The 288,358-nt window shown below is 42.5% G+C and overlaps 2 protein-coding genes and 2 long non-coding RNA genes across 11 annotated transcripts; 1 reads left to right on the top strand and 3 right to left on the bottom strand.

The window, feature by feature from the left end:
• Nucleotides 1-26,658: 26,658 nt before the first annotated feature.
• On the bottom strand, nt 26,659-28,221 carry LOC117593306. Its single transcript, XR_004574752.1, has 3 exons — nt 27,663-28,221; nt 27,481-27,523; nt 26,659-27,009 (listed from the first exon to the last, which is right to left on the bottom strand). It is a non-coding gene; the product is annotated as an uncharacterized LOC117593306 (long non-coding RNA).
• A 56,154-nt stretch (nt 28,222-84,375) lies between these two features.
• nhsl1b (NHS-like 1b) lies at nt 84,376-264,341 on the bottom strand. Of its 8 annotated transcripts, none has more exons than XM_034287727.1 (9): nt 263,561-264,341; nt 109,078-109,230; nt 103,591-103,715; nt 100,811-101,006; nt 98,007-98,138; nt 92,897-96,220; nt 91,287-91,419; nt 89,605-89,649; nt 84,376-87,072 (listed from the first exon to the last, which is right to left on the bottom strand). In XM_034287727.1, the coding sequence occupies exons 1-9, from the start codon at nt 263,892-263,894 to the stop codon at nt 86,400-86,402; spliced, it is 5,115 nt and encodes a 1,704-aa protein (XP_034143618.1). In that variant the 5' UTR covers nt 263,895-264,341; the 3' UTR covers nt 84,376-86,399. The 8 variants fall into 8 exon arrangements, with proteins under 8 accessions (XP_034143618.1, XP_034143623.1, XP_034143619.1 ...); XM_034287732.1 differs by lacking the exon at nt 263,561-264,341 and adding an exon at nt 163,637-163,869; XM_034287728.1 differs by lacking the exon at nt 263,561-264,341 and adding an exon at nt 140,953-141,273.
• LOC105006785 lies at nt 181,071-182,434 on the top strand. The gene is made up of 3 exons (XR_827460.5): nt 181,071-181,186; nt 181,327-181,381; nt 181,852-182,434. It is a non-coding gene; the product is annotated as an uncharacterized LOC105006785 (long non-coding RNA).
• Nucleotides 264,342-271,127: 6,786 nt separating the features above from the next.
• Nucleotides 271,128-285,249, bottom strand: acbd3 (acyl-Coenzyme A binding domain containing 3). The gene is made up of 8 exons (XM_010865235.4): nt 284,899-285,249; nt 283,454-283,595; nt 276,259-276,399; nt 275,990-276,148; nt 275,726-275,900; nt 274,826-275,045; nt 273,972-274,259; nt 271,128-273,728 (listed from the first exon to the last, which is right to left on the bottom strand). The coding sequence occupies exons 1-8, from the start codon at nt 285,176-285,178 to the stop codon at nt 273,514-273,516; spliced, it is 1,620 nt and encodes a 539-aa protein (XP_010863537.2). The 5' UTR covers nt 285,179-285,249; the 3' UTR covers nt 271,128-273,513.
• Nucleotides 285,250-288,358: the final 3,109 nt, after the last annotated feature.

Below are 288,358 nucleotides of genomic sequence, written 5' to 3'. Positions count from 1 at the left end.
AACACCGACCTCAACACACCATAAAAACAGACAGACTGCCTGAGACTATCAAGCAGTCGGAAGAATTTATGAAACATGTCTCAAGAATACGACCAAGCGGTGATTGAAGAACCCAAGGCTGAGGACTGGCTGTGTGACACCTGGGATGACAACGCTGAAGCCTTCTATGGAACCCCTGACCCAGACAGCTCGATTCCACCAGCATACCCTGCAAGAAACTACCACTGGATTGACTGGATTGGTGATCAGTGTAGATGTAGTGATTGTATGAGTTAGTGAACTGTTGTAAGCTGTTGTAACCAATGTAGATGTATTGATTGTATAAGTTAGTGAACTGTTATAAGCTGTTGTAACCAATGAAACAAAATATTAAATGTTTGTAATATGAGCTGAAACTGAAGGTGCAAGTAGGATTATAGGACACCCTGTTCAAGCGGTTGCCGGGGAGAGAAAGATTTAGTATGTATGTCTTGTGAGAAACAGGACACAGGTTAAAGACACACACACATAGTCTGACAGGCCAGACAGAAACCAGGAGGGGACAAGAAGATGTTTGCGTTTATCCTTATAAGGAATAGAACTGGAACTGGACACTTGTTTTGTGAATTTAAGGCCTCTATCTTTTGGGCGTAGTAGAAGTATAAAAATGATGTTTTGACTGTTGATCCTTAGACATTGTGCGGCGACACGTGTCTCCAGAAGCTTCTGTAATAAATGGACATATGATACGGTAATTGACCTGACTCCTGGTGTTTTATTCTCCTTTCCAACAAACCAACTCGGGGAAGTGTTGGACTTCAACAATTGTGGGGGCTCGGTCCGGGATTGGAAAGAGGAGAAGGAAGAGATTCACAGGTTCCGAGCCGGCTCATGATAAAGGTAGGCAGAGCCTGTTATATCTAAATCTGCATATTGGCTGTGAACTAAATTGTGGACCTGTGAAAAACGTAGTGGGACTGGTTTAAATTCAGGGGGTCAGAGGAACGGTCTGTGAGTTAGAGTCTCACTGTAAGTCGGGTTAGAGGCCCGTTACCGGTGTGTGAGTTAGAGTCTCACTGTAAGTCGGGTTAGAGGCCCGTTAATCGTTCTAGGGTTGACTACCCTACGCCACTTCCCGACGGGGACGGTGGAGAGTTGCGAGTTAGAGTCTTGGCAACCAGTCGGGTTAGAGGCCCGAGGACTTAGGGGCACCTCGAAATACTTATTGTGTGTAAAGGTTCAGCTGGGTTAGAGGCCCAGGGAGTTCGGAACTCCCCGAATTTTTATAAGAGAACTGGGTTTAAGTCCCAAAAAGTGTTGGGTCAGGGACCCGTTAATCATTTGTCTGGGACTCACAGTAACGTAAGTCAGGTTGAAATGGACGGGGAGTTTGAGAGAGAAGTTGATGACGATGGGTGGGGTCCAGGCACAGGAAAGTGGAAACAATTGGGGATACAGGTGGCAAATGTAATGACTGTTGTAGGCAGGATGGACCCAATTCAGAAAGAAAAAGAAGGGATAGAAGAGAAATTGCGACAAGTGGTGAGTGAGGCAGGATTAAGGATGGAGGAAAGGAGACCATTACATGTTATTTTGTGGAATAAGGAGGAGTGTTCCAAAAATCGAGATAGAGTTAGAGACAAGAAGGAAACAGCAAATTTGGTCAAGAGAGGGAGATATAGAGAAAAGAAGAAGGAATGGGAAAAGCACAGAAAAGAATGGTGTAAATCAGCAGTGTGGTGTCAGGGCGTAGACCATTTGAACAAAGAGAAAAAGGAACAGAAAATTAAGGAGGAGAAAAAGGGAGGAGAGATAGAACCCCCAGCATATGAAGATGACCTGGTGCTTGGTACAGACCGGGCACCATTATATCCAGTGTTACGTTTACAGAGTGGTATATTGTCTTTGGACACACAAAACAGCAAGCCCATAACTGAAGTCACAGGAAAGCAAGATAAGAGAAAGTTGAGTAGGAAGGCGGAGTCAGAGAGCGAAACAGACACTGAGGGGGAGGTGAAACCGTTCAAGGCAAGGGCAGTGCGAGAGTACGGGATATACGATGAGAGGAGACGACTAGGAAAGAATAAACAGGATGAGATTACAGGGGCCCTAAAGAGAAGGTCAGGCTGTACTTAGGCAGGTTAGGTGAGGACTCAAGGTCGGGGTCGGACGATAGTGACACAGTGAGAAGGACCAGAATTAGGCAGAACAAAGGAAATTCATATAGAGGACGGGTGGTACTCACGGGCAATGCAGTAGGGAGATGGACTGACTCAGACGAAGACCCAGACGCAGACATTAGTGGAGACGGGAGTAAGGGAGACGTAGACGTATACCCTCTGCCGCGTACGCCCCCACCAGAACATAAACTACACCATGACGCAGTAGAATCAATTCAAAAGACTCAAAATAAAATGTATACGCGGTCACAAGCAGGGGAAGCTAGTTGTGCTGGGTTTCAGCTGCCTCTCTTTAGAGTGGGAGGCGGCGAACCGAGATATAAACCATTGGGGCTGGGAGACGTACAGGCACTGGTTGATAAATTACCCCCGATGGGAGAGGGAGGTGGACTATGGTTGTCACAATTTGATAAACTCACAGCTGGTCAAATGTTGGCACTGGGGGACTGGAGGGCAGTAGCCGCCCAAGCCGTGTCCGCCCAGGCTATGACTGAGATAGAAAAAGGGGCCGCCACTAGGCGGAGCCCTGACGACACCCCTTTCAGTCAGGTGGTCGGGCGCATAGCCACGGCCCTGAGGGAACGATTTCCCTTGCCCGTTGGGGCCCCGATGCCCAGTTACCTTGGGAAAAAGAGCAACACCCTAGACAGTATCTAGAAGCATGTAAAGACACATGGGCCAAACACACAGGGCACCACCCGGGGAAGGGGGGTCTGCAGCAGGAGTGGTTTAGAAGGGCGGTCTTAGAGGGACTTCCAGAGAAAATAAAAGAGGCAATGATGGCAAATCCTGACTTGCCGGGTAGTGAATCACATGTATGGGAAAGACACATAGTGCATCATTTACAGAGGGCTAAAGATGAGGAGACAGAGAAAGACAAACCGATACAGGGACTGAAAGAGAACCTGTTGCGCTTACAGCTGGGTGAAGCCAAAGGGAGGCTCAATGAAGGGAAAAAGAAACACAGACTGATGGCAGCCCTAGGCTCAGGAGAACCTGACACACCCGATTTATACCCCGTTCCCACATGGGCACCCCAACCTCACGGTGGCCGGGGGGCATTCACCGCGCCCTATCGACCAGGGACTCCGAGGGGAGGTTATGGTAGGGGGAGGGGGCGGGGTAGAGGCTGAGGGGCTCCAGGAGCCCAAGTCCCATACGGAGTCTGCTTTACGTGTGGTGACCCGAACCACTGGTCCAGAGAGTGCCCACAGAACACTGCAGGGGGCAGAGGATACCCAAACCAGGGGGCAGCTCCAGTTCCCAACCCACACGCCGTCCCACCACCTAGCGCACCTGGACAATACCCACTCTCTTATGAGGGACGGTGGGACCAGGCATGACGGTCTACAGGGAGGGGAGGGGACAGTGGGGGATGGGCAGACCCTATGCTGTCCCTGAATGTCGACGGGAAGGACTTCCCCTTTCTGGTTGACACAGGTGCCACTTTTTCCACCATCACATGACTACTATCCTCCAAGACAGTGGAAGTTGTGGGGTTTGAAGGAGTGGGACAGACTTTGCCAGTGACATTTCCTCTTAAAACGATACTGGGTAAACAGGCCCTCAGCCATCCGTATGTGGTGTTGACAAACACACCAGTGAACTTATTGGGGAGAGACTTGTTGATAAAACTGGGGGCTAATATCTTATGTTCTCCAGATGGACTAACTGTCACGTTACCAGATGGGACATCGGCGGTCTGCGGACCTGAAACCACACGCAAAGGGCAGTACCTGGTACAACCGGTGAAGGGTGAAAAATAGCAGAGATATACTGGGGACTATTGACACCGGAAAAGCCGGACAAACAGGGTATTTTGTCCCAGTACTTCAAATGGAGGCCGTGGATCTCCCTCCTCGAGCCGTTCTTTCCTCCGCCAGACCCCCCACATGTAACCCTATTTTATGATCGGCAGGGCGATGAGGTGTATAGAGAGGGGTTTGGGGATGTAGTGTGTGGGGACACGTGGCAGGTCAGGTCTAAATTCATATATGTAGGCCCTGAAGGGGTAGCGGCAGATGTACAGTTGACAGAGGAGCAGGATCAGTGGTACATGATGGCGGAGGAGTCCGTCCCGCATGTGTCACTGGTTATTGGTTAGAAGCACCAGGGACGGATTGGGTATGTTTAGAGCGAAGGGAGATAACTCTGGATCATGGGAGGGAAAAGATGGATCACCCTGTAGCCACAGCCAGACTTAATGAGTTACCTGACTCACTGTGGTCCAAGGGCCCCACGGACGTGGGGCTCACCGATTGCCCACCAGTCACCTTTAAAATCAGCCCGGGAGAGCCCATATGGCTGCCACAATACCCACACAAACCAGAGGCAGAGGAAGGGTTGAATGTGACATTGAATGGTTTGTGGCCCACAGGGGTGTTAGAGGAGTCAGGTTCCGCGTGGAACACGCCTATCCTCCCGGTAGAAAAGAAAGGGACAGGGAAATACCGTATGGCCCATGATCTCAGAGCTATTAACAACATTTTACTCACACCCACTATACCGGTACCTAACCCGTATGTAGCACTCACTAATTTGACCCCGGATTAAAAATGGTTCACCTGCATTGACCTGGCTTTTTTCTGTCTCCCATTAGCAGAGGAACTTTGTGATATTTTTTCTTTCACACATAGGGGTCGGCAATGGCGGTACACGAGACTACCACGGGTTTGCGCTTTCCCCTGGTATATTCAACCAGGTACTGAGAGAAGCGCTGCAGGGATGCTGCCTGCCGACAGGGGTAACTTTGGTCCAGTACGTAGATGACCTGCTGCTGGCGGCCCCGACGGTGGCCGCCTGCATCCAAGCTACAATGACGGTCCTCACCAGACTAGCAGAGAAAGGGTTCAAGGTGTCAAAAGAAAAGCTACAGCTGGTAAGGACACAGGTCTCTTTTCTGGGCAGAGTAATCTCGCAGAAGCGAGCGGGGCTTTCCCCAGCTCACCGCACAACCATCCTCCACCATCCTAAACCCACTACTGTTCAGGAAATGTTATCATTCCTGGGGCTCACGGGGTATAGCCGCAATTACATCCCAAACTATTCAGGGCTCACAGAGCCACTTAGAGCGCTAGTTAAGGAGCAGGGAATGCGTAAACTTAAAGCCACTCTCAATTGGACTTGCCCGGCCGACCAGACCTTCATTTTGCTGAAACAACAACTAGCCACCGCAGCTGATCTGGCAATTCCCGACTACACAAAACCCTTTTTTCTAGATGTTTCTGAAACAGGACAAGTCATGAACGGGGTCCTGTTTCAGAAAAAAGGGGGAGATAGGAACATCCTTATGTACATAAGCGTAGGATTTGACAAAACCGAAAAAAGGCACCCCACCTGCACACAGCATGCAGCAGGGGTAGCGAGACTCATTAAAAAATGCGCACACATAGTGATGGGGCATCACTTTCAGATACTCACAACACACAGTGTAGTGGCGTATGTAAATTCACAGATGTTCACTATGACCCTCAGGCAACAACACCTAAGCAAAATTCTCGGGGCTCCAAATTTGATTTTCACACATGAAGGGATAAATATTGCAGACCGAATGGGGACGGGGCTACCACATGAGTGCGTGCAAGAGGTAGTGAGGGAGAGTAAGACCCGAACCGATCTGGAGGCAGAACCCCTCCCAGGGGCAGAGGACCTCTTCACTGATGGGTGCTGTTTCAGACACGAACAAGATGGGCTGAGGGCGGCTTTTGCGGTAGTGAAACTAACACCAGAGGGTTTAGTCACGCTGAAAGCAGAGAGGCTCCAGGGGATGCAATCAGCCCAGAGAGCAGAAGTGAGAGCACTAAAAGAGGCCCTCAGACTGGCCCAGGGAACAAGAGTAAACATTTACACAGATTCGGCATACGCAGTAGGCGCAGCGCACGTGGAGCTAGGACAGTGGTTAAAAGCGGGGTTTAGAACAGCAGGAGACAAACCGATTAAACACGAGGCAGAGATGAGAGAACTAGCTGAGGCCCTAGACCTGCCCGAAAAAGTAGCCATCATAAAATGCAAAGGACACGATAATTCAAATAGTGTAGTAGCTCAGGGAAATCAAGCGGCAGACACAGCAGCAAAACAAGCAGCAGGGTACACTCCGCGAGTGATGGTGGTAAGAGCAGAAGAGGAAGTGGGGTGGGGAGAAGGCCCTGAGAGAGACGGGCTAGTAAGACATCAAAAGGGGGCTTCCCCACAAGAGAAAACAATTTGGCAATTGAGAGGAGCAACAGAGACAAGCGGGCTCTGGAGAGGGCCAGACGGTAGAGTAATATTTCCACCAGCCATGCGAGGAGATAAATTTGCAGAAGCCCACGGGTTGGGCCATGTAGGGCCAGCACAGATGTTGAGGAAATTGTGCCATTGGTGGCACCCGTTTATGGTAGACATGGTACATAACTACACTAGGACATGCACCATCTGCACACACCACAACCCAAAACCAACGATCAAACCTGAGATGGGGGCGTTCCCCATGACGACGAGACCTGGACAAGAGATAGTGATAGACTACACGGACATGGGGGAAACTGTACGGGGGTGCCGCTACATGTTAGTGTGGCCAGCAAGAAGGGAGGACAGTCAGACAGTGATCAAGTGTTTAGTGAACCAGTACATTCCCAGACACGGCTTCCCAGAGAAAATTAGGTCAGACAATGGGACTCACAAGAACAGTGATTTACAGAAGGTAGAGAGCTTATTGGGCCTAAAACATGCTTTTGGCACTGTGTACCATCCACAGTCCCAGGGAAAGGTAGAAAGGATGAACCAAAACTTAAAAAACAAGTTGGCTAAGATATGTGCACAGACTAAATTGAACTGGGTAGATGCACTGCCACTGGCACTCATGACGATTCGATGCTCGTTAAATCAGACCACTGGGTTCACCCCATACGAGCTGCTGACGGGGAGACAGTTTCCAGGACCAACCGCGGGGCCTGCGGTCCCGGAAGGGGAAAAGTGGCCCAAAGACCACAGAGTGTATTTTGATGAATTGCGAGCTCTCGTTTCAGAATTCACCAACAGAGTCGGAGAACGGAGGGACCTGCACCCGCTGGACCAGAACCTGCCCCAGGCGGAGTGGGTGTTGCTGAAGGTCATCAAGCGAAAGTGGTCGGAGCCAAGGTGGACGGGTCCTCATCAGGTGGTGGAGAGAACGAACCATGCGGTCCGCCTGAGGGACAAAGGAGAGACCTGGTACCATTGGAGCCAGTGTACACCAGCGCAGGAGCCAGGAAGGTCGTTAACGGACCTCATCCAAACCGGGAAGGAGGAGCTTTCCCCAGTGTGGACTGAAGGAGGACCAGCACCAGCCAGACCGGTGCCCGGAGCGGATCCCAGGACACGGCGGGACTACGAGCGAGTGAAGGAGACAAAGGACGGCGCCAGGGGAATAGACTCTTAGGGGAAGGAACTGAAGAATACTGTAACAAAAGGGGGTATAGGACACCGAGTGGCTACCACTCGTACCAAGATGACAGGGTTACAGAGAAAGGTCCGGGGAGATGATAGTAGAATGAAATGGTATATGGGAATTGGTGGAATAATGATATGTGTGTTGTATGTTGCTACAGGTTTTCCTGGCTGGCGTCGAATCTCCATTTCCATAGCGAGAAGGCAGGGGACACAAAAAGAGGACGCCTGCCTGATGCAGGGAGGGGGTATTGAATTGGATTATATCAAAGGGTCATATACTGCTTTCACGTTTGACCTATGCTCGGTCATAGCTTGCGGGAGATATAATGGCTCGTGGAGGGATTACAACCTGTATGTGTGTCACACTCCAGATGTAGATAGGATGTGTGGCATGATGGGACGTCTGCCGGGTGAGAGGTGGTGCCCGGGATGGGACGAGGTCCGAGCGTATACGGGACAGTGGCAGCCCGGACTCCTGTGGGGACCGAATGCCACTATGTGGAGCTCGTTTAAGTTCCAACGAGATTTCAGCTCCTCCCAGAATCCACTTACCTTGTCTGTCAGAGGTTGGGATACCTCTCCATACAGAGGTGCGGACAAGACATATTTGGTTCTCGGAGTGGAGCATGCAGGGACTGACACCAAAGCGTTTATTAAGATTAACATTAGGGCGCCGACCACTAGCTCTCCAGCTGTGGCAGTCACGGGGACTGTGGACACCTCAGCAGGTAAGGTGCAACCGGGGGAAGTGGTAGGGGTGGACTATACCAAATTGAAACCGTTAGAGGTGATCGAGAAAGCCACCGGGTATCACAAGAGTAATATTTGGCTTGATTGGATGTTGCAAAATGCCAAAGAACAAGATTTAGGGGACTGTGTGGCCTGTGCCGCCGCCCGACCTCAGCTATACACTGAGCCGGCTCCTTTGTATTCAGAGGACCCTTGGGGATATCAGTGTATGTTAGCTCTTACACATAGCGCTTCCCCTGTGAATTGCATCACCCTGGCAAGGGTGTTTCCTCCGATAGCTAACGACACGGGACCGTTCACTCCCCATAAAGGGGGAGGGGGATATACCTGTTTCCGCTTCACCAGTCAGAAACCCGTGGTAAACGTTGGCGAGATCCCCTTGCAGTGGTGTAATGTTACGATTCAGAGCAGATCTATAATCGGACCCTGGGCCCGGTCTGGCCTGTATTACTATTGTGGGGGCACCCGACTCCTGGTAAGAATCCCAACAGGCACCCAGGGGGTATGTGCGATGGTACGGTTAGCAGCACCCTTAGTGCTGATAGGTGACCGAGTTAAAGCACTCCAGGCAAAAAGGAGCGATGCCCTTACTCAGCGCCGGCATAGACATGTAATAGGCCGTCGTTCACGTGATACATTTGACCTCACTGTGGACTCCCCAACTTATATAGATGGGATAGGGGTCCCTAGAGGGGTCCCCAAAGAATTTAAACTCGCAGACCAAGTCGGGGCAGGATTTGAAAATATTCCTATCCTGTCCGCTTTGTTCCCTGTCACTCCAAACAAGAATGTAGACCGCATTAACTATGTACATTATAATGTCTTACGTCTCTCTAATTTGACCCGTGATGCGGTTGAGGGCCTGTCAGAACAGTTGGGCCACACCTCGTTGATGGCGGTGCAAAATCGCATAGCCCTCGATATGTTATTGGCAGAGAAGGGCGGGGTTTGTGCGATGTTTGGGGACATGTGTTGTACTTTCATTCCTAACAATACAGCTCCGGATGGGTCGGTCGCTAAGGCGCTGCAGGGCCTTAGGACTCTCTCGCGAACTATGCACGAGCATTCTGGGATAGATAATCCGCTGGAGGAATGGATGATCTCGATGTTCGGCCAGTGGAGAGGTTTGATAATGTCTGTTCTTTTATCGCTTGCTACATTTGGTGCTATAATGGTCACTTGTGGGTGTTGTTGTATCCCATGCATAAGAGGGCTTGCCATGAGAGTGATCTCTACTGCCATTGAGAAGGCTCCAGGACCGCCACCAGGGATGCTGAAGCCTCTACTGGAGCAGCATGACCCGGGAGAACTGGAACTTGGCGAATAGGGATGATCTCTCTGGGGAGAGATCAAAAGGGGGAATTGTAGATGTAGTGATTGTATGAGTTAGTGTACTGTTGTAAGCTGTTGTAACCAATGTAGATGTATTGATTGTATAAGTTAGTGAACTGTTATAAGCTGTTGTAACCAATGAAACAAAATATTAAATGTTTGTAATATGAGCTGAAACTGAAGGTGCAAGTAGGAGAATAGGACACCCTGTTCAAGCGGTTGCCGGGGAGAGAAAGATTTAGTATGTCTGTCTTGTGAGAAACAGGACACAGGTTAGAGACACACACAGTCTGAAAGGCCAGACAGAAACCAGGAGGGGACAAGAAGATGTTTGCGTTTATCCTTATAAGGAATAGAACTGGAACTGGACCAATAGCACACTTGTTTTGTGAATTTAACGCCTCTATCTTTTGGGCGAAGTAGAAGTATAAAAATTATGTTTTGACTGTTGATCCTTAGACATTGTGCGGCGACACGTGTCTCCAGAAGCTTCTGTAATAAATGGACATATGATACGGTAATTGACCTGACTCCTGGTGTTTTATTCTCCTTTCCAACAAACCAACTCGGGGAAGTGTTAGACTTCAACATCAGCTAGGTCCTCTTAATCTGTCATACATTTCAAATGCTAACAAGAGTTATCACAAAATGGACAAACACCTTGTACCAAAAGTTTTAAAGATCATCAAAGCAACAATGGGTATGATTCTGGAAAACGTTGTTGGGGTTATTCTACACAAAGCATGCATTGGATGTGAAGTGGACCACCCGAGCTAGACAAGACATTCATGTCTGGACCCGCCTGAGTATTTTTTTGAGGCCCATTATGATGACATTGTGGCAACAGTTTTAACACCGCGACTGAAACATGTGTTGGTCAAGGCTTTGAACGCATCGGGTTTTCACGCACCGATGACTGATGTTCACGAGGCCGCTGACAACTTTCTGCATGAGCTCAAGTTGGAGCCGAACATCACACAGAGACTGAGTGATGAACAGGGATGAATACATGGACAAATATAATGAGGATGTTGTGTGCGACACAGCGGCGTCATGGTGTGATGAAAGCAAAGAGTCTGTTGTCTAGGGCCAGGGTAGCTTCAGTTCTCATGTTAACATAAACAAAGACTATGAGAAATCTGAATGTTTGTGTAACTTTTCTGAATATCTTGGTTGTGTAATTTCGAAAACTCAAATAAAACGATGTTAAACATGTTTTAATTCTCATTATTGCGCGAACACTCTAAACAGGTTATGAAAAGTATTTACTACGACCCGGCAAACCCTGGTGCGTATGTGGGTAGAGAGGGTTTGAAAAGAGCATACTTGGAAAAAACCGGGGAGATCCTAAAAAAGGGTGAGGCCAATGACTGGCTGCTCGCCCAGGATGCATACACGCTATACAGGCCTGTAGCTATACATTTTTAAAGACATAGTTATTCTTCATGATATAAATCCACAATATCATTTGGATTGGGTTGACATGAGTGCTTACAGTGTGGAAAACAATAACATGAAATTCATGTTAACATGCATAGATGTATTAAGCAAATACACATGGATTCGCGTGCTGAGAAATAAAAGTGCTATCGAGGTAAAGCGAGCATTTGAAGACATTAAAAGAAGGAAGAACACCGCAAAAAGTCCAAACGGACAAGGGCAAGGAGTTTTTAATTCACATTTTGAAATGAATTACATTTTTCACATTTCTATGTTGAAATGAATTACAACATAAAACATTTTGCTACAGGAAATGATGTCAAAGCGAGTATCGTAGAGAGATTTAATAAAACAATTAAATCACAAATGTGGAGGTATCTCACAGTTGCCAACACTCATCGCTGTGTTAAAGTTATTCAAGATTTAGTTCATGGATACAACCATAGCTACCATCGGTCTATTAAGATGAAGCCTGCTGACGTTTGTGAAGAAAATGTTAGATTAGTTCTCAAGAACCTGTATGGTACAACATTAACGAGAAATGGTAATCAAAACTACAAGTTCCAGGTTGGGGATAATGTGAGACTCTCAAAGCTGAGAGGTGCGTTTACAAAAAGCTATGAAAAAGGGTATTAATATTTTACAATAACAGAATGTATTCCTCGGGTACCTCCTGTATATAGAATAAAAGATTATGATGGTGATGTGATAGTTGGGACCTTTTATGAACAGGAATTGCTGAAAATAATCGTGGCTAAGGGTAAAACTTTTTAAGTGGAAGCAGTTTTGAATGAGAAAATACAGAAAGGGAAGAAAATGTGCCTTGTGAAATGGCTTGGTAGGCCTGAGAAATTCAACAGCTGGATACCATCGGAACAAATGGTTGACCTAGAAACTGGATATTCAGGATCACGTCATTTACATTGACTGCGATCAGCATGGGTGGTTTCTACATAACGCTGCCCAGTAACTCATCGAGACATGTCTATCCAAGCAATACGAGTTTGTGCTATACCACACAATTTGCCAAAGGTATAGATTTGAAAGGAGACTGGGAAGTATTTTTGATAGAATTCCAATACCCACATACGTGGAAGACTTTTACATGGGGTGAAAACGCATTTGAACTACATGACTCGAATAATGGCGGGATTGAGGAGATCCTCGAAGTACTCCTTCCACCGCCCGACGACATCCCCAGTTGAGGTCAACAGCTGCCCACCTTTACTGTAAACAGCGTTGGTAGGGCACTGTTTCCCTCTCCTGAGGCGCCGGATGGTTTGCCAGAATCTCTTCGAGGCCAGCCGATAGTCCTTCTCCATGGCCTCACCGAACTCCTCCCAGGCCCGAGTTTTTGCCTCCACAACCACCCGGGCTGCAGTCCGCTTGGCCTGTCGGTACCCGTCAGCTGCCTCAGGAGTCCCACAAGCCAACCAGGCCTGATAGGACTCCTTCTTCAGCTTGACAGCATCCCTTACTTCCGGTGTCCACCACCGGGTTCGGGGATTGCCGCCTCGACAGGCACCGGAGACTTACGGCCACAGCTCCGAGCGGCCGCTTCGACAATAGCAGTGGAGAACATGGTCCACTCGGACTCAATATCTCCAGCCTCCCTCGGGATCCAGTCAAAGCTCTGCCGGAGGTGGGAGTTAAAGATCTCTCTGACAGGAGACTCGGCCAGACGTTCCCAGCAGACCCTTACAGTACGCCTGTCGAGTCTGTCCAGCTTCCTCCCCCGCCATCGGATCCAACTCACAACCAGGTGGTGATCAGTTGACAGCTCCGCCCCTCTCTTCACCCGAGTGTCTAAGACATACGGCAGCAGGTCAGATGAAACGACAACAAAGTCGATCATCGACCTACGGCCTAGGGTGTCCTGGTGCCACATGCACTGATGGACACTCTTATGCTTGAACATGGTGTTTGTTATGGACAAACTGGCACAGAAGTCCAATAACTGAACACCGCTCGGGTTCAGATCAGGGGGGCCGTTCCTCCCAATCACGCCCCTCCAGGTGTCACTGTCGTTGCCCACGTGGGCGTTGAAGTCCCCCAGTAGAACGATAGAGTCCCCAGTCGGAGCACTTTCCAGCACCCCTCCCAGAGACTCCAAGAATGTCGGGTACTATGCACTGCCGTTCGGCCTGTAGGCACAAACAACAGTGAGAGACCTATCCCCGATCTGTAGGTCGCAGGGAAACGACCCTCTCGTTCACCGGGGTAAACTCCAACACATGGCGGCAGAGCTGGGGAGCTATAAGCAATCCCACACCAGCCCGCCGCCTCTCACCATGGGCAACTCCAGAGTGGTGAAGAGTCCATCCTCTCTCAAGGAGTGTGGTTCCAGAGCCCAAGCCGTGCATAGAGGTGATCCCGACTACCTCTAGTCGGAACCTCTCAACCTCACGCACGATCTCAGGCTCCTTCCCCGCCAGCGAGGTGCCGTTCCACGTCCCTAGAGCTAGTTTCCGTGTCCAGGGATCGGGTTGTCTAGGCCCCCGCCTTCGACTGCCGCCCGATCCTCTCTGCACCGGCCCCTTATGGTCCCTCCTGTGGGTGGTGAGCCCACGGGAGGGCGGCCCCATGTCGCTCGTTTGGGCTGGGCCCGGCCGGGCCCCATGGGGAAAGGACCTTTTCGCCTAGGACCTTTTTGCCTTGGGAGACCCTACCAGTGGCATATAGCCCCAGACAACATTGCTCCTAGGGTCACTCGGGTACTCAAACCCCTCCACCACGTTAAGGTGGCAGTTCACGTTAAGGTGGCAGTTCATTGAGGAAGCAGAGGATGAGGGCTCAGAGGTGGACTCGTCCATCACCCGGGCTGAAGTCACAGAGGTGGTTAAGAAACTCCTCGGTGGCAAGGCACCGGGGGTGGATGAGATCCGCCCTGAGTACCTCAAGTCTCCGGATGTTGTGGGGCTGTCTTGGCTAAAACGCCTGTGCAACATCGCATGGCAGTTGGGGACAGTGCCTCTGGGATGGCAGACCGGGGTGGTGGTCCCTCTTTTTAAGAAGGGGGACCGGAGGGTGTGTTCCAACTATAGGGGGATCACACTTCTCAGCCTCCCCGGGAAAGTCTATGCCAGGGTTCTGGAGAGGAGAATACGGCCGATAGTAGAACCTCGGATTCAGGAGGAACAGTGTGGTTTTCTTCCAGGCTGTGGAACACTGGACCAGCTCTATACCCTCTACAGGGTGATGGAGGGTTCATGGGAGTTTGCCCAACCAATCCACATGTGTTTTGTGGATTTGGAGAACGCATTTGACTGTGTCCCTCGCGGCATCCTGTGGAGGGTGCTTCGGGAATATGGGGTCCTGGGTCCTTTGCTAAGGACTGTCAGGTCCCTGTACGACCGAAGCAGGAGCTTGGTCTGCATTGCCGGCAGTAAGTCAGACTTGTTCCCTGTGCATGTTGGACTCCGGCAGGGCTGCCCTTTGTCACCGGTTCTGTTCGTAATTTTTATGGACAGAATTTCTAGGCGCAGCCAGGGGCCGGAGGGTGTCAGGTTTGGGGACCCCAAACGAGCGACATGGGGCCGCCCTCCCGTGGGCTCACCACCCACAGGAGGGACCATAAGGGGCCGGTGCAGAGAGGATCGGGCGGCAGTCGAAGGCGGGGGCCTAGACAACCCGATCCCTGGACACGGAAACTAGCTCTAGGGACGTGGAACGGCACCTCGCTGGCGGGGAAGGAGCCTGAGATCGTGCGTGAGGTTGAGAGGTTCCGACTAGAGGTAGTAGGGATCACCTCTATGCACGGCTTGGGCTCTGGAACCACACTCCTTGAGAGAGGATGGACTCTTCACCACTCTGGAGTTGCCCATGTCTCTGATCTTTGGGGATGATGTTGTCGTGTTGGCCCCTTCAAGCCAGGACCTTCAGCATGCACTTGGACGGTTTGCAGTAATGCAGTCGATGTATCGGTCTATCGTGGTGAAGAAAGAGCTGAGCCGCAAGGCGAAGCTCTCGATTTACCAGTCAATCTACGTTCCTACTCTCACCTATGGTCATGAGCTTTGGGTCATGACCGAAAGGACAAGATCCCGGATACAGGCGGCCGAAATGAGCTTTCTCCGCAGGGTGGCTGGGCGATCCCTTAGAGATAGGGTGAGAAGCTCGGTCACCCGGGAGGAGCTCAGAGTAGAGCCGCTGCTCCTCCACATCGAGAGGGGTCAGCTGAGGTGGCTTGGGCATCTGTTTCGGATGCCTCCGGAACGCCTTCCTGGGAAGGTGTACCGGTCCCGTCCCACCGGGAGGAGACCCCGGGGAAGACCTAGGACACGCTGGAGGGACTATGTCTCCCGGCTGGCCTGGGAACGCCTCGGTGTCCCCCCGGAAGAGCTGGAGGAAGTGTCTGGGGAGAAGGAAGTCTGGGCATCCCTGCTTAGACTGCTGCCCCCGCGACCCGGCCCCGGATAAGCTGATGGATGGACTCGAATAACGACAAAACTTGGAAATATGAACTTAACACCGGTTATTACAGCAGCATAGTAAAACTAGTGACAGAGATCAACAGTTATATAAAATCACATGGTGTATGGGTGGGGTATGATGAATTTAAAAATAGAATGTTTCTAAAAGGTGAGCCCCAGTTTAGTTAGAAATTTAGTGCCATACTGGAACAGATATTGGGCTTAAAACCAGGCGAGCGGTGGTACGCCCCATGGTACGAGACATTCCCCACAGATATTCTGGCTGGGTTTAACACCCTATACATTTACACAGATATAATTTATTATCAACGTGTTGGTGGCAGTCATGTCCCACTGCTGCGAACTGTACATATTGCTGGGAAAAAGAACGAAGTTGTCACAGTGACGTATGACAAGCCACACTACGTACCTCTTAGTAAGAGCCAGTTTGATGAGATCTGTATTGAAGCAAAATCTGATCAAAACCAGCTGGTTTCATTTGTAGTGGGTAAAGTGATTGCAAAATTACACTTCAGACCTGTCAAACATTTGTTTAGAATTTAAGATGCAGCCTCAGAAACTCTACGATGGTATGTTGAATACTATACAACACAGGCCGGTAACGGTTTACCGGGGTATCATGGTAGCGCTGCAATGTATGGTCTAGGCGAAGACTACGTTGATCTAAATAATACTTTGTTGTACCTACGTGTAAAAGTCACTAAACCGGACGGAACTAACATTGACGCCGGAGCACATGTTGGGGTTATCAACTATCCGATAGCCACCCTATTTTCACAAGAGGATGTCTCCTTGGGTGATCGTTTAATTAGTCAGAGTACCCCTACAGAGCCGTTATAGAGAGCATTCTGAATTATGGATGTGATACATTAAAGGCTGGTTTGTTTTACAAGGATGCCACAGGTCACATGGATGTTACGGACCCTGCAGGCGAGAACGATGGACTTACAAGCGCTGCCTATATAGCGGATAGTACAACATTTGAAATGATTGGCCTTGTTCATAGCAAAACCTATTTTTAGGACCTCTGCCAAAATGTATTGTAATCGGATTGGTGGACAATGACAGTTTTACCGGAAGTTACACAAAAAATCCATTTAATTTCAAACATTATAATTTGGAGTTAATGGCTATGTATGTAGATGGTAAGCAATTTCCTAGCAAACCATTCTAACCAAATTACACAACAGGGTCAGCAGTGCGGGAATTTTACCAATTGGCCTTAGCTTCAGGAAAACACCTAAAGGACCAAGCCTTGGCTATTGACAGGTCGGACTTCTTACACGGCTATGCCCTTTATGCATTCAACTGCGCACCCGATGAGGAGTGTGGTCAGCATCTATCCTTGATCAAGTCAGGGAATGTACGACATGAGATGAGGTTCAGACAACCACTACCCCACACAATTAATTTAGTTGTTTATTCAATCTTTGACTCCATTATCGAAGTGTCAAACCGGCGACAAGTCATGGTTGACTACTATTAGGAAAACGGTGTGGAAATGAATACAGCAGAGTTGACTAGTGTGGTGAATCAATTTTCATCTAGGACCCATTTCTATGGTGTGTTGGCAAGCGACCAACTACCTAGAGGGCCAGTCCGAGATGTTGCATCGATGATGATTTTTAATACACACCCAAGCAATCAACCCGGAGAGCACTGGCTGGCTATTTACATAACGGACGATGGTATTGGAAGGTTTCATGACAGTTTTGGAAACCCCCCGGATATTACATATTTTCCCAAGTCAATCAATGCCTTTCTGAAAACCTGTGAGAATGTGGAATACAGTTCAAAACAAGTACAGGACATGGTTTCAACCACATGTGAGCAACATTGTGTGTTCTTTCTCTATCTAATGACAAAAGGTCTGAGTTATAAAGATGGTTTATCTTTTTATGTTGATGATTTACGAGAAAATGTTGCGGCTAATCACAAAGTTTGTAGCTAAGATATAGCAGAGTAGGCGTGATAAGCAAATGTTTAATTGCATACAACATGCTCAATCTTGTGAATCGTTTCGTTTGTGCCATGGTTATTGAAGAAATAGAAAAGCAAATCACGTGTTTGTCAACTTTATTATTCGGAAATAAAACCATTTGTAAAACCACATCAATGTTTACATAGTATTTTTCATACAACATTTATTCAAGGTAAAACATACACTTTGACAATGGATGACAAATGATAAAAAAGCATGAAATAAAAACACATTAAAAGGATGCCATTTTGTGGGGTCCGCGGTAGGGGGTTCAAAGAAAGCTTTGGTTGGTTGAAAAACAGTTGGTGGGTGTGTGGCTAAATCATCCATTGTGTCACCAGACGTTTGTTTATACAAATAAATTTTACGCGCATTTGGAATAGTTGTAAAAGGCATGTTGAGACGTGCCATGGCCTCTAAAAAATAAAACACAAAGTCATCACACAGTCTTCTATCATCAGCAATTTTATTGGTTGCTGTCACACTTTTAACAAGATCCAACATGTGGGAACCCCTGATTATCTCTCCTTTGAAAACAAATTCACCATTTGAATTCCATGAAGTCAAATCTTGACTTCATGCATTCTATTAAGAATATATTCAACATTCTTTCTACGCCTCGCAGGCACATTATCCAAAATTTCATCAACAAGGTCAACATTTCGGTCAACAGTTTGCTTAGTCTCAGCCACGTTTAATACATCAGACCCAGTCTCAGACCCAGGTAGACTTAAAGTCAGTGTGTTTGTATCAAGCTCCCCCTTTTGCACAACAGTCAAAAATCTTTGTAAAATGGCAGAGTATCTTTTAGCTTTCTCATGTAAATCCATATCAGTCTTCAACAGTATATTGTGAATCGATGAGTCCAAATCATTTTCAAGAGATTGTCTTACATCGGTGCAAGTCGTTTTGGATTCTCACAGTTTTTCTAACTGATGTTGTGGCACCACAAACATTTTCTGAGCATGATCCATGTTGTTTAACTGTGTCTTGATGCAATTAGACTGGTTAGGAAGGGAACGGCAACGCTTAGTAACGGCAGTAGAAAACCTCCAGATTGGTTGATGGTTTTTCTTTTCCTTGTGACTGATGTTTTAATTTTGTCTTTTTGTCTCTTTACTTTTCGGAGCTGCGATTCTGTTAAGGGTATATTTCCGCGCCTTAGATTAAGCGCTATTTCACAGAGTGATAGAATGAGGTCGGTGGATGCTGATTCTAAAATAACCTTTCGTTGACTTACCAGTGACTTAAATATCATCTTCAAAAGTGGTAAATTTCTACGAATGCGTTTAGACATGATCAAACTTTCTTGGGAACATACACGACAGGCCAATCCCCTGAAAATAGCCCTGTTCTCAGGCGGTAGTCTTCTGGTGTTGTAGATTTAAAGTCAATAAGTAAATAACCAAAAGGCGGATGTGTTGCATCTTTAAAACTCTCCATGAAGAATCGAGAAAGATTGGGGTATATCTGTCTGCCTAAAATGCTAATCTGCTGATTGTCGCTGGGGTTTTTAAACAAGATGAGGTTGTTTGTGTTTAAGTTAATAGTTCTACTAGATTTGCCTTTAACAAACATGTTTTGGACAAGGTAAATTGCTCTCAGGTTACGGTGGTGTGAATATTGAATAACTCTCTGATGCACTTTTCATTAAATCGTCAATAATTAAAAGGTTGTTTTTCTGAATCGGTAGCAGATTGTCATCACACAGTGATGTTGGTAGACCTTCTATAAAAGTAATCTCCCTCGCCTTCAACATTTCGTCATACAGCGGTTGCCAACATGAATAAACCCAGACGATATTTTGAATTTCTTTGGAGAAAACAACGTTAGCACTATCCAGCAACATCTTCACAAAATATGTTTTACCAGAGTCACTAATGACACAGCTGAATGGGTGTTGTCGTCGTGGGTGCAGTACCCGCTTGTTGTACACAACTCTGAAACGCTTAGACACTACTCGGTTTTTCAACGTGAATGTTCTTTTATCTCTAGAAATTGTGTCTGCATTAGCAAGGACATGATCATCATAACCGCCCTCACCCCGTACAAAGTTATCAACCAGTCGTGTCAGCGTCTCCAAATTAACAATGGTTATGTTGTAGCTGTTGAACGTAATGCCTTTTGCTTTGAGACAGGTCAGACCTTTAACCGTATGTCTTTGGCCCACCACTAACAAACTGAGCTATGCTGTCACCATCCGGTAACTCATCGGTCAAGTCACCCAAGAATGGCCCCAGTGGGGGCACCCAATCCCCAAGGAGTGTGACAAAGATCATGGAATCAGTGTCTGTGTAGAGTACACGTCTATCCAACTTTTCCAAGAACTCGAGTCTAGCATAAGAGTTTGTGAACGCGGCAATAAAAATGTTGCCGTTACGTGGTTTGATTGGTGTCTGTTTTCTGTAACGCCACTGTATCATCGCAACAGTGTCCGAGATGAACGAGAAATAACCAACATCTATTTCACTGGAAAAAAGGTAGTGGCTAAACTCCTCCGGATCTGTAATTAACATTGTGTTCATAAGGTTAGTCCGCTCACCCATCTTCCCCCAAAGACTATTCATTGCCAATTTAGCTAAAGATCGCCTAGCACTGTTTACAACAATGTTTTCCTTGTCAAGCTGCACACCCTCCTTTTCATGATATTCACGGATAAACTGGTCTTTAGCCTCATCGTCAACCACAGATGGCGGGAAGCCGCTAGCATCCTGCATGTGCTTCAGGAATGTTCTCATGTAATCTGCAAAAAGATCATCTGATGTCCTAGTGAAATCCCAGACTTCAAATATTTCCACAATGCGATAATCTTTCTCAACAGCCTTAACCAGCTCAATAGAAACCCAGGTACCAGTTAAAGATCTTTCTGAATCAGTATGTGAACAATCAGTTACCTAGTTTTCAGACTCTGCACATAATCTACACAAGGGAAAGAACAGCTTACTGCCGACCAACAGGATAAAACGGGGTGATAAAGGCCTTTCGGTGGACACACCGTAGCCTTAACAATACCAAAGTAGATGTCTAGTGGTTAGAAATCTCGAAAGATTATGTCTGGATGCCCAATCGGATAAGTCTTTGTCTTGTTGCAGAATGGGTAAAGACTACAGACATCATTATACTGAATAGTCTCCCCTTCTCGAGCCGTAAACTTCAGATGAATCGCATTAGTACAACCGCCAAAAAGAGCATCCCGAGGGTCAAGGCGCTCTGGAGCATCACAGGTCTTCAAGAAAGCTTTGACATCTGCGGATGTGTTTTTAAGCTGATTCCACTCACACTCCCATATGTATTGAACATGTACGTTGTGTTGTTCTTTCAAAGCCTCTAGCTTTGTCAACCATTGCTGGTGCATCAACCCGTACTGAATCTTTGTCACTGGATTGATGCTTGTTGAACAATGACACTTTGGGTGACCGTGCCAGAAACAACATAGAAATTCATTGACCGTGCTCAACCCATCGCGTTCTGCATATCCATCAACGCAATAGGCACCGATTTTCACTTCACCCTTGTTCAGGGCGTGTTGTATTGATATATTCTCATCGGAGGCCACATTTTCAAACCACTGTATTGAGCTGTTTGATAATCAATCAATGAAATTTATCAATCAATCACAAAGTGCTTTACAGAGACACCCGGCCTTAAACCCCAAGGAGCAAACAACAGCAGTGTTGAATTTCATTTTAATGTCTTCTGACAACGTTTGTAGTTGTCTGAGGGGACCAATGCAATGGTGTCCTTGGTGAGGAATCTGTTGCAAAAGACTTTCATGCAAGCTGAAGCAATCGTAATTGACCGGAATGGGTCAACAGCACCACACTCCAGGAGTCTGTAGCGCAGACAACCCTCTCTCAAGATGACCACATCATTCACGCAGTAAGCCTTTATTTCATGCTGCATGACAAAGGGGTCTGCAGAAACAGTTGCATACCATTGCAAAAACTAATCTTTTTCTTCAGCCATCATGGTATTCACACCATAGTAATGCAGTTCCGGATGGGGGCCAGCATAGTTCTCATTCTCCTTGATGTTAAACTTGTAAGGAAAGTAGCCTTTTTTCGAATCCTTAAAACCCATAGCACATGTCAAGGCTGACAGCTTCATAGGTAGGAAGCAATGACTCTCAATGTATCTCTGATTGAATGTGCTGTCTGTAAAAATCATGAGCTTGCTACCATTAGCAATAAGTGTCGTGCCAATACCATTGTTAGTAAGGGATTGCATCAAGATGTAACCATCGAAACCTTTAGAGTTGTGTGCTATAAATGTGTAGTCATTATATTTCGGTTGCCTAAACTTTTGGAAAAAAGCTGCGACACAACCATCTCCGGCTGAACACCACGTCTCATTATCAAAGCTTATCACGCACACAAAATTTGCAGTGTGTACACCATTCACCGGATTGGCAATTGTCTCGAAATCATAAAATATGTAGCGCTCACTGGGGTCCTTGGGCTTGGAGGGTTTTATAAAACACTGATGATTCATTTCAACCATCAGATCCACGTTACAATTGGGGCACATGTTAACCATGCACCTGTGTGCTTTATAGTTGGTAATACCAACATTGTAATAACGGCCGCAATCGACACAATATTTCTTCTGGTCACACCTGCTAACCCAACGATCCACACTTTTGTGATGCTTCAAGCGTTTATGCTGGCTATAACAAAAATCTGAATAACATATCCGTTTACAGTCAGGGCACTGCTTTGTGTTACGGGTTTGGGTATGACAATCTTCATGAAGACAGACACTACAGCTATGTTTACAACCATGATCACCACGGGTGTTGAAACTGGTATAGCATCAGTCACAGACATAAGACACACCAAGAAAACCCTTCAGATTCATGATGCCATAGAAGTGGTTATCATGTAAGTACATAAAGACGGTTCTAGGGCGGGTGTCCTCTCTGTTTTGAAACTTGGTAAAGTGACCATCTCGTGTTCGGTGAAAGACAACAATTTTACACCCTCATTTCTTCAAACCGAACAATATCTGTGAATGCCACACAATCATCTAAAGCTAAACCAGTCGTGTAACTCACGACCACTAACCAGGGCCTCAGGATATGTGTACTGCGGGTTCAACATACCCATCAAACAAACAGAAAAACATGTAGAATCATTATTCACAGCCACATATAAATGCCTTCTTTTTTTATTGATAATTTGCTCTATCAACAGTGTTTGAGCTTTACGTCGCGGGGCATTACCCTCACAGTTTTTGACAATTTGTACCACCAGTTCTAGTGATTCATCAATCATAATCTCGGCATTACTCTGCATAACACTTTGTAAATTACCAAACATGTGTTCATTATATTCATCCGCTCTCATGGTCACATGTACGGGGTCTATCAGAGACTCACCAATCAACTCAATCTGCAGACGATCACCAGGCCTGTGTACAAAGTCTGAAGCTCTAACAATCAAAGTATCCAAGCCTGCCATAATACTTGCGTAGAATGTGCCAAAATCACCAACTTCACCAGTATTTTGTACATTTATCAACGGTCGTAATTCAACATTGTCAAACGCATTACGTTGTATAACTCTAACATTGCCATCAACTAGATTGTGTGAAAAATGGGGGCTACTAAGCTCGGTTAACAAGCCTTGTATTTGAGGATTATTGTGCGCATTGCTGTGTAACAAAGCAATGTTTGATTCATTTGGATTTTGGGGTGTGATCGATTGATTATGTGTAGAGGTTGTTGGCTGTTCCGTGTCTGGTCTGTTGTTAGCATTATCTTTCGCCATTTCTCTAGCTTAACGTGTAAACAACGATACACTATTCAGGTTAAAATATTGTAACTCAAACATACATTTATATACAGCACAGTTTTTGATGGGTTGACGGTATTACCTTCAGCTTTCAAGCATGAAAGAAAACAATGAAACAAAAATCCCCTCATGCTGTGCAGCCACAAGGTAGGGTGTCCATACTCTGTATCATCACCGGGCTGTCCTCAATCTGTTGGAATAAAGAATGTTTTACCAAGGTTCAGCTGTATGCATAGTCAATTGTTAGTAACACTTTAGAACAAGCCTAAACATTTCTGTAAATATTACACAAAAACACAAAAAATATCTGCTCAGGTTTTGTAAGATCACAACCGCCCAGTCCAACTGACACAGATGCTGTTCACTTGGTCTAAATACAAATAGGACTAACCAGCGTATACAGGTAATTAAAGCTGATTAACAATAATGTCAAATGTCTACTTACCAAGATTTGAAGGCCCAAAAATGTGTTCACCAAACACGGTGGGTGTTTAATTCCGCTCAACCTAAACCAGCTAAAAATGCATGGATTGCGCAATCGTAAAATTGATTTACACATTCTTAAAAACTTAAAATGTCTCGTTTGTTAGCGTTTGTAATTGCAGCACAATTCAAATAAATTACTTCAAATAAAATAACTTGTACTTACAACAGAAACGATATACTCCGCACTTGAAACAACAGCTGACTTCTGTGGATGCTGCGGGTTTAATTACTGTCTTTACATCGCAGGTAGGGGGCCTCCAGCAAGTCACGCCTCTTAACATAACTATTTAGTTCTGATTATTGTTGCCGTTTGACAACCAAATATATTGATACATCCTGTCTGGTAGAACCGCCATTCTCATTCGTTTTCGCGGCTCAGCCGTGACATCACGTCCTATAATTTTATATATTAACAATAAACTAATCTGCTTATATATAAATGCTGGCGATTGTCACCATATCGCCATTAATCTGTTCTGATTTTTGATTGCTGTATTACGGTCTTGTGTTTGTTAAATGTTGAACAGATTAATGGCGATATGGTGACAATCGCCAGCGTTTATATATAAGCAGGTGGGTTATGTTACAAATGGGGCTTAAGGTTTCAGAATGTTAATTAACAAATGGGACTTAGGGATCCGGAATGTTAAATTCCCAAGAAATAAATAAGTGTTGTGTCAGCGATAAGTTGTTTGGTGTTCAACAAAAGGGTGCCAGGGTTCCACTGCCATGTGGTACAACAGATGTAAACTTCCATGTTTTACAATGTGCATGTAACATGGTGTTTTTCCACAAGCACAGAGTTACACGTGAGAGACATGCTTTTTGTGTAAGGTATAAAGGAGGGGGGGTAGGGACTTAAAATGTGGATAGTTTCAGCCCATTTTTCATTTTAACAAGAGATGGGCTTTACAATGATATCTGCCCTGTAGTAATGGTCCCTTAATAACCACTATTACAAACTGTAGTATATGCAGGTTGAAAATCATCCCGTGTTTCATGGTTTGTAGTCCAACACAGCACTACAGCAAACTAATATCGCATTAGCAATGCTATAATTTTGAAGGAAGAGTCATGGCCTGGGTCAACCACACATTACGCAAAGGTGGATTGTGCCGCGGTTTGGGTTTTAAAATATTGTTATCAATAAAAACATGGATTTAGGCACATGTGTATGTATGAGCAATGCTGAGTTTTGTAATAAATGTGTTTGTTTTAAGTAAGCATTAACTTTTAAGTTGCATTATATGGCAAAACCTTACAAAGTTACCCGCCAGGTAGCGTATAAATTTGCATGAACAACGACGAATCGTTGACAGGTCAGGATATGTTATTTCAGGTAATTAAAACATTCGTAAAGGCGTCTTTTGAAATTGTACAACAGGGATCAACGCAAGTTTGTTTTCTACACATTGGTAGAAATGTTTAATAATAGGCAACGTTGGTTAAAAAAAAATACTGTAGTATCTGCATTCTCATAATGACCAACTCTTGAAATCTGATTTTTGATAGTTGTATTACGGTCTTGTGTTTGTTAAATGTTGAACAGATTAATGGCTATATGGTGACAATCGCCAGCATTTATATATAAGCAGATTAGTTTATCGTTAATATATAAAATTATATGACGTGATTTCATGGCTGGAGTGACAGCTAGCTCAATTTGCGGCATCGGCAGCTCGCAGTGGCATTTCCGGTGGCAGGTTGAGTTAGTGGCATTTTTAGTGTCATGTTGAGTTAGCAGTGGCATTTTTAGTGGCATGTTGAGATGCCACGGCATCTTCCCCGTTAGCAGTGGCATTTATAGTGGCAGGTTGAGTTAGCAGAGGCATTTTTAGTGGCATGTTGAGTTAGCAGTGGCATTTTTAGTGGCATGTTGAGTTAGCAGTGGCATTTGTAGGGGCATGTTGTTAGCAGTGGCATTTTAAGTGGCATGTTGAGATGCCACGGCATCTTCCCCGGTTAGCAGTGGCATTTATAGTGGCAGGTTGAGTTAGCAGTGGCATTTGTAGTGGCATGTTGTTAGCAGTGGCATGTTGAGATGCCACGGCATCTTCCCCGTTAGCAGTGGCATTTAAAGTGGCAGGTTGTGTTAACAGTGGCATTTTTAGTGGCATGTTGAGATGCCGGTGGCAGGTTTAGGTGGCAACGATTTTTCCTGAGATGCCACGGCATCTTTTGCCGTTCATATGGGATTTTCGGGTGGCAGCCTGAGATGCCACAAATTTACTAGACCAACTATGGGGTAGAACGGTGGCAAACAAGGGCTGTGTCCGAAATCACCCACTGCTCAACATATACAACCAAACCAGTAGCCTGTCGTAATGTAGAGGAAAGAGCATATCCGACTGCAACTGCTGGTGTTTGTAGCATTTGCTAGTGAGATACCTTATAGTTTATAATTGTTAACATTTGCCAATATTACACTTGGTAGCATTTCCATGACCCTATTTCTTCATTTTTTTCAACGTTTCTTTGATTATTTATAATATTTTATTTGTATTACAGTCTGTAATGTTGCAGTGCTAAGAAAAGAAATTGGTGGTAGCCTATGTTTATTTTTTAATTTAAAATGCAATGACAAAATACTTCACTCACTCAAATAAAAGACTGTAGTTTAAAGCATGATTACATTCCTGGAACAATATTTTGGCTATAGGCTTACACTTGGCAAAGCACCTGCCAATGTTTGTGGCAATTGCCACTGGCCCCCTGTGGCAGCTGTCCCTTTCTGATTGTAAATTAAGATTTTGTAAAAGATTACCTATCCAAAATTATTGACTTAAAACCCTCAACATTTAGCTTACTATACTAGGTGATATTTATACGTATCTGTGCATCACAGGACTCTAATTTAAAACCATATGCAAAGGTCTTGGTATGAATTACTAGGCTGTATTTAGGAACAAAACTCTTTAATATAACACAATATAAAAATATTTTAACAATCACTGTTCCTCAAATCTTGTAAACAGTCTGTAATTGTTTTTATCAACACATTCTTCCCAGAAGTTGTCATAGTCCTTTTTTCTTTCAAAAACGAATGTACAAAGTTCTGCTGGAGAATCCTCATCCAGTTCCCCATCCCAGGTGTCCATCTCCTGGATGGCTTCTTTTCTTTCTTCTCTGTCCATAAAAAGGACAGCAGGGAGTTTCAGTCCTCCATTGAATGTTGCCTTATCGCACCAGTCAGCTGCAGCCAGGCTATGTAGGATAAGAAGGTTTTCCTGCAGTAAAAAAAGTATGTTATTAATAATTTATGTTTTTCCCAAGTCAAGACTTCAGACTTATAGAGCATTTACAGTACATCTGAATGAAACATTAAAATAAATTGTACCAACAAATGCTGTATTTATTAACACTGTGGGTTCCATCTAAAACCCGCTAAACTAAATGTCAGTATATATTCATAATTGTCTTAATTGTACATGTAAATAAAAAAAAGAATAAATGGTCATGCAACTAGTCTGTATCCAGAGCATCTTCAATACACATCAAACAAAACAAAAAAGCTTCCTGTCACAGTAAGCAATGCTATATTCTATGGTCAAGCAACCGACAACACTTGTCTCTCTGACTGCAACACATACACACTTATTAATATATTACAGATTGCCAATTTTGACAAGATAACTGTCCTGAGTTAAATACATTTATGTGGGAAATGGTTTTGGGTAGGAGTTGACAAATGGTTTTACCTCTTCGGTGGTCTCGGTTTCTTCAGCTGCCTTTCTTGCAGCTCTGGGGAAAAAGGAAATAATCTGTAAATGTGATTTATGTAAAACATCACCTGCTAATATGCCACAGCAAGCATAATGCATTAAGTGATGTTTCATATCGAATTGCACACCAACATCGGAAAGAACATCCTGTAGCCTACCCTTTCTTTTTCTTTGAAGGTTTGGTGGTTAGAAGCACAGATTCTGCTTGGTAACGACACATGTAACAAAAATTATTTTTAATAATAAGCATGTCAGAAATTATCAGCTTCAAACCCATTAAAGTATTTCGTCTTGTATACTGTACATTTATGTACTCATTAAAATTAATAGTCATACTCAAGTACTTCAGTTTTGATTTTAACAACTATTAGCAGAAAGTCATGATTCTATTTTTCTTGTTGTGGTATGTATTCTGGAAATTATGTTCTCCAAATTATCCAAAATCGAGTGACACTTGTTGTATGGCATAACTTACTCAGTAATTAGTTTTCCTGTAAATGTAGTTGTATTATTTGCAAACATTACCTCTGGTAAAATGACCTCTGTTATGAATAGCTGCTTCTCAACTACAGTTCCAGGTACTATCAGTATTTTTTCCAGTCTCTGGATAAACCTTGTCTGTCTGTGGTATTAAGTAAGTAAAAAGCATGAAAACAATTTGACAGGGGATATTAAGAAGGGTTAACAAAGAAAATTGTAAAATGTTGCACAGTCAAGGCAACATTTTAATTATTCATTACTCCCGTTCCCCCTCCTCTGCCTGAAAAGTAATGTCAATCCTTCCCTGTATAACCAGCATTCATCTGACTAAAAAGGTTTCCTTCCCAAAAATGACAGGATATTAGTTTCAAAATCAAAATAGTTAATGTGCTCGGTTACTATAGCTTTCTTCTTCATGTTGTCCTTATATAAGGTTCTTATAAATTTGGTCTTTCAAATACAAATAGTTAATATGCTAAACATTTTCATTGTGATATGGAATATATCTGTAAAGATCCGTGACTTCAATGTATGTTCCAGTCACATACTATTGTGATTGCGATTGAAGACCAGGAGTTGTGTCCACAAATAAGACCAAAAGAGAACAGTCTACATACCTTCATGTCATTGAATAAAGTCACATGTTTGCTGTAATGTTTTCTGAGGAGAGGATCAAATCCTTTGTGTTTCCACAGATACATTTTGTTAGACAGAACATGCCCACTTAGCAGGTTTTTCTCCAGATCCTATAATAGTATAATATAAAAGTATTTTTAGAAGTTGATTCAGTTTTTACCAGCCATAACAGACTGTAATACAAATAAAATATTATAAATAATCAAAGAAACGTTGAAAAAAATGAAGAAATAGGGTCATGGAAATGCTTCCAAGTGTAATATTGGCAAATGTTAACAATTATAAACTATAAGGTATCTCACTAGCAAATGCTACAAACACCTGCAGTTGCAGTCGGATATGCTCTTTCCTCTACATTACGACAGGCTACTGGTTTGGTTGTATATGTTGAGCAGTGGGTGATTTCGGACACAGCCCTTGTTTGCCACCGTTCTACCCCATAATCGGTCTAGTAAATTTGTGGCATCTCAGGCTGCCACCAGAAATCCCATATAAACGGCAAAAGATGCCGTGACATGCCACTAAAAATGCCACTGCTAACTCAACATGCCACTAAAAATGCCACTGCAAACTCAACATGCCACTAAAAATGCCACTGCTAACTCAACCTGCCACCGGAAATGCCACTGCTAATGGGTAAGATGCCGTGGCATCTCAACATGCCACTAAAAATGCCACTGCTAACGGGGAAGATGCCGTGGCATCTCAACATGCCCCTAAAATGCCACTGTTAACTCAACATGCCACTAAAAATGCCACTGCTAACGGGGAAGATGCCCCTAAAATGCCACTGTTAACTCAACCTGCCACTAAAAATGCCACTGCTAACTCAACATGCCACTAAAAATGCCACTGCTAACTCAACATGCCACTAAAAATGCCACTGCTAACTCAACATGCCACTAAAAATGCCACTGCTAACTCAACATGCCACTAAAAATGCCACTGCTAACTCAACATGCCACTGAAAATGCCACTGCTAACTCAACATGCCACTAAAAATGCCACTACTAATCAACATGCCACTAAAAATGCCACTGCTAACGGGGAAGATGCCGTGGCATCTCAACATGCCCCTAAAATGCCACTGTTAACTCAACATGCCACTAAAAATGCCACTGCTAACGGGGAAGATGCCGTGGAATCTCAACATGCCCCTAAAATGCCACTGTTAACTCAACCTGCCACTAAAAATGCCACTGCTAACTCAACATGCCACTAAAAATGCCACTACTAATCAACATGCCACTAAAAATGCCACTGCTAACAGGGAAGATGCCGTGGCATCTCAACATGCCTCTAAAATGCCACTGTTAACTCAACATGCCACTAAAAATGCCACTGCTAACGGGGAAGATGCCGTGGCATCTCAACATGCCCCTAAAATGCCACTGTTAACTCAACCTGCCACTAAAAATGCCACTGCTAACTCAACATGCCACTAAAAATGCCACTGCTAACTCAACATGCCACTAAAAATGCCACTGCTAACTCAACATGCCACTAAAAATGCCACTGCTAACTCAACATGCCACTAAAAATGCCACTACTAACTCAACATGCCACTAAAAATGCCACTGCTAACGGGGAAGATGCCGTGGCATCTCAACATGCCCCTAAAATGCCACTGTTAACTCAACATGCCACTAAAAATGCCACTGCTAACGGGGAAGATGCCGTGGAATCTCAACATGCCCCTAAAATGCCACTGTTAACTCAACCTGCCACTAAAAATGCCACTGCTAACTCAACATGCCACTAAAAAGGCCACTGCTAACTCAACATGCCACTAAAAAGGCCACTGCTAACTCAACATGCCACTACAAATGCCACTGCTAACTCAACCTACCACCAGAAATGCCACTGCTAATGGGGAAGATGCCGTGGCATCTCAACATGCCACTAAAAATGCCACTGCTAACTCAACATGTCACTAAAAATGCCACTGCTAACTCAACCTACCACCAGAAATGCCACTGCTAACGGGGAAGATGCCGTGGCATCTCAACCTGCCACCGGAAATGCCACTGCGAGCTGCCGATGCCGCAAATTGAGCTAGCCCCTGCTGCATGGCTGAGCCGCGAAAACTAACGAGAATGGCGGTTCTACCAGACAGGATGTATCGATATATTTGGTTGTCAAACGGCAACAATAATCAGAACTAAATAGTTAAGTTTTATCCTGAATTTCTATCATTGCAGCCTGTATAGTTCTAACACAATTTGAATCTAACGTGAAGAACGATGACATGTAACCAATGACAAAGTTAAGAGGGTGACTTGCTGGAGGCGCCCCGGCTGCGATGTGAAGACAGTAGTTAATTCCACAGAAGTCAGCTGTTGTTTCAAGCGCGGAGTATATCGTTTCTGTTGTAAGTACAAGTTCTTTTATTTGAAATAATTTATTTGAATTGTGCTGCAATTACAAACGCTAACAAACGAGACATTTGAACTTTTTAAGAATGTGTAAATCAATTTTACGATTGCGCAATCCATGCATTTATAGCTGTCTTACATATTGCCTGTTTAAATCTCCGGTTGAGGTTGAGCGGAATTAAACACCTGCCGGGTTTGGTAAACACATTTTTGGACCTTCAAATCTTGGTAAGTAGACTTTGACATTATTGTTAATCAGCTTTAATTTCATGTATACGTTTGTTAATCCTATTTGTATTTAGACCAAGTGACCAGCATCTGCGTCAGTTGGACTGGGTGGTTGTGATCTTACACAACCTGAGCAGATACTTTTTGTGTAAGTTTAATTATTTACAGAAATGTTTAGTCTTGTTCTAAAGTGTTATTAACAATTATGACAATTATAACAATATGTATACTGAACCTTGGTACAACATTCTTTATTCCAACAGATTGAGGACAGCCCGGTGATGATACAAAGTACATTAACACAATGGATTCAGTCACACACAGCGTGAGGGGATTTTTGTTTCATTGTTTTCTTTCATGCTTGAAAGCTAAAGGTAATACAGCCAACTCTTCAAAACTATGTAAATGTATGTATAAATCGCTGGCGATTGTCACCATATAGCCATTAATCTGTTCAACATTTAACAAACACAAGACCGTAATACAACAATCAAAAATCAGATTTCAAGAGTTGGTCATTACGAGAATGCAGATACTACAGTACTTTTTTTTAACCAACGTTGCCTATTATTAAACATTTCTACCAATGTGTAGAAAACAATCTCACGTTGATCCCTTTTGTACAATTTCAAAAAACACCTTTACGAATGTTTTAATTACCTGAAATAACATATCCTGACCTGTCAACGATTCGCCGTTGTTCATGCAAATTTATACGCTACCTGGCGGGAAACTTTGTAACGTTTTGCCATATAATGCAACTTAAAAGTTAATGGTTACTTAAAACAACCATTTTTATTACAAAACTCAGCATTGCTCATACATACACGTGCCTCAATCCATGTTTTTATTTATAACAATATTTTAAAACCCAAACCGCGACACAATCCACCTTTGCGTAATGTGTGGTTGGCCCTGGCCATGACTTTTCCTTCAAAATAATAGCATTGCTCATGCGATGTTAATTTGCTGTAATGCTGTGTTGGACTTCAAACCGTGAAACACGGGATGATTTTCGACCTGCATGTACTACAGTTAGTAATAGTGGTTATTAAGGGGCCATTTCTACAGGGCAGATATCATCTCAATTAATCTCCTGTTAAAATTATAAATGGGCTGAAACTCTCCAAAATCGTAAGTCCCTACAACCCTTCTTTATATCTTACACAAAAAGCATGTCTCTGGTGTAACTTTGTGCTTGTGGAAAAACACCATGTTACACGAACATTGTAAAACATGGAACCCTGGCACCTTTTGTTGAACACCAAACAAGTTACCGCTGACACAACACTTATTTATTGTCTGGGAATTTAACATTCCGGAACCCTAAGCCCCATTTGTTAATTAACATTCCGGAACCCTAAGGGCCATTTGTTAATCAACAAACATAACCCACCTGTCATAACACTAGTCTGTTTTACTCATCAGACGTTGTAAAACATCAAACACTGACACATCAATGTAATCATAAATCACAAAGTCACCGGACATGCATATGTCACTCCTGAAGTCCCGCCCGTACACACGTCATACAGGAAGTCCCACCCTAACATACATCATACCGGAAGTCCCACCCTACAAACCTGGATGTCCCGCCCACCTGTCACATCAATGGAAGCCCCGCCCTCCAGGGCCATAAATCACCATTCTGACACATTATACCCTACATTAACTACTAACTATTAATTTAAGCAAATGTCATTTGCTATGTTGGTGCAATTGCCATTGCACAAGAAATTGGAAATGCCACCAACTCTAACACTGACAGTTGCAAGTTCAATTCCATGAAGAGGTAAAACCTTTTGGTTGTATTTAGCAAAATCAACCCTAACCTCAGTGATGTCTTCCCTAACCCTATCTTAACCTACACTCCAATTTGTAACATATTTTTAACATTGTTGTAAATGTCTAAGATATGATACAATATAGCAGTATTTGTAACGTTTTAACAAAATTTTAACATACTGTCCGTTTTATTGGCATATCCTAACATAACATACATTTGGCTGCCACAGATTTACCTACACAGTTACATTTACCCCAGGCTCATAAATTAGTAAGTTGCAGAAATTATTGCTTTACATCCAATTTTAAATTATGTTGAGTGAACTATAGAATTGTCAAATAAATTATTACTAATGGATAGGAAATAAAGAATTTCTGGCACATTAAATGTAAGGATGGTGAGTCAAGTTTTTAAATAAATGTCACTGCCAAATCAGCATGTCCCAGTATCACTATCTGCCAGGTGGGCTTCCTAATCTGTATGGGGATGGTGAAACGGTTAATTATTGGGAAGAGAGGAGACAGTGTGCCACTGGAATGTTTATGGGAGGGCTGGAGGGAAAAGCTGTCGTTTTGATTGATGTCTGGCAGTGAAATGTGGGGGACTGCTGTGTTTGGAATATTTAAAGGGGAGCTGGAGTAACACTGCTGAATATTTAAATAGTGTGAGCTACCAGTCAGTACCATAACATTTGTGTATGTGTGGCTCTCACGATTATTTGAGTCAGATCTTTTTGCACAATATTTAGATTCCAATTATTTTTTTTTACAATCTGAATTAGGTAGTTTTACACCAATGTTAGAAACGTTAAAAAAAATACCATGCGAGTTATGTCAGTTTAAATAAGAATGTCTAGCCTAAGGGTGCAGCAGAGCATTTGTAACGAGGACCGGCGTGGGAGACGCACGCCCTCCCCCCCAGCGTGGTTTTCGGCGTGCGTCATCGTCGGCCTTCTAGTCACGCCGCTCCTCCTCCCACGGCACTGTCATGTCTTGTTATTGCACACACCTGGTGTCCATTCCCTCATTAGGTTCCCTATATTAGTTCCTGTGTTTCTGGGCGTCTTTATGAGGTATTGTTCTATGTTTGGTGTTGCAAAGAGTACGCTGTTACCACGTTTCATTTTGCGTTTGTACGCTTTTCCTTTGATACGTGTATTTACTTTGAATAAGAAAGACATTTCAATCTGACCTGCTGCGACAGCATGGTGGCATGATCGCGTCCCTGGGGGAGGCCATGACCAATATGGTCCAGGCAATGTGACGGTTGAAGGCGAGAATGCCGGCCGAGCAAGTGCCACCAGCGATCAACCCGGCCGAGGTGCCCTTGCCATCGTCTCCACCGTTGCAGACGAGGACCATACAGCTGAGCCTTCCCCAGGGATTCCACGGAGACGCAGCACACTACTCTCGATTCCTGCTTCAACTGGGGCTTTATTTCGCCTCCCTCAACCCTCACCCAAAGGATAGGGAGAAGGTCTCTGCCCTTTCTCCTGCCTGAGGGGCAAGACGTTGGACTGGGCCAACTCTGTCTGGTCTGCTAACGGGCCGGAGTTGGCCCATTACGAGGCGTTCATTGGCCTCTTTTGGGCCGTTTTCGATCATCCACTCGATGGCAGGGAGGTTGGTGAGCGTCTTGTGCACCTCAGGCAGGGGACGAGGAGCGTGCAGGCCTTTGCCCTGGAATTCAGGACCCTGCGGCGGGGTCAGGCTGGAACGAGAAGGCACTTATAGATAATTTCCGGTGCCATTTACAGCCTGACGTCCGTAGGGAGCTGGCATGCCGGGACGTGTTGAAGTCTAACACTTCCCCGAGTTGGTTTGATGGAAAGGAGAATAACACACCAGGAGTCAGGTCAATACCGTACCGTATATTCCGTTTATTACAAAAGCTTTTGGAGACAGAGTGTCGCCGCACAACGTCTAAAGATCAGCAGTCACATCAGCATTATTTATACTTCAAACACGCCTAAAAGTGGGAGTGTTAAGGTAGCCAAGCTAGTGCGCCATTGGTCCAGTTTATGTTCTATACCTTATATGTGTAAATGCAACACATGCGTCATATTTGCCCTTTATGCTTTATATCTTGAATTCCCCCAATATGTGTGTGCGTTGTTAATCTGTTTCCTGTTTGTCTAAGACACACAAGCTAAATCTGCTCTCTCTCTCCCCAGCAACAGCCTAAATAAGATTTCCTGTTCTTCTACTTGCAACTTTCAGTTTCAGCAGATGCTACAGACATTTAATATTTTGCCTCAATGCTCACAACAGTTTAACAGCTTATACATTCAGTATATCCACAATTCCCCCTTTTGATCTCTCCCTAGAGAGATCACCCCAATTCGCCAAGCTCCAGTTCTCCCAGGACATGCTGCTCCAGTAGAGGCATCAGCATCCCTGGTGACAGTCCTGGAGCCTTCTCAATGGCTGTCGAGATCACTCTCATGGCGAGCCCTCTTATGCATGGGATACAACAACACCCACAAGTAACCATTATAAAACAAAAGGTAGCAAGCGATAAAAGAACAGACATTATCAAACGGGTTGTCTATCCCAGAATGCTCATATGAGACCCCTTGACATAGTCCAATTCACTGCCCCCAAATTTCCTCAAGCAGATGTCCTCAGGTGGGGTAGCGAACCCTTTCGCTGGGGGAATGAAGACCTGATGCCAACCTGGGAAACCTGTAGCAACATACAACACACATCATTATTTCACCAATGTTCATTCTATTCTCATCTCCCCAGACCTTTCTCTGTAACCCTGTCATCTTGGTATGAGTTGTAGGATCCACTCGGTGTCCTATACCCACTTTTGTTACAGTATTCTTCAGTTCCTTCCCCTAAAAGTCTATTCCCCTGGCGCCGTCCTTTGTCTCCTTCTCTCGCTCGTAGTCCCGCAGTATCCTGGGGTCCGCTCCTGGCACCGGTCCGGCTGGTTTTGGTCCTCCTTCCGTCCACACTGGGGCAAGCTCCTCCTTCCCGGTTTGGATGAGGTCCGTCAGCGACCTCCCTGGCTCCTGCGCTGGTGTGCACTGGCTCCAATGGTACCACGTCTCTCCTTTGTCCCTCAGGCGGACCGCATGGCTCGTTCTCTCCACCACCTGATGAGGACCCGTCCACCTTGGCTCTGACCACTTTCGCTTGATGACCTTCAGCAGCACCCACTCTGCCTGGGGCAGGTTCTGGTCCAACGGGTGCAGGTTCTTCCTTTCTCCGACTCTGTTGGTGAATTCTGAAATGAGAGCTCGCAATTCATCAAAATACACTCTGTGATCTTTGGGCCATTTCTCCCCTTCCGGGACCGCAGGCCCTGCGGCTGGTCCTGGAAACTGTCTCCCCGTCAGCAGCTTGTATGGGGTGAACCCAGTGGTCTGATTTAACGAGCATCGAATCGTCATGAGTGCCAGTGGCAGTGCATCTACCCAGTTCAATTTGGTCTGTGCACATATCTTAGCCAACTTATAGCATCATAGCATAGCATAGCATAGCATCATCTTCCGCTTATCCGGGGCCGGGTCGCGGGGGCAGCAGTCTAAGCAGGGATGCCCAGACTTCCCTCTCCCCAGACACTTCCTCCAGCTCTTCCGGGGGGACACCGAGGCGTTCCCAGGCCAGCCGGGAGACATAGTCCCTCCAGCGTGTCCTAGGTCTTCCCCGGGGTCTCTTCCCGGTGGGACAGGACCGGAACACCTTCCCAGGAAGGCGTTCCGGAGGCATCCGAAACAGATGCCCAAGCCACCTCAACTGACCCCTCTCGATGTGGAGGAGCAGCGGCTCTACTCTGAGCTCCTCCCGGGTGACCGAGCTTCTCACCCTATCTCTAAGGGATCGCCCGGCCACCCTGCGGAGAAAGCTCATTTCGGCCGCCTGTATCCGGGATCTTGTCCTTTCGGTCATGACCCAAAGCTCATGACCATAGGTGAGAGTAGGAACGTAGATTGACCGGTAAATCGAGAGCTTCGCCTTGCGGCTCAGCTCTTTCTTCACCACGACAGACCGATACATCGACCGCATTACTGCAGAAGCTGCACCGATCCGTCTGTCAATCTCCTGTTCCATCCTTCCCTCACTCGTGAGTAGTTAGTGTAGGGTATATTGTGTCAGAATGGTGATTTATGGCCCTAGGGGGCGGGACTTCCATATTGATGTGACAGGTGGGCGGGACATCCGGTTTGCATGGGTGGGACTTCCGGTATGACGTATGTTAGGGTGGGACTTCCGGTATGACGTATGTTAGGGTGGGACTTCCGGTATGACGTATGTTAGGGTGGGACTTCCTGTATGACGTATGTTAGGGTGGGACTTCCGGTATGACGTATGTTAGGGTGGGACTTCCGGTATGACGTATGTTAGGGTGGGACTTCCGGTATGACGTATGTTAGGGTGGGACTTCCGGTATGACGTATGTTAGGGTGGGACTTCCGGTATGACGTATGTTAGGGTGGGACTTCCTGTATGACGTATGTTAGGGTGGGACTTCAGGAGTGACGTATGCATGTCCGGTCACTTTGTGATTTATGATTACATTGATGTGTCAGTGTTTGATGTTTTACAACGCCTGATGAGCAAACCAGACTAGTGTTATAACAGGTGGGCTATGTTTGATGATTAACAAATGGGGCTTAGGGTTCCGGAATGTTAAATTCCCAGGCAGTAAATAAGTGTTGTGTCAGCGGTAAGTTGTTTGGTGTACAGCAAATGGTGTTCGTCAAATATAAAACCCTGGTGTTTTATCTTCTGACAAGTGTTGCAACAGCTGGCATACAAATGGTGTTTGCTAACCTTTCATGTTATATGGGTTGACTGGCGTGGTATGTGTATTTAAACCACGCTGACATCGGGGTTGGTCATTCAGTCTTGCCTGAGCGAACTTACCTACACATTACAAAACATGGAGGATTGTGCTGCTATCAATGTTTTGGGTGAAACACCGGTGAAAGCTAAGCTTAAACGCAGCTCAGCGATTTGGTAAGAAATTGCTAATGGACCGCAGAGATGCAATCAACATGCCAGCCCCGAAGAAACCGATGCAGAGTTTAACCCGAATCCATCAATTACACCCGGATATGGTGGCACAGGAGTGGAAATTGGACGATGGTCGGATCGGGGGATACATCTTCAACCCAGAGCAACCAGAGGTTGCATTTTATGAATTACCCGAAGGCCAAGTGTTTAAGGCTGGTGTGACTGATCAAATGGTTTTTAATGCCAGTTTATGGGCAACCTTTCGAAAAGTGTTTTATTTGGGGCCAAAACAAGGCCCACATAATACAGTAGATGTACTGTTTAAAGTTGTCGAGGGGCTGAAAGAGTATGACTCTGTCAGATTGGAGTTATTTCCGTAAAATATCAGCGGGTTAGTTTGTGACTGCGGACTTATCGACCGACCTAAGACCCCCGAAGCCCCGCCTTAAGCCAACACCTTCATCAGCACAGCATAAAAACCGACAGACCACCGGTGACATTCAAGCAGTCGGAAGATTTTACGAAACATGTCTCAAGATTACAACCAAGCGGTGATTGAAGAACCCAAGGCTGAGGACTGGCTGTGTGACGCCTGGGATGACAACGCTGAAGCCTTCTACGGAACACCCGACCCAGACAGCTCGATTCCACCGGCATACCCAACAAGAAACTACCATTGGATTGACAGGGTTGGTGATCAACTAGGTCCTCTTAACCTGTCATACCTTTCAAATGCTAACAAGAGTTATCACAAAATGGACAAACAACTTGCACCAAAAATTTTAAAGATCATCAAAGCAACAATGGGTATGATTCTGGAAAACGTTGTTGGGGCTATTCTACACAAAGCATGCATCGGATGCGAAGTGGACCACCCGAGCCAGACAAGACATTCATGTCTCGAACCGCCTGAATATTTTTTTGAGGCCCATTATGATGACATTGTGGCGACAGTTTTAACACCGCGACTGAAACATGTGTTGGTCAAGGCTTTGAACGCATCTGGTTTTCACACACCGATGACTGATGTTCACGAGGCCGCTGAGAACTTTCTGCACGAGCTCAAGTTGGAGCCGAACATCACACAGAGACTGAGTGAGAACAGGGATGAGTACATGGACAAATTTAATGAGGATGTTGTATGCGACGCAGCGGGGGTCATGGTATGATGAAAGCAAAGAGTCTGTTGTCTAAGGCCAGGGTAGCTTCAGTTCTCATGTTAACATGTATATAAACAAAGACTATGAGAAATCTGAATGTTTGTGTAACTTTTCTGAATATATTGGTTGTGTAATTTCAAAAACTCAAATAAAACATTGTTAAACATGTATTAATTCTCATTATTGCTCGAACACTCTACGATGTCTGAACAGGTTATGAAAAGTATTTACTATGACCCGGCAAACCCTGGTGCTTATGTGGGTAGAGAGGGTTTGAAAAGAGCATACTTGGAAAAAACCGGGGAGATCCTCAAAAATGGTGAGGCCGATGACTGGCTGCTCGCCCAGGATGCATACACGCTACACAGGCCTGTAGCTATACATTTGAAAAGAAATAGAGTTATTGTTCATGATATAAATTCACAATTTCAGCTGGATTTGGTTGAAATGAGTGCTTACAGCGTGGAAAACAATAACATGAAATTTATGTTAACATGCATAGATGTATTAAGCAAATACGCATGGATTCGCGTGCTGAGAAATAAAAGCGCTATAGAGGTAAAGCGAGCATTTGAAGACATATTAAAAGAAGGAAGAACACCACAAAAAGTCCAAACGGACAAGGGGAAGGAGTTTTTTAATTCACATTTTGAAATGTTGATGAAGAAGTACAACATAAAACATTTTGCTACAGGAAATGATGTCAAAGCGAGTATCGTTGAGAGGTTTAATAAAACAATTAAATCACGAATGTGGAGGTATCTGACAGCAGCCAACACCCACCGCTATGTTGAGGTTATTCAAGATTTAGTTCGTGGGTACAACCATAGCTACCATCGGTCTATTAAGATGAAGCCTGCTGACGTTTGTGAAGAAAATGTTAGATTAGTTCTCAAGAACCTGTATGGCACAACATTAACGAGAAATGGTAATCAAAGCTACAAGTTCCAGGTTGGGGATACAGTGAGACTCTCAAAGCTGAGAGGTGCGTTTACAAAAGGCTATGAAAAAGGGTACACAGATGAATATTTTACAATAACAGAATGCATTCCTCGGGTACCTCCTGTATATAGAATAAAAGATTACGATGGTGATGTGATAGTTGGGACCTTTTATGAACAGGAATTGCTGAAAATAATCGTGGCCAAGGATAAAACTTTTAAAGTGGAAGCAGTTTTGAATGAGAAAGTACAGAAAGGGAGGAAAATGTGTCTTGTGAAGTGGCTAGGTTGGCCTGAGAAATTCAACAGCTGGATACCATCGGAACAAGTGGTTGACCTAGAAACTGGATAAAACTCCAGGATTTACAGGATCACGTCATTTACATTGACTGCGATCAGCATGGGTGACGGTGGCTTCTACATAACGCTGCCCAGTAACTCATCGAGACATGTCTATCCAAGCAACACAAGTTCGTGCTATACCACTAAATTTGCCAAAGGTATAGATTTGAAAGGCGATTGGGAAGTATCTTTGATAGAGTTCCAATACCCGCATACGTGGAATACTTTTACACGGGGCGAAAACGCATTTGAACTACTTGACTTGAAAAACGACAAAACTTGGAAATATGCACTCGACACCGGTTATTACAGCAGCATATTAAAACTAGTGATAGAGCTCAACAGTCATATAAAAACACATGGTTTATCGGTGGGGTACGATGAATTTAAAAATAGAGTGTTTCTAAAAGGTGAGCCCCAGTTTAGTTTGAAATTTAGTGCAAAACTGGAACAGATATTGGGGTTAAAACCAGGCGAGCGGTGGTCTGCCACATGGTACGGAACATACCCCACAGATATTCTGGCGGGGTTTAACACCCTATACATCTACACAGATATAATTGATTATCAATGTGTTGGTGACAGTCATGTCCCACTGCTGCGAACTGTACATATTACAGGGAGAAAGAATGAAGTTGTCACAGTGACGTACGACAAGCCACACTACGTACCTCTTAGTAAGAGACAATTTGATGAGATCTGTATTGAAGTAAAATCTGATCAAAACCAGCTGGTTTCATTTGTAGTGGGGAAGGTGATTGCAAAATTACACTTCAGACCCGTCAAACAATCTTTTAGAGTTTAAGATGCAGCCGCAGAAGCTCTATGATGATCCTCAAAGGTATGTTGAATACTACACAACACAGGCCGGTAACGGTTTACCAGGGTATCATGGTAGCTCAGCAATGTATGGGGCCGGTCTAGGGGGCCTTTTCCGAGGGCTTTTCCGGATGGCAATACCTTTGTTGAAGCGCGGTTTCACCATAGCAAAACCACATCTGAAGAGTGCGGCTAGGAATATAGTCGGCGATGTTGTCAACAGTGTTATGTCACGACAAACAAAACAGCAGGATGGTTCTGGATTAATGGTTATGTCTCGAGGTGTTAGAAAGAGACCACCTGGTAGGCGGAGCCTACCCAAGAGTAAAAAATGCAAGAATGAGACAAAAACAAGAGCCAAGGTTAAAAGAGGACATACACCCCGGAGGACGCTCAAAGGGAACACGACAAATCTGATTAAGAATATATTTTAGAGAGATGGCACTCCTACACCGTATGTCTGGCGAATGTATGAAGACAGAGTTGGATTTATTCACAGTTCCATTCACACAGACATCTATCGAGAAAAATACATACGTTGAAATACCGACCCTATCAGCAATATCTGACGCAGCCCCTCTGGAGTTCTTTATTGCCGGGAATGGCGAAGACTACGTTGATCTAAACAATACTTTGCTGTACCTACGTGTAAAAGTCACTAAACCGGACGGAACCAATAATGATGCCGGAGCCCGTGTTGGGGTTATCAACTATCCGATAGCCACCCTATTTTCACAAGTGGATGTCTCCTTGGGTGATCGTTTAATTAGCCAGAGTAGCAACACATACCCCTACAGAGCCGTTATAGAGAGCATTCTGAATTATGGATGTGATACATTAAAGACACAGTTTTCAGCTGGGTTGTTTTACAAGGATGCCGCAGGTCACATGGATGTTACGGACCCTGCAGGCGAGAACGATGGACTTACGAAAAGGGCAGCCTATTCGGTGGATAGCACAACATTTGAAATGATCGGCCCTGTTCATAGCGATATCTTCTTTCAAGAGAAACTTATGTTAAACGGCGTTGACATAAAGGTTAGGATGGTGCGCGGTAAAGATGAGTTCTGCCTTATGGGGGTCGGGGATGTGCGTTATCGTTTGCATATACTATCCGCATCACTATTTGTCAAGAAAGTGTCTGTTTCGCCAGCCGTGAAACTTGGACACGCTCAAGCGCTACTCTCAACCAATGCCAAGTACCCAATTGAAAGAGTGTGTATGAAGACATTTAGTTTACCGGCTGGGGGTCGTGTTTGTAACCAGGAAAACCTATTTTTAGGACCTCTGCCAAAATGTATTGTAATCGGATTGGTGGACAATGACAGTTTTACCGGAAGTTACACAAAGAATCCATTTAATTTCAAACATTATAATTTGGAGTTTATGGCTATGTATGTGGATGGTCAGCAATTTCCTAGCAAACCATTCCAACCAAATTACACAACAGGGTCAGCAGTGCGTGAATTTTACCAATTGGCCTTAGCTTCAGGAAAACACCTAAAGGACCAAGCCTTGGCTATTGACAGGTCGGACTTCTTACACGGCTATGCCCTTTATGCATTCAACTGCGCACCAGACGAGGAATGTGGTCAGCACATATCCTTGATCAAGTCAGGGAATGTACGACTTGAGATGAGGTTCAGACAACCACTACCCCACACAATTAATTTAGTTGTTTATTCAATCTTTGACTCCATTATCGAAGTGTCAAACCGGCGGCAAGTCATGGTTGACTACTATTAGGAGAACTGTGTGGAAATGAATACCGCAGAGTTGACCAGTGTGGTGAACCAATTTTCATCTAGGACCCATTTCTATGGTGTACTGGCAAGTGACCAACTACCTAGGGTGCCTGTCCGAGATGTTGCATCAATGATGATTGTTAATACACACCCAAGCAATCAACCTGGGGAGCACTGGCTGGCTATTTACATAACGGATGATGGCATTGGAAGGTTTTATGACAGTTTTGGAAACCCCCCGGATTTTACATATTTTCCCAAGTCAATCAAGGCCTTTCTGAAAACCTGTGAGAATGTGGAATACAGTTCAAAACAAGTACAGGACCTGGTTTCAACCACGTGTGGACAGCATTGTTTGTTCTTTCTCTTTCTAATGACAAAAGGTCTGAGTTATAAAGATTTTATGTCTTTTTATGCTGATGATTTACGAGAAAATGATGCCCTAGTCTCAAAGTTTGTAGCTAAGATGTACCAGAGTAAGCGTGATAAGCAAATGTTTAATTGCATACAACATGCTCAATCTTGTGAAACGTTTAATTTGTGCCATGGTTGTTGAAGAAATATAAAAGCCAATCACGTGTATGTCAAATTTATTATTAAAAAAGAAAAACATTTGTAAAACCACATCAATGTTTACATATTATTTTTCATACAACATTTATTCAAGATAAAACAAACATACAATGTATCACAAATAAAATGAAAACACATTAAAATGGAAGCCATTTTGCGGGGTCCGTGGTATGAGGTTCAAAGAAAGCTTTGGTTGTTTGAAAACCAGTTGCTGGTGGTGTGGCTAAATCATCCATTGTGTCACCAGACTTTTGTTTATACAAATTGATTTTACGTCTTACATGCGCATTTGGAATAGTTGTAAAAGGCATGTTGAGACATGCCATGGCCTCTAAAAACACACCCCACCCCAACGGTCTTCTATCGTCAGCAATTTTATTGGTAGCTGTCACACTTTTAACAAGATCCAATAGGTGCGAGCCCTTGATTATCTCTCCTTTGAAAACAAATTCACCATTTGAATTCCATGAAGTCAAATCTTTAGACCTGTGCATTCTATTAAGAATATATTCAACATTCTTTCTACGCTTCACAGGCACATTATCCAAAATGTCATCAACAAGGTCAACATTTCGGTCAACAGTTTGCTTATTCTCAGTCACGTTTACTACAGCAGACCCGGTCTCTGACCCAGGTAGACTTAAAGTCAGGGTGTTTGTATCAAGCTCACCCTGGCGCACAACAGTCAAAAATCTTTGTAAAATGGCAGAGTATCTTTTAGCTTTCTCATGTAAATCCATATCAGGCTTCAACAGTATATTGCGAATCGATGAGTCCAAATCATTCTCAACAGATTGTCTTACATCGGTGCTAGTCGTTTTGGATTCCCGCAGTTTTTCCAACTGATGTTGTGGCACCAGAAAAATTTTCTGAGCATGCTCCATGTTGTTTAACCCTGTCTCGATGCAATTAGACTGGTTAAGAATGGAACTGCAACGCTTAGTAACGGCAGTAGAAAACCTCCAGATTGGTTGATGGTTTTTCTTTTCCGTGCAACTGAAGTGTTCTTTCTAGACATGTATATAATTTTGGCTTTTTGTCTCTTTACTTTTCGGAGCTGCGACTCGGTTAAGGGTATATTACCGCGCCTTAGATTAAGCGCTATTTCACAGAGTGATAGAATGAGGTCGGTGGATGCTGATTCTAAAATAACTTTTCGTTGACTTGCCGGGGCCTTAAATATCATTTTCAAAAGTGGTAAATTTCTACGAATGCGTTTAGACATGATCAAACTTTCTTAGGAACGTACACGACAGGCCAATCCCCTGAAAATAACCCTGTTCTCAGACGGTAGTCTTCTGGTGTTGTAGCTTTAAAGTCAATAAGTAAATAACCAAAAGGCGGATGTGTTGCATCTTTAAAACTCTCCATGAAGAATCGAGAAAGACCGGGGTAATCTGTCTGCCTAAAATACTAATCTGCTGATTGTCGCGGGGGTTTTTAAACAAGATGAGGTAGTTTGTGTTCAAGTTAATAGTTCTACTAGATTTGCCTTTAACAAACATGTTTTGGACGAGGTAAATTGCACTCAGGTTACGGTGGTGTGAATATTGTGTGAAAACTCTCTCCATCTCCAAACTCTCTGATGCACTTTTCATTAAATCGTCAATGATTAAAAGGTTGTTTTTCTGAATCGGTAGCAGATTGTCATCACACAGCGATGTTGGTAGACCTTCTATAAAATGTATCTCCCTTACTTTCAACAGTTCGTCATACAGCGGTTGCCAACATGAATAAACCCAGACGATATTTTGAATTTCTTTGGAGAATACAACCTCTGCATTATCCAACAACATCTTCACAAAATATGTTTTACCAGAGTTACTGGGGCCACTAATGACACAGCTGAACGGGTGTTGTAGTCGCGGGTCAAAACCGCTATCCATCCTAGACTGTGGTTTAGTACCCATAAGGCCTTGTGCTGTAATCAGGGAGCAGTACACGCTTGTTGTACACAACTCTGAAACGCTTAGACACTACTCGGTTTTTCAACGTGAATGTTCTTTTATCTCTAGCAATTGTGTCTGCATTAGCAAGGACATGATCATCATCACCGCCCTCACCCCGTACAAAGTTGTCAACCAGTCGTGTCAGCGTCTCCAAATTAACAATGGTTGTGTTGTAGCTGTTGAGCGTAATGCCTTTTGCTTTGAGACAGGTCAGACCTTTAACGGTTTTGTAACCATATGTCTTTGGCCCACCACTAACAAATTGAGCTATGCTGTCACCATCCGGTAACTCATCGGTCAAGTCACCCAAGAACGGGCCCAGTGGGGGGACCCAATCCCCATGGCGTGTGACAAAGATCACGGAATCAGTGTCTGTGTAGAGTACACGTCTATCCAACTTTTCCAAGAGTGAATACAACTCGAGTCTAGCATAAGCTGTTGTGAACGCGGCAATAAATATGTTGCCGTTACGTGGTTTGATTGGTGTCTGTTTTGTGTAACGCCACTGTACCATCGCAACAGTGTCTGAGATGAACGAGAAATAACCAACATCTATTTCACTGGAAAAAAGGTAGTGGCTAAACTCCTCCGGATCTGTAATTAACATTGTGTTCATAAGGTTAGTCCGCTCACCCATCTTACCCCAAAGACTATTCATTGCCAATTTAGCTAAAGATTGCCTAGCACTGTTTACAACAATGTTTTCCTTGTCAAGCTGCACACCCTCCTTTTCATGATATTCACGGATATACCGGTCTTTAGCCTCATCGTCAACCACAGATGGTGGGAAGCCACTAGCTTCCTGCTTGTGCTTCAGGAATGTTCTCATGTAATCTGCAAAAAGATCATCTGATGTCCTGGTGAAATCCCAGACTTCAAATATTTCCACAATGCGATAACCTTTCTCAACAGCTTTAACCAGCTCAATAGAAACCCAGGTACCGGTTAAAGATCTTTCTGAATCAGTGTGTGAACAATCAGTTACCTGGTTTTCAGACTCTGCACATAATCTACACAATGGAAATAACAGCTTACCGCCAACCCTGTGTGGTAAAACGGGGTGATAAAGGCCTTTCGGTGGACACACTGTAGCCTTAACAATACCAAAGTAAGTGTCTAGGGGTTTGAAATCTCGAAAGATTATGTCTGGATGCCCAATCGGATAAGTCTTTGTCTTGTTGCAGAATGGGTAAAGACTACAGACATCGTTATACTGAATAGTCTCCCCTTCTCGAGCCGTAAACTTCAGATGAATCGCATTAGTACGACCACCAAAAAGAGCATCCCGAGGGTCAAGGCGCTCTGGAGAACCAAAGGTCTTCAAGAAAGCTTTGACATCTGCGGATGTGTTTTTAAGCTGGTTCCACTCACACTCCCATATGTATTGAACATGTACGTTGTGTTGTTCTTTCAAAGCCTCTAGCTTTGTCAACCATTGCTGGTGCATCAACCCATACTGAATCTTTGTCATTGGATTGATGCTGGTTGAACAATGACACTTTGGGTGACCGTGCCAGAAACAACCTAGAAATTCATAGACCGTGCTAAAACCATCACGTTCAGCATATCCATCAACGTAGTAGGCACCGATTTTCACTTCACCCCTGTTCAGGGCGTGCTGTATCGATATATTCTTATCGGAGGCCACATATTCAAGCCACTGGATTGAGCTGTTTGAGAATGTCTTCTGACAACGGTTGTAGTTGTCTGAGGGGACCAATGCAATGGTGTCCTTGGTGAGGAATCTGTTGCAAAAGACTTTCATGCAAGCCGAAGCAATCGTAATTGACCGGAATGGGTCAACACCACCACACTCCAGGAACTCGAGTCTGTAGCGCATACAACCCTCTCTCAAGATGACCACATCATTCACGCAGTAAGCCTTTATTTCATCCTGCATGACAAAGGGGTCTGCGGAAACAGTTGCATACCATTGCAAAAACTCATCTTTTTCTTTAGCCATCATGGTATTCACGCCATAGTAATGCGGTTCCGGATGGGGACCAACATAGTTCTCATTCTCCTTGATGTTAAATTTGTAAGGAAAGTAGCCTTTTTTCGAATCCTTAAAACCCATAGCACGTGGCAAGGCTGACAGCTTCATAGGTAGAAAGCAATGACTATCAATGTATCTCTGATTGAATGTGCTGTCTGTAAAAATCATGAGCTTGCTACCATTAGCAATAAGTGTCGTGCCAATACCATTGTTAGCAAGGTACTGCATCAAGATGTAACCATCGAAACCTTTAGAGTTGTGTGCTATAAATGTGTAGTCATTATATTTCGGTTGCCTAAACTTTTGAAAAAAAGCAGTGACACAACCTTCTCCGGCTGAACACCACGTCTTGTTATCAAAGCTTATTGCACACACAAAATTTGCAGTGTGTACACCATTCACCGGATTGGCAATAGTCTCAAAATCATAAAATATGTAGCGCTCACTGGGGTCCTCGGGCTTGGAGGGTTTTATAAAACACTGATGATTCATTTCAAAAGCCAGATCCACATTACAATTGGGGCACATGTTAGCAATGCACCGGTGTGCTTTATAGTTGGTAATACTGACATTGTAATAGCGACCACAATCGACACAGTATTTCTTCTGGTCACACCTGCTAACCCAACGATCCACACTTTTGTGGTGCTTCAAACGTTTATGCTGGCTATAACAAAAATCTGAATAACATATCCTTTTACAGTCAGGGCACTGCTTTGTGTTACGGGGTTGGGTATGACAATCTTCATGAAGACAGACACTACAGCTATGTTTACAACCATGATCACCACGTGTGTTGAAACCGGTATAGCACCAGTCACAAACATAAGACACACCCAGAAAACCCTTCAGATTCATGATACCGTAGAAATGGTTATCGTGTAAGTACATAAAGACAGTTCTAGGGTGGGTTTCCTTGCTGTTTTGAAACTTGGTAAAGTGACCATCCCGTGTTCGGTGAAAGACAACAATTTTACACCCTGTCATTTCTTCAAACCGAACAATATCTGTGAATGACACACATTCATCTAACGCTAAACCAGCCCCCTTATGTAGCTCACGACCACTAACCAGGGCCTCGGGATATGTGTACTGGGGGTTCAACATACCCATCAAACAAACAGAAAAACACGTAGAATCATTATTCACAGCCACATATAAATGTCTTCTTTTTTTATTGATAATCTGATCTATCAACAATGTTTGAGCTTTACGTCGTGGGGCACCACCCTCACGGTTTTTGACAATTTGTACCACCAGTTCTAGTGATTCATCAATCATAAGCTCCGTATTACTCTGCATAACACTTTCAAGTAAATTACCAAACGTGCGTTCATTATATTCATCCGCTCTCATGGTCACATGTACGGGATCTATCAGAGATTCACCAATCAACTCAATCTGCAGACGATCACCGGGCCCTTGTACAAAGTCTGAGGCTCTAACAATCAAAGTATCCAAGCCTGCCATAATACTTGTGTAGAATGTGCCAAAATCACCAACTTCACCAGTATTTTGTAAATTTATCAACTGTCGTAATTCAACATTGTCAAACGCATTACGCTGTATAACTCTAACATCGCCATCACTGCACTGAGTTTGCATCAGAGAGCTCGAAGAAGTATCAACTAGATCGTGTGAAAAATGGGGGCTACTAAGCTCGGTTAACAAGCCTTGTATCTGAGGATTATTGTGCGCATCGCTGTGTAACAAAGTAGCGGTTGGTTCATTTGTATTTTGGGGTATGGTCGATTGATTATTTGTAGAGGTTGTTGGCTGTTCCGTGTCTGGACTGTCGTTAGCATTATCTTTCACCATTTCTCTGGTTTAACGTGTAAATAACAATCCACTTTTCAGATTTAAATATTCTAACTCAAACACACATTTACATACAGCGCAGTTTTGAAGAGTTGACTGTATTACCTTCAGCTTTCAAGCCTGAAAGAAAACAAAAATCCCCTCACGCTGTGCAGCCACAAGGAAGGGTGTCCGTAACTGACCCCATTGTGGTAATGTACTTTGTATCATCACCCGGCTGTCCTCAATCTGTTGGAATATAGAATGTTGTACCAAGGGTCAGTATGCATAGTCATAATTGTAAATAACACTTTAGAACAAGACTAAAAATGTCTGTAAATAATTAAACTTACACAAAGTATCTGCTCAGGTTGTGTAAGATCACAGTCTGACCACCCAGTCCAACTGACGCAGATGCCGGTCACTTGAACTAAATACAAATAGGATTAACAAGCGTATACAGGTAATTAAAGCAGATTAACAATAATGTCAAAAGTCTACTTACCAAGATTTGGAGGTCCAAAAATTTGTTTACCAAACACGGTCGGTGTTCAAATCCGCTCAACCTAAACCGGAGATTTAAACAGGCAACATGAAAGACAGCTAAAAATGAATGGATTGCGCAATCGTAAAATTGATTTACAAATTCTTAAAAAGTTGCATCACAATTCAAATAAATTACTTCAAATAAAATAACTTGTACTTACAACAGAAACGATATACACCCCGCTTGAACCACCAGCTGTCTTTTGCGGATGCTGCGGGGTTTAATTACTGTCTTCACATCGCAGCCGGGGCTCCTCCAGCAAGTCACGCCTCTTAACTTTGTCATTGGTTACATGTCATCGTTCTTCACGTTAGATTCAAATTGTGTTAGAACTATACATGCTGCAATGATACAAATTCAGGATAAAACTTAACTATTTAGTTCAGATTTTTGTAGCCACTTGGCAACCAAATATATTGCTATATCACACGTCATATAATTGTATATATTAACGATAAACTCATCTGCTTACATATAAACACTTGCTATTGTCACCATATCGATATTATTCAGTTCAACATTTAACAAACACAGGACCATAACGCAGCAATACAAAATCAGATTTCACGAGTTGTTCATTAAGAGAATGCACCACATCTTCACCCGGAAGTGACAGCATAACCCCATACGAACACAAATACTATAGTATTTTTTTTTAACCAACGTTTGCCTATTATTAAACATTTCTACCAATGTGTAGAAAACAATCTTGCGTTGATCTCTGTTGTACAATTTCAAAAGACGCCTTTACGAATGTTTTAATTACCTGAAATAACCTATCCTTACCTGTCAACGATTCCCTGTTGTTCATGCAAATTTATACGCGACCTTGCTGGTAACTTTGTAACGTTTTGCCATATAATGCAACTTAGAAGTTAATGCTGACTTAACAATTTTCATTACAAAACTCAACATTGCTCATACATACACTTGTTTATATTTATAACAATATTTTAAAAAACCCCAACCACGACACAATCTACCTTTGCGAAATGTGTGGTTGGCCCTGGGCCATGGATGCTCCTTCAAAATAAAAGCATTGCCCATTCGATGTTAATTTGCTGTAATTCTGTGTTGGACTACAAACCGTGAGACACGGGGTGGTTTCTAACCTGCATATACTACAGTTTGTATTAGTGGTTATTTAGGGACCATTACTACTGGGCAGATATAACCTTGAAGCCCATCTCTTGTTAAAATGAATATTGGGCTGAAAACTATCCGAACTCGTAAGTCCCGTCCCACCCCCTTCTTTATATCTTACAGAAAAACACGTCTCTCACATGTAACTCTGTGTTTGTGGAAAAACACCATGTTACAACCACATTGCAAAACATGGAAGTTTACATCTGTACCACAAGGCATTGGAACCCTGGCCCCCCTTTTGTTTAACACCAAACATCATACTGCTGACACAACACTTATTTACTGCCTGGGAATTTAACATTCCGGAACCCTAAACCCCATTTGTTAATCATCAAACATAGCCCACCTGTTATAACACTAGTCTGGTTTGCTCATCAGGCGTTGTAAAACATCAAACACTGACACATCAATGTAATCATAAATCACAAAGTGACCGGACATGCATACGTCACTCCTGAAGTCCCACCCTAACATACGTCATACAGGAAGTCCCACCCTAACATACGTCATACCGGAAGTCCCACCCTAACATACGTCATACCGGAAGTCCCACCCTAACATACGTCATACAGGAAGTCCCACCCTAACATACGTCATACCGGAAGTCCCACCCTAACATACGTCATACCGGAAGTCCCACCCTAACATACGTCATAACGGAAGTCCCACCCATGCAAACCGGATGTCCCGCCCACCTGTCACATCAATATGGAAGTCCCGTATTGATGCCATAAATCACCATTCTGACACAATATACCCTACACTAACTACTCTCGTGAACAGGACCCCTAGATACTTAAACTCCTCCACTTGAGGCAGGCACTCTCCACCAACCTGAAGTGGGCAAGCCACCCTTTTCCGACTGAGGACCATGGCCTCGGATTTGGAGGTACTGATTTTCATCCCCACCGCTTCACACTCGGCTGCAAACCGTCCAAGTGCATGCTGAAGGTCCTGGCTTGAAGGGGCCAACACGACAACATCATCCGCAAAGAGCAGAGACGAAATCGTGTGGTCCCCAAACCTGACACCCTCCGGCTCCTGGCTGCGCCTAGAAATTCTGTCCATAAAAATTACGAACAGAACCGGTGACAAAGGGCAGCCCTGCCGGAGTCCAACATGCACAGGGAACAAGTCTGACTTACTGCCGGCAATGCGGACCAAGCTCCTGCTTCGGGCGTACAGGGACCTGACAGCCCTTAGCAAAGGACCCAGGACCCCATATTCCCGAAGCACTCTCCACAGGATGCCGCGTGGGACACAGTCGAATGCCTTCTCCAAATCCACAAAACACATGTGGACTGGTTGGGCAAACTCCCATGAACCCTCCATCACCCTGTAGAGGGTATAGAGCTGGTCCAGTGTTCCACGGCCTGGACGAAAACCACACTGTTCCTCCTGAATCCGAGGTTCTACTATCGGCCGTATTCTCCTCTCCAGAACCCTGGCATAGACTTTCCCGGGGAGGCTGAGAAGTGTGATCCCCCTATAGTTGGAACACACCCTCCGGTCCCCCTTCATAAAAAGAGGGACCACCACCCCGGTCTGCCATCCCAGAGGCACTGTCCCCGACTGCCACGCGATGTTGCACAGGCGTGTCAACCAAGACAGCCCCACAACATCCAGAGACTTGAGGTACTCAGGGCGGATCTCATCCACCCCCGGTGCCTTGCCACCGAGGAGTTTCTTAACCACCTCGGTGACTTCAGCCCGGGTGATGGACGAGTCCACCTCTGAGCCCTCATCCTCTGCTTCCTCAATGGAAGACGTGACGGCGTGATTGAGGAGATCCTCGAAGTACTCCTTCCACCGCCCGACGACATCCCCAGTTGAGGTCAACAGCTGCCCACCTCTACTGTAAACAGCGTTGGTAGGGCACTGTTTCCCTCTCCTGAGGCGCCGGATGGTTTGCCAGAATCTCTTCGAGGCCAGCCGATAGTCCTTCTCCATGGCCTCACCGAACTCCTCCCAGGCCCGAGTTTTTGCCTCCACAACCACCCGGGCTGCAGTCCGCTTGGCCTGTCGGTACCCGTCAGCTGCCTCTGGAGTCCCACAAGCCAACCAGGCCTGATAGGACTCCTTCTTCAGCTTGACAGCATCCCTTACTTCCGGTGTCCACCACCGGGTTCGGGGATTGCCGCCTCGACAGGCACCGGAGACCTTACGGCCACAGCTCCGAGCGGCCGCTTCGACAATGGCGGTGGAGAACATGGTCCACTCGGACTCAATATCTCCAGCCTCCCTCGGGATCCAGTCAAAGCTCTGCCGGAGGTGGGAGTTAAAGATCTCTCTGACAGGAGACTCGGCCAGACGTTCCCAGCAGACCCTTACAGTACGCTTGGGCCTGCCGAGTCTGTCCAGCTTCCTCCCCCGCCATCGGATCCAACTCACAACCAGGTGGTGATCAGTTGACAGCTCCGCCCCTCTCTTCACCCGAGTGTCCAAGACATGTGGCCGCAGGTCAGATGAAACGACAACAAAGTCGATCATCGACCTGCGGCCTAGGGTGTCCTGGTGCCACGTGCACTGATGGACACCCTTATGCTTGAACATGGTGTTCGTAATGGACAAACTGTGACTAGCACAGAAGTCCAATAACTGAACACCGCTCGGGTTCAGACCAGGGGGGCCGTTCCTCCCAATCACGCCCCTCCAGGTGTCACTGTCGTTGCCCACGTGGGCGTTGAAGTCCCCCAGTAGAACGATAGAGTCCCCAGTCTGAGCACTTTCCAGCACCCCTCCCAGAGACTCCAAGAAGGTCGGGTACTCTGCACTGCCGTTCGGCCTGTAAGCACAAACAACAGTGAGAGACCTATCCCCGACCCGTAGGCGCAGGGAAACGACCCTCTCGTTCACCGGGGTAAACTCCAACACATGGCGGCAGAGCTGGGGAGCTATAAGCAAACCCACACCAGCCCGCCGCCTCTCACCATGGGCAACTCCAGAGTGGTGAAGAGTCCATCCTCTCTCAAGGAGTGTGGTTCCAGAGCCCAAGCCGTGCGTAGAGGTGATCCCGACTACCTCTAGTCGGAACCTCTCAACCTCACGCACTAACTCAGGCTCCTTCCCCGCCAGCGAGGTGACATTCCACGTCCCTAGAGCTAGTTTCCGTGTCCGGGGATCGGGTTGTCTAGGCCCTCGCCTTCGACTGCCGCCCGATCCTCTCTGCACCGGCCTCTTATGGTCCCTCCTGTGGGTGGTGAGCCCACGGGAGGGCGGCCCCATGTCGCTCGTTCGGGCTGGGCCCACGTTAAGGTGGTAGTTCAAGGAGAGGTCTTAGCCAACTTGTTCTTTAAATTTAGGTTAATCCTTTCTACTCTTCCCTGAAACTGTGGGTGGTATACTGTGCCAAAAGCATGCTTTAGGCCCAATAAGCTCTCTACCTTCTGTAAGTCACTTTTCTTAAAGTGAGTCCCATTGTCTGACCTGATTTTCTCTGGGAAGCCGTGTCTGGGAATGTACTGGTTCACTAAACACTTGATCACTGTCTGACTGTCCTCCCTTCATGCCGGCCAGGCTTCTGGCCACCCTGTGAACATGTCCACACACACTAACATGTAACGGCACCCCCGTACTGTTTCCCCCATGTCCGTGTAGTCTATCCCTATCTCTTGTCCAGGTCTCGTCGTCATGGGGAACGTCCCCATCTCAGGTTTAATCGTTGGTTTTGGATTGTGGTGAGTACAGATGGTGCATGTCCTAGTGTAGTTGCGTAACATGTCTACCATAAACGGGTGCCACCAGTGGCACAAGTTTCTTAACATTTGAGCCGGCCGTACATGGCCCAACCCATGAGCTTCTGCAAATTTATCTCCTCGCATTGCTGGTGGAAGTATTACTCTACCGTCTGGCCCTCTCCAGAGCCCACTCGTCTCTGTTGCTCCTCTCTGTCGCCAAATTGTTTTCTCTTGTGGGGAAGCCCCCTTTTGATGTCTCACTAGCTCGTCTCTCTCAGGGCCTTCTCCTCACCCCACTTCCTCTTCTGGTCTTACCATCATTACTCGCGGAGTGTACCCTGATATCTTTTTCGTTTCTGTGTCTGCTGCTTGATTTCCCTGAGCTACTGCACTATTTGAGCTATCTTGTCCTTAGCATTTTATGATGGCTACCTTTTCGGGCAGGTCTAGGGCCTCGGCTAGTTCTCTCATGTCCGCCTCGTGTTTAATCGGCTTGTCCCCTGCTGTTCTAAACCCAGCTTTTAACCACTGTCCTAGCTCCACGTGCGCTGCGCCTACCGCGTATGCCGAATCTGTGTAAATGTTTAATCTCTTCCCTTTGGCCTGCCTGAGTGCCTCTAACACTGCTCTCATTTCTGCTCTTTGGGCTGACTGCAGCCCTTGAAGTCTCTCTGCTTTGACCGTGACTAGACTCTCTGTTGTTAGTTTCACTACCGCAAACGTCGCCCTTAGCCCATCTTGTTCGTGTCTGAAACAGCACCCATCAGTGAAGAGGTCCTCTGCCCCTTGGAGGGGCTCTGCCTCCAGATCAGTTCGTCTTACCCTCCCTCACTACCTCTTGCGCGCACTCATGTGGTAGCCCCGTCCCCATCCGGTCTGCCATATTTATCCCCTTGTGTGTGAAAGTCAAATTTGGAGCCCCGAGAATTTTGCTTAGGTGTTGTTGCCTGAGGGAAGTCATAGTGAACATCTGTGAATTTACATACGCCACTACACTGTGTGTTGTAAGTATCTGAAGTTGATGTCCCATTACTCTGTGTGCGCATTTGTGAATGAGTCTCGCCACCCCCGCTGCATGCTGTGTGCAGGTGGGGTCACTTTTTTCGGTTTTGTCAAATCCTACGCTTATGTACATAAGGATGTTCCTATCTCCCCCTTTTTTCTGAAACAGGACCCTTTCATGACTATTTCAGAAACATCTAGAAAAAAGGGTTTTGTGTAGTCGGGAATTGCCAGATCAGCTGCGGTGGCTAGTTGTTGTTTCAGCATAATGAAGGCCTGGTCGGCCGGGCAAGTCCAATTGAGTGCGGCTTTAAGTTTACGCATTTCCTGCTCTTTAACTAGCGCTCTAAGTGGTTCTGTGAGCCCTGGGTAGTTTGGGATGTCATTGCGGCTGTACCCTGTGAGCCCCAGGAATGATAGCATTTCCTGAACAGTAGTGGGTTTGGGATGGTGGAGAATGGTTGTGCGGTGTGCTGGTGAAAGCCCTGCTCCCTTCTGCGAGATTACTCTGCCCAGAAAGGAGACCTGTGTTCTTACCTGTGTTCTTACCAGTTTGGTGAGGACCGTCATTGTAGCTTGGATGCAGGCGGCCACCGTCGGGGCCGCCAACAGCAGGTCGTCTACGTACTGGACCAAAGTTACCCCTGTCGGCAGCGAGCATCCTTGCAGCGCTTCTCTCAGTACCTGGTTGAATATGCCAGGGGAAAGCGCGAACCCCTGTGGTAGTCTTGTGTATCGCCATTGTCGACCCCTATGTGTGAAAGAGAAGATGTCACAAAGTTAATCTGCTAGTGGGAGATTAGCCAGGTCAATGCAGGTGAACCATTTGTGCTCAGGGGTCAAATTAGTGAGTGCTACATACGGGTTAGGTACCGGTATGGTGGGTGTGAGTAAAATGTTGTCAATGGCTCTTGAGATCATGGGCCATACGGTATTTCCCTGTCCCTTTCTTTTCTACCGGAAGGATAGGCGTGTTCCACGCGTGGGCCACAAACCATTTAGTGTTACATCCAACCCTTCCTTCGCCACTGGTTTGTGTGGGTATTGGGGCAACCACATGGGTTCTCCCGGGCTGATTTTAAAGGTGACTGGTGGGCAATCGGTGAGCCCCATGTCCGTGGGACCCTTGGACCACAGTGAGTCCGGCAACTCATTAAGTCTTGCCGTGGCTACAGGGTGATCCATCTTTTCCACCCATGATCCCGAGTTATCTCCCTTCGCTCTAAATATACCTAATCGGTCCCTGGTGCCTCTAACCAATGTCTTACACCTGGGTGAGTACCATACGTTTGACGCCTGAGTGGTTGTCCAATCAGTACATTTGACCGCCCTTTTAACCATGGGCCCCAGGTCTTTTGCTTGGTGTTTAGGATGCAGGGCCAGTGACACATGCGGGACGGACTCCTCCGCCATCATGTACCACTGATCCTGCTCCTCTGTCATATGTACATCTGCCGCTACCCCTTCAGGGCCTACATATATGAATTTAGACCCAATCTGCCACATGTCCCCACACACTGCATCCCCAAACCCCTCTCTATACACCTCGTCGCCCTGTCGATCATAAAATAGGGTTACATGAGGGGGGTCTGGCGGAGGAAAGTACGGCTCGAGGAGGGAGATCCACGGCCTCCACTTGAAGTACTGCGACAAAATGCCCTGTTTGTCCGGCTATTCCGGTATCAATAGTCCCCACTATATCTCCACTATTTTACCCTTCATCGGTTGCACCAGGTACTGCCCTTTGCGTGTGGTTTCAGGTCCGCAGACCGCTGACGTCCCGTAAGATATTAGCCCCCAGTTTGCCGACACCACATACGGATGGCTGAGGGCCTGTTTACCCAGTATCGTTTTAAGAGGAAACGTCACTGGCAACGTCTGTCCCACCCCTTCAAACCCCACAACCTCCACTGTCTTGGAGGATAATAGTCCTGTGGCGGGAGGGGCGGTGATGGTGGAAAAAGTGGCACCTGTGTCAACCAGAAAGGGGAAGTCCCTCCCGTCGACATTCAGGGACAGCATAGGGTCTGCCTTTCCCCCGCTGTCCCCTCCCCTCCCTGTAGACCATCATTCCTGGTCCCACCCTCCCTCATAAGAGAGTGGGTACTGGCCAGGTGCACTAGGTGGTGGGACGGCGTGTGGGTTGGAAACTGGAGCTGCCCCTTGGTTTGGGTATTCTCTGCCTCTTCCAGCATTCTGTGGGCACTCCCTGGACCAGTGGTTTGGGTCCCCACACGTAAAACAGGCTTCGTATGGGACTTGGGCTCCTGGAGCCCCTCTAACTCTTTTTCTGCTTGTGATCACGTGTACCTTTTATTTTTAGTCTTTCTCGCAGTGTTACTCCCATCAGACCCCGACCCTGTGTCCTCACCTAACCTGCCTTTAGCACCACCTGGCCTTTTCTTCCTGGTCCCTTTAACCTCATCCTGTTTATTCTCTCCTAGTTTCTTCACCTTCTCACTTCTCTCCTCATACCTCCCGTACTCTCTCTCTGCTCTGGACTTAAACTGTTTCACTTCCTCCTCAGTGTCTGTCTCGCTCTCTGACTTTGCCTTTCTACTCAACTTCCTCTTTTCTTGCTTTCTAGTCAACTGAGCTACTGGCTCGCTGTTCTGTGTGTCTATGCACAACCTTCCTTCTTCTAAGCGCAGCACTGGATACAGAGGTGCGGGCGGTGCGGTAGGCGACACTATCTCTCCTTCCTTCCTATCCTCCTTAATTTTCTCCTCCATTTTCTCCTTATTCAGATGCTCTACTCCCTGACACCACACGGCAAACTTACACCATTCTTTTCTGTCCTTTTCCCATGCTTTCTCCTTATCTTTATATCTCCTTTTCTTGGCCAAATTTGCTGTATCCCTCTTGTCCCTAACTCTATCTCGATTCTTAGCACAATCCTTCTCTTTATCCCCCAAAATACATGTAATGGTCTCCTTTTATCCATCCTTAGTCCTGCCTCACTCACCACTTGTCGCAGTTTCTCTTCTATCTGTCCTTTTTCTTTCTGAGTTGAGTCCATCCTGCCTACAATGCGCCATTGGTCCAGTTTATGTTCTATACCTTATATGTGTAAATGCAGCACAAGCGTCATCTTTGCCCTTTATGCTTTATATCTTGAATTCCCCCAATGTGTGTGCGTTGTTAATCTGTTTCCTGTTTGTCAAGACACACAAGCTAAATCTGCTCTCTCTCTCCCCAGCAACAGCCTAAATAAGATTTCCTGTTCTTCTACTTGCAACTTTCAGTTTCAGCATATACTACAGACATTTAATATTTTGCCTCAATGCTCACAACAGTTTAACAGCTTATACATTCAGTATATCCACAGACACCATGTTGACGTTTGACCAGCTCGTCGACATGGCGATCCGGCTGGACAACCTGCTAGCCACCCGCGGACGCACCGGTAATGATCTGCCCCCTCCGGCACACACCGTCGTCAGACCTGAACCCATGGAGGTGGGAGGTGCCGCACATTGGGAGACGATGCGGCCTAGGGAGTGCTCCTTTTGTGGGTGGAAGGGGCACTCTACCTCCCACTGCTTCCAACAGAGAAGGGTTGAGCGGAGGAAGCCTGACACCCCTACACCGAGTCAATCAATCAATCAAATTTATTTATAAAGCCCTTTTTACAACAGCAGTTGTCACAAAGTGCTTTACAGAGACACCCGGCCTTAAACCCCAAGGAGCAAACAACAGTAGTGTTGAATTTCAGTGGCTAGGAAAAACTCCCTAAGAAGGTCGAATTTTAGGAAGAAACCTAGAGAGGACCCAGGCTCAGAGGGGTGACCAGTCCTCTTCTGGCTGTGCCGGGTGAGATATTAAGAGTCCAATTGGAATAATAAATACATTTCTCTGGGCTAAATCCAGAGTCTATTTGATTTTAGACTAGGTCAGAAGTATGACCAGGTGGACAAGGACAGGGACAGCAACGGGCCCCCCAAACCAGGTAATCCGCAGGTGTGGACCAGGACCTCATCTCCTTCTAAAATTTAAAACTGGAGGAAACTGAGAAAAGTTAGTAGTACATGCCTCATATCCCCCAGCACAATAATATAGCAGCGTAACACCTTGGAACTGAGACAGGGGGGTCCGGTGACACTGTGGCCCTACCCGGGGGAGGCCCCGGACAGGGCCCAACAGGCAAGAAATCAATCCACCCGCATTGCCAGGCATCAACCAAAGGGACACCCACCAACCGCAACCCCCCTGAATGAGGGCCGAGTATTGCCAGCAACGTACAGCCCAATTGCACAAGTGCGCAACAGAGAGTCAACAACAAGCCAGTGACTCTTCCTCCGAAAGGCATTGGAGGGAGGGCATCCCAGTGGCGACGAGAGCCCACCTGACAAGACAGCAAGGGTGGACAGTATCAAGCCTACTGGTCACCTTCATGCCCCCGGGCCAGGCTACACCTAATTATAAACTGTGCTGTAGAGATTAGTTTTTAGTAGACACTTGAAAGTTTGCACTGAGTTTGCATTTCTAACCTTAATTGGCAGATCATTCCACAGGAGTGGAGCTCTATGAGAAAAGGCCCTGCCGCCAACTGTTTGTTTAGAAATTCTAGGTACAATTAAAAGGCCTGCATCTTGCGATCTAAGGTTACGTGTAGGTATGTATGGCTGGATCATTTCAGCAAGGTAAGTAGGAGCAAGTCCATGTATTGATTTATAGGTTAAGAGTAAAACCTTAAAATCAGCCCTAACCCTAACAGGCAGCCAATGTAAGGACGCCGGACCCCCAGTTCCAAGGTGTTACGCTGCTATATTATTGTGCTGGGGGATATGAGGAATGCACTTTCTAACTTTTCTCAGTCTCCTCCAGTTTTACATTTTAGGAGGAGATGAGGTCCTGGTCCACACCTGCGGAGTACCTGGTTTGGGGGGCCCGTTGCTGTCCCTGTCCTTGTCCACCTGGTCATACTTTTGACTTAGTCTAGAATCAAATAGACTCTGGATTTAGGCCAGAGAAATGTATTTATTATTCCAATTAGACTCTTAATATCTCACCCGGCACAGCCAGAAGAGGACTGGTCACCCCTCTGAGACTGGGTCCTCTCTAGGTTTCTTCCTAAAATTCGGCCTTCTAGGGTGTTTTTTCCTAGCCACTGAAATCCAACACTACTGTTGTTTGCTCCTTGGGGTTTAAGGCTGGGTGTCTCTGTAAAGCACTTTGTGACAACTACTGTTGTAAAAAGGGCTTTATAAATACATTTGATTGATTTATTGATCCAGAGCTCCTCGCCGACTTCCATCGTCGGCGCCCTGATCGTCCTGCACGGCGTCCTCGCAGGGGCGCGCTGCCGGAGCCGCGTGTCGGGGGGTTGGGGGGGTGGGGGGTACTGTAACGAGACGCACGCCACCCCCCCCCCCCGACGTGGTATTCGGCGTGCGTCATCGCCGGCCTTCTAGTCACGCCGCTCCTCCTCCCACGGCACTGTCATGTCTTGTAATTGCACGCACCTGGTGTCCATTAACTCATTAGGTTGCCTATATTAGTTCCCTTGTTTCTGGGCGTCTTTGTGTGGTCTATGTTCAGTATTCTGTATCAGCTCAGAACTTTGTTCTTGAGATGTTGTACTCCCTCATGAGTTTGTACAGGGTTGGTCTGGAAATGGAGAGAATGGAAGCAACTTCTGTCAATGTAGTCTTTAATGACAACACATTTTTAATGTCTTCTTTTGAAATGTAGTTCTGGTGTCCATGGTTATTATCCTAGCAGTGAATTTAATTTACAAGGTTACACAAATCTAATACAAAATGGACACTTAATGACACAATACAGGTTTGACTTGCGGCCATTTGCTTTTTCTTTAAAATCCTTAACAATTTAATTCCAATGAACGTGTCCAAACGTTCATAAAACAGTTTCTGAACGGCCCCTCCATGAACTGCCACCTTAACGTGATGGAGGGGTTTGAGTACCCAAGTGACCCTAGGAGCTATGTTGTCTGGGGCTATATGCCCCTGGTAGGGTCTCCCAAGGCAAACAGGCCCTAGGCGACGGGTCAGACTAAGAGCGGTTCAAAACCCCCTTAATGATGAGAAAAGGTCTGTGACGTCGCCCGGTATGGCGCAGCTGGGGCCCCACCCTGGAGCCACGCCCGGGGTTGGGGCTCGTACGTGGGGCTGCCTTCCTGTGGGCTCACCACCCACAGGAGGGACCATAAGGGGCCGGTGCGGAGAGGATCGGGCGGCTGTCGAAGGCGGGGGCCTAGACAACGGCGGGGAAGGAGCCTGAGATCGTGCGTGAGGTTGAGAGGTTCCAACTAGAGGTAGTCGAGATCACCTCTACGCACGGCTTAGGCTCTGGAACAACACTCCTTGAGAGAGGATGGACTCTTCACCACTCTGGAGTTGGTGTGGGTTTGCTTGTAGCTCCCCAGCTCTGCCGCCATGTGTTGGAGTATACCCCGGTGAACGAGAGGGTCGTTTCCCTGCGCCAACGGGTCGGGGATAGGTCTCTCACTGTTGTTTGTGCCTACAGGCCGAACGGCAGTGCAGAGTACCCGGCCTTCTTGGAGTTTCTGGGAGGGGTGCTGGAATGTGCTCCGACTGGGGACTCTATCGTTCTACTGGGGACTTCAACGCCCACGTGGGCAACGACAGTGACACCTGGAGGGGCGTGATTGGGATGAACGGCCCCTCTTATCTGAACCCGAGCGGTGTTCAGTTATTGGACTTCTGTGCTAGCCACAGTTTGTCCATAACGAACACCATGTTCAAGCATAAGGGTGTCCATCAGTGCATGTGGCACCAGGACACCCTAGGACACCCGCAGGTTGATGATCGACTTTGTTGTCGTTTCATCTGACCTGCTGCCGTATGTCTTGGACACTCGGGTGAAGAGAGGGGCGGAGCTGTCAACTGATCACCACTTGGTGGTGAGTTGGATCCGATGGCGGGGGAGGCAGCTGGACAGACTCGGCAGACCCAAGCGTACTGTAAGGGTCGGCTGGGAACGTCTGGCCGAGTCTCCTGTCAGAGAGATCTTTAACTCCCACCTCCGGCAGAGCTTAAACTGGATCCAGAGGGAGGCTGGAGATATTGAGTCCGAGTGGACCATGTTCTCCACCGCCATTGTCGAAGCGGCTGCTCGGAGCTGTGGCCATAAGGTCTCCGGTGCCTGTCGAGGCGGCAATCCCCGAACCAGGTGGTGGACACCGGAAGTAAGGGATGGCGTCAAGCTGAAGAAGGAGTCCTATCAGGCCTGGTTGGCTTGTGGGACTCCTGAGGCAGCTGACGGGTACCGACAGGCCAAGCGGACTGCAGCCCGGGTGGTTGTGGAGGCAAAAACTCGGGCCTGGGAGGAGTTCGGTGAGGCCATGGAGAAGGACTATCGGCTGGCCTCGAAGAGATTCTGGCAAACCATCCGGCGCCTCAGGAGAGGGAAACAGTGCCCTACCAACGCTGTTTACAGTAGAGGTGGGCAGCTGTTGACCTCAACTGGGGATGTCGTTGGGCAGTGGAAGGAATACTTCAAGGATCTCCTCAATCCCGCTGTCACATCTTCCATTGAGGAAGCAGAGGATGAGGGCTCAGAGGTGGACTCGTCCATCACCCGGGCTGAAGTCACAGAGGTAGTCAAGAAACTCCTCGGTGGCAAGTACCTCAAGTCTCTGGATGTTGTGGGGCTGTCTTGGTTGACACGCCTGTGCAACATCGCGAGGCAGTCGGGGACAGTGCCTCTGGGATGGCAGACCGGGGTGGTGGTCCCTCTTTTTAAGAAGGGGGACCGGAGGGTGTGTTCCAACTACAGGGGGATCACACTTCTCAGCCTCCCTGGTAAAGTCTATGCCAGGGTACTGGAGAGGAGAAAACGGCCGATAGTAGAACCTCAGATTCAGGAAGAACAGTGTGGTTTTCGCCACTGGACCAGCTCTATACCCTCTACGGGGTGCTGGAGGGTTCATGGGAGTTTGCCCAACCAATCCACATGTGTTTTGTGGATTTGGAGAAGGCATTCACATGTGTTTTGTGTCCCTCGCAGCATCCTGTGTAGGGTGCTTCGGGAATATGGGGTCCTGGGTCCTTTGCTAAGGGCTGTCAGGTCCCTGTACGACCGAAGCAGGAGGTTGGTCCGCATTGCTGGCAGTAAGTCAGACTTGTTCCCAGTGCATGTTGGACTCCGACAGGGCTGCCCTTTGTCGCCGGTTCTGTTCGTAATTTTTATGGAAAGAATTTCTAGGTGCAGCCAGGGGCCGGAGGGTGTCAGGTTTGGGGATCACACGATTTCGTCTCTGCTCTTTGCGGATGATGTTGTCATGTTGGCCTCTTCAAACCAGGACCTTCAGCATGCACTGGGATGGTTTGCAGCCGAGTGTGAAGCGGTGGGGATGAAAATCAGTACCTCCAAATCCGAGGCCATGGTCCTCAATCGGAAAAGGGTGGCTTGCCCACTTCAGGTTGGTGGAGAGTGCCTGCCTCAAGTGGAGGAGTTTAAGTATCTAGGGGTTTTGTTCACGAGTGAGGGAAGGTGGAACGGGAGATTGACAGACGGATCGGTGCAGCTTCTACAGTAATGCGGTCGATGTATCGGTCTGTCGTGGTGAAGAAAGAGCTGAGCCGCAAGGCGAAGCTCTCGATTTACCGGTCAATCTACGTTCCTACTCTCACCTATGGTCATGAGCTTTGGGTCATGACCGAAAGGACAAGATCCCGGATACAGGCGGCCAAAATTAGCTTTCTCCGCAGGGTGGCTGGGCGATCCCTTAGAGATCCGGGAGGAGCTCAGAGTAGAGCCGATGCTCCTCCACATCGAGAGGGGTCAGCTGAGATGGCTTGGGCATCTGTTCCGGATGCCTCCTGAACGCATTCCCGTGAAGGTGTTCCGGGCCCGTCCCACCGGGAGGAGACCCCGGGGAAGACCTAGGACACGCTGGAGGGACTGTCTCCCGGCTGGCCTGGGAACGCCTCGGTGTCCCCCCGGAAGAGCTGGAGGAAGTGTCTGGGGAGAGGGAAGTCTGGGCATCTCTGCTTAGACTGCTGCCCCCGTGACCCGGCCCCGGATAAGCGGAAGAAGATGGATATATGGATGGATGCATCTGTATGCTTCTACATACCCAGATTTTTTATTTTTTATTAATTTCTTATATGCATACGTTTTTGGTCTATATATGCATGTTGTTATCATATGTCTACATTTATAAGGGAGTGTCTATTATCATAAAGCTTTTAAAGGGCCTCAATATATCATTACCAATTCATACTGAGTAAAGAAATAAAGTGTACCCACGTTATATGTAGAATCCCTGCCATTTTGTTTTGAGTGTATCCTTGTTCAAAAAGGAACTTGATTACATAATCTCCTAAAAGACAGGCACTTTTAGTTAGGGTAACAGTGATAAAGGGTCTATTTCTATTTAGCTAGAAAATAACCACTAATTACAATTCTGATTTCAAATGTAATTACATTGTAATAGAGTAACAATGTCAGTTATTGTAAGAGAATTCACAAGATTAAAGGATATAGAACTATTAATGTTAATTTGTACAATAGGACCTGCCCAACTAAAAAACAATGCACAAAGAATTCTAAACAGAAATGCTCTTTCCTTAAAAAACATGTGTATCACTACAATGCTAGTATAATCTACTGTAAACAGCAGTGTGTGTCTCAATGTCCCAATTATATTGGCTAAGCCTGCAGAGTAGTTACATGAGTATAAAAAACAGCATTGATAATACAGCATTTGACTTACTAGTTAATTCTTCTGCCTGGTCTTTCTCTTCCAATAAGGCTATAACCTTACTGTCAAAACCTTGTTTTGATAGAAATCCTTTTCCACAATATACAAAATGCAATGTCAATCAATAAATGTTAGTTTTCTTTTACTACGGATGTTTCTCAGTTTACACTGCAAAATGTATTTGGAATAATTACATAAGCTACGTGATTAGTTGGGTTTTGGAAATTACCCATCACATACACAGTTTATATACTGTTAAGATTTTCCATGCCAAAATTGGGGGTTAGCGCAATGTAAAAAAAGGAATTGCAGACCTTTTTCAAAATCCTTCTTCAAGTTTTCATATCTCTGGATTTTATCACTTGATGCATCCATCTTGTGTTATTTCAGTTGCCTGCAGTTAACAAAAATTGTGAGCTTTGAAACAAAATTAAGTGAACTATGAAACATAGAATTCAGAGGAAGTGTATGATTAAATATATATATGTATATGTATATACAGTGGGGAGAACAAGTATTTGATACACTGCCGATTTGGCAGGTTTTCCCACTTACAAAGCATGTAGAAGCATACACAGTCCCACTGTGTATATATACAATTCAGGTGTGAACAAGGTAGTGGTAAAAGATGCAAATAAGAGTGTGCGTATAGGTACAATCAATTTGTTTCAGAAAGTAGTGAATTGAGTATATTTGTTTACTGGCTAGTCATTAAATTAAGGCTAATATTAACAATCCTAGCATTCGCCGGCCTGCCTAACCCTCCAGCTAGCCAGGCAGTCTGCCAGGCAGCAGCCGCAAGCCAGCCATCAACTCCACACATTGGATTTAAGATAACGTTCTTTTAATCGTTTGGTTAGCTAGCCAGTAAAAATTTTGATTTAAGATAACATTATTTAGCAGAACGGCCTATGCCAGGGTTCTGGAGAGGAGAATACGGCCGATAGTAGAACCTCGGATTCAGGAGGAACAGTGTGGTTTTCGTCCGGGCCATGGAACACTGGACCAGCTCTATACTCTCTACGGGGTGTTGGAGGGTTCATGGGAGTTTGCCCAACCAATCCACATGTGTTTTGTAGATTTGGAGAAGGCATTCGACTGTGTCCCTCGCGGCATCTTGTGGAGGGTGCTTCGGGAATATGGGGTCCTGGGTCCTTTGCTAAGGGCTGTCAGGTCCCTGTACAACCGAAGCAGGAGCTTGGTCCACATTGCCGGCAGTAAGTCAGACTTGTTCCCAGTGCATGTTGGACTCCGGCAGGGCTGCCCTTTGTCACCGGTTCTGTTCGTAATTTTTATGGACAGAATTTCTAGGCGCAGCCAGGGGCCGGAGGGTGTCAGGTTTGGGGACCACACGATTTCGTCTCTGCTCTTTGGGGATGATGTTGTCGTGTTGGCCCCTTCAAGCCAGGACCTTCAGCATGCACTTGGACGGTTTGCAGTAATGCAGTCGATGTATCGGTCTGTCGTGGTGAAGAAAGAGCTGAGCCGCAAGGCGAAGCTCTCGATTTACCAGTCAATCTACGTTCCTACTCTCACCTATGGTCATGAGCTTTGGGTCATGACCGAAAGGACAAGATCCCGGATACAGGCGGCCGAAATGAGCTTTCTCCGCAGGGTGGCTGGGCGATCCCTTAGAGATAGGGTGAGAAGCTCAGTCACCCGGGAGGAGCTCAGAGTAGAGCCGCTGCTCCTCCACATCGAGAGGGGTCAGGTGAGGTGGCTTGGGCATCTGTTTCGGATGCCTCCGGAATGCCTTCCTGGGAAGGTGTTCTGGTCCCGTCCCACCGGGAGGAGACCCCGGGGAAGACCTAGGACACGCTGGAGGGACTATGTCTCCCAGCTGGCCTGGGAACGCCTCTGTGTCCCCCCGGAAGAGCTAGAGGAAGTGTCTGGGGAGAGGGAAGTCTGGGCATCCCTGCTTAGACTGCTGCCCCCGCGACCCGGCCCCGGATAAGCGGAAGATGATGGATGGATGGCTAAACTGAAAATAATTAATCTAGCTAAGCAAATTACAATAGTATTTCAATTATCTTGCGATTATGAAAGCACAAAAACATAATTTTCTAATTGATCTTACCTTACACCAGCTAGCACCACTTCTGTATTGAGTCCATTTGATAATAGTTCCAGTGTTTGTGCTCGTTTTATTCACTGGGAAAAATCTTTTAATTTTGACTGATACTTTACTAAGGGGATCGCTGATGTTTGACTGGAGGAGGGCTGACGATTGACTAGGGGAGGACTGACGATTGACAAGGGGAGGACTGACGATTGATTAGGGGAGGACTGACGATTGACTAGGGGAGGACTGACGATTGACTAGGGGAGGACTGATGATTGACAAGGGGAGGACTGACGATTGACTAGGGGAGGACTGACGATTGACAAGGGGAGGACTGACGATTGACTAGGGGAGGACTGACGACTGACAAGGGGAGGACTGACGATTGACAAGGGGAGGACTGACGATTGACAAGGGGAGGACTGACGATTGACTAGGGGAGGACTGACGATTGACAAGGGGAGGACTGACGATTGACAAGGGGAGGACTGACGATGGACTAGGGGAGGACTGACGATTGACAAGGGGAGAGCTTACGATTGACTAGGGTAGGGCTGACGATTGACCAGGGTAGGGCTGATGATTGACCAGGGGAGGACTGACGATTGACCAGGGGAGGACTAAAGCTTAAACGGGATGATGTTTGACAAGGCGAGAGCGGATACTTGACCAAGGGAGGGGTGACGTTTGACCGGGGGAGGGGTGATGACTGAGTAGGAGGAAAAACTGAGTTTCTGGGGAGGAATGATAACGTTCCTAATATGGATACTGTAGATTGGGGACTAGATGAGAGTCAATGCTGTGAACATGGTGAAGGCTGCACCTGAACAAGTGGACCAGATTGCAGTGCTTTGGCCACAGACTGCATCTTGCAGTTGGTAAGTTATGCCCAATTGCACATTCTATTTTACTACTTTTGCTATTGCTATATTATTACTGTTACATATTATTACCTAGCAACCTGTTCTGAAATATAAAAATGTTCATGAGTTTCATACATTTTAATTGTAGAGTATGTGGCTGGGGAAGAATTAAGTATACATACTGTCATGTTGATAGCCCATGCTCTTTCTGAAGACATCCTGTATTTTTTCATATTGCAATATATATCGCAGAAAAACTAAATATCGCAATGTCAGTTATTTCCAATATCATGCAACCCTACTAAGAACTGTCAATGGAAAATGGTACATGCTTGTGGTGATTGATAGGTTCAGCAGATGCCCACATGGAAGTATTATATATTGACATATATTTCGAAAACATATATTTTTAATATGTGCCTATATATATATTTTTTTTTATATATATACTAATATATGTATTACTAATGTATGACCATATATTTCACAATAAATTTACATTCAATTTCGTCTGTTTTCAAATATGTCTTAAATACATACAATACGAATTATAGTTGGTAATATGCATTTAGCATTTACATATTTGTATTGTATCCTGTCATGTGTTTATTATGTTATCTAGTTATTTCTTTGAAGTACTTTTTCAGAGAGGAATGACATTCATGATACTGTGTATAACACAATGGCAGTTGTATGATCATTTGAATAAAGGTCCTTATTAAATTAAGATGACTGACTCCAACCAGTTGTTTCTTTACTTGCATTTACAATGTATCTAATAGAAATTATGGTAAATACATACTGTACAATTTACCAATTGGCTCTTTTGTAAAAGATAATAATTGTCTTTTCGCAGTAATTAATGTAATGCAATTAAGGCTAGACTGGTGGTTATGTTGGTTTGCCCCCAATAATGAGTTAAACTCAGTATAACAAGGAGATTCTCTGGAAAATAATGTCTTGAAGGTTAATTCCATGATGTGTTGATGAGAAATGCTTAAAGTACTGCATATTAATATATTTAATTATTTTAACCCATAATATTCAACATTAAAATACAGCTCTGGAAAATAATAAAAGACCACTGCAAAATTATTATTTTCTCTAGTTTTACTTTTCATAGGTATGTGTTTCAGTAAAATGAACAGCTTTGTTATATTCTATAAACTACTGACAACATTACTCCCAAATTCCAAATAAAGATATTGTCATTTTGAGTATTTATTTGTAGAAAATAACAACTGGTCAGTAAGAAAATAAATTAATATGTTTTTCAACAACAAAATACTAATGTTTTAACTTCACAAAACACAGAGTTCAGAAATCAGTATTTGGTGGAATAACCCACATTTTTTATCACAACTTTCAGGCGTCTTGGCATGCTCTCCACCAGTCTGTCACATTGCTGTTGGGTGACTTAATGCCACTCCTGGCACCAAAATTAAAGTAGCTCGGCTTTGTTTGATGGCTTTTGACCATCCATCTTCCTCTTAATCAAATTCCAGAGGTTTTCAATGGGCTTCAGGTCTGGAGATGACAGGATCTTGATCTGGTGGTCCTCCATTCACACCTTGATTGAACAGGCTGTGTGGCATGGAGCATTGTCCTGCTGGAAAAACCAATTCCCAAAGTTGAGGAACAATGTCAAAGCAGAAGGAAGTAGGTGTTCTTCAAGGATAACATTGTACTTGGCTTGATTCATGCATCCTTCACAAAGACAAATCTGCCTGATTTCAGCCTTGCTGAAGCATCCCCAGATCATCACTGATCATCCACCAAATTTCACAGTGGGTGGGAGACACTGTGGCTTGTAGGCCTCTCCAGGTCTCGGTCTAACCATTAGACGACCAAGTGTTGGGCATAGCTGAACAGATGACTTTACTCCAGACCTTATGGTCTTTTGCAAACTTCAGCCTGGCTCTTCTTTGTCTCTCATTGATAAAGGGCTTTGCACGACTTCAGTCCTGTCCCTAGGAGCCTGTTTCGAACCGTCCTCACTGTGCGCTTCACTCCAGCTGCTGTTTGCCATAATATTTGTAGGTCACTTAATGTCATCCTATGGTTGTTGAGTGACATTCAAATGAGTTGACGTCATCTCGGTCAGTCGACAGTCGTTTTCGCCCTCTGCCAGTCTGTAGCTTCGTTGTGTCCAATGTCTGTTGCTTGACCTTGTTCTTACGAACTGCCGTCTTTGAAATCTTCAGGATGGAAGCAACCTGACGCTCACTGTATCCCTCTTCCAGTATTGATCCCTATTCCAGAATTGAACCCTTTTCCTCACTCAAAGCTTTTCTTTTCAACTCTTTTGTCATGCTGAATAGTATTTTTTTTTTAATTCAAATTACCTTTGAGGTACTACTTGCACTGTTTTTGCTATCCAGCTGGTCCTATTGCAAGAGGATAGTGATGACCACAGCTGTCATGGTACAGTGAGCAGCAGTGCCACTTTTCCGTGCATCTTCAGTTTCCCATATCTTACGAACACATCCCAGACTTGTTTTGTCACATGTCTTCAATAATTCACACCAGGTCGTTTTAAGTGTTTAAATGTTTCCCCTCTGCTCCCCACAGTCTGCATCATTGTCGTGTTTGGATGTCGTGTGTGTTGCTTTTATATGTAAGTACTTGTACCGTTGACTGCTTTTGTTTTCCTGCTTTAGTCAGCCTTTTTCTTTCGTTGTGTTTTGTGCTCGGTGTTTGTTTGATTTAATAAAGACGCATCACCGACTACTCCTGCCTGCACCTGGTTCCTTGCTCCGCAACACTACACCGCAATCGTTACAACAGCAGTGGTTTTTATACTTTTCCTTGTAAAATTTGATTTATTTCAGGTAATCACTTAATCAGTACCTCATTAAGTAAAATGATGTGTGCCTGTGTTGGAATTTAACAGACACAGGAATGTAATGTAGAGATGCTGATTTAAGAAAAATTAGCAATGGTCTCAAATTTTTCCAGAGCTGTATATGACATGCATTGTGTTATTATATTGTGAGAAGCGCAAGATATATATTTCATGAACATATTCAGGGCAAATTGTAAATATATGTTGAGAAATGTGCATATGTTTTGCATGAGATTTCCATATGGGTGGGTAGAAGCTACCAACGGGAAGAAAAGCTAATTATAGTGGGGACAAGCACAATAAGGATTTGAGGATGGTGGAAATTGTTGGTGAGGTCAGTTTTACAAGTTAGCTCTGTGTTGTTAAATCCGCTATGTATATTTAGCATTGAGTTGTTTGATTTAAATGGCAGCACCACAGAAATACATTGCCTTCTAGCAAAGTGCTCATTAAAACGTATGTTTTTATTTTGCCCATGAGTGAGATTAATTTTTTTGGTTGGTTTCATGTTAAATAAAAAATAAATGTGTATCTGTGTCAACATAGTGAGTTCATGAAGTGACGGGAACCGGGAATGCACGGCACATGTTGAGGACCATGTATGTGTCATTAATTAGATCGTGGTGGACTATGGGTGTATAGCTTATGGGTCTGCAGCAGTAAGCACACTGGAAAGGTTGGATAGAGTGCAGGCACAGGGGCTTCGAGTTTGTAGTGGGGCATTTCAGACATCTCCAGTATCAGCGCTGCAGGTGGAGGTGGGGGAGATGCCATTACACTTGAGGAGAATAATTAATTACTGGTTTAATTAGCAGGAAAATGGGGGTTTGCAACCTACAAAAGAGGTGTTGTTGGGGTGCTGGGATCACCGTGGGAGGGAGATCATGAGCTTTGTTTCGGTGGGGGATGCTCTGGCCAGAGAGGTAGGTTTCAAAGGGAGGAAATGTAGTCCTACGGTGGATTTGCCATTGAGACCTCCTTGGGTGCTTTTGCCTCCAGTGGTGGATCTTGGAATATTGGAGATGGTGCGAGAGGATCGGTTGGGCCTCTGCTTTGCCGAGGTAGTTAAGAGGCGCCTGGAGGGTGGGTACCCGGAGTGTGTAGTGGTGGTCAAGGATGGTTCAAAGGACCCAGGGACAGGTCGGACGAGGGCAGCTTTTGTAGTTAGGGGAGCAGGTGTGAGTGTCACTAAAAGGGTTATGGATCACTTGGCGGTTTACACGGCTGAGCTTCTGGCGGTGCAGTTTGCATTGAGGTGGGTGGTGGACATGTTGAGTCTAGAATCTATGTTGGGAAGGGGGTGTTTGGGTGCAGTGGTTAGGTGTCTGTTTGTGTTCCTTAGAGAAACTGGGTTGGCAAGGAGAATTTAGGTCCTCCCTAAGTAGGTGGCAGTAATGCACCAATAGCGTTGGATGCCAACCGCCGTTAAACCCCACAGAAGAGTGCACAGCATGATGGCGCTAGTCATCACCGAACAGTAACAATTGCGGATATGCCCATTAGCAACCCACTGGTGGGGCAGGAAAAATAGTTTTTTTGGAATGTTTGAAATCCCCTGCAATCAGCAAAACACCATCTGGATGTTCTGTCTGCTTTTTGTTAATGGCAGCCTGCAGTTCTTTCATTGCTAGCTTAGCATTAGCATCTGGGGGTATGTAGACTGCCATAACAACAATAGATGTAATCCCCCGAGACAAATAAAATGGCCTGCACCTAATCATCAGGTATTCCAGATTGGTTGAGCAATGACTCCTGTTTAAGTCAGTGTTTGTACACCATGTTTACATAAATGCACAGTCCACCACCTCTTGTCTTACTGCAGTCCATTTCAATCCTATCTGCTCTGAAGATATCGCGCCAATCCAGCTCAATTATGTTGTCAGGTATGTTGTTGTTAAGCCATGTTTCCATTAAAATCATGATGCTGCATTTTTCAAAGTACGTATCTGTGCATGCCTTTTGGGTCAGGATAGACAAAAACCTCACTGGCTACAACCTTCAGTAACTACATTACAAAAAGCCTAAAATAAAAATGTCAAGGTTATATTGCGAATATTTCTTTCTATGTTATAGAAAGCATAAATTAAACTGTTTATGGTTGGATTGCGACTATTTCTGGTGAAGGTACGCATGCTTTTCGGGTAATATAGGCTAGATCACCCCCTTCGGCAGTAAAGTGTAGGGGTTTCCACGATTTTCTCATCTTTTCACCTATAATAATAGTTAATGTATCAATGTCATTCACCAATGAAAGAAAAACAAATGTTGTGTCATGAAATGAAATAGCTTTGGCAGTGTGAAGTTCATCTTCAGTCTTCCTAGCAACTGCTCAATTCTTAAGACTATTCCAATTAGTAAGTTAGTACATAGTAGTAAGCCTATTACTGGATAGTAAGCTGTTAAAATGCCCAGTGGCAAAAGCCATACAATTCATATGTGCTATTTGTGGTGGAGGTAAACTTAATAAGAAATGTTAGTTTAACACAATGCTTAATGGCAGGGGTGGGCAATTAATTTTTACAAGGGGCCACATGAGAAACCTGAGTTGTCAGAGGGCCACACCAACGATAACTCAAACTTAATTCTGCTCAACTTTCTTCCATTGTAAAATGCACTAAATTATATATTTTGAATAGCTGGTACTGATAATCGGAAGAATAAAACTATTCTGTAAATATTTATATTAGGCAATGTGAAATTGTGGTGTATAGGTCAAATAAGAAAACAAAAGCAATTATTGAATCAGTGCACATTTTGTATTACTTGTTAATCTCCACAAACAATGAAAAACAACAAAATACTTAACAAGTTTATAGAAATACAGCAATACAACAAACAACAACTTGTAATGTTTCCCACCTCATTTTACCTCTTCAGTGGGAATAATCCAGTCTGTTGTGGGCTTGAACAAGGGCATTGAAATCTGGCTGAATGTCTGAGGTGGCTATGCGAAGGACAACTGAGAGGTGGTCATCAGTGATAGAGGATCTATGTTTGGATTTGTTGAACTTCATCACTGAGAAAGTCTGTTCACATACATAGGTACAAACCCGATTCCAAATAAGTTGGGACACTGTACAAATTGTGAGTAAAAAGGGAATGGAATAATTTACAAATCTCAAACTTATATTTAATTCACAATAGAATATAGATAACATATTGAATGTTGAAAGTGAGACATTTTGCAATGTCATGCCAAATATTGGCTCATTTTGGATTTCATGAGAGCTACACATTCCAAAGAATTTGGGACAGGTAGCAATAAAAGGCCGGAAATGTTAAATGTACAGATAAGGAACAGCTGGAGGACCAATTTGCAACTTATTATGTCAATTGGCAACATGATTGGGTATAAAAAGAGCCTCTCAGAGTGGCAGTGTCTCTCAGAAGTAAAGATGGGCAGAGGATCACCAATTCCCCCAATGCTGCGCCAAAAAATAGTGGAGCAATATCAGAAAGGAGTTTCTCCGAGAAAAATTGCAAAGAGTTTGAAGTTATCACCATCTACAGTGCATAATATCATCCAAAGATTCAGAGAATCTGGAACAATCTATGTGCGTAAGGGTCAAGGTCGGAAAACCATACTGGATGCACATGATCTTCGGGCCCTCAGACGACACTGCATCACATACAGGAATGATACTGTAATGGAAATCACAACATGGGCTCAGGAGTACTTCCAGAAAACATTGTCGGTGAACACAATCCACCGTGCCATTCGCCGTTGCCGGCTAAAACTCTATAGGTCAAAAAAGAAGCCGTATCTGAAAAGGATCCAGAAGCGCAGGCATTTTCTCTGGGCAAAGGATCATTTAAAATGGACTGTGGCAAAGTGGAAAAGTGTTCTGTGGTCAGACAAATCAAAATTTGAAGTTAATTTTGGAAAACTGGGACGCCATGTCATCCGGACTAAAGAGGACAAGGACAAACCAAGTTGTTATCAGCGCTCAGTTCAGAAGCCTGCATCTCTGATGGTATGGGGTTGCATGAGTGCGTGTGGCATGGGCAGCCTACACATCTGGAAAGGCACCATCAATGCTGACAGTTATATCCAAGTTCTAGAACAACATATGCTCCCATCCAGACGTCGCCTCTTTCAGGGAAGACCTTGCATGACAATGCCAGACCACATACTGCATCAATTACGATGTCATGGCTGCATAGAAGAAGGATCCGGGTACTGAAATGGCCAGCCTGCAGTCCAGATCTTTCACCCATAGAAAACATTTGGCCCATCATAGAGGAAGGTGCGACAAAGAAGACCTAAGACAGTTGAGCAACTAGAAGAATGGGACAACATTCCTATTCATAAACATGAGCAACTTGTCTCCTCAGTCCCCAGACGTTTGCAGTCTGTTATAAAAAGAAGAGGGAATGCCACACAGTGGTAAACATGGCTTTGTCCCAACTTTTTTAAGATGTGTTGATGCCATGAAATTTAAAATCAACTTATTTTTCCCTTAAAGTGATACATTTCCTCAGTTTAAACATTTGATATGTCATCTATGTTGTATTCTGAATAAAATATTGCATTCAGTTTTTATTCACAATTGTACAGTGTCCCAACTTTTTTGGAATCGGGTTTGTAGATCCAAAGAGGACTAGAATCCTCTGAGCATGCCTCCTCAGGTGTGGAAATTTCTCCTCTTTGAGGGAGGAGTAAAAGTCCAGCAGTGAGACTGACATGAAGTGCTCTGCCAGAAGTGTGTCCGACTGCAGGTCAATGAGTTCCATCTGAACATCACTTGGTGCATTATCCACACTGCAGTTGAAGGGAGAAGAAACCATGTGCATTTCACTCTCAAGAGTTTTGAAATCTTGAAATCACCTCAAACTCTGCATGCAGTGCTCCTAACATGGTTGAGTACTTGTGGATGTGATTGGCTGATCTTTTGGCTTCCTTTAGTGTTGGCAAGTGGGTCAGAATGTTGTCCTTCACTTGGCTTGAGATAAGCTGCAACTTTCTCATCAAAGCCTTCACTGCACTGTACATCTCGTGCACAAAAAGGCCCTTGCACTGCAGTTTGACATTTAGTTTGTTCATTAGTGCAGTCACATCCACAGCGAATCCGGGGTATGCCACCCAGTCTTTATCTGAAAGCTCTGGGATGTTATGTCCTTTCTTAACACAGAAATCCTGAATCTGGTCTCTCAGGTCCCAGACACTTTTCAGTACTTTGCCAAGGCTGAGCCACCTGACAGTGCAGTGATAGCTTATGTCACCATGTTCAATCTCATTTTCCTCCAACAATGCAACAAATTGTCTTTGATTTAATACTCTCGCTCTGATTAAGTTAACTGTTTTAGTTACTGCATCAACAACATGGTTCATTTTTAACACGGTCTTACATAACACTTCCTGATGTATAATACAATGCAAAAATTTCAATTTCTGCAAAGGGTTCATTTCTGTCACTTTATCCTGCATTCTCTTTACATGTCCAACATTTTTCCCCGTCAGATTTGGACAACCATCTGTTGTCACACCTGCCAGCTTGTCCCATTTCAGTGCTAACATGTCCAAACATGCATTTACCTCTGTGAACAAGTCATTACCAGTGGTTGTCCCTTTCATTGACTGCATGGTTGCCAACTCCTCCGTGATTTGAAAGTCTGCAGTTATCCCACGTAAGAAGATGAGTAGCTGGGCGGTGTCACGTACATCGCAGCTCTCATCCAAAGCCAGAGAAAAATAGTCAAAGTCGGCCGCTCTGTTCTTCAGCTGATGCGCCAAGTTTCCAGCGATGTCCTCAACCCGCCTCGTCACAGTGCGTCGGGAGAGTGACACGTTCTCAAATGCGCCCTTTTTCTCCAGGCACAACAACGCAACAGAGTCCAATAAGCACTCCTTAATAAACTTTCCGTAAGAAAACGCCTTACTTTTTCTGGCGATTTTGTGAGAAATTACATAACTTGTCCAGAAGGCTGCATCTCTGGGGGTGTGAAGTTTCGTAAAAAGTCCTTATTGGGTTTACAGTTTTGCTAGCAATGCATCAGCAATGTAGTGGTTAAATGCTTGCATAAATACTGAGTGATGTTAGCTAAACTGTCTAAGTATGAGCAATTGGGTTTGTTTTCTAATTCTACTTACACGGTAGCTAATGTTGCTAACGTTGGTCAATGGTGTTTACCATTGTGAAATAGCCTTCTGAGAATGCCATCTTTGTGGCTGTTGATGTTACTAATTTATCGTTATTATTATACAGTTGTGCTCAAACGTTTGCATACCCTTGGATAATTGGTAATACATGTACCATTTGTAAAGAAAACGAGTGAGCAGGCAAAACACGTCTTTTATTTCTTATGGGATTCACATTCAACTGTAGGTCATAAAGAATGGCACAATCACAAAACAAAACATGTCAACAAAGAAAAAAAATTCTCTGACCTCTGTTCAAAAGTCTGCATACCCTTAGTTCTTAATATTGTGTATTGCCCCCTTTAGTATCAATGCAGTCTTTTTTAATAGTTGTCTATGAGGCCCCAAATTCCTGCAGGTGGTATAGTCTTGTCACTCTAAATAACAGTGTGCAAGAAGCTGTGAGCTGTGTGTTGTCGGGCTTATTGTAACCAGGCTTTTTTGTGGCATTGGCGCAGTAAAGGCTTCATTCTAGCAACTCGACCATGCAGCTCATTTTTGTTTATGTATTGTCGTATTGGGCTCCTTGAAATAACCAGTCTTTTTCCAGAGCAGCCTGTATTTCTCCTGAGGTAACCTGTGGGTTTTTCTCTGTATCCCGAACAATTCTACTGGCAGTTTTGGCTTAATACGTGATTGAACAGTACTGACTGGCATTTGCAAGGCTTTGGATATATATTTTATATCCTTTTCACTCTTTATAAAGTTCAATTACCTTGTTACACAGGTCTTGACAATTATTTTCTGGTCCCCATGGCTCAGTATCCAGCCTGTTCAGTGCATCCACGTGAGAGCTAACAAACTCATTGACTATTTATACACACACACTAATTGCAATTTAAAAAACCACAGGTGTGGGAAATTCACCTTTAATTGACATTTTCACCTGTGTTTGTCACTTTGTGTGTCTGTAACAAGGCCAAACATTCAAGGGTATGTAAACTTTTGATCTGGGCCATTTGGGTGATTTCTTTTATCATTATGATTTAAAAAGGAGCCAAAAAACTATCTGATAATAAATGGCACACCACCAAACTTCAGTGATGTAACCGTGGCGTCCAATCCAAATCTGTCAACGGTGTGTCAGGGTGTGTGAATAAAGGAGCCAAACGCAGGGAGGTAGTTAATCTTCTTTCTTTCTTTCTTAAACGAAAAAATGGCACGCGTAACAACAAGAGCGCAAGAGCGCAAAAGCGTGCAATAGTCTTGCAATACAACACCAAACATAGAACAATACCACACAAAGACGCCCAGAAACAAGGGAACTAATATAGGCAACCTAATGAGGGAATGGACACCAGGTGTGTGCAATAACAAGACATGACAGTGCCGTGGGAGGAGGAGCGGCGTGGCTAGAAGGTCGGCGATGACGCGCCCCGAACACCACGCCGGGAGGGGTGGCGCGCGTGCTCCATGCGCGTCCTCGTTACAGTACCCCCCCCTCGACGCGCGGCTCCGGCAGCGCGCCCCCGCCGGCCCCGGGGCCGACCCGGAGGGCGCCGCGCAGGACGATCAGGGCGCCGACGATGGAAGTCGGCGAGGAGCTCCGGATCAAGAACATCCACCGCCGGCACCCAGCAACGCTCCTCCGGGCCGTACCCCTCCCACTCCACCAGGTACTGCAGGCCCCTCCCCCGGCGCCTCGAGTCGAGGATGGAACGGACAGAGTACGCCGGGCCCCCCTCGATGTCCAGAGGGGGCGGAGGGACCTCCCGCACCTCAGACTGCTGGAGGGGACCAGCCACCACCGGCCTGAGGAGAGACACATGGAACGAGGCATTAATCCTGTAATCAGGGGGAAGTTGCAATTTATAGGTTACCTCGTTCACTCTCCCCAGGACTTTAAACGGCCCTACAAACCGCGGCCCCAGCTTCCGGCAGGGCAGGCGGAGAGGGAGGTTCCGGGTCGAGAGCCAGACCCGGTCGCCCACAGCGTAGACCGGGGTGTCATTGCGCCGGCGGTCAGCAGCGGACTTCTGGCGAACCCCGGCGCGCCGGATGTGTCGATGGGCCACGGACCAGGTGTCCTCGGCGCGCCGGAACCAGTCGTCCACCGCCGGAACCCCAGACTCGGGCTGGCTCTGCCAGGGTACCAAGACCGGCTGGTACCCCAGGACACACTGAAAGGGAGTCAAGGACGTGGAGGAGTGACGGAGTGAAAGCGTGAAATCGAACCGGGCAAAAAACAACACCCACCTGGCCTGGCGAGGGTTCAGTCTCCTCGCCGCCCGGATGTACTCCAGGTTACGGTGGTCGGTCCAGACTACAAACGGGTGTCTCGCTCCCTCGAGCCAATGTCTCAAAACAGTCAAGGCGTTAAACACAGCCAACAGCTCCCTGTCACCGACGCCATAGTTGCGCTCTGCCTCACGGAGCTTTCGCGAGTAAAAAGCACAGGGGCGACGCTTAGGAGGGGTACCCGACAGTTGGGACAATACAGCACCTATCCCCACCTCCGAGGCATCCACCTCCACTATGAACGGCAGTGACGGATCGGGGTGAGCCAGAACCGGGGCAGAGGTGAACATTCTCTTAAGGGTGCGAAATGCAACGTCTGCCTCGGTCGTCCAGGTGATCCGGCTCGGCCCACCCTTCAACAAGGAAGTAATAGGAGCTGCCACCTTGCCGAAGCCCCGTATAAACCTACGGTAGAAATTGGCAAACCCAATAAATCGCTGCACCGCCTTAACCGTGGTGGGAACGGGCCAATTACGCACGGCTGACACGCGATCGACCTCCATTTCCACCCCACCGGCGGAAATCCGAAACCCGAGGAAAGAGACGGCTCGCTGGAAGAACGCGCACTTCTCTGCTTTAGCGTACAGGCCATGCTCCAACAGTCGCTTCAGCACCCTGCGAACGAGAGACACATGCTCAGCACGCGTAGTGGAATACACGAGGATGTCGTTAATGTAAACCACAACTCCGCGCCCCAGCATGTCCCTAAACACGTCGTTCACAAAGGACTGAAACACTGCCGGGGCATTCATCAACCCATACGGCATCACCAGGTATTCGTAGTGACCCGTGGTGGTGCTGAAGGCGGTTTTCCACTCGTCTCCCTCTCGGATTCTCACCAAATTGTACGCACTCCGGAGGTCCAGTTTTGTGAAGAAGCGCGCCCCATGCATTGACTCAATATATTGGGAAATCAGGGGGATAGGATATGAGTACCGGATCGTCAGTTTATTTAACGCCCTGTAGTCAATGCACGGATGCAAACCCCCATCCTTCTTCCTCACAAAAAAGAAACTCGAGGAGGCGGGCGAGGTGGAACGGCGGATCTGCCCCTGCCGCAGGGATTCGGCCACATAGGTCTCCATCGCTGCGGTTTCTGCCTGCGACAGGGGATACACATGACAATAAGGCGGCACAGCATCTCCCTTTAGGTTTATAGCACAATCCCCGGACCGATGTGGTGGCAAACGACTAGCCATGGTCTTCGAAAAGACCAGCGCTAAATCGGCATATTCCGGGGGAATGCGCACTGCGGAGACACTGTCTGGACTTTCCACCGAGGTCGCACCAACGGAAACACCTAGACACCTCTCCTGACACCCCTGAGACCACCCTGTCAACACTCTCTGCGACCAGGAAATAGTTGGGTTGTGTCCCGACAACCAGGGAAGACCCAGCACCACAGGGAAAGCAGGAGAGTGAATAACATGAAACTCAATCTGTTCGGTATGGGCGTGCTGTACGGTCATCGTGATAGGGACTGTGACGTGCTCAACGAGACCAGTGCCTAGTGGTTTGCTGTCTAAGCCCGTAATGGACCTAGGTTGAGACAATGGAACCAGCGGAATGCGCAGTTTCTGTGCGTAACCGCTGTCCATAAAATTCCCAGCTGCGCCTGAGTCTACGAGCGCCTTACACTGAGAGTTAGCAGGAAAATCAGGGAAGGCCACCAAAAGTGTCATGTGCTTCGCATAGAGCCCTGACAGTGTGTGTGGTCTACTCACCTGACTCGGTGTAGGGGTGTCAGGCTTCCTCCGCTCGACCCTTTCTCGCTGGAAACAGTAGGAGGCAGAGTGTCCCTTCCTCCCACAAAAGGAACACTCCCTAGACCGCACCGTCTCCCTACGTGCGGCGCCTCCCACTTCCATGGGTTCAGGTCCGGCGACGGGGTGTACCGGAGGGGGCTGATCATTCCCGGTGCGTCCGCGGGTGGCTAGCAGATTGTCCAGCCGGATCGCCATGTCGACGAGCTGGTCGAACGTCAACATGGCGTCCCGGCATGCCAGCTCCCTACGGACGTCAGACCGTAAGTGGCACCGGAAATGATCTATAAGTGCCCTGTCGTTTCAGCCCGACCCCGCCGCCAGGGTCCTGAACTCCAGGGCGAAGGCCTGCACGCTCCTTGTCCCCTGCCTCAGGTGCACGAGACGCTCGCCGACCTCCCTGCCGTTGGGCGGGTGATCGAACACGGCCCGGAAGAGGCCGACGAACGCCCCGTAATGGGCCAACTCCGGCCCGTTGGTGGACCAAACGGAGTTGGCCCAGTCCAACGCCTTGCCCCTCAGGCAGGAGACAAGGGCCGAGACCTTCTCCCTATCCCCCGGGTGAGGGCTGAGGGAGGCAAAGTAGAGCTCCAGCTGGAGCAGGAACCCAGAGCACTGGGCAGCGTCTCCGCCGAATCCCTGAGGAAGGCTCAGTTGAATGGTCCTCCTCTGCGACGGTGGAGACGATGGCAGGGGCACTCCACCCGGGTTGAGTGTCGGGGTTTGCTGCTCAGATGGCAACCTCGCCTCCAACCGCCGCATAGCCTGGACCATCTCTGTCACGGCCTCCCCCAGGGACGCGATCATGTTCCCATGCTGGTGGATGAGGTCGCTCCCCGCTGGCTCCATTCTGGAGGTGTGGTATTCTGTCAACGGTGTGTCAGGGTGTGTGAATAAAGGAGCCAAACGCAGGGAGGTAGTTAATCTTCTTTCTTTCTTTCTTAAACGAAAAAATGGCACGCGTAACAACAAGAGCGCAAGAGCGCAAAAGCGTGCAATAGTCTTGCAATACAACACCAAACATAGAACAATACCACACAAAGACGCCCAGAAACAAGGGAACTAATATAGGCAACCTAATGGGGGAATGGACACCAGGTGTGTGCAATAACAAGACATGACAGTGCCGTGGGAGGAGGAGCGGCGTGGCTAGAAGGCCGGCGATGACGCGCACCGAACACCACGTCGGGAGGGGTGGCGCGCGTCCTCCATGTGCGTCCTCGTTACAAAATCGGTCTATTCACACCACTACTGCAAACTTGTTCTTTGTTTATTTAGCTATATTGACACCTTGCTACAGTAGGAACTTTTTGGTGAAAAGTATTTATCATGGGTAAGCATTGGTTGACTTGGGCCTTCTAATTTTTGGCAAACAGCATTCCTGTTCCTTATTAGGGCATGCCATATTATATTGGGTGCCGTTTGTAAAATGTTGCATGTTTTGTAAACCTGCTCAGATTTTGCACATTTAGCATTGCCAAATGTAAAAAATAAAGAAAAAAATGCACTAGTTTTCAACTGTCACTTTTTCTAACATTTAGAAAGAAATTAACTTTTTCTAACATTAAGAGAGAAATTCATGAAATATATTTTTCCAAAAGTAAAATTCTGCATTAAGAAATTGTTTTGTTAAAGTTGAATGTAAATGCTAAATATAAATGTTAAATGTAAATGTTAAATCTAACGTAGAACTTGAAAACTGAATATTACATCAAATACGGTAATTGGCCACGCTCTGGGGGCGGAGCATGCCCACCTCAGGCAGTTGCCTCAAAAATTTCACCTCAGGCAGTTTCCTCAAAATGGCAAGTTTGGTTGAATTAGCCAATTGAAAGAGCGGTTGCAGCTGGCATTAGGATGGCTCTTCAGGACCGACCAACACCTATACCAGGCCCGACGAAACAGCCACCACATCAGTGCCATCAGTAAGTTCTGAAATTATAAGTTTTAAAAACCAGAAAAGGAACCAGGCAAGCCTAGTTCAGCCGGCCTGCAATCAGAGGTGATGAATGTTGTTGCCCTCAATGGATTCGAACCTGGGACTCCCAAGAGAGAGGCGGTGTCTTTTATGAATGAATATATACTGTAATATTATATCTGTGATATTACATTTACTTAAAAAAGTAATTGGAGAAGGCGTCCGGATGATCCATATTCCTACACGTTGTAAAGATGTTACTGTCACTTTCTGCCACCAGTTTGGCCCCGCCATACTGACGTTTACTAACATGAAAAGGGTCTATTGACCAATAATGACTCCGTTGACGTTCGTCTGTCTTGTGATTTGGAATTTACACTATAATAGTGTCATGGAATTAACAATATAGACAATGAAATTGTTAATTGCAATTATTTATGTGACAATAAATCATCAACTAAAATGTTATAATCATGACAGCCTTAGTGGAGGTGCGGTATTCCTATAGATACTTGAGTTTTGAATAAAGCGACCACAGGCTTTTGTGCTCTGTACAATATCAGGAAAAGAGGTGACACCATTTAGTTAAAGCATTGTGCAGTATCACTAATGCATATGAGGATGGTGCTACAAATAAAGATGGTTCATTGCCTTGAGAAAAGTCTATGCACTAAGAGCAACTGTAATTGACGTGTCCGTTTTCTCTCAACAACCAATTACCAGCTAACTGTAGCTAAACATCTGCATGTAAATTGGGTGTGTGAGCATGTATGTTTTTAATAGCTAAATCATCTTAAGTAACAAGAAAACCAAATAACAGAGTTTATTTGGGTGATTTGAAATGTTTCAAACATACTTAGACATGTTTATTATTGTTTGATTCAAGAGAACTAAGTCAAAAGGGAAAGAAAAAAACTCTTTGAAATTCTCCTTCACAAAGTTTGTAGTTGCCAACAGTGGTATTGAGGGATGCCGGTGATACAGAGTTCTCATGGGACATCCAGAGGTGGAGGACATATGGGATAACTCTGAAGGGGAGGGTGATGCAGGGGCTACGCAATGGCCTCAGGAGTTTTCCGGATGATGGACAACAGTGGATGCCATGATGCTAATGAGGCGACAATCTGGGCAGCGGGCTGGCAGATGGTTGTGACTCATGAGGAAAGGTAGAGAGACAGAGACAAGCTCTTTAAATATCGCCATACTTTATTACATGGACATACACAAGGGCTAGCAGCCTGACTCTCTTCTCCCTTTAAAACCGCACCCTTCCGTCACTCTTGAATCTGTCAAGTCTCTTTCTCAGCACTTGGTCATCTTCCTTGTTAATCAGCAAGGTTGAGAGTGAGACGTCATAAACTCCTATTGGGAGTCGGGCTGAGACAAACTCTCAATCATGACTGGATCTGAACTTTGTGAGACAGGTGATTTAGTCAATGTTGTTACTCAGCGGGAATAGCATACATAGACTCACAGTCATCAACTTGCAAATAAACCGGGCCAGATTTCCTGAGCTTTTGCACCAGGGGGAAATATTTACTATTAAGCGCCAAAAAACTCAAGCTAAACTTTATAAATCCCTTCAGTTGTACCAAAAAAAGTTTTAGTTATTTGCTTTAGCTCTGTAAACCGGGTCTGTTAACTGCGTGCACGCGTATTCACTTGACCTTTCACCTCTTGATCCTTCCCTGCCCCAAGACCTTTTCTTTCAGACCCTTGACCTGGCTGCTGGCTGGCTCTGGAGTACCACGTCACAACCCCACAACTTGAAAATAAATAGTATATAAAAGGAAACGAAAAGAAAACCACTGCTTTCCAAAAACAAGGACTCTAATGTACAAAGAATTTGAAATTAAATTAAATGTAACACCTTTCTCTGTATTTATATAAAGAACCTTATAAAATTGTGCAGGGAAAGAAACCTAGTAGAAAGGTAAACAGCATGATATTAATCGTAAGTTCTAAATAATTTTATTAGGTCATCTCCACTATGCTGGACCATGGTCAATTACATCTGGTCCAATGTGTTCAAAGATTCAGATGAAGTCAGTGAAAGCAAAAACAGTACACTACACTTATTTGCTTAGCTCATTGGTAACCAAAAGGATCACAAATGACACTTTTTTCCAAAGTAAGTTTTCATTTTACTTTTTTAAGGACTCATTCTTCATTTCCAAATGTGTAAGTTATAAACAGACATCGTAAAACAATTCTGAACACACAGTTTTTTTTTTAAGTACATGAACAAAGAAAAAGGAAACACATACAGACAGTGCAAATCTACAAACTAAAATTCCAAACCACTCCCTGGTTTTTCAAACCACCATTTTTGATCCACCATATTGATTGTTCTGTATAGAGCCTTTGTCCATGGATGTCGTCACCTAGAGAGCAGTCATGAGCCCTCAGAGTCTCCCCTTGACAATTGAAAGTTCCAGACCTCGCAAACTATTAATCCACTGACTTCAAAGACCTCAAAGAAGAACCTGACAAGAACCACAGCTAATGCTGTGTTCTGGCACCTTTATTTGTCCTGTTTTGGAACCTTTGGCGACATGTTCTAAAATGTCTTGAAATACATTCTCGCTAGCCATGGTGTGTAAATGCTTTCTAGACTTGAGTAAACAGGAGACAGGTTGCAAGCCCAGCAGAAATACACATTATTTTACACGCATTTTAGCCTTTATCTAACACACCTCTGAGTTTCACTTTCCACTGCTTAATTGCTGGCACCACTACAGTGAAATCAAAACAACTTTTTTTTCTCCTTCATGTCACCTTAGCTTTTCCCTTAACCAAGTCCTTAGTTTTTAGAGAAACCTTCTAAAAACTACAGGAACCAACCCTGCCTACAATCAGCACCTTTTGAAGCTCTAACAGGAAAGTAAAAAGGAGCAAACCAACAAAAACTGGGATAATCAGGCGTAGATCGTACTGAATAGTATAACTTTTTGGTAACACAAGAGATGGGTTATCAAAATGAGATGCGTGAGGAAAATATGTATTGAAAAGCTGCAGTTTTGCTGGTCTCCAATTCCGTCTAAGTACAACGTTGGTCAGTCTGTAAAGGCCACAGGGCAGTTCAGGTCCAAAACCTGTAGGACCTGGAGTGGGGGGGTGGGGGGGGAGGCACTGGAGGACACAGGGGCCACTGTAGGGCCTCTCACTGGCTGAGTTCAGCTCCCTTTATCCAGGGGCAGTGTTTCCTATCTAACTGCTGCCACTCTCTGATAAAGTGCCGTTACAGTCCTGGAGCAGGGGTGTGGACAGGGGTCTGGGATGTCCATCAGGGATGTCTCCGTACTCCGCACTCTCAGCCAACTCCCCCTCGCGCTCACAGATGACCGTCATTGGGCTGCTCAGGATGCGGTTGCGTGCATTGTACTTGCTGCTGGCAGCGGAGGGCGGCGTCCTCGATCGGCCGTACCTCATTCCGCTGAGTGACGGCAACGACGTCAATGAGGCGGAGGAGTAGGATAGGCCCTCGTTGCGGGCCCAATCTTCCAGCGCCCTCTTGCCACGGCCCGGCGATGCGAAAGGGCTGTGGCCTGGTGACGATGGCGAAGAAGGCGGGTCCAGGGAGGATTCAGAGCACGTTCTCTGGAAGCGCGGGTCTGTTGAACGCAGCATCTCGGCTGCTGACATACGGAAGCTGGTCTCTGAGCGGCTGCCCTTCTTCAGGAGCAGGGCCTTGAAAGTGTCGCTGCTGGTGGCTGACTTGCGCAGGTTTCGCTGAATGGAACCTGTCTGTCTGCCCATTGGCAGCGGGGATACCAGGGTGGGGGAGGCCCCCGTAGGGGTGACGGGGGGAGACGGGCAGGGGGAGTTGCCCCGTGACTTTTCCTCCTCTGACTCTTTGCGACCCAGGACCTTCCGCTTGGACCTAAGGTTAGAGAGGGAGAGCCTGGTTAGGGAAATGGATAGGTAGGAGACATTAAACCATCAATCTGTCCAGTTCTTAAAGTCTTAGGAGAGCAGGGTTAGTGTCACTAAGCAGTTCTGTGCAGCATGGCTGGATAAAAAAGGACATTGTGGGAGCAAGTCATATTCAGAGGGTGGCAAAGAGGGAGAGCTGGGTAGGAGACTGTCCAGGGTCAAGCACAGAGCTCAGAAGCAAAATACACTGGCCTTTTATTGTGGCCAGCCTAAGGCACACCTGTGCAATAATCATGCTGTCTAATCAGCATCTTGATATGCCACACCTGTGAGGTGGATGGATTATCTCGGCAAAGGAGAAGTGCTCAGTAACACAGATTTAGACAGATTTGTGAACAATATTTGAGAGAAATAGGACTTTTGTGCACATAAATTATTAGATCTTTGAGTTCAGCTCATGATAAATGGGGGCAAAAACCGAAGTGTTGCGTTTATAATTTTGTTCAGTGTATACAGGTGCTGGTCATAAAAATTGAATATCATCAAAAAGTTTTATTTCAGTAATTCCATTCAAAAGGTGAAACTTGTATATTATATTCATTCATCACACACAGACGATGATTATAACTGACAACTAATGAATATCCCAAATTCACTATCTCTAAAAATTACTTAAGACCGATACAAAAAAAGGATTTTAAGAAATGTTGGCCAACTGAAAAGTATGAACATGAAATGTATGAGCATGTACAGCACTCAATACTTAGTTGGGGCTCCTTTTGCCTGAATTACTGCAGCAATGCGGCGTGGCATGGAGTCAATCAGTCTGTGGCACTGCTCAGGTGTTATGAGAGCCCAGGTTGCTCTGATAGTGGCCTTCAGCTCTTCTGCATTGTGGGGTCTGGCGTATCGCATCTTCCTCTTCACAATACCCATAGATTTTCTATAGGGTTAAGGTCAGGCGAGTTTGCTGGCCAATTAAGAACAGGGATACCATGGTCCTTAAACCAGGTACTGGTAGCTTTGGCACTGTGTGCAGGTGCCAAGTCCTGTTGGAAAAACCCATGTCTTGCATACGTCTGTGCGTGGTGGTTCTTGAAGCACAGACTCCAGCTGCAGTCCACTCTTTGTGAATCTCCCCCACATTTTTGAATGGGTTTTGTTTCACAATCCTGTCCAGGATGCGGTTATCCCTATTGCTTGTACACTTTTTTCTACCACATCTTTTCCTTCCCTTCACCTCTCTATTAATGTGCTTGGACACAGAGCTCTATGAACAGCCAGCCTATTTAGCTATGACCTTTTGTGTCTTGCCCTCCTTGTACAAGGTGCCAATGGTCGTCTTTTGGACAGCTGTCAAGTCAGTGGTCTTCCCAATTATTGTGTTGCCTACAGAACTAGACTGAGAGACCATTTAAAGACATTTGCAGGTGTTTTGGGTTAATTGGCTGATTAGAGTGTGGCACCAGGTTTCTTCAATATTGAACCTTTTCATAATATTCACATTTTCTGAGATACTGAATTTGGGGTTTTCATTAGTTGTCAGTTATAATCATCAAAATAAAAAGAAATAAACATTTGAAATACATCAGTCTGTGTGGAATGAATGTATAAATTATACCAGTTTCACTTTTTGAATGGAATTACTGAAATAAATAAATGTTTTGATGATATTCAAATTTTATGACCAGCACCTGTATAACCACCTCTATTAAGAGATGAAACAGCCCTCTACTTTGCTGTTGGATAGCAGGTAGCTTAGTTGTTCTGAATAGTAAATGAGATGTTGCAAAAGCTAGTATTTTGTTCTCACCCTGAGGAAAATAGTTAACCCTAATGGAAGCTCATCATTGGCAGCGAACCTCAGATAACCATTGCATGCAAACTGACAAATATCCCCTGTCCCTTTATTTGTGTTATGGCTCAACTGGTGATGGAATAGTTCTCTCCAATACAACTAGCCAGCTGGAATATAAATAATCATCAGAACCACAACTTAAGTGTCCCATTGTGAACAATGTCCTCCAGAATGCACTGCTTGGAGAAGCAAGTAGCTAATGATAGAGGGACTCAAGAGTTTGTTTGCAGTGGGAGAAAGCACCTGGGTGCTTTTAAATGTTTAATTCAACTGCAATGACTTCAAAAAAACAGCACACTTTACAACTCTAGAGGAATACTAAGAGGTGGTACAATATAATTTATAGGCACTGAAACTGGGAAAAGTGCCCAGAGCAATTTATTTTTTTACTTTTTATTTTTAAAGACAATTCATCCTCCCTGCCAGCAGGGGGTGCCTTACATACATCCACACATACCTATGTTAGACTCACAACAGTAGGAATACATTCCTACGACATCAGTGCCAAAGCTGCAGCTAGCAAAGGACATGGGATTAGCACAGGGGAAACAGCAGAATTAATTTGAGTCCAAGGCTTGCTATGGGCAGGAGGATTATTGCGCTAATCCTGCGCTAGCATCACCACAGGGAAGAAACAGGACATGCTAATTACACACTAATGGGCTACTTGACACTCCGTACCTCTCCGGACAGGGGGCACTCTCACTCTCAATATCTGTTCCCCCACTGCAGCGGGGAGGGAGGAAGAAGAGGTGGAGATAGAAGAAAAGAAGAGTGACAAGGGCTAACAGTGACACCCAGATAAGGTTTGATGACATGAGTGTAAGGGTGAGCAAGGTGGACAGACAAAACATTTAATCCTGAAGATCAGCTCTGAATACAGAGAGGTTTAAGTAAATGAAATGTCATTATCCGAGAAGATATAAGACAAGCACAATATATCCATCATCTAATATGGAATCAGAGACAGGGATAATGATAAGACAGTAGACTGGATAGAAGTGGGTGGGGTGATTATGGGATGTCTGTGCCCCAAATGCAACATCAACATTGCAGTGTCTCCATGAGAGCACTTGCACCACATTAGCCCACAGGTTAAGGCACAATCATTATGTAACATATCTCTGTCACAGCTGATTTAACCAGGGCTAGGAATCCTACTCCCCGGATTCATGCTGCTCCAACAACACACACAAACACACACAATCCTACTACGTACAAACAACAATGAAGGGAAGGTGTGAGAAAAGGTGTGGAGAACATGAATGAGGGATACAGATGAGACTAAGAGAAAGGCAGGGAGAGGTAGAAATACTGATCCAGTCTATTAAGAAATAAAAACACTTAATCCATGTGTGCTTCGAATGGGGGCTTCGATTTCTTTCTCACTCTGTACATTGTTTGATTGGATGACTCCCTCCAGCCGACTACCTTCTACTTCTGCAGGGGCATGACAACAATCTATTGAGTTTTTAATCTCTTCTTTCCTTTCTTCATTCACTCATTCCTACTTTCGGCTAACTTGTCTTTGCCTCTAATATAGCACACAAATATATGAAGAGCAATCTACCAGCAGAAGTAATGCTTGAAAACGCAAGAGCACACACACAAAAAGAAAGTATCAAATCCCCTGAAATGAAATCACGTGGCACTCGTGAGCTTTCTGACCATCAAACTGCTGCATGTGACCGGTGTACACACACTCGCTTGCTTGAGCAATTTACGTTTGTGTTATTCTCCCTATGAGCACATGTACCGTAAAAAGTACAGACGGATTTGAAGAATAGAGCTTTGGTAAGACAGTAAAACAGGGGAAGAATGAGAAAAGGGGGGAAGGAGGAAATAGAGAGGGTGAGAGAAGGAGAGTGAGGGGTGAGAGAAGGAGAGTGAGGGTGACAGAAGGAGGAGACGGGGGGTAGAGAGAGATGGAGAGAAGCTCTTGAGGGAAGCTTCAGTGTGTCGACAAGCTCAATAATGAATGAACCATCAGCTTCTTTACCCACTAAACTCAAGTTGCCGTCCATTGTGCAACTTGCTGCCCCCCCCACAAGGTTTCCCTTCACAGTGTGCTGGTCAGTCTCTCTGACAATCATGTAACAGAGCAAAGCTCTCCGCTGCCTAACTACAAGACCAGCCAACACCATAGACCTGCCTACAGCCCGACGAACACATACTCTACCAGATGGGATAGCCTGGCTCAAGTTATGATAGAGAGTGAGGAAAGAAAAAGGAAGGAGGAAGTTGGCGGGAGGGAAAAGAGTGATGGGCTGAAGAGAATGGCAACACGGTCATGATAGGTTGACAGGGTTGCACAATTTGTTCTGCATGTACTTTGACAGTGACATTTATTTTCATTCGCCTACCTGTGGATGGCAGCGAAGAGGTCCTCGGTGGTCCGCGGACGTGTGGGGGTCACCATGTCCCCCCGACGGGGGGTCCTTTTGGTGCTAGTGCCTGGTGAAGACTCAGCGGCGCTGATGGGGTAAAACACATCACCTAGGAGAGACCCATTTAACACACTCATTAGAAGCACATTACTCATGCTGTTTGAAGGGACAGTTCATCCACTGACGGAGGACGGAAGGCAGGCAGGCATTACACCTGACCTGCTTAATGAAAACATGCGCACAGGAGACATGCAATACACAGACTTGCAGGAGAGCAATTCCTCACCTGACAAATGAAACACACAAGCACAGACAGCAGCTGGGCAAGCTAACGCAGACACAAACTGCCGGTTGGATATTCCATAACCTGTGAGATAGGGAGGTGGTGCTGAACTGGCTTCTTACATTCTCTCCCCCTCTGTCGCTCTCCTCTACTTGAGCTTCTCACCTCTTCCCTCACCCGCACTTCGACTGCCTGAGGCGCTGCAGGCAATCTCACGTTATGCTCTCCCCTTCGCTCCATTCCCCCCTGGTTCAGCGGGGCCCCTCCCCTTTCTCACACAACCCCCCCTTCCCTCCATCCGCTAAACAGACCTCCCCTGGGAGAGATGGGGGGGTTAACAGAAGGCAAGGCAGAGAGAGAAAGAGAACGGGACTGAGGAAGATTCGTACGGCAGAGGAGTGCAGGACAGAGATGCGGAGTGAGAGAATGACAAACGAAACGGATGACAGCACACAGAACACGGGATGGATAGTCCGGACAGAGCAGCGCTGACAGAGAACCAAAGCAGAAGTAAGACGAGACACACCGAGAGGATAAATCCAGGCATCTGCCGCAGTGTTGTCCCCACTAAGCACTCACTCAGGGGAAGAGGCAGGTATGATGTTTCTGGCTGGCTCAATGACAGACAACCCGGGCAGCACCCAGGCAACGGTACCACAGAACAAACTTTTGAGACATTTCTAATGGTGACAGTGATCGCGAAGATGCGTAAATCCAAGGATTACAAAAGTGTCTCAGTTTTAAATTCAGGCGGCCCTGATTGCAGATCTAATTCGCTCACAGCAGTTAAACACTCAGTTAAGTAATCATGCTACAGGGAAGATTTTCATATCCATCCTTACAGAAATAATCCCATTTCATACATGCAACCTATACTATGTAGCTAAACCTTTCTTCACAGTTCAAACCTTACAGTGCCTTTATAGTTTGAGTGAGAGCTGGCAAGGCAAGCTGGCCCCAATAGCTTTTGTCCTGCCTTCAAGGAGGAATTTGAAAGAAGGCAGAGGAAGATATATAAAACCCAGCTAAAGCCTCTAGCCTTAAGTACAATGAATGTCTAGCACTGTGACAAATCTCTTAGATGCCTTTTACCTGGGCTAACAAACACCTAACAATAATTAATAATTAATAATGAGGACAAAGCAAGCCTCAATCAGCAGCCAAAAAGATTATTCATAAGCTTCTTCAATGCCATTTATAAAGATATCCCACCTAGCTTCTTCAGAACAGTCAAATTCATGCACGAGAAATACATTTCAGTATTTATTTCTTATTTAGATAATAAGCGTGAAATTCAACTCACCACTCTCGTCGTCCTTGGAGCTGATTGATCCACTGTTACTGCTGGTTCCATCTCCATCTTCCTCATCTTCTTCTTCTTCTTCTTCAGTCTGAACATCTGCCCCCTGCCCCTCAGTGAGGCTTGTCTCCTGGGTGACAGTGGCTTGGGGCTGGGTCTTCTGCTGGCTTTCCAGGATGGCGCAGGGTTCACTACTCAGAGCTGAGCAACTCTCCGAAACCTCCTCTTTCTCCTTAACTTTTTCCTCTTTGTCATTCTCTCCTTTGCTTACTTTAGCATCCACCTGGTCTTCTTCAGAGGAGCAGGTCATCTCCTCTAGGGCATGTAGTGTGGGGCTAGCTGGGGGAGTCTTCTCTGCTAGCTGGGGGACGACAGGGGAGAGGGACAGTTCAGGCTTCTTGGAGACCACTGGAGGTTTTTGTTTGACTGAAGAGCTTTTGACTGCCTCTTCAAAGGTGCCAAAGAGGGAGAACAGCTCCGTGTCTGGTTGGGTCAAGTTGCTTGACTGTTTCTCAGGCTTGCCATTTAGGACAGCATTGCCTGGAAGCGCCTCATAGTTGCTCCTGTCCGCGAGCATATCAGCAATTTTCTTTGCAGATGAAGAGGCCTTGGTAACTTCCGCTGGTTCGGTAGAGTTCTTCAGAGGAAGTGTGGTGGGATGCTCAGCACGCTTAAGCTCCACTATCTGGGGCATAAGGGACTGGACCTGGTCTCCCGCAATTTGTGTCTTCTCTGGCCGCTTGACTGACCGGAGGTGCACACTCTGGAGTGCAAAGGAGGTTATAAGGAGCATGGGGGACATTCCAGCCTCTTTGGCAGCTGGGCTGTTGGGGACCGTAGCTGGGTTGATAGCGTTCCTTCCTGCCTTCAGGTTGAGAGGCAAGGCTGTGGGTGGAGCAGGGACAGGGAGTGGTGGAGGTGGTGGGGGTGAGAAGACTATGGAAGGAAATGGAGGAGGAGGAGGGGGAGGACTGAGGGACCTGTTGAAGGAGGCATTGGGGTGGATGAGAGACTCTGGGGGAGGAGGTGGAGGAAAGTCTGGAGAGGTGGAACAAAGGGGCAGACTTATGGCTGCGCCCTGAGGGTTTGTGACTAATGGGAGATCATGGGGCAGAGGGGGAGAGCTAGGGCCAGATGGGGGGAGAGGAGCAGGGAAAGAGGGCGGGGGGCTGATGGGTGTGCTGAGTTCTACGGTGGGAGGTGTGGGGTGCGGGGGAGGCGGAGGGTGGCAAGAGTTCCTGAGAGAGTCTGAGGCATTTGATGAGAGGGAGGTGGAGGACGAGGAGATCGAAATGGACGAGAGGAGCGAGGACTTCCTCTCAGGCACTTTGGGCTTGGACCGCCCCGATGGGGAGTGTGCCCGCATAAATGAGGGCACCGGGGTGCCGGCCGTGGGGGTGTTAGACTGGCTAGAGTAGCCGCTGGAAGGGGAGGTCAGTCTGTGGACTCGGTCTGGGGAGGAGGTCTTGGGCTTGACAGCCACACCACCTTCCTGGGCTGGAGGAACCTGGGCCTGGGTATTGTTTTGATTGTGGACCACCCCGCTTCCATTCGACAGACCCTGTGGGTGTGCCCCCGCTGCGGGGTGGTGCTGGTGCGTGGAGGGGGATTGCGGCCCCTGGTCTCCATTGCTACAGGGGTAATCCATGTAGTATCCCCAGGACTCTGCGTAGTCCGAGCGCAGGCTTGTGTCACTGTGCGCCGGTGTAACGTTACATAGTGAGTACACGTTACCCACTGCCACACCATTAGCTGCTAGCGATGCAGCGGAGCTAGCGGCGCTGACACTGCTCTGGCTCCGGGACCGCAACAACCAGGGGTCCTCGTAGTCGCTGCAGGGACTGTGGGAGGGTGAGGAGGGGGACACGCCCTTTCCCTCAACCCCCCTCAACCCCATCTGAAGGCTCTGCTGCAGGCTAGCAATCAGGGACTCGTTCAGAACCGAGCCGTTTGCGCTAACTCCGCTAATGGTGCTAACGCCACCCAGGGGCTTCTTACCTCCAGGTTTGCGGCGGAGGGAGTCTGTCCGAGCAGGGGGGAGCGGCGGCTTCTTTGCCTTGCGGAGGGAGATGCTGCGGGAGAGCGAGCGGTCGCTGTATAGCCTGTTAGAGTCTTCCTCATGGCTGGCCAGCTCACGGCACTCATACATGCTGTGCCTAGCTGTCCTGCCGGCTGGCGTCCCATGGCCCTGCCCACTTCCGTGGCTCCGGGAGCGCAGGCCAGAGTCCAGGTGCATGGAGGTGTAGTAGCCATCATTATCCTGGGAGTACAGGGAGCTGGAGTCAGTGGTGGTCCGGGATGACATCTCTGTGCGCGATGACAGCTCCAGGCTGCTGCACAAGTGGTTGATGGGTGTGGAACAACTAGAGGTCAGAGTGCGCAGTGGCGGCACAACGTTCTCCGGCGTGTCATAGATCGACCATTGGTCGTCAGCTGATAACGGTGTCGTTGCGGCAACAGTGCTGCTATGGCTGTGCAAGCTGCCATCTGAGCGGCCAGATTCACTGGGTGTTCCTAGGGCCACCACCCCTCCTTCTTGGGGATGGATGTGTGTCATGGTTGAGGTAGCAGGGCCTGCACAGGAGTTCTTCTGGGTGAAGGAGGTAGAGCTCAGGTGGTCTGCGGCCAGGCTGAGTGGCCTAGATGTGGGGTAGATCATCCTGGGAGACTGGGAGTGTTGGGTGGATGATGTGTTGAGGGCCACAACCTCGGCAGAGGAGGACATAGTCGCATTGGAGAGGATGGACGTGGAGTATGCAGTGTGGGGGGACACTACACATGCCGGTCCAGCTCCCCACTCTCCTGTCTGTGTGGGGGAACCACGCACCTCCTGGGACATGGACCGCAGGGTTCCCGTCCGGGGAGCGTTTCTCAGATGCACCACTGTGTCGTCCACCTGCAGCTTGCCAATCTGCCCATGGGGCACAGTGTGGTCGTCCGGTCTGATGGGGGTGCTGCTGTAGATGGGCTCTGTACTGAGAGACACCCTGGCCCCTTGTCTGGGAAGACTGTGAAAGCGCTGGGAGTCTCCGTTCGGATGGGAAGTTAGGTTCACCTTCCCGGAACAACCGTTGTTACTGGAGATGCTTCCAGTAGATGAGGAAGTGGATATTCCCGCCATCTGGGCTGCAATCCCCTGTCCCCGCTGAGCCCTGATTCTCCGCATTGACGGTGGAACGATCTTCACCTCCTCCGTCTGGCAACCTGAATCTCTGGTTTCGGAATGCTGGAGCGACGAGTTCATGTTCCCGACTCTGCCCAGCGTGGAATATTGTCCGGGAATGAACATGGAATGTGGCCGAAGCTCGCCACCACGTCCTTTTGCCGCTGCAGAATAAATACAGGCAGAGAGGGAGAGGTTAGAAACATGAGCAGTCAAAAAACCTCCAGCTCCCTCTCCTTCACTGCCTCTCTAATTTACTCTACCTTGCTCCCCATATATCTGGCAGGCTGTCAATCAGATTAGCAGTGTCTATCGGGAGGCTAATTAATTTGATTTGCTGGAGCCATGTCTTAGTGCTAATAACCGCTGGTCATCTTCATTAGCGCAAAGACGAAGGCAGAGACGTTCAGAGGGAGAGAGGAGTCAGAGAGAGAAAACCAATGCCAGAAGGCGGACTCCTGCTTTCCTTTCTACCCTGGCTCTGTCGGATCAGAAAGAGGATGTTCCGCAGGGTAGGATGGGCAGCTGACACACAGACATACACACACACCCCATGCATACAGACAAGAAAAACAAAGTGAAGCATCTAGTGGCATATAGGAAATGATATCCAGTCATATGGGTGCCTGTTGATGTATATACACACACTCAAATCTCCCTTTCCAATGGCAGAGAGTGACAGGCCAGCGCTGCTGTACGAGACAGATTAAGCTGCAGGTTTCTAAATCACAGGCAGCCTTGGTGTCTGATTCAGTGAGGCAGGGAGAGAGAATTACCATCTAACAGTAATCAGAACTTTCAAGCCTCTCTGCCTTTCTGGTCTGTCTGCCTGTTTGTCTGTCTGTCCTCCAGCCTGCCTGACAGTCTGCTTGTCCCAAAGCTCTGTCTATCAGCTGTATGGATCTCATTTTTGGGAGAAATTACACTCTCACCCTAATTCCCCATCATTAAATAAACAGGAAACTTTAGGTTTAGCTGAACACATAGCTATCTACTGGGCTGGGGGGAAAAACTGAAGACTGTTGACTTTGCCGCCCATCTGTTCTGAGAGTGGGCTCGGGTGCAGGGGGGCATTAGAAGGGTGAGAGGGGATATCATAACAACAGCTGAAAATAAACTAAATGGGGCGGAACATGGAAACAATCAGAGTGGTGGGTTTAGGTTCAAACCAACTTCAAAGTCAAATAACAACATTGAAAATGGCTACGTATGCGAGTGAATAAAAACCCAATATTTTCATTACAGTCCAAATATTAAGTCCCAAAAGTTGCCATCTCCATTGCCCCCCATTCACCTGCTCCCTCCATTGGCCAAAATCCAATCCCACTCCTCCATGATAAGCTACTTATGGACTGAACCAGTTGATCAACTATGTACGGAGATTGACATCATCATAGGAATGCTGGGATTACATGGTGGGTTTAGTGGTTGGGTGTGCGGGATGCACTGTGGCATGCTAAGATTATTAGTGCATCCCAGGATTAACCCACAGCAATAAAGAAGTACGAGAGTTCTGAGACAGGGACCCGGGCGGTCATCGGAAAAGGAGATTTATTAGTAACAGAATGTCCGAGTCTGACTACTGGATATTAAGGAAAATATAGTTTCTACAATGACAGATGCAAGTTCAAATCCTACTATGTGTGGAAAAATATGGAAATATCTCAATTTGAGGCATATGGAGAGGGGATGTCTTTGAAGAGATTATAGAAAGTAGGATAGATTGAGTACATGTAGAAACTCTAGATGGAAGAGGAAATTCAAGAACGTACAGTGAAGGAGTTTCTGCAGCAGTTTTAGAATGAGATGGAGTCAGACAATTTACTAAACCAGCTGCCGGCCGATGGTGTGAGGCAGGCTGTTGGGTGAACTAACTGGGAGGACAGAACATCTAGAGTACTAGGAAGAGCAGGAGAGCAGCAGAGCTCTCTTTGTATATCTATACCATACCTAGTTCGGAGCAGATGTTGTCAGGCAGCCCTGATATAGTCTTTCTGCGCTTGACCTTCTTGGGCCGACGGGAGACTGTATCAGTGTTAATAAGGGAGCGGCGGATGCTGGCCTGCCGGTCAAACGTTGCCCCTAGTGGCCAGGAGGGCGAGAGCAGGCAGGCAGAACACAGGCAAACAAAAACCAGCCCGTTAGTGACACAAACACACGTGCTTATGTTTTACATGTCGCATGCAGATTTTAGAGTTGGGCATGAGAACAAAACCAGAAAGAGTAGATACCCACACACATATATTTAAAAATACATGCTTGTGTAAAACACATGCAGAGGAAAAAACAAGCAAAAAAAACACTGACAAAGACAAACCAAAAACAAGAAACCTGGCAAGCCAAGTTCAGCCGGCCCGCAATAAAAAGTGATGATCGTTGTTACACTCCCTGGATTCAAACCCTGGCCTCCCACGTAAAAGGCTATGTTTTTAACCACTGCGCCACAGAGCTATAAAGTACATCTGTCGAGAGTTGGTATTGCATTTCAACACTAGATCATGTTGTCACACATTAACATTACGCCAAGTCTGAATATGTCGCTAGACACCATTAAGCATTGTGTTAAACTGAGTAACCTTTCTTATTAAGTATACCTCCACCACAAATGGTATCTATGAACTGTATGGCTTTTGCCACTGGCCATGTTAAAAGCTTGTTAGCCAGTAATATTTAGCTAGACACCATTAAGCATTGTATTAAATGGACTAAGGTTTCCTATTGAGTTTACCTCCATCACAAATAGCAACTATGAACTATATGGCTGTTTTGATTTAACAGCTTATTAGCTATTCATGAATGAAACTGATACAATAACTATCAATATAGGGGATGATGACTGACTTTTTCGTCAAGTGAAAAGACGAGAGAATCGTGTAGCCAGCAAAGTTTTTGTCTATCCTGAACAAATCCTAACACATAATTTGAAAATCCACCAGAAATAGTTGCAATATAACAGTAAACAGTTTTATTTTAGGCTTCCTATAATGTAGTTATTGAAGGTTGTAGCCAGCAAAGTTTTTGTCTATACTGAACAAATCTTCTTTTGCCACAGGCCGTTTTAACAGCTAATTAGCCATTCCTGAATGACATTGACACAGTATCTATCAATATAGGTGATGATGACTCACTTTGTTGTCAAGTGAAAAGATGAGAGAATCGTGTAGCCAGCGAAATATTTGTCCCTACTGTTAGGCTTCCTATAACTTAGGTAAAGTTTTTGTCTGTCCTGAATTAATCCTAAGGCATAATGTGTTGTGACTTTGACGGGAGTTGAACGTGAGACCTGTTGTTTTGTAATCCGCATCTCTAGCCACTACGCTATTTAACAAGGGGTAATCAGTCAGTAAGTCATGTACTCACTCACTCAGTAAGAGACATTCGCTCTTATTGGCCAGCTCTGATTACGTGGACCAGCAAAAAAAGAATCAGCCAACATACACACAACACTCCATACCGCTCAGTGCTCTGCTGGGAGTTCAGTCTCTGTTAAGCTCTTCTTTTTGTTTTTATTTTAAAGTGTTTATTATGGTCTCAATTTCACCCTGTTTTTTAATATCATAATGTTCGTTTATGACCTTGTGTCATCAGAGAAACATTAAGCAGGTTCAAGAAACTCAAAGATCGAGAAGTGTCCTCTAAAACATGTCTCATCAAGCGGTTCAGCTTCTTATTACATTGCTCACTAAGGCGGGAAGTATTCATCAATATCCATATGTTTGGAGGAGTGCGCATTCTCTGACCAATAACCACACTTTGAGGCATCCGATCCACCACAAGAAGTAGCTAGAGTGCTTTGAGATAAGGCAGCTGTGAAATCCTAATCCGCAGCTGAACTAATTTGCATCTAACACGTTCACACTTCCATGAACATGTTTGAATCTGAAGAGATATCAGATGACATTTAACTCAAAACACTGATTGAAATCAAGTCAATAGCGAGTAATCCCTGCAGAGTTAGTAGATCTCAAAATGACATTATTAAAATCTGTGCTGACACTAACGGATATAGATTCAGTCTCAAGAACTTTTGATGCTACTATTGTAGTGTTTTTGGCAGGTTCTAGCCTCGGACTAAAGAGCTTAGAGATGCTGTCTTTCTCAATGCCCTCTGGGAGTAAGTGTTCTAGTCACAAACTGAGGCAGAGGAAAGGAGTAACTCTATGTCTGACTGTGCCAGAGGTGAATTAGAAAAATTGCATGTATGCGTTTCTCTATGTGTCAATAAAAGGCCAAGTCTCTGACTCCCTGTTGAGTGACATAAAACAAGAGCCGATGTCTTAGCTAGCAGGTTGGAATTACGGCAGTGTGGTTATCCGTGATGGCATGCCATTTTCTCCTTCTCCTTGTATTGGAGCTTGTGTGTGTGTGTGTGTGTGTGTGTGTGTGTGTGTGTGTGCAGTAGTAGTGTCTGTATCTGTAAGATGTCCAGTGGATTGACATGTACTCAGGGAGCTGCCTTGACCTCCGACTGCTATCTTTTTTAAACTGAGCACGCTCCAAATACAGAAATGCACACGCAGCGGGGGATGAAAAGAAAAAATAAGACAAAAAATACAGATGGACAGTCACAAACACAACACCTTTCCCAGTGTGAGTGTATATCTGATCAGTAGCGGAGAACGCTTCCTGGCAGTTGGTCGCTTAGAGATGAACTGTTCTTTTATAGATGCTGTTCTGTGTTAAAGGGCATAGGTGGTTTGGGCTATGTTCGAAGCCAGGCCGTACAACCATAGGCAGTGGGTGCGGTTGCCTACCTGTGACGTTGATGGGGATGATGTCAGTGGGCACGGCCTGGGCCTGCATCCTCATCTTCTCTTCTGGGGTGGGCAGGGGTGGGGCCTTGTGGCGGTGCACCTGTCCGTCACACTCGTCTATACCCTCCTCCTCCTGGGGGGTCTGGGGCCTCATAGAGTGCAGGGACCTGCTGTCCTCTGCAGACGAAGCTGTGGACTGGAGGAGAAAGAGGTGAGGGGGAGGAGGCAGAGAGGAAGGGCGATCAAATAGAGAGAGAGAGAGAGAGAGGAAGGAGGGGAGGGAAAGAGGAGAGTAAAGCTTCAAACAAACACTGAAGCAACACATCTGAGCCTGCTGGCAGAAGCGCGTACATGTGTGTTGAGGGGAGGGGTTGCACCTGCCCTCACTGTGAATTGTTTAAATCTCCTCCAGCATAGTGCCTATTACTGTGCAAACACAAACCCAGACAAACAACATGTTTACTGCCGCTTTCTGACCTATAAGCCAGAGGGGCCATAAAGATGTTTCATGGTTAATAATAGGGGCCATAAAGATGTTTCATGGTTAATAATACACACACTGATACACACACCCCCACAAACCGACAGGGAGGAGGTGACAGTGAACAATGTAACAATAATAAGATTGTTTAACCAACCAGACCTCAAAATCACATTTTGTTCATTTCAGAAACAAAGTACATAGGTTGCTTTTGGTTTCTTTTGCCATGAAAATATATGGCAATCAGACACATATTTCCACCTTACTAGACTGGGTGACACCCGTCCTATAAAAACATGTTGGATGGTTCACTCCTGGGTATGTCCCACCAACATGCTAGTTCCATTCCAGAATGTTCCGTGGACAACATCTCAAAGTTCTTGCATCTCCAGCCACGAAATCCCAAATGTAAACCTCATGGGAATGCAAGATACATTCTGAGCAGACAAGCGTGTAATCAGACCCAACAGATAAAATTAAGACCTTCAGAAGTAGGAGATTCAGGGAAATCCGCCTTTTGTTGTGTAGCCATCTACAGAGTTACCCAGCCATTAGGTGCCATGTTGGCCCACACAGAAATCCAGTTTCCCCTTTACTGTCAACTACAACTAGGCAGACTAGCCAAGCAGAAACAGAGAAAAGGTGAGGATGGAAGGGAAGGAAATGTGGTATTCGTCAAGTGTACACTTTCCTACTGACTTGTGGATTCAGCATTCAATATTACTCCTCCTAATTTCAGAGTTGTGGGCTCCTGCCACAGTGAATGTCAGAGGAGCTAATCAAGTTATTGGCCTAGCTCAGGGACAGATTTTATTTTACCTTTCTAGCTCCTAGGTTCAATCTAGCAACATTGATGGGTCAGATTCACTAACTGCTACACTACCCGCCATCTCTGGGAGAAAGATAAGGGGTTGAGGAAGGCACAGGCATCCTGATAAGGATCAGTGGAGAATCTCAACTCTGGTTTAACACTAGAACCACCAAATGCCTAAGCCAATTGGCATTTGAGTTTGTAATTAAAATAAAAAACTGCCATTTTGAAAGCTAAACCCTCCTCCTTACATTACTTTTCCTAAATAGGCGTATATTACATTGTTCTGTTTTCGGAGTTCTAAACTAACAAACAGAAAAATATTTAGAAACTATTTACCCGTTTTTTATTACCCTGTTTTCTGACTTCATCCGCCAACAGCCCACAGCCCACAGCACACAGGTACCATTTTGGTACCCAGGCGCTAATCATCCCTCACTGAATGCATGACATCAATGGATGAATGCACAATACTCCCAGATGAATGATATTATTGAAACATAATACAAATTATATAGGCTACTTATCACATGGGTTACTGTTTTTCAATAGGAGATTCAGCTTATTGTGTAGGCTAATTCATCAAACGTAAATCGAAAATGTTATTTTACTGAAGATTAATATTCTACTAGTATTAGGCTAAATAATTATTCACAAAACGAAATTCCAACAATATCTTGACCTTTTTCTTATAAATCCTTGCGGTTTTTCGATACTTATTCATCACCTATAGAAAGATCTTATATGTCAGTAATCTAGGAGACAAGAGCTATGCATTGGCATTAGCCCCACTACAACCCGCGGGAGAGACCTGCAAAGACGCGCCATTCACAGCCTATTCATTCCAGACCTCATCTTTTTCTATGCATTCTTTTTTTAGTCGTTTTTTTGGATGATGAGACCTTCAACAATACAAACACATTCTTGTATTTTTCAAATTCATTGACAATTTAAAACAAACAAATTCTGTAATTCATAATTTTTTACTATTCTATATACTTTGATAATGACCCAGTAGATGAACTGATGCTCTGGCTGGTTGGTGATGCTGTGGAGGAGAATGTCCATGCTAATAGGGACGATTCGTGTGCTAATGACGCCAAACGGCGTTCGGCTCTGGCAGTTACTGGGGGTCAAAAAGGCCTGGCAGTTCTAGTGTTAAGTTAGGACAGAGGAAGCTTTGGAGTAAAAGCAGCTCCACTGAGAGTAAGCCGACAAAAAATAAACGTATAATAAATCTCTGCAGCTCTCCATCAGGGCCTGGCAAATAAACTGCAATAAGCGGCTCTACGACATAAATGGAAACAAGCCATGGCAGCCACAAAGCGAAATGTTATCTAAGACGGTGGGGTGAGTGAGAGGGAGGGCAATGTGGTTAGAAAAAACACAGTTGGCGCACAACTGCTTTACACCACTGGAGTGCAGACTAATACCAGTTTCCGTGTGCCTCGAGTTCACTATGCTGTGGATGTGTGGAAAGTTTGTTACCTTCTTATCAGTGTCGTCCTGGTCATCCTGCAGAGTGCTGAGGGAGTCTGCCCTGTCAGAGAAGGTGGGGCCTTGGGAGTAGTACTGAGAGCTACGGAAACCATCCTTCCTCAACTTGTCACATCCTGGGGGAGAGAGATAATGGGTTACACACACACACACAACTTAACGTCAATTAAACACACCCACTGAAAGACAATCTGAAAGGTAACTGCGTCATTAGAGCATTGGGACTGTACTGAGAGTACTTGCAATGCCAAGGTTGTGGGTTTGAATCACAGTATTAAAAAAGCATTCACTACTGTAAGTTCCTATGGGTAACAGTGTCTGCAAAATGACTGGATAAAAATAGGTTCTGAATCCAACTTAAATAATGACCATGTGCCCTAGAACAAGGACCTAATCTCTCAGCATAAGAGCATCTGCTAATGTTACAGAGTTGGTAATAGAAGACAAATATAAATTACTTCTCTTTTTAATTAACATACAGGCCAATCAGCACATGCTTCTGAAACTTGCTGACAGGCCTAAGGTGTCTCTACACCTGTCAAAAGCTCAACACAAAGGGAACACACATTCATAAGAAGCTGACCGGTGCAATACCCCTCAGGTCTTCAGAGATGCATACAGCATATTGACAAGCAGTGTGTGTGTGTGTGTGTGTGTGCGTGTGTGTAGAACCTGGCTTAACTGCAGCCCCTGACAGCTCAGAGAATTTCTTATTAGGGCCTGATGTGAGGTGTAAGATTTTGTTTGTTTCTAATCCCTGTGCTTGTGTGTGTGAACATGTGTTTGACATGTGTTTGTGTGTGAGAGAGGGGTGCCAGTTGTAGTCTGTCACTCACAGAAGATGGAATCGTGCATCATTCATACACACTCCTTCCAACTCCCTCAGATGGGATTTAAGACTTCAGTCCCTCTGCCAACACACTGCAATCAGGGACTCTTTTACCATATCTCCATGACTAACTAGATTATAAGAACTACCAAAACACCAATCAACACCCTTCTTCATATTGGCAACATCTACCAACAAGACAAAGAAATATTGTGCACTTATATAATTGATATATTATAATGCAATAGGCCAACTAGTGCATTAATGAGTCAATAGTAGATCTAAACACTTTATTGATAAGTAAAGCCTACTGATAAGTAAAGCAACTTCCTCACCTGATGTAAGTTTCATTCCTATGATCTGGAAGACAAGGCTTTAGAAACCTTTTGACACAATAAAGGGAATATGTTTAATAGCTACGGCTTTGTGGATTGTTGTCAGGCAGAGTAGTTTTGGAGTTTAGCGAACAAAACTACTCTACTACTTTAGCGAACAGTCTGCGTGTAAAAATACTTTGCCACTGTCCCAGAATCACAGATATATACCAACTGAACATATTCGATCTAATTAATCGTAATCTTTCGTGAAGCTATCAACCGTAAAGCTATTACGCAACACGCCTGTATTTCCCTGCCAAACTTGTCAGCCCGCTCACACGAACACAACCTGATAGCAGAATGTCACTGCGCATTATGGATACTGACCCCACCAAAACTGCCCAGAGACATACATAGACTCGGCCATTGTACCGCTGACACCAGCAGCTGATTACATATTGATTGGTTGGAGGCCTGAGCTGTGTCTGATATTGAACATCCCCTTGCTCTGTCCATCTTAGTGCTAGCCAAAGTTGGTGACACGGTTTAATGAGAGGCTGCTTTCATACAGTGGAGAGAACAAGTACTTGATACACTGCCGATTTTGCAGGTTTTCCCACTTACAAAGCATGTAGAAGTCACATTTTTATCATAGGTACTCTTCAACTGTGAGTGACGGAATCTAAAACAAATATCCAGAAAATCATTGTATGATTTCTAAGTAATTAATTTGCATTTAATTGCATGACATAAGTATTTGATACATCAGAAAAGCAGAACTTAATATTTGGTACAGAAACCCTTGTTTGCAATTACAGAGATCATAAGCTTCCTGTTGTTCTTGACCAGGTTTGCACACACTGCAGCAGAGATTTTAGCCCACTCCTCCATACAGACCTTCTCCAGATCCTTCAGGTTTCGGGGCTGTCGCTGGGCAATACGGACTTTCAGCTCCCTCCAAAGATTTTCTATTGGGTTCAGGTCTGGAGACTGGCTAGGCCACTTGAGATGCTTCTTACGGAGCCACTCCTTAGTTGCCCTGGCTTTGTGTTTCAGGTCGTTGTCATGCTCGAAGACCCAGCCACGACCCATCTTCAATGCTCTTACTGAGGGAAGGAGGTTGTTAGCCAAGATCTAGCCATACATGGCCCCATCCATCCTCCCCTCAATACGGTGCAGTCATCCTGTCCCCTTTGCAGAAAAGCATGCTTCACAGTTGGGATGGTGTTCTTGGGGTTGTACTCATCCTTCTTCTTCCTCCAAACACGGCGAGTGGAGTTTAGACCTATTTTTGTCTCATCAGACCACATGACCTTCTCCCATTCCTCCTCTGGATCATCCAGATGGTCACTGGCAAACTTCAGACGGGCCAGGAGATGCGCTGGCTTGAGCAGGGGGACCTTGCGTGCGCTGCAGGATAATCCATGACGGCATAGTGTGTTACTAATGGTTTTCTTGGAGGCTGTGGTCTCAGCTCTCTTCAGGTCATTGACCAGGTCCTGCCGTGTAGTTCTGGGCTGATCCCTCACCTTCCTCATGATCACTGATGCCCCACGAGGTGAGATCTTGCATGGAGCCCTAAACCGAGAGAGACTGACCGTCATCTTGAACTTTCGCCAATAGTTGTTGCCTTCTCATCAAGCTGCTTGCCTATTGTCCTGTACCCCACCCCAGCTTTGTGCAGGTCTACAATTTTATCCCTGCTGTCTTTACACAGCTCTCTGGTCTTGGCCATTGTGGAGAGGTTGGAGTCTGTTTGAATGTGTGGACAGGTGTCTTTTATACAGGTAACGAGTTCAAACAGGTGCAGTTAATACAGGTAATGAGTGGAGAACAGGAGGGCTTTCCTAAAGAAAAACTAACAGGTCTGTGAGAGCCGGAATTCTTACTGGTTGCTAGGTGATCAAATACCTATGTCATGCAATAAAATGCTAATTAATTATTTAAAAATCATAATGTGATTTTCTGGATTTTTGTTTGACCTCTACATGCTTTCTAAGTAGGAAAACCTGCAAAATCGGCAGTCTATCAAATACTTGTTCTCCCCACTGTAAGTCTGGATGTTGAATGGATTTTTTTTATGGCTAATTCCCAAATGAAACCATTCCCCTTGGCCCTCGGCTCTGCTATTTGCAAAAATGTCCTGAAGCCAATCCTCCAGTGGCCCCCAGTGTGGCATGATGCTGCCACCATGAGTAAAGTAGGTTCTGTGTTACATTTTGAGCTAGCACATTTCAAAACCATTTGACTGATTTCTAGATACCCCCAATTGTCCCAAAGAAATGTTGATGTTTTAGTTTTTTGAGTGAACATCATTTGAGGGAGTATGAGTGCAAACAGGTTTGTTTCCACACGTTCTAAACACATTTACCAACCTTTATTGCTCTGTGGAGTGAATCTGACACCCCTGCTTGAGAGAGTCACAGTCCAGTTTTAAGGTATCCTTCGTGTACCAACTAAACACAAGCTGTGATGTAAAAGACCCATAAAAGACAGCTGTGGAGAATGGTCATTCAGCCCAAAGGGATATTGGGTACTGGCAGGTGATCAAAGGATACCCTTACCCAGGTGGTGTGGGTATCTGTGGGCTGGGTTCCTGCTCCCTTGGGTTTAGTGCTCAGTAACTGTTATAACATAAAACCAAGACAACGGGACAGCTGGACAAAGAATGTATGTTTCATTAGCGTAGGTGGCGCAATGACACAATGGTCATTAGATTACACTCATACTATTTTCATTGCTCCCTTTCCCTCTCTCTTCAATGTTATATATTTTCTTGAGATATAACGTTCTCTCTTTTGCTACTTTATCACTCTCTCTACATCTCCCTCTCTTATGTACTTCCCCTCTCTCTGCTTCTTTATCTCCTCTCTACACTCCTTTATTTCTCTCTTTTGCCACGTTATCTGTCTCCCCACCTCCCTCTCTCCCGTATCCCTGTATCTCTGTAAGCTCGGTACACAAGGTTGCTTAGAATGTTAAAGCCAGTTCCCCGGCTGACCAACATTTTTATTTTACAAACGTTGACGTAACGTTGATAAGATCCGTGTGAGTGCGCACATAACATTGGTCACATGTAACGAATTACAAAAAAAACTGTGACTCTAATCTGTTATGTTACCAACTAAAATATTGTCATGGAATTACAAAAACTTTGGGATTACTTCAATTAAAAAAGAATAGTTGCGCGAAATAATTATGACACGTTGCATGTTTGATTTTTTTATATAATGTTTTAAAAACATAGTTATTTGAACCAAAATAAAAATCGCATGCCTTAGTAGTTGGGTGTGATCATCATAGGCGCAAAGGTGGCACGAATAACCAGATTAGTGACCGACGAAGCGCTAGTTTTACTGGTAAAAACAGAGTGTATCTATGATAATATAAGCCTACCCATATAAAATGTGATTTAGTTATCTACTCGAAGCGATAGGCCTACCTGGTGTTTATATATTTTTAAAGTATCAAGGTCTATTTGTCAAACGCACCAAACAACACAGTCAGGAAGATTTTCGAAGATTAGGCAACTATTTGTTTGATAGTTGTAACATGGCGATACCTTCAAGATAAAACGTCATAAGGAATTTATCACAACATTTGAGGAGAGAATGTGTTGGGAAACACTTTGCCAAAGGATGATGATTTGCATTTGATGCAGCCACATCAACTCTATCCATACAGGTAGGCCATGTGATCCTGCTTTTGCTTTGCATCTCATAAAATTGTGGTTATTGGCTGCTGACCGCATTGAATTTAAGCTTTGAGTGCAGGTGTATAATCACAGTTTGTTTCTTCTATTTGCATTTTGAAAATCCATCGCTGGTGGCCCTAATCATCACAGGTTACGTTCACACGGGTAAAATGTATTTGTGTGCGGGTCTTCATGATAGCAAACGTGCATTCGCGTGCCTGAGGCTTTTGCAATGTTTGGTGAACGTTTGTGGTTGAGGAGTAAAACATCAGACTACTGCAGATTTAGTGTATGCAAGTGTATGCAAATTCTGTTTTTGTAAACTATAACATTGATTGATCCTGGAAAATGTGTTCAATTGGTAATAGGCTATTCCTATTTGTTTTCTAATGACTCTTAATATTAAAGTAATCTAAAAGTAATTCAAAGTAATCGGATTACGTTACTGAGTTTGAGTAATCAAAAAGTTACGTTATTGATTACAAATGTGTACAGGTAACTTGTAACTGTAACAGATTACATTTAAAGTAAGTAAGTAACCTACCCAACCCTGGTAACATCAAATAATTTAGAAATGTTTTGGGGATAATGACACAGTGACAGTCATGCATGGTCTAGCAGTAAGTCATGGTTCTTACCTCTCAGTGCAGTCTTGAGGTTTACCTTGGCCTGGCGGTGCAGGTCCTCTACACAGGGGGGTCTGCTGCCGGGCAGGAAGACGTTCTCCTGCTGGTGCCACGGGGCGGTGTAGTGTACAGTCCACTTACTCTCCTCATCCAGGTTAGAAACCGCTATGGAGGGAAGAGAGAGGGAGTAAAGTTAATATTAGTGTTTCTTCCATTGGATTACATTCATTAACAGTCCAAGAAGCTAGGTGTGGGCAACATTAAAAAGCTAGGCAGGTGGTCAGCCATCTGCTGTGGTATGGCTAGTAGTCCACAAATAAAATAACACCTTCCAAAAGTAACTATACTGACCAAAAGTATTTCATCAGAGAAAATTATCGCAGTAATATTAGATACGCAGCAAAAAACTAATTGCCAGGCCGTGTAAGCGGTTACAGACAGCAAACATTAGAGTATATTTGGACAACTTTGTCATGCAGTGACTTAGAGTTAAAGAAAATGAAGCAGGAGACACTTGTACGAATGTGTGATTCACAACAACAAGTTTTTAACACTCCACCATGATGGGTGGCAACATTTCAGGGAGGTCAAGAGGAAGTGGAGGTAGGGCTTAAGGGTCATGAGATTCAAATAAACAACAATGTTCCCCAATGACAAACCAGACAAACAAAAGATCCCACGAAGAGCCTTGTTTACAACACTGCCTAATGCCCACAGGCAAATTAAGAAAAATCCCAAAATATGGCCACTAAAATGTATAAAGAAAATATATAAACAGGATATATTGGTCAACCAAAGCAGTCCTAATTACACATCCTCAGTTTCTATGCAAAAGCAACTGCATCAAAGCTTACATTACATTTAAGTAATTCAGCAAATGCTTTTATCCAGACTGTGTTACATATACAGCTCCAGAAAAAATAAGAGACCACAGCACCTTTTTCTTTCCTTCCCAAAAAAGTTGAAAAGAAAGGTTTTGAATCAGGAACAGAAGTGTTAAATTTGCTGTGGTCTCCTAATTTCTACCCTTGTGTTCCTCACTCATAACTTTCCTTTTCAACTTTTTTGGAAAGGAAAGAAAAAGGTCCAGTAGTCTCTTAATTTTTTCCGGAGCTATATCTATATATATATATATATATATATATATATATATATATCTATATATATATATATATATATATATATATATATATATATATATATATATATATATATATATATATATATATATATATATATATATATATATATATATATATATATATATATATATATATATATATATATATATATATATATATATATATATATATATATATATATATATCTCTCTCTCTCTCTCTCTATATCTCTATATCTCTATATACACACACATGCACATTATATACACTTACACATTATATACACATACACACACACACACACACACACACACAAATATACATACATACATATACACAAACAATACATATACACATACAATACATGAATCTTGTTAATATTGTATTGTCCCGGGCAATTAACAAATGTCCCATCTATAACAACATGTAATGCCACCATCTGCTGTTTATTTAGTCCATTTGAAGATAAACTACCACACTTTTTGCAGTCTCTATTTCTCTCTCACACAGACACACAGACACACACACACACACACACACACGCTGAACTCACCAAGTGATTGTAACCAAACCAAAGTGCTAGCTGGGATTTGGAACCCATGAATCTCCATTGCCTAGACAAGCCCCAATCGTTGTGAAATCAAACCACTCAACCATCTGAGAAAAAGAAACCCAAAAACAGCAATAGGAGGAAGTATGGAGGATCCTGGGAAAGGTCGGGCAAAGAAAGGAGGTGTGTGTGGTGGATGAAGTGGGGTGTTTGTAAGGGAATTCCCACAGGTACAAATGGGCAATCTGTGGGGTGTTGTTATTTGGAGTTTGGGAGATAGGGCTTGTTTGGTGTTTGGGAGAGGGCTTTTACTTGACCCTTATTCCTTCCAACAGGTGCTAATGGCCCATCAGAGGAAGTGTTTGTCCTGTGACTAAATATGCCTGACACACAGTCAGCCCAAAATATAGATCAGCAAGTCTAGGAAACTTTTCAACCAAACATTTGAAATCCTCTGGGGTGGTTTGTGTTAGCATGTTAAAACAGGTTGAATCCACAGGGCCTGTCCACATTTTAACAGTTAAACTGCCACTCAAATGGCTTGAACACGCCTGAGAGAAAGTCATTTGTATGGGAGTGAGCCTGAGAGTGAGCATTTGTATGGGGAAGGGGTCTATTCCCACTTTCCACAGGTCTGCCACTTAGAGTGCAAGATGTAATAACCTGTTTACCGTCTTTCTCTTCAGCAGTTAAAAGTTGACACCTCTTGGATGGCTGGTTGACTGTCTCTTTGCTAGGGAGAGGGGAAACCTCAGTATCTATACTTCATCTGTCTTTCTCTTTCAAACAACTACATTACCACGCTTACATTTTACTAGGCGCCCTTTTTCCAAGCAACTTAATTAGTGTGCATTCAATTTAAGATAGCTAAGTGGTACAACCAAACCACTTAGTAATGGAAGAATGGGGAGAGGAAGGGTGTGGGGTTAGGCAGTATCTCTCTAGTGCATGTCCCTCTGTTCTTCCCAAAACAGACAGCTAAACCTTTTCACCTAGTAAGAAAGAAAAGCACAATATCCCTAACCTTGAAAATACCAAAAACACTTCATGACATATAGCTCAGTTGGTAAGCATAGTGCTTCCAAAATCAGGGTTGTGGATTCAATTCCCACAAGGGGCCAGCATGAAAATGTATGTGCTTAAATATACATTATGTGGAGGAGCTGTTGGAGGGTGAATGACGCCTGTTGCTACCACATCTCAGCTTGACCGTGTGTTATAGACCAATAATGTGACCATATTAGAATAATCAATATGACTGGACGGCACATCAAAAGGCTCAACACACCACCAATGGAATGTATCGGACATGCAAATTACTCACACTAACGCAGTCACACTGATACATGCACACTTGTATCCACTAGTTCCAAACTCTCAAACTTTATATTTATGAGTCCCAATGAGGCTCCAGCCCATCCTACTCATTTACATTTTAGAACATACTCGTATCCAGTCACTAAGATTTCATTTCTTCAGATATAGAACCCAGGCTATAATAATTGATGGGATTGAATATGGATTCCATGTAGTTCACAAAGGAGTCCCACACAGTTCCATTTTGAGTCCTATATTGTTCACTCTGTATATTTACATAATATTTATGCAGATGACAGAACTGTTCGCTGTGGCCACAGCTCACAGTCCCCAAATATTTTGGATGATTCTGAAATGATTACCCAACATGGTATCTGCCTACAAATACCTCGGGATTAGATGAAAATGTATTTTAAAACAAACATTTTCTGTACACTGTATTTCTGATAAATTTCATGTTATTTTAATGGACAAAAAAATCTACTCTTCTTTCAATAAGAACATTTCCTTTTTTCCCGTCAAATTCTCTGTACAGATAAAGGTAGGCTGAAAAATACAATGAAAGTCCTATAGGCAGGTATCTGGCTCTACCCCGGCTCTGCAGTTGGGGTTCAGAATTTGACTGACTGATGTTGAATGGGGGCAGTCAAAGTTGCAGAGCCAGACCAAGGCCACTGAAACTGTGAAAACAAAGGCCGTATTGTCCCCCTAGCATCAGTCCTCTACATCAGGCCTTTCACCAGTACAATAACCTCAGCCGGAGGCAACCCCCCTGCATGGTCACATTCACACATGCACAGGAACACGCACACTACCCCGACGTACACGTCACGCTCTGGTGTGGAAACCTTAGGTGCTCTGCTTACCCCCCTTTCAAAACACACACTCTTCACCCACAGCTACTGATTTACATTTTCTGGTAATTTCGATTTAGCTTCAGCAACGTGCAGTATTGAGCACACATTTTATTTTTTCGTACTGGATCCTGTGGGAATCGAACCCACAGTTCTTCCGAACCGCATGTGACTCACAATTAAGGTTAGGGACAAACATATTCAAAGATGCACCAAAATCGGTGCTCTTATAAAAACTTTTTTTTTTTTTACAAATCCATAATTATCAATTGCTATCACACTTTTCACCTATCAATACATACTGATTAACCACTCCTTTTCACATTTGATGAACTAGACCAATGGAAAGGAGAGCAGTAGATGCTGGATAGCAGAACCAGGAGCGGACATCTGCATAATAAATCTACAAATGACTGCACTTCAGTAATACATTGATGGGATGGGGTGACTGCTAAAATGTGCTTCCAACCATCCAAGTGCTCACCCCTGAAAATGACTCAGTGTAGCCTAGGTAGTGTTTGAAACATCTTTCATCAGGTTTTTGTAATACGTAGTGTTTGGAAGGTGTAGGGTTGTCTCAAACTGCTGAGGTAATCATTAACAAAGCTTAACAGAGAGTTATTATCGTACTGAAATATAGGACACATCTGAGATTAGGATAAGCACAAACAGCTTGAACTAAGAACCTGTCACCTCTCAGACATGCTCTCACTCTCACGTGCACTGTGGCTAATCCTCTAACAGTCACACCGACTGACCAAATGTACACATGCACAGTATTATGGATAAAGGTTTATTTCCTGTTTAAGGTTGTATTCAGGATAAACTGTTCACATGCACTTTAGCAATATCTTGCTTATGAGTATTCCTTAATAAAATGTACTTGATAGCCATGACACTGAGCAAGCAGACTGAAAATAAACCTTCCACGGTAAACTGGAGAGGATGCCACAATATCCAGAGTATCCTGAATCATCCAGAAAAATAGCAACATTTTGCTGAACATGTAAATGTGTTTACTGACACACTAGATTTAGAAAAACACAAGTGTCATAGGTAATCTTATAGCTTCATATCTTTGACTCTACCCATTTGGCACAGCAGTTCTTTGTCGAGTTTTCAATTCCGTTAATAAAAATCCAAACGACAGCATGAAATGATGTATGACAAAATGTGTACTCATTCTGAAAGGTGGATATACATTTATAAAAAAAAGACAGGATTTTACTCCAGTTGATACACTAACCCCTTAAACCCCATATCCCACTGGTTACTAGGTAACAGAGAACAACAGTGAGTCAGGACACCATCATGACAATTAACTGTGGGAAATCAACTATGACAAAAAATACTTCAAATAAAGGTCCTCACAGATAACATGTCAATTGATTGGTCACAACTGGAAAATTTAAAGAATGGGGGAAAAGTCAAAGAGAGAGAAACCAATACTTTTAAGCACTTACCCTTTCTCTTGAAGTACTTTATGACAGATTTTAACGAGGTCCCGATAAACACCATTATTCTGGTTTCTTTTTTTTCCTGAATAGAAAATCCTTGTCAGGCACTCAGTGATTGAGGGGACGGGACAAACTGGTGATCCTGCAGTCCCTCTCACTGTACGGTAGCTCAGCTTTCTGTGTGCATGTGTCTGCTGGGTTCACGATGTGCATGTGTCTGCTGGGTTCACAATGAGCCTCTCCCCTTCACACCCCACCCCCAGCCCCCCTTAAGCGCTGCCTAGCCCTTTGAGACACATATGCACATAGTGGAAGTGGTTTAGGAACTACCCCTCAGTTTCCCTATGCTTTGGTTAACAACGGGTTCTCACACCCTTTCACACCTTTTATCTCTTTCTAAATTATATTCTATTTCAATTTAAAGGGGCTTCATTGGAATGAAAAAAACTGCCAAAGCAGTGGAAAAATAACTAGAATTTCAAATGTTGGTTTAACAGCAGTGTACAGTGTCCAAAGTGCACAGTCAACATATAAATGGTAAGGGAAATTAAACAGTCGAGAATATTCTCTCTTTCTTCCCATTATTATCTTCCCCCATTCCACCACTCCCACTTTGAATCCTTTTGAAGTTCTCCCCTTCACCAGTGATGTCTGAATGACATTATTACATTATTTCATAATTTCAGTTTTTATGTATGCTTCACGTCCAGAGGGCAGAAGGGCAGATTGTTCCTATCAATCTGCCCCTTAGGTTTAGATAGGGACAACATACAAAGAAAAATGCAGTTCATTTTGCTTAGAGATCAGGATCTGTGTTTTACTGAATGTCAGTGTGTTTGGCCCGTTTAATCGTTCCTGGACCCAGAAAATCTTCTCTCAACCCGTCTACCTTCCTCCCACTATAACAATCCCCCCGTCCCTCCTCCCTCCCTCCAGCCAGCCAGCTGTGTTAGCATACAGCCAGTAAATCTGTGCCATATGAATATATCAAATACAATCTGCATATTGTCCAGTTTACTCAGCATCTACTGCACATGCTTGCATGCAGTCACAGACAAAGCGTGCACGCATTCACTCACACAAAACACACACACAGAGTGATTGAGACTATCCTCCTCCAACCCTCCTGGTTTTGCCTATTTATTTTTTTCCCCATCACAAATGGGTGGGGGGATGGAGATGGGAGGGAGGATGGGCTGAAACAGGAGCTTGAATGGGATTGCAAATGATCCTACAATATGTGGGTAAAAGGTCTCTGGTGCACTAACAGGCCCTCATCATCTGTTGTCTTTGTAGGGTGTACCCACAATTCTGTGTGTGTGTGTGTGTGTTCATACAGGTTCAGTGACATGCTCCGACTTTGTCCCAGATTCCCACAGAGAAGCATTCTGCTAACCTCTCCTTCTTTGTCTCTGCTTCATTAAAGATTAAATCACCTAGTCGTCAAATTTCACTTCTGCTCTTAAACCAACCTCAAAATTAGATAGGTGCTTGGAGTTGAGACATTGTGCACCTGGGGAGCAATTAAGGTTAACCATCTTGATCAGGGAGATTTCTTTACTTTTCCTGGCTTGGGATTCAATCTAACAACCTTTTGGTTACTGGTCAGTTGCTTTAACCACTTGGCAAGCAGGTTCCCCATTGGGAAACCAGTGATGTGCCAGCCAGTGAAAACGGGAGCTATTGTTCCGGCTGACAAGCGAACAACATCCCTATCTCTCTTCCATAAAAAAACACATGGACATATCCGGGATTAGGTATATCCAGCAAGCCCTCGTGTCATTGCAGGAAAAGGAGACGACCCAAAGCTCATCGCTTAAGGAAAAGGGGACGACCCAAAGCTCTTAAACACTAATACTAAAAAAAAAATTATGTTTTGGGACAAGGTTGGGGATACATTTATTTCTCTTTGAGGTGATGCTCTGATCTGGAAATATATAAAAGGTACAACATACAGTATATTAACTATTGATATAATGTGGCAAATGCGACTTGACGCAGATGATGCTGTCAAACATTCAATTTCTTTCGCTTGTCATTTGAGTTTTCATTTGCAGTTCTACATTAGGAAAGTCAATTGAAAATGAAATTTCTGAAGAGCCATTGATTAATCTAATTAATTAATTTAGGACAAACCCCTAAATATAACACATGCCTACAACTCAAGATGTTCAACAATGATGCCAAAGGGAAAACAGAAACTTGAAAATGATGAGGTTCTTTCATCAACAAAGAAATTGTGCAAGTAGGTGAACATTAGTAAACTACAAGAAAACAACGGATGGGTGTAATGTGAGTGATAAACAATTCTTGTTGAATTAAACACGGTTATTAAAAGTCTGAGGTAGAGCTGATCGAGGGGTAATGAGCGAAAGTGAATGATGACTAACTTCTGCTGTCCTGCATTCTTTTGCTTTCCCCTCTCTTTTGTGCCATCCCATTTTTAAACCTAATTTGGATCTCCTTCACAACCCGACATACGCAGCATCCAAACTACGCTAACACACACAGCAAGTCTTCAGATATGACATCAACTAACCTACCCCTTCACTTGGAGTAGGGCAATGTATAGGATATACTAACCGCTCATATGCAATCATCCTGTATTGTCTTCTATGGTCACTTATTGCATATGTCTACATTGTACGGATTTTGTGTATTCTCCCCACCTGTCAGACCTAATTTTCGTAATTGGACTAAAAGAATAGAGGGTCCATTGAGCCCCTTAAATCACAAGGCTGCCTGGCTACCCCAACCCAAACACCTAATTTCAGAACTCAATTTATACTACCACCTCTGACCCCTCACCTACCTTCTGTTTTTCTAGCTTATATCTTACACTTTCCAATGCCATTTTTAACTCTTGCTTCTTCTCTCCTCTTTCACGCCTCTCTCCTTCCATCTTGCTCTCTCTCCCTCCTCATCTTGCTCAAACGCTTTGATGCCTATTAAAGTAATCTAAGGCGATTTTATCCTCCAATCTTTTTACCCACTCTCCTTTGTTCTCCCGCTCTACCCTTGACCCAGCATCCTCTCTTCAGCAAAACGGAGAGGGTGAGACAGATAAACCAGAAAACAGGGAGTATCCGCTTAAGCAGTATTAGCGATACTGCCTTTAGGAATGACCAGTGTAAGGTATCTATGGAAGCGCCTATTTCTATTGGGTAGGCAGACATTTACGAGCGAGCTGAGGTAAAGCAGGGATTTGCATAGAAGGGCCATGTACAGCGGTGGAAAAAATTAAGAGACCACTGCACCTTTTTATTTCAGGTTTTTGAAAGGTTTTGAGTGAGGAACAGAAGGGTTAAAATTCAGAGACCACTGCAAATTGAAAGCTTCTGTTCCTGACTCAAAACTTTCACTTTCACCTTTTTTAGAAAAGGAAGAAAAAGGTGCAGTGGTCTCAATTTTTTTCAGAGCTGTATTTAAGTTGTTACCAGTGATTCTGGTGACATGTCTGCAAGGATCAGGTTACCATCTAGGTAGGTCATTGTTACAACAGTATGTTTTGCAAAATGTGTGAAAAGGGTTTGTGAAACAGGAAACCAATTCTAGATTTTAGACAGGAGGTGGTTAATGTGGGTTTGGAAAAATAATCAGTGGTCTGGCCAAATACCTGTAGAGATACTAGTATTAGGGGGAAAATATTGACATTCCCTCAGATCTAACAAGATCATTTTCGATTAATGAGTATGCAATATGTTTTATTAGAATTAAGAAGCAGTTGGATATCAAGGAAAGTGTGTTTTTGCAGCAAGCAAGGTAGCAAGCAAGGCAAATTCAGAAGCCAACAACCAAGGCTTCTGAATTTGTTGATTAGGTTAAGGTGATTACCAGAATCAAATGCTTTGGCCAGGTCGATAGAAACAGCTGCACAGTACTGCTTGCGGTCTATGGCAGTTATGATGTCATTTAAGACCTTCTGTGTTGTTCTGTCTTGTTCTGAAGCCTAATGTACTGCAGAGAGAGAGCGATGGAATTCAAAATGGTGGGTTATTTGTTTACCAGAAATGCAACAACTTTCGATAAGCGGGGCATGAGCCTGCAACAGTTTGGGTCTAGTTTATTGCCAAAACAGATGACAACAACTGCTTTCCTATCTAGGGGATTTTATAATTTAGTACTGAAAGGTTGAACAGGCAGGCTGCAATACTAGCTGAGAAAAGCTCCAGGAAAAAGATTAGTCCACATTATTAAGCCAAGCTGAACGTACAGGTCCACATTTTGGAGCTCTGTCTGAACCTACCTCAACTGAACTGGATGTTCTAAAGGGGAAATCTCTACATGGACAAGCAGTGACGGCATTCTACAGAACTTATCACTATTCACTGAAACTACATGACCTTGATGAAATATTGAAATTAGACCAATCCTAGTATATTTATGGCGTAAATGACACAAACTTTACAACATATGCTGCAATGTTTAGCTCTGGGATTGGCACACCTGTATTCAACGTCATACCCAACTTGAAATCTCTGAAGAGTAACGAAAACCCAATAACAGGCCCCTTCCTTTTGTTTTATGCATTTATTATTTATAGAATAATGCCTATGAATTCCTGGAGGAGGTACTGTAGTAAAACAGGAACACGATCTTGCTGCAGAGCCTATCAACCCCCAGAGGGAAGAATGGACAATTAATAATCTATCAGCAGGAGATAGAGGGGAAAGGTGCAGGGATGTACTATAATAAAGGTGTCATAACATTTTGATATATTTCTACATTTCCCATATAGCGGTTATTTAACAGACGTAAATTATTTTACATAAATTTTAGGTGAAGTTTGTCAATTAATTTGATGAAGGAGAGGAGAGACATTTGGAAATCTAGAGGTGAGAATTACTTTTAAACCCATGCTGCATTTAAATACAGGTGCTCCCAAGACATGGGCCTTGACCACCACGGTAGAAAGCAAATGCTAATTCCAGAGATCCTGATTTTGTGCATTCATGTTGATAATTCTGTTTTACCGGTCCACTGTAAGGATTAAACAAACAAACCCTGACGAACTGTAACAAATGACAAGCCATGTTACTCATCCAGGTTCATTTTCTCGCAATTACACGTCGTTTTGGTGGAGGGGGGCAGAGGCCAGGTTAAGTTAACATCCAGTTGCTCTCTGATGAGTCTTGTTCGACTGTTAATGACTTTAACATGGGGCACATTTCCCATGCATCCTCTGCACCCCAGAAAACACACGCACTCACTCCGGTACAAACAATAAAACACGGATTGACGGTATCCAATACCTGTGCAATTTTTTTTTTATTTCCAGCACCCTTTATACCATGCTCATTGCACTACTGTCTCAACAGTCTTACTATGTTATTGTTTTGGTTTATTTTGTGTATTTATGTGTACTGTATATTGCAGTCGATAACTCTGGTTGAGTGTCCTTAAATTTTTTTATGAGTAAGCACATCATGAGCCTGTATAATCCAGAGTCAAATTCCTCGTATGTGTACACATACCATGCGAATGAAGCTGATTCTTATTCTGAATACAACCATTTTATGTAAGTTGCTCTAATATTTTTTTCACAATATTGTATCGATATTCTGATACCTAGAATCGATTTTATTTATTATGCTGTCGACAGCCATCTTTTAAATTACTGCAGCGGTCACTAAACGGGCATGTTTGTTTAACAATAATAGTTGTGTATATATCACAAAATCTACCTGATAAAAGCCTGTTTCTGTATTCCCATGGATGTCATCATTAATAAGAAACCAGAAAGTGGTATGCTGTCATTTGACCTTTTTTATTTATTTTTATTAATAGCCTTAATGAAAATGCTAGCGCCAAAACGGCCACAAATTTTACGTTAAAGAGATTGTTTCTTTGTTGTTTGGTGATAGGAGGTTAGAAACGTCCTTGATCTTTGAAAGCGATAATGATGTTGAGGTGAGTAAGAAATAAACTGTGCAATAAGTTGTGTCCATGTTTTATGCTATTAAATGTTGGTAATATCTTTTAGATGACAACAGCAACCCTGTCGTGATAACTTGATAAACAATCACATCAGCTGTGTAGCTCGAATGTTTGCTTGCTCAGCCTAGTAATGGAAAGCATTGCAGCAGCGGTGTAGCCGGCTGACTAATTGGTTGTTTTCTTGCGTTTCTTCTTATTTCATTCAAATATGGAAAATGCCATTGTTAACTAGAAAACTAATTGTTTGGTTTGTTTCGTCTGTCAGACTAGAATAAAGTTGTCTGCCCGCAAATGTTTTTTTCAGTTGTGATATTGTGACGAATTGTGATGTTTTGAAAGTGTATCGTGATATATCATATCGCAAGGTACTTGCCAACACCCACCCCTAATTCACACGTACACAAACATGTTCAAAAGCAATGGACGTGCTCTATCGCTTGCACACACACCGCTCTCTGACACATGTCAACATGGATGAAGAAAAACTTCAAAGGCTGTGTGTTGCACAGAGAGGGGAACCCCAGCCGGGACACAGGAGCCAGTCAGGAGGACACAGGAGCCAGTCAGGAGGACACAGGAGCCAGTCAGGAGGACACAGCTAGCGTGCTTGGATATCCTATCCCATCCTTCACCTCCCCTCCACCCCCAATGCCTCAACTCAAAACACTCAAAACATGTTTTCTAATCCCAGTCGAGCCATTCGAGTCTTGGTGATGGTGTAGTTTTATGGCACGGATCTAACCTCTTCAGCATTTACTGTAGTTAAGAGCAGGGCATTCCACTCCGGCCCAGAGCGCACAACAAAAGCCGGGTTAGGACTGCTCTGAGGTCTTTGAACACAACTAAACACCTATTAGATGCTGGCAATGGCAGTAATTTCAAGCGGCGGGATTCTAAGAGCTTAAATCTGTGTGATTTCACTCAGCAAAAACCTACTTCAGAACACTTGAGTCGCATTTCATTCCAGTGAAGGACATGTTAAGTGCTTAGGATTATACTACACTGCATTGTGCATCTGAGGTGTAAAAGAAATAAAACAATATACAGCTCCGGAAAAAATTTAAGAGACCTCTGCACCTTTCTCTTTCCGTTCCAAAAAAGTTGAAAAGGAAAGTTTTGAGTGAGGATCAGAAGCGTTCAATTTGCAGGGGTCTCTTAATTTTAACCCTTCTGTTCCTCACTCAAAACCTTAATTTTTCGACTTTTGTGGAAAGGAAAGAAAAAGGTGTAGTCGTCTCTTAACTTTTTATGGAGCTGTATATCTGTGTGTGCGTTTGTCTGTCTGTGTGAGTATTATTTTCTATAAAAGTGAGTGGGGCCTCCCTCTAAAGGCGTCTGTGCTATTGTGGTCCATGAGAAACCCGTCAGGCTTTCAGCTCATGGTGAAACCAAAGACACAATAACTAACAAAATCACTCGGCTCACATGCACTGCTGTGTTAGGGAATCCCATCAAACCTACATGGAAAACTATTGGTGCTGAGGAGAAGGAGAAAGGTCTTTTGTATCTGTACAAACGCACCACTATTTACACACAGGTGTGTGAACACATAAAATGCTCCTTTGAAAGACCACACCATGTAAAGATGTAAAAGAGCAAACATAAAAGAGATGGAATTAAATGTGATCAATGAAAAGAACATAGAGCCAGGAAGAGTACTAGGAAAGTTGCATGTGAGCAAAACGTTCTAACTTCAAAACCAAGGTTCCCTTGATATGGAATGAAAGAGCTGAGACACTCACTGCAGGAAAGAACAAAAGGAACCGTGTGGACTTGAGAGCCAGGGAAGGGGTGTGGATGTAATGAGAGAGGAGGTCAGAGAGTAAAGGTTAGGCAATAGCAGAAGGAAAATTAGCTGGGTAAAAATGGATTGGTCGGCCTCCACTTGTTCGTGTGAGTGAGTGGTAGTTGACATTGACAAGAATAGCACAGATCAACAAGTTAATCTAATTTTCGAAAGTTACAAAAAAAAAGTCTGTACTACCAATTGACTCAATTGATGACAATAATGACAGGCTAAAGGCAGAGTACAGGAAATTATCGAAGCTAGCGAAAGCTTAACTGTGCAACTCGGCAACATCTGTACCAGCTGAAAGGGTTTTCTTGTTTTTTCTTGCATCTATGGATGCGCTAGCCAGATTTTGTTTGGTTTTTCTTCATTCATTTGATATAATTTATTCCTATTAGTCTTCCTTCCAAGGATATATTTTTATTCACTGGAGATGGAATGCATCAGTAGGTTTGTTTGATTTAATGCAGACTCTCATGTAACTATGTTAGTCCATATAATAACTGTAGTTTTGTTTGGAAAGTATAGTTTTAAGGAACTGTATATAAAAAAATTGCTGGCTTGATGATCTAATACATTTTGTATTTTGTTGTCATGGCCAGAAAACATTGACACAAAATGTTAGCTATTGAAAGGCAATTCATAGGCCTAGCCTACATACAGTGGATATAAAAAGTCTACACACCCCTGTTAAAATTCCAGTTTTTTGTGAAAGAATTAGACAAAGATAAATCATGTCGGTGTGTTTCTTCATCCGTTTGGGTACACAAACGGTGGGAAACCATGGTTTCAACTTTCACCAAGGCCTAGTGGACGTTTCTGTACCTATGGCATCGATTGCAACCATAACTGGGGTGACATGACATCGCCATCGTGTACCCATTCAAAAAAGGATCGCCATTGCACTGCGGAAACCTGCAACCAACTCAGGATCATTTCTCATTTGGAGTTGGCATTACTACTGTCTCAGTATAATTTCTGCAAACGTTGAGATTTAATAAATATTTAAGCAGTGTGTGGAAGTTCTTCTGTTTTCAGGTTTACACAAACAACCTCTATACACTTGTTTGGTTCCACAACTATTTATTTATCTGCAAAAATGTAGGTGCAAAATAAAGAGTACTGTAAACCAGGAGCAATCTGGGTAGTATTATTGAACATTTAGATATTGCAGTAACATAAGTAAACTAGCAATTGGTAGAATTATTGACTATTATAGATACATGAGTATGATATGCTTATGAATGGTGGCATAGCACACTTAAACTACGTAGTGAGAATAATAAAAATATAGCAAGAAGATAAAGCAATAATATTCATAACTGTACATTGTTAATATACATATCAGTTTCTTCCGCCGGAGACTCGAGGAATGCCAACTCTCGCTTCCTTATCGCTCTTAATGCGGCTCTCCTCAGCCTGACTCTTGAGTATAGCAGCTGCATATACTGGTCCTGGCGCTCCTGTCCTCGCTGCAGGACGGTTTCAATAACGCGTTTACTAGAAAGTTGTAGCTACCTTTCATGCCTTCAGGTGAAGAAGGGAAAAATGTCAGATCACTGATAACAGCCTACGTGATAATGTCTGGTCTGTCGCGCAAATCGGAGTTCATGATTTCCATACATTACTGTATAATGGGGGTGGCCGATTATAGGGGACGTTAGCTAGGCTAACAATTGATTTTTGCCTAGAGGAACAATAGCATGACAAACAATAACATGTAGTATACAAATATCCTGACTTTTCCAAAACATAACGTTATAGCATTTACCTTGCATCATGTAAAACATTGTGATTTACCTTAAACCGAATGGTTATCCAGTTTCTGTGTCTTCCACCATGGCTTCCAACAACGCAGCAGCCAAGTCAATTGTTGCCGCAGCGCCATAGAAGGTCGGCCTGTGACCCAGCAATGCACGTAGACGGTCAAACTATTTGCTACGCTGGTCAGAACCACTTCTGTTATTGTGATCCTCGATAATCTGGTTTACATTTTTTAAGCTTCTCCCGGCACTGTTTCCCAGTGTGAATAATGTTCAGCTCACCTAACTTGTAGGATATTTTCGTGTATACCTTATCATTACGATCGCCGTTTTGAATTCTCGCTGGATTTGGTTGTCAGCATAAACACTCAATAAGGCCTGGACTTCGTCGTCGGTCCATCTGTCGCTTGATTTCCTCTCGATAATGTGTTCTTTTATTATTTTTGTAAGCAAAATAAACTCCTTTAATAACTCCTGTAGATTTACTCCGCTAAGGACATTTAAAAATGGCGGTTGAAAACTTCTGCAAGTAAACTACTACTGCTACTGGACCAATCAGAAATATTAACAACTGCAAGCCCCACCCCAAATGTTCTATCGCCCAAGCAGGGACTGTTTTGGTGGTAAAATGCAGTTCCTGGATCTAGACCCTGGTTCCTGCGGTGGAAACGCAGCGAGTTCCGGGAAAAGTTCCTAGTTCCTGGGTATAGTTCCTGCGGTGGAAACACGGCTTTTGTCTCTTTAAAAACATTCCTCCCCCCTCCTATCTAAAAACCAATGTCTTTCTATAGGAGACCCTTAACATAGGATCCAGATCTTTCTCAGATCTCCTCATTCCCAAAAAGGGTCTTTATCTGACAATCTCGCACTCCATAAGAATTATTTTAGTTTTTCCAGAAATTCTGGTTGTTGATATTCAGTTACCAGGTGGGAGTAAGCAGGAAATACAGAATGACCAGCAGATGGCAGATGCATTTCTTTTATACCCCCAAAGATAGACTACTACAATTATACACTCACCTAAAGGATTATTAGGAACACCTGTTCAATTTCTCATTAATGCAATTATCTAATCAACCAATCACATGGCATTTGCTTCAATGCATTTAGGGGTGTGGTCCTGGTAAAGACAATCTCCTAAACTCCAAACTAAATGTCGGAATGGGAAAGAAAGGTGATTTAAGCAATTTTGAGCATGGCATGGTTGTTGGTGCCAGATGGGCCTGTCTGAGTATTTCACAATCTGCTCAGTTACTGGGATTTTCACACACAACCATTTCTAGGGTTTACAAAGAATGGTGGGAAAAGGGAAAAACATCCAGTCCTGTGGGCGAAAATGCCTTGTTGATGCTAGAGGTCGAGGTATGCAGCAAAGCATTTGTGAAGCCACAACACGCACAACCTTGAGGCGGATGGGCTACAACAGCAGAAGACCCCACCGGGTACCACTCATCTCCACTACAAATAGGAAAAAGAGGCTAAAATTTGCACGAGCTCACCAAAATTGGACAGTTGAAGACTGGAAGAATGTTGCCTGGTCTGATGAGTCTCGATTTCTGTTGAGATTACCCATTAAGCAAACCTCGAATCATTTCAAATTGGTTTCTTGAACATGACAATGAGTTCACTGTACCGAAATGGCCCCCACAGTCGCCAGATCTCAACCCAATAGAGCATCTTTGAGATGTGGTGGAATGGGGGCTTCGTGCCCTGGATGTGCATCCCACAAATCTCCATCAACTGCAAGATGCTATCCTATCACTATGGGCCAACATTTCTAAAGAATGCTTTCAGCACCTTGTTGAATCAATGCCACGTAGAATTAAGGCAGTTCTGAAGGCGAAAGGGGGTCAAACACAGTATTAGTATGGTGTTCCTAATAATCCTTTAGGTGAGTGTATATGTCACATCAAATGCAAGTATCTTCATGAATAGATGATAATGATTTTTATAGTAATATTTTGATAACTATTTATGAAAAAATCATCATGTAGGTTGCATCATATTTATGTAAACAGCAATTGCTTGTATCAGCATGTCTCAAATACATGCAAACCTGTGGTAAGAATTTATATATTGACGATTTGATATTTACATACAATATTTCTGTACAGTACAACTGTATTGTATTAAAATTTTATTTAGTTTGGGCAAGTAAAAATCAGTCCAGGCCAGTAGATTTCAGACCAACTGGCCTGATAAGGCCAGTGAGAAAAAAGGTTAGCGTGGGACCCTGTGTATATATATGCATATACATATACATACAAAACACACACACACACACACGCGCTCACTCCATTGAGACGTCTAGTTTACATTAGAGCCTGTTACTGCCCAGCCTATCTGGCTCCATAGTTATTGATCTGAGAACCATTACTATGACAACACTATTTTCTTATAGAACTGGTCTCATCTCCAACAGCATGAAAATACAGTTGTTTTGTGTGTGCATGTGTGTGTGGCAGGCTCTGTATTCCCCCTCATTGATGCACAATTGCACCGGTCCCCAGTGGTATCAAATTCATGACCTAGGCCTGTTTCCTTGATGGCAATCTATTATTTAAGAAAATCGTCTCCTTCCTACTATACATAGGCTAACACGTGAATCATCAGAGCCATAATGTTTACTTTACACTATCAGGTTTTCACAGTGGACCAACCTGAGCTAGAATATTCTGTAAGATACAGATGGTCCTGAAGTCTAACACATAAGGTTTTGTTAAAACAGTCTACAGAGACATAAACTGAGACTAATCAAGAGAACATAGAAGGAGCTATAGGCGATGGTCATTGGTGCGATTGACGATTAGTGTGATTACGATCATAGCTATCATTAGTGTGGTGAACTTGGGCCATTAATCCATGCAGGATACAACAGCATAGCGCTTTGGTTCTCAGAGCTAACAGTGGACCATTTCATCCATACAGTAATCCAGAGAGAAATGGCTAATTTAGGTTAAGTGCATCCATTGGCTGAAGGGCACTGAACAGCAAGCCACGTGGGGTTGCACTGCATTTCAAAGGAGAAGGAAGAGAAATGTTTTGTGTGTAAGTGGGTGCGTGACGGCATTAGCAGAGAGCGGGCACTATCATTTGACCCAGTTTCCCACATTTCATCAGGCATAGCTCTAGGTCATGGCAAAAACAGGCTCTACAACCAATCAACAATCACCTTTACAGTAGGAGGACCACTGCTTATTTCATTCTATTGCAACACAACCAATCAGGGCTGTAACATGTGCAGTTCTGGTGGCCCGGCAATGACCATTGTTCATTTCCAATAATTATCTGCGTGGGTGACTGATTTTGAGCAAATCGATCATATTGACCAACTCCTCCCCCACTGGATGTGTCTGTGACTATGTATACAGGTTTTAGTATCTTGTTGGGAACCAAAAAGAAAAGTTTGACCTCATGCAGACATTTCTCCTGTGCAAAAACAATGTATTATTATTTATTTACCTTTATTTTACCAGGATAACCCCAGGGTTATGACCCCAGAGTTAAAGGGGTAAACCGCCCCCAGACACAAAAATCTGTACATTTGAGCCTCAGTACCCCCTGACAAGACAAAGTCACAGGATCTTCATGGGATATTTATTAAAGCCAGGGCACCTGTTTAACATTACATTTGAAAGATGGCACCCTACAAAGGGCAATGTCCCCTTCACTGCCCTGAGGTCTAGGGATTTGATCTTCAGACTATACAAGTTGTTGTGCTCCCTACTGTTCTTCCACCCACACCTCCACATGCATGTGTTCTCTCATCCAGGGATCGACCAGGACAAACCCTGCTTTGCTACAGAGTAAAAAAAAGGCTATTTTCAGTTTAGATCTTTGATGTTGGATAAAACCTAAGATTGAAACAAGGGTGTATTAGAGATTAGAGAGCTAAGTTTAAGTATGTGTGTGTAACGCAACCATGTCCTAGTCTATTCAACCAACAGGAAAAATGACCCATTACAATATCATATTATGGATAATAATTACGCTGACTCAACTCACTTTATCAGGTAACATTATTCAAAGAAAACAATAACATTACCAATTAAGCAAACCCAGCCCATACAGCATGCCATTTTTTTCTCTAACCAGCTCTAGGCATGTGAATTTGTCCAGAACCTAAACGGGTCAGCTTGATGTTCCAACAATAGGTGTTAAGACAGTGTAATAATCACAGGCCATGAAATAATCTATAGTATTGTAAAATTCTTTACTACTGGTCACGTTAAAGCAGGAGAGTGATGTCAAGTGCAGTTGTGGCCTCAGACAGATTGGAGCTCCTGGGACAACATGCGATCAGTATCACTGCTTTTTAAACACACACACACACGCACTAAATGCATTCTGGGATCGTTGGTGTCATCTGTTAGAAGTGACATGTTAGAAGTGACCTGAAAGCCCAGTGTACGTGTGTGTGCTTCACAGTTTGCAGGGTTTTTCTTGCATAGAAGAATGTTTGGCAAACCCCCAAAGGAAAATCACCAGCGGCAAAATTATAAGAATTTTAAAACAAGAAATGAGGCAAGCCTAGTTCAGCCGGCCCGCAATAAAAAGCATTGATCGTTGTTCCCTTCCTGAGATTCGGACTGACTGACTGACTGGTCGCCTCCCACAGTTGAAACATTATGCCTCAGTGTGTTGAAGACAGACAAAAGCTTCACTAGCTACAACCTTCTTCTGTAGTTATGTAATTGGAAGTCTAAAATAAAACAGTTCTGGTGGATATTAGGATTTGTTCAGGATAGACAAACACTTCACTGGCTACACGATTCTCTCGTCTTTTCCCTTGAAAAAGTCAGCTATCGTCACCTAGCAGCAGGATATTACACTCACCTAATGGATTATTAGGAACACCATACTAATACTGTGTTTGACCCCCTTTCGCCTTCAGAACTGCCTTAATTCTACGTGGCATTGATTCAACAAGGTGCTGAAAGCATTCTTTAGAAATGTTGGCCCATATTGATAGGATAGCATCTTGCAGTTGATGGAGATTTGTGGGATGCACATCCAGGGCACGAAGCTCCCGTTCCACCACATCGCAAATATGCTCTATTGGGTTGAGATCTGGTGACTGTGGGGGCCATTTCAGTACAGTGAACTCATTGTCATGTTCAAGAAACCAATTTGAAATGATTAGAGCTTTGTGACATGGTGCATTATCCTGCTGGAAGTAGCCATCAGAGGATGGGTACATGGTGGTCATAAAGGGATGGATATGGTCAGAAACAATGCTCAGGTAGGCCGTGGCATTTAAACAATGCCCAATTGGCACTAAGGGGCCTAAAGTGTGCCAAGAAAACATCCCCCACACCATTACACCACCACCACCAGCCTGCACAGTGGTAACAAGGCATGATGGATCCATGTTCTCATTCTGTTTACGCCAAATTCTGACTCTACCATCTGAATGTCTCAACAGAAATCGAGACTCATCAGACCAGGCAACATTCTTCCAGTCTTCAACTGTCCAATTTTGGTGAGCTTGTGCAAATTGTAGCCTCTTTTTCCTATTTGTAGTGGAGATGAGTGGTACTCGGTGGGGTCTTCTGCTGTTGGAGCCCATTCGCCTAAAGGTTGTGCGTGTTGTGGCTTCACAAATGCTTTGCTGCATACCTCGGTTGTAACGAGTGGTTATTTCAGTCAAAGTTGCTCTTCTATCAGCTTGAATCAGTCGGCCCATTCTCCTCTGACCTCTAGCATCAACAAGGCATTTTTGCCCACAGGACTGCCGCACACTGGATGTTTTTCCCTTTTCACACCATTCTTTGTAAACCCTAGAAATGGTTGTGTGTGAAAATCCCAGTAACTTAGCAGATTGTGAAATACTCAAACCGGCCCGTCTGGCACCAACAACCATGCCACCCTCAAAATTGCTTAAATCACCTTTCGTTCCCATTCTGACATTCAATTTGGAGATTGTCTTGACCAGGACCACACCCCTAAATGCATTGAAGCAACTGCCATGTGTTTGGTTGATTAGATAATTGCATTAATGAGAAATTGAACAGGTGTTCCTAATAATCCTTTAGGTAAGTGTATATTGGCAGCACTCACAATTTGAAATGTAAAAAGGCAATATAGTTAACAATCTAGTCTTTGAAACAGAACAGACAAGAATAACATTGGAACGGACATTAAACATAGAATTACAGACTAGATTGTAACTGTATTACCTTACATATTTCAATGATGGCTTTTATTTTGAAAAAGAAAATCTGAGTTAGCGCTGCTAGCATAATATCCTGCTGATAGAGGAACGGTAATGAAGCCTCGAATGGCCATCAACATCGTCACCTATATTGATAGTTACCATAATCATTGTCATTCACGAATGGCTAAGCTGTTAAAACTGCCAGTGGCAAAAGAGGATTTGTTTTGGGATAGACAAAAACGTAGCTGGCTACAACCTTCAATAGCTATGTTATATAGAATCCTAAAATGAAACTGTTTACTGTTATATTACGACTATTTCTGGTAGATTTTTTGAATTATGTCTTAGGATTTGTTCAGGATAGACAAAACATTTCTTATTACACAATTCTCTCGTCTTTCAACTTGAAGATAAAGTCTGTTATCAACACCTATAATGATACAGTAGTTATTGTATCAATGTCATTCACGAATGGCTAATAAGCTGTTAACGGCCAGTGGCAAAAGCCATGAAATTCATATATGCTATTTGTGGGGAGGAAAACTTCATAAGAAACGTTACTCAGTTTAACACAATTGTTAATGGTGTCTAAACGAAATAATCAAACTTGACATTATGTTAATGCAGGACAAAATTAAATAATGTCAAGAGGCTATACCGGCCGGCAAGTTTATACTTTAGTGGTGTAGTGGTAAAAGACAACCTTTCACGTGCACGACCTGGTTTCGAATCGCAGAAGTTCAACAATGACAAAACAATGTTTTTTATTGGGGACCGGCTGAACTAGGCTAGCCTGGTTTCTTGTTTAATCATGTTAATACTTTGACTACCGCTTGTGCAGTCACATGACTCTGCCCCGTCCAGTCAGCTGCATGGAAGTAACATGGTCAACTGAGTAACTTGTACCAAAGAAAAAAGCAGTATCCGTGGTTTGGACACATTTTGGCGTCAGTAAGGATGACACTGAATAAAATGAAGTAAAATGTAAACACTGCATAAAAACTGTTTAAGCGACCACGGGTAATACCACCAATATGTTTCAACACTTGGACCACAATCACGTTACCAAATGTGAAAAGTGCATGCCCAGCAACAAGTGACTCTACAAAGTAGTTGTCGATAAAACAAGCATTTACAAATGCTACACAATATGAAAAGGATTCAAGAAGATGGAAAGAAATAACTGACGCCATGTTACTACATCGAAGTATATGGCTCCCATACCTACATTGGAGCGTAGTGGGTTTAAACACCTCTTTAAAACTCTCGACAGAAGACACAGTGTGCCATTGCGACCATATACAAAACATGTCGTAAAAAGGAAGCTGCTGAACTGAAGTCTGTTCAACACTTTGCAGCCAGATCTGATCTATGATCAATCAGGAAGATGGACCCATACTTGAGCCTTTGCACTATATTAACGATGAATGGAAGCTGCGCAACAGATGCCTTGAGACGGCATATTTTCCAGTCGATCACACAGAGATGATTGCACAGGGCCTGAGAGACAGGCTTTCTGTGTGGGGACTCACGGAAGAGAACCTCGTGGCCATTACGACAGACAACGGCGTTAATATTGTTAAAGCTGCACCGGTCAATGGTTAGACATGGTAGCAGTGTTTTGGACACCGGATGAACCTTGCAATCAGTAAGTGCACATAAGCTTAACAGACACAATGCTATAATGTTCAATAATCTAATTGGGTGACTGGCTGCTATATTCTTTCTGTGTTTGTTTGCATGTGTGATAAATGGTTATGTCTATATGTTTTTATGACTTTCTCTTCTGTGCTGATGTTCTTGTTAAGCACATTGTTACATGTTTATAAAGGTGCTATAGAAATAATATTGTACTTCAGCACACAAATACTGTGACAATAAAAAAATAAAAGCTTTCTTAATGTTACAATGTGCTTGATATTACAATGTTACAATGTTCACATTACAAAACAAAGCAAATAATAATAATAATAATGGTTCATTAATCGTAATGGAGGTAAAATGTTCAATTAATCGTGACTTTGATTTTAGGTCATATCATCCAGCCCTATGGTTAGGGTTAGGGTCTTGTCAGATCCTTTTATTTGGTTAATAAAAAGAGGGTGAAATGCTCTGAAGCAGGATGTGACCTATGCAATGACTGCCTCCCCTCTCCTAGCCCCACACCCCTCTCCCTCAAACTCACTCCCGTCTCCCCCTTCCTATTTTGTAACAATAAAACAAAAAAAGTTGTGTTAATGGGGTTTCATTAATTCAAGAATGATAGATATGATATGTTGTCACCCCCCAAAGGCCCATTTCTGAGCCAGGAAAAACTCTGGTTTGGACAACCCTGTAATCCCATCCTGAGACTTTGCCTGGGAAACTAGAAGCCACAAAAATCCTGATAACCCTTCCCTCTCTTTCGTCCATGTTCAATCCCCCAGCTGCTTAATAAAACACCTCCCTCTTCTCATGCTCCCTCACTCACACCACTGGCTCACATTTCATCAATACAAATGGAGGGATTAATAAAGATAGGCTCCCTTGTCCGCAAAGGGAATTCACAGATGAAATATATCAAACTAAAAAGCCCACAGTTTTAAAATGAAATTCAACATGATCCCTCAAATTAAATGATAAAACCTGTTTCCACATCTGGTAATTAATCCAATGCTAATGTTTTAATGTACTAATTGCTATCAATATTTTAATAGTGATTATTATATGAATTACAGGGCTCTGACTGCTATGATGTTTTCTTCATATGGTTGCTTAGTTAGTTCACAGTTCTTTTGGAATTACATCATAAGAAAATCTCTACACAAGAGCGGGAAATAGTAATGCCACTATTGGTTGGTGAAGTAGTGCCACCATGTGGTTTAAACATGCACATGCATTCTAACGACATGTTGAATGCAATACCAGTTCAGAAGATTCAAATTTACAGTAGTTAAATTCAGAGGTGTAAAAAGTACAAAGTAAATGTACTTGCCAGTGTTCACCAGTTTTAGGAAGTTCCCAAGGAAGAGCTACATGAACAGGTAAACAGAGTTCATAACTAACCAGTGACCTTAATTGATAATTTACACTCTTCCTTTTTAATTAATTGATCACTGGTTAGTTTGGAACTCCCTTTACCTGGTTACTTATATCTTAATTAGATACTTCCCTAATGTGGTGAACACAGCCAAACCCTGTTGAGTACTTAAACTTTGTACTTTTTACACCTCTGGTTGAATTAAGAAACATATACTCAAATAATTAAAACAAATGTAAACTGAGGCCCCTTCCATTTTAGGGCCAAAAATAACATGCCCTAGCATTGTCAATAGGGGTGGGACGATATGCGAATTTCATGTCATGATTATCCTGATCAAATGTATCCCGTATTGTATTTCTAATTAACTAATACTCTAAAAACATGTAAATCTCTAAATGAATATGGTTGCCAGCTTCATTGACAATTCATTGCAGAGAATGTTTAGTGGCATTTAGAATTGCCGTTATTTGCCTTCATTTCTCATCTATACATTGCACATATGTATATTACACATATCTGTAACGTACATTATACTTGATAAAAGTACATTTTCTGAACTCTTCTATTCGCACTTCTTGTTAAATGTTAACTGCATTTCGTTGTACTGTACTTGTTCAATCACAAAGTTGTATCTAAAAAAAAATGTATATGCGCTCCACCAATTAAATAAAACAAGTGGTCAGGAACACTTCGGTGACTGGCAAGTCACTTATCTGAGGATCGGGGGTAAAAATTGATTTCATTTCTTACTGGTACTGAACTGTAGGTGCATGCACTTCCGTGCGCATTTCATGTGCCTTATTAGCTAAGGATAGGCCTATTTGATGTGTCGATTATTTATAATAACTTTATAATTCTTTATAATTCATTATAACAGCTCCCCGTTATGTTGTACGCATCATGTATCTGCATGATCATGTATCATGATCATGCAGATCAACAATAGGATTTTGGCCAGTGAAAATTATATTCTATTTGTCTTCTCTTTTCATTTTCATTATAGCGTTAACGATTAGCCTACAATATAAACAACATTACAATTAGAAAGATATAATAATAATAATTATAATGGAATGGACAGGTATTTGCATATAGCGTGAAGCGGATACGTGATCCGAATCTTTTAGCCTACTGTTGTAAAGGAATTGGAAAACTAGTTTATTCTTTGTATCATTCTCCATGGCAATGAATAGCCTAAAATACTGTTGACTTTGTGTGTTAAGTGATGATAATATATGGAAGCACCGTAACTCTTGAGGGATGTTCATTTTTATTAGCCTACTACCAGACTCCCCACACACACCTTTATAGCCTACACTTAATTCATGCTCAAGCTCCTATTCAACAAATAAATGAAAACGCACACATTAGAGGGTGAGTGAGATACGTTTATAATACACACACTCTTCTTGGCTCCACATTTTAAAAGAGATCGTGAGACTGACCCAGCTCAGACAAAATTCAGGTGCAACATCAATGGCCACTGCCAGACGGGTTAAAACAATTTAGCAGACTTTATGCAGCCTTTTTGTCTTTCGTACACTTTTCTGTCAGGTATCCTAATTCAGGGGTTCCCAAACTTTTTTTTCCGACGACCCCATTCCGATATCAAAAAATTCTCGCGACCCCAACCATGTAAAGAAAATGTGAATAGTTAAAAAAATATTTGAGGCTATGGGAGTCAATTGTAAAACATTCTCCCCCGACCCCATCTTCATATGAGGTGACCCCACATGGGATAGCGACCCCTCTGTCCTAAATATCCGACAAAAAAAAGATCTGATTATCCCTCATCCCTGGAATATTTCGGATTGGATATTGCCGACTCAGTTGGATTGGGTATTGATTTTGACAACAAATCAGACCGATGTTTTGGGTATCGGATAAAAATGTCACGGATACAGTTTGGCTGGGATATATATTTCGTCCCACGAAGACCTCGACCTTATGACACTTTCTTGGCGGACAGTGAAGCATATTCAAGTAGTTCTAAGACGTTTATTCTTGCGCATCCTCCGAGAAGAGACCGATAATGGAAATAATGTCTCTTTTCGTAATTTAAGATTGCATTCTCGCAACGGAGAGTTTTTAGTTTTTTTGTAAATTCTATACAGTACAATTAGTGAGATATGCGCTCCACAGTTAAGTAAAACAAGTAGTCAGGAACGCTTCGGTGACTGGCAAGAGCTTTTTCAAGTCATTCCTGAAAATATATTTTATTTATTACGGGCACTGACCTGTGGCTGCATGAAATTCCATTCGTATTTTATGTGCTTTATTAGCTTACGATAGGCCTATTTGATGCGTAATTCATTATAACAGCTCCCGGTTAAGTTGTGAGCATCATGTATTGTGCAGATCATGTAGTCAATGTTATTTTGTCCCGCGCAAATGATGTTCTATTTGTCTTCTCCTGTCATTTTCAGTAGGAAAGCATTAACAATTAGCCTACAATAGAAACAAAATTATAATTTGAAAATCGAAAGAGGTATGTGTATAATGTATATTCATATTTTCTACAATTTGCAGTTTGTTAACAAGTTTTTTCTGCATGCATCGCATCGTAGCTGCATGTCTTCTAGGATATCATTGGTTTGTTTGAGCTCAACATTGATTAAACTGCTTATTTTCCTTGGTAATGGAATAGTTATTTGCATATAGCGGGAAGTGGAGACCTGATCAGAAGTTTTCTTTGTAGACTAGTAAGTGTAGTGGTTAGACTAGTAGTTGTAAAGGAATTGGAAAACTGATTTATTCTTATATCATACAATCCCAACTCATAACGACACTTAACAAATGTAATTGACAATATTCTTCTATTTAAGCTATTGCAGAGCCATTCGGCTTCATTGACCATACATTGCAGAGGATGTTTAGTGATTTAGTACAACGTGAGATGAGATGTGCGCTCCACTTGTAAAATAAAACATGCAGTCAGGGAAACTTCAGCGACAGGCAGAACTTTTTCAAGTCACTCGTAAAGATTATCCCGATTTCCGATCTCTAAATCCCGATTTATGGAATCGAGTATGGAATTTCTCCACGATTTCATAATCTTGAGTATTTTCCATCGCGATTAGTACTAAACTCGTCATCGTCCAATCCCTAATTGTCAAAAATGATTTTTGCTTAATCTTTTAGTCTTTTCATACTATTAAATATTATGAGTGGAAGCCCTCAAAAGTGAAGACAGCTATGGTGAAGACAACTCATTCGAGTGGGGAAATTAAAAGAGCTGTATTTAATCTCCTCTGTCCCACCTCCCCCTCTCCTAATGAGTCTCTGTTGGGTTGATCAGAGTTGAAGTGTATTCTGGATGCTTGGCTATTCTCATTCAGGCTTAATGGAGCCTCCAGCAGATTTACTCATAAAAGGCCTTGGGCTGGGATACAACTAGGGCCTAGGGAATAAGGTTGTGGCTGTGGGCTAGTGAGACTGGGGTCTCTGGCTGAAGGTTTAAGGCAAGAATTGGGGCTCTATAGCTAAGACTGAGGTTGAGGAGTATCTCACCAGTAATTGAAATGTTGCTAGATCTAATCCCTGAGATGGCAAGGTGAAAAATTTGTCATTCAGTCTTTGAGCGAGACAGTTAACCTTAATCGCTCCTATTTAAGTCGCTCAGGATAGTCTACTAAATTACAGACAAGTCAAATATTCAACCCCATTATTAAAAGACCAATACAGTGAAAACAAAACACCATAAGACAATCCTGCCCTCAAAAACAAACGGTCCACTGTCTGCATGTGCCAGATTGAACATTGTTAAAAGAAATTAGAGGAGGAACTGTACTCGACCCAGAAATATCTTAATGGGAGCAGCTTAGGGCTGATAGAAGGCCAATCTGATCAGATAAGTAATTAAAGAAAAGAGCTTGAGCCAGGCCATTTAGTAGTGCTTAAACACTTATCCTGAACTAGAGCGGAATTAAACAGGGTAACAATCACAGTGCTGATGTTGAATTGAAAGGGGCTATAGTAAGGACATGCACTTACTCATCAATCCAACTACAAAGATTATCCACACCTAGTTACATTGAGTGCTACATTTTCATACATTTTGGTACTTTAGATATGACCTTTCACCTCAACCTTCTTTCCAAGGTTCCAGAACCAGGTTGAGCGGTCTGTCCCTTTACACACACACACACACACACACACACACACACACACACACACACACACACACACACACACACACACACACACACACACACACACACACACACACACACACACACACACACACACACACACACACACACACACAAAGATGCATTCTGGGATCTATTCGAATGACAAACCATTTTAGACCTCCCATTATAATCTGGATGTGTAATATAGTGTTTATAGAGGCATAACCTATACATAGATTTACTATCCTACCTCAGATAGCCATGGAATGCCAGGTTTGAAAAGCCAGTGGTTTTGATGACACAGGGCAGATATCGGCACATGCTACACCTCATAACCATTTTTGCTACCCCGTTTTGGCCCGACAGTGCACTTAAAACATGTGGCAAAAAATCCCAGAATGCATCTTTAATCGAATTTAGTTTACCACTAGAGGGCTTTACCTCCTTTACAGGAGCACCTGCAAATGGTTAGGATTATTTGGTCCTCAACTTGTTGTGCTAGTTGCAGGCACCCATGCACGCATGCACACATAAGCTGTGTTATTAGTCTGCAATGTATTGGCTGTGATGTAAAGTGTGTGTTGTGTTGGCACCATGGCTCAACTAAGGTAATTATAACCTCTTACAAGGCCTCCGAGAGCTTTGCAAGACAGCGAGGACACAAGCACACACACAGATGACACTGTGCACACCCCGACCACAAATATACTCCCGCCCCCAGCATCCACACACAACTCAATTACTCCTCTTTCGACCTATCACACTCAGACAAGAAGACTCAATTGGGTCCTAGCCACGTGTGATGGAGCATCTGCCATTGTTCCAGCACTAGCAAAGCATCACCTATTAGGCCTTAATCAGAAACCAAGTCTGGATTTGGTCCCGATTCACACAGGCAAATAGACAGCCAGACACTTACACAATTAATCAAAAACACAACAAGAGGTCCGGAACAAGAAGCAGCACATTTTGTTAATAATTAGTGACTCTGGATTCGGTGTTGAATGTGTGTGTGTGAAAGACAAGAGATGAAATGATGTGGCCAATGAGAGGCAGAATGAGAATGAGAATAACAGAATTAAATGGAGAATTACAGAGAAAAATCTGTTCCCAACAAGATCAGCCTCGCAATACTCTTTCCACTTTGTCCTCAACCTGCCAACAGTGCAAATGAGGGGAAATGTGCCCTTTGTATGTGTTTGTGAGGTGGGCCTTAAGTGCTACAATGAATCTTTGTCACTGTTCTTGCTGAAATCCTGGAGTTAATCTGGCTGAGGGGAGACGAATTCTTGTGCTTTCCACAGTCAGCATGGGGCCAATAATATCCTATTGGAATATACACACTCACAGAAGGGGAAGGAGGAGTGAGGGAAATCCCAAGCATGGCACAAAAGAAGCATTCCCATTTACACTAACCACAGTCACATTCCCTGTCCAGTTGTCCCTACTTGCCTCTAGTTCCCTAAAAAGCCTATTGATTTCATAAAGGTCAGTTCTTATTTCCCATTACTGTTCCAGAAGGAAGCCTGCTCCTCTGGGCCTCCGGGGGAGCTGTGATTGGGCAAATCCTGGCCCCTGCATGGGTCTCCCCATTGGGGGATTATGGGGGATCTGGAGAACACCTGCTCCTCAATTACACTGGTTAAGTCAATAACAGAGAGAGAGAGAGAGAGAGAGAGAGAGAAAATGAGATGGTGTGGGAAAGAGAATGAAGAAGTGAGGGAGAGACAGGCGTGTGGGAGAGACAGAAGTATAGAGAGTAGCCAAAAAGAAGAAAGCCAAGGAGATGAGTGGGGAGAGAGAGGAGAACAAGAAAGAAAAAATTAGGCTGTATCAATATAGTACAAGATCTAAAAAGACATTTCAACTGAGGCAAACGAGCAGGTAACCAAATCTTGTGGTAAATACAGCGCGACTAAAACTCAGTTGCAACGTACAGCGTGGACACAATGCCGCAGCAATGTGGAGAACATCTTGAGCTGTCACGACATGTTAGCTAAAGCAGGCGTGAGCAGGGACCAGCAGGGACGCTAGTCTGGGTCACATTGTTACGCTAAGCGCACAGGAATAAGTGATTAATCACAGACACACGCACTTCTAACACAATAATGCGTCCACACACACAACCAAGCCTACGTTCTAGGTTGTATTTACATTTCAACAAGGATCGAAATATCATAAACACACACAGACACACACTCTGTTATGCAGTCCTTGTTGGGAACCTACACAATTATTTCCATTCAAAATCCTATTTTACCTAACACTTAAAACAAATACCTAAACTTAACCGTAATTCCAACTGTAACTGTAAAAATCTAATCTTAAACTCAACACTCAACCTGCCTACCCCTTAAACTTAACCCCAAAACGAATCCTAATTCTAACCGTAACTGTGACTTTTAGGCCTGTCGGTCTGCCGCCCTCTCCACTTCTCCCCAAGTAGATCCCTCTCTCCTGTGAGGTTTTGTGTCACTCTCAAAGCTAAAAAAAGGGTCACCTTGGTTACCCTCTGTCACCCCTTTTTCTCCCTACTGTCATCTCTGTGACAGTCCAACACAGAGATGTCTGTCACAACCAGCTGCATACAATTGTGCGGGGTTCCCATAAGTTGGGTTGACGCCAGGCGCATTTTTCATTTGTGCATCTTACTGTCACTTATTCAAGTCCAGCCCTCCTGTTCATCCCCCACTCAAACAAATTATTCATAAAGTTACAAAATGCATGGCATAGTTCTATAGTTCAGAATGTCAAACTAATTTAGCACATTCAGCCTTCAGAGGGCGCGCATTAAAAATGTCTAGCTGTCAAAATAAGCTGAAATAAGTCCTCCATTTTTCGTTTTTTGAGTTGTTGATGCTGCCCGATTGTCTGTCTTATCATTTTTGTAGTTTAAATTAGGTCAATTATTTTTTAAACCATCCATACGTTTGACACATCTGGCTTAGAGCTTGAAAAAGAAAATGAATTACTTAGACTCACTTGGGCTGTTTATCAGTTAAAGTGTATGTGTTTAATGTGTTCTCAATGAACATCAACATCGTTTGATTAAGTAATTTATGCCCTCAGCTCAACTGCAGGACCTCTGTCCAATGCACACAGGTCAAAGGTTATAGGTCACAACAGCGTAATCTCCCCTGCGACAAAGAAGTCACACACAACCTCTCGGACTCACACACAGGGACAGACGGCACAGATCACACGGTTACAACTGATACAAATCACATAATGAGAAGTGACAAAGCCTTGGCTTGAGAGTGCATGTCTTGCATAGAAACCTACACTTACACGGTTGAAACAGCAGAGTCTAAAACAATCTTACTGCCACAGTCACAAAACAACAAAACACTTGGTTCCAAAGCCAGACAATGAGCATTCTCACTATGCCACAGTGCAGAATATAACACAAATAGAACTACAGAAGTCTTAAGCCCTCTTTTCCAGACTAACTAGAAAATAATTTGCCCTAATGCCCAGACATAAGCCCTTTGACCATCACTTCCAAAGAGAGTCTTGTTCTACCATCGTGGTCCAACAGTAGTACTGGGCATGTGTGTGAATGAGGAAGAGGATTTATAATGCCTCAACAACACACATGGACCGAAAAGCAACTAAAATGTAATGTAATAACTGTTCTAATTACATTTATTTTCCTCGTAACTGACAATGTAATACTATTGTAGAAATTACAACAATCCAACAACAACCAGCGCTGCTCTTTTTGTCTCACTACAACTAAAACCCAACATTTGAAAGGCCCATCTGACTCCGGCGTGTTCCGTTCTACCTGGGTTGTCCTTGTAGGTGTGCGTGTGACCCAGCGAACCCTTATTTTTGGGCCCAAGCATTCCTGGTTTGGGTGTCCAAAGGGAGTCCTGTCTCTGGTGGACCTTGGTGGTGAGCAAGCGGCGTCGCAGACTCCCCTCAGGCCTCCGGGTGAGTACAGGTACATGGGTCTGCGCTGGCAAATTGTTGCCCATCTCGGAGGTGGTGTGGGGGGCCTTCTTGCCTGCCGGTTCCTCATAGCAGAGAGCCCCTTGCCAGCAGCTGACCACCGGCTTGGAGGAGAGGCATTGAACGTATGTGATCATCCTCAATGTGTCTCAAATACCCCAGCCCCCCCTCCCTCCGAAGCTAGACCCTCTCAGCCCTCCCTCTTGGAACAGAGGATTTTGTGTCACCCCCCTCTAGCCCCTATATCAAACCCCTACACTGTCAATGCGGCTTCCCCTTCTCTCACCCCTCCCCCTAGGGGAAGGCTGGAGGAATGGGAGGGTTAGGTTTGCAATGTTTTTTTGCAACCCACAGGGGACCCTCTCCTCCCTTCAGACCACAATCCCTAAAAGACCCCCCTCCCACTCCCCGTCCCGCTCTCCTTTGCTCCTCTTTGTGATCTGCCTTTCTATCCCTCTCTCAGGAGCTCCCATTGACTTGCAATGATTCGCCTGACAAAGGGGGCAATATTCAGTGTCAGATTACCGGTTCCATGTCCAAAACAAAAACATTGAATCTTCCCAAATCTGACAGTCTGTAAAAAATATCCACACCAGCTACCACACCACCTGCCAAAAAATCTGTCAGAAATTTGGTTTTGAGATTATTATAATTTTTTTAAGTACACAAAGTAATATTCTGAGGAGCAATAAAGTGTTGAAACAAAACAAGGGTGTAGACTCCCAGCAGGATATAGTTTTGGTTAGAACATGGTTCTTCTCACCTCACACAGTCAACCTTCCTGAAACACTCCTCGCTGGTTCTGAAAACTCAACAAACAGTGTCTCCAAGTCTTTCAGAACATGCATGCAATCAGTGACTACCCCAGAAAAATCCACCCTCAGGAGCAGCAGTAGCAAGGGATAAGAAAAACAAACACTGGGAACAAATGAGCGAATGGCGAGCACCGTTCAATGTAAAGGAATGGTAGCACAAGGAGTTTCCTCTATGTCTCTATCTCTCGCTCTCTACTCTACCTCCCTCGCCTGCTGACAATCAGCATTGTCCCTTGGCCTCTCCTGCCCAGGGATCTAATCTGTGATTCCAGATTATCCTGTCCTAGTCCCTTCCTTTAGAAAGACACCAGACATGGTGAGCACTACAGATGGATGTGGTCCCGCTTCTTACTAACCCCCGATGTAACGGTCAGCCAGCCGGTGTAGGTGGGGCACCTCACATGACAGTGATGGACAGGCAGGATGGAAAAATGGACAGAGAAAAACAGAAGCAGTTAGAAATGGAATGACAAACAGAGACAGACAGACAAGGATGGACAAATAGTCAAAAGGAAAAATAATGGTCTGAACCGGGTAAGGAGACACACAGAGACATTTAAAATGGCCACTCCTCTTCTGGAAGAACGGTGCACCTGCTTGTAACTCTAGACAAGGATTACTCCATGTTGAACAGCAAAATGAATAAATTCTAATTTACACAGATCACAGCATTGTGGGAGCTTTAGCCTTTTGGTAATGAGTAGGGATGTGCATGACAAATATTTTCACTATCGATAAATCCTCAGCTTCTGTCAATGAATAGTCGAACCCAGCCACTAGTGCCAAAAAGAGAGGTACTAAATGAAAAAAAAGGAATGTAAATTGTAATGTTATGCAATAAATTCAACGTTTTATTTAAAACTGTAGTTAACAACCTCAATGTTTTCAAATAAACAGGCTAGATATACTTTTACTTTGGAGACATTAAGATTCAGAAATGCCATAACAGCAGCAGAGGCATAGGCCTGTCAAGTCGTTAGTATTTTATAACGAGTGATTTATTTTAAATAATTGTTTCAAGCTTTTCCATTAATTGCAATTGCAAATGAACTATAAATGTTGTCAAAAAGGTATTTTCTCCCATGAAGAGATATTTAGGCTAGGCCTATGAATTGCCTTTCATTAGCTAACATATTTGTGTCAATGTTTTCTGGCCATAACAACAAAATGCAAAATGTATTAGACCATCTAACCAGCAATTTTGTATATATATACAGTCCCTTAAAACTATACTTTTCAAACTAAACAACTGTTTTTATATAGACTAACAGAGTTACGTGACAGTCTGCATTAAATCAAACAAACCTACCGATGCATTCCAGCTCTGGTGAATAAACATATATCCTTGGAAGGAAGCTTAATAGGAATAAATTATATAAAATGAATGAAGAACAAGAAACCAGGCAAGCCTAGTTCTGCCGGCCCGCAATAGAAAAGTTTGCCATCTCAAGGTTCGAACCCAGGTCGCGTGAAGGCCTTACTGTCTATATCCTGAAAAAAAACTGTTTTCCACTAGACGTTTTAATAGTTAATTAGCCATTCGTGAATTACATTGATGAAGTTAAACTGACTAACGTTTCTTACTAATTTTACCTCCACCAAAAATAGCGTCAATGTTTGGCGTTTGCCACTGGCCGTTTTAAAAGCGTATTAGCCAGTAATAAGCTTTAGCGGTATCTACTAACTTACGGGAATGGTCATTAGAATTGAGCAATTGCTAGCGAGTCTGCCAAAGCTATTTAATTTCATGGCATATGAACGTATTTTTTTTTTTTAAACGTTTCAGCAGGCGCTAGACTCCATGGAGGATTGTGTTAAACTAACGTTTCTTATAAAATGTTCGTCTATACGGATGAATCCCAAACCTTACAGGTGCTGGTCATAAAATTAGAATATCATTAAAAAGTGTATTTATTTCAGTAATTCCATTCAAAAGAGTTAAACTTGTATATTATATTAATTCATTACACACAGACTTGCTCTGATAGTGGCCTTCAGCTCTTCTGCATTGTGGGGTCTGGCTTATCGCATCTTCCTCTTCACAATACCCCATAGATTTCCTATAGGGTTAAGGTCAGGCGAGTTTGCTGGCCAATTAAGAACAGGGATAACATGGTCCTTAAACCAGGTACTGGTAGCTTTGGCACTGTGTGCAGATGCCAAGTCCTGTTGGAAAATGAAATCTGCATCTCCATAAAGTTGGTCAGCAGCAGGAAGCATGAAGTGCTCTAAAACTTCCTGGTAGACGGCTGCGTTGACCTTGGACCTCAGAAAACACAGTGGACCAACACCAGTAGATGACATGGCACCCCAAACCATCACTGACTGTGGAAACTTTACACTGGACTTCAAGCAATGTGGATTCTGTGCCTCTCCTCTCTTCCTCCAGACTCTGGGACCTTGATTTCAAAAGGAAATGCTAAATTTACTTTAATCAGAAAACATAACTCAGCAGCAGTCCAGTCCTTTTTGTTTTTAGCCCAGGCGAGACGCTTCTGACGCTGTGTCTTGTTCAAGAGTGGCTTGACACAAGGAATGTGACAGCTGAAACCCATGTCTTGCATACGTCTGTGCGTGGTGGTTCTTAAAGCACTGACTCCACTTTTTGTGAATATCCCCCACATTTTTGAAAGGGTTTTGTTTCACAATCCTCTCCAGGGTGCGGTTATCCCTATTGCTTGTACACTTTTTTCTACCACATCTTTTCCTTCCTTTCGCCTCTCTATTAATGTGCTTGGACACAGAGCTCTGTGAACAGCCAGCCTCTTCAGCTATGCCCTTTTGTGTCTTGCCCTCCTAGTGCAAGGTGTCAGTGGTCGTCTTTTGGACAGCTGTCAAGTCAGCAGTCTTCCCCATGATTGTGTTGCCTACAGAACTAGACTGAGAGACCATTTAAAGGCCTTTGCAGGTGTTTTGGGTTAATTAGCTGATTAGAGTGTGGCAACCAGGTGTCTTCAATATTGAACCTTTTCATAATATTCTAATTTTCTGAGATACTGAATTTGGGGTTTTCATTAGTTGTCAGTTATAATCATCGAAATTAAAAGAAAATAAACACTTGAAACATATCAGTCTGTGTGGAATTAATGTATACATTATAGAAGTTTCACTTTTTGAATGGAATTACTGAAATAAATCCACTTTTTGGTGATATTCTAATTTTATGACCAGCACCTGTACTTAGCTTCGCCTGCGAGAAGATACAAACTCGGGACCTATAGTTCACAAGTCCGCTTCTCTAACCACTACGCAATTTAACAATGGGTAGTCAGTCACTCAGCAAGAGACATTCGCTCTTCTTGGACGGCTCCGTTTACGTGGTCCGGCAAAAACCAAACAAAATCTTGCTTGCACATCCATAGACGCAAGATCTTAACAAAAATATAAACAATCATTAGGCAACATTCTTGTTTAGAAAAACGTGCATGTCATCGTGCCCCGGGAGTAGACGAGTAGGCTTACGTAGTCTGACTATCAGGCCCGCAGCCGGGAAATCCTTTAAGCCGGAATAGATGTTGCCAGGTATTCTTTTGCTAGCCGTGATCATTTCCTGTACTTGGCCATTAGCCAGATTTGTTTAGTCTACAAGAAATAACCCAACATTACTTCTGCCAACTGAGTCAATCGGTAGTACAGATTTTTTTGTATGTTTAGAATTTTTTATTAAATGGCATCCTTGTCGAAATGTCGATAATTCGTTCTCACCACTAGTAATGAGAGCTGAGGTTCAGGGTCAGAGGTGGCGACACAAATGCTTTAAATTAAATGAATAAAATAATTGCGCATGTGCACACATTCAAGTAAAAGCAATATATTTCTAGCTAGAAACTTTTCAAAAAGACTACAACCTGAAACTACTGTAAGACAGAAACATTTGTAAAACACATTCCAAGAAGATAAGAAAGTATTGAGAAAAGGAACTGAAGATGTTAGGTTTGAAAGCAGCAACTTGAGAGAAAACTAAAACCACACAGCAGTGTCCTCTAGTGGTCGTACAAAATCATCTCACCACCTGAACAACATTGTAGTAAATAAAACCATCCCCACTCAATGGAACTCCACTACAATCTCATCTTACCTAGAAATTTCACTACAGTCATTAAGCATTTGGCATTGTCACCAGCCAGCAATCCTTTAGGAATGCCTCCTTTGACATAAATGTCAGCTGGTTAACTACTCACATTGCGTCACATTCAGTGGCAGCATCTAAGCTTCACTAGAAACACTTTCTCAACGGCTGAATTCTCAATGGCTGACACTCGCATTCTTTAATTTTTGTTAATGAAAAAACAAAGGGAAAAAATAAGGTAAACCGTCCCTTTGACAGGATGCTTGTGGCAAGACAAGGCAACGCTTATAGTGTGGTTACCGTGTGTAATGGTCTACCAACAAAACTGTACTATGAACAGGCCAACATTTTTAATAAAATACGTAAATAAATAAATTTCTACCTAAATCTTCAAAAGAACCGGGAATGTGACGTTGGATGTTCCAAGCACCGTGCCTTGATCCAAAACTCAGTTCAATCCTAGCCCAGTCCATGCCACCTTGACAGGAAGGACAAAGGCAGGGGACCTTAGCACAGGAGCCTGACTCACCCCTACTAACAGGCAAAGACAATCAGCAACGTTGGCGTATGGATGGACAGACAGACATACATGTCTGTCTGTCTGTCCATCCATATACGCCAACCGAAAAAATATGAAATGTAAGGAAATTATACAAACCCGATTCCAAAAAAGTTGGGACACAATTGTACAAAATGTACAATTGTGAATAAAAACAGAATGCAATGATGTGGAAGTTTCAAATTTCAATATTTTATTCAGAATACAACATAGATGACATATCAAATGTTTAAACCGAGAAAATTTATCACTTCAAGGGACCTGACCCGACCTTCTTGGAGTCTCTGGGAGGGGTGCTGGAAAGTGCTCCGACTGGGGACTCTATCGTTCTACTGGGGGACTTCAACGCCCACGTGGGCAACGACAGTGACACCTGGAGGGGCGTGATTGGGAGGAACGGCCCCCCTGATCTGAACCTGAGCGGTGTTCAGTTATTGGACTTCTGTGCTAGTCACAGTTTGTCCATAACGAACACCATGTTCAAGCATAAGGGTGTCCATCAGTGCACGTGGCACCAGGACACCCTAGGCCGCAGGTCGATGATTGACTTTGTTGTCGTTTCATCTGACCTGCGGCCGTATGTCTTGGACCTGGGTCCTTTGCTAAGGGCTGTCAGGTCCCTGTACGACCGAAGCAGGATCTTGGTCCGCATTGCCGGCAGTAAGTCAGACTTGTTCCCAGTGCATGTTGGACTCCGGCAGGGCTGCCCTTTGTCGCCGGTTCTGTTCGTAATTTTTATGGACAGAATTTCTAGGCGCAGCCAGGGGCCGGAGGGTGTCAGGTTTGGGGACCACACGATTTCGTCTCTGCTCTTTGCGGATTATGTTGTCGTGTTGGCTCCTTCAAGCCAGGGCCTTCAGCATGCACTGGGATGGTTTGCAGCCGAGTGTGAAGCGGTGGGTATGAGAATCAGTACCTCCAAATCCGAGGCCATGGTCCTCAGTCGGGAAAAGGGTGGCTTGCCCACTTCAGGTTGGTGGAGAGTGCCTGCCTCAAGTGGAGGAGTTTAAGTATCTAGAGGTCTTGTTCACGAGTGAGGGAAGGATGGTACGGGAGATTGATAGACTGATCGGTGCAGCTTCTGCAGCCTCCGGAACGCATTCCCGGGAAGGTGTTCCGGGCCCGTCCCACCAGGAGGAGACCCCGGGGAAGAACTAGGACACGCTGGAGGTCTCCCGGCTGGCCTGGGAACGCCTCGGTGTCCCCCTGGAATAGCTGGAGGAAGTGTCTAGGGAGAGGGAAGTCTGGGCATCTCTGCTTAGACTGCTGCCCCCGCGACCCGGACCCGGATAAGCGGAAGAAAATGATGATGATGATGATGATGACCACAGAACACTTTACCACAGTCCATTTTAAATGATCCTTGGCCCAGAGAAAACACCTGTGCTTCTGGATCCTGTTTAGATACGGCTTCTTTTTGGACCTATAGTGTTTTAGCCGGCAACGCCGAAAGGCACGGTGGATTGTGCTCACCGACAATGTTTTCTGGAAGTATTCCTGAGCCCATGTTGTGATTTCCATTACAGTATCATTCCTTTATGTGATGCAGTGCCATCTGAGGACCCAAAGATCACAGGCATCCAGTATGGTTTTCCGGCCTTGACCCTTACGCACAGAGATTGTTCCAGATTCTCTGAATCTTTGGATGATATTATGCACTGTAGATGCTGATAAATTCAAACTCTTTGCAATTTGTCTCTGAGAAACTCCTTTCTGATATTGCTCCACTATTGTTCGCCGCAGCATTGGGGGAATTGGTGATCGTCTGCCCATCTTCACTTCTGAGAGACACTGCCACTTTGAGAGGCTCTTTTTATACCCAATCATGTTGCAAATTGGTCCTCCAGCTGTTCCTTATCTGTACATTTAACTTTTCCAGCCTCTTATTGCTACCTGTCCGAACTTTTTTGGAATGTGTAGCTCTCATGAAAACCAAAATGAGCCAATATTTGGCATGACATTACAAAATGTCTCACTTTCAACATTCGATATGTTATCTATATTCTATTGTGAATTAAATATAAGTTTATGAGATTTGTAAATTATTCCATTCCTTTTTTACTCACAATTTGTAGTGTCCCAACTTTTTTGGAATCGGGTTTGTAGATAAATGTTGAATACCATATGGAAGTAGACCTGTGTGTGTGTATGTTCCGCCAAAGCCACAGCAGATAGGAGCGGTGCACAGAGCCATAAAGGGAGCTTATCGTTTCCTTAGCCAAGACACGCTGCCAGCAAACACTAATAGCACAGCCAAACACCAAACCAACACATGCAAGGAGGCCAGGCCTAAAGGCGTTTGTAACACAGTCCAAGAGGAGTGTGTAATTTGAGCTTCTGTTCAAACCAAATTTAACAATGGGGCGGCAGGCTGCATACCCTACCAGTTTTCAAATATGTTTTAATATGTCTTAAATACATGTAAACTTATTTACATAAATGACAAGATTATAGTTGGTAATATGCATTCACATCTAACTGATATTTCCATTTGTATTGTTTCCTGTCATGTGTTTATTATGTTATCTAGTCATTTCTTTGAAGTACTTTTACAGAGAAGAATAGCATACATGATACTGTGTTAAAATGTATGCACACTGTTTTCATAATGAGTCTCTTTTTCCCTGGAAAATAATGTCTTGAAGGTTAATTCCATGATGGGTTGATGAGAAATGATTATGTACTACATATTCATATATTTCATTATTTTAACACAATATTCAACATTCAAATATATGACATGCATTGTACTATGATATTGTGAGAAGCGCAAGATAGATATTTCATAGACATATTCAGGGCACATATGTACAATTGTGCTAAAAAGTTTGCATTCCCTTGGAGAGTGAGCAGGCAAAAGATGTCTTTCATTTTTTATTGGATTCACATTCAACTGTAGGTCTTAACAGAATGGCACAATCGTAAAACCAAACATGGCAAAAAAAAAAAAAGAACTGGAAATTCCAAGTGTCCCATGTTCAGCTTTTGTGCAGAAAAAAAGAATTATGCAAATTGTCTGCCAGTATTTTCTGATAACATATTGCATTAATCTTGCCATACATTTTCACAAGACTCCCTGTGCCTTTAGAGCTCAGATACCCCCAAAACATCAGTGAGCCACCACCATGCTTCACATTAGGGATGGTATTCTGTTCACTATAGGCCTTGTTGACCCCTCTCCAAACATAGTGCTTATGGTTGTGACCATAAAGCTCTATTTTGGTCTCGTCACTCCAAATTACAGTGTGCCAGAAGCTGTGAGGCGTGTCAAGGTATTGTCGGACATATTGTAACCAGGCTTTTTTGTGGCATTGGTGCAGTAAAGGCTTCTTTCTAGCAACTCGACCATGCAGCTAATTATTGTTCAAGTATCGTCTTATTCTGCTCCTTGAAACAACCACAGTCTTTTTCCAGAGCAGCCAGTATATCTCCTGCGGTTACCTGTGGGTTTTTCTTTGTATTCCGAACAATTCTTCTGGCAGATTTGTCTGAAATCTTTCTTGGTTTACCAGAGCTTGGCTTGGTATCAACAGTTCCCTACATTTTCATCTTCTTAATAAGTGATTGAACAATACTGACTGGCATTTGCAAGGCTTTGGATATCTTTTCATATCCTTTTCCATATTTATTAAGTCCCATTTAAAAAGGCACAGGTCTGGGAAATTCACCTTTAATTGCCATTTTCACCTGTGTGTGTCTTTTTGTGTGTCTATAACAAGGCCAAAGATTCAAGGGTATGTAAACTTTTGCTCAGGGCCATTTGGGTGATTTCTGTTATCCTTATGATTTAAAAAGGAGCCAAACAACTATCTGATAATAAATCGCTTCATATGATCACTATCCTTAAAAGAATATGTTCAAAATCATTGCCAATCATTCACAATTTCTGCCAGGGTATGCAAACTTATGAGCACAACTGTAAATATATGTTGAGAAATTCTCCACATATATATTTTGCATGAGTTTTCCGTGTAGGTAATGGTAAGAACATCTGAACAATGACAAAGATTGCTGGATCTAGTCACGAGTCGGGAAGGTGAAACATGTCTTTCTGTATTTTCTGTTAACCCTGATTGCTCCTGTACATCGCTGTGGCTAAAAGAGTCTGCTCACTTACTCTAATGTAAAAAATATCAACAGTGCCAGGCTTAAACTGACATACAACTCAGACCGACAGCATGAGTGACTCAGTGTTCAGTACTGCATGGGTAACCCCTGGCCCAGCATGTACAGTGGCCCGGCTCTCACAGCCCACTGGTTCTGAAAAGGGATTATGGGTAGTCAGTCAGGAGGTGAAAGTGTATCAGAAAGCTGGGTCCACACAGAAAGCTGGGTCCACAGCACATACATAGTGAGTGTGTGTGTGTGTGTGTGTGTGTGTGTGTGTGTGTGTGTGTGTGTGTGTGTGTGTGTGTGTGTGTGTAGAGGGAAGGGTTAGAACGGAAGGCTCAGAGACAGGGACAATGGTTTTCGAGGAGAATCCAGTGGTCTGAATGTAGGAAGAATGAGAAAACACCTGCATGTAGTTTGTCCTCAATCTCAGGAAGTTCTCCACTGTCTTTAGAACTTAGCCGTTGTTGATGGAGCTTAGGCTAACAAAACTCATTCATTATCTGAATAAGGACTATGGAAAATGTAGCCATTGTCTTTAACCAACTTTGGCGACAGAACTCACCCATTATTTCCAACTCCTGCTTGTCAACCAAGCTCATCCCAAGACTGCTGGACCCATCCATGACAATGATACAAAACTCATCCATCCTCTTGTTAAGTAAAAAATTTAAATCTGAACATTTGTAGTTATTTCAAACCATTGGGGTCCTAACATTTTTATATTTTAGTCATAAGCGACTTAAGTGCCTTGCTCAAAGACATATATGACATGAAATATTTTTACAAATGCTCCAATTATATATATTCACATAAAATAATTATTTTAGTTGGTAACCATTTTGAATAATATCCAATGTAAGAAATATTTGTAAATATTCTATAAACATTGGGATTTGAAATTGATTTGTCTAGATGGTCAGATTTAAAAAAAATTCTTGAGGCATGCATCAACTCTATCAGCTACCTGGTCTGAAAATTATAATTAGCCCTCTTCCCCACAAGCCAGGTGTCAGGACTGTCACCAGTGGCTATGATCCCATCAGGACAATTTCACAGCAGGATTTGTCCTGGCTCAGAATGGGCCTTTCGGGGGTGACTACACATGACACTAAGCATGATCAGTGCACGTACAGTAAAGGCAATGAGTTACCTTATGACAAATCTATGCATTTTCTTATTTCTGACCATTTGATAAATAAAAATGTCTATCATGCTTGAATAAATGAAACCCCATTAACAAAACTGTTTAAAAATATATAATAATTTTGGAAAGGGGGGGGGTAAGGGGGAGGGGTGTGTGTTTGAGGGAGAGGGGTGTAGGGGCGGGAGAGGGGAGGCAGTCAGTTGCAGAGCATTTCACACTCTTTTTATTAACCAAATAAAATGATCTGACAAGGCCATGGTAGTCTATAGGACTGGATGATATGACCTAAAAATGTCACGATTAACTGAACATTTTACCTCGATTACGATTAATTAACCATTATTTTTGGGGTGTTTTTTGCTTTGTTTTGTAATGTGAAGTTTACATTGTAATATTATTATTATTGTCACTGAAGTAAAATATTATTTATATATCACCTTTAAAAACACATGTAACAAATTGCTTAACAAGAAAATCAGCACAGAAAAAAAAGGAGAATAAAAGTCATAAAAACATTATCATTTATGACAAATACAAACAAACACACAAAGAATATAGAAGCCAGTCACCACCCAGATATCCCCAATTAGATTATTGAATATTATAGCATTGTGTCTGTTAAGCTGATGTGCACTGATTGCAAGGTGCAGCCTGTGTCCAAAACATTGCTGCTGTGTCCATCCTTTGAGCTGTGCAGCTATAACAACATTAACATTGTTGTCTGTCGGAATTACTTAAGTATGGGTCCATTGTCCTACTTGACCAGAGATCAGATGTGGCTGTAAAGTGCTGAACAGACTTCAGTTCAGCAGCTACCTTTTTATGACATATTTTGTACATGTTGGGCAGCACAGTTAGGGAAAAATATGGTCACGATGGCACAGTGAATCTTCTGCGCCACTGTAGCTATGGGAGCCAAGGTGTGCATCGCACGGTCGAACCAGTGTTTGAAAATTAGCAATAATTTACTTAATAGTTCTTAGCTTATTCACTCTGAATAGCCTAGCAAACACTACATAGCCGACAACAACCCCCGGACATCCGAGCACAATGAGCACAATGCACTGGAATAGTTTTTGACAACTTTCACCTCTCACTGGCCCTCATTTATCAAAAGTGCTTACACCAAATTTCCAGCGTACACCTGGCGTACCCCCAAAACCACGGTGACTTTGAGATTTATCAATATGGACGTTGGCGTACGGCACTCTCAAATCCTACGCCAGCTCAGGAGGTGGTGTACGCACGTTTTGAGTTAGTGCGAAAATGCGCAGAAAAAAACTCCTAAAGCACTGACAAACTAAAAGATATGATATATTATAACCCACTGTAAAAAAACCAACAACATAATTACAAAATTCAGTGTTTATTTTTGTGCAACATGGACTTCAATGTTTAATTTGTGTGACTTTACCAAAGCATTTGATTTATATGTATTCCTTCAGATACGTTTCAGGGTTAGGCCCGGCAGTTGCGCACGGACTGGGTTCAGTAATGAAAGGCTTTTAATGACCAAAATATAATTCAGACTGACAAAATAATAAAAATCACATTCTTCTTCTTTTAAATAATAATAATAATAATAGAAATAATAATAATAACGACATTCTTCTTCAATAAACGTCATTAATAATAAATATCATAAAATAATAAGACGAATATTACAAATTGTCATGCAATTATTAATGCTAATGAATGGTACTCCACATCATATCATCATCTTTTATTCCTCTTTTTAAACTGCCAAATAAAACAATTTTATTTATTTATACCTCCCTGGTGATCGTCTGAATCTCCACGTGAGAGAAGTTTCTCTTTTTTGCCGTCTTCCGTGTGTCCATGGCGTAAAATGAGGGTGTGGGGGAAGCGGAGACTTGAATATATAGGGGCGTGTTATTCTAATGACGATCGTTTTCAGCCGCGGCATTTATCAAGGACAGGTATTGCGTACACCTGGATTTTAAAGGTACGCACAGCTTCATAAATCAGGCGGTGATTTTGTAAGCAAAATCTTACGCCAACATATACGCCCGTTTCTACGCAAGAATGATAAATGAGGGCCATTGTCTTTTCCTCGCTAACGTACAGTCACTGGCAAATAAGATGGACGAAAAACAACTGAGAATGATCTCACAAAATGTTATTATGGATTGCTGCGGTATGATTTTCATGGAAATGTGGCTTAACAACAACATCCCCTACAACGCATTTGAGCTGGATGGCCGAGATGTCTTCAGAACGGATCGGATTGAAATTGATTCCGGTAAGACTAGAGGTGGTGGATTGTGCATTAATGTAAACATGACATGGTGTACAAACACTACCTTAACTGGGAGTCACTGCTCAACCAATCTAGAATACCCAATGATTAGATTCAGGCCTTTTTACTTGCCTCTGGAGTTTACATCCATTGTTGTAATGGCAGCCTACATAACCCCAGATGCTAATGCTAAGCTAGCAATGAAAGAACTGCAGGCTACCATTAGCAAACAGCAGACAGAACACCCATATGGTGTTTTGGTGATTGCAAGGGATTTCAACCATTCAAATCTGAAAACTGTTTTTCCTAAATTCCACCAAAATGTCTCCTGCCCCACCAGAGGAGACAATACACTAGATCACGGGTACACAAACATTCCGGAGGCTTACAAAGCCAAGTCAACACCTGGACCAACAATGTCACCACCCATAAACTAATAAAGAGCTTCCTCAACCAGAACCCGTGGATGAACAGAGAGGTCTGACAACTGCTTAAGGCACGCAGAGCTGCTTTCAGACCCGGTGATGTGGAGCCCTACAGCTTATCCAGGGTCAATCTGAAAAGGTGGCTAAAAATGACCACAAACTGCAGACCGATGAACACTTCCACAACTCCAAACCCTGATGCATGTGGCAGGGCTTCCAAGCCATCACTGTCTACCGGCCAAAGAACCTTACCCCCACAGCCAGCGACGTGTCCTTCACCAATGAGTTAGAGCATAGATGCCCAAAGTTGGCCCGTGGTAACCTTTGATCTGGCCCAGAGAGAGAGAGAGAGAGGGTCTTTGACACAGACTGTCATTTCTAATTTGACATAACATTTTTGTTTGTTTTATTGTTGAACTACAACAGAGTAAACTGAAATTAAATGTTTAAATTAAATGTAAAGTAATTAGATTTTTTCCTGTAAATGCGCAATTCAAGGTGCAGCACCGCATACTTTGCGACACTTGACGTCAATAAACGTCAACAAATTAAACGCAATAATGGAGAAATCAAGGCAGTGGCACACAGACAAGAGAAATTTTAAAAAAGCTTGGCAAGATTGGTTTTACCTCACAGCTGCTATCCCTGCATTTCAGTTGCACATTGTACATTCAATTAGACTCTTTGCACATTTAGTATTGCCATTTGCACTGCATTAGCCTCTATTGCACATCACCACATTCCACTGGTAATATACATATGTAGCCAAGTAGGTGGAACCGATGACTGATGAACTGACTATATACAGGGGTGGAGTTGGTATTTCCGTCTGTATCTCTTTGTATTGTAGTATGTTGGAGGTAGGCTTGGAGATATGTGTTTTTGTTTATAGGTGGCTCTATGAATGTTTGCCAATGTTTTTGTAGGGAGATTCATTTTGTTGTAGGTCGAGAGATGTTTTTTGTATAGTTTATTTCTTTTCTTTTTTTTTGAGACACTGGAAGCTAACTTGTCCATGCACATGTATTTGGAATCTATTTTTATTAACCTAGATAATTGCTATTTATTGAACCAAATAATAAAATGTACTTCCTTTTGTAATTATTTGCTATCTGTGTTACTGCTTGCCTGTTATGGGCCCAGTACCTGCTTGCTACAGTGACCTAGGGTTACATATCCTTTATACTTTGCACTTCTGGTTAAATGCTAACTGCATTTCGTTGTACTGTACTTGTACTGTTCAATGTCAATAAAGTTGAATTTTATCTTAGAGTGAGGGATTCATTTTTTTTTTATCCCCTGCTGATTTTGTACATTTGCCCACTGACCAAGAAATGATCAGTCAACATTTTTATTGGTAGGTTTATTTGAACATTGAGAGACAGAATAACAACAACAAAAATCCAGAAAAACACTTGTAAAAATGTATAAATTGATTTGCATTTTAAGAAGTGAAATACGTACTCGACCCCTCTGCAAAACATGACCTAGTTGTTGGCAATCACAGAGGTCAGACGTTTCTTGTAGTTGGCCACCAGGTTTGCACACATCTCGGGAGGGATTTTCTGGCACTTCTCTTTGCAGATCTTCTCCAAGTCATTAAGGTTTCAAGACTGACGTTTGGCAGCTTGAACCTTCAGACTTTCTGTGGGATTAAGGTCTGGAGACTGGCTAAGGCACTCCAGGACTTTAATGTGCTTCTTCTTGAACCACTCCTTTGTTGCCTTGGCCATGTGTTTTGGGTCATTGTCATACTGGAATATCCGTCAACGACCCATTTTCTATGCCCTGGCTGAGGGAAGGAGGTTCTCACCCAAGATATGACAGTACATGGCCCTGTCCATCGTCCCTTGGATGCGGTGAAGTTGTCCTGTCCCCTTAGCAGAAAAACACTCCAATGTTTCCACCTCCATGTTTGACGGTGGGGATGGTGTTCTTGGGGTCATAGGCAGCATTCCTCCTCTTACAAACATGGCGAGTTGAGTTGATGTCAAAGAGCTCGATTTTGGTTTCATCTGACCACAACATTTTCACACCGTTCTCCTCTGAATCATTCAGATGTTCATTGGCAAACTTCAGACGGGCCTGTACATGTGCTTTCTTGAATAGGGGGACCTTGTGGGCACTGCAGGATTTCATTCCTTCATGGCATAGTGTGTTACCAATTGATTTCTTGGTGACTATGGTCCCAGCTGCTTGGCGATTGTCTTGTAGCCCATTCCAGCCTTGTGAAGATCTACAATCTTGTCCCTGACATCCTTGGACAGCTCTTTGGTCTTGGCCATTGTGAAGAGTTTGGAATCTGATTGCTTCTGTGGACAGGTGTCTTTTATACAGGTAACAAGCTGAGATTAGGAGCACCTTTAAAAGACACCTGGGAGACAGAAATCTTTCTGACTGAGAGGGGATCAAATACTTATTTCACTCATTAAAATGTAAATCAATTTATAACATTTTTGACATGTGTTTTTCTGGATTTATTTGTTGTTATTCTGACTCTCACTATTCAAATAAACGTATCATTTAAATTATAGACTGATCATTTCTTTGTCAGTGGGCAATCATACAAAATCAGCAGGGGATAAAAAACATTTTTCCTCACAGTATATCCTTCACGATGTAGTAACAAATAGCCAAATAGTCAGTTATTTCTTTCCATCTTCTTGAATCGTTTTCATAATGTGTAGTATTTGTAAATGCCTGTGTTATCGACATGTGATTTGTGACTGACCCTTGTTAAATAGAGTAGTTAGAGACACGGTCCTGCGAACAATAGGTCCTGCGTTCAAATCTTGTCATAGTCTAAAATAATTATGCATTAGAATTTGTTCCAAACAGACAAAAACTTCGCTGAATACAACCTTCAGTAGCTATGCTGTAGTAAGCCTAAAATAAAACTGTTCAGTTATATTGCAATTATTTCTGGTGGATTTTCGAAACACACATCCTTGCATGTTTTTTGGGGTAATATAGGCTAGATGAAAACTCCTTGGGCAGTTAAAGAGTAGGGGTTTCCACGATTCTCCTCTTTCCACTTGAAAAAGTCAGCTATTGTCACCTATATTGATTGATACACTATTTAATTCACGAATTAAAGAAAAAAAAAACGTTTTTGTATTTCATGAAATACCACTGCCAATGAAATACCAGTGTATAGTTCATGTTTAGTCTCGCTAGCAATTTCTCAATTCCTATGACTATTCCTAGTAGTAAGTTAGTACAGTAGATACCAGTAAGCCTATTACTGGGTAATAAGCTGAAAAAACAGCCAGTGGTAAAAGCTATACATTTTATAGATTCTGTTTGTGGTGGAGGTAAACTTAATAAGAAGCCTTAGTCAGTTTCACACAATACTTTATGGTATCTAGCAAAATATTCATCTAATGTACATTAATCTAATGTCGAAATGCTATACCGACACTAGGGAAACGTATAGCACCGTGGTGTAGTGGTTATAGACACAGCCACTCACGTGGGAGATCTGGGTTTGAATCCAGTGAGGGCAACAGCATTTATCACTTGCGGGCTGGTTTTAAATTCTTATTTTGGCGCTGATGATTTTCCTTTGCTGCTGACTAAAACCTCTTTGGGGGATGCCAAAAATTCCTCTATGCAGGAAAAACCCTGCACAGGTGTCTACTGGGATACTGGAGGACACAGCTGAGGAGGTCAATTAGTTCAACAAGGCATGGATCCAAAATAATTTATAGTACATCTTAGGCCTGTATTCAATCAGAAAGTGGCTTATAAAAGGAATTGTGGCTTTTGCAGGCAATTTCAGACTGAACATGTAGCATTTACTGTGAATGGCAATCCTTGCAAGCATTGCCTTTAAAAGCTGCAATGCCTATAACTCGTATAAATCCAGGTTTCAATGCGCATCTGCCTGAATATTAGTGCACATGTGCTGTCAACATGCGTGCAGCGCACATTATGTATTTCCTTGTACATCCAGTTGTGCTCATAAGTTTGCATACCCTGGCAGAAATTGTGAAATTCTGGCATTAATTTTGATAATGACTGATCATGCAAAAAACCTGTCTTTTATTTAAGGATAGTGATCATATGAAGCAATTTATCACAGTTTCTTGGATCCTTTTTTAATCATAATGATAACAGAAATCACCCAAATGGCCCTGATCTAAAGTTAACATAACCTTGAATGTTTGGCCTTGTTACAGACACAAAAGGTGACACACACAGGTGAAAATAGCAAATTAAAGGCAATGAGCAGGGTAGATACTGAGCCATGGGGAGCAGAAGGAAATGCCAAGAGACCTGCGTTACAAGGTAATGGAACTATATGAAGGTGGAAAAAGATATCCAAAGCCTTGCAAATGCCAGTCAGTATTGCTCAATCACTTATTAAAAAGTGGAAAATTTGGGGATCTCTTGATACCAAGGCACGGTCTTGTAGACTAAGAAAGCTTTCAGACAAAACTGCCAGAAGAATTGTTTTGGATACAAAGAAAAATACACAGTTAACCTCAGGAGTAATACCAGCTGCTCTGGAAAAAAACAGTGTGGTTGTTTCAAGGAGCACAATACAATGATACTTGAACAAAAATGAGCTGCATGGTCGAGTTGCTAGAGAGAAGCCTTTACTGCACCAATGCCACAAAAAGCCTGGTTACAATATGTCCGACAATACCTTGACACGCCTCACAGCTTCTGGCACACTGTAATTTGGAGTGACGAGACCAAAATAGAGCTTTATGGTCACAACCATAAGCACTATGTTTGGAGAGGGGTCAACAAGGCCTATAGTGAACAGAATACCATCCCCACTGTGAAGCATGGTGGTGGCTCACTGATGTTTTGGGGGTATCTGAGCTCTAAAGGCACAGGGAGTCTTGTGAAAATGTATGGCAAGATTAATGCATCATGTTATCAGAAAATACTGGCAGACAATTTGCATAATTATTTTTTTCTGCACAAAATCTGCACATGGGACACTCTTGGAATTTCCAGTTCTTTTTTTTTTGGTTGCCATGTTTTGTTTTACAATTGTGCCAGTCTGTTAAGACCTACAGTTGAATGTGAATCCCATAAGAAACAAAAGACATGTATTTTGCCTGCTCACTCATGTTGTCTTTGCAAATGGTACATACAGCTCTGGAAAAAATTAAGAGACCACTGTAAAATGATCAGTTTCTCTGGTTTTACTATTCATAGGTATGTGTTTGAGTAAAATGAACAGTTTTGTTTTATTCTATAAACTACTGACAACATTACTCCCAAATTCCTTTTTATTTTATTTTTATTTGAAGTATTTATTTGTAGAAAACATACAAAATTACCAAAAAATATGCATTGTTTTCAGACCTTAAATAATTTATAATTTTTTATAATAATAATAATTTTTCAACAACAAAACACTAATGTTTTAACTTAGGAAGAGTTTGGAAATCAAAATTTGGTGGAATAACCCTGATTTCTTATCACAGCTTTCATGCATCTTGGCATGCTCTCAGCCAGTTTGTCACATTGCTGTTGTGTGACTTTATGCCACACCTGGCACAAACATTCAAGTAGCTCGGCTTTGTTTGATGGCTTGTGACCATCCATCTTCCACTTGATCAAATTCCAGAGGTTTTCAATGGGGTTCAGGTTTGGAGATTGGGCTGGCCCTGGCTGTGTGGCATGGAGCATTGTCCTGCTGGAAAAACCATTGTCAGAGTTGAAGGAAGCAGGTGTTCTTCCAGGAACCTTGTACTTGGCTTGATTCATGCATCCTTCACATAGACAAATCTGCCCGATTCCAGCCTTGCTGAAGCATCTCGAGATCATCACAGATCCTCCACCAAATTTCACAGTGGTGGGTGTGAGACACTTTGGCTTGTAGGCCTCTCCAGGACTCGGTCGTCTAATGGTTAGACAAATCTGAAAATTTGACTTGTCAGAGAACATGACCTTACTCCATTCCTCTACGGTCCAATCCTTATGGTCTTTTACAAACGTCAGCTTGGCTCTTCTTTGCTTCTCATTGATTAGCTTTTTTTCTAGCTTCAGCCCTGCCCCTAGGAGCCTGTTTCGAACCGTCCTCACCGTGCACTTCTCCCCAGCTGCTGTTTGCCATTCTTTTTGTAGGTCACTTGATGTCATCCTACGGTTATTTAGTGACATTCAAATTAGTTGACGCTCATCTCAGTCTCTGCCCTCTGCCTGTCTGTAGCTTTGTTGTCCCCAGTGTCTGTTGCTTGACCTTGTTCTCATGAACCACCGTCTTTGACATTTTCAGGATGGAAGCAACTCGACGCTCACTGTATCCCTCTGCCAGTAGCCAGAATTTAACCCTTTTCCTCACTCAACTTTTTTGTCATGCTGAATATATTTTTTTTTAATTCAAATTACCTTTGAGGTACTACTTGCACTGTTTTTGCCATCCAGCTGGTGGCTCAGCAGGTTGCCTATCCGTTTTCTAGTCCAAATGGCCTTGGTTGGTCTACCAGTCGAAGCCGCTGCCTTTGGTACACAAGTATTACTGCATCACGGGTTAGGATCAGACCCACTGCTTTTTCAACAAAAACTTTCCACACTTTCCTCAGAAATGAAGCATACAAATTATAGGAAGAAATGAAAAAACTAAAAAAACATGCTGCCATCCATGTTTAGTTTTAATTTGCAGAGGGTGGTAGAACCCAACAACAACATATTTTTCTTTTCCAGACAGTGCTTGGCGATTAAAAACAATGTTACCTATTCTTTATCAGAACTGTCCACCCATTGCGGATACAGTTTACACTGCAATCTCTATTGCAAGAGGCTGACCATAGCATAAAGCCAATCTTAACTACACTCTGCCACTACAATAACCAGTAGACAGCTTAATTAACCCAAATAGCAAAGCAGAAGGACAGAGATTCCTCAGCATCTGTACTGAACTGGGAAGATGCCCAGACCAGACCACAAAGCCAGCTGGGTTCATGAAAAATCGGCCAACAAGTAAAATAGATTTAATTGGAGGTTAGCTGAAAAGCAACTATAACCACAACACCAAGGACAAACTAGTTCAATTGTGGCCCGTAGCCCCTTCTTTCTTTGATTTCTTTGATTTCTTTGATGTTCACATTGGAAACGGTAAGGCTGGTGAAATTTGTTTTCTTTAAATTTAGCAGAAAAGGCTTATATTAGCAACAAGTATTAACGTCTTGCTCAAGGATAGAACAGCTTTTTTACCTTGCCGGCTTGAGATTTGATCTAGACACTTTTTGGCTACAGGTCGAATGCTATCCACTGGGCAACCTGTCGCACCCTTATATGGTCCTAGTTGTCACTGTCCTAGCCAGCTTATTGGCATGACATGGACAGAAGTGCTAGGTTTATTCAACATCTGTACAGTCCAATTTGGAACATCTGATGATGTGCGAGTAGTAGAAGAAATTAGACCCTTTAACAAGGCACAAATTTTCCTTACTTAGCCCAATGTTTCTGGATTACTTGCTGTAATTGTTAAATTCTAGGATACACTGGCCTGACATGAAACCCATCAAGTACTTGGCCACAAGCCCATTACCCTGAACCCAACATATTAATCCTTCAACATATTACATTAGAATGAGACTTTGTGGATAAATACTGACTAATGTTACTAACTACTCCACCAAAACAAGAGCTTACAGCAAACTAAAGAGCAGAGGTTTTACTGTGGTACTGTGGGCGACAAAGTCAGGGAAAATAACAGCATTCCAAGTCATGCTAGCGTCCTAAATCCTGGCAAGGGTTGGCATATGTAGGGCAGACATGACCTGGCAACCCAGATTGCTTCAAACATGGCAACCCAAAACCCAAATGTTGGAGCCATTCAAAGATAGAGAAAGAGAGGGAGGAAAGGGAGCAGTACAGAGATAGCAAGTGAGTGAAAAAGGGAGAGAGGGTGAGAGAGACCTAACAGAACATGTAGCTAGCTGTTAAACAGACACATTATCAGTGTTGTGATACTAATACTGTCTGATCTGTACCGCACATTACAGTTATCTGATTGTGTCATATAAACATCGGAGAATACATCACATTCTGATCAAGGCAGAGGATTCGACAACGGTGACCATGTTACCAATTGGGCCAATTACACCTCAGCATCTTCGGAGCCAGAGTGGACAGCAGACGCTGTCATCCGACAACCCCCATTATGACAGTCTAGGCAAGGTGCCACAGGAGTTGCAATGAGGCAGTTGTGTGCCAGCCGAGGTGCCACTTATTACATGACCCAATTTGTTTGTATCTATATATTTGTACTAGTTCTACATTTCTGTTGGGGACTAAAAATCCCAAGGACTATTTGACTCAGTGCTGAATTTTTCTGGTTCCTATGACTGAAAAGGCTATTTTCACCTACAATAATTAAGGGACAGAAAGGCAGAGATAGATTGCTTACAAGAGAATTCAGAACGAAAAAAGCTGGCGCTTCCTGACTAACACATGGTGCCACACTGAACCGGAGGAAAACAGCAACTGCTTGGTTCCCTCCTTGCCAGCTGCTACTATCAAGGTGGAACTTGCACTCCAGTCTACGCCACTCTAACAACACCCTCCATTCTACTTAGTAACTGAGAAATGTTCCTGAAAACACACACACACACACACACACACACACACACACACACCACTTAGCAGACAGCAATAAACGTACCTTTAAAGTTTAAACAGTTTATCTCAGCACTTGTAAGCAATCGCTTTCAGAACCTCTTCATAAAATCTAAAGCTGTGGAAGACCCATTGACCATGAACTGCCTGATCCCTAAATGTGTTTTGGTTTTCAAACAGACTTAGAATTTCTGGTTTGTCAAAACATGAAATTACTTAGCACACTGAAGTTTAACATAGGTCTTCTGAAAATATTCCTCCCAAACTTCACTTCTAAAACAAGAAATGGAGAAAGAGTGAGAGACTGAGAAAATGGGAAAGGAAGAAACTTCTGGAAAAGTGAAAAGGAAAAAACAAGGGAAGGACATGTGGAGGGGGAAAACCCTGTGACTGAGCATAGAGACGTTTTCAGACCGAAAAAAAGATCAAATTAATCTTCCCTTTGCCTACAAACTCAGGATGGGACAAATCTGCAATTGTGTTGCTTCAGGTTAACCCCACACTTCATTGTCCAAGTATGCTCAAACACAGAGAGGTTGGTCCTACCTTTCAGACAGAACATGGCTTTTCCTTAACTTCCACAGACATCCAGGATGGATGGTATTGAATGGAGTGTTAAGACCCAATCCTTTAGCTGCTCTCTATTCGTCACCTCTCCAGCACTTTCGTTCTCTCGCCTTTCCTCACTCCGAAATCCTATGTCAAAGCGTTCACACACAGACGCACAGACCCAGACACTCAAACCCTCCTCTCTCTCTTGCTTCATCGCTAGCTCTCCCTCCAACACACACACACACACACTTGCAGAGGCAGCCAGCCAACACATGAAACGCAGGAAACTGCAACACAAACCCCGTCCTGCCCCCCCAGCCCTCCCACACTGAACACCCCGCGACCCCTCCCCCTGACTGAAAAAGTAGACATAAAAAGGTTCTGCCATACTCGCAAAGCCCTTATCATCCAATCCCTGTTGTTAATCACACACACACACACATATTCAAGCACTGAAGAGCGGGCACAGCAGCACAGTCTAATTACACACACAAAAGAGACACACATTCAAGCATGCATTCATACACTGGCATTGGGGTTGGCTAGGTTGTGTGATTGTATTGAAGTTGGTCTGTCAGCAGTTCACGGTCAGGCAGGGGGCCTGGCTCAAGCCTGCCCATTGTGTTGTGGCAAAACATAATCGCTTAATCCCCCCACTCAAATGTTTGTTATCAAAACCAGCCACGAGTGCATCCCAGGACCTTTGTTCAGACCATCCAGAGTCCAGTGTCATGAGCAGTATAGATGGCACTCACTGCCTATGGCGACCTGATAATCACCAAAACACTACATTTACACTTGTTCTCCGCTGGCACTGACATCCTTGTGGTAGCCTAAGTGACGGACATGATGTGCTGAACATTTGTGAAATGTTTACCCAATAGTCTAAGGTGACATTGATAAGTATTTAAGATGCATTAGTGTAAATTGGAAAGTGTCTTTAGGACACAAAACATCCAGAGTGCATCCTTTTGGAGACACAGTAACTATTAAATATTCTCAAGCTGAGAAAATAGGAGCTGAAGACCAGTTCAGTAAATGGCCATTTCAGGCCCCCCAAACCACCAAGAACAAAGACAAAATGGACTTACAGCACATGAATGGATGAGTTTCACTCTAGGTTGAATCAGTGTTTGTCTGTGCACTGAAAAACTGACTGGACAAGACATTGATTTCCAATGAGACACCTCTAATGGCCTTCTCTGATACTATAGAACAGGTTTTGCTGTGGTCGCTAACATGGTGTAGAGATGACAACCAAAGATATACCAGTGGCTTGTTATGTAAGCTAAATTCTCCACAACACCATTCACAAAGCATCAGCTTGGATGAATGCATATGCAAACATAATCTACTGGTTTGGGTATTAAATGCTAATTCTAGTGTTGCTCAACAAGAGTTTTTGTGCTTAGCACAATGGTAAAAGCTCAATACACCTTCGAATTACAATAGATCTAGTGAAAAAGGCATTTTGAACATGCTTTGTGGAATGGGTAATCACCTGAGGGGGATTTAGGGAGAAATCAATGGTCACTCAAAGCATAAAACATTTGCACACCCAATGTGTCATGAAAATATAAGCAACTGTAGTATAATGCCCAGTTTGTGTTTTTAAATCTGTGATGCAGGTTGCAAGCTACAACACCTCTGCCAGTACCAGATGCTGTCCCATTACTTACCATCTGATTAGTGTTTGAGAGAGCTTTTCTACATGACCGACTGTGTGAAATGAGAAAGAAGCAAAAACACAACCCTGAACCTATTCCACCGCTGCAAACACAACGAGTACCCAGCAACTTTACTATGATTAGTTACAATTAAAATGCTTAAAAAGCCACAAGATCATTTTTTTCCTATTTTAAAAGCAAGCACCTGTTCTGAAATGGTTTCTTATACATTTACAAGACAAAGGGCATTTTCTTGAGTCATACTGTTTCTACAACAACGTTTTGTTGTATGGAAACTTAAACGTGATGGGTCGACAGTCTGCTGAGTTATAAGTATATAGTATATATAGTATATAACCAAACCAGCCAATCAGAAATTAGGAAAGCACATAATTTTTTAAAATCAGATTTGCATGATTGGTCAAGGAGTGTAAAAAAGTGTTCTTATTTCTTTTTTTGGGGTGGCAGGACGAATATCTGGTGGGGCAATTCCGGCCCTAGTCCCAACCCTATAACTGGCCATGCTGGTCAACAGCCTGCTGGGCGGGCCGTTATAATGTATGTTGTTTAGTTCATTAGACATTACCATCTCCCTGCCATGGATCTTTCTCAAAATGTACGCTCTGGAAGGGTTGGATGGGTAAAAGCAATAGCTTTAGAAATCTAGAAACAATACCTTTTTGAATCAGATCTTGTACAATGGCTTTCAAAAGTATTCCCCCCTTTTTTCCCTCCATTGATCAATAGAGAAAGTCCATAATGTCAAAGAGATAAATGAACAAAATAAATTAGTCAATATTTGGTAGAGGCAACTTGTCCACCAATCACAGCCATGTGTCTATTTGGATAAATCTCTACCAGCTTTGATCATATGGACAACAGGTTTTCCCATAGTTCTTTGCAAAATTGCTCAACCTCCATGACGTTGGACTGGGACATTTTCCAACGGTTTCTACATATTCTTAATTGGACTGAGGTCCAGGCTTTGACTGGGCCATTCCAGGACACTTTGGCAGTATGTTTGAGGTCATTGTCCTACAGAAGGATGAATCTTCTCCCAAGTCTCTTGCAGATTTCAGCAGGTTTTCTTCCAGGACTTCCCTGTACTTTGGAATATCCATTTGTCCTCTATATAACCAGGCCCTAACACAGAGATGCAACCCCATAATACATGATACTGCCATCAGAATTCTGCAGGTTATTGATGATGTTCTCAAGACGATATGCGATGTTAGGCTTGTGCCAAACATTGAGATAAGCACAGAGGACAAAAGCTCTATTGGTCTCATCAGACCAAACTCACAATGTTCAACATGCACATGTCATATATATATATACACACACATACATACACTCACCTAAAGGATTATTAGGAACACCTGTTACATTTCTCATTAATGCAATTATCTAATCAACCAATCACATGGCAGTTGCTTCAATGCATTTATGGGTGTGGTCCTGGTCAAGACAATCTACTGAACTCCAAACTGAATGTCAGAATGGGAAAGAAAGGTGATTTAAGCAATTTTGAGCGTGGCATGGTTGTTGGTGCCAGACGGGCCCGTCTGAGTATTTCACAATCTGCTCAGTTACTGGGATTTTCACGCACAACCATTTCTAGGGTTTACAAAGAATGGTCTGAAAAGGGAAAAACATCCAGTCCTGTGGGCGAAAATGCCTTGTTGATGCTAGAGGTCAGAGGAGAATGGGCCGACTGATTCAAGCTGATAGAAGAGCAACTTTGACTGAAATAACCACTTGTTACAACCTAGGTATGCAGCAAAGCATTTGTGAAGCCACAACACGCACAACCTTTAGGCGGATGGGCTACAACAGCAGAAGACCCCACCGGGTACCACTCCTCTCCACTACAAATAGGAAAAAGAGGCTACAATTTGCACGAGCTCACCAAAATTGGACAGTTGAAGACTGGAAGAATGTTGCCTGGTCTGATGAGTCTCGATTTCTGTTGAGACATTCAGATGGTAGAGTCAGAATTTGGCGTAAATAGAATGAGAACATGGATCCATCATGCCTTGTTACCACTGTGCAGGCTGGTGGTGGTGGTGTAATGGTGTGGGGGATGTTTTCTTGGCACACTTTAGGCCCCTTAGTGCCAATTGGGCATTGTTTAAATGCCACGGCCTACCTGAGCATTGTTTCTGACCATATCCATCCCTTTATGACCACCATGTACCCATCCTCTGATGGCTACTTCCAGCAGGATAATGCACCATGTCACAAAGCTCTAATCATTTCAAATTGGTTTCTTGAACATGACAATGAGTTCACTGTACTGAAATGGCCCCCACAGTCACCAGATCTCAACCCAATAGAGCATCTTTGGGATGTGGTGGAACGGGAGCTTCGTGCCCTGGATGTGCATCCCACAAATCTCCATCAACTGCAAGATGCTATCCTATCAATATGGGCCAACATTTCTAAATAATGCTTTCAGCAGCTTGTTGAATCAATGCCATGTAGAATTAAGGCAGTTCTGAAGGCAAAAGGGGGTCAAACACAGTATTAGTATGGTGTTCCTAATAATCCTTTAGGTGAGTGTATATATATATAGATATTTATATTTTTATTAAATGTCATGGTATATCATTTTATATAAAAATGATATTCTAGTATTTTAATTGTATTGGGATTTTCAGGCTAATTTATTTCAGTGCTGTATTTCTTCACAAAAGCGCTTGAGTACTACTGTCAGGTCCTGGCTGGGGGCCTCTAAGCAGCTCTATGTGCCTGGGGAAGACACACAACATTTTTGATTGTCCCCAGTTAGCGGCAGCCTTTTGTTGTTTTCTATTTAGTTTATGTAAAGAAGAACATTAAAAGGATATTTCCTTTCAACTCTGCGCCTGTGTCCTGCCTCCTCAACCGTGACAACTACCTTAACTACAGATATAAAAATAATCGAGGCACACCACCCTGCATGTTTTAGATCTTTCCCTGCTCTATCACACCTGATTCAAATGATCAGTTCATTATAAAGACCTTGATGAGCTACATCAGCTATGTTTGGGCAGAGAGAGATCTAAAACAGGCTGGGTGGGTTGCCTCTAGGAGCAGGGTTGAAAAACACTGCCCTAGTATATACTGTATGCATGGGAAAAAAAGGTTACAAAATCCTAAATTGTCTCTCCACCTTTTTGTGTAATTAATTAAATGAATGATTCACCACAGATGTGTACCTATTGGATTTTTTGAAGCACTATAACCAGCAATGTTGTCAATATGTGTATATTAAGAATGGATGGCCATCCATTTTGTCCAGAATAATGGAAAAAGCAGGCAGATCGTATGAGCCCTATACCACATTGTTGGTGGTCTAGCTAACAAATTCTAGCTATATTAGCCTTGACATGAAGCCTCGAAACAAGAGTTCACAACAAATTTACAACAAACCACTTTGCTATAGGCTTCTGCCCCTCAGAATAATAACACAGGTTTTTTTCTTTCAATGATCTAATCATCTCTTTCCAGTCAGTCATGGCGCCCGTGGATTAAATTCCCTCCCTTAATAAAAAGGTAAGATACCGCCATGATGACAATGGCATAGACAACAAGTTATGACTATAAAAAAAAGGTGTCCTGTTATAGGAAAAGGTGAGTCTTACTCAAGGCAAATGGCTCTGAAGGAGTAATGGGGAGCTCAGGGCTATGAAACACAGTATATTGTTTTGGACTGATCTAGAATCTGCATGAGTACTAGAGGGAGCTAATAAACAAAACAAAAACTGAGGGGGTTTACTTACCTGAATATGATCCCCAGGCAGTCAAAAGTATGAGTACATAACAGTGGAGATAACAGAAGGAGAAAGAGAGATACGGAGAGGGGAGAGAGACAGAGAGAGGTTGTTAAAGACAAAGTATCCTCAGTCAGCTTTAAGTGCTATAAAATACAGCATATGACAGTCATTCCGAAGTCCCTGTAAATGTGTGCGTGCGTGTGTGCATGAGCACCATTGCATTTCATTATATAAAATGGGGTTAAACCAGAAAAATACAAGAATTTGGACATTGTCCCTGTACCTGTATGTAAAAATTGAGGTTAAGTGTAGGATTAGGGTTAGGAATTATGGGATCTGTTTAAGATTAAGGTTAGGTTTTCGAGAAGTAAGATTATGGTTAAGGGTGCATGTCACAAGCCACACCAACAAATGAGACATGTTGATCTTTTAATGACAGCTCAGCTCAGTCTCATTACATCAGGCCAGGAGTGGTCTCCCAATGTTGCCTCAATATTGCTGATCTGGTAATCTGGAATTACAGAAGAAACTGGACTAGGACTCTTTAATGACTGCACATGTGTGTGTGTGCGTACACTACGCATGCACATGTCAATCCAAAAGGCAGTTATGCAACCGTGGGCCTTGTTTGAAGCCTCTAAAGAGTTAGTCTACAGTAGATCACCCCCCAAACAAGATCATCCAAAATACCATAAATAAACCATACTTATCCAATTCATAAGCTGTCATAACGTGACCCAATTCTGGTTTGGCACCTCCCATGTCCATTTATTGGTTTAATACACATCTCGGAATTCTGTGCGGTCCCGAATCACAGTATATTCAGCCCGGTAAACCTAAACACTGAAGTGTACACAAATCCCATATTACCCCTAGCTAATGGCTAACATGGTACTGTAAAACCCTACTACGATTTACATAGAGAACTCGTATTACTGGCCGAAAAGGCGATTTGACTGGCTTGGCCCTTCTTGTCCTCCTGGCTTGGACCCAGACCTATTGGTTTTTGGAGTCTTGGTGTCAAATGCATCCGAGCCTGATCTTTCAGCAGAACATGTTTGCTTCATGACTGATTCATGAGAAAACAGAAGTGAGTAATTGATGCGGCTGAGTGAAGGGATTCATTTGCATGTCGTAGGAAGTCTAGAAACACCGTGGATATAATAGTGTTGAGGACAGTGATGAAGACAAAATATCAGGCAGTGAGGAGTTAGGCTCTAATGGACTGATAAGCGATGAGCTTAATGTGTATGGAACAATACCATCTGCTCACTGTCGCCACCTCCAGGACTCAGACATAACACCTGCAGGTGATTTTCCAAATTGTTTGGGAAAACAGTGGACTTTCCAGTGCAACTGTAAAGAATCATCAGGCTGTGTGTTATAAAGGTTAACAATAGAAAACAGGAACAATGTTTCAGCTACCTCTGGTATACATTTAGCACTGTGGCATAGGTTTAAATCCAATCTACTGTGCAACATAACTCTACCCAATTTCCTGTCAAATAAAAAAAATTACAAAAATGTATAAAAGAAACAAATAACAGACAGATGACCTCTGCAAGTTTTTCCTCGATGGAGGTGGGTTCCTTCAATAATATGCTGTTTTCCTTCACAAGAACTTCCTCGGAGCATATACTGACAACCAAGGGAGTGTCTCAGTCTCTGATTGGCTAACAACAGCCATGGCAACCAAAGAAAACATTGCAACTGGTCACCGGTGGCGACCGCACTGTAATTGCTGCTTTGCAAACAGCAGCCCATAGCCAGTCATTAGGAGCTATATATACACATAGGAACGGTGCTTGTCTGCCTACTGGGGCTTTAAATGGTCTGGCAGGGGGGCTGGAGTCACTCAGCCAGACGTTATAAATAAAAACACTGATTCTGACCGAAATATGGGTATTCTTACAAGACGTTTCCTCAGTTTCCTCATACTGTGGATGGATGGAGCTAATTTTATATTGACCTGGCCTTGACACCAAGGTCTCAACACGACAGTGTAGAGTGGGTGCGTGTGTGTGTTCAACTATACTCTAAATTAAATCTTCTCTGTAAATATTTGGAAGATTAATCTGACCAGGCGGCACAACATTCGGTTGTGTTTAATTGCTGCCCATTCAATCAATGAATAACAAGCTTCCTGAATTTCCCAATGGGATACACCTCAGTATACTTGATTAATCAGGACCCTAAGAGAGGTTAAATCTTTATTGAATACCAAATCACTAATAATCAACACACTACTTCAGCGGTTTCAACATGTTGTCTGCCGGTATTGTTTGGAGGGGGTACCTTGTTTATATAGGTTTTTGTATTTAGATTTTTTTCTTTGAAAAAAACAAATGCGCTGTACTCTTCTTTCATGGTGTTTTCTTTATTTGAAAGATAAAAATGCCTGCGACTCGACAAATGGTAGTCCTCGAGATCTTTTGACATTAACCTGGTTGTCACCCAGATTTTAATGTTTGGTAACCACAACTTCAGATTCTGCAAATGCTGTACTATGCTTAGTATGTTATACTCACTTGGAATATCTGTAAATAGCACTGTAATGAGCAGCATGAAGATCAACTAAACAGCATGAAGATCACTTGTGGAGCAACGGAGGTAAGAGCTTTAGAACAATATGCGTATAGAAAGGGATGACAAGATAGCTACAGATAACTATATACAATGTGTGCGCACACGGACAAGGGTGACAAACTTTTGGTTCCAACCATGTTCAACAATGTGAACACAGAAGACAATATACCAATATACTATTCATCCTACCATTCCTACTTATTTGCATGCTGATAAAAAACAATATGCGCATGTCTAACTGTTTGTCTGGCTAAACCAGAGAGTAACTATCCACTTATTGTGATGGACCTCCTCCCCAATAGACGTAGGCCTACTTACTTGCATTTCAAAAGCTCATAAGGCAACCTCCAATCCAACCTCTGAATCTAGCGAAGACTTGAGTTGATTTTTTACTTCCATTTTATTTTACTACTGTTTTAGTGAATTTTATTTCAAGACCCTACATGTGTACATCTGACAAATAATGTGTTAAACATGCCAATTATTTTGAGGCAGACTATTGGCAGCCTGTGTTTAGTCACTATTTTAGCACTGTAATAGGTCTGTGTTTGTTTTTGATTAACTGAGGTTATTCTTTTGATCAGTTGGATTTATCAAGTTCTTGCATCAACTGCCAGATGTGGAATTTCATTCCCACTCTTATTAACAGTAACACTAAACCCAGGGGCATTTTTAATGATACAGTTGATTTAGCATAGTTGAGTCTAAGATAATCCATCAAGGTTCCAAACTACTGTGTAATGTATTCTCCATCAGTAAATGGGGATGCACTGTCAAGACTTTGTAGCTCCCCTCTGTACAGTGCTTTCATTAAGTATTCAGAATGTGTCACTTTCACCACATTTTGTTGTGTTGTAGACTCCCTTTATAATTAATTTATTTTTTACATTTCCATCAGTCCACAAACAAAACCCCATCATGACAATGTAAAAATAGGTTGTTTGCAATTTGTAGAAGAATACCATGTTAAAATTATCTTTCAATGCTTCTGCAATTTTTATAGTATACACTATATAGACAGATTATAAAGCTCCAGAAAAATTTTTGACTACTGCACCTTTTTCTTTCCTTTCCAGAAAAGTTGTAAAGGAATGTTTTGAGTGAGGAACAGAAGCATTCAATTTGCAGTGGTCTCTTAATTTGAACCCTTCTGTTCCTCACTCAAAAGGAAAGAAAAAGGTGCTGTGGCCTCTTAATTTTGTCCGGAGCTGTATAGACAGTCATTTGCTTTCTAAATCCTAAATCAAGTTAACTAATTCAGTCAACTGAATTTGCAACAGGTGCACTCCAAACAATTTCCAGAAACCACTTGAGGATGATCAAAGGACACCAGAGCTCATGGAAACAGTCATGGAAATAGTCTGAATACTAATATCCCAATATACATGGGATATTAGTTTTTTTTATTGTCAATAAATATAGCACACACATCTGAAATTGTGTTTTTGCTTTGTCATAATGGGGCAAAAATGTATGGTAAATAAATGTAATCAATTCTAAATAACATATATAACACAAAATACTTCGGCAAAAGTGTAGAAATCTGAAAACCTTCTAAAGGCTCTGTAGTTGTTTTTGTCTTTACTGCATGTAGATTCTTGAACACACTGCTTTTGTACTTGGACATAGCCCTCATGATTTAATCACCCCTGACTACCTGTTCTGGGAATTTTTTCTCATGTTTAGTTTCAAAATGATTCTGTATACAAGAGGTCAGACAAATAACAATTTCACAACATAGAAGCCAAACAGCCCAGCCCTTTAGTAAAACAGATCTATATTCGCTGGTCAAAGTAGCAATACTGAATACTGTATTCTGTGCTAATACAATTTCCACACAGAACTTTAAATAATATAGATAGACTTTCTAACTGCTAGCAATGGGGAACATTGTCAACACAGTTAGGTTTGAATTTAGTAAGGACTTTGGATTTAGAGGCAAGCTGAGTGGAACAAATTGCTGCAACATCAGAAAAGCTTATTTCAATCAGTTTTGGGACAACATAACCAGGTCAGTGCAAGCAATAGCTCACTTGCATCCCTAAAATCCCACACACACTCACAAGTTTATTAATTCCTCAATCAGGATAAACTACACAGGTAAAGCCAAAAATACACTGTCATGCTTACCTCAACACAAACTTCTTCTTTGAAATAACAAAGCAACTATAAAATATTTATGAATATGAATGAACTAATAATTTAAATCCTTTAGAATGAAGTGTATAATTAATGTGCATTTTGTTGCCCTAGTCAGCAATAGTATAGAAGAAACTCTCTCATTCTCCCAAACAGTCCCATTCTTTCTCCTGGGCATGCAACCATGCACTTTGATCACTACCAGGCTATGACATCACCAGTCAGTTGACATCAACACTTCCGGGAATGTCCTTTTATCATCTCACACATGCGCCTGCCAATAACACAAAGGACAAAGGAGATAGATATCTCCAACCTCTGTCTCCTAATGTAAACAATTCCCTCTCTCCCTTCCTGATGCAGAGGAAGGTTATGGAAATCCATTTAAAAGAGAGTCAATGAGAAGGTAGATGTAAAGTCAAAGACCTTCGTCAAGCATTGTGTGGAGCATTTTGTTTCTAACCATAATTATGTTTTTGTAACGGCCAGTTACGGCCTGTGCCATGCCAGTCGTTGCAGTTCTATGTTCTAGTTTTCCTGTTTCTATGTTCAGTCTCGTTAGTGTATTGCTTTCACCGGTGTCTTGTTAACCCCTTATTTAGTTCCTATTTAAGTTCCTCCTGTCCTAGTGTTTCTGGCTGGTCATTGTTTTTATGTCTATGGCTGTGGTTCTCGTGAATCTTTTGATTAAAGTAAGTTTGCTATTGAATACTCTGCACCTGTGTCCTGCCTCCACGCTGCATCCTGACAGTTTTACTTTGATGAGAAAGGGTATCAGTATGCACACAAGGTCTTACTGAGATTCGACTTCCACCACTGATCCAAAAAATTGGAGGTGGTAGGAGCTGCCTTGCCCAAATTTTAAACCTTGGAGATTCGCTCTAGCAACCTTCTTGTTAAAAGTAAAATGCTCTAACATCTAGTCTAATCAGTACTGCTGTTCAACTACATGCTCTTTTGTATAAATCCCCATGAAAATTCTAAAAACAAATCCTTAGAGTGTAGTTTAAATATATATTTTTTTTAAGTGAAAGACTGTGTCACACTCTGTAACCACGCAATGCAATTGGTCAGTTGCAGATCCCACACATTTTCACCACACAATGTGAAGGAACTGGATATGTTTTCACCATGTTGTTTAAGACCTGTCATGTCCTGCCAGACCAAGTGCTCATACCAACATGGCGGATGTCTCACCTTTGCCTGTACGATGATGTTGTGGCTTATACACCCAGTCATCATCATCCTCCTGTCTGCCAGGCAAGTGTGTACGTGAGTGAGAGTGAGCGTGAAGCTCCGACGGACTGAGGAAGATGCGTCGGGTTGGTCGGGGCAGAGAGGATATGCTCAGCCAGCTCAGGGCTCGGGACAGACTGGCGGGCTTCTCCTTAATATCCTTACGGAAAGAACCAGAACTCTTGTCCCTCCTCATCCTTACACACTCTGGAAGATGAAGAAAACAGCTGAAATATGCAGAGGCTTGAGCAAAATTTGCGTGTCCAAAGCTGTTTGTTTCAAAAGCCAACTGCCCTTCGTTTTATAGCAAAATAAATGAGTTTGATACAACAGTCTGGTCCTGTGGTGTACCTCCACTAGGGTTGCACACTCCCTTTTCCCAGTCATAACTCAGAACCAAGCAGTCTTTTCAAATTGTATTTAATTTCATCCCTCTTTACCTGAGCCAAACCAGAAGAACTCCTCTTTCCCCTTGTTTCATAAAATCCAGGGCACGCTTCCCAAAACCAAAGTAGCAATTAGGCAATCCGGAAAATCAACACTCCTCCGCACTGGTGAAGATAGATGTATTCCTCTGGAGCATAATAGCAAAATACTTCCTGGTCACATTTTAATCACAACAGGGTGACAGTCCTCAAGACGTTTCTCATAGTATCTCCGTTTATCTTGAGCGGACAGGGTTTAAAAAACACGTTTGTCACACATCACTAGACGAATTGCGGCACTGTGTTTGTAGTCCAGCGAGAGTGATGCTAATCGCTTCCAAGGAGTCCGGTCACTCATTTTTCTTCAATTTGTTCCACCTCTCATTCCTCTTGCCTTGACCTGCTAGGTAGCTCAAGTGGCGTGAGAGAATTAGAAGAAGCGTTGTGACCATTGAGACTTCTTATCAATGTGAAGGCACCTGGGAGAAACCCGAACAATGAGTGGTAAACTCACCTGGTGCATGGAAAGAGAGACAAAGAGAGAAAGCGTGAACACTGTAGATGACCGGCCCAGAGGTAATAGGCAATGTGCTTTTCTCCGCTTCAGGTTGTTCTGTATTCTGTATGTGTTTGTGTGCTTAGAATTACACCAAGCCCCAGCCACTGGGTTGAAACATGAGAAGGCCCATCCCTCTCTCCCTCATTCTATCCCTCGGTGGCTCCTCTGTGATCTCTGATCTTTGCCCCTCCCCATTCTCGCTGACATGGCAACAACAGGGGTTTAGGGGAGGGACTAGGCTTTCTATCCTCCTTTCATCAACAGCTTAACTCTTTTCATATCTGTCCATCTTTCTTCCCCAGGTGTTAACCCGAGTAGTCAAAAGGAAACAAACTAGACGACGTAACGAAGCACACCTCGCTCCACCAATTAAATAGGAGGTTGAGCTGACAGCATGCAAAGCAGTGTCCTGAAGTCACATAAAACCAACGTCAGAGAATACACCAAAACACTACGGTGTCCGACAGCCCGACTGACACTTCGTCATGCAAACCAGCCTCACAGGCTATGTGGAGAAAGTTCTCTGTGCAAACACTTTGCTAACCCCTCTGCAGCCAAACCTGACACGATACATGTCATCCCAAGAGATTCTGGAGATATCTGTTCATTCAGCTGCTGTATAGCTTGTTCACAACAAGATTGTTTCAGGGTTGAATTTCTCTCCTAAGATTATATCAGCAAAAATAGTAGTAAAGGAGCTCACAGGGTGGCCATTGGATAACACGGCCAAACTCTGCTTCGATAAAGCTCCCAGGTCAACTGTATAAACAGTTGACTGTCTTAGCACCATATTAGTGTCAACTGGCAGAAATGAGAAGCCTTGTTGCTCATGGAGTTTTGTTTGTGTTCGGGGGGGGGAGCCACACCTCTCAATGGACAAACCACAGAACAGGTGTGTGTGTGTGTGTGAGGCAGTTAAAGGGCCCTCAAACCTCCTCCCATATGGTAAACACTGTTCCTCCAACACGACAATGAGCACCTGAGTAAGTCAGTCTTGGTATATTCTCCCCTCTATAGAATTAACTCAATCCTCCTTCCAATAAGTAAAACAAACTTGAAACAAGAAAACTTGTGAATTAGGGAAATAAATCTTAATTTTGCTGAGAGATAGATACACAGTTGAATTCAAATTCAGTAAGTTTTGAGAAAGCATTTTTTGTAGAATGAATCCCACCCACACCCACGCTTAGAAACACGCAGCTTTGCTTTGCTCGAGTGTGTGTGCAGACCTTTGTCCTCATGGTGAAACCAAAGAGCAGTCAAAGTGTCGCACTCTTAATAATTAACCGGCTCTGTTCTCCCACAGAGTCTGGATGAACGGATGAGGGGGACAGAGAGACGAAATTATGGAAAGGAAAAAAGAAATGATGAAATGAAGCGTGCTGAAAAATACACTGGTCTCTGGACCAGCCTCTATTTATCAATGACAGTGAGAGAGATTGCACCTTTCAGCGATAGTCCCAGGCAGATGAGCCCTAGCCTGTGTCCTATTAGGTTTTACGATGCAGATTAAGTGTTACATACTCATAGACCATTGAGGAGAGTCTATTGATTTCACCTCTAAAAGACAGAGAGCTGATTTAAGCAAACTGCTGTTTAACCCCTCGGGGAGGTGAAAAGTGAAAGATCCCCATAATAAAGGTACATTTTAATCCTGCTTCGACGCCCACCCCAAATACACATTCCCAAATATGACACATTCCCCCAAAAATGCCAACTTTAAAGACCAGTGGACATTAACACCACAAAGAAATGACCATGTAAGTAGAAATTATACACGATCAGCCATAACATTATGACCACTGACAGGTGAAGTAAAGAACACAATCTCGTTATCATGGTACCTGACAGTGGGTGGGATATATTAGGCAGCAAGTGAACATTCAGTCCTTAAAGTTTGTTTTCGAAGCAAGAAAAATGTAAGGATCTGAGTTGACTTTGACAAGGGCCATATTGTGAGGGCTAGACAACTGGGTCAGAGCATTTCCAAATCTGCTGCCCTTGTGGGGTGTTCCCGGTCTGCAGTGGTCAATTCCTTATCAAAAGTTGTCCAAGGAAGGAAAAGACAGGGTCATGGGAGGCCAAGGCTCATTGATGCACTTGGGGAGCAAAGGCTAACCTGTGTGGTCCGATCCAACAGACGAGCTACTGGTACTGATAGGTGTCAAAACACACAGTGCATCGCAGTTTGTTGCGTATGGGGCTGCGTAGCCACAGACCAGTAAGGGTAACAATGTTGACCCCTGTACAGGCGAAAGTGCCTACAATTGGCAAGTGAGCCTCAGAACTGGACCACGAAGAATGTGGCCTAGTCTGATGAATCACGTTTTCTTTTACATCACTTGGACGGTCAGGTGCATGTGTGTCACTTACCTGGAGAACACATGGCACCAGGATGCACTATGGAAAGGAGACAAGCCAGCTGAGGCAGTGTGATGCTTTGAGCAATGTTCTGCTGGGAAAACTTGGGTCCTGCCATTCATGTGGATGTTACTTTGACACGTATCATCTACCTAAGCATTGTTGCAGACCATGTGCATCCTTTCATGGCATTCAGCAGGATAATGCACCCTACCACAAAGCAAAATGGTTCAGGAATGGTTTGAGGAACACAACAATGAGTTCAAGGTGTTGACTTGGCCTCCAAATTCCCCAGATCATCTGTGGGATGTGCTGGACAAACAGGTCCGATCCATGGAGGCCCCACCTCACAACTTACAGGACTTAAAGGATCTGCTAATGTCTTGGTGCCAGATACCACAGCACACCTTCAGAGGACTAGTGAGGTACATGCCTCAACGGGTCAGCGCTGTTTTGGCAGCAAAAGGGGGACCTACACAATATTAGGCAGGAGGTCATAATTGTATGGCTGATCTGTGTATTTAAAGGCTTAAAAAATAAATGTACAGTTGTGCTCAAAAGTTTGCACACCCCTTGGACAATTGGTAATATACAGTTGTGCTCAAAAGGTTGCATACCCCTTGGACAATTGGTAATATACAGTTGGCTCACACACCCCCAAAACATCAGTGAGCCACCACCATGCTTCACAGTGGGGATGGTATTCTGTTCACTATAGGGTTTGTTGACCCTTCTCCAAACATAGCGGTTGTGACCAAAAGCTCTATTTTGCTCTCATCACTCAAAATTTTACAGTGTGCCAGAAGCTGTAAGGCAGGTCAAGGTGTTGTCGGGCATATTATAACAAGGCTTTTTTTGTGGTACTGGTTCATTAAAGGCTTCTTTCTGGCAACTCGACCATGCAGCTCATTTTTGTTCAAGTATCGTCGTATTGTGCTCCTTGAAACAACCACACCGTCTTTTTCCAGAGCAGCCTGTATATCTCCTAAGGTTACCTGTGGATTTTTCTTTGTATCCCAAACAATTATTCTAGCATTATGGCGGAGATATTTCTTGGTCTACCTGACCTTGGCTTGGTATCAAGAGATCCCTGAATTTTCCACTTCTTAATAAGTGATTGATTGTTCAATTGTTCATTTGCAAGGCTTTGGAAATGTTTTTATATCATTTTCCATCTTACTAAAGTTCCATTACCTTGTTACGCAGGTCTTTTGACAGTTCTTTTCTGCTCCCCATGGCTCAGTATATAACCTGCTCAGTGCATCCATGTCAGTTAACAAACTCATTGACTATTTATACACAGACACTAATTGCAATTTAATTAGCCACAGGTGTGGGAAATTCACCTTTAACTGCCAATTTCACCTGTGTGTGTCACCTTGTGTGTCTGTAACAAGGCCAAACATTCAAGGGTATGTAAAACATTTGATCAGGGCCATTTGGGTGATTTCTGTTATCATTATGATTTAAAAAGGAACCAAACAACTATGTAATAATAAATGGCATGATCAGTCACATTTTCAAAATCAATGCCAAAACTTCACAATTTCTGCCAGGGTATGCAAACTTATGAGCACAAATGTACAAGTTGTCTCATTGAGATAAAATCTCTTGTTAATGCACATTAAAGCATTGTAAGAGTTGATTTGGTTTTGAGCTTGAATGCTTGGGAAATAGTTTGATCATTTTGGCATATCTATCCAAACAATATAATCATTGTCGATGTACAACAAAAAATTGGTATGGCCTTTTAAATGCTTTGAGTTAGGATGGTTTAAACGTGAAACAAACTTGTTTTGGTGTCTAGCTTAAACAACAGTGTTCTAATGATACTGTTGGTAGCTAATACTAGTAATGTAAATGTAATATTGCTAGTCAATAACATTACAGAATGTTCAGTTGGGATAGCCATAACTTGGGAAACAGTTTATTTTATAATGTAATTCTATAGATGTTGTTAGTGGGTTGAGTAATAACACTTAGCTATGCTAATGTATTCTAAATCATTTTGTTATAATTTAGATGTAGTTTTTACATGTACTGTTTTTAATTGTATTATGTTTAAGCAAGGTTGCACGATTTAACGACATCTTCACCGTTAGCAGTGGCATTTACAGTGGCAGGTTGAGTTAGCAGTGGCATGTTGAGATGCCACGGCATCTTCCCGTTAGCAGTGGCATTTATAGTGGCAGGTTGTGTTAACAGTGGCATTTTTAGTGGCATGTTGAGTTAGTAGTGGCATTTTTAGTGGCAGGTTGAGATGCCGGTGGCAGGTTGAGATGCCAACGATTTTTCCTGAGATGCCACGGCATCTTTCGCCGTTTATATGGTATTTCGGGTGGCAGCCTGAGATGCCACAAATTTACTAGACCGATTATGGGGTAGAACGGTGGCAAACAAGGGCTGTGTCCGAAATCACCCACTACTCAACATATACAACCAAACCAGTAGCCTGTCGTACTGTAGAGGAAAGAGCATATCCGACTGCAACTGCTGGTGTTTGTAGCATTGTGTCACTCGATTTTGGATATTTTGGAGAACATAATTTCCAGAATACATACCACAACAAGAAAAATAGAATCATGACTTTCTGCTAATAGTTGTTAAAATCAAAACTGAAGTACTTGAGTATGACTATTAATTTTAGTGAGTACATAAATGTACAGTATACAAGACGAAATACTTTAATGGGTTTGAAGCTGATAATTTCTGACATGCTTATTATTAAAAAAAAAAAATATTTTTTGTTACATGTGTCGTTACCAAGCAGAATCTGTGCTTCTAACCACCACACCTTCAAAGAAAAAGAAAGGGTAGGCTACAGGATGTTCTTTCCGATGTTGGTGTGCAATTTGATATGAAACATCACTTAATGCATTAGGCTTGCTGTGGCATATTAGCAGGTGATGTTTTACATTTCATCACATTTACAGACTATTTCCTTTTTCCCCAGAGCTGCAAGAAATGAAACAGAGACCACCGCTGATGAAACAGAGACCAACGAAGAGGTAAAACCATTTGTCAACTCCTACCCAAAACCATTTCCCACAAAAATGTATTTAACTCAGGACAGTTATCTTGTCAAAATAGACATTCTGCAATATATTAATAAGTGTGTATGTGTTGCAGTCAGAGAGACAAGTGTTGTCAGTTGCTTGACCATACAATACAGCATTGCTTACTGTGACAGGAAGCTTTTTTTGTTTTGTTTGATGTGTATTGAAGATGCTCTGGATACAGATTAGTTGCATTAAAATGTATTCTGTTTTTTAATTACATGTACAAATAAGACAATTTTGAATATGTACTGACATTTAGTTTGGAAGGTTTTAGATGGAACCCACAGTGTTAATAAATACAGCATTTGTTGGTAGAATTTATTTTAAGATTTCATTCAGGTACTGTAAATGCTCTATAAGTCTTAATTCTTCACTTGGGAAAAACATAAATTATCAATAACAGACTTTTTTTACTGCAGGAAAACCTTCTGATCCTACATAGCCTGGCTGCAGCTGACTGGTGCAATCAGGCAACATTCAGTGGAAGACTGAAACTCCCTGAGAAGAAAGAAAAGAGGCCATCCAGGAGATGGACACCTGGGATAGGGAACTGGATCAGGATTCTCCAGCAGAACTCTTTACATTTGTTTTTGAAAAAAAAAAAAGACTTCGACAACTTCTATGAACAATGTGTGGATACAAATTTTTTTAGACTGTTTACAAGATTTGAAAAACAGTGATTGTTTAAATATTTTTGGTGTGTTAAATTAAAGAGTTTGTTCCTAAATACAGCCTAGTAATTCATATCAAGACCTTTGCACATGGTTTTACATTAGAGTCCTGTGATGCACAGATATGTATAAATATCACCTAGTATAGTAAGCTATAAATGTTGAGGGTGTTTAGTGAATAATTTTGGATAGGTCAACTGTTATAAAATCTTGTTTAATTTACAATCAGAAAGGGACAGCTGCCACAGGGGGCCAGTGGCAATTGCCACAAACATTGGCAGGTGCTTTGCCAAGTGTAAGCCTATAGCCAAAATATTATTCCAGTAATGTATAATCATGCTTTAAACTGCAGTCTTTTATTTGAGTGAGTAAAGTATTTTGTCATTGCATTTTAAATTAAAAAATAAACATACGCTACCACCGATTTATTTCCTTAGCACTGCAACATAACAGACTGTAATACAAATAAGATATTATAAATAATCAAAGATAGGTTGAAAAAAATGAAGAAATAGGGTCATGGAAATGCTACCAAGTGTAATATTGGCTAATGTTAACAATTATAAACTATAAGGTATCTCACTAGCAAATGCAACAAACACCAGCAGTTGCAGTCGGATATGCTCTTTCCTCTACAGTACGACATGCTACTGGTTTGGTTGTATATGTTGAGCAGTGGGTGATTTCGGACACAGCCCTTGTTTGCCACCGTTCTACCCCATAATTAGTCTAGTAAATTTGTGGCATCTCAGGCTGCCACCAGAAATACCATATAAACGGCGAAAGATGCCGTGGCATCTCAGGAAAAATCGTTGGCATCTAAACCTGCCACCGGCATCTCAACATGCCATTGTTAACACAACCTGCAACTATAAATGCCACTGCTAACGGGAAGATGCCGTGGCATCTCAACATGCCACTAAAAATGCCGCTGTTAACTCAACCTGCCACTATAAATGCCACTGCTAACGGGAAGATGCCGTGGCATCTCAACATGCCACTAAAAATGCCACTGCTAACTCAACATGCCACTAAAAATGCCACTGCTAACGCAACATGCCACTAAAAATGCCACTGCTAACTCAACATGCCACTATAAATGCCACTGCTAACGCAACATGCCACTAAAAATGCCACTGCTAACTCAACATGCCACTAAAAATGCCACTGCTAACTCAACATGCCACTAAAAATGCCACTGCTAACGCAACATGCCACTATAAATGCCACTGCTAATGCAACCTGCCACTAAAAATGCCACTGCTAACTCAACATGCCATTAAAAATGCCACTGCTAACGCAACATGCCACTAAAAATGCCACTGCTAACGCAACATGCCACTAAAAATGCCACTGCTAACGCAACATGCCACTGCTAATGCAACCTGCCACTAAAAATGCCACTGCTAACTCAACATGCCACTAAAAATGCCACTGCTAACGCAACATGCCACTATAAATGCCACTGCTAAAGCAACCTGCCACTAAAAATGCCACTGCTAACGCAACATGCCACTATAAATGCCACTGCTAAAGCAACCTGCCACTAAAAATGCCACTGCTAACGCAACATGCCACTAAAAATGCCGCTGTTAACTCAACCTGCCACCGGAAATGCCACTGCTAACGGGGAAGATGCCGTGGCATCTCAACCTGCCACCGGAAATGCCACTGCGAGCTGCCGATGCCGCAAATTGAGCTAGCCCCTGCTGCGATTTCTTTGACAAATATTGCAATTACGGTTGATTTAAGATCTCCAAACATGGGTGTAATCAGTGTAGATTATCTGATTTAAAAATAGAGGTCATAGCCTACATCGTGTGCTATATTAAATTGAATTTAAAAATAAACGTTTAACAACTCATTTAACGCAATGGCGTTTGCTATGTTTGTGTCATTGCCGTAGCTATTTAGGCAAAATGTCCCAAGCCTCAACCCTTGAGGTATATTCTCTCCCAAATTAAGTATATTTGTACGCACTGACACTGAGGCCGAAACTTTTAATAACCACGCTATTATGTATGGGACATGGGATATATAGGTGCCACTCGCTAGCTTGAAGCATACGTCTTCGCTAGCCGTTGCAGTGTTAACTCAAACTAACATTGAAAATCCATCAAGCATTTAAACAATTAATCCAGGTATTTAAATAATCTACAAAAAACCTACAGCATGTGCAAGAAAACTATTACAGACATACGATGCGTGCCCGTTGACTCGTACTAAGCCCATCTCATTCACTTTATTGGAGCTGAAATTTGCGTAAATTGGCGATTTTGAAATTGCACATGTCAGTATTGCAATTCTGATTATAATTTGCTTAATCGTGCAGCCTTATGTATAAGGTATAATGGTTTAGTTTTAGCAAGAGGTAGATATAAGATAAATTATGAAACGGAAGTAAACAACGGTGGAATTCTCCAAACATTACCAAGGTTACACAAGTGACAACAGTTATAGCGAGTCAGGAGAAGACGAAAGTTTGAGTTTTAGCCAGCCGAGCGGGGCTGCAGCTGGATGCTACTGAAGTTATGCCTCAAATTGTATGCTAGGAAACAGTGTGGAAGTTGTAGCAAACGGGTAATGTCGAACTTGTTTTGCACTTATAGCACTATTATTTAAATGTTTTTGATAATTCACTAACTACAACATTAATAGTACATATTTCAGGAAATGTATTGTGCAAGCATATGACTTTTGAGAGCCTATAATATAATCTCCCTCTAAAATTAAAAGCTTGGAGGGTTATCACCAATTCTAAATAGTCAAGATAGTATTGATTGGCTCATTCAGCAATGAGACCAACTGCTGAGATCGCGATTTGGGACTAAGCTACTTTCATCTGGTCCAGACCAATACAATCAACTGTTACAGCTGCCTCTATTTAAGACCACAGACCAAAATGGAGAGGCAGCTACAGGTGCTGGTCATAAAATTAGAATATCATCAAAAAGTTGATTTATTTCAGTAATTCCATTAAAAAAGTGAAACTTGTATAATGTATACATTCATTCCAACACATACTGATATATTTCAAGTGTTTATTTCTTTTAATTTTATTTTAATTGATAATAACTGACAACTAATTGAAAACCCCAAATTCAGTATCTCAGAAAATTTGAATATTACTTAAGACCAATACAAAAAAAGGATTTTTAGAAATGTTGGCCAACTGAACAAGTCATGAATCATGAAAAGTATGAACATGTACAGCACTCAATACTTAGTTGGGGCTCCTTTTGCCCTGAATACTGCAGCAATTCGGTCGTGGCATGGAGTCGATCGGTCTGTGGCACTGCTCAGGTGTTATGAGAGCCCAGGTTGCTCTGATAGTGGCCTTCAGCTTTCTGCATTGTTGGGGTCTGGTGTTGTATCGCATCTTCCTCTTCACAATAGCTAATAGATTTCTATAGGGTTAAGGTCAGGCGAGTTTGCTGGCCAAATTAAGAACAGGGATACTATGATCTTAAACCAGGTACTGGTAGCTTTGGCACCTGAGTGCAGGTGCAAGTCCCTGTTGGAAAACCCATGTCTTTGCATACGTCTGTGCTGTGCGTGGTTCTTGAAGCACTGACTCCAGCTACAGTCCACTCTTTATCAATCTCCCCACATTTATTAATGTTTTTTTTTTTCACATTCCCTATCCAGGGTGATGGTTATCCCTATTGCTTGCTACACTTTTTGTCTACCACATATTTTTCCTTCCCTGACCTCTCTATTAATGTGCTTGGACACAGAGCTCTGTGAACAGCCAGCCTCTTAGCAATGACCCTTTTGTGTCTCTGCCCTCCTTGTGCTAAGGTGTCAATGGTCGTCTTTGGACAGCTGTCAAGGTCAGCAGTCTTCCCCATGATTGGTAGCTACAGAACTAGACTGAGAGACCATTTTAAGGCCTTTGCAGGTTTTGAGTTAATTAGCTGATTAGAGTGTGACACCAGGTGTCTTCAGTATTGAACCTATTCACAATATTCTAATTTCTCTGAGATACTGAATTTGGGGTTCTCATTAGTGTCAGTTATAATCATCGCCAATTAAAAGAAATAAACACTGAAATATATCAGTCTGTGTGGAATGAATGTATACATTATTACTGAAATAAATCAACTTTTTGATTATATTAAAATTTTATGACAAGCACCTGTATATCCCTCTGAGTGACGTGGACGTCCCACACGGTCACATGGACGTCCTCGCTAGGGGAAGCCCTCGAGTGGATGTTTAGCAGGACGGACAAGGGATCAGGGATGATGAGCGGGATGTGGAGCAGGACGGACGGCGACGAGTGATGTTGTGTAATGCAAGCCGGCGGAGGATACCATAAGGACGAGCACAGCAATCTGTTGCCCACTCCAGAAGTCTGTGTTTACAGCCAAAGCAGTGGCGACTTCTTATCTTACACAAAAAATAGAGATATGCGCTCTACCAGTTAAATAAAACAAGTTGTCAGGGACACTTTGGTGACTTGCAAGAGATTTTTCAAGTCACTTTTCTGAGGATCAGGGGTGAAAACAGATTTCATTTCTTACCGGTACTGACCTGTAGGTGCATGCACTTCCATGAGCATTTTATGTGCCTTATTAGCTAAGGATATGCCTATTTTATATGTGTCAATTCTTTATAATAACTTTATAATTCATTATAACAGCTTCCCATCATGTATTGTAGAGCTCATGCAGATGGACAATGTTATTTTGACCCACGAAAATTATATTCTATTTGTCTTCGCATTTCATTTTCAGTAAGACAGCTTTAACGATTAGCCTACAATATAAACACAATTATAATTAAAAAGATATATGTATAATCATTATAATAATATGAATAATCCTATTCATATTTTCTACAATTTGAAGTTTGTGAACAGTTTTTTTCTGCATGCATCTCTCGTAGCTGCATGTCTTCTAGGATAAATCTCATTGGTTTCTTTGAGCTCAACATTGTTTCAACAGCTTATTTTCATATAGCGGGAAGCGGAAACGTGATCGAAATATTTTTTTTGTAAGCTACTAAGGTTAGTGGATATACTAGCCTCCCGTTGTAAAGGAATTGGAAAACTAGTTTATTGTATCATTCTCCATCGTAATGTATAGCCTAAAACACTGTTGACTGTGTGTGAGGTGATGATAATATAGAAGCACCGTAACTCTTGAGGGACGTTCATTTTATTAGCCTACTATCAGACACCCCACACACACACCTTAATAGCCTACACATGTACACAGGCCAGTTGTGCTTAATTCATGCCCAAGCTCCTATTCAACAAATAAATGAAAACGCACACATTAGAGGGTGAGCGAGATACGTTTATAAAAATAAAAATAAATACTAAGATATGCGCTCCACCAGTTAAATAAAACAAGTAGTCAGGAACGCTTCGGTGACTGGCCAGAGCTTTTTCAAGTCATTCTTCTGCGGATCAGAGGTGAAAATAGATTTTATTTCTTACGGGTAATGACCTGTGGCTGCATGAACGTCCGTGCTTATGCCTTATTAGCTACCGATAGGACTATTTGATGTGTCGATTCTTCATAATAACATAATTCAAAAATCCCCCAGAAATAGTGGCAATATAACAGTAAACAGTTTCATTTTAGGTTTCCTATAATGTAGCTACTGAAGGTTGTAGCCAGCAACGTTTTTGTCTGTTTTAACAGCTTATAGCCATACAGGTGACGATAAATGACTTTTTGTCAAGTGTGAGGAGAGAATCTTGTAGCCAGCTAGATGTTTGTCAATCCTGAACAAATCCTAATATCCACCAGAACTGTTTTTTTTTGTATTCTTCCTATTATGTAGCTACTGAAGGTTGTAACTAACAAAGCTTTTGTCTGTCCTGAACAAATCCTCAGGCAGTCGGTAGCCCACATCTCTAACCACTACACTATTTAACAAGGGGTAGTTAGTCACTCAGTCAGTCAAGTCAGTCTGTAAGAGACATTCGCTCTTCTAGGCCAGCTCCGCTTACGAGGTCCGGCAAAAAGATCATAATGACAGTAATGTTTGTTGCAAATTCAGTTTAGATTATTGTGATGTTTATAGCAATGTCATCATTCTTACCTCTAGTCTCAGCCATGCATCTCTCTGCATTCTTTTCCATGTCCCTCTCACAAATGTGACATACAGTGTTGATTGGCTATTTACTCGTGATGTATTCAACCAAAAACCTTTCCAAGAGACGCTGCTGCCAGAGAAGCACATTCAAAACTAAGTATTTCATCGGCAGGTATATAAGACAAATGAACTATTCCAATTATTGTAAGAAGTATGAATATCGGATCCAATTATCGGCCAGGCTGATAATCGGTCAATCCCTATTATGAAGCTTCCTCTCTGCTGCATGACTGGAACATTCCAAACACATTGCAGGGACAGCTGAGAGGTGAAGGGGACAGAAGAGATGAGGAATAGAGGGACAAGGAAAGACAAGAACCTAGGTTGGTATATGAATAGAAAATTTTTATTTTAAGCGGAAAATCTGCAGTTGAAAAGATAACACAGCCCTCCACGCCCTATTGCTTTAAAACACTGAGGGACGACGCTGGAGGAATATAAACATTCTGGATAAGACAGTCTACTAAAGGACTTGTATGTGAATGAAAATATTTAATTCACCTTAATCCAAAATGTATAAAGTAACTCCAGACTGACTCTTCAACCACATTCAGTTTTGGCCATAGCCGACCTGTTGGCTTGCCTCTGAAAGCGTATCTAGATGGGGCTAGCGCTAAAGACTGGTTGCCTGGTAACCTGATCAGACATCAGAGGAGAGCGCTGACCATTCCAATACAGACATAAATCTTCCGCAACACCGAACAGCCTATGGCTTTAGTGAAACATCCATAGTTGGGCATTAAGCAGTGCTGAAGTCGATTCCATTTCCCAAAGTGACTAACTACTCATTCAGGAATCGCAAAACCCAGTAGCGCCAACCTTCACTCCAGGGTAAGTGCGGTGCGCATTGCACCGGCCAAAGAAATAACACTTTAATGGAAGCCCTAAATACGGTGGGTTGGGAAACACCATAAAAGAGGCATTTTATTAGCCATCCCCATGGGGTTTGTACAAGTCTTGTACGAGCGTTTGTTAGTTCACATCAGGAAATGTTTGAGCTGTGTATTTCTGTTTATGTTCATGTATGCGTTTGAGTGTGTGTGTGGTGCATGTTTGTGTGTTCTAAATTGATGGCTTGGAGGCCTCATGGTTGACACTTTTTTTATGACCTAGGGGAGAGCTGTTGGTATTTTAACAGAATGAGTAGAGGCCAAATACCAGTGTTTGATGGTAGATATTTTTTTTTGACAGTTCTATCTGCTTTGCTTCCTTTACTTTTAAGTTTCTGTTTGGTTTCGCAGTAGTATTAGCCTCTGTGCCACGAGGGGAACACCAAAATTACTCCTCTCCTGCTTACTTATTCCAGAGTTGGCTGAGACGTGTTATCAGGGACACCACATTTCCACATAAAAGAAAAACATCTGACTCCTTAAAAACAGCTTGAAGGACAGCACTGTTTTACCAGGAGAAAAGTTATGGAGTTATGGAGAACTGGGTAGTACACTTTGTAGAAAGGGTATTGAAGGAAAAACTCAAAACAGAAAAAGGAGCCAACGAGGCTGAATTGTTTGTGTATGCGTCTCGTCTCCTGTGTTAACACTCTCGTATATCCTCCGCACAGGCATGACAGCACTGTCTCCAACGGCAGGCTAACATATTGACCAGTGCGAACTCTGACCTCCCAACCAAACCTGAGCACCCAAGCCTTCACATCCACTATAGGCATGCTACCTAACATGCAGATAATTCTCCCTCTCCCCCTGCCTGTCCCTCGTCCACCTTCCCGTTCTTTTTTCCCTTTTTCTTTCCAGTCTTCCCCCATATACTGCATCTCTCTTTATGCTTCCATCTCTCTTCCTCCCCCTACAGCTCGCTCTTGCCCTCGAAAAACAGGTGTAAACCCCATCAGGCTTGTGTAGAATACAGTAAGGTCAAAAGAAATGTAAGAGCTAAACAAAAAGGAGAAAGAGACAAACAGCAAGAGAGGCAGTGGAGCACAAAACATTGTAAACATAAACATTATTTATCATCGATTTATTTCCCCTCGTCATTAGCCAGTGTTCGCTGGCTCTCGTTGGAAATGAGAGTGCCTCTTTGTAGCTCTAGCGAGCGGACAGTGTGCACGAACCTTTAGGCTGCAAAAAGCAGGAACATTAGGAGTGGCCAAATCAACTGTTTGGTACATTGTGAGAAAAAAAGAATGTACTGGTGAGCTCTGAAACACAACAAACAGCCAGCCATTAAAGTCTATCCATCGCAGAAGTGATTTCTGCACTGAGCAGGGTGAATGCATGCAAGGCTGCTGGTCCTGATGGCGTCCCCGGCATGTGCTCAGAGCATGTGCTGGGCAGCTGGCCGAGAACTTTACTGACATTTTCAACATGTCACTGGCCCAGGCGGTTATCCCAACGTTCTGACCAGATGCACTCACCCCCACAATTATGAGGTGCTTTGAAAGACTACTTCTGGCCCACCTTAAGTCCTGCCACCTTAAGTCCTACCCCCCAACACTGGATCCCTACCAGTTTGCCTACCGGTCGAATAGGTATACAGTGGACACCAAAGTAGTGTTGAATTGTTGCACTACTCCCTTGTACTACTCTGACACTGCCTTGCAAAGCCTGATAATGGATGTTTTCAGTGGTTACAGGTACGTGTCTACCTCAGGAACCTCACCGCTGCTGTCCCTGAATTTCAGTTGCACATGCACCTTGTACATTAATTTGCCTCTTTGCAAATTTAGTGTTGCCATTGTACTCACACTTTTACGGTTGTTACACACACGTCTACCTCGAGGACCTTATTGCTGCTATCCCTGCATCATGGTTGCTCATGCTACCCTACTACAGTAATCCTTTGTTTGCCTCATCTTGAATGCCATTTAGAAATTGCAATTTGTACCCGAACAATTGTTATCCCATTTGTAACATATGCTATACTTGTAAGCTTTCCACCCTCCTCTATTTGCCTTAATTGCAAATTTAGTATTGCCATTTGTACTGCATTTGCTTTCATTGCACATCTACACATTCAACTTGTAATATACATATACTTGTACATTTTCTGCCCACTATTTGCACTTCTGATTAGATGCTTACTGCATTTCGTTGTACTGTACTTGTACTGATTAATGACAATAAAGTTGAATCCAATCTAATCTAAAAAAGACTGGACAACAGTGGTGGATGATCGAAGGATCCTTTCCATGGTAAAGAAAAGCCCCTTAACAACATCCAGCCAAGTGAATAACACTCTCCAGGAGTTAGGCATATTATTGCCCAAGTCTACCATGAAGACTTCACAAGAGCAAATACAGAGAGTCCACTACAAGGTGCAAACCATTCATGAGCCTCAAGAACAGGAAGGTCAGAGTAGACCTTGCCAAAAAACATCTAAAAAAGCCAGCCCAGTTCTGGAACAGCATTCTTTGGACAGATGAAACTAAGACCAACCTGTACCAGAACGATGGGAAGAAAAAAGTATGGAGAAGGCTTGAAACCTCGCATCATACCACATAATCTGTATAACACGGTGGAGGCAGTGTGATGGGATGGATATGCATGGCTTCCAATGGCACTGGTGTTTATTGAAGATGAGACAGAACCAGCTAGAATCATTCTGAAGTGTATAAGAATATGTTGTCTGCTCAGATTCAGCCACATTCAGCACAGTCGATTGGACGGCGCTCGACTTTACAGATAGACAATGACATAAAACATACTGTGGAAGCAACCCAGGAGTTTAAGTCAAATAAGTGGAATATTCTATAATGGCTGAGTCAATCATCTGATCTGAAATAAGCGGACTGTGAATGAAAATGGTTGCAATTCTAAAATGTTTCATGTAAAATTTCTTTCAACCCCTTGAATGAAAGCAGAAATTCTGCACTTAAATTGCATCTCGGTTGTTTTATTTAAAATCCACTGTGGTGACGTACAGAGCCCAAATTATGAAACATTTTGAAAATTATCAGCGACCAACAATCCTGCGTTCCCATGTTGTGTTTGCTAATCCAAGTTTATAATTTTATAAGGCTAATTAATAGAAAACCCTTTTGCAATTATTTTAACACAAATGAAAACTATTGGGCTGATTAAAGCAGCAATAAAACTAGCCTTCTATAGCCAAGTTCAGTATCTTCAGCACCAGCTTTTGTGGGTTCGATTTCAGGCTCAAAATGGACAAAAGCAAAGAACAATGTACAACAATGTGCAGGGGAAGATCTTGTACAACAACGTGCAGGGGAACAGCCAGGGATTTGGGCCCCATGAAAATATATCAAATCGGGCCCCACTCAGGGGTGCCTGGGGGAGGGATCATGATGTGGGAAAATATTAGTGTTTAAATTCTTATCATTGAAAAGGATTTGATATTTTTTCTCTTTCTTATAATAATTAAAAAAAACAAGGACCCCTTGCAATTATGTCAACTGACATGTCATTAAATACAATGCTGGTCACCTCCTTCAGTTGGGAGTAGAGCTGGTTCAGAGGTATGGGGATGGGCAACAGCAACATCTGTTGGGCCTGGCACCAGGCAGGGCCAGGAACAACTGATTTCAATAGTATCAATATCTTTCTAAAGGTTTGCCTGCACTGATTAAATGTTGGCTAAAAGAGGAATGAAATGTCAACACTCAGAATTTTATGAGAAAATGTTAAGTAACTAAAGCTAGGGAAGCAAAAGTAGCCTATTTCACTATGGACTAAGCAAACAGGTTCGTTTTCACCAGTCAGACTACATGCTCCTTTTTGAAAAAATGGGTAAAATACTGTCGCCCTTACTTTTCCTTTTAGGAAAAATAAATATTTTATCTTACCACTAAGAGGACTCATAAACAGCACTAAAAGTTCTAGCTAAGAGTTTGCTCTTAAAACGGATTCACAAAGCTGCTAAGACCAACTTTTACAGTGGGGAGAACAAGTATTTGATACACTGCCGATTTTGCAGGTTTTCCCACTTACAAAGCATGTAGAAGTCTGTAATTTTTAACTGTGAGTGAAGGAATCTAAAACAAAAATCCAGAAAATCCCATTGTATGATTTTTAAGTAATTAATTTGCATTTTATTGCATGACATAAGTATTTCATACATCAGAAAAGTATAACGTAATATTTGGTACAGAAACCTTTGTTTGCAATTACAGAGATCATATGTTTCCTGTAGTTCTTGACCAGGTTTGCACACACTGGAGCAGGGATTTTGGCCCACTCCTCCATACAGACCTTCTTCAGATCCTTCAGGTTTCGGGGCTGTCGCTGGGCAATACAGACTTTCAGCTCCCTCCAAAGATTTTCTATTGGGTTCAGGTCTTGAGACTGGCTAGACCACTCCAGGACCTTGAGATTCTTACAGAGCCACTCTTTAGTTGCCCTGGCTGTGTGTTTCAGGTTGTTGTCATGCTGGAAGACCCAGCCACGACCCATCTTCAATGCTCTTACTGAGGGAAGGAGGTTGTTGGCCAAGATCTCGCGATACATGGCCCCATCCATCCTCCCCTCAATACGGTGCAGTCATCCTGTCCCCTTTGCAGAAAAGCATCCCCAAAGAATGATGTTTCCACCTCTATGCTTCACAGTTGGGATGGTGTTCTTGGGGTTGTACTCATCCATCTTCCTCCAAACACGGCAAGTGGAGTTTAGACCAAAAAGCTCTATGTCTCATCAGACCACATGACCTTCTCCCATTTGGAGATTGACCGTCATCTTGAACTTCTTCAATTTTCGAATAATTGCGCCAACAGTTGTTGCCTTCTCACCAAGCTGCTTGCCTATTGTCCTGTAGCCCATCCCAGCCTTGTGCAGGTCTACAATTTTATCCCTGATGTCCTTACACAGCTCTCTGGTCTTGGCCATTGTGGAGAGGTTGGAGTCTGTTTGATTGTGTGGACAGGTGTCTTTTATACAGGTAATGAGTTCAAACAGGTGCAGTTAATACAGGTAATGAGTGGAGAACAGGAGGGCTTCTTAAAGAAAAACTAACAGGTCTGTGAGAGCCGGAATTCTTATTGGTTGGTAGGTGATCAAATACTTATGTCATGCAATAAAATGCAAATTAATTATAAAAAAATCATACAATGTGATTGTCTGGATTTTTGTTTTAGATTCCGTCTCTCACAGTTGAAGTGTACCTATGATAAAAATTACAGACCTCTACATGCTTTGTAAGTAGGAAAACCTGCAAAATCTTGTTTTCCCCACTGTACAAGGAACGGGGAGAAGATTTAAGCTAAAAGAAAAGGTGGGGTTGACCCTGTTGCTATGGACAAGCTTACTTACTTTACCTATAGTGATGGGCTGATAAGGGTGGGGTCTCTCTCAGTGAATTCATCATAGCAGTACAGTAGAAGCAGGGATGCACCAATACGAGTACTTATATTTGGGTACTTGCCAATACCGAGAACCGATATCAAGTACTCCAAGCTGCACAAGGTAGGACTTCGAAGTTTTATCCCCATTGTGGACTGGGTTCTGGTGTTTCCACGATTCTCTCGTCATTCACTTGACGAAAAAGTCAGTTATTGTCACCCATATTGCTAGTTATTGTATCAATGTCATTCACGAATGAAAGAAAAACAAATGTTGTTGTGCCATGAAATGAAATAGTCAGTGTAAAATTCGTCTTCAGTCTCGCTAGCAATTGCTCAATTCTTATGACTTTTCCAAGTAGTAAGATACTAGTAGGCCTATTTCAGGCTAATAATTTATTTAAACAGCCAGTGGCAAATTGATGCTATTTGTGGTGGAAGTAAACTTCTTAAGAAATGTTACTCAGTTTAACACAATGCTTAGTGGTGTCTAGCTAAATATTCAAACTTGGTGTTAATGCATTACAAAATTATCTAATTTTGAGACACAATTTTATGACAAGTTAGTGTGTCCCGTACAGCATACAGTGTCCGAAACAAACTTTTTGGCTCACCTGCCAAGGGGACTTGTAGATGAAATAATAATTTCCTTTTCATGTCATGTAAATATTAATTTCAGTACATTTCATTGAGATAAGGTATTTTGTTGAATACAAACATTTTATTTCCAATTACAAATTAGTTGTTTCTGAATTTCCCATATGTAAAAATAAATTTATTTTAAATATATTTTTGAATACATTTGGAAAATATATATTCCCGAACACATTTGGAAAACATATTCCTGAATACATTTGGTAAATATATATCAAAATGTTTGAAATTACCCGCTTAAATATATTCATAAAAAATGTATTTAGTAAATCTTTAAAATGCATGTCTAAATACATTGCAGCAACGGACAGTTTCAAACATTCGACCTCATGTTCCACAATCAGGCGCACTAACCACTTCTCCAAAAAGGATTATTTCAAGTAGTGGTCTTACCAAGTTTACTTTAGTACGTTAAACTATATTTGTGACTGCCAAAATACAATTAATCTTATAATGTATATCTATAAAATGTGTTTCAACGCCTAAATGTGATATAATCAATACGTCGGTAATTACATTTAATCTTCTTACTTTGACAGGATCTGGAAAATGCATTTTAATATGGGCTTCAAAATACATTTTGTAATGTATTTTCTATAATACATTACAATTGTAATGAGAGCATTGTTGACGGTGAAATACATTTGGACAAAACGTAAATGTATTTATACATTTTCAAATACATTTCGGAAAATAAAAGCTGAAATGTATTTTGAATAAAGTTAAATGTATTCAACATATATTCATCATATATTCTACATACATTTTGCATTGCAAAAATATATTTATTTTTGGTTATCTTTAGCATACTGGCCACACACAGTACAACTCATCACCACAGCCTCATACAGTGGCAGCCTCTTGAAACTCCTTTATCTCCAAACCTCCAATTCTCACAAAACGTAATTTTTCTATGTGATGCTACAAAAAAGTTTTTTATGTATCACAATAACATTATCCCTTTACATCAGTCTTTTAACTTAATTCCGTACAAACCTAATTACTCCCCCTCAATTAATCATTCTTTGAAACTGTTCAAGAATCGGATGGCTGATTTATAACACAATCCCTTTCAAAACTAAATGAGCAAAAGCAAATTAACAACAATAACATAAAAATCTGATTTCTTTATATTAGAAAGGTTCTCTACGTTAACTTACTTAAGCTCTAACCATTTCTGAATGTGCTCCACCTTATAATATTATTTATTATTATTTAAATAGTAATTTGTTTAATTTAGATTTTACCCCACACAGTTTTCCTTAGAAAATATGAACAATACACCCAACCCATCGCAGGCTTTTATTATGAAGGCAAAATATGAAACTCTGAAATCTTATTGTTGCTGTCGAATGTATAACGTTTTGTTTTAAAAAATATGGTTTTAAAAAATGCTTGTTAGGAAAATCTGACAAGCGACTTCGTTTTTTTACATTTATGGGAGGTACTTTTCCTAAATGCATTGCTCACAGCTTCACAATAATATAAGTACTGTAGTGCAATTCACTGTACTACAAATCCCCAAGTGGATCTGTCCCGCCCCCTCCTCATTGGCGAATTAGAATTAGAAGTTAGAATTCCAAGCGATGTTTCAAGTTCCAATGTTTATTTGTCAAATGCACCTAAAAACTCAGCGTCATCCTGAACAATTAAATTATTGTGGCATGGCACCCGACAACTTCATACTGATAAATAAGAAGAATATATAAGAAAAAATATAGCCTGACAAAAACAAGAAACCAGGCAAGCCTAGTTCAACCGGACCGCAATAAAAAGTATTGCTTTCTTGAGATTCGAACCCAGGTCACCCCCGTGAAAGGCTATGTCACTAACCACTACACCACATAAATCTACATTTCATGAGTATAGCCCCTATCCTGAACAAATCTTCTTTAGCCACTGGCCGTTTTAACAGCTAATTGACCATTTGTGAATGATACTGATACAGTTAAACTGACTAACGTGTCTTACTAAGTTTACCCCCACCACAAATAGCGTCTATGAACTGTTAGCTTTTGCCACTGGCCATTTGAACAGCTTATTAGCCAGTAATAGGCTTTACCAGTATCTACTAACTTAGTGGAATAATCATAGGAATTGAGCTATTGCTAGAGAGTCTGCCAAAGCTATTTCATGGCATAAGAACGTATTTCTTTCTTTCATGGCATAAAAACATACTTTTTTCTTTCATTCGTGAATGACATTGATACAATAACTATCAAGAAAGGTGATGATAACTAACTTTTTCATCAAGTGAAATTATCAGAGAATCGTGGAAATAAAATAAATAAATGTTGTTGTTAACAATAAATTTGAACTTGAGCCTTCCACGTGAGAAGCACTGTCTTTAACCATAACGCCACGACATTACGCATTTCACCAGTCGCTAAAAACGATTGAGCATTGTGTTAAACTGACTAACGTTTATTAAGTTTACCTCCACCAGAAATAGAGTCCATGAGCTGGTAGCTTTTGCCACTGGCCGTTTGAACAGCTTATTAGCCAGTAATAGGCTTACTGGTATCTACTAACTTTTTAGAAATAATCATAATGGTGCAATTGCTAGCGAGACTGAAGATGACCTTTTCCATGCCAGAAACAGTCACAATATAACAGTATACAATTTTGCTGGTTTCAGCCAGCAAAGATTTGGTCAATACAGAATAATTTACAATGCGTAATTCGCTTCGCCTGCGAGGTGAAACGAACTTGGGACCTATAGTCCACAAGCCCGCTTCTCTAACCACTACGCTATTTAACAAGGGGTACTCAGTCAGTCAGTCACTCACTCACTCAGTAAGAGACATTCGCTCTTCTCAGCCGGCTCCGCTGTGTGTGCATTAAGGATATATTTCAGGTCTCCTTTTGATTATTATCTACAACAATGGAAAACCTGTTAAGAGCTGATGTACAATTTCATGCACATGACATGGTTTTCTATTCATGGGGCTGGAGTTTTGCTGAGGCTTTTGAAAAACACGTCTTTTATTTCTTATGGAATTTACATTTAACTAAAATATAAATATGGCAAAAGATATTTTTTTTTACTGACAGCTGTTGAAAAGTCTGTATACCCTTAGTTCTTAATACTGTGTATTGCCCCCTTTAGCATCAATGACAGCGTGCCAAAATTTCACAATTTCTGTCAGGGTATGCAAACTTTTCAACAGGTTGCTGCTCTAATTCAAGTCAATTACATTGGCTGGTGCAGTCTATTCAAAGCTTGAGGGCCTAGCCAATGAGTGCTGAGCCCAGCTAGATTATTTCTACCAAGAGACTACCAAAGAAAAACTCTGACTGGGTATTTTTTTCTATTGGATATTAACCCTTCTTTTTCCAACACAAACTGAATAAATTCAATAGGAAAATAATTACAATAAAGACAAAAAAAGATAAAATCAATCAAAAAAAGTTATAATAGATAGAAATATATGCAGATTTGTATCTATCCGTAGGCCCTCTCTGAGGGCGTAGAGGGCCCTGACGGTTCCCCACCAGCTCTAATTATTTTTTTAGGGTCCCTGTCAGTCACAGGCCCTTAGAATTATCCTACCTTCTCCCCAGTACGGCACCCCTGACGAAGTGTAGTACTCCCTTCACAGAACAGCACAAACTGGTTCTAAGCAGAATAGAAAGAGGAGTGGGAGGCCTCGGTGCAAAACTGAGCAAGAGGACAAATACATTAGTGTCAAGTTTGAGAAACCAATGCCTCACGGGTCCTAAACTGGTAGCTTCATAAAACAGAACCTGAAAAACACCAGTTTGAACATCAAAAGTGAAGTGGCGACTCCAGGATGCTGGCATTCTTGGCAGATTTCTTCCTCTGTCCAGTACCTGTGTTCTTTTGCCCATCTTAATTTATTAATTTATTATTTTTGGCCAGTCTAAGATATGGCTTTTTATTTGCAACTCTGCCTAGAAGGTCAGCATCCCGGAGTCGTCTCTTTACTGAAAATAAAGCTGACCGTCTGTTCTTAAACCCCATAGTCATTTTATCATTTCAAATGTTTTGGAGTACAGAGCCAAAACAACAAATTGAGTGTCACTGCCCAAGTACTAATGGTCTACACAGTGAAATTATGCATACCTTTCAAAAGTTTGAAAACAGGAGAATGGCTGAAAGGAGACTATTAACACATCATCTCAGGATTATCTCATGTTTTGTTGGAAGGTCTGCCTAGCAATCCAAGACCTCCAGAGAGCGGAGCAGGACCAGGCAGGAAGTAGCCCAGCAACAAAGCTTTCATTTCTGTGCTCAGAAGTGTATGCTTACAAATTAAGTGATAAAATAAGATATTTAAAGGGGTAAAATAGGGATAAAATAGGATAAATATCCACAATATTAGTAGTCCAGTTACAAGGATCGAATCAATATCTTAAAAATATAAAATTAAACTTGATCATACTCACAACAACGGAAATATAAAAACTACAGCTATGACAGAAAATAATTTTTAAAACACTTCAACAAAAAATGAAATGTAAATGCCTGTCATCTACCACATGGGGGTGCCAGATACCAGCCAAAGAAGACTGCCGTTCAGCCGGTTGTGTCAGATAGCTCTGGGTCATTACCACATGGGGAAACGGACCGGAAAGAAAGCTGTGGGACTCCCTGCTATCACGCTACAGTCAATAAACAAAGCCTTTCATTTTAGCAAGCCGCAGAACAAACAAGCTAGCAGAGACTGGATTGGTGTCCGTTTGTGTGTGTGTGGGCAAAGTGCAGAGAGAAGGAATCTTCTGTCAAGGCCAAACCATGTTGTGCTACATAAAAATGTTTGTTGCTATATCTACTCCCAGCATCCCAGCTCTCCATTTCAATGTAAAGGGTTTCATTGGTATGGGAGATGTTTGTTTACACTGTCAAAACAGGTGTAAAATAAGAAAGCTGAAATACAAACAATAAATGAATGATCTCACCCACACACAGAGTAACAAATATTGATATTACTCACACACTATTCTCCTTCAGCTAAAATTCTGTGCCCTTCTCTCTCTCACTCCCACACAATACACAGCACTATGCAGGCACACAAACTCATGCGCATGGTAGTGATTCCAGAGAATTAAAACCAGCCATACTCCCTTTCTAGCACATAAACACACACACACACACCTTAGACCTTTTATAGCCACTGTAGGTAGCTAGTAATCAGATTGTTCTCTCTCAATTTATTTAGTCAGACTGGTAGTTATAATCGTGGTAGATTACATGACCATATGTCCAACTGATTTTCGAAGGCTATTCGCAAAGGTGCATTAAGTTTTGACATGACCTGATGCTGTCAGACATTTCTAACTTTGTCAGCATGTTCCTTAGTGCAGAGAGAAGGAATCTTCTCTTCTTTTAGTTGCATGCAGTTTTACAATGTTTTGTCATTTATTTGGGGATTTATGACCGTTTCAACCTATACGATATAGGTAGCAGAGAGGCCTGATCAGATGGACCAAAGATACAGGAAATGAATAGACACAATCCATATTCAATACAGTGAAAAAACGACATTTAACAAAATAGGGCATCTTGGAGACTATAACCCTAACTCTGTTTACAAAAATGTACTAAAACTATGACTAAACTGTGTTTTGTCTAAAATAGGTTTATAAGTGTAGAATAGTATTTGCAGAGTAGTATTGACTATTAATAACTGCATTAAACACTCAACCATGCATTGAGATTAACACTGATCAGCCATAACATTACGACCACCTGCCTAATATTGTATAGGTCCCCCTTTTACCGCCAAAACAGCCCTGACCCGTTGAGGCATGGACTCCACTAGACTACACTCTGAAGGTGTGCTGTGGTATCTAGCACCAAGACATTAGCAGCAGATCCTTTAAGTTGCTAGGTGGGGCCTCCATGGATTGGACTTGTTGGTCCAGCACATCACACAGATGCTTGATTGAATGGAGATCTTGGGAATTTGTAGGCCAAGTCAACACCTTGAACTCGTTGTGTTCCTCAAACAATTCCGAAACCATTTTTGATTCGTGGCCGGGTGCATTATCCTGCTGAAAGATCACATTACCCTGCCAATGTCATCAGGGAATACCGTTGCCATGAAAGGGTGCACAAGGTCTGCAACAATGCTTAGGTAGGTGGTACGTGTCAAAGTAATATCCACATGAATGGCAGGACCCAAGGTTTCCCAGCAGAACATTGCCCAAAGCATTACACTGCCTCCACCAGCTTGCCTTCTTCCAACAGTGCATCCTGGTACCATGTGTTCTCCAGGTATGCGACGCAAACACACCCGGCCATCCATGTGTTGTAAAAGAAAACGTGATTCATCAGACCAGGAAACCTTCATCCTTTGTTCTGTGGTCCAGTTCTAAAGTTCATATGCCCATTGTAGGCACTTTCAGCAGTAAACAGCAGTCAACATGGGCACCCTGACTGGTCTGCGGCTACGCAGCCCCATACGCAAAACAAACTGCGATGCACTGTGTGTTCTGACACTTCTATCAGTATCAGCATTAACTTTGTCATCAATTTAAGCTACAGTTGCCCATTTGTTTGATCGGACCACCAGGCCAGCCTTCGTTCCCCACATGCATCAATGAGCCTTGGCCATCCATGAGCCTGTCGCCAGTTCACCGCTTTTCTTTCCTTGGACCACTTTTGATAGGTACTGACAACCTACTTCTATCACATCAACTTTGACGACAGAATGTTCACTTGCTGCCTAATATATCCCACCCATTGACAGGTGCCATGGTAACAAGATTATCAGTGTTATTCACATCACCTGTCAGTGGTCATAATGTTATGGCTGATCGGTGTAGTACACTGCTCAAAAAAGTTAAGGGAACAATTAAATCACACATCGGGTCTCAATGAACGAAATATACTACAGATCATACTCTTTACTGTACATTGCGTAATTCTCTGAGAACAAAATGACATAACAGTCAATGGAAACCTAAATCACCAACTAATTGGGGGCTTGATTCAAACTTCAAAAATCAACCTGCGTGAACCTGCGTGAATTCATGACAGCAACTCATAATGTGACTCAGTAGTGTGTATGGCCCCCACGTGCCTGTGTGCACTCCCTACAACGTCCGGTCATGCTCCTGATGAGATGCCAGATGGTCTCCTGGGGAATCTCCAAACAATCCTGGATCAGGGCATCAGTGAACTCCTGGGCAGTAGGTGGCGCTACTTGGTGGCGTTGGATGCAACGATACATAACGTTCCAGAGGTTTTCAATTGGATTCAGGTCTCAGGAATTTGAGGGCCAGTCAATGGCATCAATGCCCAGGAACTGCCTACACAATCTGGCCACAGGATTTCATCCCAGTATCTAACACCAGTCAAGGTACCGTTGGCTAGTACGTGGAGTTTGTGCGGCCCTGCAAGGAAAGGCCTCCCCAGACCATCACTGACCCACTGCCAAACTGGTCATGTTGGATATGTTGCAGGCAGCATAACGTTCACCACGGCGTCTCCAGACTCTTTCACGTCTGTCACATGTGCTCAGTGTGAACCTGTTCTCATCTGTGAAGAGAATGGGGCACCAATGGTGGACCTGCCAATTCTGGTGTTTTCTGGCGAATGCCAATCGAGCTGCACAGGCTGTGAAGCACAAGTCCCACTAGAGAACGTTGGGCCCTCATGCCACTCTCAAGGGGTCTGTTTCTGACAGTTTGATCAGAAACATGCACACCAGTAGCCCACTGGAGGTCATTTTGTAGGGCTCTGTCAGTGCTCCTCTTTTTTCTCCTCGCACAAAGGAGCAGATACTGGTCCTGCTGCTGGGTTGATGCCCTTCTATGGCCCTGTTCAGCTCTCCTCGTGTAATGGCCAGTCTCCTAGTATTTCCTCCATGCTCTTGAGACTGTATTGGGTGACACAGCAAACTTTGCGACGGCACATATGGATGTGTTCTTGGAGGAGCTGGACTACCTGTGCAACCTGAATGGACTGCAGGTACCGCCTCATGCTACCAGTAGTGACATCCTTGGACACTAGCAAAAACGCAAATCAAGACAAGAATCAGTCAGGAAGCAATTGTCTGTGGCCACAACCTGCAAAACCATTCCCTTTTTTCAGGGTTGTCTTGCTGTTGCCTCTCCAGGGCACTGGTTTTCATTTGCACCAAAACAGGTGACTGATTGAAAATCGCTTATACTTCCTAACTGGACAGATTAATATCCCTGAAGTTTAACTGACTTGGTGTTATACTGTGAGGATTACGTGTTCCCTTCATTTTTTTGAGCAGTGTTTTATAAACGAGGTTACTTTTAGGTTTAGGCATTTTATATTCAGGGTTAGGCATTAGGGCTAGGTTAAGTCAGGACATACATATTAGTTTACTGGGTATATATTTAGGGGCTGAGTTTAGACCTCACATTAGGTTACTGAGTATAAGTTTAGGGCCAGATTATAGTTCAGTTTTGGGTTAGGGGAACGGGGACCATTTCTGGGTTTCAGATACCCTAAAGGAAATAAAATAAATTGGATGTATGTTTGTGTGTGTGTAAAATGTATTGAGTTAGTGTAGAAGCAATTGTGTCTGTGTACATACATACATTTAAGTATTTGGTGTGTGTGCTCATTCGATGTGTAGAATTCTCTCCCCTGTCGCAGTGGTAGTAGTATGAGGTGAGAGGTTTTTCAGCGCCGCAGATGAGACACCAAAGAAGCAAGAGCGGACAGATGGACAAATTGTAGAGGTGACCGAAAGAAGAATAGAGGTTTGAGGCGATAATGCAGACATACATAGACAGACACGCACAAACTGCATGTTGGGGGCCAAGGGAGAGGGTGTGGCCCACTCAATAAATTCCTGATCAGTCACGCTTGAGGGGAACCATCCTAAAAGACCTGGAGAGGCTGTGAGAGCAGACAGACACTTAAGACCGGCAGCAGTGGACAAGAACCAGCAATAACCCCTTACATGTAAGCTAAAAATAAATTCAGTATAGTTGGGAGTGTGTGACCTGAGAGATGGAGAGAAAAATTGTGGAGGTGGTTTAAAGCAAATCCCCCGTTGAACAGTTTCATGTAACAAGAAAGGTAAACTATCATACTGGATCATTTCAGTGCTCCGGTCTATATTTTGTCCATAGTAATACTCAATTATTAACATTAGCTATACAAAACCAAAACCCAGCCCAAAACACACTGTGATGATAACTCAGCAAAGACAGAGAGACGAAAACGTACAGAAGGTGAGTCAGTTCTGGAGCGTCTTGTCACAGACCATTACCCACAGCATCAGGTCAGAAGACCAGGCTAAAAACCTGGGTATCACGTTGCCTGTCAAGGTGATTCAGTGTCTTTTGCATGTCTGCCAAAGTGCTGCGTAAACTATAACATATTTTCTCTGGAAATTGACACATGTTGTTCTACCTGTTTTGGTTTCCCACAGGTATTGAATCGCAGTACTGAGCAGAGTTGGTGTCTTTTCAACATACCACAGCTCAGGGGCAGACCTTCCTCTAGAACACGATTAATGACAAAGAAAACACTAACCTGGGTGTGTGTGCCTTTTATGCTTTGTCATTTCCTTACACTGAACAGCAAGAATGTAAAAGGTACAATTATACAGTAACCTTGCCTGCTGACAACAACTTATTTGTCCACACCCACCTCACCTGGTGTGAAACAATTCAAGAGCTTTGGGCATGTGAATTTCTGTGGTTAATTCTGTAAAGAATGCTGATTATATAATTGAGAATGGTTGCGGATTAACATACCAAAGGTGATCATTGGAATCTTGAGGAGTGTTGGACTGTCCGAGAGGCACCCTCCGTTAATTTTTCAAATGCCAATCTGGCAACACACCCACCGGGCTATCCGGAAAACAGTTTACAGGTGTTGCTGGCTTCCAAACAATCTCTGGCAACAGAGGTGTGTTTGGGTGTGTGTGTATGTTTACAAAGAGAGAGACATAGAGGGAATCAGAGAGATACAGATGAAGTATCAATTCTCTGTCTTTTCAATTCTTGTGTTATGCACTGTCAGCCATGAGGCCTGTCAAAGCCTGTGTAATTACTTGACAGATTGAATGTAGAGAGGATCGGGGTAGTTAGTATCCCCAGAAACACACTTCCTATTACTGCCACACAATCAGCCACTCAGTCTGTACATTAACGCTGATTTAGTGAGGAAGTGTGGGAGGGGGGAAAGAGTGAGGGACACAAGGAAGAGTGAGAGAAAGTACTTGAGAGAGAGAGAGAGAGAATGTGTGTGAGTGTGCCATGTCTGTTATGCAGATTGTGCAGATGTTGGTCGACAGATCCAGCTGTTACCGTGACAATGAATTGGGGCTGAAGTTCTACCATCTACAGCAGTTTGTTGTCTGCTCGGAACGCACACGCACATGCACACAAATACCCATGTAAGTGCAGTCAAACCAAGATTTGCACGCACAACCTGGTTTCAGAAACACTCATACTATGAAGCACATGCAGGCTCTCTGGGCCTGTGATTGCAGAGTGCTTATTATTCTTCTTAGCTTTACTCGTATACTAACCAGATCCTAAAGTACTTTCACCTGATTTTCTCATTCAACTTGATAATGAATTGCAACCACTTAGTCATCCTGGTCTAAATCAGTCCCAGATCAGAGAGATAGAATGACAAAAAAAGCTCTGGAAATGGCTGAGGGACAGAGTATAAGTCAGAGAACTATACTATATACACGTATTTGAAAGTGACACAAGGTTTGTTGTTTTGGCTCTGTATTCCAGCCTTTTCGACCTGAAATTATACATTAACAATGGAGTTAAAGTATAGGCTCATAGCTTAGCTAAATGTTAGGGTATTTTCATCCAAACCGAAATAAACAACTTTATTTGTCGGTTGCTGGTGTCTGATATTACAAGGATCAAACAAATGTCACAGACAAAACATTTGGAATGCCAAAATCAACTGTTGGGTACTTTAAGAAGAAGAAAGCTCAGCAATAGGAATGTACTTTCTAGACCAAGCAAGACCTCCCCAGTGGATGAGATTAACAAAAAAAAAAAAGAAAAGAAAGCAGGGAATTAACATCTATTAACACCAGAATGGTGGCAAGAGCAGATGGTGGAGAAAACAAGAAAAGGAACCAGGCAATCCTAGTTTGGCTGGCCTGCAATTAAAAGAGATGGATGATGTTGACCTCCAAGGATTTGAACCGAGGCCACCTATGTGATAGACTGTGTCTTTAACCACTATGCTATAAGTGTGCAGAGATGAGGTGTCAGTATACTTCAGAATTGTTAAACTAATTATTCGAAAAACCACAGATCTTGAAACTCATTCCCTACATTAGCTAACATCGAAAACCTACATCAGGTAAGTAACTGCCAACAACGTAATACATTTTCTATTCTAAATTTAGTAAAAGTCAATAATGTAATAACTTACCAATAACATTTTGCTCATAATATAATAAGTTCTTAAATTATTGGCTTGCTATTACATTATTGGCTGGGTTAATATATTTATTTTCTATTGATTCATTGGAGACAATAAATGTAACATACTGTATACTTATATCACTGTGTGTTTAAGTTATATTTATTAAGTGTCAGAATTCAATTCCATTCCATGACACTTACCCTTACTGTTGCTTCTTTCAAATAGCTGCTCAAAAACCTGACCAATCCTGACCCCTGAATCTTAGTCCTACCTCGGAGAAAACCAGCACAACACACTTCTGTTATTTGCATGCAGTTTTACAATGTTTTGTCATCTATTTTTGGATTTATAACCATTTCAAATGATACGTTGTAGGTAGGAGAGAGGCCCTATCAGATGGACCAAAGATACATTAAATGAATAGACACAATCCATATTCATTACAAACAACTGTAGATATTTGTTATGTTATGAGATGCAGTTAAGCTACACCGATCAGCCAGAACATTATGACCACTTAGCATTCACGTTTATTGTGGCACCTGTCAGTGGATCAGATATATTAGGCAGCAAGTGAACAAGTACGTACTTCATGGATGATGGTGAGGTACATATTGTTTTGTACATAGCAAGCTGATGTGTTAGAAGCAGGACAAATGGGCAAGTATATGATCTGAGCGACTCTGATGAGGGCCAAATTGTGATGGCTAGACGACTGGGTCAGAGCATCTCCAAAACTGCAGGCCTTGTGGGGTGTTGCTAGTCTGCACTGGTCAGCACCTATCAAAATTGTTCCAAGGAAGGAAAGGCCAAGGCTCATTGATGCATGCTGGGAGCAAAGGCTTGCCCGTGTGGTCTGATCCAACAGATGAGCTCAAAGTGCTGAAAAAGTTCATGCTGGTACTGATAGGTGTCAGAATACACAGTGCATCGCAGTTTGTTGCATATGGGGGTGTGTAACCGCAGACCAGTCAGGGTGCCCATGCTGACCCCTGTCCACTGCCAAAATCGCCTACAATGGGCACATGAGCATCAGAACTGGACCACGGAGCAATGGAAGGTGGCCTTGTCTGACAAATCACGTTTCCTTACATCACATGGATGGCCGGGTGCCTGTGCATCCCTTACCTGGACACATGGCACCAGGATGCTCTATGGGAAAAAGGCGAGCTGGTGGAGGCAGTGTGATGCTTTGGGCAATGTTATGCTGGGAAACCTTGGGTCCTGCCATTCATGTGGATGTTACTTTGACACGTACCACCTACCTAAGCATTGTTGCAGACCATCATGTCAGAACTTTTACCACTTTTAATGTGACTTATGATGTGAACAATTCAATTGAAAACAAACTGAAATCTTCGAGGGGGAAAAATGAATATTAAAAACCTTACAATAACCTGGTTGCATAAGTGTGCACACCCTCTTATAACTGGGGATGTGGCTGATTTATTAACCAATCACATTCAAACTCATGTTAAATAGAAGTCATTACACACCTGCCATCATTTAAAGTGACTCAGATTAATCACAAATAAAGTTCAGCTGACATTTTCTTAGTTGACATTTTCTTTGTTGCATCTCAGAGCAAAAGCCATGATCCACAGAGAGCTTCCAAAGCATCAGAGCGATCTCATTGTTGAAAGATATCAGCCAGGAGAAGGGTACAAAAGAAGTTCCAAAGCATTAGATCTACCATGGAACACAGTGAAGACAGTCATCATCAAGTGGAGAAAATATGGCACAACAGAGACATTACCAAGAACTGGACATCCCTCCAAAATTGATGAAAAGGCGAGAGGCTTCAGAGAGGCCTACAGCAACATTAAAGGAACTGCAGGAATTTCTGGCAAGTACTGGCTGTGTACTACATGTGACAACAATCTCTTGTATTCGTCATATGAATGGGCTATGGGGTAGGGTGGCAAGACGGAAGCCTTTTTTTTAACAAAGAAAAACATCCAAGCCCGGCTGAAGTTTGCAAAAACAAACATCAAGTCACCCAAAAGCATGTGGGAAAATGTGTTATGGTCTGATGAAACCAAGGTTGAACTTTTTGGCCATAATTCCAAAAGGTACGTTAGGCACAAAAACAACACTGTGCATCACCCAAATAACACCATACCCACAATGAAGCATGGTGGTGGCATCATCATGCTTTTGGGCTGTTTTTCTTCAGCGGGAACTGAGGCCTTAGTCAGGGTGGAGGGAATTATGAACAGTTCCAAATACCAGCCAATTTTGCCACAAAACCTTCAGGCGTCTGTTAAAAAACTGAAGATGAAGAGGAAGTTCACCTTTCAGCACGACAATGACCCAAAGCACACACCCAAATTCACAAAAGCATGGCTTCACCAGAAGAAGATTAACGTTTTGGAATGGCCCAAATATTGCCACATAAAGATATGCCATGCTAATAGACTCCTACCCAAAAAGAGTGCTGTAATAAAATCTAAAGGTGCTTCAACACGTATTAGTTTAAGGGTGTGCACAGTTATGCAACCAGGTTATTGTGAGTTATTCATTTTAAATTGTTCCCCTTCAAAGACTTTGTTTTTTAAATTAATTGTTCATGTTATAGGTCACATTAAGTGGAAAAAGTTCTGGCATGATGATTTATCTTTGTCTCATGATTTTACATCACAAGAACCTGGCATTTTAACAGGGGTTTGTAGACTTTTTATATCCACTGTAGTTATGAGCCATCAAAGATAAAAAAGAAAAAAAGAAAATCTACTCAAGAAGATAGAGGGAGTGTAGTGTGTGTTTTCTCAGAGTTAGAACTAATATTCAGGGGTCAGGATTGGTCAGGTTTTTGAACAGCAATTTGAAAGAAGCAACAGTAAGGGTAAATGTTATGGAATGCAAGTCTGAATACTTAATGAATAAAACTTAAACACACATAGATATAAGTTTACAGTGGGGAGAACAAGTATTTGATACACTGACGATTTTGCAGCTTTTCCTACTTACAAAGCATGTAGAGGTAATTTTTATCATAGGTACACTTCAACTGTGAGAAAAATCCAGACAATCACATTGTATGATTTTTTTATAATTAATTTGCATGACATAAGTATTTGATCACTTACCAACCAGTAAGAATTCTGGCTTTTTTTTTTGTTAAAAGCCCTGTTCTTCACTCATTACCTGTATTAACTGCACCTGTTTGAAAGATGAGTACAACTCCAAGAAAACCATCCCAACCGTGAAGCATGGAGGTGGAAACATCATTCTTTGGGGATGCTTTTCTGCAAAGGGGACAGGATGAATGCACTGTTTTGAGGGGAGGATGGATGGGGCCATATATCGCGAGATCTTGGCCAACAACCTCCTTCCCTCAGTAAGAGCATTGAAGATGGGTCATGACTGGGTCTTGGGGTCAACGACCCGAAACACACAGCCAGGGCAACTAAGGAGTGTCTCCGTAAGAGGCATCTCAAGGTCCTGGAGTGGTCTAGCCAGTCTCCAGACCTGAACCCAATAGAAAATCTTTGAAGGGAGCTGAAAGTCCATATTGCCCAGCAACAGCCCCGAAACCTGAAGGATCTAGAGAAGGTCTATATGGAGAAGTGGGCCAAAATCCCTGCTGCAGTGTGTGCAAACCTGGTCAAGAACTACAGGAAACGTATGATCTCTGTAATTTCAAACAAAGGTATCTGTACCAAATATTAAGTTCTGCTTTTCTGATGTATCAAATACTTACTTAATTAATAAAAATCATACAATGTGGTTTTCTGGATTTTTGTTTTAGATTCCGTCACTCACAGTTGAAGAGTACCTACGATAAAAATTATGCTTTGGAAGTGGGAAAACCTGCAAAATCGGCAGTGTATCAAATACCTGTATCAAATATCTGTTCTCCCCACTGTATATTACATTATCAGCTCCAATTATTACAATTTTAATAATTTTTTATTAACCCAGCCAATAAAGTAATAGCCAGCCAATAATGCAATAACTTATTACATTATGGGCAAAAAGCTATTACATTATTGGTTCAGAAATGTCATTACATTATAGGTACGTTATTACATTATTGACTTTTATTACATTAAGAATTTAAAATATATTACATTAAAGGTAGTTATTACATTATTGGCTGCTACAAATGTCGATACAATGCATTAAATTAGAAAGTTTACAGTAGAAGTAATAGCTATACAGTTAATAGCTATACAGTAATGAAAAAAATTACTCCAATAACTCCATGGCTGGTTCACTGCTTTAGAAAATGACAGTTGAATAGCCAACCACTACGCTATGTGAATTGAAAACCATGGTTAAATCTCAAATCACTTACTATGTACCACAAGTACGTTAGTCATGGATGATGGTGAAGTACGTATTGTTTTGTACATACTAAGCTAGTATGCCAGAATTGAGACCGATTGTGACATACCACATCATAAAATTGCGTTTTGACATTAGATCAATTTGTCACACATTAACATCACGCCAAGTTTGGATATTTAGCTAGACACCTTTAAGCATTGTGTTAAACTGACTAACGTTTCTTATTAAGATTACTTCCACCACAAATAGCATCTATGAACTGTGTGGCTTTTGCGAATCGTGGTCTATATTACCCTAAAAAGCTTGCACGGATGCATACTCCGAAAATCCCCCAGAAAAAGCTGCAGTATAACCATAAACACTTTTATATTAGGCTTAGTATAACGTAGCTACGGAAGGATGTAGCCAGTTTTTGTCTATCCTGAACAAATCCTAATGCATCATTTGTTTTGACTGCGGCGAGGCTTGAACATGGGTCCCCTGTGTGGCAGTCCACGTCTCTAACCACTACGCTATTTAACAAGGGGCAGTCAGTCAGTCACTCACCCACTCAGTAAGAGACAATAGCTCTTCTCGGCCGGTTCCGCTTACGCAGTCCGGCAAAAAAGGAACTGGCACACCAATTTATCTTTGAAATTAGGTAGAAGGGGTGTTATTTTTGCAGTACATATGGATTAATCTGGAACTGGCTCACTTCTCTTCCTTGATAACTGGTGATGGGAGCAGTAAAATAAATTCTTAAGTGTATAGAAACGTTTTGTCTGACTCTTCATAGCAGGAAAATAACACCAAGCATACCGCTGAAGCAACCAAGGTGTTTTTTAAGAACCAAAAAGGGGAATGTTCTCGACTGGTCAATCATTTTGAATACAACAGAGTTTCATTAAGCTAAATACAAGAATGAAGGCAACAACTTTAATTTGTCCAATTAACTTTTGTCCCCTGAAATGTGTGGATCTACAGGGCTTGACATTAATGCTTCACGGTACCGCTGGGAATGAGGAGTAGCTGAAATATAGCCTTGTGCAAGAATATTTCCTTAAATTATTTCATTGTTTCATTTTAAATCCAATGCTCTTGAGTACAGAGTCCAAATACCTATGGACTGCACTGTAAACTAGACAAATGCTGAATGGACGAGGAAACCATTTTTGAACTATGCACAGATCAGCTCCTCCAATAAAAAGTGTGACACACAGTTATAAAATTGGCATGCCACACACACAAACACATGCAAATAGACACAAGGGGATGATCTAAAATAGACAACCCAAAATTCTTCCAACAAGCTGTCATAAGTTTGTGTTCCATCTGGACGCCTTTCATTTCTTTGCCTGTTTTTCAGGTGTGATTTGTCACTTTCTCTCTCTCCGCATTCCTTTTCCCTCCCTCTTTCCCTCTGACCAGAACCTTTTCTTTGTCTTTCTTTTCAAGTCACTCCCTCTCGCTCCATCAGATCTTGCTATACACCTTTATCTCAAATTGCCTCTCCTAATTTTTTCTTCACCTTTTGCTCCTTAACCTCAAAGTGTCTCCCCTCCTCACAAACACAGTGTTCCTTTGTGTCGAACAAGAGGGGGGGGAAGACAAACTCACAGCCCACCTCAGCTGGGAAGCCAAAGGCCACAAGCCCCACCCCGCCCGCTGTCTCTAATGAGCCTCTTGAGATTGTCTGTACGTTGGTGTGCGTCTGGGAACTTATCTGAATCATATAATGGCATCCTACAGTGGTTAAAACAACTGGTGTTTGTTACATATTAGCCAGTCGCACCATAGCCGATTGGCTTGCTGATAACGCTTCATGTATAACCTCTGTCTGAACCTTTTGACAACCAACAGCTGATTACTGTATTACCACACCTGGGCTGAAACAGCAACATTAGACATTTTTTGTGGTGGTGATTTAGAACAGAGGTATACAACCCTCTCTTCAGAAACTCCAAGCCGTTCCGTGTATCTGATCTATTCCAGAGCTATCACATCTGATTAGACTTATCAGCTAACCATCAAGCCCTTGATTAGAGCAACGGTTGTGACCTTTTAGGGCTATAACAAAATGATGAAACATCTGGAGTCTCTAAAGATAGATTTGAATACCTCTGATTTAGAATGTTCAACTGTCACCAGTTGTGATGTCATCAACTCAAACCAATAGCATCCAACTGCAGCCAAGCAGACACCGCTGGCTAAAACACAGCGGGCAAAAATTCCTACATCATTTCTGTTTAGTAATTTCCTGTCTAAAAACTCTGCTAGCTAAAATACATAGTTCGTTTCGTGATTTCCTAGCTAGTTTGTGAACTTTTTTATTATTGAACCATACTCCATGTCAGGTTTGGATCATAGAGAGTGGTGTTGTATGTGTTTCGGGTAACTCTGTGGAACTTCATTAAATATATCAAACTGGGAATCCTGCCTCCAGACATCTTGTTGTGGTTGTTACCGCTCAAACCCTTGCGCTTAAGTTTCCTTCATCTGTATTGTATTTGCTTTCCAATACATTTGCATAGGTAAATAGTATTACTCAACCCACTTACAATGTCTATAGAATTACTTCAAACAGACAAAATAATTAAAAAAAAAATATGTTAGGGCTATGTCATTACTATATTTGCATTTGGTCTATTAGCTTACTAACAGTATCAGTTGTTTAAGTAACATTGAGTAATGTTATTGACTGTGAATATTACATTTGCATTACTAGTAGGCCTATTAACTTACTAACAGACTGAAGATTAACTTTACACTGCCAAAGCTATTTCATTTCATGGCACAACAAAGCTTGTTTTCATTTCATTGGTGAATGACACTGACACAATAACTATCAATATAGGTGACAATAACTGACATTTTCATCAAGTGAAAAGACAAGAGAATCGTAGAAACCCCTCCTCTTTTACTGCGCAGAGGGTTGTGATCTACTGTATATGACCCCAAGAAGCATGCATGGATGCATACTTTGAACATCCACCTGAAATAGTCGCATTATAACTGTTTTCGTAGGCTTACTATTACGTAGCTACTGAAGGTTGTAGCCCAGCAAAGTTTTTGTCTATTCTGAACAAATCCTAATGCATAATCTGTTTTGACTGCAGCGAGGCTCGAGCACAGGTCCCCTGCGTGACAGTCCATGTCCCAGTAACTCTCTCATTCACCTTCACGTAGATGACAATATCTTTCAGAAAAAGATTGTGACGTTTACCATTCAAGAAGATGTAATAACCTCCAACATGTCCTTGGTGACCCCCACCTATGCCTTAATAATCCAAAACGAAACGTGTGCTCATCAGTAGGAGACCAAACATTCTTGTCCTGAATTGCACTGACTAGGAGTATCGACAAACATCTTGGGACATGGCTTGACTGCTCATTTTCATTCAATATCCTGATTACCCACCTTTGGACCAAAGTTAAACCCAGACTTGATTTCCTGTATTGCAAAAAAAGGCATCCTTCACCCAAGTGTACCCTTTGCAAAATGTAAAATCCGGGACTATGAAACTTAGTATGAAAGTCTGCCACAAAAAAGGACTCTTCAAAAAAATAAATGCAATTCACCACACTGCTTTGCCACCAGAGCCCCGAAACTGAATAACTGATCTTCACACTCTAGTTAACTAGCCCTCCTTACACACACAATGCTTGATTGTTACCAAAACTTTTTAAATTTTTCAAGCCAAATCCACCCTCTACCTCAGCTTACTCCTTAGCATCTGCTACTCCAATAAAAACATGCCCTCCTTTATCACTTGGGTCACTCCTAAAGCCTACTTCATTTGGCCGTCATGCATTCCAGATCTCTGCCATCACGAAAAGCACTTAAATATAACCTATAAACACAAACTAAGACACTATCTGATGCACCTGCTGAATCATCAAATCTATCTTAATAGTGTCTTGAGGTATATTATTATATATATTTTTTACGCTTTTCTATTACTTACTTAGCTGGTTATTTAGTTGGTTCTGTGTGTTGTCTTGTCCCCTTCCAATTGCAGCTTCAGCTTAGTTGGAGAAAATGTACATTCATTTATTAAAATTACATCTTAACTGACTGGTAAAATAAATGAACACACACAGAGGTTAAGACAACCAGATGTAACGCATCTTTCATAGTATACGTCTCCATATACCAACTCCATATACGCAAATCCTAGATCTCAGCTCCATATAATTGTACATCCCAAAACTACAAATGTTGTGGAGCACAAAAAAGTATAGAATGGACATACAATAATTTCATTTAAGTCACAAAGACATACTCTAGAACAGAGTTGGAAAAGTAAGTTAAATGAAATATGTTTTTCTGGTAAACATGTGACCTGTGTGAGATATGAGAAAACAAGCATCTGGCTTGTTGAATCTCTGCTCGGGTGTTTCCTTTACGCGTGCTGTGTTAGGTTACAGACGGATTACTTTGTGGAGTATAGATCGCAATCTAGCAACCCAATTGTGTTTCGACTGAATAGAGGACTCTTGTTGCACCACCAGACTTAGTCATCTGGCTTGTATTAGCTATACCAAGAGAAAAACAAGGAGAGGAAATGAGGAGAGAATACAATCAGCCTTGATGAAAATGTAAGTTAATAGCATTTTGTATCAAGTCAAAGATAAAGGCTGATTTATGCTTCAATGTCAAATGCGTCAGCGTAGGATCCGCAGACAGCACAGAGCCGCACAGGCCCGCACAGCCAGGTCGCACCAGCTCAAAAATCTAAAAGCGCGTAGCTACGCGTATGTGAAACGCAGAGCCGTACAAACGATGATTGGTTGGACGGCGGAGGGAGGGTTATACAGAGAGTACGGGATTCCGGCCAAATTTGACTGTATCAACAAAGACGAAACAACAATGGAGTCTGGAGGCATGCCTCAAATCAAGGAACTTCTGATAGTATAGGAGAAATTCTGGGCAAAGAGCCAACAACTTGCCAGAAAAGGTGGAAGCTCATGAGGAACAAATATGTAAGAATAAAAAAGAAATTGAAGAGTAAAAGTGGAGATGCAGGAGGGGAAAAAAGCATTTCGGTTTTATATAATGCTTTCTTGGCTGTCCGGGCACATAAAACACAGTGAAACCAACTCAAATTTAGGCTAGGACACAAGGTAAGTTCAGTTTTATTAATTGGCAAATTCATTGTTGATTATTTCTACTACAAAGTTGGCTAACTGGCCAGTAAAGATTAAAGATTCGTATTAGCAACACAGGAAACAAAAACTAAACTTAGTTGACGTTTTTCTCAATACACTTGAGTTATCCCTATGGACTTTGAGTAAACCAAAATTGTATTCACTTTGTCTGAGAAACTAAACTGCAAGTGCTAAAATTGTATTCTCCAGTGATTCTGCTGCGTTCATTTTACCAGTTGTTTGTTTGCATAGGGGCGTTAATTAGCTAACTACTCAGTTAAATATAGTTATATTTAGATGTAGCTGTCAATATTGCTGCCACAATTGTATCTGTAGAAACAGATGTTTTATGTGAAGCAAGTTTGGCTAGCTAACAATAATAGTGCTATTTTGCCATGCTTTAGGTAAAGCAAGTTTGGCTAGCTAACACTAATAGTACTATTTTTCCATGCTTTAGTTATGTAAAGCAAGTTTGGCTAGCTAACACAAGTACTATTTTGCCATGCTAGCTAGTTATTCATCCAACATTAAATGCTAAGTAAATGTGTCAACGTGATTTTTCTTCAGATTAGTAAATAGTTTTAGCCGAAAGTGAAAGGTGGAGCAGGGACAAGTGTCAGGCAACTTTAAAGTTGAATGAAATTATGTATTTACTTGAACCAGAATAACCTTATTAGAAGAAGAGTCTTGATAGTGAGGGACAGAATGGTATAGAGAGTCAACAGGGGACATGGAAGAGGAGAGAGTAGACCATAGTGGAACAGAGGATAGGAGACAGCAGAGAGAAGAGATGGAGATAATGATAACAAAATATATTACTTTTATACAACAACAGTGATATTGTGGCATAAGTTCAAGGTTACTTGAAAGCAGGCATATGCCTGTTTATTTTCAGTAGTCATGTACTGCCAGCTTATGTTATGCTCCCTTTCCCCCTTCAGGTTGAGTAGCCCTGTAGAATAGTAACATGTGTTGTCATTGCAGATGGAGTACACCAGCAGCTCATCAATCCTACAGTCATCTGAAACTGACCTGGACTCAAACGTAACTTCACCTGCTACATCAGCTGACCCTGAGGCTGAGAACAGACAACCTTTAGAACCTGCCATGTCTAATTACCAAAGACCTGTCCACCAAAAACAACCTAGGAGTCTCTCCAGGTACATCCTGCCTTGACTCCTCTTCATCCTCCTAGAGAGCACCAAAGAAAATTAGGAAGAACAATGACACTACGGCTCAACTTATCCTTCTGGATCAGCGCAGTAAAGAGGGACGAGAGACATGCCATGCTCACTTCAGAGTTTGATGATGATATTGCAAGATTTTGTCACAACATAGGTGAACTGATCCGCAAACTGCCACCACATAAAAGGTCTAGCCAAGTTCAAAATCCATCAGTTTTTATTTGAGATGGGGAAAGAAAATCCTGAAGACACTGTTTGAATACACACCGATGCGGCTAAAGTAATCTTTTTCAAAGTGACTAAATAACTTTTGTTTGTGATTTGTGTCAAAATAATTTGCATACTTCATGGATGTTGACTTTTGAGTTATTTGATTCAATATTGTTTAATTTTATTTATTCTTTGATTTGAAATGCAGTGAGTGCATGTTTTAAATAAGTTCTATGTAGTCTGCTCTTTTCACTGTTTGCAATAATTTGTTACACTTACAATTGTACCTCTTTATTTTGTTAAATATTTGTTTCTTTAAATGTGTATGTCCATAATTCAGTAGGCTAGCCCTCAGCACCGTATTCTGCCATGGCACATGGAAAACCTCATCAGGTCATTGTGGACTCCAACAGCAGCCCGAGAGGCTCTCCCTGCATCAGCCCTCTGTGACCTGTCTTCTCCACTCACAGGTTGTGCCTCACCATTGTTCAAAGGAGTCTTTGAAACTAGTTGGTATATACTTTGTTGCAGGTGTGTTGGCAGCATCTGTAAAGGCCAGATAGTTGTGCAGTGCAGCACAGGCCGTCACAACATGTGTACATTTGTCTGGTAGGAATTCCGACTGTCTGCCTAGAATTCTCCACCTTGTGACCGTCATACCAAATGAGTTCTCAATCACACGTCGGGCCCGTGAATGTTGATAGTTGTAGATCCTCTTGCTTTTGTTCAGATTGGCACTTGGTAAAGCAGAATATACACTGAAATTTAAAATGACAAAAACCCTACTGACTAACTGCATTTTGTTGTACTTGTACTGTTCAATTACAAAGTTGAATATATTGTCATTGAACAAGTACAGTACAAAAAATCCAGTTTGCGTCTAACCAGAAGTGCAAATAGAGGACAAACTATTTACAAGTATATGTATGTACAAGTAGTATGTATAGATTAATGCAATTAATGCAAATGCATAACATATGCAATTGAAGCAAATAGAAGGCAGAACATTTACAAGTATTAAGTATAAGTATATAAGTATATAACCCTAACCCTATTATTAATCTAATATCTGCTTATGATTTAACCCTCCAAATATTTTCAGAATATCATTGCTTACTTTGAAAGGGCTTCATCAGATTTACATGCAATGGAAAAGCAGCATCTCCAATGATGACATGGTGATGGTGACTCCTATCCCAGGAATGTTTGCAGGTGGAGGGATATCAACTGTCCCCTGAAGCAGGATTGCGTGAAGTGGGTGGCTTGATGTGTAATAAAGGGTTTCAAGCGATGGAGAAGATTGTTGGAACGATTAGCTGACATGCTAAAATATTTTAAACACGTTCTTCGTCCATATTATGCATCTGCTGAACAAGCACCCTGTATTCTAGCAAGATAGCTATAGGACAACAAGGACGCACAAGGCCGCCCAACTATAAATGCTGAGCACGTCTGCATACTGACGCACATGACATTAACAACGCAGACACGCAGAAGTATAAATCAGGCTTGAGTCATCATCTTCTTCTTCTTTTAAATTAATGGCTGATCGCATCCATTGAAGGTGCATACACCGCCACCTACTGTACCAGACTGTGAGGCCGCTCACAGCCTGCCTTTCCTATATCCTCCCGCTCAGACCTGTAGCCCTCAAGGTAACGTCAGAATACAACTAATCTATTTGTAGCCTTCAAGCACAACAAAAACACTCTGATATGGTCTATAACTATCATTGCTAAGACCTTTCAAGACTTTTGAGACATCAAAGATTCCTAGTTGATAGAAGATCCGTTGTATTCTTCTAGTTCAAAAGGAGCCATTAAAGACCAGTCTGGAGTTGAGAGCAGATTTAAGGAAAACATCAGGAAATAATTCTGTATGATCTTCTGTGCAGAAACTTTACGGTACCCTGTTCTAAAGGGTTTTACAAAAGATAATATGTTCATGCGACTCATATCTGTTGTGATGGGCTCATAATTTCTTTTTGCTTGAACCTATGCCTGCATATGTACAAAAACAGAAACCACAAATTAGCAGCTACTAGTAGGTAATCCAGTAACCATGGTTCTGTGAACCAAGGGCACATTTTTAGATTCTCTCATGACCCCATTTTAAAATCAAGTGAACCAATGTTTGGGAAACGTTGCCATCCAGTTAATGACCCCTTTAGATCAGTTCTATATAGACCTTATAAGTTGGTCATAAAGGTTAGAGTGGTAATATGAGCTGTAGCTTATCAAGGCGTATTTCTTGCAGTCTGCCTTCCTTATAGCTGTGTGTAATGAGGTTCTCTTGAGGGAGAGATGGAGGGGTCCAAGTGTAGTTTGGGGCTCTGGAGAGGAGACGATAGTAACCTCATGCTCTTTTCATCAGGTATTCCTACGTTAGGATCACCCAACCCTCAGGGTCATAAACAGGTAGACTGAGAGTGACACAGTGCAATGAACCCTTGCGTTAATTTAGTCTCAAACATAGACATAAAATCAAACAAGCGTGCACACCTCCCAGACAGACCTACAGCATTTCTTCAAACAAACCTTCCAGCTCACAGGGTACAAATCAGGTCACCAACATATAGGTGCTGGTCATATAATTACAATATCATCAAAAAGTGGATTTATTTCAGTAATTCCATTCAAAAAGTGAAACTTGTATATTAATTAATTCATTACACACAGACTGATATATTTCAAATGTTTATTTCTTTTAATTGTGGTGATTATAACTGACAACTAATGAAAATCCCAAATTCAGAAAATTAGAATATTACTTAAGACCAATACAAAAAAAGCATATTAGAAATGTTGGCCAACTGAAAAGTATGAACATGAAAAGTATGAGCATGTACAGCACCCAATACTTAGTTGGGGCTCCTTTTGCCTGAATTACTGCAGCAATGCGGCGTGCTATGGAGTCGATCAGTCTGTGGCACTGCTCAGGTGTAATGAGAGCCCAGGATGCTCTGATAGTGGCATTCACCTCTTCTGCATTGTTAGGTCTGGCGTATCGCATCTTCCTCTTCACAATACCCCATAGATTTTCCATAGGGTTAAGGTCAGGCGAGTTTGCTGGCCAATTAAGAACAGGGACACCATGGTCCTTAAACCAGGTACTGGTAGCTTTGGCACTGTGTGCAGGTGCCAAGTCCTGTTGGAAAATGAAATCTGCATCTCCATAAAGTTGGTTAGCAGCAGGAAGCATGAAGTGCTCAAAAACGTCCTGGTAGATGGCTGCGTTGACCTTGGACCTCAGAAAACACAGTGGACCAACACCAGCAGATGACATGGCACCCCATGGCACCCCCAAAATTACTGAAATAAATCTACTTTTTGATGATATTCTAATTATATGACCAGCATCTGTATTTATCATGTATACAACCGGAGTACCATCCACACAGACCGATCATTCTGCATATTAACAAGTTCTTTACAAAATATAAACTTCAGCACTTAAAAATAGCTCACATTTACAAATTTCAGCCCCCCAAGCCTGCATTAATACAGCACAATGTTTTGTGAAAATGTGAGATGAGTGCTATAATTTTGGTGCTAAAACTAATATTTTTTTGGTTGTGTGTTGTCTGCATACACTTATAACTCCACAAATCCAGTAATGTAAAACTAAGTACACATACAGCTAGGGTCTGAAAGATTTTCAGATTGACGTGGCATGTACACAACCAACATGATTTGCTGTCCTATAAAATACATTACACATACAGCAGCATTTCTGTTACATGCATTTCTGCATGAATGTAAAGTCCTGTAATATTGTGTGCATGAAGCAGAAAAGGTGAAGTTGGTATTTTTGCGAGGTCAGAAACAATAGCACTTACCTGATTACACAGATTATGATAGGTAGGGGTCAAGCGTGTTCAAGTAGGATGCAGGTCCAACAGAAGCATGTGGAGAGAAGAGGAGTTACAGTTAGAGGTTTTATTGTTACAATCTCCTAAATGAAGCCTTGGATCCATACTAACTGCTTCCGGTAGATCTAATTTACAGAAAGACTCTCTATTTGGTGTTTTCTACACATTGGTTAGGAAGCAGAATTTAGAGGAGGATGTTTTGACAGACAGAGACGGATACAATAACCTTGTTCCTATGCTCCAAGAGCCAGGGAACAATATGGGACTGCTTGTAAATTGGGGGGGGTGACTGATCTAAAAACCCGATTCCAAAAAAGTTGGGACACTGTACAATTGTGAATAAAAACAGAATGCAATGATGTGGAAGTTTCAAATTTCCATATTTTATTCAGAATACAACATAGTTGACATATCAAATGTTTAAACTGAGACAATGAATCACTTTAAGGGAAAAATAAGTTGATTTAAAATTTCATGGCATCAACACATCTCAAAAAAGTTGGGACAAGACCATGTTTACCACTGTGTGGCATCACCTCTTCTTTTTATTACAGACTGCAAATGTCTTGGGACTGAGGAGACAAGTTGCTCAAGTTTATGAATAGGAATGTTGTCCCAATCTTGTCTAATACAGGCTTCTAGTTGCTCAACTGTCTTAGGTCTTCTTTGTCGCACCTTCCTCTTTATGATGCGCCAAATGTTTTCTATGGGTGAAAGATCTGGACTGCAGGCTGGCCATTTCAGTACCCGGATCCTTCTTCTCTGCAGCCATGACATTATAATTGATGCAGTATGTGGTCTGGCATTGTCATGTTGGAAAATGCAAGGTCTTCCCTGAAAGAGGCGACGTCTGGATGGGAGCATATGTTGTTCTAGAACTTGGATATAACTGTCAGCGTTGATGGTGCCTTTCCAGATGTGTAGGCTGCCCATGCCACACACACTCATGCAACCCCATACCATCAGAGATGCAGGCTTCTGAACTGAGCGCTGATAACAACTTGGGTTGTCCTTGTCCTCTTTAGTCCGGATGACATGGCGTCCCAGTTTTCCAAAATTAACTTCAAATTTTGATTTGTCTGACCACAGAACACTTTTCCACTTTGCCACAGTCCATTTTAAATGATCCTTGGCCCAGAGAAAACACATGCGCTTCTGGATCCTGTTTAGATACGGCTTCTTTTTTGACCTATAGAGTTTTAGCCAGCAATGGCGAATGGCACGGTGGATTGTGTTCACCGACAATGGAAGTATTCCTGAGCCCATGTTGTGATTTCCATTACAGTATCATTCCTGTATGTGGTGCAGTGCCGTCTGAGGGCCCGAAGATCACGGGCATCCAGTATGGTTTTCCGGTCTTGACCCTTACGCACAGAGATTGTTCCAGATTCTTTGAATCTTTGGATTATATTATGCACTGTAGATGATGATAACTTCAAACTCTTTGCAATTTTTCTCTGAGAAACTCCTTTCTGATATTGCTCCACTATTTTTCATTGCAGCATTGGGGCAATTGGTGATCCTCTGCCCATCTTAACTTCTGAGAGACACTGCCACTCTGAGAGGCTCTTTTTATACCCAATAATGTTGCCAATTGACATAATAAGTTGCAAATTGGTCCTCCAGCTGTTCCTTATCTGTACATACTTATCTTTTCCAGCCTCTTATTGCTACCTGTCCCAACTTCTTTGGAATGTGTAGCTCTAATGAAATCCAAAATGAGCCAATATTTGGCATGACATTGCAAAATGACTCACTTTCAACATTGGATATGTTATCTATATTCTATTGTGAATTAAATATAAGTTTATGAGATTTGTAAATTATTCCATTCCTTTTTTACTCACAATTTGTACAGTGTCCCAACTTTTTTGGAATTGGGTTTGGAAAAAAAAAATTCTGGTGTCCTTTGACAGATCTTTGGTCTTGGCCATAGTGGAGTTTGGAGTGTGACTGTTTGAGGTTGTGGACAGGTGTCTTTTATACTGATAAGTTCAAACAGGTGCCATTAATACAGGTAACTAGTAGAGGACAGAGGAGCCTCTTAAAGAAGAAGTTACAGGTCTGTGAGAGCCAGAAATCTTGCTGTTTGTAGGTGACCAAATACTTATTTTCCACCATAATTTACCAATAAATTCATAAAAAATCCTACAATGTGATTTTCTGGATTTCTCTCATTTTGTCTCTCATAGTTAAAGTTTACCTAAGATGAAAATTACAGGCCTCTCTCATCTTTTTAAGTGGGAGAACTTGCACAATTGGTGTCTGACTAAATACTTTTTTGCCCCACTGTTGGATCAGGAGCAGGTAACTATTCCTGGAGTCCAGATGGAATTGTTCTAAAACCATTTTCTGCACCAGACCTAGCTAACTGTTTGGTTCAATTACTAAATTCCACACACTTGAACGTCCAGGTTAATTAGGTCCACCATTGGAGCTCAATTTCACAATTAAGTCATTTAGCTGATGCTATTATCCAGTGGGACGCATGAAAAAGCTCTGACCACTTTAAGTTTGCCAAAGCAAAGCATTTGATTGGTTTGACATCTTACGTCTTAAAATGTCACTGATTTCCCACACCTATTTAGCTATTTTTCTACCACGGACATCCCAAGGCTTCATGTTTAGGGAAGCCTGGTTTTCATCAAGGCAAAGTGACAGGTGATTGCAGTATACTATCCACCTGTTTTGAAGGGAGAAAATCAATACGAGTCAAAAGATAGGCCTTCACTTACTGGTAAATGTTTATGTGGAGAAAATTTGATTCCATTCATTGGGTGTGTGTCACTCAACAGGAAATAAGATAACATTTCTAAGTAATCTGCTAGTGTGTATGTGGGAAGGGGGCAAGATCTTTTTCCTAGTATATTAACTTCTCATAGCTTAGTATATTCACCTCACTGCTTTCTAAAGGCGAAAAAATACATACTGTAATTTTGTACTAATAAACGAATATCACATGATCTTTACGCACACGGCAGATTCCTATCTAACCAATCTGACACTTTTCCCTACTCATAGCTGGAGAGAAGGGTGGGGAGAGAGTAAAAGGTACAAGACATGGAAAGATAAAGTCCAAAGAGAAAGAGCATAGGAGGAATAAAGGAGAAGAAATATAGAGCAAAAAACAAGTAAAAAGACTTTGAGTAGCATATTGATAATAACAAAAGAGAGAGAAAAATACAATTTAAATAAAATGTTTAGCTACAAAGAAGTGTATTGAGCCGACAGAGGCTTGCGAAAGACCCAACACATCCTGTTAAGTGCCTTAACCTCGTCAAAAAACATTTGTATTTGTCTTTGCAATGGACGACGCCCATAACAATTCTTAGGCATAATGCAAAAGATGTAAAAATAGTAAGCATCTTCACTGCATAATGGTGATATTTCAACTGGCCTTTATACTATAGTTTTCTGTAGATTTTCCCATGCTTTAATGATAGACACCCACAAAGAGTGGTTTCTATTTGACAATTTTACTCTAGCTTTTGAATGGTTTGTCCTATCAGCCATCATGACCTCTTAAATTGAAGGCATGACTCTCAGAAAATATAACGCTCTTCCATTTCCCTCTTTGCCACTCACAAGTCATATAGGACTGGTAAAGGGACTATAGCAACATTGCAAATCATGTCTAATTTTCTGCACTGAATTATTACTAGATCTTTCCTGATGTTTTCATAAACTTCCCAATACCATTTGCATTTCAGTCACTACAAACCATAGACCTAAATCTCTCAGATTTCAAGTTTGGTTAACCTATGCTGGTGTATCATTTAGTGTTTGTGTTCATTAACATTGTGGGAGTAGCATTTAATCACACAATAGCCTCAATGTGTTCTAAAAAAGAACAATTGCTTGATGGACCATGGAGACACTGTTATTACAAATCAAGGTATAATGGTAGTAGAAATCATAAAGAAATCTTAATAATTATATTATGTTTCTTAATACAAATACAATGCAAAACATTTTATGCAAGCGGTCCCTACAGGAAGAAGGACATGCGTTGCCGGTACCTGGTACAAAAAGGTTTGACAAAGTCTGATTTAGCTAACAATGTACACTGTGGAAAAATGTAAGCCCACTCCTCCATGCAGAATTGCTTAAACATAGTGACTTTTCTAGGTTTTCAAACAACTTGTTTCAGGTGCTGCCACAACATGATAATAGGTTTTAGGTCTGGAACTGGAATAGGCTGACTTAAAATTTTAAATGTTTGGCCCTTCAACAATTCTGATGAAAAATTGCTTCTGTGTTTTGGATCAGTGTTTTGACGCATGACCAAGTTGTTTTTCAGCTGAAGGATTGATTGCATAACATTATCCTTAATAATTATGTGAAACAAAGCAGAATTGATGGTTCCTTCAATGATGTCAGGATTTTCCAGGTCCTTATGAGTCAATGCATTTCCAAACCATGACACTACCACCACTATGCTTGACCATTGTTATGAGTTTCTTGCAGAATGCAGGGTTTTGCCAAGACATGGCCCATGATATATGAAATGTTCCACTTCTGAATTATCTGTCCATGAAAAATATTTCCAAAACTCTTGAAGATAATCCAGGTGCTATACGGCAACTTGAGACAAGCATTCATGTTTTTGTTTGTGAGCACTGGTTTCTGCCTTGCTACAGTGCCATGAATCCCATTTTTGCCCAGTGTCTTACTGATAGTGGAGTCTTGAACACTGATCTTAGCAGTGAAGAGGGATGCCAGCAGATTACTGGATGTGTTCTAGGGCTCTTTGGGACAGCATGGATGGTTTTACACCTTACTCTACCAGAATTTGGTCACTTGTGGGAAAATTCACTTCTGACTCAAACTTTCTCTATTTCAACAAATGGCTCAGACTGTGGTTTGACTGAGCCTCAGAGCCTTAGAAAAGTCTTTGTAACTCCTTTCAGACTTTCAGACCATTTCCATCAACAACTGTTTTCCAGCAGTGTTCAGGAATGTATTTAAGCTTGCAGCATGATGTGTTTTTGGAACCTGTGTGCTGACAACTTTAACCTCATGGCAAAGGTAAAAGTTAGTCTGTACAGCTCCAGAAAGTATTAGAGACTACTGCACCTTTTTCTTTCCTTTCCAAAAAAGTTGAAAAGGAAAGTTTTGAGTGAGGAAAAGAAGCATTCAATTTGCAGTGGTCTCTTAATTTTAACCCTTCTGTTCCAAGAGAAATTCCATCCATCCATCCATCCATCCATCCATCATCTTCCGCTTATCCGGGGCCGGGTCGCGGGGGCAGCAGTCTAAGCAGGGATGCCCAGACTTCCCTCTCCCCAGACACCTCCAGCTCTTCCGGGGGGACACTGAGGCGTTCCCAGGCCAGCCGGGAATCATAGTCCCTCCAGCGTGTCCTAGGACTTCCCCGGGGTCTCCTCCCGATGGGACGGGACCGGAACACCTTCCCAGGAAGGTGTTCCGGAGGCATCCGAAACAGATGCCCAAGCCACCTCAGCTGACCCCTCTCGATGTTGAGGAGCAGTGGCTCTACTCTGAGCTCCTCCCGGGTGACCGAGCTTCTCACCCTCTCTCTAAGGGATCGCCCAGCCACCCTGCGGAGAAAGCTCATTTCGGCCGCCTGTATCCGGGATCTTGTCCTTTCAGTCATGACCCAAAGCTCATGACCATAGGTGAGAGTAGGAACGTAGATTGACCGGTAAATCGAGAGCTTCGCCTTGCGGCTCAGCTCTTTCTTCACCACGACAGACCGATACATCGACCGCATTACTGCAGAAGCTGCACCGATCCGTCTGTCAATCTCCCATTCCATCCTTCCCTCACTCGAGAACAAGACCCCTAGATACTTAAACTCCTCCACTTGAGGCAGGCATTCTCCACCAACCTGAAGTGGGCAAGCCACCCTTTTCCGACTTCTGTTCCAAGTGAAATTCCAAGCCTGGATATTATACTAAACTATTTTGTAGTTTTAGTCACATTTATATAATTTGACTAATGATTGCCATTGTCAACAAAATGCCCTTCTGTTTTAGTCTAATTTTAGTCCAATCACAGTTATTGCCATATTAACCTATAGTAGCCTAAACATATCATCATATCAAATAAGGCTAATGGGACATATCATGTTTCACTTACAATGTTGATATTGCCTACAATTAGGCCTATTAATTAAAATTGTAAGGGCAGCATTGTACACATTATTGAAGCGTGAAATGTCTGAAATGTAAAAGCCAGTGGAAATTGCTTACTGCACACACGTTATTGTTCACACAGTATAATTTCACATGAATGGAAAAATCAGCTTGTAAGAAGTGTTGACAAACACACATTCTCCATTGCTCTCTAATACACAATCCTATACCCTAGCTAAGCAAGAACCTAGCTAAGCAACACTCTTAATAATTATCTTGTCTACTTATCAAATGACTCTCAAATAACAGCTAACCAACACTAAATTATTCTCGTGAATGACTCAAATTACTGTTCCATGGCTAATATCAAATAACTAGCTCTCTGATTCTCTTGACTAACTTGCTCTTTCAAATCCTTCTCTCTAATTTCCATTCGCATGCGTGTCTCAAACTCCTACTGACAACCTGTGAAGTGACCGGATTAAATTAACCTTTATGCAAGCAGTTTCAAAACAGCCATTTCTGTTGGGCCTGGTTGGAACAACACCTGTTGGGCCCGGTTGGAACCATAGACTGTAAAAAAATAGGGACATAGTAACCGTGACGTCACCCATAGGTGTCCGTTTTGAAAAAAAAATTGGGCGAAGATGGAAATATAATTTAAACACTCATCTCATCCGCTTATCCAGTATCAGGTCGCAAGGGCAGCAGCTCCAGCAGGGGACCCCAAACTTCCCTTCCACATTTAGCTCTGACTGGGGGATCCCGAGGTCGTTCCCAGGCCAGTGTCGAAATATAATCTCTCCACCTAGTCCTGGGCCTACACTGAGTCTCCTCCCAGCTGGGCGTTCTCAACCTATCCCTAAGGGAGAAGCCAGCCACCCTTTGGAGAAAACCCATTCAGCCTGCTTGTACTCGTGGATCTTGTTCTTTCCATCATGACCCAGCCTTCAAGACCATAGGTGAGGGTAGGAATGAAAAGTGACCGGTATATCGAGAGCTTTGACTTCCGGCTTAGCTATCTTTTCGTCACAACGATGCAGTAAAGCGAATGCAATACCACCCCTGCTGCTCCGATTCTCCGGCCAATCTCCCGCTCCATTGTCCCTTCACTCGCGAACAAGACCCCGAGATACTTGAACTCCTTTACTTGGGGTAATGCCTCATTCCCTACCCAGAGGAGGCACTCCATCGGTTTCCTGCTGAGAACCATGGCCTCAGATTTAGAGGTGCTAATATTCATCCCAGCCGCTTCGCACTCGTTTACGAATCAGTCCAGTGAGTGCTGAAGGTCACAGACCAATGATGCCATCAGGACCACATCATCCACAAAAGCAACGATGAGATCCCCAGCCCACCGAACTGCAACCCCTCCCCACCCTGACTACACCTCAATATCCTGTCCATAAAAGTTACAAACAAGATTGGTGACAAAGCGCAGCCTTGGCGGAGGCCAACCCCCACTTGGAACGAGTCTGACTTACTACAGAGAACCCGAACACAGCTCTTACTTTGGACGTACAGGGATTGGATAGCCCTCAAAAGGGACCTCCTCACCCCATACTCCCGCAGCACCTCCCACAGTATCTCCCGGGGGACCCGGTCATACGCCTTCTCCAGATCCACAAAGCACATGTAGACTGGATGGGCATATTCCCAGGCCTCCTCCAGGATCCTTGCAAGAGTAAAGAGCTGGTCGGTTGCTCCGCGACCAGGACAGAACCCGCATTGTTTCTCTTCAATCTGAGGTTCGATTATCTGCCGAACCCTCCTTTCAAGTACCTTTGAGTAGACTTTCCCAGGGAGGCTGAGAAGTGTGATACCCCTGTAATTGGCACACACCCTCTGGTCCCCCTTTTTGAACAGGGGAACCACCACCTCGGTCCGCCACTCTTTATGCACTTTCCCCGACTCCCACGCAATGTTGAAGAGGCGTGTCATCCAAGACATCCCCTCCACACCCAAAGCTTTCAACATTTCTGGACAGATCTCGTCAATCCCCGGAGCTTTGCCGGGGGTTAATTTAAACACATGAGTTATTAAAAAATTCTCATTTCTCAAAAAGGAGGAAATAAGCAATATACACTAAAAAAATTTTTAGAACCAGGCTGTAAACATTTTATTTCTGTAGTAAAGTTCTATGGAGATTGCTCCCTTTTGCATCCAGCCTCAAGTGGTCATTCGATGAACTGCCGTTTTTGGCACTTCCGTGTAGGCTTCATTTTTCAGCCGCAGAGTTTGCCCCTTGGTTGGAACTCAAAGGTGATTTTGTGATGTCTAAAGCTTCAAACGCGTGTCTCAAACTCCTACTGACAACCCGTGAAGTGACCGGATTTAATTAACCTTTTCTCAGTGAAGTAATAATTTTTCACTGAGGTTTCTTGAGTCGAGTTACCTATCAAATGTATTTCATTAAGCCTTTTTTCAGTGCTTCAAACAAGCACCAAACTTTATTGTTTGAATATCAGTTGGAATTCAGCCTTTGTCTCATGTAACAGGAAGTGAAGCAGGGTAACCTGTGTCATGTGACAGGAAAAATTCCAGGAGAGAAATGTTAGAGGCAAGTGTGCCAGATAACTTCTAATCTTCCAGCTTTCAGCACATTTGTTTAGTAACAAAAGGTGGATGTTTGTCACACATTATTTAGATGTTTCTGTAAAATAGACAGTTTAGTTAGCTAACAGTCAGTATTATTAGAACAGTATTATTGTTCTATATGGATCTCTGTCAGTGAATTCATCATAGACTGAATTTACATTGAACGATGGGTCATGTTGCCATATTGAAATAAAGATATAAAAATACAAATCTCGGGTGTCACTGATTAAACATGAAACCAAGAATGACATACTGACTAGTCAAGACTGTCAGCCTCTTACATGAAATGCGCGTTCGTCTTTTGATGGTGCAATAACTCGTGCAATTATATGTCCCATCTATAGTACCAACTACACCGGGTGGTCCAGCAATGGTCATGAAGACGGCTTTGTTTCTTTGTGGTCGGACGATATGGGTACTGGAGAGGGCATTTATTGTTTGATGTAATATTCAAATGAAAGATGACGGAGATATACATAGTTTGGATTATGAGGCGGATTGCCGGCAGCAGCCTTTAGGACTGTTTGTGATTTGGTCTTAATGATTTAGGAGTCCTCTTAACTACTCCTAACTTTTCCCAGATTTAGGAGCTGGTTTTAGCGCTAAAATGATTTGTGAAATACTCTTAGGCCAAAAATGTAGGGGTCCTAAAGTTAGGATTGACACACCCATTTTATTTAAGAGTTACAGCTAAATCAGCAAGTTAGGAGCTCCCTTTAGCCTTAAGATGTTTTGTGAATACAGCCCCTGATGGTGACAGTGTACTTCTCACTCGCGGAGGCAAGCAACTAAAATTGGGGCTGATCCCTCTCACCCTGGAAATGGACTATTCAGAACTCTCCCCTCTGGCAGAAGGTTGAGGTCTATCAGGACCAAAATCTCTCACAACAAGAACAGTTTCTTTCCTACAGCAATAGGTCACAGGAGCATGCCCCTGAAACCCAACTGACCACTCCAGCCCACTCCCCACATATAGTACACGCACAACCCTCAAAGAACAAATCTATAACCCTGCCCCACATATAAACAACACTCAACTGGATAAATCTTGCACATTACATATTTTTTTGTAATTTATTAATGCTCAGTCTACTGTTTTATGCTCAGTCCACTATTCTTATTTGTTTTTATTTCTTTTGTACAAAATTGCTGCATTAACGGACCAGATCAAAGTTTGTTCTAGTTTGTTGTGAAACTTACTTGCCAATAAAACTCTGTTTCTGACTGCACAACGTCACGGAACACCTACCTTTAAAACGGGGGAATTGTTTGTCACTTTTTAGTAAATTGCCAATGAGCACGTTGTGCTTGCTGGTTGAACCTATGGGCATACTTACACAATGATTACCCTCGCTTTCACCATCCAGACCACAACATTTAGACACTAACAATGAATTAGTCACAGCTTCCGAAAAGAGATTATAACACGGCATGCAATGACTTGAGAAATTATGTTATCTTAATGTAACTACACAATATTTGAAAACCAAATAATGTATATAATATTTGTCTCCTTTGTCTAGTCAGCTCAAATTAAACAGCTATGAGTGTTAACAGGGGTCTATAGCTAAATGTTTGAAATAAATGCTTGATTTCCAGAGAGTGAAAGCCTACTGTACCTCCATCGTCAGATGGATATGTTTCTTCAAACTCAATGATATATGTGTACAAATCCATTCACTTAAAGACAATATTACTGATATTAGAAAAATATATATTCCAGTTACATCAACGTAAATCCATTCAATAGGACTACTCTTGACCGTATAACCAGTCGCACTAAGTATTAAAGCCCACAACTCTTAGAATCACTGGCACACTATTATTAGATAAATCTAATTTTCCACAGTCTCCTTGCACTCTCCTGACACTTTCTTTCCTCACACTTTCTCTCTACATGCTTCTCTCTGTCCGCATTTTTTTACATCCCAGTTTTTACATGTAAACCCCAAGTGTCGTTGTGTGCAAGCTAAACAACACGATAGCACATGCAACAGCTAGCACACATACAAATGGCATGGAAACACAACAAAAAGCCATCAACCACAATGGCGCGCACACACATTTCCTACCTGCGTACGGGTTCTTACTTTTCTTGCGGCCCCAAATCTTGAACCCTCTAACAGGCATTGTTGTGTTCACTCAGCCCCTAAACAATAGACTACAGTGACCTCACTCTGACACAGTTCTGCTACACACGTTGAGTATGTGAATGGTTAAACTCCAGCTAACCTATCCACGCACATATAAAACTGACCCCAAATGCTGCTCAGTTTCCCTCCAACACACACAGTAATTGTCCTGCTCAGTACTCAAAACAGACACACGCTTTTGACATCCAGCTGCGTCTGCGCTGCTTAGCCAAATGTGTGTAGTTCTCCCCCACATGCCTCCCAATCAAAAAGGCTAAAACACAGACAGAAGTGGGGATTCAAGGGGACCTGTCTTCCCGGGGTCAGCAGATTGCTACGGTGATGTGGTTGCTATCCTTTGTTTTTAAGCCAATGAGGTGTGGTTCGTTGCCCACAAAATCGTTTTAGTTGGGTGGTGAGGGGGTCTCCCCGGCACTCCTTTCAATTATGAACACTTTTCAAATTAGGTTAGGGTGGGTAGGGAGTGCGTTGTTGAATACACCAGGGATAAGTTCAACATTTCCAAACAAAGGTCAATTTGTGCACCCAAAAATACAATTCATCATTTTCAAATAAAAACAGTTTCTTTAATAGCCCTAGTCAATATTTCAGAGTGCAGACTTTCTCACCAGTATACACAGGAAACAGCTTAGATTTTGGCAAATATAGACTAGGTCTAAAGTAATTTCAGTCCATCATATTACAAGACCTGAAAAACATTTATTTTCCAGTCGCAGTTGACTGTGAAGTAGAGCTGTTAAAGAAAAACTATTGACAAGTGATCTGTTTCTGAGTCCTACTGTCTTCTAAAGATAGTGACTTGGATGGTCAATGTAACATCCATATTTTCTGTTAGTTTTTCTGATTTTTCTGAGTTTTTCGCACAACATGCACCTTATATCATCTTAAAACTGTTTCTGTAAATCCTACTTTCATTAAGGTTTTATATCTATAATTGATTTCTCTGTGACATCATGCAGGCACCTTCTTACCTCTCTATAATTGATTTCCCTCTTTCATTGGTGAGTACCCTTTTTTTAGCGTTTTGATATCCGTAACACCCAGCACCGATATGGATTAGATGGATAACAAAGTAACATATCAAAGCTTCAGTAGCTTTCACAATGACTACATTTCGTTTGGTTGTTCTGGAATGTATTATTTGGACACATGTCTCATACATGACCGTACTATGATGAGACTGTAATAAGAGAAGACAGCTGATCAAGCCTCTGTAAATAGTCATTGAGTTACTTTTTTCAAAGATAGCTTGAGAAACGTAGATTGCCAATATTAGGCACAGATATACGTTACATGCTGCAATGGCTGATAAGCTGGTTTTTTGGCAGTCAAGAATTAGACATCAAAAGATTTTCTTGTCAACTTCCAATTTAGCTCTCTCTCTTCCACTCCTTCTCAGCCATAACAGACAGAGTGATTTCACCCTGATCAAATTAAATACCTTTCAAACTGCCCTCAATCTCAGAGAACACCACTCAAAGTCAAACCCAGACTATCCAATCAAAGAAAATAGCTAAACCCTGTGTCTTGTTATACATGCAGAGTTTCTAAACAGCCACATGATTCTGGGCAAAGATGGACTGTGACTGGACTGCACGTTTTAATTATGCTATTTTGTTGAGGACTCATGCAACCTTTCAGAAGACTTTTGTGTCATCCACTCAAACAAATCTCTGTCTACAGACCTAGTATCAAAGCCAACTTCATAGAGCTGCTCAATCAATTTTCCTCTTCATTTCAAACCTTACCATGAAACAACATGTCCGCATGTGTGTCACATCCTGTGCGGGGGGGCAATCAGGAAAAGATTTGACAAACCTGGACAAAAGGGGAGATTACAGCAATCTGATTGGCAGAGACAGTCATCATATTAAGAGGACTTCCCCTTTGTGTCCATAGGTGGACTGGTGAGGGGCAGAGCTGAAAGCATTAGGGACAGGAAGGGAAACCTGCTTGGGATCAAGAGGTTCGGATGTCAGTGACAAGACCAACCACCAGGGCCAGACACCCAGAGCAGAGCTGGAGAAGTTTGAGCTTGCACTTTATGGTATGGATCACTAAGTATGTCTGGATTGGGTAGCAACAGAAATGAGGGAAGAAAAGAGCTGTCCTATTTTACACTTGCTTTGGTAACATAAAAGTGTTTATATTGAAAACACAAACAGACAAATAGAAAGATACATATATAAAGTAATAAAACAAGAAATAAAGAAGGTAGTTACCTGATTTCTTCCTACCAGTTCACACCAGAAAGTTTATATTTCAAATTTTTCACAGGTCCCATAATTACACCACAGTTGCCTCACTCCTATTTACACAACATAAAGGCTGTCTGGCCCTCTGTTTCTCACATTTCTTTCATTCTTTACTTCCAATTTGTCACTCTTCTGCCTGATGCCGGGTATTTATTTCCATACTTCTCTAACGCGGTCTTTAGCTTTGGCGCTCTCACCATCCTCCTTTCTCACGTTCTCTCTCTGCATTTAGACGCCAGCAGCCTGCTACATGCAAAAACCAGGAAAGAGTTGCCATGGCTTCACAAGCACGCTCAGGTGGCTGTGCGCATATGCATGCACAGACAAGCACACACACACAATACGCTCTTGTAGCACGTAGGCGGAATTAGGATTTCCTCTTTTTTTTTCAGCTTCCTCTTCTCTCAGCCGTTTCCCACTTCTTTTTAGTGATCCCTCAATCCCTCAAAGACAAACAAAACAAAAACAGCTTAGGGCGACAACTAGCACCCTTCTTTATATGGATGGATACACCCATATAAAATACATGCTGACAGATATACATTTAAGGGAAAATGTGCAGATAGAATCAATTGCAAAAAATCATAACAAACACTTTGTGTGTATGACTGCTTTCTACTGCCCCAAATTAGCAAAGAAACACATATGCGCAAAACCTGGGCCTGTGCACACACGAAGAGCAAGAGCCTTTAAAGCAGGATGTGATTTGGGAGGCCTGAATTGACATGCACGGACAAAATCACTACCAAATGAAATTTCTCATCATAAGAAACATTGTTATTTTCATAAATAACAATGGTGTGTGAGTATTTCCCCGAACACACACAAAGTTTCTCAGGCTTTTGAGACTGGCACAATGATAGCCCCAGGGAATGACACTAAACAAAAAAACTAAGCTAAACCTAACCCTTGTTTAACCTCTAAGACCAAAATCAAACCAAGAGTGTGGGTTTGCAGTGCATGTGCCTGTTTGTGTGATCTCTGTGAAAGATGGGAAAGAATGTCTCAGTGTGATTTAAAATGCTAACTAGGAACAGGTTTGGACGACTACAAAACCCCTCCTTCAACTATTATATTTCAGTCATTTAGCCGGCCCCCCCGGTCCAGACATCATACAGTAGTGTGTGCATTACATTTCTCATCGCACACACACTCTTCTGCATTAAAAACCGCCTGTTCTCATTTTCTGACTCCATTAATTGTTAGTAAATGTGTGTTATCAGAACCTAATCCACAATGGATTCAGGATATCACCACACCTACTGACATCAACTTAGTGAAAGAGAGGGGGAGAGTGAGTGAGAGATAGAAACTTTGATCACATTACTTCAGTATTAGCCTTTTTACACTGGCTGCCAAATAGGCTAGGGCTTATTATAAGGTTTTCTAATTAACGTACAAAGACTCGCTCCTACTTATCTCTCTGAATTGGTCAAGCCATACATACCTATACATATGCTAAGATCACAAGATGCAGGCCTCCTAATTGTAACTAGAAAGGGCATTCTCCCCAAGAGCTCCACTAATGTGGAATGGTCTGCTGCTTAAGGTGAGAGTTGCAGACTCAGTCTCAACCTTTAAGTGTCTCCTTAAGACTAATTTCTTCTGCAAGGTCTATGATTAAGAGTAGTCTGGCTTAGGGGTGAGAAAGTGAATGGAAAGTTACTGGATTTATATGCCATCCTTGCTGTCTTTGCCAGACAGGCTCCCATCTCCACTGAGAAGTCCTCACTCCAGTGCCATTTGGAGGCAGAGTCACTGGCTTACTCTTTTTCCCCCTTGTCGTCTTCGTGCATTGGGAGTGAACTCTCTGGGTTATACTCGGCCCACTTTCGGGGTGGTTGAAATTGGTTGGTGTCCCATTTGGTCTGATTCTTTAGATTGGATTCAAATCTACTGACAATGAACAAGTACAGTACAACGAAATGCAGTTTGCGTTTAACTAGCAGTGCAAATAGAGGGCAGAAAATGCACAAGTATTAAGTATATGTATGTACAAATGGAATGTATACATGTGCAATCAATGCAAATGCATTACATATGGCAAATTGTAAATGTGCAATGAAAGCAAAAATATTATTGGCAAAGTTGGTTGAGTGCATTCCAGCCTGGTTGGCCCTGTCTGGGGTCACCATCATATAGGGTCACCATCATATAGGGTCAGAGTCCCTGGACCCCCCCGCCCCCGCCCTGAAACACAGTACAGTCAGAGCTCTGTGGTATCTGTAAAGGATCAGAGAAACAACTGTAAGACGTGGCAGTTTTGGGGACTGTACTATGTGAGAGGGAGAGATAGAAAAAGAGAGTTGGAGAAAGAAAGAATGAATGAAAAAGAAGAAAAAAAGGAAATAGAAAATGAGGAAAAGAGGCAAAGAAGGAAAGGGGATAAGGAGAGAAAGAGCTGAGACTCTGTAACCTAGGTGCAGAATCCATTGTGCTGAGGTTGCTGCAGGGTGAAATGGGAAACCAGCCAAAGAGCCAATCAAAGAAAGCCAAAAGAGACTGGCCCGGAGGGAGTTATATCATCAGATACAAACTGGGTATAATATTCCTGTGTGTCAATCTACTGGAAGCAGTTTTCAAGATAGTGTCTGTCCGACTACAACTAATAAATCACCCTGGCTGCGTGAGAGAGACCTGTTCTCCTTATGAATGTCTGCATGCTGAACACCATACAGTCAAGAAACAAAAACATGTGTAGCACATGGCCGACCTGTGTAACGCATTGTCAGGCCTCGGATCCAGACATTCACTATAGTGCCAGAGGCACGGCTAACTTTAAAAGCCTCGTCTACTGACGTTGTCCAGGCGGGGGATGAGTGGCTCCTGTTTGACGTTCAACCTTACTGTAACCCTGAAACCGAACATGTGGCACTCATGGCCGCCAATGAGGACACCTGATCACCCTACTCTGACTCTGAGAGGGAACAGGGGGTGGAGAATAGGAGAGGAGCAGAAGGATAACTTAACTGGTGAGGTCTGTGCAACCACTCGAATCCCTGAAAATACACCCTTGTCTGGACCACACTACCAGTTCAAAGAAGAATCTTATCAATTACGCCGGAGAGACGGAGGAAGTGGCTGAGGAGAGGGCGAGGAGGGGCAGAAGGAGATGCTAAAGACCTCAAACCGTGTGCCCAACTCCCTCCCCCAAAATGACCTCCCCTCCGCCCTCCTACTGCTGCCCAGAACCACATAAAAAAAAAAAACGACTGGGTGGGTCCCTATATGGTATGGAGACGGTGTCTGTCTCTCTGTGGGAAGACAGGTTAGACTAGCTAAGGGGGCTCGGAGCAACCATGCAGTCTTTCACCCCAAGGAGCTGCAGAAACAGTTGTTTTTCTGCGGAACCTACTGAATACTCACACACCTCACACACGTAAATATGCCAATTATGACACACTGTTAAATCGTTAAAGCTTCCCCTCTGATAATGCGTCTTCTCTTTCCCTCCTCTTAGCATTTTCTACTTCTCTCCTTTATTCACATTCTTTCCCTCTTTCAATCCACCTACCTGAGTCTCTCCTCTTCTTCCTCGACGCCCTGCTCTTCCACCCATTATTCATCAACCTGGCCATCCTCCCTCTCTCCCCCCTTGTTTTTAGTTAATCTTATTCTCAGCGTTGGTTAGAAACGCCACATCTCTCCATTAATCTGTGGCCCTGGCAAGAGACTTAAGTCATCTCTCTGGTTTCAACCGGCTGTCTGTGCGGAGCAAAGAATGGCTTCCCATTCCGCCTATCCACCACGGCGGGAGATAAACATGGTGTTTGGCAGGACCGTTGGAATGAAGGAGGGAGAAGGGATAACAGGAATGGGTGATAGCAATTAAGCTAGAGGTCAAAACAGAGGAAACGTTGACTGCTTTCCGAACCTGCCCATGAAACGAAACAACACAATCAAGCTTTGACAAGTTCAAACCAAAGTACATACAGTTAAGATTGAGAGACAGCCAAGTCCAGTCATGCCAGGCTGATAACACCTGCTAACCCTAACTAATAATAGTCATACTATCAGAGAAAGTCAAATAAAAAAGAGTTAAGAATGAGAAAGAGAGACAAAAATAAAGACAAATGGAAAGAAAGACAGACAGGAAAGAAAGAGAAGGAAAGAACAGGAGAGGGACAGAGAGGAAGAGAAGCTACTAGACAGTGCCAGCGTGGGAGTGTTTTGAGTTCTGGGAGGCTGTGGAGACAAGAAGGCTTTTTTAAAGGGAAGTTACATCATGCAACTCTTGAGTTCCTGTGTGTGTCTGTGGGTAGGTGTGCATGTGCATGCACACAGCTAGACAAAAGAGGACACAGTGCCAGGTCGCACACAGACACACACTGACAAGCAGGAAACGATCCATCCATCATTCCATACGGCTGACAGCATGTGTTCCATTGTCCTGCATATTTATTTATGACAGATAGAAAGGAACAGGAAACAGAGGAAGACAGAGGGATAAAGCCAGCAAGAAAAAGGGAATAACAGCTGGAGTATTAAATGGCAAATAGAGGACCTAAAATATTTCTCACTGCCTGGGGCTGACAGTAAAATCATAGGATTTGATTACTGCAAAACACAAAAAATCTACTCCAATTTCCACACCTCCATGGCCTAGAGGCCCAGAGGACCAATGCTCCCCCAGACTAGAAGCGTTTCCTGGGCATATTAGCCAGGCTAATCTCCCTCTTCTTTCACCTCTGGACTAGACACAACTCTTCTTTCAGCCATCTCTAGATGACGAGCTGGAGGTTTCCCTAAATTGTCTCAAATACACACAGCTGGATGCACCGTGGGGTGTGAGTGGGGATGAGGCTGGGTTTGTATTGAGAAGGGACAGTGGGTAGGGTATCAATTCTGGATGAGTGTTTCATCGTTAAGACCTCTGACACACCTTACGGCTCACAGTTGCCCAGCAATTTTTACTGGCATACACAAAGACCTATTTTCATTTAATTCAAACTCTCACCAGCACATATGGAAACAAATGCAAACACACATTCCTTCCTCTGTCAGAAAACCAAACATACACCAAGTAAACTGGAAATCCTTTTGTATTATAAAAAGGGGTGTGAAATCACTACTGCCAAATACACCTGAAACCTTAGCAGTTGGTCACACACACACACACCAATAATAATGGGAGAGCAACCACCTAACACAAACACAAAATTGACCCCACACACCAGCATTGAGCCTAATTTCACTGCCATTCTAAACAGCCTTTTCCCTTAAAGTAACACCTGTAGTGAGAGTCTAACTCAAACAATCATCAGACATCTCCACTGGGGCAGAGAAATAGTGAAAATGGAGGTGTGATAGAGGGGATATGGAGGTATGAGCCACTACCACCTTCAGAAGACTTGGCAGAACTACAGAGGCTGGACTGCAAGGTGCAAAAACACCAGCAAGCCTAAAATGAGCCTGCAGTTCAGGGAAAAGGTATTGTGGACAGATGAGAAAATATGAACATGTACCACAGGGAAAGCTAGGATTGCGTGGGGGTTAAGGAACTGATAGGCTACTAGATCATTTCTGAAATATGGTGGAGGGGGCTTTATCTTTGTCATGAATGGCTACAACTGAAAATTACTAAATTGTCTTCATTGATGGTATAACTGATGACAGATTTAGCAGGATAAATACTGAAGTGTACAGAAACATCTGCTCAGATGCAACCAAATGCCTCTAAACTAATTTGACTGTACTTCATCATGCAGTAAATACAATCACAACAAACACACTGCCACAGCTACCAAGGAATTGTTCAGGGCCTAAAAGTAGAAAGCTCTTGACTGGCCAAGTAAATCACCCAATCCGAACATTTCTAAAGAAAAAAACAATTCCCTGAAACAAGTAGAAACTGAAGATGGCTGTAATACAGGCCTGTCAGAGCAGCGAAGATGCACAGATGAAAGGTCACTGGTTTGAATCCATGATCCAAGAAGCTGACACATTTGCTTTTGTACCCCAAACTCGCGATTTTCTTCAGGAAGTTACTCTGGATAAGAGGGTGACTAAAATGTAAAATGACTAAAATGTAAAACATGCTGGTTCCTCAATACTCTCTGTGTCCGTCATCCTTCCACAACATGCCATAACAGAACTCATGCCATGGCTAAGTCCTAGAGATCAAGAATACTCTTGCTGCATAAAATCTCATTCATAATCCTATCAACTGACTCTGAAAATCTCCACTTAAGGCCAGCTAAATGCTCTTGCACACATAACAAACAAAAGAAAGCAGTAGCTCTGCATTTGGCCTACTCCAGCGCTTTTCATACCTTTTTTTACTGGACACCAGAAATTTGCTGTCAAAGACACTTGAGACCACCTTTCATACCACAGATTTGTTTAATGTGAAATGTATTCGGGGTCATATTTTGGCAACACTGACATAATGTCAACATTAACAGAATGTAAAGCCTATTATTAGGGCTGTCACAAGTATTACATAATTGCCTAATCATGATAATTTGAGCCAGATCACAATTATTTTTGACAACAATACTTTGGCACAATATTTAGATTCCAAATCATATATGTTATCATATGTCATCATATCTGAATAGGGGAGTTTTACACCAGTGTTATAAACCATGTAAATGATGTCTAATTATGTCAGGTTCAATCAGTTAGGATGTCTACCCCAGGGGTGCAACAGTGTTTGACAGCTCTGCGGAAAGTTATAGGTGAAGATAATTTATTGAAAGTAACTTGCTTCTTAATTTCAATATGTTTAAACCCAGTTTAGAACCCAGTTTTGCAATGCAACATTAAGTCATTTCATAACATTATTAGTTAACAATCAAATGCGTTTCAGTTGCTTATTTGTCATATCAGCTCTGATCATGCGTGTGTAACATATTTTTGCTAGTATTGTAAGTTGAATTTTGTCATTTCCATCCATATTTCCTAATTAAATAATGCGCATTAAAATGCATATATAGAAAAAACTGTCGTCCCATTGCATATGTAGGCCCAAGTTTGAAATATAATTAATCGTCCATTTTGCCACATTAGGAAGGCCTGCATAGTTGTTTTAGAATGAGCTATTTCAAATAAATATCCTCAAATAACTATAATAATATATGTTTTCAGAGCGAGAGGTGAAATATCACAATGGGCAGGAAAATGTAATTGTTATTGCTTAGTGGTTGCATTTTGTGTACAGCAATCATTAACAACATGGATTTAGTGATAGTTCCAAAGCCAAATACAACTGTACTACAAATGAAGCAATTATTTGGAGCCTAATTGTCGGATTTGCTCCAGAAAGGTTGCGATCAAAAACGCGAACAACACAAATCTGAAGAACCATCTCCAGATCACCAGGTGTATTAATACAATATTATTAGCATTATACTATAATCGTGGCATAAAATTACCGATATAGATAATAGCATTGTTAATCCCAATTATTTGTGTGACAATTAATCTACAAAAATCTTGTGACAGCCCTAACTATTATTATAAACATATTGTGAAGAGTCATGTAAAACGTACCATAATACTATTAAAACTCAGAACCGCTATTATTACTGAAAAGACAAAAAAGTGGCTGTCATCCTTTTGAGAACTTTGATCCACAGGACTGACAGTGTAATGTTTTCACCAAACACAGCGTTTTACCTTTTCTGTGGTTCCCATCATGTTCTGCCTTGAATTATGAATCAGTTGACTTTCTGAGAGTTATGAAATGGTTCATATTATGGTTCATAGGTGAGTTATCACGCCACTATGCCCACTCAATAACCGTTGAATGTGAATGTATTTTTTGATACAGTTAACATAAGTATTATTATTTTCCTGTGGGCCTAAGCCTCCGCTGTCTTTCATGATCCCTTCATGTTTAATAAACAGAGTTGGGTAGGTTACTTTTTAAATGTAATCCATTACAGTTACAAGTTACTTGTCCACATTTGTAATCAGTAACACAACTTTTTGATTACACAAACTCAGTAACATAATCGGATTACTTTTAATTACTTTTAGAAAACTTAAATATTGAGAGGCTTTAGAAAACAAATAGAAACAGCCTATAACCAATTGAAGACCTTTTGCAGGATCAGTCAATGTTAGAGTTTACATAGCTGGCCAAAAACAGAATTTGCATTTTACCATTTTACCTAAAGTACAGTGCCTTTGGAAAGAGTTTCTAAACCATTGCTTTCTACTTCAGTATGATTGGGCTACATCTCTACATTACACACTAAAGGTCTGTCAGATATTCAGTCATTCCAATTAATCTAATAATCTTCCAGAATCTGACTTTCAATTTGAACATAACCCATTATCTAAGGATTATTTAGCTTATTCTGTTTGTTTAATTGCTTAAAAATATTGTTGAAAAATAAATGCAAATTTCTGGAAAAGGGTACTGACATTATTGTATATACAAATCAACATATCTGTAGCTTTTCCCATGCACAATAAAATCGACAGTAATCTGATATTTTGCTCCACAACCACCAACATCGTCAAAACATTGCAGAAACCCCAGGCACACCAATGCACGTTTGCAATCGTGAACACCCGCACACAAATAAGTTTTATCCGCACGAATAATATCTGCGATTATTAGGGCTACAAGCAATGGATTTTCAAAATGAAAATTTAAGAAATAAACAGTGATTACACAACTGCACTCTTAGCTTGAAGTCAATGTAGTCAGCAGCCAATGAACTGGGAAAAAATGAACTGTGTAACCAGTGAACGCAATTTTCTGACATACAAAGCAAGCAGAATCACATGGCCTACCAGCATGGAGAGAGTTGAGGTGGATGAATCAAATGCAATCATCCTTTGGCTGTGCTTCCCAACAAAATATTTTCTCCTCAAATATTGTGATAAATTCCATATCATGTTTTACCATATCTTGTTTTATCCATGTTACAGCTATCTAACAAATAATTGCTTAATCTTCTAAACAATTCCTGTCTGAGTTGTTCAGTGCAACTCTTCCTGACTTTGCTGTTCAGAGCATTTGACAAATAAACCTTGAAACTTAAAAGATATAACCCCAGGTAGGCCCATCGCCTATCATTGTTCTGAGAAAGATGCATCGATAGTAGATTACTAAATAAAATTTAATATGCATCTGATAATATTATCGTAGACATAGGGTATACTGATATACTGTTTTTACCTGCCGTCCAACCAACCAAAACCAGAGAAAATTTTATTAGCACATGATCGGTCACTAAGGTGTGTATGGGTACTCACCTTTGCGCGCATGATGATCACATACAACAACTGAGGCAAATAATTGTTATTTTGGTTCAAATAACGATGTTTTTAAAACAAATTAAAAAATCAAGCAAATCAAGCAACGTGTCATTATTACTTTGTGCACCTACAGTGGATATAAAAAGTCACCCCAGTTTTTTTATTTTTCCCCTCAAAGATTTCAGTTTTTTTATCAATTGAATTGTTCACGTTATGGTTCACATTAAAGGTGGAAAAGGTTCTGACATGATTTATCTTTGTCTCATTCTTTTACATCACAAAAACCTGGCAGGGGTATGTAGACTTTTTATATCCACTGTATGTCCATGCCATCATACAGCGGGACAGATAGCTGATGGGAAGCAGACGAGGAGCACATGTATAGAAATATCTGTGTAGGGTATGTAACATAAACCTATTCTCTCAAAAGAGATGGGATCTGGTACACATTGGAATGTGCACACAGAGTTCTCAGTGTTCTGAGGGGACAGATAGAGTACAATGGACAGGGACAGTTTCTGCCCAAGGGCAAGAGATTTGCAACAAAAGAGTAGGAAACAAAAAGTAGTGTTTGAGTCTATGTACTGCAGTAGAGGCAGTCACACATCCAAGTCCATGAAATAATGAGGTGTCTGTGTGAGATATTGCTGTTTAACTCAGACGACCAGTGAGGGGAAAAGCAACAGTCAAATCTATTACGTTCAACATAGTTTCCACTTCTCCCGCTCCATTGTCTTCTCATCCTTGTTCCTCCACCACTCCAGTAAAACACACAGGCCAGTGAAAAAGTGAAGCCAGTGAAAACGAGGAGAAAGAGAACAGAGGGAAACACTCACATAAAACAACACAAGCCAAGAAAAGGAGAGGGAAGCAGAGGACAGGCTAGTCTTATTTTTAGTCCAACCCTTCCTGATCCCACAGAACAGAAACTTAAGAAAATAAAAATGCCTTAGAGACAGAAAAACACAAGAAATGCTCTACAGAAATTCTGAAAAGGGGATTGGTCAGGACGCACTATGTATAAAACAGATCACTTCACTCTCTCACACACACTTTCTCCCACAAACAAACATCAGTTTGTCAGTTCTAAGGAGAGGTCCTTCGGATTATGTTTTTCAAGGTTTGACAGAGATTGACGCTTTGCAGTGCAGCTAATAAAATCCTATTAAGACTGGGTTGTATTTTCACTTACTCTAATTCTCATTACACAAACCCTTTAATACATGACCAACCCCAATGGATTACATTCCAATACATGGAATCATACTGTACATACAATAACGTGTGTTACAACTCCAACTGCCCTATCCATTATGACAATAGCCGACACCATAGAATTAATAACAGCAATTTAATCGTCTTTCAAGCATGAATGTCATTTTATGGAATGTTATTACACTAATCTGGCAACACAGTATCAGATGATTCAACTATTTGAGCCAGATTAGGCTGGAATCAAGTATATGTGCACCAGAGATATCGGCCAAGGGAGACATCAACCTAGACCACTGGACCACCCTATGACACAAGAGATAACCCTGACTCATTGAGCTCTAGCGACGCCTTCCAACGGTTTGTATACTTGCAAGTTGTAGGGTAAAAAGGGTAACATTTTGAAGTATGATGTTTGGGCGACTTAATATACCCAATAGCTGATAGCAATAGATAATCCATTTATGTCTACATAAATAGCACCCCTTTAGGGGAGTGTATACCCCAAAATGTAACTTCTAAGTTTGGGTATGTTACAGGATATTGTGTTGAAAAGGACAAGCTTTTTTTGGAGAAAAAAAGACATGAGCTTGACAGACGGAAGAAAAAAAAATAGATTCAATTCTGTGCTTCTCAAGCACGTCTTATTGGTTGATTACCTCCTGTCCAGCCGACACAGCTTTTCCTTTGTGCGTGATCTGAAACTAAACTTAAAGGAATAAATTACACATCCACCTCATGTCTTTGAGGTCTATAATGGCATGTCAAGGCAAAAATACTTCTGGATCTCAAGGATGATATGCCACTTTATAGCACTACATCATCAATGAGGGGAAGAACACAATGGGGCTCTTGAACGCAGCCCAACAGCTAACATTGAACGCAGCTAGGCTGCCAACTTTGACGTGGCACACCTGACCCCAGTCTGGCTTCATCAGGGGGAGGATCAAAGAGCTCCAGGCAGACAGCTCTGGGCAGCAGGGAGTGGAAGAAGATCGGGATGCAGTTCCACGACCCTTTGTTTTTGTTGTTTTTAAATTTTTGTTTAATTTCATCCACTTTTTGTCAATAAATGCCAAGAACATTGGCACATTTATTGACACAGTGCCACTCCCTGTTACAATATGTACATAACGAAATGACACTTAAATTGGCACACATAAAAAAAAAAAAAATTTAAATAAATAAACCAGGCAAGCTTAGTTCAGCTGGACCACAATATAAAGTGTTGCCATCTTGAGATTTGAAACCAGGTTGCCCATGTGAAAGGCTGTGTCATTAACCACTACACCATGGAGCTGTACATTCGCTGGCTGTCAGTATAGCCTCTTACGCGGTCCGGCAAAAAAAATAAGATTATACCCCATTATGGGGTATTGGGTGTGGATTAAGTCAGAAAACTTTTGAAAGGCATTTACTGAGCCCTGGTTAAAAAGTTGCATTGTGTATCTTTATTCATAGACCTTTCCAAGTCATTTGACAAAGCAGACCGTAACACTGAACCCAATTTGTAAGGCGGATGGTTACAAGTTGGACACTGCATAACTATGCCTGGGTGTACAGGATATATTAAGGATATATTTCAGGTCTCCTGTTGATTGTTATCTATATCAACAAAAATGGAAAACCTGTTAAGAGCTGATGTACAATTTCATGCCCAAGACATGGTTTTCTATTCATGGGGCTGGAGATTTGCTGAGGCTTTTGAAAAAGCTCAAACATCATTCAACGGAATCTGTGCAATATGAAGCCTGTTTGAAATTCCTCAAACAAAATGCAAGGAATATTTGAATACAAAACACCTGTTTAATTGCTATTTAAGATTTACATTCCACAGAGCAAGTCACACCACCCATTACCAGCATAATGCTTTTTCCTTTGATGCCGGAAATTAGTTGATTGGTTATACATTCTGTATTGGACTGTGGTGATATTTTATGTATGAGCCTCAAGCTCAACCTTAGAGATTTGTTACTACAAAATGCAAACCTGCATTTTACACAAAACAAGAGACTCACAGTTGTGATATTGACAGTGCTGTCATATGAAAATCCTTAGCATTCATTACAGTGGTGTAATGAGACCCTTTTAGGAAAACTGCAATTTGAAATAGGCCTATGTTGTCTTCTAACTCGAAATGGAAATGGGTATAGGCTCAGATGCTAAACATCCCAACAGTCCCAAAACTTTAAACACAGTAAGAAGCATTTTCATTATGCAGCAGCTCTCAGATGTTGGAAGTCAACCTACAACTCCAGGAGGTGGTGTCTCTGGAGGAGTTCAAATGACAAAGAAAAACACATAGATGAGACGTGGATTTTCATAGCTGTCATCTGATGTCAATTGCTGTTTTCACTTTTGTTGTGTTGCTTGTAACACACAAAATACACACACCACACACATGCAGCCACACAGACACATCCACTGCTTGTTTACTGTTGTGTTTTAGATCTTGCAAGTGGTTTTGATTTATGTTGTCCATTTCTAACTCTTTTATCCTCCACTCCCACAAGAGTTTCTCAAGTAGAGCGCAAAGTTACTATTAAAAACACTAAGACTTTCCTATCACATTTAACAAATCTAACATTTAAATCTGTCATATAAGCTACATATAAATATAAAATACCACATAACGCCAAGCTATTCTATGGTATTTCCTCTTACTGGGTGGCTGGCAGAACAGGACCCGCCAAATCTTTTATACAGTTTATAATGTGAATCGTGATACAAAGTCTGTCTGTGCGTGCATCTGTGTGTGTGTGTGTGAGCATGCGACAGATGTGATAGAATATGCCCATTTATTTTTCCTGAGCCAGTCCATATTTGTCAGCGTTTGTGGGTGTGTTATAATATGTCCGCTTTCACATAAAAGGAGTAAAATGTAGAAATGTAAAAGTCCACTTTTATTCATGTTCTGTGGGAAGAGCTGTCGCCTGCTGAAATACACCTAACGGGTACTGCAGATGTGTGTGTTTGAGTGAGTGTGTGGTCAGAATCCTCCGTAGTCCTCAACAAGATTCTGTTTGCTCCTATTTAAAGAGTCCATTTATCAATGGCAGAGACATACAAAGTCCTAACTGGTCACAGTGTTTGGACTTCTGTGAGAGCAATGCTCAAACTCCATGTGATGGCAGCATGTCTTTTATGTGAATGCAAAATAAAATTACTGGAGAATGGTGCTATAAAAATAGTAGGTATGAATAGATTCAGACGTGTGTGTGTGTGCACGCAGTCAATAATGGAGAAGCAGCCCTTTGTCATGCCATTGCCAGCTAACCGTAAAAGGTGTACATATTTGTGGCTCTGTTTAAATTGCTTTGTTTGATGTGACAAAACATAGGCAGGCCAAGACGGCTATGGTGACCTCTTGTATATCATGAAAACAAATAAATCATCGCATGTTTTTGCACTCCAGCACCAACTAGGATACTAATGGAAATTGAAGTCAAAAGTTCAATTTCAATTCCTGAAACTAAATCCTGATGAAAAGACCTTGATAATATGCCCAATGTCAAAATAGTTTCAATAAATTGAAAACAATTTCAAGTAAACAGTGGAACAATAAAAAGCACACTGCATTTTTAAATGGCATCTTTTCCTCACCAACATTTCCACTTTGGTCAAGTTCCACTGACGTCTATGGTTGTGAAACATCGGTGATTCACAATCATCCTCACCCCATAGACATGTCAATAAAATATTTTTTGCTCTTCCTACACAGCCATATATATATTTTAATCACTATACATTTCCTGATCACCCCATCCATGCATGATGTACATTGCATGTATTTCATTAAATAACAGTCTAGAGTGTGATGAGTGTATGAGCCTTGGAACAAGGCAGGCACCAATCAACACCTTTAGACAAGCCACCAGTCCATAAGAGAGATCAGGGACAAAGCCATGGAAAAACCCACTCACATTGTTTTTTGATGGGAAAAAAAATAAACAGAGGAAACAGAGGCGATTTTCAGCTGCACAACAGCCGGTCACAATTGCCAGGGTTGAGAGGTGATTAAACAGATGCTGGTGGAAAACACAGGCAAACACACATAGGTAAACACACACACCAAACTTTGTTAACCTTTCCAGCTGCCAAGTGTCCACACCTGAAAAACAATACCTGGCAAAAAAAGAAAGAGATAGAGATGGGGGAGAGAAAGAGTAACAAGAGGCATGAGATGCCTTGCTAGAGGAAAAGCAAAAGAGACTGAAGAAGAACAGTATTCTGTTTTTAGGTCTTTGTAGTGGCAAGAGTGGCTGTATCAGTTCCGACATCAAAGCTCCAGTGAGAGAGAAGGATGGAGAGATGGCAGAGAGGCATGGAGGCCATATGAATGAACAGGAAGAGAGGGAGAAACTTCAAAACAGACCTGGACAGACAGAAAGGGAGAGCGAGCGGAGAGGAAAAGAGAGTGTTATTGACGAGTGATGCACTTCCATAGAAAAGGAGTATCCCTCCGATACTCATTAAACAATGAATACTCTGTCAAAGAAACTGTCAAAATGTTTTCTTTTACATGCTACACAACCCAGCCAAATACTAGAGCCATAAAAGCAATGTTCAATATGTGTTTATTTGGTTACTTCGGTAAATCCAAAATATTATGAACATGAACATAAACTATTTTCTAAACGAAGCAACTGTTTTGCTTATTTATCAACCAATAATTTCGATATAAAAACCTAGCATGAAACTTGTTGAGTATCAAAATTCACTTCTATATTGTAAATCAACAAAGTTTTGCAATCTATTTGAGCAACTTATTTTCTAACAACACTGAGTCCACACCAAACCAACAGTCAAAACTTACAAAAACTGCAATGCTTATTTTTTTAATCCTATGTTTATCCTGTGCAACTGCTTTATCTCAGGGTTAGTAGCAATTCATACTTTCAAAGTAACAGATTGTTTCCTCGCAAATGCATGTGTCCCAATTTATTCTCTGTGGACCAACTGATCAACACAAAACATCCATAACCTCAAAATGAAAAATTTGGATCGCTAGGTCTGGTAAGGATCGCTAGGTCTGCCAGTCTGGCTTTGGTATTTAAATCACAGATAGAACCTGGGCTGAGAATATGTAGCTTGTGTCTTAATCAAATAAATCTGTAGAAGGGATGCACCAATACAGCTGCCAGCAATCAGTCAGATTGCTTAAAACGACAGATCATTTCCTACCAATTGTGCTTTTGTCTGAATAGGCATTCAATCTGCACCAGCCTATTGCCCTATACATTTTTCCTCAAGTAATCTGTCCTATTGTCATTATTTATTCTCTTGCAGATTTGTTGCTGTTTGTATATTCTTTTGAGTAAAAATATAGAAAGATAGCTTTTCTATTAAAATCTGAAATGCTATGTATCATCAGAAGAGAACAGATTGAAATGACAAAACCACGGTATAGACTGTCTGTGTTATATAAATAATGGCTATCGGTATCCGCCAAGATTAGAACAGAGCACTTACAATGCCAGGGTTGAATAAAGGATTTAAATATAATGAATTCAATACTGTAAATTGATAACGCATCGACTAAAAGACACAAATGTCCAATGTAGGGTGAAACAAATTTTTGTGCACATATTTGAACTGAATGATGACAGAACACTTTTTTTTCACTAGTGAGTTGGAAAAGGGAATGTCAGTTTACACACAATTCCATATTTAACCAAACCATTTTTGAATTTAACACAACCTCTATACATCTTCTAATTGCGTGGTTAGTTAACACAGTGAGAAGTTAACAGTCTTGCTTAAGGATGACTAATCTTTTAACTTGATTTGATCTAGATACAGTTAGTTCCGGAAATATTTGAACACTGACACAATTTTCATAATTTTGCCTCTGTACGCCACTACAATGGATTTGAAATGAAACAACTGAGATGCAATTGAAGTGCAGACATTCAGCTTTAATTCAAGTCAAGGCCATAGCCATGGAGTCAATATTGGGGGGGACAAAATCTGCCAGGGGTTCTACGGGTCCCCCGAAAAGGACTCTTAACCATCAATATGTGTGCAATCTGATAGCGCCATGTTGATATTGTTCCCAAGACACCATAATTAATGTTGTTCCAGGGCTATCATTGCAACTGACCTGTAGTTAGTTGGTTACCCCAGTCCAAAGAATATTCTCCCGACCGCCACCCTTTCACCTAACCTCAGAGATGCCTTGTGCCTAAACCTAACCTCAGTTGTGCCAACATTCTCATGCTCACTCTCCCTCTCTTTACTCTGAACGCACCAGAGTGAAGATAAAATAAATATTATCTGTAAACAAGTGGTGTTTCTTGCCATGAAGTTCAGGAATCGATTATTAACCATTTCTGATCTGAATGGCAATGATTAATATTTTCTCACTGCTCTCAACATTTCTGAGGTTGCCCAAAAAACGTACCAATGTCACTGCCACCCTTCCTCTTGCTCATAATGACAATCACTGAATTAAAGCTGACTGTAATCAAACTGCTTGCACTTTAATCAAACATTAATAATGCTATTTATCATAAGAAAGTACAGCTATACAGTATACTATACCAGTATGCAATAAATGAAAGCTACTACTGCCTACATAAATTACCCATGCAGCACAACATAAATGACTGACACTTTACTCAGACTTAATGTTCGAATTCTGACAAATTTCCACAACTAGGCTACAGTTCCAGCGCAAAATGACGTATTGACATTGTCGTTAAAACTATCACAAACGACAGTGATATAGTGTAACACATATTACATTTAATTTTAAAATGTTCAATACAATTGAAAATAATGAAATAGAGAGAGAGTACAGTGTTTGACATTTATTGATTTTACCAACTCATAGCACTCGAACAATGGCTTCTGCTTGGGTACGGCAACATCACTTAGACAAACCACACGCAGAACTGCAGTACACCCTAATATTAATTGTAGTAGTAAATGCAATGTGTTAGTTCTGATTATGATTACATTTGCTAATCATTATTTTGGACGGCGATGCGGGGTTGCCTGTCATAGCATATCACGTTTATTTTATATTCATATATTGGGGGGGGGGGCATATTGAGCATAGTTGAATATTGGGGGTGATGTCCCCCCCTCCAATGTATATTATAATTACGGCCTTGATTCAAGTGGTTGAACAAAATACTGTATGAAAGGTTTAGGAATTGCAAACATTTACATACACAGACCCCTTATTTCAGGGGCTCAAATGTAATTGGACAAATTAACACAATCATAAATAAAATGTTCATTTTTTATATTTTGTCGAGAATCCTTTGCAGGCAATGATTTGTTGAAGTCTGAAACACATGGATATCACCAAATACTGGGTTTCCTCCTTTGTGATGCTTTGCCAGGCCTTTCTTCAGTTGTTGTTTGTTTGTGGGTCTTACTGCCTTAAGTTGTCTTCAGTAAGTGAAATGCATGCTTGATTGGGTTGAGATCAGATAACTGACTCGGCTATTGCAGAATATTCCACTTCATTGCCTTAAAAAAAACAGCATTTTGTACATTCCTTTAAAGTGAAGCGCTGTCCAAACAACTTCGCAGAATTTGGCTGAATCTGAGCAGACAACATATACACTTCAGAATTAATCTGTTGGCTTCTGTCTTTGGTCACATCATCAATAAACACAAGTGACACAGTGCCATTGGAAGACATGCATTGCCATGTCTTCATCTGAGAAATAGCAGGAACATTAGGAGTGGTCAAATCAATAGTTTAGCCAAGGATTGGCCTGTTGCACTTGCATTGAGAGCTCCTTTCAGCGTATATGGTGTGGGTTCACAGCAACAGCTTCCAAATGTGAATGCCACACCTGGAATCAACTCCAGAACTTACACCTGCTTAATTGAAGAAGGAATAATGAAGGAATAGCCCACACCTCTCCATGAAACAGCTTTTGAGTAAATTGTCCAAGTACTTTTGGTCCCTTGAAGAAGAAGGGGCTACAGATTAAAGAGCTGTAATTCCTAAACCCTTTTTCCAATTTTGGTGTGAATACTCTCAAATTAAAGCTGAGAGACTTTAAGCCCATATTCATTATTTAACTGTAACTTATTAATATATTTTGGTAAACAGCCAAAATAACAAAACTTGTTTCAGTGTCCAATTATTTCCTGACCTAACTGTATCTTTCTGTTACTGGTCAGATGCTTTACCTGCTAGGGCACATGCTAAGTGCAATTTGTAAAAGCCCCTGTTCCCCACTGACCCAGGTTGGATTCAGTGAGAACAAAGAGAGTACAGACAGAATATTAGGAGGAAACAGAGAAGGTCAGAGGTACGGCTCTCCACCTACTCAAGTGCATGTTTTTGACCAAACCCATATTCCTAAAGCTCATCTTATCATTGGACTACTAATAATGGACAGTCTACTAACAAACACACCTTACACTTACATTAAAAAGAAAAGGAGGAAACCAGCTTTCTGTCAAGTGGTTATAGTTCAGAAATACTACATTAACGTGAAATCAACTTCTTATGAGAGATTGTAAGCGTTTTCCTGCTAGGAGCAGTAAATGTAACATGACAGGATGATTGGCCAAGATGATTTGCATGAATAATAGATAGGAAGTCATTGGGGGCCACTTTTACCAGCGCTGGCTGTTGGCTTCTTTTCCCCAAAAAACAACAGTCCTTCTCCCTTGCCCTTTCTAACTCCACGCCTCCTGGCCTTACTTCAGTCCATGGGGTCTTTGCAGTCTCTATGGGGCCAAAACCAGTCAGGACGAGGTGAGAATCCACAAACATTTTCCCACCATCTTCAGCCAATTGGAGGAGCCAAATGGGTTCCAAAATGAACCCATGATCCAATGACAGAATGGAGGAAGCGCCACCAGGAAGGGGGAGAGAAGAATACAAGTTTTGTTCCCTCGTTCCCCATGCTTTAAGGCCAACAGGAGAGAAGAAACCCCTTTTTTCTAATTCCTAGTGGGTGTGTGTACGTAAAAGTATGCAGTGTTAAAAGCAACATAAACAGCAAATGATCGTGGGAGTACTTTAGTTAGAACAACAAGCCACTGTGCATATCAATCAGGTCAATCAGATCAAGCAATAAAACCAAGACGCTGATGCACAATGATTAAGAAAACAAAATCAACAGATAGACACAACTCTAGGAAGAGACATAGAGAGGAGCTTGGTATCAGGGGAGTGGACATTCCTATTATTTGTAGGTGACACAGTGGAGCACAGTAGCCATTAACTTAAATTCTGTTCAGATTATGATGAAGAGACATGATCTACTGTCATTCCTCTGATTATTTCCGCAACTCAAGTATAAAATACACAGAAATATCTTTGAGAACTGGGTTTGGGTTTGAAAACAAGTGAGTGCAAGAATTCCAATTAAAGAACTTAAAAATTGCCATCCATTTTCACACAGAGACAAATACAGACGCACGCGTCTGTTCGTCTTTCCATGCAGGAATGCAATACAAAGAAATCCAAGTTCAGTATCCCTAACCTTAACGACAACCTACCTAACCTAACCTGGATGCCTCAACCTAACCCAAAATCCTAAACCTAAAGGGTAATGCATAAACCTATAACACAATGTCCAACACCATGCCCAAAAGTACATGTTATGGCTTTCTTTGTCAAACTCCACTTAAGCCATATAGACACCATTCAAACATACATTTGCGCCACATGATGGAATTAAGTTTGATACATAAACTGCACTCATGGTTTCTTGTTTGTAGGTAGAGTTGATTGCAATAATGCTCTAGTAGGTTGTTTGGTAAGGAATGAATGATTGCACGTGTGTCCTGAGTACATTTGATGCACACACTAACTAATGTTATTAAAATAACAAAGGTAATGAAATTAAACAAAGAAATGATGGTAACCACAGGGGTAAGTCATTTGTAACTACACTGCTCAAAAGAAATTAAGGGAACACTTAAATCACACATTGGGTCTCAATTAATGAAATATATTAAAGATCAAAATCTTTAGTTTACATTGTGTTATTCGTTGAGAACAAAACCTAACAACGGTCAATGGAAACCAAATTCACCAAACAACTGGAGGTTGGATTCAAACTCAAACTGAAAACCAAAGCAAACAATGAAATCACAGCCTGTTCCAACTTGTACATACTCCAGACAACCTCTGGGCATGCTCCTGATGAGATGGTGTCCTGGGGGATCTCCTCCCAGACCTGTATCAGGGTATCAGTGAGCTCCTGGACAGTCTGTGACAGTTCTTGGCAGTGTTTGATGCACCGATACATAACGTCCCAGGGGTTCTCAATTGGATTCAGGTCTGGGGAACACAAGGGCCAGTCAATAGCATCACGGCCCACTGCACCAGCATGAGGTCTGACGGTGGGTCTGAGGATTTCATCCCAGTACCTAACAGCAGTCATGGTACCATTGGCTAGCACGTTGAGGTCTGTGCAACTATCCAAGCATATGCCTCCCTAGACCATCACTGAACCACTGCCAAACCGGTCATGCTGGATGATATTGCAGGCAGCATAACATTCACCACTGTGTTTTCATGTGCTCAGTGTGAGCCTGCTCTCCTCTGTGAAGAGAACGGGGCGCCACACACTACGAAAACTGCAAAGACGCAAAAGAAGACTTAGACTACCTTTTTTATAGTGAGCAACCAGTAACACTAAGCTAACATTAGCAAGGCTAAGAAGAACACCAATCTCTGAGTGATTCTTTTTTTTTTGGAACAGATAATTCCATTTTTCATATTATTATTCAGAACTGCATTCTCTATCAGGCATTGGTGCGGAACCGCTTTCTGACTGGTGAGCAATTGCAAAATGAAAATATCCTACCTAGTGCAGCTTTAAGAAGGGCAACATACATACCAAGATACGCATGCACACACAATATACATGAAATAAGAATGCCAACATGTTTTCACATGCCCTTTCCATGACCAAATTCAGACACGCACATCAAAGCAGTCGCATTCCTCTCCTTATCCCTATGGTATATATAAATGTCTCTCCTCTTGACACATCTCTCACACTGTGTATTCTCTGATCCACGTCTGTGGGTATATATGGGGACCCCGAAGTCCCTACAAAGATAGGAGAGGTTTGTTGGGAGGTCCCATTTGAGAAAATGTGATTTCTGGCTAAGGGGTTATGTTTAGAAAGAAATGTACTGTAAGAGCCACAATATAATATTTAAATATACTGCTCAAACATGGTATCATCACAGTACAACACCAAGTCAATGAAACTTCAGGGATATCAATCTGTCCAGTTAGGAAACATAAGCGATTGTGAATCAATGTTACCTGTTTTGGTGCAAATGAAAGTGACAACAGGTGCACAACAGCAAGACAACTCTGAAAAAGGAAATGTTTTGAAGGTGGTGGCCACAGACCATTGCCCTCTCCTTATCATTCCTGAATGATTCTTCTCTAGTTTTGAGTTAAGCTAGTGTCCTTGTCACTACTGGTAGCATGAGGTGGTACCAGCAGCCCATTCAGTTTGCACATCGTCAGGTATCGTCTTGATCTGAAACACAACCAGGACTTTAGACAGGGACAGCAACAAGTCTTTCGAGCCTGGTACTCCGCAGGTGTGGGCCAAGACCTCATGTCCTCCTAAGTTTAAAATTGCAGTAGACAGGGAAACATTTTAAAATGCATTATTCAGATCTAGAAGGATTTACAGTGGAGAAGCAGCATAAAACCTTGGGGCTGATATAGGTGGGTCCAGTGACACTGTGGCCCTATCCGGGGGAAGATGAGTGGCAATGAGAGCCCACCTGGCAAGACAGCAAGGGTGGACAGTATCAAGCATTTCTGGTCACCTTCATGCCTCTGGGCCAGACTACACTTAATCATAGACCATGCTGTAGAGATGAGTCTTTAGTAGACACTTGAAAGTTTGCACTGAGTTTTCATTTCTAACCTTAATTGGAAAATCATTCCACAGAAGTGGAGCTCAATGAGAGAAGGCCCTGCCTCCGGCTGTTTGTTTAGAAATTCTAGGTACAATTAAAAGGCCTGCATCTTGCAATCTAAGGTTACATGTAGGTATGTATGGCTGGATAATTTCAGAGTGATAAGTAGGAGCAAGTCCATGTATTGATTTATAGGTTAACAATAAAACCTTACAGGCAGCCCGTGTAAAGAGGCTAGTACTGGAGTAATGTGTAAAAAAAAAAGTGTTCTAGTTAGGATTCTAGTAGCCGTGTGCAGCACTAATTGAAGTTTTTTATTGATTTATCAGGGTAACCGGAAAGAAGAGCATTGCAGTAATCTAATATAGAGGTAACAAAAGCATGGATTCGTTTCTGATTTTTGCAATGTTTCGAAGATGAAAATAAGCAACTCTTGAGACATATTTTATATGTTCATCAAAGGAGAGGTCAGGGTCAAGGGTAACGCAGAGGTTTCTTACAGTTTTTTGGGATACAACCATGCAGCCGTCAAGATTCACCGTGAGATCTCCCAACAAAGCTCTTTGTTTCTTGGGTCCTAAAACGAGCATTTCTGTTTTTCTTGAGTTTAAAAGCAACAAGTTCTCTGTCATCCACTACCTAATATCTGAAATGCTTCTCCATTCTTCATCGAAATATATAACTGTGTGTCATAAGCATAACTGTGAAAATTGACATTGTGATTCAGATTCGAGTAGAATCACAGATTTTATCCAATAGAGTTTGCGAGACAGTAGATGATGACTGGTGAAAAGACGATTTGACTAGAATATGTAGGCTAGTGTCCCCAACGACATTAAATATGCAACATACAGTGTAAAAATAATTAACATATTTAAGTCACTAACAATATAAACGAAAAGACGCTGGATGAATGTTAAGACGCTGGATCAGCCCCAGCAGCAGGGCCAAGTACAGCTGAAGGAAGTCAAGAGAGGAGGATAAATGATGTGGTGTCAAGGCAAGGATGAAAAAACATGCAACAAGGCAGTAATATATACAGCTCTGATGCGTCTTTAATGCAAGTCAAATGAACAAGAACATAGTATGACAACGAAAATGGACAACAATAATATCGTCTGTGATCAATTTTAACGCTGACATGTGATTTCAGATTTTTTATGTGATTCCTAGATCTTCTAATAAACATAGTTTTGATGCTTAATGGCAAAATAATAAATATAATATCTACTAGTACTGGACAGACAGAAAAAGAAAACACAAGGGTAAAAACCTACATATGTAAAGAAAATTATAATAACAATAATAAATACAAAAATAAGATGTAACGTTAATATGTAAAAAGTAGATATATTGCATATATTTTGGTTACTATTAAGGAGGACATTGTAGTATGCATTAGCTACCCAAGTGGACATGGATAACAGGGCAGATTTAACACTATAATAGTTTTCTTTTTTGTGTGTAGCCATATATTATATAAAGTATATCACAGAGGGGTGTCCGGTGGAGCGCGGGATAGCAGGGTTTGGGGTACAACCTGTGCCTAAGTTTGAGCCAGGAAAAACCCTGAATTAGAACATTTATGAAAACCCAGTTATATGAAAAATATAAGGCAGACTGGGGCTGGTACATTTTGTTAGAGACTAAATTTTTACTTTTAAGATTATAAATGATGACATAGATATACAAATAAATGACATCATTAATATTGTATCGACAAATCTTGACTATATCATGATATGTTTTGATCCATATCACCCAGGCCTAAGGCACATGCATATCCGGTACATCTATAGTACAGTTCCCTGCTTTATGTGCATGTTATGACAGTGAGTACCACCATTAAGAACAGTAGTACACAAATGTAGCTTTAAATGACGTAAAGTTTTGTAGGGAGAATGTCAGTTCCTGGCTATGAGGACCTGACAATAGCCATCTCTACATTTGCTGGGGGCCATAGTCATGACTATCTGTGTCTGATACTTTGGAGATTTCATTATGACAGTTAGCTGTACAAACACATGAGTTTCTCAGAAATTTATATTTGGGATATTTATTTTAATAATAAGGGAAAAGAACATCTGGTCATTTAGATTTTTCTATAAAGATAGATTCAATTGGGAAAGATGGACGAGAGAGTTTAAAAAAGAAAAGAGCCTTTCAACAGACTTTGTAGCAGTACGTGTGAACCAGAGGTAAAGGCCTAGATCATTGGACCAACCCTAGGCCACTGGAGTCTGTTTTTAATGGGAAAGCTAGGCACCATTTAATCCCATCTAATTACACAGTGCCAATTTCAGCATGTTATGAAGCAATAAGCAGACACTTTAATCTTAACACAACGTAGGCCTGTAATTAACACACATCAATGAGAAAGCCTTGCCCAGGCAGGAATCAAAACCAACAACTCTGGTGATGACTGCATCCTAATTCGAGACTACTGAGCCATCAAAACCAGTTTCTCTGCAACATACGTTATTGCGTTGGTCATCAGTCAAAGCAGTGAACTGTTTGTGAGTGCCAACAGCAGCGCTGCTAACAAGGCCAAACTCCTGGACCAACTCTTGATTCACAGTCAGGTGTTCCTCTCAAGGAAATGAGAAAGAGAAATTGGTTGACCAACCCTTTCACTGAAATAAACTCTGATCCTCAACCTGTGTGGTCAAGTGCATTATGAACACGGACTAACCTCCCAAAAACCAACACACATGCCCTTCCCTCAAGTCGAGCCCCAAGCAGCTAGGGGTACCTCTTGTTGCTATTCCCTGGTCCCCGACGAGTAACATGATCCTCGCCCTTGCAGAGGTTATGTACGCAGACATAGGCCCTGAGTTGGGTATGGTATGGGCTAGCTTGAACATGGTAACTTTGTGTCTGTATAAAACAAGTTTTTGGAATATAAGGAAAAAAACACCACTTGATGACTTGCCCACACTACAACTTCTATAGGTTCAACCAAAACTGTAATTATACTACAATTATATCTTATTTCTTAATTAAAAATGTACCTATATTATGAATGTGTGTGAGAGTAGTCCATAAATCAGTCATTAAAAAAATGTCAGTATATCCCTTGGTCACTACAGCTTCACCGTCCATTCACATTCCTTTCTTCTCTCAAAGAGACAACTGCCTCTCAAAAACTAAAAAAGACCTGCACCAGATTGGAGTCACTAACCACTTCAGTAAGCTTTCATACTTTCTCGAATTCTCAGCAAAGCTCAAGACATCACCATATTCAAATGAGTTGAGGACACATACTGGAGCCACATTGGTTGGAAAATGTGGGGAGTGTTTGAACTGTGAGTACCCCACGGCTGGTGTTCTCAGAGCCTTGTAGCCCTAACATTATGAACACTGACAGGTAAAGTGAATAACACTGATAATCTCGTTATCATGGCATCAGTCAGTGGGTGGGATCTATTACGCAGCAAGTGAACATTCTGTTCTCAAACTGTATGTGTTAGAAGCAGGAAAAATGTAAGTGTAAGGATCTGAGCCACTTTGACAAGGACCAAATTGTGATGACTAGACGACTGGGTCAAAGCATCTCCAAAACTGCAGCCCTTGTGGGGTGTTCCAGGTCTGCAGTTGTCAGTACCTATCAAAAGTGGTCCCAGGAAGGAAAAGTGGTGAACCGGCAACATTGTCATGGGTGACAAAAGCACACGTATGTACGTGGGGAGAGAAGACTGGCCTGTGTGGTCCGATCCAACAGGTGAGCTACTTTAGCTCAAACAGCTGAAAAAGTTAATGCGGGTACTGACAGAAAGGTGTCAGAACACAGAGGGCATCGCAGTTTGTTGCACATGGGGCTGTGTAGCCACAGACCAGTCAGGGTGCCCATGCTGACCCCTGTCCACTGCCAAAATTGCCTACAATGGGCACATGAGCATCAGAACTGGACCACGGAGCAATGGAAGGTGGCCTTGTCTGACAAATTAAGGTTCAGGAATGGTTTGAGGAACACAACGAGTTCAAGGTGTTGACTTGGTCTTCAAATTCCCCAGATCTCAATCCAATCGAGCATCTGTGGGATGTGCTGGACAAACCCATCTGATGCATGGAGGCCCCACCTTGCAACTTACAGGACTTAAAGGATCTGCTGCTAACTGCTTTGTTGCCAGATACCACAGCACACCTTCAGAGGTCTATTGGAGTCCTTGCCTTGACGGGTCAGGGCTGTTTTGGCACCAAAAGGGGGACCTACACAATATTAGACAGGTGGTCATAATGTTATGGCTGATCGGTCCATATCACAATGGGACAACGGGCTATTGCACATCTGTGGACCAAGATTTGAGCTTAAGCCTCCACCCTTCGAGACTGAGGTTGGGTAATAACAGTTTGGAGCAAGCACTTTGTGTCCTATCTAGTTTAATGCAGTTTATGAGGTGTATTAAAAAGTTTGTTCTGGTGTATTGCATTAAATGGTGGTTAGAGTAGACTATCTGGTATCTCAGGCAGTGTAAAGAGTTAATAAAACGATACTCATAACAAAGGGTTAATTATATCTGATTTCAGACATTAAGTGGAATCTGGTCCTTAGTCCTTATGGAGTGATGAATATCTTATAAATCAAGCAATAGGCCTAGACATTCTTCACCAATTACAGCACTTGACTATCAGTATCTATATGATGACTGAATTTCTTAAGTTTAGCATGCACACTATGGCAGGTACAAGGGGTTAGGTTCACTCATTGTACTAATGAAATCCATAGTGGAAAACTGACTTCTGCCTGTGATGTTTCGTGACAAAGGGAAGAGCAGTCTGTCAACAGCAGATTTTGTTTGGGGATTTTACAGGGATATATTGCAAAATAGCGATATTACCATACACTCTATTAACTGGGTCTACCTCAATAGTAAACATAGGGAAAATACACAAAGCAGCTAGAATTTAATCAAAACCGTCCATGAGATGTGAGTTTATGTATGTGTGTGTGGGTCTGTGTAAAGTAACCTAGCCAATGGTTTGCATCTACAGCAGTTAGGGAATAATTCCTCCTCAATGAGACATGATATTGATGTCTGTGGTAAAATCTGATTTAAAAAAGACTAATGGTCAGACTAAGAAATGACTGTTAACTACACTTCATCTTTACTAGGTTTTACACTGCTGCAAAAATTGACTTCATTCAGGGTATTAGCCAGGGATGCAGATTACAGCAAGGTTGTGTGTGTGTGTGTAAATGCATGCCAAAGCCAGGACATTCATCAACCTGACAACAAAGTTACCTGAAATACAAATAAATACCAGGATGCAGAACCCTCAAGATGACAGATTTGAAGAAACTGACACAAAACGAAGCAATCAATCAGGTTTGCTGTTATACAGTATGTTAGGGTTACCTGTTTGCTAGGCCATTGTTTCAGTAGGATGACATAGGCAGTCTTTGCTATCTTTATGTATCTGCCTGGCACAAACCACCATGACATGCCAAAGACAAGCATATGAGTATTTGTCTAAACCATGGTAACTCAATAATACATTGAATCAACTTCAAAAGTCCCTGCTCTCAAATGAACCAGGTTAAGGGATTGTGAACTATAGGAAAGGACACTGATTTCACGTTCAACTTTTTTGAGAAGACCAAAGCTTTTAGGTTGTGGGGTTGTCGTTACCTAGGCCAATGTCCAAATTCCGCTTTAAAGCCTACTCACCACAGGCGCCTAGAGTTCACACGGATGGTCAGTTGCAGTGAATCGATGAGTTTTGACAGGACTTACGCTGGTAGAACAAGAAAAGGAACCAGGCAAGCCTAGTTCAGTCAGCCCACAATCAGAAGGGATGAATGTTATTGCCCTCACTGGATTCGAAACTAGGTCTCCCATGTGAGAAGCGGCTACTTTAAACACTATGCCACAAAGCCAGAGGTAAGCCAAGTGATAGTGTCTCAGCATTAGATATAGTAATATATAGGTGACGATAGCTGACTGAATTTGAGAATCGTGGAAAACCCTCCTCTTTTACCACCAAAGGGGTTGTGATTTAGCCTATATTACCCCAAAACGCCATCCTATGTTTACAATACGAACTTGAGTAGTAAAAATAATTTATTCTCGTGACCCTGCAACTGTAAGCCAGTGTATACATTTTTTAGGTTAAAAAGTATTTTGTCAAAACGATCTAACTTTATTAGAAGGATTTGTGAGAAAGCTGCGTTAATTATGTGTTGTTATAGGTTCTGCAGGCTACATCTCGGTCTCAGCACTCCGTTTCTCTACTAAGTCAATGGCATTGTACCACCTTCGGTCGTTCCAACTCTTTCCGTTCTGATCCTTTGCTTCCCTGCACTGTTGCATTATTTTATTAGGGATCTGTTTGTTAGATCGGATGAAAACCATTATAAGAAGCCTAAAGTAAACCACACACCTCGCTATTCGAATAGCACAACATGCCGCGTTTTCACAGCACATAACGCGTCACTCGCAAACCCCGCCCAAAATCATAAAGTCCGGGTCTTGGCAACAAGTGAGAGTCTGGCTACTCCGCCACCGCCTAGTGGGCGTCTGGGCTGGCCCGTATCAATGGAAACAGAAAAAAATCTGGACTTTAGGGTAAAACACCAGTGGAAACGAGGCATAAGAGACATTCCCTCTTGGCTGACTCCGCTTACGCGGTCCGGCAAAAACTAGGCTATTAGCTTAACTTGAAATCAAAGTCAAACACACGCCATGTGTTTGCCCCACAGTGGAACGCCCTCCTTTTGTTTAACCAATACAATGTGACGTAATCTGGTATGAATTTATATAAAATATGAACAACATAGTTAAATGTATGCTGTATTACATTTGTTTGTAATAACATTTACTTAATAGTATAAATAAAAGCGTAGCTCGTTGGCATAATACAGAAACTACCTATCATTATTACACGCTATATAGACACCATATTATTTGTATGTTACACTATGTATCTTTAGATGTATATTACGCGTGTAATATACGCACCACAAAGAAACATACAATCAAACTTACGGATTTTGACTTTCTTGTGATCGAACTTGCTGACAGCATTCTGTAAAGTTTCTAGACGCACTTGAATCCTGCAGGATCTGTGAAATACCATTCCAGCCTCCATCTCAATCCCCAGAAATATGTCGCTTGCATTTCGCGATAGGTCGGAAAGTTGGTGAAGTATATTTATCATTGTATGAGAGCAAACCTCATCTAACGCAGAAAATAAAACAGGCTTCCGAAGTTTGCGTCCATCCACCACGACAAAAGCTCCATCGTCACCCGAGGTTCTGCCATCCCTCCCCCGCATTCGAGACAAACGCCGCGGCTCCACGATTCTTTGATGGAAAGGCATTTTAAATTAACTGCAGCCAGGCATATGAAATAATTTCCACCTTTCTAGGTTAAAATCAAAGAAACGGATTCAATGTTATTTGTGAAGCTACATGATACAAATCCCGCCATATTTTTCAAAGGATGCGAACTAGTGCTGTACTGAGACGTTGCTCTCCAAACTCTATTCAAATCCAACCACAAGATCCAGCGACAACAAAAAACAACTCACGGAGAAGAAAGGTCGAGGAAAAGTACGAGTAAAACACGGAAAGTATAACCACCTGTGGCAAATGGAACTGGAGTCTATATCCGTGGGATATTGAGGAAAAGTTTACCTGCCACCCTTTTCTGCTTAGGCTGGGGGGGGGTGGAAAATCCGGTCTGGATTTCCTGTATAGAGTACGGAAACCACATTTCTCTTGCCGATGAGCCAAATATAAAAACACAAATCTAAATCTATAGGCTACTATATAGGCTACCGTAAATCCAACATCAGGTAGGCTACACATTCATATGTAAGTAATTTAGTAGACGCACTTATCCAAAGCAACTGGCGGTATTAACTGCATATATTTGCATACTTTTTGTTAATGGCCCTTGAACATTTGAACGGAAAACCCTATAGCATTGCAAGCGCAATGCTCCACCAATGAAGGTGTACACTCAGGCTTTTAGAGACAACTTTCTGACCTGAATCTGATTACTCTTGTTCCCTGAAAGATTAAACTCACATCCCAAAAAATTTCGACTAAAGAAGAAAGAACTTTAAGCTGAGCAGAGCAATGTTCTGTTGGCAGTTAGCAATCATTCCTATCACTGTCTAAACATGAGTTTAGTCCTTTGTTTGAGGTTAACTGTGGGTTCACCAATCCCCACCACACCTCTTCTGCCCCCTGGCGGTAAACCTTACAACAGCATGGTAAACCATACTCTTATTTTTAACGGGCAGTGTAGTAGATTGAGTTTTCATACTTTTTCATGGTGCCACCTTTTTATTGAAGCTAAATCATTCAACAGACATTGTTTAAGGTTATTTATCTTCAAACATCAATATGAATCATTGTGTAAAAGTTGCCAACCCAACAAAACCAGATTTCACAGAAGGCTGACTGCATTTTTCTTTCCTGATGAGATATTGCCCTCTGTGGCAATATCCTATTTGAATATTGAAATGGTGGCATGACAGTTGACATGATGTGTTTTTCTCTTTTAATGTTAGTCATTTCCACTCCTGTACCCTCCTTTCATATAAGGGTTATAACTGGAAAACAGAATATGGGTGACACCAGAGCAAACATTTGCTGTAACCCAGACCATGAAATAGCAATTAAATCTTTGTAGGATTTCCGGAATTCCAGAGTACAAAGCATTATTAACTAAACATTGTACATGTATTGTACATTCAAAAAATAATTAAATAAAGATGACTCAAAAACCTATGTACTAACTAAATGAAGGCCTACATAACTGCACACATCCTAAATTATATAATACTATCTTAATAGGAAAATCCAATCACACAGTGTAGCAATGTTTGTCAATATTGTTAATAGATACAAAATACAATTCAGATACATTTAATGCAAAAGTGGAACAATTGATAAAGATACAAAACACTTTTTTAAATTAATCATTCACCATTAGATATTCACAAAATTTTAGCACAATTTACCAGAAACAAACAAATAATTATGGAGTTTAGGCATTTTGTGGTGGATTGGGGTATTTATCCACCATGTAATTACATGAATTGGCAGTTATTACATTACCAGGTGAGTAATAATGTTTATTCACAAATAATAACTTCAACCAATCATTATTAATTTACTACTTACCTCAATTTGAGGCACATATCAGTGCCAAAAACCAAACAAACCTATGCAAATCATGCAGTTAAATCTAATGAATAGAGACTGTCACATGTATTGAAAAGTTAACACATGCAAAGTCTGTCTCACTCATGAACACAAATACATTCTCTGGTGGCTTTTTATTTTATAAGTGAACAAGCTCATGCTTATTACATAATCAGGTGAGCAGTGCCTTTTTGATGAATAACATAAACAATTTAATAAGGAAGTAAAATCAATGATTTAAAGTATGTTTCCCAATTTTAATGGACATGAAAGTAACAAAAGTATTTGAACGATTTCATATCTGGATGGCACTAACGCAATTGGTGTCATTTTAACATGTTAAGTTACCTTGCCTGTAACTGGAAGAATAGTGTACAGTGTACAGTTTTATGTATAGTGTTGCTTTATTTTTGTATCTATTTTTTTGTCAGGCTATATCTTTGCTTAAATATTGTTCTTCCCAACTCTCACTATGTAGTTGTCGGATGCCCTGTCACGAAGAATTTAATTGTGCAGGATGAAACTGTGTTGTAACCATGAATAATAAAAATGTCTTGAATGGCTGTGTGTTGGGTTATTTTGAGGGGACAGCAAATTTACACTGTTATACAAGCTGTACACTTACTACTTTACATTGTAGCAAGGTGTCATTTCTTCGGTGTTGTCACATGAAAATATATAATCAAATATTTGCAAAAATGTGAGGGGTGTACTCACTTTTGAGAGATACTGTATACCATGGAACACAGTCATCATCAAGTGGAGAAAATATGGCACAACAGAGACATTACCAAGAACTGGACGTCCCTCCAAAATGTATGAAAAGACGAGAAAAAAACTGTTCAGGGAGGCTTCCAAGAGGCCTACAGCAACATTAAAGGAACTGCAGGAATTTCTGGCAAGTACTGGCTGTGTGCTACATGTGACAACAATCTCCCGTATTCTTCATATGAATGGGCTAAGGGGTAGGGTGGCAAGACGGAAGCTTTTTCTTACAAAGAGAAAAATCCAAGCCCGGCGTAAGTTTGCAAAATCAAACATCAAATCCCACAAAAGCACGTGGGAAGATGTGTTATGGTCTGATGAAACCAAGGTTGAACTTTTTGGGCATAATTCCAGAAGGTATGTTTGTCGCAAAAACAACAATGCACATCACCTAAAGAACACCATACCCACAGTGAAGCTTTGTGGTGGGAGCATCATGCTTTGGGTCGGTTTTTCTTCAGCTGGAACAGGGGCCTTAGTATGGGTAGAGGGAATTATGAACAGTTCCAAATACCAGGCAATTTTGTCTATAAATGAGGGGGCCCAGGATTCCTGGTGACTGCCCTGGTTATAGCTACCATGTGTATTTTGGCAATACTAAAGGGAATAAATGCCACCAAAGCAGTAGGGGATGAAAGTGACGTTTCCTTAAGCTTAGTCTAAAGATGAGAATGCTGTTCCTTGACTAAAGCTCAGCCTTCAACACCATTGTGCCCCACAAGCTGGTGGTTAAGCTCAGGGATCTGGGTCTTGACCCCATTATGTGCAGATGTATCCTGAATTTCCTGACGGGCAGACCCCAGGTGGTGCGGATGGGCAATGCCACCTCCTCCTCACTGACTCTCAGTACTGGTTCCCCCCAGGGCTGTGTGTTGAGCCTGCTCCTGTACTCTCTCTTCATCCACAACTGCCTGGCTCCAACACCATTGTTAAGTTTGCTGATGACACCACCATCATAGGCCTGATCTCTGACACCGACGAGTCAGCCTATAGAGACGAAGTAAGGTTATTGACTTTGTGGTGTCAGGAAAACAACCTCCAGGTCAATATTAGCAAAACGAAGGAGATGATTGTTGACCACAGGAAGCAGTGGCAGGGAGACCATGCCGCCATACACATCAATGGGTCTGCAGTAGAGAGAGTTCACAACATCAGGTTCCTCGGGGTCAACATCAGTGATGACTTAACCTAGTCTCATCACTCTAATGTTGTGGTGAAGGAGGCCAGGATACGACTCTTCTTCCAATGCCGATTAAGAAGATATGGCATGGATTCCAGGATACTCCCCAACTTCTACAGATGTACAGTTCTGGTCATACAATTTGAATATCATCAAAAAGTTGATTTATTTCAGTAATTTCATTCAAAAAGTGAAACTTGTATATTATATTAATTTATTCCTCACAGGCCGATATATTTCAAGTGTTTATTTATTTTAATTGTGATGATTATAACTGACAACTAATGAAAATCCCAAATTCAGTATCTCAGAAAATTTGAATATTACTTAAGACAAACACAAAAAAAAAAGTTTTTGAAATGTTGGCCAACTGAAAAGTATGAGCATGTACAGCACTCAATACTTAGTTGGGGCTCCTTTTACCTGAATTACTGCAGCAATGCGGCGTGGCATGGAGTCGATCAGTCTATGGCACTGCTCAGGTGTTATGAGAGGCCAGGTTGCTCTGAAAGTGGCCTTCAGCTCTTCTGCATTGTTGGGTCTGGCGTATCGCATCTTCCTCTTCACTATACCCCATAGATTTTCTATAGGGTTAAGGTCAGGCGAGTTTGCTGGCCAATTAATAACAGGGATACTATGGTCCTTAAACCAGGTACTGGTAGCTTTGGCACTGTGTGCAGGTGCCAAGTCCTGTTGGAAAATAAAATTTGCATCTCCATAAAGGTGGTCACCAGCAGGAAGCATGAAGTGCTCTAAAACTTCCTGGTAGACTGCTGCGTTGACCTTGGACCTCAGAAAACACAGTGGACCAACACCAGCAGATGACATGGCACCCCAAACCATCACTGACTGTGGAAACTTTACACTGGACTTCAAGCAATGTGGATTCTGTGCCTCTCCTCTCTTCCTCCAGACTCTGGGACCTTGATTTCCAAAGGAAATGCAAAATGTACTTTCATCAGAGAACATAACTTTAGACCACTCAGCAGCAGTCCAGTCCTTTTTGTCTTTAGCCCAGGCGAGACGCTTCTGACGCTGTGTCTTGTTCAAGAGTGGCTTGACACAAGGAATGCGACAGCTGAAACCAATGTCTTGCATACGTCTGTGCGTGGTGGTTCTTGAAGCACTGACTCCAGCTGCAGTCCACTCTTTGTGATTCTCCCCCACATTTTTGAATGGGTTTTATTTCACAATCCCCTCCATGGTGCGGTTACCCCTATTGCTTGTACACTTTTTTCTACCACACCTTTTCGTTCCCTTCGCCTCCCTATTAATGTGCTTGGACACAGAGCTCTGTGAACAGCACATCTTTAGCTATGACCTTTTGTGTCTTGCCCTCCTAGTGCAAGGTGTCAGTGGTCGTCTTTTGGACAGCTGTCAAGTCAGCAGTCTTCCCCATGATTGTGTTGCCTACAAAACTAAACTGAGAGACCATTTAAAGGCCTTTGCAGGTGTTTTGGGTTAATTAGCTGATTAGAGTGGGGCACCAGGTGTCTTCAATAATGAAACCTTTTCACAATATTCAAATTTTCTGAGATACTGAATTTGGGGTTTTCATTAGTTGTCAGTTATAATCATCAAAATTAAAATATATCCGTCTGTGTGGAATGAATGTATACATTATACAAGTTTCACTTTTTGAATGGAATTACTGAAATAAATCAACCTTTTGATGATATTCAAATTTTATGACCAGCACCTTTACTATCGAGAGTATCCTGACTGGCTGTGTCACCGCCTGGTAGGGCAACTGCACCGCCCTCGACCGCAAAGCACTTCAGAGGGTGATTAAAACAGCAGAGAGCATCACAAGATCTGACCTGCCATCCCTGCAAGATCTCTGCACAGAGAGGTGTAGGAGGAGGAGCAAACAGATCATTACAGATTCCAGCATCCCATGCCATGGATTGTTTACCAAGCTGCCGTCAGGCAGAAGGTACAGGAGTATTCGGTCCAAAACAAACAGATTACGGGACAGCTTCTTTACACAGGCTGTAAGGCTGCTCAACTCGGGAACCCCTCTTCCCTTCCATCCATAGTCAATGCACACCTGTCACTTTTACATTGCACTATGGTTGCATAGTTGTATAGTTATTATTATCGATGTGTGTTTTTGTAGTGTTATTACAGATTGATTGTGTTATCTTATTTTTTTTTATTATAATTGCTGTTACTTTTTAACTTTTAACTGCACTTTCGGGAGTAGGAAAACCAAGCATTTCATTGCGGTAACTTGTTATTGAACTTTGAACTTAAAAAAAAAGATTTACATGAACTCAATGCACTAGGGCCTACATTTAAACGTAGTCATTGTCTTGTGGTCGGCAGGAGACGTAAGTTAAACACCACTCTTTCCTATTGATGCTGTGACCTGGATAGGTATCTGTTAGGAGGATATACAGGTAGTGACATTTAATAAAGGTTCTGTAAACAGAGCATGAGGCAATGTTTGAGGCTTTACACTGGACTGTGTAGTAGAATAATCTTATGTTACATTCCAGTTATTTCTAAAGTACATTCAGACATAACTAGAATTTGATTAAATTACATTTAAGGTATTTCGACAGTGAAAGTTCTTTTGTCAATATGCCACAATCAATCTTTGAACACATGGCTTAATGACGGCAGTCGTACAGCTAGATTATTAAGACGACTGTGCCACTCGGACCTAATGTGTATCCAGTTTAGTCATGTCCAGTTCATACTTGTTTGTGGGGCTTTTTTGCCTTCAGTCTTATTTTCGGCATGTGAAAGCCATGCTCAATTGAATTCAGTTCCGGTCATTGACCTGGCCTGTCACAAACTCCCAACATGTCGAAGGACCATTCATTGAGTTTAAAAGCATTTAGTTGTATCTGAACAGATAAGAATTTTATTTTACACTTCAGAATGAATCCTGCTGCTGTAAGCAGTTACATTCTCAATGAAAGCTTTGCAGCTAGATCCAGTGAATGCCATAATGTGCTGTAATTTCCAAATGATTCATCGCATACGAATGAAACTAACCCTTGTATTGTACACTTTCAATGTACATCAAAGCCTTGTATAGACTTGTAACAAGTCTTCTACAGGTTTGTCATACCACCACTTGTTAGTTAAAAGCTAAAAAATAGAAAAGGATGTGTTCCTGGTGGCCAACTACTATGTGTGATTAGAGCATATCAAAGGTAACCCTTGCCCAACACAAACCCCACCAACTGTAGACCACTCAAGTAGCATGCCACGTTAGGACCCTGGACAGCGCATGGCTGCTACTTTCAATTTGCCGTTGCTCCTGACTGTCCATGACTGCTGTGCGACTGGGTCACCCTAGATTTAACCTGCACCAAAAATTCCCTACAGTGACACACCAATCAGAAACCTTTGTAGAAGCCCCTGATTTGACTGCAGCAATGAACTGACACAAAAGAACACATTTCACATTAATTTATGTTAAAGAATGACATTGAGATAAGAGATGAACACATGTTTAATCAAGATGAAATATATGCCCAGATTCTCCTTTAAACCCAGGTCAAAAAGCAATAGAAAAAAACAAAACTTTCCTCCATTGAAGTCCATCTGTATACATTTAAGTTGGAGACATGTACATCTCAATTACCAGACTTTACAATGCATGAATTCTCAGCCTCACCTCCCTGAATGTACAACCCAAACTTAAAACCATTTATATATTTATTCCAGACTCATAGCATAGTGTATCACTCAGCAACCAGTTGGTGAGCACAAAAAAGTAGTTCATAAAAATGAACAGAACATCAAGAGCTTGATAATGCATATATCTTGAACATTGTGGCTACTGGAATTAGCTTTACCATAAATAGTGCCTTACAGTATAATACATACATTGTTTTAATTTTGAGACTTAAACAAGGTCACATTCCATTCCTATCACTTGACCCACTTTCCCAAGCAAGTCACAAAGACCGAGGAAAGAGAGTGGTTATTCAGAACAGAAAAAAGCCCATCATTCCTGACCCCATATGATGATCGTAACTGAAAATTCTTGGTATGGTGAATCAGTGTTATGTCTGACACTGAACTGAAGAGATTTGTAAAGTAAAAAGAAAAACAATAGTATGATCGACTGAAAAACAGTATTTAATAATAGGAACCCAATTCAAATAAATCCTCATCAACAAACCTAAGTGGCCATCTGACTTTGATTGAAATAGAGCAAGTAGATGCAATGTAGGCAAATAGTAAACAAAAAATTGCAACAAAACAAACAACTATGAGATAAGAGCTTAAATACACCTTCAGAGCTTGGTAACCGATTATTCTCATAGACATTAACGACTACAGCGCTAAACAGTATCATCTGTTTATTTGAGATAGTTGAATGCCATATTTTAGATGACAAATCTGAATAAATCCATCAATTAAGACAAACAAATGAATACAGCAAAGATTGTGTCTTTGTCCGTGCATTTCAGAAAGATAAAATGCTAGATGCAACAGTAACATGACAAAAAACGAAGGCAGAAATAATCATGAGTTGTTAGCCGTCACGTACGCATCAGGCAAAGCCAGAGATAAATCAAAATTAGCATCTCCAGTCCAGTGACAAACTCAACAGAGTGGTCAAAAAAGGAATATGTACAGAAAAGACAAAGGGGTTGTCCTGATACTCCTTCATGGCTTGCTTTCCTGTTCCCCTTTTCCTCACAGCCACTGAGAAAGAACAATGGATGCTTCAATCCTTATTGTTTTCACCTCAAATTCATTGTGGTCAGTGCCCATGAAGCAAAGGAGATGAGAAAAGAAATCATCTAAAAGACTTCTGAAGCAGGGAGGTCACTGTTTGGAGATTAAACACACCAGCATATTACACAGACACAAATATGATGCTACTCTACAGAAAAGGGTGTACAATAAATATTTTTTAAATGCTGTGTAGACAATCTCGTTTTTTCCGGCATTCCATTCCCAGATGCCCAACAAGGCCTACACCATACTTTCTAATGTACATGCCATTTTCCTCGCCCTGCCCCCATAACCCAAATAATGACCCTTCTATATCATCCTTTGTTCAGTAGAGCCCAACCCCAAATTGACCCCAAGCCCCTTCCCTGTATGCACTTGCGGAGATGTGAAAGGGGTTGTATCGTATTATCAACATGATAATAGCTTGAACCTTCGCAGACAGGATGGAAATTCCACAGTATTATTTCATGCCTATAATACAATCTTACCATATCTCCAGAAAGTGTCTACATAGGGGCCGCTGTTGATTTGGGGTGTTGCTCATTCAACAGAAGCATTGCCACTTGAGTGACTGTGTACAGTTGAGTGTGTTTCAGTGTGCTACTCAGTATTGATGGGAGCCCCAACATAGAAGAAAGTTGCTGTAGTGTAGAGTTTCGATCGGCTTGGACTCAGTTTGCCATTTATTTCCTTATCGGACCAAAGCCCACCCCCATACGGACTTAACAGGCCCTGTGTGACATTTAAACTTGGGTTAAGTCTCTTGCTCGGATTGAAGCACAGCAATTAAAATGACACGAAGGGGGCAACACAGTGTTAGATAACACTTGGTCTGGAAAAATGGGCCATTAAAGCTCTAAGAGCATAAAGGAGACAGGTGGGTAATACACTACGCGGTCAGCTCCCTCCTCGGATTCCATTCACTCCGACGAGGTGTACGCACGTCACAAAACACACAGATAGAAAGTCAAATCTCCAATGAGAACGCGTCACATCTGTCGCCCTCTGGTGCTCTAGTCCTGAACAGATCATCTCACAACCTCCTCCCAGCGCTGCTCTCTCTCACACACACACACACACAGACACACACACACGCCACTCCCTCCAGCCCTCCTGCAGTTCTTCCAGGTTTATCTGGTGTAGTAGACTCTGTAGTAGACACTCTTGGACCTCCAGAGGGAGTAGGAGTTGTCAAACTTGAGCAGGTAAACTCCGCGGCCAGGGTATTGGTGGCTGCCGGCGTAGACCTCTTCGTGACAGTCCCGCCGGTACACCGGCACTATCTCGTCCACCTGGGGCTTCGCAGCCTCCTTCTTAGCCTTTTCCTCCTCGCTAGGGGGCTCGCCTGGAAAAAGAGGGAACGGGTGTCAGAGTAGCTACTGAATTACATAAAATAGCTGGTCATGTTTTTCCACGCAGTTTGGACAGACAGTAGACAAACAGGGAATGTTCGTAACATGCAGGAATTTCAATGAGCGCAGTTAAACAAGCCCAATGAGATGAACCACTGACTAAGTTACAATTTAATCAGCTACCGCCCATAGCATTGAGCCATGACAGGTCCACTCAGCAGTAAGCAGCGGCTCACCTTCCTCGTCCTCGTCTTCATCACTAGACTCGCTGACGTGCACGCTAACAGAGGCGTTGGCAGCGTCCGTCCACTCGAAGAAGACACCAAAGCCAATGTCGTAGTGGTCCGTTGCGAACTCCCAGAAGAGGTAGGAGCCCTCCTCATGGGTGGGCACACGAACCGTCACCACCTCACCACGCCCCACTGTGATCACACTGTCCACGTCCTGCCGGATCTTCTCCTTGAAGTCCTTGATCTGGGGCCGCGTCCACATGGAGGGGGCCGCTATGACCGGCTGGAGGTCGGCTGCAGGAGACGAGGGGAGAGAAATGCGTGGCAAGTTAATGGTGACGGATAATTTCCTGTACATTAGTTTTTCATTGGACACCCTTTTACAAGATATGAACTAAAGTACATGCTTTTGATAGGAAACTTTTCAAAAAACAAGACCGTACAGGCTTTAGCCCAAGGTACTGAAAAAGCATGAATAGTGCCTTACGGGGGGGGGGGGCGGTCGCTGTGGGAGGTTGTATTGCATGGCCTGGTGTGGTTGGAGTTAACATAAGGACAAATGGAATGTTCTAAATGTTCACACAGGGAACATGAAAACACACTGGGCAGAAAGTCCTCTTAGTTGACTAAGTGTTACAGGAGGCTCATTTTATTACCCCTCGCCTATTCAACCATTTCGGTTCGCGAACACTATTTAGTGTCACATAACATTGTGGGTGTGTGTCCAAGTAGACTGTATATTTTGGCCCTATAAGTTACGTACCAGTAGCAGCACCATTAAACCAAGCACATTTCTGGGTAAAAATCTGAATAACAGCGATTCGGATGTCAACCTGACCCATGTGAGTGTGTGTTTGTACCTGGCCGGAGCATGTGTGCACCTATGGGCCCGTTCTCTGTGACCTCCTCGGCAGGGTCAAGGGGCTCTGGTTCTCGGTCCATACTCTCAGAGTGGGAGTCAGACTGGCCATTGAGCAGGGTGACATCCTCTCCAGCAGGGAGCACTGCTGCTAAAGGCTCACTGGTGGCCTCCAGAGTGGATTGGACCACCGCATCCTCCTGCTGCTTCTGTAAGGCTGCCTGGTGTGGGGTAAGGGGGGGTCAACGACTGGGAGGTCAGCAGAGTTAAGAGATGTGTATACTGTCCACTCACCACTTTTTTTAATCACATCACTAAACATCTGTCAGAAAAATGAACACTGGTTGGCAGTGCCTCTGATCAAGTTTACTTTTATAAAGCCCTTTTTACATCAGCAGTTGTCACAAAGTGGTTTAACAGATAACCAGCTTAAAACCCCAAAGAGCAAGGAACAACAAAAGTTTATCCACAGAGGCTAGAGAAAAACTCTTTGGAATGGTCGAAACCTAGGAAGAAACTAATGGGTGGCCTCTCCTCTTCGGGCTAATCTCATTATGGTTGTGTTTCCATAGGAGTTAAAATATGCCCTTCAACAAAATGATTACTTTATGTTTAAACATTATTTTACTTGCCATATAATTTAAGATCATCAAGAATGTTCACACTCATTTCTACAAGATTATCGTTGCAAATGACAATGTTATTTGAGCCAACTAAACTGGTAAAACAATTACATTATAAACTATCCTATATACTTTTTTTGTCTGACTGCTAACCTTAAGGAACAGGCTATCAGATTAGTCTGATGTGATCTTCGACACCCTGCCTATATAAAGTAGATAAACTTACCTCCTTTTTGAGAAAGATGTGGAAAACCTTGTAATATAATCTGGACATTTACCTGCTGTTGTGCCAACTGGACCTGGTAGAGCTGCTGCATGTACTGTTGGTAGTGCTGTTCCTGTAGCTGCCGTATGAGACCCAACTGCTGCTCAGGGCTTTCTGGGTACTGCTGGGCAGCGTACTGCTGGAACTGGACCGCTGTCTGAGCATTTAGCGCTGCCATAATTTGTTGTCTGGAGACAGAGAAGATGGAAGAGTCAGCTTGGCACCTTTCCATGACCACTGGACTAGGGCTTGACGCTACAACACAGATGCTACCCACTTCTGTTGCTCCACCCGTAACCTTTCCTCCTCCAAGTGCCTCCTCTCCTCCTCCTCCCTCTTCAGCCGCTCCTCCTCCTCAAGACGCTGTCTCTCCTCCTCCTGCCTTTGACGCTCCCTCTCCTCATCCTCACGACGCTGTCGTTCCTCCTCCTCCATCCTGAGGTAGAAGGGAAGGTCAGGACAACAAAAACACCAACTTTAGTAAATGCTAGGCTAGATTCCGACATGATGCAAGTATGTCTGTGACGGTCAGTCTCGGCATCACACCGTTTTCTCTCCTGCTCCTCCTTCTCTATTTGGTGGGAGGTGACGTAGGGTGCAAATAAATTACAGCACTTGTTCAACAGCTTGACAAACTCCACCATGGCCTCCTCCTTTTCCATGTTGCCCAGAGAAGCCCATTCTTTCCTGCAGAGGTTGAAGAGAGAAAGGGAAACAGAAAAAGAAAATAACCATCAGACAATTGTTTAAAATAGTGTAATTTTCCTTTATGACAAAAAATATGTGATGGCCTTGTCGAGGCAGGGCCAGCCCACTGCATAGTTTGACAAGACCACCATCCAAACATTTTTCTCTCTCAACTACTTAGGGTAGATAGTAGAACATATATAGGGCAGTGAACAGTTTCTCTGGTTATTTCAGTCACTGCCATTCACTCCATTACCCATGACAACAATAATCTGATTGGTAGCTAAGGGTTTAACAATCTAACCCTGTTGTTATTATGACAAAAAAACGAACATGCAGTGCCTTTTGTTATTCCCTACATCTGCTGTAATGTTACAAATGCATTTTTTCATAAGAAACCAACTTGCATGACGTTATAAAATGTTAACATTTTCTCTTTCATCCAAATGGCAAAATGTGGATAATTACAGAACAGCTGCAGGGGAAAAAAGTTGCCTAGTCTGCAACATCACTTCCTGTAGTAGTTCAAACTCAGCAAACCCAAATACCATGACTTCAAATGCACCATTTAGCCTCTGGAATCTACCAGAAATAATTAATAAATATCATTGCTCTCAATAGATTCAAACTTAGGTCGTCCACATGAGAGGCATTGCCTTTAACCAATACGCGATCGCATTACACGTTTCACCAGTCGCTAGACTCCATTGAGGATTGTGTAAAACTGACTAACGTTAAATTTACCTCCACCCCAAATAGCGTCTAGAACTGTATTGCTTTTGCCACTGGCCAGCTTATTAGCCAGTAATAGGCTTACTAGTATCTACTAACTTCCGAGGAATAATCAAAATTGAGAAATTTCTAGCGATACTGAAGATTAACTATTCCATGACAGAAACAGTTGCAAAAAAACGTTTCAGCCAGCGAAGTTTTCGCCAATACGGAATGATTCATAATGCATACATCGCTTCGCCTGTAAGGAGATACAAACTTGTGACTTATAGTTCACAAGTCCGCTTATCTAACGACTATCATCATCATCATCATCATCATCTACCGCTTATCCGGGGCCGGGTCTCGGGGGCAGCAGTCTAAGCAGAGATGCCCAGACTTCCCTCTCCCTAGACACTTCCTCCAGCTCTTCCGGGGGGACACCGAGGCGTTCCCAGGCCAGCCGGGAGACATAGTCCCTACAGCGTGTCCTAGGTCTTCCCCGGGGTCTCCTCCCGGTGGGACGGGACCGGAACACGTTCCCAGGAAGGCACCTTCCCAGGATGTGGAGGAGCAGCGGCTCTACTCGGAGCTCCTCCCGGGTAACCGAGCTTCTCACCCTAAGGAATCGCCCAGCCACCCTGCGGAGAAAGCTCATTTCGGCGGCCTGTATCCGGGAACTTGTCCTTTCGGTCATGACCCAAAGCTCATGACCATAGGTGAGAGTAGGAACGTAGATTGACCGGTAAATCAATCTTTCTTCACCACGACAAACCGATACATTGACCGCATTACTGCAGAAGCTGCACCGATCAGTCTGTCAATCTCCCGTTCCATCCTTCCCTCACTCGTGAACAAGACCCCTAGATACTTAAACTCCTCCACTTGAGGCAGGCACTCTCCACCAACCTGAAGTGGGCAAGCGACCCTTTTCCGATTGAGGACCATGGCCTCAGTTTTGGGGGTACTAATTCTCATCCCCAATGCTTCACACTCGGCTGCAAACCGTCCCAGTGCATGCTGAAGGTCCTGGTTTGAAGGGGCCAACACGACAACATCATCCAAAATCGTGTGGTCCCCAAACCTGACACCCTCCGGCCCCTGGCTGCGCCTACAAATTCTGTCCATTAAAATTACAAACAGAATCGGCGACAAAGGGCAGCCCGGCCGGAGTCCAACATGCACTGGGAACAAGTCTGACTTACTTCTATCGTACAGGAACCTGACAGCCCTTAGCAAAGGACCCAGGACCCCATATTCCCGAAGCACCCTCCACAGGATGCTGTGAGGGACACAGTCAAATGCCACAAAACACATGTGGATTGGTTGGGCAACTCCCATGAACCCTCCAACACCCCGTAGAGGGTATAAAGCTGGTCCAGTGTTCCACGGCCCGGACGAAAACCACACTGTTCCTCCTGAATCAGAGGTTCTACTATCAGCCGTATTCTCCTCTCCAGAACCCCGGCATAGACTTTCCCGGGGAGGCTGAGAAGTGTGATCCCCCTGTAGTTGGAACACACCCTCCGGTCCCCCTTCTTAAAAAGAGGGACCACCACCCCGGTCTGCCATCCCAGAGGCACTGTCCCCGACCGCCACGCGATGTTGCACAGGCGTGTCAACCAAGACAGCCCCACAACATCCAGAGACTTGAGGTACTCAGAGCGGATCTCATCCACCCCCGGTGCCTTGCCACCGAGGAGTTTCTTGACTACCTCTGTGACTTCAGCCCGGGTGATGGACGAGTCCACCTCTGAGCCCTCATCCTCTGCTTCCACAATGGAAGACGTGACAGCGGGATTGAGGAGATCCTCGAAGTACTCCTTCCAGCGCCCGACGACATCCCTAGTTGAGGTCAACAGCTGCCAACTTCTACTGTAAACAGCGTTGGTAGGGCACTGTTTTCCTCTCCTGAGGCGCCGGACGGTTTGCCAGAATCTCTTCGAAGCCAGCCGATAGTCCTTCTCCGTGGCCTCACCAAACTCCTCTCAGGCCCGAGTTTTTGCCTCCACAACCGCCCGGGCTGCAGTCCGCTTGGCCTGCCGGTACCCGTCAGCTGCCTGAGGAGTCCCACAAGCCAACCAGGCCTGATAGGACTCCTTCAGCTTGACGGCATCCCTTACTTCCGGTGTCCACCACCGGGTTCGGGGATTGCAGCCTCGACAGGCACCGGAGACCTTACGGCTACAGCTCCGAGCGGTCGCTTCGACAATGGCGGTGGAGAACATGGTCCACTCGGACTCAATATCTCCAGCCTCCCTCGGGATCCAGTCGAAGCTCTGCCGGTGGTGGGAGTTAAAGATCTCTCTGACAGGAGTCTCGGCCAGACGTTCCCAGCAGACCCTTACAGTACGCTTGGGCCTGCCGAGTCTGTCCCGCTTCCTCCCCCGCCATCGGTTTCAACTCACCACCAGGTGGTGATCAGTTGACAGCTCCGCCCCTCTCTTCACCCGAGTGTCCAAGACATACGGCTGCAGGTCAGATGAAACGACAACAAAGTCGATCATCGACCTGCGGCCTAGGGTGTCCTGGTGCCACGTGCACTGATGGACACCCTTGAACATGGTGTTCGTTATGGACAAACTGTGACTAGCACAGTTATCTGAACACTGCTCGGGTTCAGATCAGGGGGGCCATTCCTCCCAATCACGTCCCTCCAGGTGTCACTGTCGTTGCCCACATGGGCATTGAAGTCCCCCAGTAGAACTGTTGGGGATTACCCCACTGAATGCCAGTTCTTTAATGTGCTTAAAACCACTTCAGTACTCCGATCAGAGAGTAGGAGTCATCATCTCTTTTCCACCTTTTATTTGTGCAGGGTTTCACCATATAAACATTATACATTGGAGGTAGTCTCTGCAATAAACAAATAAACAGAAGTAAATAACTAAATGTTAAACAAACATGCTCACATACTGCTGTAATAAACAATACATTACTAATTAGACTATTTCAACAGCTCTCCCAAAGTGTTTAGCCAAATAATAATCAAGCAAACAGAATATAACAGAGCATATAAACAACTTAAACTACACTATACAGCGTCCTCGTTATGTCATTAAAGTATAACAAATATGGAATATCATTATACAGATGTATACACATAGTTGAACGATGTATTATCAATATTAGCAAGCCAAGTCACGATTCTAGCGGCACTTTCACGTGCGTGTAACCCGACAAACTAATATACAAAGATCGCGAAACACCCATGACCTACAGGCTTAAGGTTAAATATAATATCAGCAGCATAACTATTCCGTATTACGAACATAAAGTTAGGAAATAAACTCACTTTGTCAATAACTTTTGTCCTGCACTCAGAGATGCTGCACTGGTGGAAAAATACGTCATATCCTGACAGGTCTGTATGCATAATGAAGAATGCGTCACTTACGCCAAAACAGCATCCAATGAGATGGCGTACTAAATACTTCCATATACTAAGTATTCTACATAAGAGACGCTTAGAAGATATACAATAAAGCAGTAGATAATACTAAAAGAAATAAACCTTAAAGAATTCACAACAAGAATGATAGAGGCCCCAGTCGGAGAACTTTCCAGCACCCCTCCCAGAGACTCCAAGAAGGTTGGGTACTCTGCACTGCCGTTCGGCCCGTAGGCACAAACAACAGTGAGAGACCTATCCCCAACCCGTAGGCGCAGGGAAACGACCCTCTCGTTCACCGGGGTAAACTCCAACACATGGCGGCAGAGCTGGGGAGCTATAAGCAAACCCACACCAGCCCGCCGCCTCTCACCATGGGCAACTCCAGAGTGGTGAAGAGTCCATCCTCTCTCAAGGAGTGTGGTTCCAGAGCCCAAGCCGTGCGTGGAGGTGATCTAGTCGGAACCTCTCAACCTCACACACAATCTCAGGCTCCTTCCCCGCCAGCAAGGTGACTTTCCACGTCCCTAGAACTAGTTTCCGTGTCCAGGGATCGGGTTGTCTAGGCCCCCGCCTTCGACTGCCGCCCGATCCTCTCCGCACCGGCCCCTTATGGTCCCTCCTGTGGGTGGTGAGCCCACGGGAAGGCGGCCCCATGTCGCTCCTTCGGGCTGAGCCCAGCCGGGCCCCATGGGGAAAGGCCTGGCCACCAGGCGCTCACGTACGAGCCCCAACCCTGGGCCTGGCTCCAGGGTGGGGCCCCGGCTGCGCCATACCGGGCGACGTCACGGACCTCAATTTCTCATCACTACACTATTTAAAAATGAACAGTCAGTGAGTAAGAGACATTCGCTCTTCCTAGCCGGCTCCGCTTACGCTGTCGGGCAAAACAATTAAGAGACCACTGCAAATTGAACACTTCTGTTCCTCACTCAAAATGCTCCTTTTAGATTTTTGGATGGACAAGACGAGTGAATGTGACTCAGTGGCTGGCAGACTCTAGATAAACAGCATAGTGGCTAGAGATGCGGGCTCCGGAATAACAAGTCCCGCGATCGCCACCCGTAACAGTCAAAACGCATTATACCCGAGGTTCAGGGCAGAAAAGACTCCGCTGGCTACAACTTTACATAGCTACATAATAGGAAGCCTAAAATAAAATGGTTCTGGTGGATGTTAGGAATTGTGCAGGATAGACGAACACTTCGCTGGCTTCACGATTCTCTCGTCTTTTCACTTGACAATAAAGTAAATTATCGTTAGTGATGGCCATTCGAGGCTTCATTACCGTTCTTCTAGCAGCAGGATATTAAGCTAGCAGTGCTAACTCTTATTTTGAAAAAGAAAATCTAAGTCATAATTGAACTATATAAGTAAATATATTTAATCGTGTCTGTACATTTTATGTTTAATGTCCATTCCAATGTTATTCTTGTCTGTTCTTTTTCACAGAATAGATTAACTATATTGCCATATACAATTATGTCTTTTATTGTGATAAAGAAAATCTGAGTGCTGCCAGCATAACACTTTCTGATGAATCATGTTTCCTTTTACATCATGTGGATGGTCGGATGCGTGCGCATCGCTTACCTGGAGAACACATGGCACGAGGACGCACTATGAGAAGGAGGCAAGCTGGTGGAGGCAGTGTGATGCTTTGGGCAAAGTTCTGCTGGGAAACCTTGGGTCCTGCCATTCATGTGGATGCTACTTTGACACGTACCACCTAACCTGAGCATTTTTGCAGACCATGTGCACCCTTTCATGGCAATGGCATTCCTTGATGGCATTGGCCTCTTTCAGCAGGATAATGCACCCTACCACAAAGCAAAAATGTGTGTGTGTGTGTGTATACACAGTTGTGCAAAAAGTTGGCATACCCTTAGAGAAATGGAAATATATGTACCATCTGAAAAGAAAACCAGGGTGAGCAGCCAAAACACATTTCATTTCATATGGGATTCACATTCAACTGTAGGTTATAACAGAATGGCACAATCATAAAACAAAACAAAGAAAAATAAATAACTGGGCCCTGTTCAAAAGTCTGCATACCCTTGGTTCTTAATATTGTGTATTGTCCCCTGTAGCATCAATGTCCCTGTGCAGTCTTTTATAATAGTTGTCTATGAGGCCCTCTTGCAGGTGGTATAGCTGCCCATTCGTCTTGGCAAAATGCCTCCAGGTCATGCACAGTGGGTATAGTATTCTGTTCACTATAGGCCTTGTGGACCCCTCTCCAAACATAGAGCTTATGGTTGTGACCATAAAGCACTATTTTGGACTCGTCACTCCAAATTACAATGTGCCAGAAGCTGAGACGTGTTGTTGGGCATATTGCAACCAGGCTTTTTTGGGGCATTGCCGCAGTAAAGGCTTCTTTCTGGCAACTCAACCACGCAGGACATTTTTGTTCAAGTATCGTTGTATTGTGCTCCTTGAAACAACCAAAACATCTTTTTCCAGAGCAGCCTGTATTTCGCCAGAGGTTTACCTGTGGGTTCGTCTTCGTATCTGGAACAATTCTTCTGACAGTTTTGGCTGAAATCTTTCTTGGTCTATCTGACCTTGGCTTCGTATCAAGAGATCCCTGAATTTTCCACTTCTTAATAAGAGACTGAACAGTACTGACTGGCATTTGCAAGGCTTTGGATATCTTTTTATATCCTTTTCCATCTTTATAAAGTTCCATTACCTTGTTACGCAGGTCTTGTGATGGCAATTGCTTTTCTAATTTGAATAATGGAATTCAGTTGTTTAATCAGTAAGAATACATTGGTTAGAGAAATTTCCACAACATTCTCGACAGTTTTCTTCTGCTCCCCATCGCTCAGTATCTAGCCTGCTCAGTGCATCCACGTGATATTTTCAAAATCAATGCCAAGGGTATGCAAACTTATGAGCACAACTGTGTGTGGGTGCATATATATCTCCTGCCTGAAGGGTTACCTGCGGTCGTTGCCAAGGACATCAAAGAAGCCCACCTCAGGAGAGGCATCAAGGTTGTATGGCCCCAGTAACACCTGCTTGTGGAGAGCCACTAAACGAAGCTTCTCCTCATAGGTGGGATGGAAGGCCTTTCCATCCTTATCTGAGGATAAGACAAACACAAACGAATAGCCTAGTTTCCATAGGGCAATACACTATCCAGGGTAAATAATTTCTAAATGATTCAAACATTCATTTATTTCCAGATACTTATTTTCACAAAATGTTCTTCAACAGACTTCAAGTTATATTTGCTTCCATCGAGTGGGTGTGGCAAGGTATGGCATAAAGCATGGGAGTCTGGGAGAAATAGCGTCTTCCTGAAAGTGTTTCCTTAACCAGCAGTCCTCCATTTGTCTGCTTCCCTCTAAAGATTTTAATTGCATTGTATTTCAGAAACTTAGCCTGCCCCCCAGACACCCACATCTCGTTTGGCAACGTACAGGTGTAAATCTGAGATTGTTTCATGTTAAAGAAATTACTTAAGATTTCATTATTAACAATTATTTCTATAAATTCCTGTTAAAGGGCTTTCTGAACAGGTAACATTCACATTTGCAATTAATGTGATTGTTAAAAGGCGCACTACTGCTTGGTACTGTAGTAATGCATAGTATTGTGCCTGCAATCAATGATCCTTCAACGAAAACAAACTGTACTTTGTGTAGTCAGTTCCAAAAAGTATCTCCAATGACTGAAGTCTGGAAAACTGGTGTTGTCTTTTAGTGACCAAATTAGGATGTCACTAGCTTTGTACTAAAAATTTAGATATCGATGTGAATACAGTGTCATGAGCGTGTAGTATATATCACGAGCAAAATGCAGTATGACAAATCTGGGTGACATACGGAGTGTCTGGGAGTTTGTTTGCTAATCTCCAGATCTCCACTCTAGCTAGATGCTTTAATGACAGTGGAGGGTGTGTTTCTGCCACATACCAAACTAGTTACTGGATTCTCATTCAACAGACTCGAGACAGTAAGCCTGTAATTCACAGCAAGTATAGTACATAGGAACCACATGACCATATGGGCACAAGTTAAATATCGCCACATCTTTAATCTAGACTACACATCCATAATTAAGGCCTTCTCTCATTGTCTGAGCATCAAGAGAAACAAATAGCCAGCAATCATGCAGACCTATTTGGAATTTGTAGATTCTAACCGATGAAAAAGCTTGCAGTTGCTGTGACATTTTGACAGTTAGGCATAATTAGCAAGTGGCTACCTGACTAACGTTAGCTAGGTACAGTAGCAAGGCAATGAACCGCAAGAAAACAATGAACAGTGACAAACTGCTAGCTAGTTAGCAACCCACGGCGCGTTAAGATCCAAGCAGGGATTTAAATTCCAGGCATTAAAATGAGCTACATTTTCTCACCAAATACGAATGTTATGAAATACCTTTAAAGAACTTTAAAGCGAGTCCGTATAGTTCTAGCAAACCAAAGCCCCATTTCTTCTCTATTGTGGTTTTGGCAGAATCTCCTTCCGCCCCATCATCCGTGCCTTCCGCAGTGACATGGTCCTCCGTTTCTTTCTTCGAAGGTTCGGGGTCCGGTTCAACAACTTGCTCCTGCTCACCCTCGGGATCTGGGCTAAGGGTGAGGCCGTCGATGGAGACTTCAAGCCGGCTAGAACTGCCATTGCTGAGGTCGCCACTCTGAACCTCTGTCGCCATCATGCAGAATGTCAGCTGTCTGAAGGGGCCACGTACCTACTTCCGTTTTCAGCGGAAGTTCCGGGAATTTCTGCTAGAAGATGTAAATAATGACGTAGCAAGACTACGGTTCAAAACACGGAAACACGATAAAAGAACAAAGTGCAATTACAATGTCATTATTATTCGTATCAGAAATGTGGAGTTTTAGGATGGTGCCTATGTTTTTAATTTCAAAATCAGAAAAAGAAAAGAAACGAACTCATTTCCAGAGGCTGAAGTTTTTTGGACATCTTGCCACGTCTTGATTGGACGACTTACATATGTAGCAAATTTACAAATCCAGTTTAGAGTGTTTTTTAACTTAGAAAATAAAAATCCCGCAAATACCCAAACAAACATCTCCAGCTGCAATTGAACCCGGTGGCAGTACACAATGCACCTTTCAAGGCAGACACATTTCTACCAGCCCTAGTCTCTCTTTTAGTTACCTAAGCACGATATACATTTCGGTGTGAAACAACACGGACATCTGAGAAAATAGTTAAAACCCATTTATCTGAGCAATAGGTCTAAATGTGTATTCGTTCGGAAAAACACTATAGGCCTACCACAGACAAACACAAAGACACTTAAATAGAATGAAAAGTATCAAAAACGTATTGTCAGTATGGCTCAACGCCAAACTATAGCAGTTTGCTATGGTAGTGTCGGTTCTTTCAATAGTCTTGGGGCAAATTATTTCAAGTTAGCAGAATTTGCCATAATTATTCTTTTGATATTAGTTACTTTGGGGTCTTTTCCCCATCTAAGTGATTCCTCCACAGCTCAACAATTACGTTGAGGTTCGGCCCTGGTGTTGCCTATAGGCCTATAATACAGTGATTGTCCCTGCAGACTTCTTCCCCCAAGTACTGCTCATCGGACTCAAGAGGTCTTCACCTTTCCCCAATATCTTCTAATTTGTTTTACCGGTCTCACAAGTTAATTACTTCTGGACAACAAAGTACACTCTTGTTACTTTATTTTAAATTTTTAAAATGTATTTAATGTGTAATTTGGGCTTTTTACAAAGAAATAAACACTTCCCAATTAAATAGATTTTCTCATGGGACCCAAAACTTCTATACAGTAAAATCATGTCAATTTAAACAGTCTGGCCAGATAGCCAAGTACAGTACAGACACATTTTTGAAATTCATTGTTTTACATAATATAACACAGCAATGGAATGCTTGACCAACTTCCTGAATAACAGCTGAGTTATTTAATCTTGAAGTTGATGTTATAGCTTATAAATATATGGTTTTACAAATCTATGTATTTTAGTTAAAATTTCATCTTATCACTCAGTGTTATTTTTCAAAGAAAGAAATAGAAAGAAGTGGAGTGTACCTGGGCAGAGGCAACCAGGATGGGGTTTTATTGTTCAATTATGGTACTGGCTGTATTATCCACACAGGTTAAAAGCATAGATAGAATAGGAATTCATAAATGTTGACATTTCCTTTTAAATAACTGTGGTCCATTTCCCAGTCTGTCTGATGAGTGGAAAGGGTGTGAATGTACCTTTGACAAAGGCTCCCCATCCCTGCTATAATAGCTCAGCTGATCACTGGCTTGTGCCTGATAACCCAACCTCGTAGCAGCTCACTGCTCTTAGATGAAAGTAAAAAGAGTTAATCACATTTCTCCAGCCTGTAATTAAATTAAAATACCAAATCAGATCTTATCAGGATTAGGGCCAGTGACATTCTTACACAATATGTGACAGACATATGTGACAGTTATTTTGATCTACATATTTATCAAAAGCAGAGTTTTAATCTAGCTTTAGAATGTCATCTGGTATAAGTGACTATTTGGGTAGGTCTATCTGAAATTAAAATAAATCAAAGATGTGGGCAAAATAAAAAATATGACATATTATGCATAAATCTGAGTGTCCCTTAACTACTTTAGATTATGCCCCTTTAATTCTTTGGATTATTTACAAGAAGTCTGAAAACGATTGACCCAAGCCATTACATAAAACCGAGAGCCTCAAGAGCAGTGTTAGCATAACACTGGGGGCACACAGACAATAACCAGACATAGCCCTCAGACAACACATTGATTGTGAATTGCCCTTGTGTACAAGACTGGATCACAAGCACATTGGTATCCAATTAAAAATGTCTTCTCTCGAGGCCCAAGAGAAATGGAGAACACATTTTTCAAATGAATAATTACTTCCGATTTAGGATCATCATCATCAAAACTTTCAATCATGTCTGTCCTGGTAACTCCACAGTCTGTGAGACTGGTACAACACATACTAGAATGAGTGACTTTGTATGACCTCTTGACTTGACCCCCTACTGCCTGCAGTGGAGGCAGGACATTCGCTTTGAACAGTCCCTCATGGGCACCTTTGAACTGGATTTGCGTATTGGCATGCTCTTTGTTGATAGTTTACAGTATGTATCATTACCATTCATCCAACCACATCCAAGTTTGAATTGCTGGTGCATAGTTCGACAGAAAAGCGCCTGGCGAACAAGATTATCATTGAGACAATGCGCTAGGTCAATTTTACTGCTTCCATGTAAGTAATTACATGCTTAATAGCCTTTAAAGTGAAACATGAAAGAAATTGTATAAACCAAAATGTGTAAAGGGGGCAGTCTGGAGTTGCCTTTATTTTTAGATCTATAAATTCATGTTTCATATTGGGTTGTGATAAACAAGTATCTGATTTCAATGAAATGGCGTACTGACTCAGAATCCAAAATAAACTTGATTAACTTTGTGTAAAAACTATGTTTTTATACAAAGTAAATGGATAAAACATTTTATAATAACAGATGGTCTGTCCATAGCTCTGTGATTACCTGTCTCCAGCCCCTTCCCCCAGATCTTTACAGAAATGTGCGCAAGATACCATTATTTATATATTCTCAAAAAAACATAAAAGCCTACATCCAGTGATGCAATATAATCATTGGTGAATATAGACTTACATATTCTCGACAGAAATAAATATTCCATATAACCTGTGTAATCAGCCTGGTGGAATCCTAGTCCTAGAAGGATACAGGGAAAGAAGGCATAGTCCGTAATTTTCATCCCCTTGAAAAAACCAAATGTTTCACCAAATGTTTATTGGACGTGCAGATTCTATTAAAACCTTTTCAAGCGATCGTGTGCACACCACGGTTCAGG

Source organism: Esox lucius, chromosome 18, assembly GCF_011004845.1.
Source record: "Esox lucius isolate fEsoLuc1 chromosome 18, fEsoLuc1.pri, whole genome shotgun sequence".
In the NCBI taxonomy this organism is placed as follows: Eukaryota; Metazoa; Chordata; class Actinopteri; order Esociformes; family Esocidae; genus Esox; species Esox lucius.
Note: the sequence above shows the minus strand (reverse complement) of the source record. Positions and strands in the feature narration are given on the sequence as shown.

Bases quoted from the DNA above. Each gene is read 5' to 3' on its own strand.
- acbd3 (XM_010865235.4), bottom strand. From the start codon at position 285,178: ATGATGGCGACAGAGGTTCAGAGTGGCGACCTCAGCAATGGCAGTTCT. The intron at 276,149-276,258 runs GTGTGATGCCGA...CTTCTACCTCAG, and splicing joins GAGGAGCAGGAGAGAAAACG to GATGGAGGAGGAGGAACGAC. The intron at 275,901-275,989 runs GTGGGTAGCATC...CTCTGTCTCCAG, and splicing joins TTACGGGTGGAGCAACAGAA to ACAACAAATTATGGCAGCGC.
- nhsl1b (XM_034287727.1), bottom strand. From the start codon at position 263,894: ATGCCTTTCCATCAAAGAATCGTGGAGCCGCGGCGTTTGTCTCGAATG. The intron at 101,007-103,590 runs GTAACAAACTTT...TTTCTCCTCCAG, and splicing joins AGGACGACACTGATAAGAAG to TCCACAGCTTCGTCTGCAGA. The intron at 98,139-100,810 runs GTAGGCAACCGC...CCTGGCCACTAG, and splicing joins CATCCCCATCAACGTCACAG to GGGCAACGTTTGACCGGCAG.